This window comes from Musca autumnalis, unplaced genomic scaffold, assembly GCF_047663935.1.
Source record: "Musca autumnalis isolate F117 unplaced genomic scaffold, ASM4766393v1 scaffold_5, whole genome shotgun sequence".
NCBI classification, from domain to species: Eukaryota; Metazoa; Arthropoda; class Insecta; order Diptera; family Muscidae; genus Musca; species Musca autumnalis.
The window spans coordinates 45979590-46259068 of record NW_027412088.1 but is presented as its reverse complement, the minus strand read 5'-3'; the positions used below and the strand labels follow the sequence as shown (position 1 = coordinate 46259068).

General features: G+C 36.6%; 4 protein-coding genes across 16 annotated transcripts; 2 read left to right on the top strand and 2 right to left on the bottom strand.

Moving 5' to 3' along the window:
• Positions 1 to 38745: 38745 nt before the first annotated feature.
• tud (tudor domain containing protein) lies at positions 38746 to 105224 on the bottom strand. Of its 2 annotated transcripts, none has more exons than XM_073989166.1 (10): positions 103451 to 105224; positions 86070 to 86754; positions 79327 to 79578; positions 57868 to 58026; positions 57225 to 57752; positions 48868 to 48928; positions 45922 to 48795; positions 45592 to 45838; positions 42707 to 42906; positions 38746 to 42637 (listed from the first exon to the last, which is right to left on the bottom strand). In XM_073989166.1, the coding sequence occupies exons 2-10, from the start codon at positions 86346 to 86348 to the stop codon at positions 38754 to 38756; spliced, it is 8484 nt and encodes a 2827-aa protein (XP_073845267.1). In that variant the 5' UTR covers positions 86349 to 86754; positions 103451 to 105224; the 3' UTR covers positions 38746 to 38753. The 2 variants fall into 2 exon arrangements, with proteins under 2 accessions (XP_073845267.1, XP_073845268.1); XM_073989167.1 differs by lacking the exon at positions 103451 to 105224 and adding an exon at positions 86951 to 86970.
• Positions 70941 to 71669, top strand: LOC141405145 (uncharacterized). Its single transcript, XM_073989182.1, has 2 exons — positions 70941 to 71365; positions 71432 to 71669. Exons 1-2 carry the CDS (start codon positions 71150 to 71152, stop codon positions 71579 to 71581), a joined length of 366 nt encoding a protein of 121 aa, XP_073845283.1. The 5' UTR covers positions 70941 to 71149; the 3' UTR covers positions 71582 to 71669.
• Positions 105225 to 116339: 11115 nt separating the features above from the next.
• Ubc10 (ubiquitin conjugating enzyme 10) lies at positions 116340 to 117669 on the top strand. The gene has a single exon (XM_073990144.1). It carries the CDS (start codon positions 116479 to 116481, stop codon positions 116941 to 116943), a length of 465 nt encoding a protein of 154 aa, XP_073846245.1. The 5' UTR covers positions 116340 to 116478; the 3' UTR covers positions 116944 to 117669.
• Positions 117670 to 132097: 14428 nt separating this feature from the next.
• On the bottom strand, positions 132098 to 268511 carry LOC141405144 (uncharacterized). Of its 12 annotated transcripts, none has more exons than XM_073989176.1 (3): positions 268291 to 268511; positions 268156 to 268225; positions 132098 to 132984 (listed from the first exon to the last, which is right to left on the bottom strand). In XM_073989176.1, the coding sequence occupies exons 1-3, from the start codon at positions 268348 to 268350 to the stop codon at positions 132539 to 132541; spliced, it is 576 nt and encodes a 191-aa protein (XP_073845277.1). In that variant the 5' UTR covers positions 268351 to 268511; the 3' UTR covers positions 132098 to 132538. The 12 variants fall into 12 exon arrangements, with proteins under 12 accessions (XP_073845277.1, XP_073845274.1, XP_073845275.1 ...); XM_073989173.1 differs by lacking the exons at positions 268156 to 268225; positions 268291 to 268511 and adding exons at positions 251401 to 251512; positions 251592 to 251825; XM_073989174.1 differs by lacking the exons at positions 268156 to 268225; positions 268291 to 268511 and adding exons at positions 242138 to 242225; positions 242297 to 242411.
• Between the last annotated feature and the right edge of the window lie 10968 nt (positions 268512 to 279479).

Below are 279479 nucleotides of genomic sequence, written 5' to 3'. Positions count from 1 at the left end.
CGTTTGTTTTTCTTCGTTATGTTGTTGTGATAATTTAGGTAACCAATGCCGAGAATCAAAACAACCTGCAATCCATGTGCGGTGTGCAGTTTGAAAAGCACTGCAAATGATTGTACAGTTGAACATGGTTATTACGACTATTTGATGTGGGATTTTTAAAAATATTTTAAAATGATTTTAAGGGATCCCCATAATTTCTAGAAAAATACCCAAAAAAACTACTACCGATAACACTGGTCAACACGACTTTTGTTTCAACCGAAGTTGTTGTTGTTTCTTAATGAAATCGGCGAGCTATTTTCAAATCTGGTCACGGTTTTTCTCCATCAGCTCTTGTTCTTGAGATATAGCTCAAAATCGGTTTTTACGAGTTTTACCCAGAATTTCGTTATTTTCGGATACAAACAAATATTTTTGCGGGTTTTTTCGACGCTAATATATTAAGAAGATGTTGTACGCTCGATACAAAACGTTTTTTTGAAATAATTGTGGCGAATATATATCAAAAAATATAGAAAACATACGATGCATCTTGTAAAAATTGCATATTTTGAGTACTTTAAGCTGTAATTACGTCATCGGGGGAAGTCATAGAAGCTTCATATGGCATTCCGGATATGCTCAGGGTGTCTGCTATATAGTCCTGTATTCAAATATTTAATATAAAGTTCACAGCGCCCACGATTCGCCCATAACCTAAAAATCGTCATGAAGACTGCTAAAGGGAAATCATTTACCTGAGATATCATTACCAAATATGCCATTTACTTTTCAATGGCAGTCTTCCTGACGATTTTTAGGTTATGGGCGAATCGTGGGCGCTATGAACTTTATTTCAAACAACTTTTTTATCGAGCGTACAACATCTTCTTAATATATTCAACAAACACAAATTCTGGGTAAAACTCGTAAAAACCGATTTAGAGCTATATCTCAAGAACAAGAGCTGATGGAGAAAAACCGATACCAGATTTGAAATAGCTCGCCAATTCGATCACATGTATTTGGACGTGGTCGCCTGCTTCGTTAGGAGCGGAGCCTATATAAACTCCTGTCTTTCTTTGGGTCAGGCACCCGGTTGATATGCAACTCCACATTCCAGCCGAAACTCTACCCGCGATTTGGTTCTAAACCACAGCCAACGCTATGCTCCCACAATGAGGCCAACACCAACTGCCAGGCCAGATCCGAAGATTTGGGGGCACCTGGCAAAAGCCTCCGGTCAGGCTTCGTGGCCAATGACTACTACCAGTTGGACTCCAAACAGCCCCGGACTGGTGACATCCTCCAATTTAGCCAGCGGAAAAACATATAAGACAGGACCACAAACAATTAACATGCTGTCCTCAAGGACTGCACAATGGGCCCACATGAACCGCAGCAACGGACAACACAACACAAACAATGAACGAAACCACCCTCACGGATGGCTGGCACGACATCCAACACCAACACGCCCAACTGTAGAAGAATTAACTCCTCTAAGTCCATATTTACATTAGGTCATTTTCCTTGCGGCAATAGTCAATTAGTCGGTGAGAGGAGGGTGTTGAGAGCAAAGGGTTACCATATGCCTCACTTCTCTCTCCATCAAACTGACAATTGACGAAAGGAAAATTGCCTAATGTAAATATGGACTAAGTCTAGTCCTTCTCCTAACAAACACTCCACGTGCAAACCAACTTAAACAACTACTGAAATTCCACCGCGCCACTCCATACGTGATATCCATATTGATTAAATCTCTAATGTCATCATATGTAGCACCGGCATTCCGTCAGTATGTGCCGCCAGTCTTCAGTTATCCCACACTTACATAAATCTGTGCATTTAGAGAGCTATGCCCCGTCAGTAAGAATCTCAGACTCATGCTAAAACCGAAGTAAATTCGTACGCCACTCTCCTTTTGTCACTGTCCATCCACCTAGTCCGCCAACTAACAGCAGCACGCTCCCGAAGGATTGCACTGCGCCGCCTAACATTCACTTTCACCAGATCAGAATGGCCTGAGCCAATCATCCTCAGACAGTTGCAAGTCACGCTTCAGCTTGTACAGAAGAGTCCTACATCTCGCTTCCAGGTAAAAGGGCAGGGAGCCAAGTAGCACCTTCTTTGCGTTCGTAGACAAAGTGCGACACTCTGGCAGACATGCTAACATGACCACTCGTTGACACGACAACAACTTCCTACGCCCAACAGCAGATTCTGCTGCAGCACACCATACAGATGTGCAACAAAAAGCCCACCATATATGGGGCTCACGGAGCGCCTGCTCAAACCCCAGTCGGTCCGCAAGAACCTTCTGACCATACCAGCAACAGCAGTCAACTTGTCCTTCAAACGATCAAAGTGCGGCAGAAAGTACATTTTCTCGGTCATCGTTATTCCAAGGTACCTGACTTACTTGACATATTCCGTGGTCACCAAATCGAACGTGGGAACGCCTGCTCAAACCCCAGTCGGTCCGCAAGACCGTTCTGACCATACCAGCAACAGCAGTCAACTTGTCCTTCAAACGATCAAACTGCGGCAGGAAGTTCATTTTCGCGGCCATCGTTATTCCAAGGTACCTGACTTGCTTCACATATCGTATGCCGTGATCACCATATTGAACGTGGGGAGGTCGACTGTGCGCTAACCTCTCTTTCAGCAGCATTAGTTCAGTTTTCTCCTTAGACACCTCAACACCCACTCGGTCACTCCAGACCCCCACGATGCCCATGGCCTCCTCAGCACAAAGTTCCAGTTCGACACGAGTCTCACTTTCGATCATGATGAGGAGATCATCTGCATACGCATAGATCTTGAAAGTGGTCGCTAACTCCAGCAGCAGAGAATCCATCATGAGGTTCCAAAAAAATGGACCACAGATAGACCCCTGAGGGCAGCCTCGCTCCACATCTGTCCAGACCGTCTCATTGGCTTCCACGACACAAGCCCTACGTCCACTGAAATAACTCGACCAGAGAACAAACTCCCGACACCTGATCTCAGACAGCTTTGTGAGGACGATATCCCACGAAAGGAAGTCAAATACACCCTTAAAGTCAACAAATATGCCTAAGACATACATATTTGGCATATGAACCGCTCAGACTGTTCTGCACATGCATTCACGTGTCCACCGTACCTCTACCCTCGACAAAGCCGAACAGATGCGGTGAAGGACTCACCCCGTGGCACTCGCCAAGCCTTGCCACCATAAGGACTTTATAGTGGGTTTGCATGTAACCGGAAAATTCCACTGGGTTTCAAATATCAATTCCATTGCTTATACTTACTTACTTAGCTTACCCTTTACAGAACATTTGTTCCATAAGCCGAACTAAGAAAAATTGTCCAATTCTCTCTGTTTGTTGCTTCGCTTTCTGTAATACTGCGACTTTTCATCTCGTCATCCACTTGTTTGCTCCATAGAAGCCTTGGCCTGCCAACTCTGCGTGGCTCATAATCGCTCATTCCTATAATATGGCCTAGCCTACATAGTCGTTACATCTTGATAAGTTTATCTATACTGATGTCGTTGTACAGCTGATACAGCTCGTGGTTCATACGACGTCGATATTCACCGTCAACGCATATCGGTCCGTAGATCTTTCGAAGAATTTTTCTCTCAAACACGCCAAGCACTGCCTTATCTGCTTGCGCAAGTACCCCGGCTTCGGAACCATACATCAGCACCGGCAGTATCAGCGTTTTGTAAAGCTTTTTTTAACGAGATGTGGCTTTGTTTTTACTTAAGCCAAAGTAACATCTGTTGGCCAATACAATTCTTTTTATTTCACAACTGATGTTGTGTTTATGGCGGTGCAGAGGTAGACGAAATCTTTTACTATCTCAAAATTATAGGAACCAACTTCGACTGTTGGTCTGATCTCTATGGACGCATTGCGCGTCAACACCATCAACTTTGTCTTTTCGCCGTTTTCCGCCAGACCCACTTTTGCTGAATCTCCTTCGACCTTCTTAAAGGCATGTATCAGTTACTTCCTTTACTGATCATCCCATGATGTCAATGTCAACAGCATAAGTAACATGTGGCTGTTGCTGTAGATTGTATAATTTCATTTGACATTTGCATCTCGTATAAACTTTTCCAGCAGGATATTGAACAGGTCACACGAAAGGCTGAAACCTCTTTTGGGACAAAACTGTTCGGAGAGGTTCTTTCCAAGTTTAACTGAGGACCTAGTATCAGTTGAGGTAATCTTACAAAGCCGGATGAGCTTTGCGCGGATACCAAATTCAGACATTGCATGGAATACCTTTGATCGGAGGGGACTGTCGAATGCTGCTTTATAATCGACAAAAAGGTGATATGTGTCGATCTGCATAAATATCTGGTCATTGGTGGACTTGCCAGTTCTAAAGCCACATTGCTATGGTCCAATTATTTCGTTGACCATTGGCTTTAGTCGTTCGCACAATATCCCTGACACTATCTTATCTTGTGGACGGGACGCAGGATGCTCAGGTTCTTCCTGCCAGATGGAGCTAACTACCTGATGCATACACCTTATGAGTGTGTCGCCTCCGGTTTTAAACAGCTCGGCTGGTAAGCCATCGGCTCCTACTGCTTGATTATTCTTCAGCCGGTTGATTGCTGTTTTTACCTCATCTTGGGCGGGCAGTATACATTCTATAACATCTTCTGGGATTGGATCTGTGGTATCATCGTCTTCATTACTATTGGATACCAACAGATTGGAGAAATGTTCCTTCCATATCCTGAGCATATCCATATCTGTTACCAGATTACCTTGCTGGTCTCTACAGGAGGATGTGTCTGTACCAAAGCCATCTGTTTGATGTTTCACTCTTTGGTAGAATTTTCGGACTTCATTGTGGCTCCTGTACATCTCACACTCCCGCTTTTCCATTTCTCTCCTTTTCTTGCGGAAAAGACGTTTCTCTTCTCTCCTTTTCTCCCGATATCTCTCTCGTGCGCTACGTGTTGCTACTGTTTGTAAAGTAGCTCTATATGCCGCATTTTTCTCTTCGGTAGCAGCACGACACTCCTGGTCATACCATGAAGTCCTGTGTGGAGGTCTCTGATATCCAAGTATGGATTATGCGGCTGTTTGCATGGAGTGGGCAATATTTTGCCATTGTGTTGTTATGTTATTGGGTTAGTTGAGTGGAATATGCTGTGGCTATCTGTTGTGTTTGCAGCCTATCGATGTCCAACTTCCGCGTTGTGTCTGTTCGTGCTCTATTTGCAACGTTTAGACGGGTACGTACCTTTGCTGCAACAAGGTAGTGGTCCGAATCAATGTTTGCGCCTCGGAACGATCGTATATCCAACACGCTCGATGAATGTCTTCAATCTATCACAACATGATCAATTTGATTACTTGTTCTTTGATCTGGAGACAGCCTGGTGCCCTTATGAATATCGAGATGATTAAATCTGGTACTGCTAACTTCCATGTTTTTTGCAGCTGCAAAGTCTATCAGCCTTATACTATTGTTAGATGTTGGAGACTGTGGAGACTGAAATTCCCGACTGTTGGCCAAAGATATACGCCCCAGTTTTGGTATTAAAATCGCCTAGAATAATTTTAGTGTCATGGGCAGGGCAACGGTCATCTGTTTCTTCTAAGCGCTCGTAAAATATATCTTTGGTCTGTCTGATGTTGAAAAATTTAGCTTTTATTCGAATTGCAGCAAGTCTTTCATTCACTGCGGTGAAGCTGGATACTAGATGTTTTAGTCTCCGACTAACTACAAATCCACAACCAAACTCATGCTTTACGTCATGGCAGCTATAATACAGTGCGTCACCTTTAGGTGTTGTTGTGACGCCCAATTCATCGTATTTCCTGTATGGCAGTAATATCGGCCTTGCACTTTTCAAGTACGTCTGCCAATGCGAAGACTGCACCTTCTCTATAAAGAGTGCGAACATTCCAGGTGCAGTTTCGCAGATCATTTTCATTAAAACGTTTGCGGGGTTCGTCAACTTTAGAGGGGTTCGATTTTCTTTTCTTTCGTTTTTTCATAGTAGGCTGTTTTTTCTAGGGGAGGATTACTAACCCGACGCCCAAACCCAAGTTGTTTATGGTTGGAAGCGCGGCACATGTTAGCTCACTACCTTTAACGGGTGTTAAAGGCAGTTCCCCTGGTGACACCACGTGGAGGTCAGTGTCCACTTGAGATGACACAGGGACCAAGATAAATCCTGGACTTTGCCATGTTAAAGCCGTTCAGGACCGTTCCTTGGTATCTTTCATCCCCTACGTCGCATTGGTATGGCCCAATTATTTCGTCAGACATAGGCTTTTGTCGTTCGCACAATATCTCTGACACTTATAAGCAATAGGAAGAAGACTTACTGTAGTTAGAGCAGAGAGTCTTATCTCCTTTCTTGTGGACGGGACAGGATGCTCAAATTCCAATCGCCGGGTACGCGTTCTTCTTGCCAGATGGTGCTAACTAGCTGAGGCATACACCATATCAGCGAACGTCATCGGCTTTTGCTGCCATGTTATTGATGTCTTTACCTCATCTTGGCCGAGCGGTATACATTCAATAGCATCATCTTGGATTGGATCTGCGGTATGTATATTCGTCGTCTTCGATATGTTCTTTTCATATCCCGAACACACCATATGTATCAGTTACCAAATTGCCTTGCTGGTCTCTACAAGAGATTATACCTATACCAAAGCCATTAGGTTGATGTTTCCTCTCCAGTTGTTACAATCTTTCAAGTCGCCATTTTTGGGTAACTTTACAACGGTGCCTTTGTTCTTCTCAAGTAATTCATCTGCGGTTGTGAAGTCGGCCTGTAGAGCTTCCGCCGGTAAACCATATTTTCGTGCTGCTTTGTTAGTTTTTGCTCTTTACATGGTACAGTATTTCCCTATTATATGCACCCCGGATATAAGAATTCCTCGCTTAAAAAAGTTCAAATAATCTGAAATAATTAGTCAAAAAATCATCAAATATTTTTCAGATTTCGCCAAAAATTCCCCAAGTCGAAATTTTTTCCCCATTTCAAATAAAAATTCCTCAATTTGGGGACAGACACAACACGAAAGATAGACATCGCTAAGCTGCAAACACAACAGATATCCACAGCATAAAAAAAATGCGGCATATAGGGCTACTTTACAATCAGTAGCAACGCGTAGCGCTCGAGATAGGTATCGGGAGAAAAGGAGAGAGGCGAAACGTCTTTTCCGCAGGAAAAAAGAGAGATGGAAAAGAGGGAGTGTGAACAAATAGAGATGTACAGGAGACAGAACGAAGTCCGAAAATTCTACCAAAGAGTGAAGCATCAAACTGATGGCTTTGGTACAGGCATATCCTCCTGTAGAGACCAACAAGGTAATTTGGTAACTGATACAGATAGTGTGCTCAGGATATGGAAAGAACATTTTACCAAACTGTTGATATCCGATAGCAGTGAAGATGGCGAAGATACCACAGATCCAATCCCAGAAGATGGTATTGAATGTATACCGCCCAGCCAAGATGAGGTAATGACAGCAATAAACCGACTGAAGAATAATAAGGCGGCAGGAGCAAATAGCCTACCAGCCGAGCTGTTCAAAACCGGAGGCGATACGCAGAGAAGGTGTATGCATCAGCTAGTTAGCACCATCTGGCAGGAAGAACGCGAGCATCCTATGTCCAGTCCACAAGAAGGGTGATAAGACTGTGTGATCCAATTACAGGGCTCCCTATTGCATATAAGATAGTATCTGGCATATTGTGTGAGAGACTAAAGCCTATGGTCAATGAAATTATTGGACCCTATCAGTGCGGCTTTAGACCTGGCAAATCCACTATTGACCAGATATTTACCTTGAGACAAATCCTGGAAAAGACCCAAGAAATGCAGATCGACACCTTCCATCTTTTCGTCGATTATAAAGCAGCATTCGACAGCCTTATACGTTCAAAGGTGTTCCAAGCCATGTCTGATTTTGGTATTCCTGCAAAGCTCATTCGGCTTTGTAGAATGACATTAACTGAGACGAGATCCTCAGTTAGAATAGGAAAGAACCTCTCCGAAGAGTTTATTACCAAAAGAGGTTTGAGACAAGGAGACGGCCTGTCGTGTGATCTACTCAACATCCTGCTGGAAAAGGTCATACGAGACGCGAAGGTCAAAAGAAATGGAACGATATACACGAACAGCCATATGTTACTGGCTTATGCCGACGACATTGACATCATGGGTCGATCGGTAAAGGAAGTAACTGACACCTTGGCAAAAGTCGAAAGAGAATCTGCTAAAGTTGGTCTGACAGTAAACGGCGAAAAAACCAAGTTGATGGTATCGACTCGTAATCTGTCCACAAACCCCACACCATCTGTGAATGTTGGTACCTACAATTTCGAGGTAGTAAAGGACTTCGTCTACCTCGGCACCGCCATAAACACAACAAATAACATCAGTTGTGAAATACGAAGAAGAATAGTGTTGGCTAACAGATGCTACTTTAGGCTGAGTAAGCAGTTTAGGAATGAAGCCACCTCTCGTCAAACAAAAGTAACACTTTACAAAACACTGATACTACCCGTGCTAACGTATGGTTCCGAAGCATGGGTACTTGCTCAAGCAGATAAGGCAGTGCTTGGTGTGTTCAACAGAAAAATTCTTCGAAAGATCTACGGGCCAATCTGTGTTGACGGCGAATATCGGCGTCTTTAAACAGCGAGCTGTATCAACTATACAATGACATCAATGTAGTTGAACGAGTGAGTGATGATGTTATAAGAATGAGTGATGATGAACCCGCTAAAAAGGCATCTAAATACGGGCCGCATGGAGGTTCTCGCAGATCTGAAAGGCCAAAGCTTCGTTGGAGCGAACAAGTGAAACGAGATATCATAAAGCTACATATCCTAGATTGGGAAAATACAGCAGCAAACAGAGAGGATTGGAGATTTTTTCTTAGTTCGGCTTATGGAACAAATGTTCTGTAAAAGGCCAGCTAAGTAAGTAAGTAAGCAATTTGGGGAAAAATCCGCAATACTGACGAAGCTAATGATATTGTACATTTCTTTATGTTCAGTGGTTTCCCTGATATACTAATTTCTTCGAAATGTTCTCTCCATCTTTGTATTTGTTCATCATTGTTCGGTAGTAGTCTGCCATTATGATCTTTTGCTGCTGTGAGACTATCTATTTGTGAGACTATCGATTGTCCGGTAAAGCTTTCTCATGTTGTTCTGGCCAGCTGCTTCCTCAGCTGTTTTTGCCAGATCCATCTAACAACCTTCTTTTATTTTTTCTTGCTCTCTCACACGCTTCATTGCGGGTTCGCCATCAAAAATCGGTTACTTTTCTTTTCTTCGGATTTGTAATCGTTTATTTTGCAGAGTCAGTAGGGGATTGGAATAGTCTGGTTGTCCGATGGAATATCTAAAAAATAAATTATTATACTTACGAGTATTTCCTTTTTTTAAAAAAATCACTGTAACGATTCTGCAGTAGATGCAGTTTGAGCAGACATCCCTCTGCCTTCAATGCAAACAAATAATCAAAAGAGAAATTCTCTACGAAAAACAATATTTAAAAATATTGTTGTTGTTGTTGTTTTTTTTTTGACAATTTTTTTATTATTGATAAGAAAGTAAAATCAAAAGTTGATAACCAAGTGCTGTCAGTTCGTGATGTCAATAGCGTTCTACAACAGCAGGGAGATAAAATTGTCTGACGACGATGTCAAGTGAAAAATGTGTCATTGCTCTTATTTGAGAATAAACTTTGTCAATATTTCCCCTGAGAGGGGGTTTCTGGTTATGTCAAAGATAAAACGGCCCAAAGAACATTTTTTCATTCATTAACAAATTATTGTTAATCATATTTATTTGTTTTTGTTTTTCTTCTTTTTTCTGTCTTAGCATCCTCCAATTTCCAATGAATGCAATGCATCACAAATTGAGAGTCAAATGAAAATGTGTGTGAGAACTGAGTCAACCGTCGAAAAACACTTGTATCTGTGTAAGTACAATGTGGGGAATGGAAAAAAAAGAATTTTAAAAAATGCAACAACAAATTATTATCATTCCTCTAGTGACGATTCCATTGTTTTCATTCATCTTGAAAATTATTGAGAGTGACGAAGTGGTGTGGATGATAATCAAAGGTGTTTTCTTGAGCATCGTCGTCACATCGTTGTTGCTGCTATTGTTTTTGTTGCCATTATCGTTTCCACTGAGCGCACCTATCTTGTGTAAGAAGAAGAGTAAGACTCATTGCCTCACTTTATTTAGAACTGAATGTTAATCAATGTAACACGTTGCGTTTCCATTTAACATTGTGTACACTACAGCCTTCCATTTTGGGTTTTGAGTTTTCCGGTTCGTTGTATTTTGTTGTATGTCGAGGAGATACACTTTGTAATTGTCAGCTGCTGTTTGACAATTAAACGAAGTAGGTACCTATGAATGTGCCTAAATTTCTTCGTTTCAATGAAAAGTGTTCAAGGTCAATGATGCCTGTCGCAGTTAAGTGCATTGTTTTGAACAATGAAGTGTAAATGCTATTAACGTTTTAATGCACCCCGGCGGGAATGGATCGAATTACATTGTACACGGTTTGTTGAAAAAAAGGATTCTAGTTCGAATATTGTAATAAAATTGTTTATTTTTGAAAAGGAAGTTTCATCCAAAAACCAATCAGAATTTGGGGAAATGTTTCATAAAAAACACAAATCGACTGAGAGGTATAACATGTTTAATCATTTCGGATGCCTTAACACGGAACTATTCCTTCAATAACCCAGCAAAAAGTTTGCATCCGTGGATGCAGTTTAATCAGTATAAGTGTACAGTACAATCGCCGTTGGAGTACATCTTTTCCTATGAATTCATTTATGAATTTTACAAGAGAGCGCGCAGCTAGGATGCACTCCATTTTGCTTCCACAGCACACAGCTAGGATGCACTCCATTTTCGATCCAAATCACAGCTTAAGATGCAGTGCTTGGAATTGAATTTATATTCATTCTTCGGATTGCATTTTTAAACAGTCTAAAGATGCAATAAAAATGCAAGCCATTGCGAAATGTCCCAAAATAAATAAAATGCATTTATTATTTGTTTAAAACAAGAACTCAAAGAACTTTATTATATTTATTATATAAACACAAATTTAAAAAAAAAGAAAAGTTTCCATTAAATTCAATTACATTTGAGCTTACTTCCTCCGTTCTCAATTTAATCCATGTGCATCTGATTTTGCTTCATAATCCAAAAGGTTTTTTATGTTGCCTTCCCATCACTAGTTCAGCTTTCGACATGGACTCCAACTCCGCTCCATTAAAAATTTTCGTCTCATGAATTACCGCAAAAATGTTCGCAACTTAAGTTTTTATTTCTTTATTTTATAACAAATTCTCCGAAATGTGTACACTCTTGTTTGTCTTTTGAAGAAATGTGTAGCGATCAACCAACTGTTTTTTTTTCGGCATATCCCGAAATGTCTGCTCCGGATTCTTTTGGTCCGTGCCGGTTTGTCACATCCGCATCTTCACCCATATCCAATCTTCGGTGAGATGCAATAGATGTCAGGAGTGGGTGCATTTAAGGGGTTGCTCTGGACTTGCCCACGCGAGGGACTATGTTGCTGCATGCTGCGCGAACACAGTCCCCAGTGAGTCGTCGTCGTCAGATTACGAAACTCATTCGTCGGATTACGAAACTCCCCCGCAGTCCTCCCAACAGAAGCCGCACTCGCAGCATTTAACACCAACCGTTGTTGTTCCAATCCCAGAAAATGTATCCTTTTTGCAATTTAATTGCAATGGGCTCCGAGGTAAGATCGATGCAATAGTGGACTTTATGAATCGGAAGAAGATTAAGGTCGTGGCGGTGCAGGAAACCATGCTGAACGACCACAGCTCAGTACGTTGTGATGGTTACAACGTAATAAGGAAGGATCACACCAGATGTGGAGGTGGGGGATTAGCTTTCCTTTTGCACCAGTTTATTCAATACAGACCTATCTCGCTTGAGCCTGCCTCTAACGACCCGTACATGAAATGTATGGGGGTAGCAGTCATTTGTGGAACTGCCGAGATAGAGTTGCTGAACGTATACATCCCGCCGAGAAATAGCTGTATCTCGGATTATAAGCCTAACATTAGCCCGCTTTTGGAAGGTCATAATCGTCTGGTCCTGGGGGACTTTAATGCACATCATGAGATGTGGCATTCGGCCCTCGGAAAAAACCAGAGAGGTATAACGCTGGCTGAGCAGATTGATAGCTCTACGTTTTGCTTGGTCAATGAAGACGCCCTTACCAGAATTAGAGGAGCGTGTCACAGTTCGCCAGACATAACCATCGTGTCACCTGGTCTGACAAATGACGTCACCTGGCAACCCGTCATTTCCCTTGGATCAGACCATCCCCCCTAATTGTCTCCATCAGCAGACCACCCGATTTCATCACCTCTGAACGCCGCACATTCGTCAATCATGGGAAAGCTGATTGGCCGAGTTTCAGAGAGTTCACCAATCACCGCTTCAGAGAATTGCCCAATCCTTCTGATGTTCGGGTAGCGGAAAGGACGTTCCGAGACATCATCAATGCTGCAGCCGCTCGCCATATACCTGCTGGTCGAATACCCGAAGTACCAAAATTCCCAGCAGAAGCGACGGGATTAGCAAATGAGCGTGATGAGCTTCGCCGAACCAACCCCAATGACCCAAGAGTCAGGGAGCTGACACTGGAAGTTAACAGGCTGGTCAGCGAGCATAAGCGGAACATGTGGTTAAATCATCTGAAGAGTTGCAACATTGGACCCGGTATATGTGAATTGTGGGCAACGGTTAAGTCACTCTCGAACCCTTGAAGAAGGGAAGATAGGACCTCAGTCACGTTTGGCGACGTTACGTTGACTGACCCGAAGAGGTGCGCAAGTTATCTCAATCGACAGTTTGTCGTGCACCCCGAGAGTGACAGGGCGAAGAGAAGAGTATTACGTAGCATCAGATCAGTTCCTGCCGAGGAGGAACCACCACAGTTTACAATGGATGATGTTGCCAATGCCATCAGGAACGCTAAATCATCCAACGAGTTGGGCCCTGATGGAATCTCCATGGTAATGCTGAAGCAGCTAGATGAGCCGGGAGTGGAGTATCTCACTAAAGTTCTCAACTTGTCGCTATCCACCCTCATTGTTCCCGAAGTCTGGAAAATGGGAAGGGTGCACAGTGGATCCAATTGTAGGGAGAAAGTGGCCGAAAATATTTACAGTGTAAAAATCAAGCTGCAAAGAGTGTTTTAAGAAACCACGAGCGTAACATTCTACCCCCCCCCCCCCCACATTCCCCTTTGGAGCGGGTATACGGTAAGAGTCGTTTTATGTTGTTAATACAAAATGACATGAAGACAGGACCCGATTATCATATAATGCAAAAATAGACTTGGGGAAACAAAATAATCTCCAAAACAACCTAAGATCCAAGCAATTTAGCGGATTAAAAAATCAAAATTTTTTTCTGAAAATTGGTAAAATTTTTAATGTAGATCTTATAGCGTTCTTTCTGGAGGGCACGTACCGCCAACGTAAGACAAATTTGGAAGAAGATTTCATCATCTTGCCACTGATGCCAATTATGTTAATGTACGTGGTCAGATAACAGAGTTATACGCTAATATATCTTTAGTCAGCGGCCCACCATTTATAGTCTGGCACTAGATGGCAGCTGATTTTAATACTGAATAATCTTAAACCCATGAACTACTTTGGAAAATTATTCTCGAGGTGGGTCATGATGCCCACCAGGACTAAAACCTTAGGTCAAATTTAAGTATATGATCGAATTGCCATTACAAAATACACTAAGAAAATATGCAGTTAACTAGAATTCCACAACTCGCTAAAACACTATTTTTTAATGAAAATTAAGCTATTATCCCCTTCTTCAAAATCTACTATAATATTTGGCTATACGTATTAGTTTCGCGATATTTTGAATATATTTACTTGCACTTAAAATATTAGTCAAATGTTCCGACTTTGGAAGCTATTCTGAAGAAGATCGCGTTCGAATGAAACAAAAATTAATATATTTTTAAAAAGGTCCATGTCATAGCTTTCAGAGTTGCCAGATGTTGTACCAAATTTTTGACATTCATTTTTTAATTTTTGGCCAATGGGTGGTCCCACTACGGAAGCCCAGCAAGGATGCCAGCAAAAGTGAATCGTACAGGCCGATTTCGCTTTTGTCGCCCGTAGCAAAGACCCTTGAGACCTTAGTCCTCCCCAGTATCAGAAATATCTATCAAGTTGCCGATCATCAGCATGGATTCCGTAAGCAGCACAGCACGACAACTGCGCTGCACGCCATTACAACACATATTTGTCAAGGACTCAACCAGAGACGGCCGTACGATAGAACAGTGATGGTGGCGCTTGACTTATCAAAATCCTTTGATACAGTCAGGCACTTCACGCTGGAAACCTTAAATGTCAAATTACAGGGAGTTCGGTTAAAAATGTGGCTTAAATCCTCAAAATACCAAAAATCGGAAGGTACCGTTATATGGGCGCTATACCAAAGCATGGACCTATGTTGACAATTTTTTTGTGGAGAAATTCTGTGACCCCTGGAAATCTCAAATATCAAATTACAGGTAGTAAACGTAGCTAAAATCCTCAAAATACCGAAAATCGGAAGGTACCGTTAAATGGGGGCTATTCTAAAACATGGACCTACGTTAACATTTTTTTGGTGCACAAATTGTGTGACCACTGGAAACCTCAAATGTCAAATTACAGGTATAGGTCCACGCTTTTATAAAGCCCCCATAGAACGGTACCTCCCAATTTTCGGTATTTTCAAGTTTTTAGCTTCATTATCCCACCGATATGGCTGAAATTTGGTTTTTAGTCTTCGTTGGGGCTACAAAACGTTCCCCTAGAATTTTGTCTGTATAGGTCCACGCCTTTATGAACCCACCATAGAACGGTACCTCCCGATTTTCGGTATTTTCAAGTTTTTAGCTCCATTATCCCACCGAAATGGTTGAATTTTGGCTCTTAGTCTTCATAGGTGGTATACAACTTTCCGCCAGAATTTTGTCTGTATAGGTCCACGCCTTCATATAGCCCCCATAGAACGGTACCTCCCGATTTCCGGTAGTTTGAAGGTTGTGACCTCAATATACCCCGCAATTTCTAAAATTTGTTACTTAGCCTTCGTTGGTGGTATACAATTGTTCCCCTGAATTTTGTATGTATAGGTCCACGCCTTCATATAGCCCTCATAGAGCGATGCCTCCGAATTTTCGGTACTTTGAAAGTTAGACCCATAGTTTTAGTCTTCTTCATAAACGAAAGGAAACTAATTGCTCCACTTTACTTCCATACAACTCGTGGTGGAGGGTATAACAAGTTTGGCCCGGCCGAACTTAACGACTTTTCACTGGTTTTTATTCTTGTTATCCCCTTTAATATTACATGTGACTTTACTAAGTTTGTCCCACTTATTAGCTATAGCGTGCCAAGTCGTTCCACTAACACTTACATATCTGGACCTTGGTCATTAATAATTTTATTTCACATCTGTTCGACATCGGGGGTTTGTTTTGCTTTTGTGAAATAATTATCACATTTGAAAAGTAATTCACCGCAACATCGAAGTAGGTAGTTCTATGGAATGCCACAAAGAAAATGGTTACGACGGTATACTTGGTTATCTAATCGGAACTTACATACACTGATCTTTTGATTAAAAAATATATATTAGAGCTTATATGTATAAGAAAAGGTGTGCGTGTGCGTACATTGAACATTCCATAGCCGCTTCAAAAGAATAATAGAAAGTAAATCTTACCGTTATTATGCTGCTTCTTCCTCTACTTTGACGAAGTGATAAGAACGAAACTTATTTACAAAGTTATTTTTTACATGCGGCAATCAAAAACAACAACAATAATACGATATATGATAAGTACCAGTGATCTTGATAAGTGTCAAAAAATATTGATATCAGACGACAGCGACTTAAATGTCTTTTAATTTACAACGTTCAATGTTGTAAGAACTATTTGTTGTTGTCGTTGTTATTGTTATCCAAAAGTAATTAGCACCCTTAAAATGTATTTTTTGTTTGGAGCCTAATGAATTATTTCTACTAATGTACTAATGTATTGTATTATATACACATACATATACTTTAATGTTGACACTACAATTTAGGTTATCGTCAAAAACATAATCAATCCTTGGAACGCATGTATTACTTACTTATGTGGTCCGATACATAACGTTTATTCCATAACCCGAAAATGTATTTCCAATCACTCCGATCTTTTACTTTCTCTCTACGGAACATCATAATTCGTTACCACGGTATGCTTCTATAAAGTCTGACATGAGGAATATTGGGAAGATAGGCTCCGTAACCAAACCTGCATACCTCGGTAGCTTATATAATTTTTCCAAAAACCATCCCAGACGGAAATGTCGCCTCATGAAATGTCGCCTACATTACTGAGGGGTATTTTGCCACCGTTGAAAATTTGATGTTGTCTGACTGGGTAATCGAACCCACGACCTTCAGCTTATAGAGAGCTATTATTGTCTCACCACCAGTGGTGAAGATTCTACTTCACTTTACATAAGATATCATCCAAACGACCACGAGCATGACTTCCATGCAGGCAATATTGCGACGGTCGGTTCTATGCACCGGACTGACCCGAGGAAACATCATCTCGGCTATGGAACGTCAACCCAACAACTACATGTTCGTGTTCGTCTTTATTTTGAGAACGATATGTACCGGAATACCGGATCCGTTTTCTTGGGGTACTTGCCGGGATAGAGAATAACCACGGACCATCGTTTTGTTCCATTTTTCTCCGTGTCATTCACCATAAGTCAGCGTTGGTAATATGCAACGTATGCCGTGAATGGATACATTTCAGGAAATATTGAGGCCTGTCTTTCCTGAGGGAGTATAGCATCATCATTGGATTATGAAATTGCTGTTCCAGTTCCGTACTTTGTAACATTCCTGCATTTAATGGTATCATGTGTTATGGTATTCAACCCTAGGAAATGGCCAGAGAAGCATATCACTGACTGAGCAAATAGATTAGTCAGCGAGGAAAAGCGGAAAAAGATAGAGTTGGGTAATCTAGTTCCTAGTTCCTTGTACTAGTTCCAAAACGTATGAGTAACATCATGAAATATAACGTGTGATGTTAAGTATACGCAGTTTGTTCAAAGAAAAAATGTGGGCCATTGGAACTGCGAAGTGAACTAGATAGTTCCATATAGTTCCTTTGGCACAACTCTAGAAAAAGAGTCTAGCAGTAAATTATGGGAGCCCTCAACCAGAATTTTATGAAAGAGAAAGAGAGAAAGAGGACTTCTACAGAACATGTCTGACAAAAAATGTGCTCTTATAGACCCTTTCTGACAGAAAGAATGCTTCTATAGACCCTTCCTGAAAGAAAGAGGCTTCCATAGTGCCCTCCTGAAAAAAAGCGTGCTTCTATAAACCCTTTCTGAAAAAAAGGTTCTTCTATAGACCCTTCCTGAAGGAAAGGGTGCTTCTTTAGACCCTTCCTGAAAGAAAGGGTGCTTCTATAGAATTTTCCTGAAAGAAAGGGTGCTTCTATAGACCCTTCCTGAAAGAAAGGGTGCTTCTATGGACCCTTCTTGAAAGAAAGAGTGCTTCTATAGACCGTTCCTGAAATAAAGGGTGCTTCTATAGACCTGAAAGAAAGGGTGCTTCTATAGACACTTCCTGAAATAAAGGGTGCTTATATAGATTCATCTTAAAAGAAAGGGTGCTTCTATAGACCCTTCCTGAACGAAAGGGTGCTTCTATAGACCCTTCCTGAAAGAAAGGGTGCTTCTATAGACCCTTCCTGAAAGAAATGGTTGTTCTATAGACCCTTCCTGAATGAAAGGGTGCTTCTATAGACACTTCCTGAAATAAAGGGTGCTTATATAGATTCATCTTGAAAGAAAGCGTGCTTCTATAGACCCTTCCTGAAAGAAAGCGTGCTTCTATAGACACTTCCTGAAAAAAAGCGTGCTTCTATAGACCCTTCCTGAAAGAAAGCGTGCTTCTATAGACACTTCCTGAAAGAAAGCGTGCTTCTATAGACACTTCCTGAAAGAAAGCGTGCTTCTATAGACCCTTCCTGAAAGAAAGCTTGCTTCTATAGACACTTCCTGAAAGAAAGGGTGCTTCTATAGACCTTTCCTGAAAGAAAGGGTGCTTCTATAGACCTTTCCTGAAAGAAAGGGTGCTTCTATAGACCTTCCCTGAAAGAAAGGATGCTTCTATAGACCTTTCCTGAAAGAAAGGGTGCTTCTATAGACCTTTCCTGAAAGAAAGGGTGCTTCTATAGACCTTCCCTGAAAGAAAGGGTGCTTCTATAGACCTTTCCTGAAAGAAAGAGTGCTTCTATAGAAAATTCCTGAAAGAAAGGGTCCTCCTATAAACCCTTCCTGAAAGAAAGGGTCCTCCTATAAACCCTTCCTGAAAAAAGGGTGCCTCTACAGACCCTTCCTGAAAGAAAGGGTGTTTCTATAGACCCTTCCTGAAAGAATGGGTGCTTCTATAGACCCTTCCGGAAAGAAAGGGTCCTCTATACACCCTTCCTGAATGAAAGAGTGCTTCTATAGACCCTTCCTAACAGAAAGGGTGCTTCTATAGACCTTTCCTGAAAGAAAGGGTGCTTCTAAAGACCTTTCCTGAAAGAAAGCGTGCTTCTATAGACCTTTCCTGAAAGAAAGGGTGCTTCTATAGACCTTTCTTGAAAGAAAGGGTGCTTCTATAGACCTTTCCTGAAAGAAAGGGTGGTTCTGTAGACCTTTCTGAAAGAAAGGGTGCTTCTATAGACCTTTCCTGAAAGAAAGGGTGCTTCTATAGACCTTTCCTGAAAGAAAGGGTGCTTCTATAGACCTTTCCTGAAAGAAAGGGTGCTTCTATAGACCTTTCCTGAAAGAAAGGGTGCTTCTATAGACCTTTCCTGAAAGAAAGGGTGTTTCTATAGACCTTTCCTGAAAGAAAGGGTGCTTCTATAACCCTTTCCTGAAAGAAAGGGTGCTTCTATACACCTTTCCTGAAAGAAAGGGTGCTTCTATAGACCTTTCCTGAAAGAAAGGGTGCTTCTATAGACCTTTCCTGAAAGAAAGGGTGCTTCTATAGACCTTTCCTGAAAGAAAGCGCGCTTCTATAGACCTTTCCTGAAAGAAATGGTGCTTCTATAGACCTTTCCTGAAAGAAATGGTGCTTCTATAGACCTTTCCTGAAAGAAAGGGTGCTTCTATAGACCTTTCCTGAAAGAAAAGGTGCTTCTATAGACCTTTCCTGAAAGAAAGGGTGCTTCTATAGACCTTTCCTGAAAGAAAGGGTGCTTCTATAACCCTTTCCTGAAAGAAAGGGTGCTTCTATAGACCTTTCCTGAAAGAAAGGGTGCTTCTATAGACCTTTCCTGAAGGAATAGGTGCTTCTATAGACCTTTCCCGAAAGAAAGGGTGCTTCTGTAGAACCTTTCTGAAAGAAAGCGTGCTTCTATAGAACCTTTCTGAGAGAAAGGGTGCTTCTATAGAACCTTTCTGAGAGAAAGGGTGCTTCTATAGAACCTTTCTGAAAGAATGGGTGCTTCTATAGACCCTTCCTCAAATAAAGGGTGCTTCTATAGACCCTTCCTCAAAGAAAGGGCGCTTCTATAGACTCTTTCTGAAAGAAAGGGTGCTTCTATAGACCTTTCCGGAAAGAAAGGGTGCTTCTATAGACCTTTCCTGAAAGTAAGGGTGCTTCTATAGACCTTTCCTGAAAGAAAGGGTGCTTCTATAGACCTTTCCTAAAAGAAAGGGTGCTTCTATAGACCTTCCCTGAAAGAAAGGGTGCTTCTATAGACCTTTTCTGAAAGAAAGGGTGCTTCTATAGACCTTTCCTGAAAGAAAGGGTGCTTCGATAGACCTTTCCTGAAAGAAAGGGTGCTTCTATAGACCTTTCCTGAAAGAAAGGGCGCTTCTATAGACCTTTCCTGAAAGAAAGGGTGCTTCTATAGACCTTTCCTGAAAGAAAGGGTGCTTCTATAGACCTTTCCTGAAAGAAAGGGTGCTTCTATAGACCTTTCCTGAAAGAAAGGGTGCTTCTATAGAACCTTTCTGAGAGAAAGAGTGCTTCTATAGAACCTTTCTGAAAGAATGGGTGCTTCTATAGACCCTTCCTCAAAGAAAGGGTGCTTCTATAGACCCTTCCTCAAAGAAAGGGTGCTTCTATAGACCCTTCCTCAAAGAAAGGGTGCTTCTATAGACCCTTTCTGCAAGAAAGAGGCTTCTATAGTGCCCTCCTGAAAAAGCGTGCTTCTATAGACGCATCCTGAAAGAAAGGGTGATTCTATAGACCCTTCCTGAAAGAAAAGGCCCTTCCTGAAAGAAAAGGTGCTTCTGTAGACTCTTCCTCAAAGAAAGAGTGCTTCTATAGACCTTCCCTTAAAGAAAGGGTGCTTCTATAGAAAATTCCTGAAAGAAAGGGTCCTCCTATAAACCCTTCCTGAAAAAAGGGTGCTTCTATAGAAAATTACTGAAAGAAAGGGTCCTCCTATAAACCCTTCCTGAAAAAATGGTGCCTCTACAGACCCTTCCTGAAAGAAAGGGTGTTTCTATAGACCCTTCCTGAAAGAATGGGTGCTTCTATAGACCCTTCCGGAAAGAAAAGGTCCTCTATACACCCTTCCTGAATGAAAGAGTGCTTCTATAGACCCTTCCTAACAGAAAGGGTGCTTCTATAGACCTTTCCTGAAAGAAAGGGTGCTTCTATAACCCTTTCCTGAAGGAAAGGGTGCTTCTATAGACCTTTCCTGAAAGAAATGGTGCTTCTATAGAACTTTCCTGAAAGAAACGGTGCTTCTATAGACCTTTCCTGAAAGAAAGGGTGCTTCTATAGACCTTCCCTGAAAGAAAGGGTGCTTCTATAGACCTTTCCTGAAAGAAAGGGTGCTTCTGTAGAACCTTTCTGAAAGAAACCTTTCTCAAAAAAAGGGTGCTTCTATAGAACCTTTCTTAAATAATGGGTGCTTCCAAATACCCATTCTGAAAGAAAGGCTGCTTCCAAATACCCATTCTGAGAGAAAGGGTGCTTTCAAATACCCATTCTGAAAGAACGGGTGCTTCCAAAGACCCATTCTAAAAGAAAGGGTGCTTCTATACACTCCTCTTGAAAGAAAGGGTGATTCTATACAATCCTCTTCAAAGAAAGGGTGCTTCTATAGACCCTTCCTAAAAGAAAGGGTGCTTCTATACAATCCTCTTCAGAGAAAGGGTGCTTCAATACAATCCTCTTCAAAGAAAGAGTGCTTCTACAGACCCTTCCTAAAAGAAAGGTTGCTTCTATAGACCCTTCCTAAAAGAAAGAGTGCTTCTATAGACCCTTCCTAAAAGAAATGGTGCTTCTATAGCCCCTTCCTAAAAGAAAGGGTGCTTCTATAGACCATTCCTAACAGAAAGGGTGCTTCTATAGACCCTTCCTCAAAGAAAGGGTGCTACTATAGACCCTTCCTCAAAGAAAGGGTGCTACTATAGACCCTTCCTGAAAGAAAGGGTGCTTCTGTAGACATTTGATGAAAGAAAGGGTGCTCTGTAGACCCTTCCTGAAAGAAAGGGTGTTTCTATAGACCCTTCCTGAAAGAAAGAGTGCTTCTATAGACCCTTCCTGAAAGAAAGGGTGTTTCTTTAGACCCTTCCTGAAATAAAGGGTGCTTCTATAGATTCATCTTGAAAGAAAGGGTGCTTCTATAGACCCTTCCTGAAAGAAAGGGTGCTTCTATAGACCCTTCCTGAAAAAAGGGTGTTTCTATACACCCTTCCTGAAAGAAAGGGTGCTTCTATAGACCCTTCCTGAAAAAAGGGTGCTTCTATACACCCTTACTGAAAGAAAATGTACTTCTATACACCCTTATTGAAAGAAAGTGTGCTTCTATACACCCTTACTGAAAGAAAGTGTGCTTCTACAGTCAGTTCCTGAAAGAAAGATGCTTCTATAGACCTTTCCTCAAAAGAAAGGGTGCTTCTATAGGGCCTTCCTGATAGAAAGGGTGCTTATATAGACCCTTCCTGAAAGAAAGATGCTTCTATAGACCTTTCCTGAAAGAAAGATGCTTCTATAGACCTTTCCTGAAAGAAAGGCAGGTTCTATAGACCCTTCCTGAAAGATAGGGAGGTTCTATAGATCCTGTCTGCAAAAATTGTGCTTCTACAGAACCTTTCTGAAAGAAAGTGTGCTTGAAGTGTGCTGAAAGAAAGGTGCTTCTGTAGACACTTCCTGAAAGAAAGGTGTTTCTATAGATCTTTCCTGAAAGAAAGGGGTGCTTCTATAGATCCTTTCTGAAAGATAGGGTATTTTAATAGATCCTTTGTGAAAGAAAGGGTAATTTGGTAGATCCTTTTAGAAGGGGTCTATACAAGCACCTTTTTCTTTCGGAAAGGGACTATAGAATCACCATTTCTTTCAGAAAGACTCTTTAGAAGCACCCTTTCTTTCAGAAACCTATTAAAAACTCTAGCCAGCAGTGGCTGGAGCAAAGAGATCATCTTCACGTCCCATAAAGTAATTTTTCTCAAACTATGTCCAAATCTGTTGAGATTTAGAATAAATCCCTCCCATAAACCAAATACTTCTCTACTCTAATTTCTTTGCTACATGGCCAAATTCAAAATGTAGGGATTAAGAAAACATCGTTACAATTTCACCTAAGAGAAATATTCAGATGTTTTCAAAACCATTTAAAAGACAATTAAATTACTGAAAAAATCCCACACTCCCTTCTTTGGTTTTCGAAAACAAGCAGAAACCTGAAGGAAAAAAGGTCATCTACCTGTTGGTGGTTCATATCTGGCTCTCGCTTGCCACAACAAAAGCATCTTGCAGCAGTCAAAACTAATCATGTGTTGCATCTGTTGCACGTGTGCATCATAAACAACAACAAGAATAATACCCTTTCTAGTACCTGATACTGAGAATTCTTCTTTCCTATTTTGGATTTCCAGTCATTTCAAGAAGTTGATTTTAAAACAAATGCTGCAGCATCAGCATTACCTTTTGTCATACATCATGAATCATGTTCTTGTTGAGAGGAGGACAACAAAAAGCAAGGGAAATGACCTTTAGATAAGGTTCTTTTGTAGTTTTTTTTTTTTTTTTTTTTATGGGAGGTGTGTGTGTGTGCATTTGAAAATACAACAACAATTCGAAAAGAAAACATGTTTTTCTCCATTGACTTTTTGCCAGAGTAAAATTTTTATTCGATGTTTAAGATTTCAATACACACCTCCAAAAATTAGTCCTATAGCAGCATGCTACCCGTAACTTATCTTCCGAATCGTGTCTTTTTAATTTGCTTTCATTTTAATATGGAAGTGTTAATTCTAGATTTAAATCTAAGTACTCTTTAATCTAATTTGCAAATTTCTGGCACGCTCGTTTTGAGATTTTTATGCCATTTGTAATCAGCATATTTTTCTTTATTTGTTTATTATTATTATTTGACTTTGTTTTTGTTTTATTAATTTGTTTTTATTATTTTATTGACCAGCGAGAAAACATTGAAAATGCGTTTTAATGTCATTACTGATGATTTATACTTGTTGTTATTGTAATGAGAATCGATTTAGAGCATCTTTAAGCTATGTGTACACACTTTGATAAAAAATGTGCCCCATCGATGTAGACCCCATGTATATTTGGATGAATAATGTTTCAGACAATTTGGCTGGCTGATGCAGACGATAACTCTCGAACGGATCCACAGATTTGGTCTTAACTTTGCCACTCATCCAGGACCCTTTATGAAAGAAAGGTTGCTCCCAAAGACCCTTTGTGAAAGAAAGAGTGCTTCCAAATGCACCTTGTGAAGGCAAGTGTGCTTCTAAAGACCATTTGTGAAAGAAAGGGTGCATCTGTAGACTCTTTGTGAAAGAAAGGGTGCTTCCAAAGACCTTTTGTGAAGGAAAGGGTGCTTCCAAAGACCCTTTGTGAAGGCAAGGGTGCTTCTACAAAACTCTTTATGAAAGAAAGGGTGCTTCCAAAGACCCTTTGTGAAAAAAGGTGATTTCAAAGACCTTTTACGAAAGAAATTGTGCTCCCAAAGACCCTTTACGAAAGAAAGGGTTTGGAAGCACCTTCTTTGTGAAGGCAAGGGTGCTTCTATAGACCCTTTCTGAAAGAAAGCTTGCTTCTATGGATCCTTTCTGCTTCCGAAGACCCTTTGTGAAAGAATGGGTGCTTCCAAAGACCCTTTGAAAAACAAGGGTGCTTCCAAAGACCCTTTGTGAAGGCAAGAATGCTACCAAAAGCCCTTTGTGAAGGCAAGAATGCTCCCAAAAACCCTTTGTGAACGAAATGGTGCTTCTACAAACCCTTTGTGAAAGTAAGGGTTATTCTATATACCCTTTGTGAAATAAAGGGTGCTTCCAAAGGCCCTTTGTGAAAAAAGTGATTCCAAAGACCCTTTGTGAAAGAAAGGGTGCTTCCTAAGACTCTTTACGGTGCTCCCAAAGACCCTTTGTGAAAGAAAGAGTGCTTCCATAGGTCATTTACGAAGGCAAGGGTGCTTCCAAAGACCCTTTACGAAAGAAAGGGGCTCAAAAAGACCCTTTGTGAAAGAAATGGTTTGGAAGCACCCTCTTTGTGATGGCTAGGGTGCTTCTATAGACCCTTTGTGAAATAAAGGGTGCTTCTATAGACCCTTTGTGAAATAAAGGGTGCTTTTATAGACCCTTTGTGAAATAAAGGGTGCTTCTATAGTCCCTTTGTGAAATAAAGGGTGCTTCTATAGACCCTTTGTGAAATAGAGGGTGCTTCTATAGACCCTTTCTAGAAGAAAGGGTGCTTCTATAGACCCTTTCTAGAAGAAAGGGTGCTTCTATAGACCCTTTCTAGAAGAAAGGGTGCTTCTATAGACCCTTTCTAGAAGAAAGGGTGCTTCTATAGACCCTTTCTAGAAGAAAGGGTGCTTCTATAGACCCTTTCTAGAAGAAAGGGTGCTTCTATAGACCCTTTCTAGAAGAAAGGGTGCTTCTATAGACCCTTTCTAGAAGAAAGGGTGCTTCTATAGACCCTTTCTGGAAGAAAGGGTGCTTCTATAGACCCTTTCTGGAAGAAAGGGTGCTTCTATAGAGCCCGTGTGAAAGAAAGGGTGCATCTATAGAGCCCGTGTGAAAGAAAGGGCGCATCTATAGAGCCCGTGTGAAAGACTGGGTGCATCTATAGAGCCCGTGTGAAAGAAAGGGTGCATCTATACAGCCCGTGTGGAAGAAAGGGTGCATCTATAGAGCCTGTGTGAAAGAAAGGGTGCATCTATAGGAGCCCGTGTGAAAGAAAGGGTGCTTCCAAAGGTGCTTTGCCCTTTCCAAAGAATCTTTGTGAAAGAAAGGGTGCCTCCAAACACCCTTTTTGAAAGAAAGGGTGCCACCAAAGACCATTTTTGAAAGAAAGGGTGCCTCCAAAGACCCTTATTTAAAGAAAGGGTGTTTCTATAGACCTTTTTGTAAAAGAAAGACTGCTTCTATAGACCTTTTTTGAAAGAAAGACTGTTTCTATAGACCCTTTCTAGAAGAAAGGGGCATCTATAGACCCCTTGTGATAGAAAGGGTGCTTCCAAATGCCTTTTGTGAAAGAAAGGGTGATCCAAAAGACCCTTTGTGAAAAAAGGGTGCTTCCAAAGGCCCTTTGTGAAGGCAAACGTTCTTCCAAAGGCCCTTTGTGAAGGCAATGGTGTTTCCAAAGGACGTTTGTGATAGAAAGGATGCTCCCAAGACCCTTTGTTAAAAGAAAGGGTGCTTCTATAGACCCTTTCTAGAAGAAAGAGCCCTTCTATAAACCCTTTCTGAAATACACTATTTTGATACACAAAACGGGAAGGATTAAAAGGAATCTTGCGCAGAAGTTACAAATGGGAACATTGCCCATTTCCTCCTTTGTTTGTAAATTGATTAAATTATAAAATGTCCAAACTTACCAATGAAGCAGACTTGGCTTATTTCATAAAAAATAAACATTTTCGATTCTTTCTTTAGTTCTTGAGAATTTTTTATTTTCGTTTTTAATATTTTTTACATTTTTTTGTAGGATTTCTTGTTTTATAGGACATGTTTTTTTTTTTTTTTTTTTTTTGGCTTATCTTCATATATATTGCCTTTGCAGAGTGCAAATACATAAGTTGTTGTTCTTGTTTTTTTGTTTTTATACAAAATCTTATAGCACTGTGATATATATATGTATGTATATATTTTGTTTTATGTATTGATATTGTTATATTTTATTGTTTTTGTTTAAAAAAACAGAGTTTGTAATAGAAGACATTTGTTACACATTTATGATGAAATTTTACTAATTAGTATGTATGTATTGTTGTTGTAGTTGTAGTAGTTTGCGGTTAATATTTGCTATTTGGTATGCAGTAGTAGGTGTTTTTGGGGGGAAATTGGTTTATAGTTTGTTGTGGTTAGAGAAGAAGAAGAAAAATTAACAATTTGTTTCTAACTAATAATTAAAATAAATAATAATAATTCACAAAAAGAGTTTTGCAATAGAGAATGCTGATTATAAAAATTAAAAGAAAAATAACAAAAAATGTTTTAATTAAAAAAGCTAACAATTCAGTTTTATTTGTGTAAAAAAACTAATAAATTATTTTTTTTTTTTTTTGTATTATTATTATAAATTAGATAATATGTTTTTCTTGCGTTTTTAGAATTAAAACTAAACACAAATCCATCAACCTCTTGTTTAATGAAAATATTGCAAAGTGTTAATTAAATTAAATAGTTTGTTTAGTTTAAGTGTTTTATTTTCATTTTCTATGAGCAATATATATGCATGTTTTACCTTTTTTAAGCTTTTTTTGAATATTTATTTTTTATTTTATTTTGTAAAAAATGAGCACATTTATGTAATGCTTTTCCATTGGTTAATTTTATTTATTGTTAAAAATATATGTCGTTCGTTTTAATTGTCTTAAAAGTAATTTATTTTTTATGTAAAAAACTCAACAATAAAAATTTATTAAATTCCTGTTTTCCCAAAGAAAACTTATAAAACTATTTTTTTTAGTTTTCATTAAATTAATACTTTATGTGAAATTTCTTTAAGAAAATTCCAGTGCTTTTTTATTGTATTTTGCTTTTAGTTTCCAGTTTTTTGTTTTTCAATTCAATCTCAAATTTTCGTTTTTCTTTTGCTTCTTTTTGACTACTTAAAGAAAGCAGTAGTTTAACTACTTAAATATTTAGCTGCTTTATGTTTAATTTTTTCTTTTTTTTTGTAATTTAAAGGTACATCCACACAATATTTAGAAAAAAATATCTATGAAATATTGGTTTAATTTTGCGGTTTTTTTCATATAACCTCTATCTTTAATTAAGGCCTGAATTTTGTTTTTTACAAAAACATTTCTAAAAAGAAATCAGAAAAATATTAATTCAGTTTTGTTTTTTTTTTCAAATAATTTATCACACATTTTGAATGCAACACAAAAAACAAATGAGACAAAGAAGAAATGTAACCACCTTTGCCTTCAACAACGACGTTCAGTTCAATGTGTCTGCATTTCGTTTCGTTTACTGTTGCCTACTTTAAGGAGGCAGGGTTTTAATAACCATAATATGCCAAAATCAAATAAAATTCTCTTTTTTTGTTAGTGGAAGAAGAGAGATGTACAATACAATTTTTTCTCTTTTGCTCTTTGAATTTCAACAACTTGTTCCTTGGCACATGAAAGAGCATTTTATTTCTTTTTTAGATTCAAACAATATTCAAATATGTAGTCTTAATATTAATAATGAAAAAATAAAGTATGAAATAAAGAATTGTATAAGAAACTAATTTTTTGTTAAAAAAAATAATAATTTTTTGTTAAAAAAATAAACAAAACATTCCCATCAAATTGTTGATTTTTTTTTGTTAAGAGACATTTTTTTAATTATAAAAACTATTATTATTAAATCCATTTTGCATATTTATACGATATTTTTGTTATAATTTAAATTTTTTATTATTAACATTAATTTTATTTATTTAAGAATCCTGAACATTTTTAATAAAGACTTTAATCTTTTCCATTATCAAAGTCCAAGAGGAATACTTCTAAACCCTTGTCATCGGCTAATATTTTTTCAGTATGTCCTCTCTATTGTAGCGATCATCTTCTGCAGCAAACGCAATTCATGCCATGACTTTGAAAGTGAAAAAAGCAGGCTATCAAACGTCTACAACGTTAATGTCCCAATCTTGCTTACAGAAGTTATACAGGCATGTCACAGATTCCGATCGGAATGGCTTCAATTTGGTAATTTCATTTCGATCGTTTTTGTTTTAGCTTCTTCAGATTCCGATCGATTTTATAAAATCGGAATTATATATGAAATTATATGTAAATTTGTTAACAAAATTTAAAAAAAAAAAATAAATTCCGTTTGCACAATCAAAAGTGGTTTCATCCCGAAAAGTTCTTCGTTTTTCGTTTTCTGAAGAAGCTAAATACGGAATTAATTCAACTTTCGATCGGAATTCGTTTCTGTGACACGCCTGATAGAATTCCGAGGACTTGCCTTAATACCCACGGACTTAAAAAAAGAGTCAAAATTATTTTAATTTTGCTCGTAACAGCCTCCAAACGGACATCATATTGCTGCCTTGCTGACCTGCCTTACCATCAGCCTTAATCTCGTTTTTTTTTCAATTCCCCAATTTCACCAAATTTATAATATCAGTCAAAGGTATTTGTATTGCTTCTCTAAGACTCTACACCATTTTTACATGTAATTCGAATAATTTCAGCTGCAATTCGAAACATTTCATTTTTAATTTGAGAATTACAATTGAATTTCGAGTTGCACCTTTTTCAGATGTAATTCGAAACATTTTAGTTGTAATTCGTAACATTTCATTTGTAATTGGAGAATTCTATTTGTAGTTCGTAACATTCCATTAGTAATTCGAATTATTCCATTTGTAATTCGAATTATTCTATTTGAAATTCGAATCATTCCATTTGTATTTCGAATTATTCCATTTGAAATTCGAATTATTCCATTTGTAATTCGAATTATTCCATTTGTAAATCGCATTATTCCATTTGTAATTCGAATTATTTCATTTGTAATTGGAATTATTCCATTTGTAATTCGAATTATTTTATTTGAAATTACAAAGGAAATCATTCGAATTACAAATCGAATAATTCGAATTACAAATGGAATAATTCGAATTTCAAATGGAATAATTCGAATTACAAATGGAATAATTCGAATTACAAATGGAATAAGAAAGGGTGCTTCTATAGACCCTTTCTAGAAGAAAGGGTGCTTCTATAGACCCTTTCTAGAAGAAAGGGTGCTTCTATAGACCCTTTCTAGAAGAAAGGGTGCTTCTATACACCCTTTCTAGAAGAAAGGGTGCTTCTATAGACCCTTTCTAGAAGAAAGGGTGCTTCTATAGAGCCCGTGTGAAAGAAAGGGTGCTTCTATAGAGCCCGTGTGAAAGAAAGGGTGCATCTATAGAGCCCGTGTGAAAGAAAGGGTGCTTCTATAGAGCCCGTGTGAAAGAAAGGGTGCATCTATAGAGCCCGTGTGAAAGAAAGGGTGCATCTATAGAGCCCGTGTGAAAGAAAGGGTGCATCTATAGAGCCCGTGTGAAAGACTGGGTGCATCTATAGAGCCCGTGTGAAAGAAAGAGTGCATCTATAGAGCCCGTGTGGAAGAAAGGGTGCATCTATAGAGCCTGTGTGAAAGAAAGGGTGCATCTATAGAACCCGTGTGAAAGAAAGGGTGCTTCCAAAGGTGCTTTGCCCTTTCCAAAGAATCTTTGTGAAAGAAAGGGTGCCTCCAAACACCCTTTTTGAAAGAAAGGGTGCCACCAAAGACCATTTTTGAAAGAAAGGGTGCCTCCAAAGACCATTATTTAAAGAAAGGGTGTTTCTATAGACCTTTTCTAAAAGAAAGACTGCTTCTATAGACCTTTTTTGAATGAAAGACTGCTTCTATAGACCTTTTTTGAAAGAAAGACTGTTTCTATAGACCCTTTCTAGAAGAAAGGGGCATCTATAGACCCCTTGTGATAGAAAGGGTGCTTCCAAATGCCTTTTGTGAAAGAAAGGGTGATCCAAAAGACCCTTTGTGAAAAAAGGGTGCTTCCAAAGGCCCTTTGTGAAGGCAAACGTTCTTCCAAAGGCCCTTTGTGAAGGCAATGGTGTTTCCAAAGGACGTTTGTGATAGAAAGGATGCTCCCAAGACCCTTTGTTAAAAGAAAGGGTGCTTCTATAGACCCTTTCTAGAAGAAAGAGCCCTTCTATAAACCCTTTCTGAAATACACTATTTTGATACACAAAACGGGAAGGATTAAAAAGAAATCTTGCGCAGAAGGTACAAATGGGAACATTGCCCATTTCCCCCTTTGTTTGTAAATTAATTTAATTATAAAATGTCCAAACTTACCAATGAAGCAGACTTGGCTTATTTCATAAAAAAAATAAACATTTTCGATTCTTTCTTTAGTTCTTGAGATTTTTTATTTTCGTTTTTAATATTTTTTACATTTTTTTGTAGGATTTCTTGTTTTATAGGACATGTTTTTTTTTTTTTTGGCTTATCTTCATATATATTGCCTTTGCAGAGTGCAAATACATAAGTTGTTGTTCTTGGTTTTTTGTTTTTATACAAAATCTTATAGCACTGTGATATATATATGTATGTATATATTTAGTTTTATGTATTGATATTGTTATATTTTATTGTTTTTGTTAAAAAAAAAAACGGAGTTTGTAATAGAAGACATTTGTTACACATTTATGATGAAATTTTACTAATTAGTATGTATGTATTGTTGTTGTAGTTGTAGTAGTTTGCGGTTAATATTTGCTATTTGGTATGCAGTAGTAGGTGTTTTGGGGGGAAATTGGTTTATAGTTTGTTGTGGTTAGAGAAGAAGAAGAAAAATTAACAATTTGTTTCTAACTAATAATTAAAATAAATAATAATTCACAATAAGAGTTTTGCAATAGAGAATGCTGATTATAAAAATTAAAAGAAATAACAAAAAAATGTTTTAATTAAAAAAGCTAACAATTCAGTTTTATTTGTGTAAAAAAAAACTAATAAATTATTTTTTTGTTTATTATTATAAATTAGATAATAGGTTTTTCTTGCGTTTTTAGAACTAAAACTAAACACAAATCCATCAACCTCTTGTTTAATGAAAATATTGCAAAGTGTTAATTAAATTAAATAGTTTGTTTAGTTTAAGTGTTTTATATTCATTACCTATGAGCAATATATATGTAATGTTTTACCTTTTTTAAGCTTTTTTGAATATTTATGTTTATTTTATTTTGTAAAAAAATGAGCACATTTATATAATGCTTTTCCATTGGTTAATTTTATTGTTAAAAATATATGTCGTTCGTTTTAATTGCCTTAAAAGTAATTTATTTTTTATGTAAAAAACTCAACAATAAAAATTAATTAATTAAATTCCTGTTTTCCCAAAGAAAACTTATAAAAACTATTTTTTTAGTTTTCATTAAATTAATACTTTACTTGAAATTTCTTTAAGAAAATTCCAGTGCTTTTTTTATTGTATTTTGCTTTTAGTTTCCAGTTTTTGTTTTTCAATTCAATCTCAAATTTTCGTTTTTCTTTTGCTTCTTTTTGACTACTTAAAGAAAGCAGTAGTTTAACTACTTAAATATTTAGCTGCTTTATGTTTAATTTTTTTCTTTTTTTTTTTTTTGTAATTTAAAGGTACATCCACACAATATTTAGAAAAAAATATCTATGAAATATTGGTTTAATTTTGCGGTTTTTTTTAATATAACCTCTATCTTTAATTAAGGCCTGAATTTTGTTTTTTACAAAAACATTTCCAAAAAGAAATCAGAAAAAAATTAATTCAGTTTTGTTTTTCTCAAATAATTTATCACACATTTTGAATGCAACACAAAAAAAAATTAGACAAAGAAGAAATATAACCACCTTTGCCTTCTACAACGACGTTCATCAGTTCAATGTGTCTGCATTTCGTTTCGTTTACTGTTGCCTACTTTAAGGAGGCAGGGTTTTAATAACAATAATATGCCAAAATCAAATAAAGTTCTCTTTTTTTGTTAGTGGAAGAAGAGAGGTGTTCAATACATGTTTCTCTTTTGCTCTTCGAATTTCAACAACGTGTTCCTTGGCACATGAAAGAGCTTTTTTTTTTCTTTTTTAGATTCAAACAATATTCAAACATGTAGTCTTAATATTAATAATAAAAAATAAAATATGAAATAAAGAATTTTATAAGAAATTAATTTTTTGTTGAAAAAATAAACAAAAAATTTCCATCAAATTGTTAATTTTTCCGTTAAGAGAAAAGTTTTGTTAATTATAAAATTATTATTATTATTAAATCCATTTTGCACATTTATACAATATTTTTTGTTATAATTGAAATTTGTTTATTAATAATATTAATTTTATTTATTTAAGAATCAATCCTGAACATTTTTAATAAAGACTTTGATCTTTTCCATTATCAAAGTCCAAGAGGAATACTTCTAAACCCTTGTCATCGGCTAATATTTTTTCAGTATGTCCTCTATTGCAGCAATCATCTTCTGCGGCAAACCCAATTCATGCCATGACTTTGAAAGTGAAAAAAGCAGGCTATCAAACGTCTACAACGTTAATGTCCCAATCTTGCTTACAGAAGTTATACAGGCATGTCACAGATTCCGATCGGAATGGCTTCAATTTGGTAATTTCATTTCGATCGTTTTTGTTTTAGCTTCTTCAGATTCCGATCGATTTTATAAAATCGGAATTATATATGAAATTATATGTAAATTTGTTAACAAAATTTAAAAAAAAAAATAAATTCCGTTTGCACAATCAAAAGTGGTTTCATCCCGAAAAGTTCTTCGTTTTTCGTTTTCTGAAGAAGCTAAATACGGAATTAATTCAACTTTCGATCGGAATTCGTTTCTGTGACACGCCTGATAGAATTCCGAGGACTTGCCTTAATACCCACGGACTTAAAAAAAGAGTCAAAATTATTTTAATTTTGCTCGTAACAGCCTCCAAACGGACATCATATTGCTGCCTTGCTGACCTGCCTTACCATCAGCCTTAATCTCGTTTTTTTTTCAATTCCCCAATTTCACCAAATTTTTAATATCAGTCAAAGGTATTTCTATTGCTTCTCTAAGACTCTACACCATTTTTGCATGTAATTCGAATTATTTCAGTTGTAATTCAAATTATTTCATTTTTAATTTGAGAATTACAATTGAATTTCGAATTACACCTTTTTCAGATGTAATTCGAAACATTTTAGTTGTAATTCGTAGCATTTCATTTGTAATTGGAGAATTATATTTGTAATTCGTAACATTCCATTTGTAATTCGAATTATTCCATTTGTAATTCGAATTATTCTATTTGTAATTCGAATTATTCTATTTGAAATTCAAATCATTCCATTTCCATCCATCACAACTGAAATTCTTCGAATTACATGTGAAAATGGTATAGATTCAGTTTTATTTTAAATAAAAAAACAATGTTTTAGTCGTAATGCGAAAGAATTTTGTTTCAAATCGAAATTGTTCTGAATTTCGAATTATTTTATTTGTAATTTGAGATTTACATTTGAAATTCGAATAATTTCATTTGAAATTTGATTTTTTTTTCATTTGTAATTTGAATTATTTCTTTTCTAATTCGATTTTTTCCATTTGAAATTTGAATTTTTTTCATTTGAAATTCCAAATGAAATACTTCGATTTACAAATAGAAAAATACAAACTACAAATGGAAAAATTCGAATTACAAATTAAATAATTCGAATTACAAATGAAAAAAATCAAATTACAAGTGAAATAATTCGTATTTCAAATGGAGTTCTCAAATTACAAATGGAATAATTCGAAATTCAATTGGAATAATTCGAATTTCAAATGGAATAATTCGAATTACAAATGGAATATTTCGAATTACAAATGGAATAACTCGAATTACAAATGGAATAATTCGAATTACAAATGGAATAATTCGAATTACAACTGAAATGTTACGAATTACAAATAGAATTCTCGAATTACAATTAAAATAATTCGAATTACATCTGAAAAAGGTGTATTTCATTTGTAATTTGAGAATTTAATTTGAAATTCGAATTATTTCATTTGTAATTTGAGAATTCCATTTGAAATTCGAATAATTTCATTTGAAATTCGAATATTTTCATTTGAAATTTTGATTTTTTTTTTTCATTTGTAATTCGAATTTTTCCATTTGTAATTTGAATTTTTTTCATTTGAAATTCCAAATGAAATACTTCGATTTACAAATCGAAAAATTCAAACTACAATTGGAAAAATTCGAATTACAATTGAAATAATTCGAATTACAAATGAAAAAAATGAAATTACAAGTAAAATAATTCGTATTTCAAATGGAGTTCTCAAATTACAAATGGAATAATTCGAAATTCAATTGGAATAATTCGAATTACAAATGGAATATTTCGAATTACAAATGGAATAACTCGAATTACAAATGGAATAATTCGAATTACAAATGGAATAATTCGAATTACAACTGAAATGTTACGAATTACAAATAGAATTCTCGAATTACAATTAAAATAATTCGAATTACATCTGAAAAAGGTGTATTTCATTTGTAATTTGAGAATTTAATTTGAAAATCGAATTATTTCATTTGTAATTTGAGAATTCCATTTGAAATTCGAATAATTTCATTTGAAATTAGATTTTTTCATTTGTAATTTGAATTATTTCATTTGTAATTCGAATTTTTCCATTTGTAATTTGATTTTTTTTTTCATTTGAAATTCTAAATGAAATACTTCGATTAACAAATAGAAAAATTCAAACTACAAATGGAAAAATTCGAATTACAAATTAAATAATTCGAATTACAAATTAAATAATTCGAATTACAAATGAAAAAAATTCAAATTACAAGTGAAATAATTCAAATTTCAAATGGAGTTCTCAAATTACAAATGAAATAATTCGAAATTCAATTGCAATTCTCAAATTACAAGTGAAATGTTTCGAATTTCAAATGAAATAATCAAATTACAACTGAAATTTTTCGAATTACATGTGAAAATGGTGTAGATTCAGTTTTATTTTAAATAAAAAATACAAACAATATTTTGGTCGTAATGCGAAAGAATTTTGTTTCGAATCGAAATTGTTCTGAATTTCGAATTATTTCACTTGTAATTTGAGATTAACATTTGAAATTCGAATAATTTGACTTGAAAATTGAGTTTTCATTTGTAATTCGAATTTTTTCCATTTGTAATTTGAATTTTTTTATTTAAATACTTCGATTTACATATTTGTAATTTGAGAATTTCATTTGAAATTTGAATAATTTGATTTGAAAATTGATTTTTCATTTGTAATTCGAATTTTTTCTATTTATAATTCGAATTTTTTTATTTAAATACTTCGATTTACATATGGAAAAGTTCGAGTTACAATTGAAATAATTCTAATTACAAATGAAAAAATTCAAATTACAAGTGAAATAATTCAAATTTCAAAAGGAGTTCTCAAATTACAAATGAAATAATTCGAAATGCAATTGTAATTCTCAAATTGCAAGTGAAATGTTTAGAATTTGAAATGAAATAATCAAATTACAACTGAAATTCTTCGAATTACTTGTGAAAATGGTGTAGATTCATTTTTATTTTAAATAAAAAAAACAATATTTTAGTCGTAATGCGAAAGAATTTTGTTTCGAATCGAAATTGTTCTGAATTTCGAATTTTTTCATTTGTAATTTGAGATTTACATTTGAAATTCGAATAATTTGATTTGAAATTTGATTTTTTTTATTTATAATTTGAATTATTTTATTTGTAATTCGAATTCTTCCATTAGAAATTTGAATTTTTTCATCTGAAACTCCAAATGAAATACTTCGATTTACAAACTACAAATGGAAAAATTTCGAATTACAAATAAAATAATTCGAATTACAAATGAAAAAATTCAAATTACAAGTGAAATAATTCGAATTTCAATTGGAATTCTCAAATTACAAGTGAAATGTTTCGAATTTCAAATGAAATAATCAAATTACAACTGCAATTCTTCGAATTAGTCCCAATTTACATTAGGCGAGTTTACTTGCGGCAATTGTCAGTTTGTAGGTGAGAGAGGGGGCTGAGAGGCAAAGGGTTACCATATGCCTCACCTCTCTCTCTCCATCAAACTGACAATTGCCGCAAGTAAACTCGCCTAATGTAAATTGAGACTTACATGTGAAAATGAAAAAATTACAATAAAAAAGGTAAATTATGTTAACAAAAATGTTTTCAATATTGCTTTTAAGACTGTAATATATCAGTACAATTTTTTCTTACAAAAAATTAATTTCAATTGCATTTTATATTTTTTTAACTAAAAATCACAATAACATATTTTTTTAAACAATAAGAAATATTTTCAATTTTACAAAAAAAAAAACAAAAAAATTATAGAAGTAATATTTTTTTAGTTTTTAATTAAAATACAACATTTTCCATTAAAAAAAAAGAATATTTGTTTTTTTTTTAATTTTTCGAAAAATAATATTTACACATTTTTAGTTGAAGAACAAAATCCTCCACAAAAAAAATTTTCGAACTAAAAAAAATTTGTATTTTTTTATAACAATTTATATTAAAAAAAATTAATAAAACACTTTCAAATGAGAATTTTTTATTAAAAAAATTAAAAAAAGAAAAATAAACAATATTTGTAATTTTACGTTAATATTTTTAATTATTTCAAAAAGAATTTTTTTTTATATTTTATATTAAAAAATCAATTAAAAAAAATCAATTAAAAAAAATCATAAGAAAACATATATATTTAATAAACATTTTAATAAATCCAAAAAATCCCCAAATGCAATATAAAAAAACTCTAATTTTTTCCATTTTTCAATATCGCTTTTAAGGATTTAATTCAAATAAATATTTTCTTCCGTAACAAAAGGTATTTATTTTCGAATTTAAAAAGAAATTTATATTTCTTTATTATAATTTTTTTTATAAATAAAAAAATAAATATTCCTTAAAATGAAATTTTTGGTGTTTAGAAAAATTGAAAAAAAAAAAATAGCGAAACAACAATATTTATCGTACATTTTTCTGTTATTTTTCGTTATCAAATCATAATTTTGTATATATAAATTAAAAATTAAATTTAATTTTTACCATTTGTTTTCAAAATTGTTTTGGTTTTTTATTTATTTAATTCAAATAAATTTTTTACTAAAAGAAAAAAATAAAAAAGAAAAATAAACAATAATATTTGTAATTTTACGTTAATATTTGTAATTATTTCAAAAAGAAAATATTTTTATATTTTATAATAAAAAATCAATTTAAAGAAATCATATGAAAACATATACATATATTTAATAAACATTTTAATAAATCTAAAAAATCCCCAAATGCAATATAAGAAAATTCCAATTTTTTTAAATATCGCTTTTAAGGATTTAATTCAAATCAATATTTTCTTCCGTAACAAAAGGTTTATATTTTCGAATTTAAAAAGAAATTTATATTTCTCTATTATATTTTTTTAATAAATAAAAAAAATTAAAAATTCCTTAAAATGAAATGTTTGGTGTTTAGAAAAATTGAAAAAAAAATAAATAACGAAACAAAAATCTTTATCGTTAATTTCTTTGTTATTTTTCGTTAACAAATCATTATAATTTGTTTAAATAAATTATAAATTGAACTTTCGTTTTTACCATTTTTTTTATAAATTGATTTGGTTTTTTATTTGAATATTGTTTGAAAATAAAATAAAAACCAAATGCAATATATAAAAAAATTTTAGTTTTTTTCAATATCGCTTTTAAGGATTTAATTCAAAAAACAATTTCTTCCATAACAAAAGGTTTTTATTTTCGAATATAAAAAGAAATTTATTTATTATAATTTTTTTAATAAATAAAAAAATTAAAAATTCCTTAAAATGAAATTTGTGGTGTTTAGAAAAATTGAAAAAAAAATAACGAAACAAAAATCTTTATCGTTAATTTCTTTGTTATTTTTCGTTTATAATTTGTTTAAATAAATTAAAAATTGAATTTTCGTTTTTACCATTTTTTGTTATCAAAATTGATTTGGTTTTTTATTTGAATATTGTTTGAAACTAAAATAAAAATCTTCCTAAAAAATTATTTTTCAAATGCATTTCGAATTTCGATTTCTTTCCAGGTAGAAAAAATATTTTTCATTATTATACAACATTTTTGTTTTATTAATATTGTTTAAAACAATAAATAAAAATTTATTCATAAATTATTAGATTCATTCATTCATTGAGGCCATGTTACACACACATACTCGTACACATGTAGTAGTAAGAAATCATTTTCTTAATTTATATAAAGAATTAAATCCTTCGAGTTGCAGCAACAAATTGCCATGGAAGTAAGCACACATATAGGTTAAAAATACAGACTTCGGTTGAAAACACATCAACATCCACATCAGCCACTCACTATTCGAGAAAATTAAATTTCTCATTTTTTCAGTTTTTTCTTTTTAAAGGGAATTACAACTTCTATCCCTTGTATCATCATTTGATCATTAGTACCCCTTGTATCATAATTTCAGCAAAGCCTTGCTTTATAAGCTTTTTTTAAAGAAACAGGCTAATTTCTTTTGTTTTGGTTCTTTCTTGTAGTTTGCATTTTTCATTTAATTTTCTTGTAATTTTTGTTTTATTGTTCCTCACCACCATTACTTTGCTTTTCTCCCGCCGTTTCTTGTTCGATGGCATCAAAACCATTACTCAATGTACCCAGGCCACTGCTAGCATCGTTGCCATCACCTGCACCAGCACCATTCATCAATAAATTTTGCAATTCCTGGACAACATTCTTTTCCTGACAGAATAATCTCACAATATTAAGTTTATCACTGGATTTCAAAAACTCCAATTGGAATGTTTCAGAGAAACGTACATCGACAAATTGGGCAAATTGTTGTTGCACCTCTGCAGTTTGGGGACATGTAGAGTCCAAGGAACAATGTTTACTATAACGTTCCAATTTTAGCAAATTCTCCGGTAATTTACGCAATTTATCCGTTACGGAATTATTACCAAAATCAATGTAGTGTACCTCACATTTGTTATCTTCAAATATGGCAACAATTTCTGCTCTATAATAAGCACCATCTTCGGGAAATTCGGCAGCACATAAGGCTCCCACACTGATATCGGTAAACTCGGGGAAATTAGTTTCGGCATCAAGTAGAACATCGGTTACACTTTCCAAGGCCGAAACATCTTTGGTCAGTTGGACATAGAATGATTGGGGGGAGTTGACATGTATAATACTGCAGTCATGTAGTTCGGGTAAGGGCGAGAATGCCTCCTCAATGCCGGCAGCATCACTTTCAACAGCCTTTTGTAATTCCTCAGCCAGGTCTTTGTAATTTACTTGCAATTTGACAGTATGTAGGCGGGTTTCTTCATCCACAACATCTTCTTCAATGTCATAGTAATCACCAAAATGACTTTCAATGAGTGTGGCAAAGCGTTCTTCCAAGACTGAATCACCAACATTTGAGGGAATGCAATTCAATTGGCATTTCAAGGCCATTGATGGTATGGCTCTCAACTCTCCGGACATTTCACGTATTTCTGTAGTGGTTATGGTATTGCCAAAGTCCAAGAGGAATACTTCGTAACCCTTGTCATCGGCTAATATTTTTTCAATGCGTCCTCGATAGTAGCGATCATCTTCTGGGGCAAAAGCAATGCAAACCATATTCAATTCGGCCTGTTTTATAATGCCATATTCTGTCTTGACTTTGTGGTTACTCAAAGATTTGGTCAATTGCTCCATTTTACCAGAGTTTGATTTAAGTTGTATGTAAAAGTGTGATGGTGAAATGGCATGGGATATGAGACATGTCTTGGCTGCCTTTAGCAGTTCTTCTTCAGTCATAACAGCTTCTTGAGTCATTGTCTGGGTGTTGTGGTCAAGGCCCAATTGTTTGTTCAACAAATCACATAGATTTTCATTGCCATTTAAGGCCAAGACCTTTACCACAGCCGGAATATTGCCTTCAGCTTCACTCAGAATTCCCACACGTACCTGACCCTCCCATTGATTGACCAAATTATTGAAAATCTCTGTGGCAATTGAACCAAATTGCAAAAATTTGGCATAGTTTTCCAATTGGCAATGGATGGACAAACTCTTGATATCCAACAAATCTTGTGGCAATGTCTTCAATTCACTGGTCACTGCCTCGTTGCCAAAATCAATGAACAAAACACGATATTGTTTTTCGGGCATTATTTCCAAAATACGAGCCCTATACAAAGAGTTATCCTCTGGATAGACAGCAGCACAAAGTTGTAACTTTGCTGGTTTCTCCAATACCTCCATGTGGGTGGAATTTAACACATTGGTCATTTCCTCCAATTGGGCAGTGTCACGTGTAAACTGTACATAGAAATCACAAGGTGAATTGACATGTGACACAAATGCGTGGAGGCACTCAGTTTCACACACTGAAGTTTGCAGAGAAGAGCTGTTAAAACTGGTGTTCATCAAGTCTGCTCCGGTTTCTGGTAAGGGTTTCTTTTCACAAAGTTCCTGCAGATCATTGTTAATATTCTGGCCATCGATTAGCAGGTGTACAAGAGCATGATCCTTGGCTGGTTCACGCAATTCAACACTAAATATGGTCTCACCAGTGGCTACAATTTCCATGAACTTCTGTTCAGCCGCATCAGACCAGGCCTTGCAGTTCTCGGGTACCTCCAATGCACATTTCTTTGATAATGGTGGCAACTCAGCAATATCTTGGGAAATTTCCCTACACTCGGGGGTAATGCTGGTATTGCCATAGTCGATGAACAATACCTCATAACCATCGGGAACCTGCCTTACCAATTTTGCCCTATACCACATTTCATCATCGGGGAAGACGGCAGCCACAATTTTATTCTTTTCAAACTTCTCCAATTTCTTTAACTTCTCATTATCGGCCAAATAGATTTCAATCAATTCCAAGCCCTTGGAATCCTTCTCGTATTGTATATAGAAGTCCGATATGCCATTGACATGTGAGACATAACAATTCAAACCAGATTCAACCAATTCCAATGGTTTGGCATAGCCATTTTCAATAAGTTTCTCCGTAACATTTACACCCTCAATATACAAATTGACATAACTCTTTTTGAATTGCTCACCGTGGGTAATGAATTCATAGTCCAAAATTTTGTTGTAGGAATCATTGAAAATGCCATTGGCAGCATCTTGCCAATCCAATGTACCATTTGGTCGTATGGGTAAAGCACAAGGTATGCACAAAGGTTCTACATCAGGGAAGACCAACATTTCTTTGAGATCTGTGGTGTCGGTAACACAATCAGTGTTGCCAAAATCAATAAATTGCAGCACCATTAATTCGGCATCAAGAATCTTGGCACGATACCATTGTTTGTCCACTGAATACATGGAAATGCAGTAGGCACCATTGATGACGCGCATAAGAGGTGGCAAGGAACTGGCCACAATTTGTAGATTTTCTTGCAACTTTTGTAAATCCTTGACTTTGTCCATGGGATGTATAAAGAATTGGGCGGGATTGTCACAGTGGGCCAAGACAGCATGTTCCCAATCAGCAAATGGATTAACCACTGGTTCGGGAGTAACTGGTTTTTCAGGTTCTGGTGTAACTTCCTTGGCCGCAGCAGGGGCAGGAACGGAAACTGTAGTTGGTTTCTCAGTTTCATTTGATTTTTCGGGTACAGCTGGCTTTTTAACTTCTTCAGGTTTAGCTGTTTGCTGTTGAGTGGTGGCGGCGGTTGGAGCAACCGGTTCGACCTTTTTGTCTGCCACTTTTGTATCTTCCACTTTAATTTCATGTGGTTTCATCATATCCTTTTCCGCTGTGGTTTCCTTGGTCTTCTTTTTCTTTGGTGAAGCTACCTTTGCCTTCTTGTTTTTATCTCCCACAACTGCCACTACAGCTGCTGCCGCTGCTGCATTTGTTGTGGACTCCTCATCTTCATCCTCTATTGTCAAGTCAACACACTCAATGTACTCCAATTGATTTGGTTTCTCTTTTTCCAAGAGTTTCCGCATAAAGTCCAAATCACGTGACTTAATCAATTTCTGTTCCTTCAACATGTCAATCATGTTACGGCCATCGGCCATTACCAATTCAGCAATCAAATGATTATTTTTAACTTCTAAACATTTAACAGTGATTTCTTGATCCAAAGTCAAGCTGGTCAATTTGTTGATCACGACTATATCAGATTCATTGGTGGCGCCATTAGCAGTGGCTTGATTATTAGTAGATTTTTTACCCTTTTGTTTTTGTTGTGTTTCTGCCGATAGTGTTTTCAGTGGCAAATTTATTTCCACACCATAGGCATCCTTGTGCAAATAGAATTTCTCTTCCAATTGCTTAAGGTCTTTCTTTTCTACCATTTCTGTATTACCGTAATCAATGTAAAGAACTTCCACGGGACCTTCAGCAGATTTGTTGCTTATAATACGACCACGATACCAATTGCCATCGCTGCCTTTGGCTGCGCATACTTTTTCGGCTTCAAAAGATTGAAGTAAAGTACCTAAAAGGCGAAGAAGGGATATTCATTTAGTTGATTTAATTTTCATTGGGAGGAGGGCAAGTGATTTACCTTCATTTTCGTAATGATTATACATGTCATCCAGTAGTTGGGCCATTTCCATTTCGGTAGCAATAATTTGTCCATAGACGCGATATGGTGTCGATACATATCCAACACGTATCTTAAATGTGTCCAATAGAATCGGTGCAGTACAAATGTACCAGGGTATATCCTCTTTGAGTAATGGAAGCAGGGGACGTAAAAGGATTCTGTTAAACAATACAAGAATTAAAAACAAAAATATTAGCTAAAAAAAAGTAAAACGAACAGACAAGTAAAAGTGGTGTTAGGTTGGGTGGTATCTACAACCTGTTGAATCCTAAGGGCGTATTGTATTTCCCTTACATATAGAAGACCCCTGCCTTACATATAGGAGACCTCCGTAGGTGTCATCTATGGAATAGGAGACCTCCGTAGGGATCTTCTATACTAAATAAGGCTCATACCTAGGTCTTCTATACTATAAAAGACTCAAACGTAGGTCTTCTATTCTATAGAAGACTCTTACGGAGGTCTTCTATTCTATAGAAGACTTTTACGGAGGTCTTCTAATCTGTAGAAGACTTGTACGGAGGTATTCTATTCTATAGAAGACTCTTACGGAGGTCTTCTATTCTATAGAAGACTTTTACGGAGGTCTTCTATTCTTTAGCAGACTCTTACAGCAGTCTTATATTCTATAGAAGAATCTTACGGAGGTCATCTATTCTATAGAAGTCTTTTACGGAGGTCTTCTAATCTATATTCTCTAGAAGTCTCTTACGGAGGTCTTCTAATCTATATTCTATACAAGACTCCTACTTAGGTCTTCTATTCTATTGAAGACTCCTACGGATGTCTTCTATTCTATGGAAGACTCCTACGAAGGTCGTCTATTCTATAGAAGATTCCTACGGAGGTCGTCTATTCTATAGAAGACTCCTACGGAGGTCTTCTATTCTATAGAAGACTCCTACGGAGGTCGTCTATTCTATAGAAGACTCCTACGGAGGTCGTCTATTCTATAGAAGACTCCTACGGAGGTCGTCTATTCTATAGAAGACTCCTACGGAGGTCGTCTATTCTATAGAAGACTCCTAGGGCGGTCTTCTATTCTATAGAAGACTCCTACGGAGGTCGTCTATTCTTCTATTCTATAGAAGACTCCTACGGAGGTCTTCTATTCTTCTATTCTATAGAAGACTCCTACGGGGGTCTTCTATTCTATAGAAGACTCCTACGGGGGTCTTCTATTCTATAGAAGACTCCTACGGGGGTCTTCTATTCTATAGAAGACTCCTACGGGGGTCTTCTATTCTATAGAAGACTCCTACGGGGGTCTTCTATTCTATAGAAGACTCCTACGGAGGTCGTCTATTCTATAGAAGACTCCTACGGAGGTCGTCTATTCTATAGAAGACTCCTACGGAGGTCGTCTATTCTATAGAAGACTCCTACGGAGGTCGTCTATTCTATAGAAGACTCCTACGGAGGTCGTCTATTCTATAGAAGACTCCTACGGAGGTCGTCTATTCTATAGAAGACTCCTACGGAGGTCGTCTATTCTATAGAAGATTCCTACGGAGGTCGTCTATTCTATAGAAGACTCCTACGGAGGTCGTCTATTCTATAGAAGACTCCTACGGAGGTCGTCTATTCTATAGAAGACTCCTACGGAGGTCGTCTATTCTATAGAAGACCCCTACGGAGGTCTTCTATTCTAGGTCGTCTATTCTATAGAAGACTCCTACGGGGGTCTTCTATTCTATAGAAGACTCCTACGGAGGTCTTCTATTCTATAGAAGACTCCTACGGAGGTCTTCTATTCTATAGAAGACTCCTACGGAGGTCTTCTATTCTATAGAAGACTCCTACGGAGGTCTTCTATTCTATAGAAGACTCCTACGGAGGTCTTCTATTCTATAGAAGACTCCTACGGAGGTCTTCTATTCTATAGAAGACTCCTACGGAGGTCTTCTATTCTTTAGAAGACTCTTACAGCGGTCTTCTATTCTATAGAAGACCCCTACGGAGGTCTTCTATTCTATAGAAGTCTTTTACGGAGGTCTTCTAATCTATATTCTATAGAAGTCTCTTACGAAGGTCTTCTAATCTATATTCTATACAAGACTTCTAAGGAGGTCTAATATTCTATAGAAGACTACTATGTAGGTCTTCTATTCTATTGAAGACTCCTTCAGAGGTCTTCTATTCTATTGAAGACGCCTACGGATGTCTTCTATTCTATTGAAGACGCCTACGGATGTCTTCTATTCTATGGAAGATTCCTATACAAGTTTCTATAGAAGACTCCTAAGGAGGTCTTCTATTCTACAGAAGACTCCTAAGGTTCTATAGAAGACTCCTACGGAGGTCTTCTATTCTATAGAAGACTCCTACGGAGGTCTTCTATTCTATAGAAGACTCCTACGGAGGTCTTCTATTCTATAGAAGACTCCTACGGAGGTCTTCTATTCTATAGAAGACTCCTACGGAGGACGTCTATTCTATAGAAGACTCCTACGGAGGTCGTCTATTCTATAGAAGATTCCTACGGAGGTCGTCTATTCTATAGAAGACTCCTACGGAGGTCGTCTATTCTATAGAAGACTCCTACGGAGGTCGTCTATTCTATAGAAGACTCCTACAGAGGTCTTCTATTCTATAGAAGGCTCCTACGGAGGTCTTCTATTCTATAGAAGACCCCTACAGATGTCTTCCATTCTATAGAAGACCCCTACAGAGGTCTTCTATTCTATAGAAGACGTCGATTGAGGTCTTTTATTCTATATAAGAGCTTTCCGGAGCTCCTCCAGAATATCCCTAGAAAGGACTCATATTTCTATAGAAAACCCCTGCGGACATCCTATAGTAGACCACACGAGAGCAAATAATGAAATAGAAAGTATACTCACACTTTGTTATCGTTGACATCTTTAACATTCAAAACACAAGATTTTCCAGCATAGAATTGCTTGAATTTTTTGGCAACATCCTGATTGGATTTAACAAAACGTACATCATCATAGGAACACAATACCTCAATGTGTTTGATATTATCACAGCCGTAGAAAGGTAATTCAATTTTAAAGTTAAGCATATCTTTAATGGAAGATATTTTGGCACGTACTTGTTGGCCAGCCAATAAATCCAAGTGAAGTTCTACAAGAATACAAAAATGAAAAAAGAAACAAAATTTAAATTATTAAAAAAGACAAATCTCAACTTTATTTGTTGTACATTACCTGGACAAATGTATGTAATAAGCTTTTCATTTTTCAAAGTTTCCTTCAGGGAAACCTTGTTGACCATAACATTGACAAAGTACAAATCGTTTTGAGTACTCTTTTCAATATATTCACATTGCAGTGTAACACCCTGAGGCAAATACCTGTCCATACGATCAATAATGTATAGATGATCATAGTTCGAAACAATGCCATCAAAACCACACAGATAAGACATAATGGGGAAATCGGAGAATTTCTTTTCCACTGGCCAAATATCTTCTGAGGTGACCGTGTACATATTGCCAAAATCAACAAAGAGGACTTTATATTTGCGCAACATTTGATTACAGGCCAAAATGCGGGCACGATAGATAATATTGTCCTTGCGTTGACGGGCCATTACATAGGATCCGACACGCAACTGCAGTTGCTGTAACGGAAGTTTGCTATAGAATTGATGTATCTCTTTCATGAAACGTTCAAATTCTACGGAACGAGATTTCAATTGTGTATAGAATTGATGGGGTGATATCCACCATGAGATGATGACTTCTTCGCGACAAGGTGTTTCCAATGGCTTCACAGGGAATGCCTTATTTAATGGCACAAAGTTATAAACAGGAGTCTCCTTTTGTTTGGGTGCAGCAGCAGCGGCATTATTATCTTGAGATTTCTTAGATGTCTCACTGGAAGTATCTGTGGATTTCTTCGATGTTTCACTGTTAAATGATTTATTGTTCTGTTGCTGCTGCTGTTGTTGTTGTTGTTGGTGCTTCTGTTGCTGTTGTTGTGTGTGTTGTTTCAGTTGACTTTGTGAGAATCCTTGGGGGGCATTTTGTGGTCTCTGTTGTTTTTGTTGTTGTTGCTGCTGCTGTTGTTGTTGATTCTTTTGTTTATTTTGGAATCTTGGCGGAGTATTGGATGACATCATCTTGTTGTTACTGTAATTGCTGGTGGTGCTACGTTTGTCACTTGCCACCGAATTATTGGAGCTATGCTGTTGATACTGTTGTTGTTGCTGTTGTTTGTGATTCGGGTAATTTTTATAATATTGTTTACGTTGATTTTGCTGTTGTGATTGTTGTTGCTGTTGATTTTGTTTAAATTCACTGGAACTTGAACGGGAATCTCTGGTTTCAGCCATAGAACTATGTGAGCTATTCTTATCCCATTCCGAGGCAGAAACTGATCCCTGGAAGCTTTGATTATTGCGCAGTTGCTGCTGCTGCTGTTGAGCATGTTGTGTTTGCTGCTGTTGTTGCTTTTGCTTATTTTGCATACGCAACTCCTCACTATGGACCGTGGTTGAATTCAAAATTTGCCCCTTCTTACTGGAATGTACTGAGGTTACATCTGAAGCAATTGAGGGGGTCTTATGACCATTCTCAGCCTGTTGTGCTGCCAATGATTTGTGTACATTGAAATCATCCTTCTCCAGGGTTAGGTATTGTTCAAATGGCATCGATAATTTATACAACTTCTTCATAACATTCAAATCCTTGGTACAGAGGTTCACCAAATTAACACCATCTGGCTGTATACGAAATACTTTTACGGTAAATGATCTACGTTCACGATTTGATTCCTCGGCCAACATTTCAAATTGTGTTGTGGCCAAATCTTTGCTCAGCTCATTGTTCTCGAAACCCTTCAAGCAACACTGTACAGCTTGACGTGGCAATTTAAGATGCTTCTCAGCAATGGTACTCAGGAGATTCTTTGTTACCTTTTGTTCATAGCCAAAGTCAACGTGGCGTACGATAATTGCTGTGGAATCAGCTCTCATAACCTCAGCACGATACCATTCATTTTCATACTTCACAATACAAGGGGCACCCAGGGCCAAATGATTGGGTACATTTTGATTTTTGTTGTAATACAAAAACATATCATCCATAAGCTTTTCAAAAGACGGGATATTATCCACCTTCTGGACATAGAAATTTTTCGGTGAATCAATGTAACGAATCTCCACGACATCATTGTTACGCAAAGGCTCTGCCTTGGCATAAACCAAACGTGTCTTCTGTATCTGCCTTAGAACGTGTAAAATATTCTTTTCCTGCATATACAGTTCACAATACTGAACTAAAGGTGGACCTTCCAGAGGCATTACCTTTAGTTTACAATTCTTGTAAATGACCAAATCTTTGAAGGCCTTCTTCAAACTATCATCTATGGGTTCCAGCTCCTTGTGGCCCGACAAAGTGAAACGTATTGCAAATGCTTTGTATTTTAAGAACTCCTCTGGTATTTCATAGAGATCTCTAAAGTGTACCATTTCGGCATTACCATAATCAATGTAGGCAACTTTACAGGCCATTGGTTGAACGCCGGTAATTAAAGCACGATATAGCTGCCCATCTTCGGAGTAGCGTGCAATGCAAGCTGTGCCCAACATGGGTTTATCGCTAAACGGTTTCAATTCCACCTTTTCGATACGATTCATCATATCGGTTAGATCATCTTGATGTGTAACCAATTGGACGGAAAACAGGAAGGGACCATTCTCTACAAAACTAATACTAACATCGTAAATTTGACCCACTACCAAATTGTTGGATTTAAATGTGGCCGGAGTGGTACGTCGGGGTGGTGATAGGGCAGTTGTTGCCACTGCAGAAGGAGTCATGGTACTACTACCGTTATTCATGGCACTAAGGGTCTGTTGTTGCTGCTGAAGATGTGCTGCGGGTGGTGGTGGTCTTTGATAGCGTGCATTATAAACATTAAATTGTGGCACAGAGGTTGGCATAACACCAGGCAGACCATTGTATGCTCCTCCTGGTGTTGCGGCAGTGACTAATGTATGATGATGATGTGGCGGCGGTTGTTGTTGAGCATAATGTATTCCGGTATAGGGAATGCGATTATTTTGTAAATGAATGCCTAAAAAAGAGGTAGGCAAAGAGATCGTTTAAAAAAATGTATCTTGGAGTAAAGGATAAACAGAAACGTTACCTTGCATCATTGATCTTAGGTTACCAATTGACTGAGGCATACGAGGCTGCACAGGACCGGACTAGAAGAAGAATGAGGGAAAATTAATAATTATCAAAGAGATATAAACAAAAAGTTAAAAAAAAAAACGGAAGCACATAAAAAACGGATGCACTCAAACGGCTTTTCTTGGTCATATACTTGCAAATACCTTACAAGAGAAAATTCATCCAAACCATGTTGAAAATTCCAAGTGACAAACCTGCTCTTGCAAATTTTATTAATGTTGTGGGACAGAGCAAAGGAGAGTGACATCAAATTAATAATTTGTTTCTTTCCAGATACTAAACTGACCAAAATTCAGAGAGTTTACCAGCAATAGAACCAGATAACTGCCCCCAATCCTTATGATTTTCTTCGGGTAGTATAACGGATTTTTTGCGGAACGAACGAAGCTTATGTGATATGCTGTACTTTCGTTTTTCTGCTTAATCTGGTTCTGCGTGGGTCTATCTCCAGTTTTAGGAATGTGGATGCCTCGATGAGAAATTTACTAAAGATAGTTAAGTAGGTTTGTTGCAGCGTGTTGTGTAGATCACATGTTTTGCACGGTGTCATTGATCCTTGCGTTATAGCAATTCAGTCGGTTGCACCATACCGACCGCAGTTAGCCAAAAATACTCCAGTTTGTTGTGGCAACTCACGTTCCTCAGCTGTAATAGATGGGGAATGTTCTCTCATAGTTGTTTATGCCATCTGCGACAGCATCCGTGTGTGAATGCTTTTTAAACCTGCTATCAAGCCTATCAGGGCTTGTTGACCTAGGGGTTCTCTCTTGTAATGTTGGACCTCTCTTTCAAGACTCATCTCCTGACATACATGGGGTCCACAACCATATGGTGATTAGGATGGCTCTCATGGTAACTCTCGAACGAATACTGCAACGAGAGTACTCCAATGTGTTGCTGTACTAGAAGAATATTTGACTGCTCATGTAAATGATCAACTGAAGACATGAGAAGGCTCCCAGTTGCAGTTCTAAGGGCGGCATTCTGTTTTAATTAGTTTCTCGCTGGAATCTAGCTTAATGACCACACAGCCACCAGTATGTCTTTGGTAGAAGCTCTTCTGACATATCGGCTGTGGTGCGGCTTCTCTTTCATCGAACTTTTCTTCTTCCAAATTCAATTTTTTTACAACAACAATGGGAAATTAAAATTAATATTAACAAGTAAAAAAGTATCGGTCGGCTTTGCCTCAGCCTGTGTGGATTGAAATACTTTTTTTTTTTTCAAAAAAAAAATGTATGGGCGTATGAACCGACAGAAATATGGATTGGATTAAAGCTAAACAAGTAAAAAAGTATCAATCGGCTTTGCCGACAGAAATATACCATCAGCCTGTGTATATTGAAACAATTTTTTCCCACAAAATGTATTTATTTAGGGGGTTTTAAAAATGTTGAGCGTTTGAACCGACAAAAATGTTTATTAGGATTAAATATGAAAAGTTTTGCGGAGGAGATACTAAAAGGAATGGATCGACATTGACCGTTATGGAAGTGGATCTCCAGCCACAACATATGGTGCCATAGGGGGTTTTTACACTCTTCGGGCTGTTTGCTCATGAAGTATGGACTTGCCACTAAAAAAAACTTTTACCATCGTAATTGAAGCAGCGAATGCAAGTTGCTTCAACAAAAATCAAAGTGATTCGATAGCAGGTCTTAAAGTGAACTTATCCGAAATTTTGTATGAGAGGTACCGAATGGTGTGGACAAATATAGTCCATATTTGAACCTGATCTATATCTGGTAGATATATTAGGATGTGTAAAGTATAGAGCAATTCGGGCACTCCCTTGAAGAGTTTCCGTACGAAAAAATTTTCCGAACATTTTTGAACTTTTGTGGGGGAGGTACCTGAAGGAGTGGACCGATATGGCTTATCTTCAAACTTAAACTATGTTTGGACAAAATATTACTAAGGCCATATTTTGGACCGAATCGGCATATCCGCTCGAGAGTTATCTTGCGCTATAACCACCTCACACGGTGTCATAGGGTTTTTTTGCAACGTTCATGCTATTTTCTCAGGAAGTATGGACTTGCCCCTAATGAAACTTGTACCGTTGTATGGAGGGCAGTGAATACAAGTTGCTAAAACAAAAATCAAAGCGATTCGAGAGATGGCCCTAAACTGAACTTTTCCGAAATTTTGTGTGGGAGGTACCCGAAGGAGTGAACCTATTGAGACCATATTAGAACCTCACATTACTCTGGTAGAAGGTTTACGCTATACAAAGTATGGACCAAATCGGTCACTCCCTTCAAGAGTTATCGTGCGCACAAACTTTCCGAACATTTTCGAACTTTTGTGGGGGAGGTACCGGAAGGAGTGGACCGATGTAGCTCATCTTCGAACTTAAACTAAGCTTAGGCAAAATATTATGAAAGCCAACATTTGAACCGAATCGGTTCATCTGTTCGAGAGTTATCGTGCGCTCCAGCCAGCAGGACAGACAGACAGACGGACGGACATGGCTAGATCGACTCCAAATTGTCTGAAACACATTTCGTCCAAACATACTTGGGGTCTAAAACCATTATTTCGATGAGGCAAATTTTCATCGTATCAAAGTGTATATACCCTCCTTAGCCTAAAGGCTGAGGGTATAAAAATTTGCGGGGGATATCGATAGATAGGGCTTTTGTACCATACTAGCTCACAAAAAGCATAATATCGGGCCACTAGGGAAACCTTCAGTAATAATGTCCAAAGGATCCTCGAACAGACCCTCAACTACAAAAATGTGTTGAACATTTGTATGAGTGGTACCCCAAGTATTGGACCGATAGGTCCCAAATTTGAACATAAACTAAGCTTGGACAAAAAATTTCGAAATCGAAAATTTGGACCAAATCGGTTGATACGTTTGTGAGATATTGCGCTTATCATTTTAGCAAACATTTTCAAACATTTGTGGGAGAGGTACCGGAAGCAGTGGACATATAAGCACTACCATCGAATTTCATCTAATATTCGAAGAAATATTACGATATCCAAAGTGTAGACGAACGCAGTATTCGGTTCGAGCTCTACAGCCACTACATATGGTGCCATAGGGTTTTTTTTTTTTTAACTTTCGGGCTGTTTTCTCAAGAAGTATGGACTTGCCCATGAAAAAACGTTTACTGTCGTAATTGAAACATAGAATGCAAGATGCGTCAACAAAAATCAAAGTGATTCGAGAACAGGTCTTAAAGTGAATCTATCCAAAATTTTGTGTGGGAGGTAGCCGAAAGACTGAACAAAACAAATATAGTCCATATTCGACCCTGATCTATATCTGGTAAATATATTAGGATATGTAAAGTATGGACCAAATCGCTCACTCCCATCCAGAGTTATCGTGAGCACAATTTTTCCTAACATTTTTGAACTTTTTTGGGGGAGGTACCTGAAGGTGTGGACCGATATGGTTTATCTTCGAACTTAAACAATGTTTGGACAAAATATTACGAAGGCCAAATTTTGGACCGAATTGGCAGATCGGTTCGAGATTTATCTTGCGCTCCAACCACTACACACGGTGTCTTAGGGTTTTTTCACCTTTCAGGCTATTTTCTCAGAAAGTATAGACTTACCCCTGATGAAACTTGTACCGTCGTATGGGGGACAGTGAATACAAGTTGTTACAACAAAAATCAAAGCGATCCGAGAGCAGGTCCTAAACTGAACTTTTCCGAAATTTTGTGTGGGAGGTACACGAAGGAGTGGACCGATTGAGTCCATATTGGAACCTCATCTAAGTCTGCTAGAAATTTCACGATGTACAAAGATTGGCCAAATTGGTCGGTTGTTCCCTTCAAGAGTTATAGTGCGCACAAATTTTACGAACATTTTCGAACTATTGTGGGGGAGGTACCGGAAAGAGTGGACCGAAATAGCTCATCTTCGAACTTAAACTAAGTTTGGGCAAAATATTACGAAAGCCAAAATTTGAACCAAATCGGTTCATCCGTTCGAGAGTTATCGTGCGATCCAGCCAGCAGGACAGACGGACGGACATGGCTAGATCGACTCCAAATTGTCTGAAACACATTTCGTCCAAATATACTTGGGGTCTAAAACCATTATTTCGCTGAGGCACATTTTCATCGTATCAAAGTGTATATACACTCAAATTGAATATTTTTCCATTGCGTTGTACTTTTATAGTCGCGGACCAAAGTGGTGCCGCATTGGCGCCACAGACCGTTTTTCGAAGATAGCTGTGACATGCACGGATGACATGAACATGCTGTCAAATGTGACCCCTAGAATTTTGGTGTAATTCCTCTACCATCGACCATGACATTCAACTCAGTTGTCACTCTGCCGTCCATGTGGTGAACAGAGTGGCCTCGTAGATTTAGTGGCGGATATTTGCATATTCCTCTCGTGGAAAAAGGTGGAAAGATCCGTCAAATACGAGTTCAGCCTTTCACAAATAACATGAGGGAAGGTACCTGACGTCAAAACCGTACACTCATGCCCATCCGTTACGGTCTCAATGCGGGGATGGAATATAGGAGAATTAGATGTTAAAAGTTCCAGAGGTTAAACAGTTCCAAAGGTGGAATGCTTTGGGAACTCCTTGTTTCACTGTACGGGGCTTGGACTTCTTGTTTCTGAGTTCCAAGTACGACTGCCGTCCAAAAATACAATTCATTATCCAGCGTTTCAAACTTGATCGTTAGTCCGCCAAATATCCTATAACAGCGTGAAGTTCTTCACAGTATCAAAGGCTTTCGATGTGTCGAGCTCCATCCTCACTGTTTTATCTCACATCTTGCTCTGGTTGACTCGACTAATATGTATGGAGAGTGCGTGCAGTGCTGTGCTGTTTACGGAACCCATGCTGATGATAGCCAACTGAATAGCTATTTATGACGGTGGGGGAAAAGAAAAACCTCAGGAGTTTTTGCTACGGGCGAGTCTTTGCTATATACGATTAACTTTTGGTGACATCCTTCAGTACCGAGACCATCGCCATTTTTCCAGACTTCGGGTGCTAGCGACAGGTTGAGCACTTTAGAGAGTCGAGTATCTCTCACACATTCTCCGACACATTGTTTAACAGAATTACCGTGGAGATTCCACCAGGGCTCAACGCTTGTACAAACACAAACATAGGTACACTGAGGTGAGGGCTCAACGCTTTGGATGATTTAGCATACCTGATGACATCGGCAGGAAGATATCTGATGCGACGTTGTACTCTGTGTACTGTCTCTCCTGGGGTGCTCGAAAAACAACCCCTAAGAGACTGATAACCTCCAGGCTCATCAAGTACACTAAGGGCAGCATCTGCAGCTGTAATCTCCAAGCGAAAATGCTTTCAAAGGTGAAGTGGTCTCCAGGTGGAGTGTCTGTTGTTCCTGTTGTTGTTGTTGTAACAGTGTTTTTTATTATGTTTGTATGTTCGTTCCTCTGTTCAATCTGGCTCTGTTCCAGAAAAATGGCTGCTTCGATGGGATGTAGCCACAGATCCATTGGAGTTAGATGGGAAGGTTTGGCGGGGCAGTTGAAAAGGTGTTCTGTGTTGTGCGGGCCCATGCCGCATACTGGGCAGATGTCTTGCACGCCGCGCTCGATTTCAGCCCAATAAGAATTTAGGCGGCTGCAATATCCCGAGCGTAGTTGAGCCAAAACTACTCTGGTATGTCGTGGCAGCTGACGCTCCTCAGCTGCGATAGATGGGGGATGTACTCCGAGTACTTTATTCACACTATAATTGCTTAAGGTCTTGGCAACTTCGTCCGTGTGAATTCTATTCAAATCTGCTTCATATGCTTGTTGATCTAGGGGTTCTCTCCTGTATTGTTGGACGTCTCCCTCTAGAGCATGGATATCCTTCCTGATCTGCCTGAATGTGTCGGCCCTACCCACAAGATGCTGATTGAGATGGCTCACACGGTAACATCCAAGCAGGTACTGCAACGAAAGCATCTAATTGTGTTGCTTTACTGGAAGAATCTTTGCCTCCTCATGTAGATGGTCCACTGAAGATTTGAGGAGGCACCCTGTTGCTGTTCTCAGGGCGCCATTCTGGCAAGTTTGAATCTTTTTCCAATTCGTATCACATAATCTCGGGGACCAGACTGGAGCCGCATAGCTTACCACAGACCGACCTATCGCGTTATATGCGGTCAACAAGGTTTCTTTATCTGCACCCCAAGTGCTGCCGGCTAGGGACTTGAGGACCTTGTTCCTACTTTTCAGCTTGTCGCAGGTAGCTGTGGCGTGTGTGCACGACGTAAATGTACCCAACAAAATGTTTGCCTCCAAAGATGCAGTTAAATTATATGTACAAGTAGTCTGGAAGTGCATCCAATTATGCATTTTCACTCATGATTTTTACAAATGCGTGACTACTGAAAGATGCACTCCATAGCACTGCATTTTAACTAACCCTTTGGCACTGAATTTTAACTGACCCTTGGCACTGCATTTTAACTGCAAATGGATGTGATTCTTTGGATTGCATCCAAAAGCGGTTAAAATGTGAGGAATGGAGTTCCTTTTTCATGACTCCGTTTGAACTGCATCAAAACATGCCGTGATAGAAGTAGTATACATTGCACTGCTTCCAATTTATTTTGCTGGGTAGTGTCGAATGTGACCCCTAAAATTTTAGGGCAGTTTGTGCTACCTTCTGCTACCGTCGACAACGACATTCAACTCACGTCCAAACTGCGCTATCCATGTGGTGAACAGAATGGCTGTAGATTTTGTGGCGGAAATCCGCATATTCCTCGAATGGAAAAAGGTAGAGGTTAAACAGTTCGGAAGATATCACCCCACCTTGGGGAACTCCCTGCTTCACTCTACGGGGTTTGGACTTCTTATTCCTGAATTCCACGTACGACTGGCGTCCACACATATAGCTGACTATCCAACGTTTCAAGTTTGGCCGGAGGGTTGTCTGCTCAATGTCCTCAAACAGTGCGGATTGCCTGACTGTATCAAAGGCTTTTGATAAGTCAAGCGCCACCATTACTGTTCTATCGCACGGTCGTCTCTGGTTAAGTCCTTGACAGATATATGCGGTAATGGCGTGCAGCGCTGTTGTCGTGCTGTGCTGCTTACGGAATCCATTCTGATGATCGGCAACTTGATAGCTATTTCTGATACTGGAGAGGAGTAAGTAAGTAAGGCCTCAAGGGTCTTTGCTACGGGCGACAAAAGCGAAATCGGCCTGTACGATTCACTTTTGCTGGCATCCTTGCCCGGCTTCCGTTGTGGGACCACCCTGCTCATTTTCCAGACTTCGGGAACAACGAGGGTGGCTAGCGACAAGTTGAGAACTTTAGTGAAACACTTCACTCCCGGCTCATCCAGCTGCTTCAGCATTACCATGGAGATTCCATCAGGGTCCAACGCTTTGGATCATTTAGCGTTTCTGATGGCATTGGCAACATCATCCATTGTAAATTGTGGTGGTTCATCCTCGGCAGGAAAAGATCTGATGCGACGTAAACTCTTCTCTTCGCCCTGTCACTCGCGGGGTGCTCGACAAACTGTCGATTGACTCTGGGGTCATTGGGGTTGGCACGACGAAGCTCATCACGCTCATTTGCTAATCACGTCGCCTCTGCTGGAAAGTTTGGTCTTACTTCGGGTATTCGACCAGCAGGAATATGGCGAGCGGCTGCAGCAGTGATGATGTCTCGGAACGTCCTTTCCGCTACCCGAACATCAGAAGGATTGAATGTGCGGCGTTCAGAGGTGATGAAGTCGGGTGTACAGATGTTGTTCCTGTGACCGTGCATGCTGGAACTTAACCAAACCTTAGGTCGTCAATATGCTCCTGGACGGAAAGTTGAAACTAGGATTCCTTTTTTGGCAAGACAATTAACGGGTAAAATAAGTTGAGGGGTATTCTTTCCATTGTTGAAAATCTGATGTTGTCTATGCTGAGAATCGAGGCGGGCGTGCCATGCCATTGCACATCGGTAGTATCTGTAAATATTTTTCATACTTCCAGCAACAAAAATCTTAACCTAGTTTTGACAAATCCCATATCTTTTAATCATTTAACTTAAAAAAAAAACTACATTTGTCTGTCTAATATTTCCAACATAAACAAACGCCAAACTATGCAAGGTGCATCTGCCTTCATCGCTCATTAATTCCGGAAACCATAATTTATTACAACAAGATGCAACTGCAATTTGTAATGCAACTGTGTTTAGAAAGTACAAATTTGACATGGACCACAACAAACAAAGGGAAACCCGAAAACAAACAATTCAAATAAAACCAAAGAAATGTTGGCGGAAAAAATATCTCAAGGAAGTGGTAAACTGCTTTCTTTCTCTCAATACTACTCACCATTATAATATTTCGCATATTTCCATGTTGGACTGCAGCCATATGCATGTGTTGCTGTTGTTGTTGCAGATGTGGATGTTGTAGCTGTTGGAGGCGAGCTGAAAGAGAACTTCTACCAGCCAACATCTGTTGGGGATGGCCAACACCTGCTGCTGCAGGCATCATATTATTATTGGAATTTATAATTGATGATTGTTGTTGCTGTGGCGGATGATGTGGTGTTGGTGCTACTGATGTTGGCTTTTGTTGTTGTTGTTGCTGCTGTTGTTGATAATTTTTGTTGTAGTAATTGTTATTATTGTTGTTGTTAATATTCTTTTGATTATTCATATTTAATGTTGGCATATTATTATTATTGAGGGCGGCAGCTTGTTGCTGCTGTTTTTGTTGTTGTTGCTTAAGAATTTTCGAAAAGTTCTCAAACAACAAATCGTTGGCAATGGGTGCACCCATTGTCTTTTGATGAATAAGAAATTCAGCAATGTTGAATTCTTTCCATTTCATTGTTATGAATTTAAATTGATTAAACTGCAGAAAGAAGAGACAGAGAGCGAGGGAGGAAGAAGAGAAAACAAACATTAACTCCTGTTTTAGACCAATAATTGTCTCCAAATATGGATGGTTGTCTTTGAAAGCTACTTACTTCTTTTATAATGGAAACCTCTACCGTATGATGAGAAATCATTCGTGTCAATTCATCCAATTGTGATTTCTTCCAGTCTTCACAAATGCCCAAGACTATATATTGGGAGCACATAGCGGGGACATTTATAATTTCTTCTGGATTTTGTGGAAATAGTAACTGTAAGGAGAAAAAGGGGAAAAGGAAAATTATTTACACAAATCTATAAAATTGAATCAACGATTTCTTATTTCCTATGGGAAAAATGAATAACAACAAAAGTAAAAACAAGTAATTAAAAAGTACCAGTCGACTTGCCGACAGAGATATACCCTCCGCGTGTGTGAATTGAAACCTTCATCTATGGACAATATAGTATCGAATACAGGCTACGCAACCAAAATCCTTTTCCAAAATAATTATGTATTTAGGACGTTTTCAGATTTTGTGTCCCTTTTTAGACGTATGAACTTGCCGACAAAAAAATACATTTGGAAGTGGATCTTATTTTGGGATTCATATCTATCATATCAACTTATAATTTAGAGCTCTTGAATCATAATGTCAGGAAAAGCATGGACTTGCTTGCGAAAAACATAAAATCTCCGTAAATAGGACCACAAGGTGTAATAATTTCTTAAGAATCTTCTAACAGACCTTAAGCTTCACTTAACTATAATGTTGAACTTTTGGCAGGTAACACAAGTAGTGTACCGATATGGCCATTTTCGAACTTAAACTAAGTTTGTATAAAGTGTGGACAAAATCGGTATGTCCGGTCAAAAGATAACGCTCGCACCATTTTACCGAATATTTTTGAAATTATGTGAGCGAGGCACCGGAAGGAGTGGACCGATAAGCACCGAAATTTTATTATCGCAGAAATATTACGACATTCTAAGTGAGCGCTCGAACCACTACTCATGGTGTCTAGACTGACCCCAAAAAAAAAACTCCTATCTAAATTGTTCCCATTTGATTCAAAAACCTTATATATGAAATTTTATGGTTAACGTTATCCCGTCCGTGCCCACCTAACGATCTCTGTTTCCATAGTAATTTGTGTGGTACCAAAGGTGCATTTTCATGAAAATTCTCTAAAATCAATAATGACCCTATCGATTTTCAGGAATTCGCTATACAGGCCAAATTTTTTTCCAATCGATGAAAAAATTTTAACAGTTCATTGTTCATGGCCCTCCATCCATCAATCTGTGGTAATCACTCCAATAATAATTGTTCCACAAACATCCCCGAAAGGACAAGGCAAACATCTCTCATATCAATGAGTACACCCCGATTCATAACAGCTCAATGATATGGGACCTACAGTTTATCGCTGAGTCCGAACGGCGTGTTCTAAGACACCACTTGTAGAGAAGTTTTTACATGGCTGAAATACTCAGGAAATGTCGCCAACATTACTGAGGGGTATTTTGCCACCTTTGAAAATTTGATGTTGCGTAGCCGTGAAATCGAACCCACGATCTTCAGCGTGTAAGGCGGGTGTGCATACCATTGCACCACGGTGGCACCCAACTGGTCATAGGGGACTTTAATGCTCATCATGAATTGTGGCATTTGGGACTAGGTAATGACCAGAGGGTATAGCGTTGGTTGAGCATATTTAAAACTTTATGATTTGCCCGGCCAATTAGGACGCTCCTACCAGAAAACGCCATAGCTCGCCAGACATAACCATAATGTAACTTGTCATATCTCAAGATTCAGACGATATCTCCTTATAATCGTCTCCATCATACGACTGTCCGACTTCGTCACCACCACTGAACGTTGCACTTTCATAAATCATGCTCAACACTTCCTATGTTTGGGTAGCAGAAAGGTTGTTCAGAGAAAACATCACAGCTGCAGCCGCTCGTTATATACCTGCTGATCGAATGCCCAAAGTGAAGTCGAATTTCCCATCAGAAGCGGTTAGGACTAGCAAATGGCCAAGTGGTTAAATCATCTGAAGAGTTGCAACATTGGAGGCGGAATAAATGAATTTTGGGCAACGTCTAAGTCAGCTTCGAACCCTGGGAAAAGGGAAGATAGGACCTCATTCACGGTTGGCGACGTTACACTGACTGACAGGGCAAAGTGAAGACTACTAAGTCCCATTAAATCTCTTCCTGTCGAGGATGAACCATCACTATAAACAGTGGATGATGTTGCGAATGTCATTGGGAATGTTAAATCATCGAAAACGTTAGGCTCTGGCGGTATCTCCATGGTAATGCTGAAACAGCTGTATAAGCACGGAGTTGAGTATTTTATGAAAGTTCTCAACCTGCCACAAATATCGTTTCGAAGTCTTGAGTAGTTCGATTTGCAATTTATTATTAATCTGCCCTAGGGCTTAAAATTGCATTTTATGAAAGAAATAAATAGCCAGGTTGGCCCCGCTACTGAAACAAGGCAAGGACGCCAACAAATGTGAACCAAACAGACTGATTTATCGCCGTAGCAAAGACCCTTGAGTCTTTATCCTCCACAGCGTTAGAAATAGCTATCAAGTTGCCGATCATCAACCAGATAGAATAGTGATGGTGTCGCTTGACTTGTCAAAAGCATTTGACTCTGTCAAGCACTCAACAACACTGTTTGAGGACATCGAGGACATCAATTATATTTGTGGACTTCAATCTACGTGGAATTCAGGAACAAGAAGTCCAAGCCCCGTAGAGTAAAGCAGGGAGTTTCACCGATTTCGCTTTTGTCGCCCGTAGCAAAGACACTTGAGGCCTTGCTCCTCCCCAGTATCAAAAATAGCTATCAAGTTGCCGATCATCAACATGGATTCCGTAAGCAGCACAGCACGACAACAGCGCTGCACGCCATTACCACATATATCTGTAAAGGACCCAACCAGAGACGGCCGTGCGATAGAACAGTGATGGTGGCGCTTGACTTATCAAAAGCCTTTGATACAGTCGGGCACTCCACGCTGTTTGAGGACATCGAGCAGACAACCCTCCGGCCAAGCTTGAAACGTTGGATAGTCAACTATATGTGTGGACGCCAGTCGTACGTGGAATTCAGGAATAAGAAGTCCAAACCCCGTAGAGTGAAACAGGGAGTTCCCCAAGGTGGGGTGATATCTCCGGAACTGTTTAACCTCTCCCTTTCCTGTATTCCACCTCCTCCAGACGGCATTGAGATCGTGACGTATGCGGATGGGGTGCAGATAAAGAAACCTTGTTGGCCACGTATAACGCGATAGGTCGGTCTGTGGTAAGCTATGCGGCTCCAGTCTGGTCCCCGAGATTGTGTGATTCGAACTGGAAAAAGATTCAAACTTGCCAGAATGCCGCCCTGAGAACAGCGACAGGGTGCCTCCTCAAGTCTTCAGTGGACCATCTACATGAGGAGGCAAACATTCTTCCTGTAAAGCAACACAATGAGATGCTTTCGTTGCAGTACCTGCTTGGATGTTATCGTGTGAGCCATCCCAATCACCATCTTGTGGGTAGGCCCGGCCCATTCAGGGAGATCAGGAAGGATATCCATGCTCTAAAGGGAGAGGTCCAACGATACAGGAGAGAACCCCTAGATCAACAAGCATATCAAGCAAGATTGAATAGCATTCACACGGACGCAGTTGCCAAGGCCTTAAGCAATTATAGTGTGAATAAAGTACTCGGAGTACATCCTCCATCTATCGCAGCTGAGGAGCGTCAGCTGCCACGACAAACCAGAGTAGTTTTGGCTCAACTACGCTCGGGATTTTGCAGTCGCCTAAATTCGTATTGGGCGGAAATCGATCGCGCCGTGCAAGACATATGCCCAGTATGCGGCATGGGCCTGCACGACCCACAACACCTTTTTAACTGCCCCGCCAAACCTTCCCATCTAACTCCAGTGGATCTGTGGCTACATCCCATCGAAGCAGCCACTTTTCTGGAACTGGAGATAGACCCAGAGCCAAATTGAACAGAGGAACGAACAAATAAACATAACAAAAACACTGTTACAACAACAACAACAACCACATATAACGCTATAGGTCAGTCTGTGGTAGGCTTTGCAACGCGATGAAAAAAAATTCAAACATTCACGTCGCCACAGGTATCTGCGACAAACTGAGATGTAGGAACAAGGTCCATGTGGGTGCAGATAAAGAAACCTTGTTGTCCATGCGATAGTTCGGATTGTGATAAGCTATGCTGCGCGGAGTGAACAGCGAATATAAGTGCAACGGGACTGAAACATATTCAAACATATCAGAATGCCGCCCAGAGAATTACAACAGGATGTCTCCTCATGTCACCAATGGACGGACATTCTACCTGAGGAGATAAAGATTATTCTAGTTAAGCAACACCATATTGAGAAATTAAATAAAAGACAAAACAAGTAAAAAAGTGTCAGTCGGCTTTGTCGACAGATATATACCCACAGCCAATGTGAATTTACACTTTCATCTACGGACAGATCGAATGAATTTAAGGTCTCTTTCGAATTATGTGGCCCCTTTTTGGACATTTGAACTTGCCGACAAAATGTGGATTAGGAATTAACTGCACTCAGACACAAATGTTGAACTTTTGTGGGGGAGGTACCCATATGGAGGACCGATATGGGCCATTTTAGAAGTTAAACTAAATTTTGACAAAATATGAGGAAATTCAAAGTTTGGACTAAATTGTTACCCCGTTCAAGAGATATCGTCCCACCGATTTATTGAAATTTTTTAAATATTGGGGAGAAGTACCGGACATTGTGTGTCGGTATTGCCCCATGAAACTTAGTTTGGACAAAATATGACGAAGGCCAGACTTATCGTGCTCTCCAGCCACTACACATGGTGCCATAGGGGGTTTCTACACCTTTCGATCTGTTTGCTTAAGAAGTATGGACTTGCCCCTGAAAAACTTTTACTGTCGTAATTGAGGCAGCGAAGGAAAGATGCTTCAACAAAAATCAAAGGTCTTAAAGTGAACTTATCCGAAATTTTGTGCGGGAGGTACCCGAAGGAGTGGACAAATATAGTCCATATTCAAACCTGATCTATATCTGGTACACATATTAGGATGGGCAAAGTATGGACTAAATCGGTCACTCCCTTCAAGGGTTATGGTGCGAACAACTTTTTCGAACGTTTTTAAACTTTTGTGGGGGAGGTACCTGAAGGAGTGGACCGATATGGGTTATCTTCGAACTTGAACTATGTTTGGACAAAATAATACTAAGGCCAAATGTTGGACCGAATCGGCAGATCCGTTCTAGAGTTATCTTGCGCTCCAACTACCTCACACGGTGTCATAGGGTGTTAGGGTTCTACTGTAAACAATCAGAAACTAGGCATCATTGTTATTATACATACACACACACACACTTGCTACCCTCATGCTATACTCTTTCTCACTCAGTCAGTCTCTTTCAGTCATTCAGACAACACAGTCATTGTATTACACCACAAGTATTAACACGCACATCAACTATTGTAACGTATTTCAGTTTCCAGAATTAAACAGAATAAATCTTGCTTAAGTTTGTTAATTTATCAATAAGTCTTTTATTTATAACATAAAAGCACAACTAAATCTTTTACTCAAACGTAAGAGTACAACAACTGGCGACGAGGACGGTGAATAAGGAAATAAATTCTTTAATTTCAATTCATCTACGCAAAAATCAACTGCACATAAAATGTCAAGCGAGAACATTGTGAAATTACTAGCTGAACAGCAAGCGGCTATGAATCTTCAAACGCAGTTACTGCAACAATTAACAAATCTACTTCAAGCACAGAGTACTGGAAACACCAAAGATGCTACGAGTCCCAGCACTTCAAAAGCAGCATTGATGGAATCTCTTTCACATTCCATGGCAGACTTCGTGTATGAACCGGAAAGCGGATTAATTTTTCAAGCGTGGTACAATCGCTACCAACATGTCTTCGAAAAAGAAGCCCAATCTCTGGACGATCATGACAAAGTTGCGTTACTCTGGAGAAAGATGTCAAACAGTGTTCACGAAAGATTCAGGAACTACGTTCTTCCAAAGAATCCAACAGAAATGAGTCTCAAAGACACCCTGGAGAAACTTAACAAACTATTTGGTAAGGTAGAAACTCAAGTGTCTCAACGCTACAAGTGTTTGCAAATGAAAAAACTTGAAGGAGAAGACTATAAGGAATACGCCGGTAGAGTTAACTTACAGTGCGAACTCTTCAAGCTAAATGAAATGCAAGTGGATCAATTCAAGTGCCTAATCTATGTCTTAGGTTTACAATCAAGCAAAGACAACGACATTCGCTTACGTTTACTCAAATTGCTAGACGAAGCAAAGGACTCCACAACTCTAGACACTCTTGTAGATGAAACTCAACGACTCATGGATTTGAAAACAGACAATACATTGATCGAGCATCAATCGCAATCAATATGCGCAGTCAAGAAATTCGCCAAGAACAACAACAAGCATTCCCATAAAATTCCTAAAACGCCCTGCTGGTTATGCGGAGACATGCATTACTCAAAATACTGTCCATTTAAAAATCATAAATGTTCAAAGTGTCAGCAGACAGGTCACAAGGATAACTTTTGCAAAAGCGCAAAACGAGGCAAGTCCACTACAGACAAAACTGCAGTCAAGTCGGACAAAACAAAATACAACGCCAACGCTGTATTCTCTTCAAAGCAACTCCAATTTCAACAATTGCGAAAATATACCACCGTGGAAATAAACAAGAAACAAGTCAAATTACAAATCGACACAGCATCCGATATTTCAATCATATCACGATCAACATGGGAATACATAGGTAAGCCTCACGTACACAAAACAAATGATACTGCAACAGACGTGAATTCCAACAGCATCAGCCTAATCGGAAAGTGTCAATGCAACACAACGGTATCAGACAAAACGCTAACTCTACAATGTTACGTCACGGAAATCGATAACTTAAACATAATGGGTATCGACTGGATACAAAGTTTTAACCTTTGGGACAAACCAATTTCAGCTTGGTGTCGCCAAATATCAAACGATGAATACATATCAAACCTGAGAAGCAAGTTCAAACCTGTTTTCGACAACAGCAGTCTTGGCCTTTGTACAAAAACCAAAGTGCATATTAAACTTCTTCCAGACGCAAAAGAAACATTCATTGCAAAACGCCCAGTACCATATGCCGTGAGAACAGAAATAGAAACAGAGCTAGATAGACTTGAAAAAGCAAATATCATCACACCAGTCAATTCTTCAAAATTTGCAGCGCCAATAGTCGTAAGTAGAAGGAACGGAAAAATTAGAATTTGTGCAGACTATTCCACGGGTCTCAACAATTCAATTGAACCAAATCAGTATCCTCTGCCCACTCCTGAAGAAATTCTCTCAGATTGTCACGATTGTATGATATTTAGTCATTTGGATCTCTCTGACGCATATCTACAAGTAGAAGTCGACGATCAAAGCAAAGACTTGCTAACTATTAATACTCACAAAGGGTTATACAGATTTAATCGCCTCACTCCAGGTATAAAATCAGCACCAGGATCCTTCCAGCGAATCATGGATGAGCTATGCACAGGCATCCAAGGAGCACGAGCGTACATAGACGACATAGTCTTGGCAAGTAGATATCTTCACGATCACAAAACTAATCTTAATTTGTTATTACAGAAAATTCAAGATTACGGGTTCAAACTCAAATTCGAAAAATGTCAATTTTTCAAACCATCAATCAAGTATCTAGGTCAAATCATAGATAAAAATGGCATACGACCTGATCCAGATAAAATTCTTGCAATACAGAACCTGAAGGTCCCTGAAAACATTTCAGAAGTACGATCTTTACTAGGCTCCATAAACCACTATGGAAAGTATGTCTACAACATGAGAAACATCCGAAAACCACTAGATGATCTCTTAAAAAAAGATCACAAATTCATTTGGACCAAAGAATGTCAACAATCTCTCAACGAATTCAAACGCATTCTAACATCGGATTTACTACTAACTCATTACAATCCAGCATTGCCAATTCACATTGCAGCGGACGCATCATCACATGGCATCGGAGCGGTAATATACCATACTTACCCAGACAACAGTGTCAAAGCCATTCATCACGTCTCCAGATCACTTACTCCAACGGAGCGAAATTACAGTCAAATCGAAAAAGAAGGACTAGCACTAGTTTTCGCCGTACAACGTTTCCACAAAATGATTTTCGGAAGAAAATTCACCCTACATACCGACCATAAGCCATTGCTCACCATATTTGGTTCCAAAAAAGGTATTCCGGTCTACACCGCGAACAGGTTACAACGTTGGGCTCTCATCCTTCTCACCTACGATTTCGATATAAAGTATACCAATACAAAGGATTTTGGACATGCAGACGTTCTGTCAAGATTGATAAGCGCACATGAAAAACCATCAGACGAGTACATCATAGCTTCAATCAACCTAGAAAACGACATAAGATATGACATCACAGACGCCGTATCAACACTGCCAGTTAGCTTCAAAATGATACAGGATGCAACCAAAAAGGATTCAACCTTACAAACAGTTTCAAACTACGTATACAACGGCTGGCCAGAAAACAAAAACAGCATAGATTCTTCAATTCTTCCATATTTCAACAGGCAAGATTCAATATCAATAACAGATGATTGTCTTATGTTCAATACGCGCATAATAGTACCCGAATGCTACAGAAAACAAATTCTCAAACAACTGCATCGCGGACACATAGGAACAGAAAGAAGCAAATCTATCGCACGCAGCTACGTATATTGGCCAAACATAGACAAGGACATAGAGACTTACGTCAAGAAATGCAACAATTGCCAACTCGCAGCAAAAAGTCCCATCAAAACCAACCTTTGTCCTTGGCCCACAACAACACGCGTTCTCGAACGTGTTCACATAGATTACGCAGGTCCTGTAAAAAGCATTTACTACCTCGTAATAGTGGATTCATATTCCAAATATCCCGTCATATATGAAACTTCATCAACCACGACCGCAGCAACATTAAGGTTACTAACAACTTATTGTTCACAGTTTGGAAATCCTGAACAAATCGTATCCGACAATGGAACACAATTTTCCTCAGCGGATTTTGAAAATTGGTGTTCTCAACGAGGAATCAAACATACACGAACAGTTCGATATCACCCAAGTTCCAATGGTCAAGCAGAAAGATTCGTCGATACTCTCAAACGATCTTTAAAAAAATCAGAGGGAAAGGAGACGGCATCTAATGCACTACAAACATTCTTAGAAGTGTATCGTTCAACACCGAACAAAAACTCACCTAATGAACTCTCTCCAGCGGAATCATTCCTAGGTCGAAAAATGAGAACAGTTTTCGATTTAATAACAAAGCCTCCACCAGCGAGCAGAGAGAGAAACATTCAAATGGAGAAACAATACAACCGGAAACATGGTACAAAACAACGAAATTTCATCACTGGAGATCTTGTCTACGCTAAACACTTCAAAGGTAATAAAAGCTACTGGGTTCCAGGTGAAATTATCAACAAAGTGGGTAATGTTACCTACAACACTCTCATTCAAGTGGATAAGAGACAAATTCTTGTGAGATCTCACGCAGATCAACTCCGAGCAAGAGAAACCGATCAAAATGTACCTGCAGAGCAAAATGATAATCTTCCTCTTCAAATCCTACTAGAAGACTTCAACATTAGTCCACCAATGGAAGAAGACTTCACAACTCCACCATCATCACCGGTTATGCACCCACAACGCATCACTTCTCGAAGAAACCCTGTACAGCCAATATCCCGGACCCCCGAGAAGTCTCAAAAAGGGAGATGTTAGGGTTCTACTGTAAACAATCACCCAGTCAGCATTTTTTGAAAATTTTAATCAAATTCGAGTCTTTTTTGATCCGACTGCACGATTAAAAAGCTAGAATATGAGCTCATTTTCTGATCATAAATGACTCCTTTGTCGGTAGGAAAACATAACCTCAGGCGACTCTTCTAAACAAATCACAAATGAGTCTTTTTCGAGTCGTATTTCAATCATTTATTGGTGTTTTGTTGATTAATTTCGGACCCTTTTTCGAGTCTTTTTAGAGTCATGTTTATAATCATTTATGAGTCTTTAGGGAGTCATTTATGAGTCTTTTTGTTATACGAAATAAATTAAAAAAATTTTCTTTTTATTCTTCTTTGTTTCTTTCCTTTGCTTTATAGTCTTTTCTGCTTTGTTATGTCTTTTAATTATCCTTTATGTTGCTTGGTGGTTAGTATACTGCTTCTTCATTTCACTTGGCAAAACCTGTTGTGTTGTGTTTGTCTGTACCTTTAATATTATACGTTACATTTATATCAAAATTTTGTAGAAAGTGTATATGAGAATTTTATTTTTTTATTTACAACCAAATAAAAATAAAACAAAGCAATCAGTTTTTTATCACCTAACTGTTCAAAATATGATCAGAGTATACATAATTATAATCACTTTTCAAACACCTGTATGACCCTTTTTTGATTAAGCATTTTTCAATCTTCCAGATGATCAAAATGTGACAATAAATAACAAAAAATTGTCACATTTTAAACACCTCAATGATTTATTTGTGATTGCTACACATTTGTTGTTGTATTTTAAATTGAACTCTTTTTAATCATTACTGGGAGTCACTTTCGAGTCCCTTTCTGATCACACAAGCGACTTAATCAATTTTTGATCACCAAAAGGACTCTAAAAAGACTCCTCAATGTGATTTTTGAAAAAACAGTCTTCTAAATGCTATCTGGGCAGAAACTAGGCATCATTGTTATTATACATACACACACACACACTTGCTACCCTCATGCTATACTCTTTCTCACTCAGTCAGTCTCTTTCAGTCATTCAGACAACACAGTCATTGTATTACACCACAAGTATTAACACGCACATCAACTATTGTAACGTATTTCAGTTTCCAGAATTAAACAGAATAAATCTTGCTTAAGTTTGTTAATTTATCAATAAGTCTTTTATTTATAACATAAAAGCACAACTAAATCTTTTACTCAAACGTAAGAGTACAACATAGGGGTTTTTTGCAACTTGCATGCTATTTTCTCAGGAAGTATGGACTTGCCCCTAATGAAACTTGTAACGTCGTATAGAGGCAGTGAATACAAGTTGCTAGAACAAAAATCAGAGCGATTCGAGTGATGACCCTAAACTGAACTTTTCCGAAATTTTGTGTGGGAGGTACACAAAGGAGTATACCGATTGAATCCATATTGAAATCTTATCTATGTCTGGTACACATTTCACGATGGGCAAAGTATGGACCAAATCGAAGGGAGTACCCTTCAATAGTTATCGTGCGCACAAATTTTCCGAACATTTTCGAACTTTTGTGGGGGAGGTACAGGAAGGATTGGACCGATATAACCCATTTTCGAACTTAAACTAAGTTTGTTCAAAATATTACGAAAGCCAAATTTTGGACCGAATCGGTTGATCCGTTCGAGAGTTGTCGTGCGCTCCAGTCAGCCAGACAGACGGACGGACGGACATGGCTAGATCGACTCCAAATTGTCTGAAACACATTTCGTCCAAACATACTTGGTGTCTAAAACCACTATTTCGATGAGCCACATTTTCATCGTATCAAAGTGTATATACCCTCCTTAGCCTAAAGGCTGAGGGTATAAAAAAGAAAACAACACAATGACATGATCTCGTTGCAGTACTTGCTCGGGCTCTGGTGTTACCGTAAGAGTCGTCCCAATCACCGTATAGTGGATAGGAGTCCCCTACCCAGGCATGTCAGGAGGAATCTTCATGATCTGAAAAGAGAGGTGGAACGTTATAATAGAGAAACATCACGGATCGCTTTGAAGGATTTGCTAAAAGATGGACTACATCGAACAACTTTTCACAAGCTGAAGGAAGGAATTTAGCTGTCGACAAAGTCCTCTTATTATTCACTACTTCTTTAATTTCAAATATTAGCAGTGGTTTGGCTTAGACTACCTCCTCTTGAGACAACAAATTCTAAAAGCTTTATAGAAAAATTGTTTTTTTTTTTTTTTTTTTTTTGCCAGCAAATATGGCACATTTGTCCGTCTCATTATCACACATCTACATTAACATTGAAGTTGATAATGACGACACGACATTCCAAGCCATATTTGGATATAACCGGCTCAGTCGCAGAGTGGGTGTATGAAGTAATTGCTTAACCAATCACCATGTACTTATAATGGCAATCAACCATAAATGAGAAACGTAAAGAGATACCGCTTTTTACTGTCATACCCACCCCTCCACCACAACAAGGGAGACTTCATAGACAAAGAATGAGAGGTATATCATTTTTCGTTGGAAAATAAGTGAATAGTTCGATTAGGTGTTGGAGATTTTAAGAAAAAAATGAAGTATTGATTTGAATGATATTTTAAGAGAATTCATTTGAATATGTATCTGTTAATTATTTCCATAAAATTATATGCTTTTATTTGCCAAAAAAACGAAAACTATAAATAGCCCATTTTATTTTTTTTTGCAAACTTTTTTTTTACCCAGCTAAGGCGCTACTTGCACAAATTTACTGAGTGCGGTGATTAATTAAAGCTACTTTAGATGCAAGACAACGTTTTGTTCATTGACTCAGTTGAAATTTCTCTATCTCGTGCATTTTATTTCATTATTGAAATACATATTCAAATAATGAACATGCAAGGCGCACCGCACCACACACTAAAAGTAATTCAATGTTTGGAGGGGTTCGTTTGTGGGGAGAAAAAGAAAAGCAGTAACAAAAACAAATACACATTGATGCACAAATCATCAGTCACGATTCATCATTAATTTATTAGATATTGTTGGAAAGAAGTAACATAAAAAATATCAACAAAATATGGATGAGGAAAACATTATATACAAATTTTACTTTTTTTATGAAGACGCGATTAAACTTTTTTCAGATCTATAACAAAAATTGGACCCAATTTTAGAAAATACTACAACGAATTCTTAAAAAAATAATCTGATTATTTGAAAAATACTTTGCCAAAGCCAAGTAATATTTTTGTATGTGCTACATTTGAAATACTTTTCCTTTCATTTCATAATAAATTTAATTTTGATTCAACAATTCAATTCAACAAATTTGTCGAGAGTCAAAATTTCAATTCCAATTTGTGTTTAAATAACTTGAAATTGCAAAAATTTGATCGCGTTTTAAATCATATTGGAGAGCACCTCCTGCTGCAGAAAAATTGTATGTTCAAAATAACGTGAAATTGCAAAAATTTGGTCGTTTTTGAAATCGTTTTGGAGAACATCTCCTGGTGCTGAAGAAATGAGTTGCCGCGTTGTTTGTAGTGGTGAAGAAGGGGGCAGTGGTTCGGGTGGAAAATGCATGCGCCCAGGACCATTAACCAGAAATGGCTATCTGAACTATTTGCGAGAATACCGACAAAGGCATTGCGGTCTGACAGCGGTGGAAACAGTACGGCAAGGCGCAATGGCGTGGAATAAATTGAGCCAAGAAGAGAAGAACCGCTACAAACAAATGGTAAGCAGAAAAAGAAATAAAATTAACATACTAATTCAATAATGTTAACATATTTTTTTTTTGCAGGGCTCGAGTATAGCCAGCCGTAGGCGACGTAGTGCCTTTGCACCGCGAAGAATGAGACGAAGTGCATCATTACGCAGAAATGCAAGGTCTCGTTCGGGTCGCCGTTCATTATCTGCTCGAAGGAGATCAGTTCGACGTTCCAGAAGATGATGTGTTTGATTGTTGATCAAGGAACATTTTTATAACATTTGTGTGTAAAAAATTATTGTCAATAAAATTTTATTTTCATATACATGTACATACAGTTAGTCAACTATATTATTGCAAACGATGAATTTTTAAAAATTTTGAAGTTTAATTAGGAATTACTACAAGAAATTCTTTCAATAATGTTGGACTTTTTGTAAATATCTGTTGATTTACCTGTTAATGACAACATCAAGCCAATAAATACAGAAATCGGTTGGAAATAACAAAAACAACGGGCAAAAAGGATAGGTACCTGGTTTTTTGTGGTGTCAACTAAATAATTGCAAAATGAATTAATGTGCAATAAAATCGTGGAGTTTCCTCCGCGATTTTTTCCATTTAAGGATTTTTAAGACTTTTATGGTATGTGGACATGTAGATCCATAATTTTTGATCATAAATTAATTTTTGTGTGTGTAACATAGACGGTATATTCAGAAAAAGAGAAAGTCAGGTAAACGGTTTCGGAAAATATGCTACATTTGGTCTATTCCAATTATAATAATGGTAAATCCGAAAGAGAAATCCCTAAAAACACCTCTCGTAACCTGAGAAGTGTACACAACATCATCTACCGCACCGAGAAAGAAGCCAGGCTCAAACTGAGGGCGTTACATGGCAGGTCCAAAATAGTAACCACACGAATTGACTGTAGAATGATTAAAGAAATTAACGAAATAGCCCAAAGCAGCACCAGAGAATAGCTTTTTCTTATTAAAAATGATTTTGGAGTAAGTGTGTCACATGGAAAAGTCAGAAAAGTGCTACATAATAACAAACACTCATCACGAGTGACTAGGTAAAAACCATTGCCCTCCCATCACAATATATAGAAACTATTCAGACTTGTTATAGACAACTTTTCACGTCATCTTTAGTATTGGGATGGCGTTATATTTTCTGATGAGACTAAGATTATGTTGCACCATCACAATGGACCTCAAAAAGTATTGGGAAAACCCTTGAAAGCCATGGAAAACAAAAATTTAATACATAGCGTAAAGTTAGGAAAACCGTCAGTTATGGTATGGGGTTATATACCAAGCAGTGACGTTGGTAAAATCCTGATTTTGGAAGAAACAATGACATAGGAGGTTTATTTGGATGTTTTAAGAAACGATTTAACCAAAAGCGTCAAGAAATTTGGGCCTGTTGGTCCTGAAAATTGAAACAAATTGCAATATAAGTACTACAAAGACATCGACCCTAAGCATAAATCTAATTTATGTAGGACTTGGTTGTCATACAACTGTACCAAAGACATTTACATCCCGTTCAAGTGTCTAGATATTAACTCCATCGAAAATTCATAGGTACACCAGAAGGAAAAAGTCGGGAATAGGTCGCCCACTAACCCGGGGAACTAAATAAAATGCAATAAAGAAGAATGGCTAAAAAATACCATTGCAATATGACATTCCGAAATTTATTTATTAAATTCAGATTCGTTTACAAGCTGTTTTTGATCCAAATGTGGGCATACCAAATTTTAGAACCAACTTTTCGAAAAATACCGTGAAAGACTGAAAAGTTGTGAATTTTGCAATTCTTTAGTTGACAGTGCAAATAATGAGTTGTACTAATTTTTGTTAATTTTAAGAAAATATTTAGTGAAATTTAGCTATTTTTTATTTTATTATATTAATAAACATGTGTAAGAATTGTATTGTTAACAAAAATGTTAATAATTATATCTATTTATACCAATAAAATGATGTTTTATTTAAAATTTTGTAATAATTTTCGTTTTGCAATAATTAAGTTGACTAACTGTACATATGTATGTACATGTACATATGTACCAAAAATAATTTGTTTTAAACATTATCCGGTGTAATTAATACAGCGCAAAAAAATACACAGCATTTGTAATGAGACAAACAAACTGAACATAACGGGAACAAAATGTTTTCAATAAACAGAAATTTTTTACAACAGCAATAGGTCTGTCTGGTTACCCTAAAATTTGTAACAACTTGTACCAATTGTTGCTGGAAGTCGTCTGTTAACACAAAAAATCAGCAAGAGAGAGCGATTCGAGAGAGACATTTTGACAGTTCTATCACTGAGAGTGCAAATTCTTGCTGGACAAATTTCTTCTAGCAAGCACTAGCAATGCTTCTTCTTCCTGAAAACAGTCAATCATCTGTTTTTAGTTTTTTTTTTTTTTTTTATTTATGTTTGTGAACATTAAGAAGAATTTTATTGTGCAAATAACATAGTCAGTCTAATTGTATTGTTTTATGGAGAACAAATTTGTAAAGTGGAAAAATACTTTTTGTTTCATTTTCTTTTTTATTTTAAATAAAATACAACGTGCTTGCTTCCTTTATTGGCGGACAAATTGTTCTGTTTTGGCAAGCCAGCTGATTGCTTGCTGGGAAGTTGTATGTTTACTTTTTACAATTTTCTAGCAAAAGAGAATAAAAACCCCTTACTCTCTGAGAAAGTTCTTGCTGGACAATTCTTTCTGGGAAAGTAACCAGACAGACTTAAAGTTTACATGATCAATAATTAAAAAAAAACAATAAGGAAAAGATCAAATTCGGGCAGGGCCTACTATATGATGCCCTACACCACTGTGAATATGTAAAATATAAATCGGAGCTATATCCAGATCTTAACCGATTTCGATATAATTTGGCACATTTATTTCCAGACCGAATTCAGTCACACATTCCAAATATCATTGAAATCGGACTTATATAGCGTGTTTGGTGCAGCAAATACGCGAAATCGGCCGAAAATATATATGGGAGCTATATCCAAATCTGAACCGATTTCTAGACCGAATTCAGACACACATTCCAAATTTTATCGAAATCGGAAATATATAGCGTGTTTGGTACAAAAAATACGTGAAATCGGCCGAAAATATATATAGGAGCTATATACAAATCTGAACCGATTTCGATATAATTTGGGAGACTTATTTCTAGACCGAATTCAGTCAAACATTCCAAATGTCATCAAAATCGGACGTATATAGCGTGTTTGGTGCAGCAAATACGTGAAATCGGGCGAAAATATATATGGGACCTATATCCAAATCTGAACCGATTTTCACCAAAAGCAATAGCGTTCAGGCTTCCGCAAATCAGCGGCCTTGGAACATTTCCCGCCTATGTTTTCCCCAGCAGCTTTTGTGGCATTCACCGGCGGGGTTGTCACAGTAGCTGGGGGCTGATGTGGCAACTCCTCCCGTGAATTCCCAATTTGCTTCTACGACTTCGAGGACCGTGTCGGTGGGGCCAGTGTGGTCCGGGTGTCTTCCCCTACCGCAGACACATTAGGGGTCCGCAAAGGGTTCGAACAGGCCGGCACTACTGGATTTTGTACTGTGGCTGGTTCCGGGGAAGTCAAGCCAGTCGTTGGGCTGGCGCCTACCTCCAGATCCGGCCTCGGAATCCGGTCGATTGGAAGTGGAAGCTTCTCAAAATGAGGGTATTTCCTCTCAATACGCCTCAAGAAGCGGAGCTTCAACCTAATCTCCCGGAATTCCGCCGGGGAGACCTCACCTGGAGACTTGTCTACAAATCTAGAGCAGTAGTTAACTGCTCTTTTGTAGCCATGTTTATCCTTTCTCCCGGGCCTTACTACTCTTGATGGATGGGGAGGTGAGAGAATTTCCAGTCTCCTCATCCATAGCCTCATCCACCAAGGCGTCCTGCCTGGGAAGACTAGGTCTATCGGTCGCGACCTACGTAACATCCCCTGACGGAGTTACTCCCTTCCCATCCGGTTTTGTACTCCCAGAAGCAACCGAGGGGGACATCTCCTTGTCCTTCTGAGATTGGATGACAGTAGTATCCATCTCATCATCAGACAGGGGGATGTCCTCCCAGTTGCTTATGGGAGAACTTTCCCAACTCAGGTGAATGCACTTTCCCTCAGGAGATTGAGCAATTCCCTGCTCTGCGAGTTTATTGAGTCGCTAACTCTGTCCAGGGTCGGTGTGGAACAGTCGTCCCCGCCCAAATTTAGGTTAATTGCACTAGGTGCAGCAGTGTCCATAGTCATAGCAGGGGTCGTTATCAAAGGGGTTTGGGTTTTTGTTGTTTTTTTTTTTTTTTGTTTTTTAATATTGTCATCCATAGAAATTTTTTTTAGATGGGGGAACTGTGTACAACCATGGCATAGCCCTCCACTACCGTTATTGGAACTTGACAATTAAGCCTGCTACTCGTTGAGGTGCCTAGGTATCAACGAGGCTCCGTTATAATACAGTCGGTACCCTGACTGCAAACCTTAAACACCGATAGGCACGTGGTCGCTTAACACCGCGGTGTTAGGGGATATCGAATTATTTTGGTAGGAGATCAGTAACCAAATATATGTCACTCACCCCAAAAGTACACTGTAGGATTTCAGTGTATTGTGTAGGTCTTCGACAAGGAGTGGATAACCTTTGGTCAGTGACAACCCCCCAGTTCAACACTAAAGAAATTGAATGAGCAGATTGTGGCGTCAAGCCCCCGCATCGCGCCAAGATTGTTATCCCCGACGGGATGTGTCTTCAGATGGTCCTCTGAGGATAAAAAGATTATTTTAGTACAGCGACACAATGGACTACTCTCGTTGAAGTTCTTGCTCGAATCTTACCGTGAGAGCAATCTTAATTGCCACATATGGTGGAAATTAGATACAGTAGATAGACCTTGGCATCCTGAATACAACGACATATAATTTTTTTCGGGGGGAAGTACATACTTCCCGAGATATGGGTCTTGACATTTCGGAAATTTCGTACTTTAACACCTTTAGGCTGAAATTTTTACAGTAGATAGCCCTGGCATCCTGAACTCAACGTTATATAATTTTCCGGGGGGAAGTCCATACTTCCCGAGGTATGGATGTTGACATTTTACAATTCTGATGTGGCAATATGGACATCGTTTTAAAGCTTATGGAGAGTACTTTTTTGCACGCGACCTATTTTTACACCTGTTTATAGGAGAATGTATTAAATTCCTGGTCAACGCCGGCTACTTAGGAAACTTTAAAAGTAAGAAAGTTTTGATCGCGTAGCCCACTTTTGTCCCTGTCCACAGGAGAAATCTTAAATCCCCGGCCGAAGGCCGTCTACTTAATGACACTTTCAATTTAAAAGAAAGTGTTGATCGCGTAGCCCACTTTTGTCCCTGTCCACAGGAAAAAGTCTTAAATATCCTGTCAAAGGCCGGCTACTTAAGAACACTTTAAATTTAAAAGAAAGTTTTGTTCCTGTCCATAGGAGAAAGTCTTAAATCCCCGGCCGAAAGCCGGCTACTTAAAAACACTTCCAATTTAAAAGGGAGTTTTGATAGCGTAGCCCATTTTTTGTCCCTGTCCATAATGGTGATAAAAGGAAGTACGGATTTCCCCGCGGAAAGCTATATATCGTTGTGTTCAGTGTGCCAAGGGCTATCTACTGTAAAAAATTCAGCCCGATCCCAGGGGTGCCCATAAACAACATAAAGGTATTACAAGAACGAAATTTCCGAAATGTCAAGACCCATATCTCAGGAAGTATGGAACTTCCCCCAGAAAATTATATATCGTTGGAATCAGGGTCTCAATGGCTACCTATGGTAAATATTTCGGACCGATCCGAGAGGTGCCCCTAAACGACACTTGTTCCAGGTATCTTCATGATCTAGAAAGAGAAGCCAAAAGTTGCAAGTGAGAAACCCCTAGGATCAGCAAGCCTATGAAGCAGGTTAAATAGCATTCACTCAGATGCAGTCGCAGATGCCATAGCCTAGCCTGACCTAATAATTCTTTTCTATCAACCGGTAATTCTTGGTACCATTAAAAGGAAACTTTTGTAATTTTTAGTAATTATGTAATTTATAATATAAATATTATGAAGGATCTAAAAATGTGGACCTAATGTGAAATTAGAGATAACGTTTAACACCTGAAATCAGGTATATGCGATCCAATATTCAATATTTAGGATTCAATATTTAACATAGAATCCTCCATATTCTCCATGTGCTCTATCGACTAAAACCTATGATCGGAATCGGCCATATCAATGTTGTTTTAAACGTAGTAGACTCAAGTTTTCATTATGCGACAAAATATGGCAAAGAATGACCCAAGAATAGATCGCCACATCCCACCTATTTTTATTTTATACAATAAGTCCGACTCGATGAAAGCAAAGACAAGCCAAGACAAGTAAAATACTCAAAACTGGGGCTGGATTCTTGTTCTATGAAAATTTAAAATGAAAAATAAAAATTAAAAATATTTTCATTTGACAGTTTTTTCCTTTATAAAAGTTTTCATTTCACATTTTCATAGATTAATATGCTTACAACCGGTTCGTTCAACAAGTGTTGTAAAGTAATTTCGAAACAGAGGCAAATTATGATAAATATTATGAAACTGAAATGTATTCGAATATTAAGTTCAGCGGTTATTTATCTGCCTACAAGAAACCAATAGTAAAGCAACAATTTAATTTGTTATAGAATATATATTACATTAAATTATTCTACAAAACTGTTCAGATATTTTTCCGACATTTTGCAACAGACTTTGAAATGAATGAATGAAAATGTTTAAAACAAAAATAGTAACCACGACAGCTTTTGAAAGGTTTCACAAATGCATCATCAGACAGACAGACAATACATATTGCACGGAAACCCATTAAAATCTGCCAAAATGTGTTCACAATACAAAAGGCGGCAAAACGCATTATGGAGAAATTAAAAGTCCATAAAAAGTAATAGTTTTCACAAGGCAAAAGACAAAAAAAAACAATAGCAAAATATGCACGCTAGGCAAATGGGCCACACTGCAATCAATCAGAAACAATTAGCAGCCAACCAACCAGTTTGCCGGTAGGACTTGCCTTTAGGGGGTGGTGATTTGTGGATAGTTAAAGATATGATGGTAATTTGACGGGCGTCGGACTATGCTCGGCATCGAATGAATGTGTTGTTTGTTTTACTGAGAGAGACAGACAAATTTACTTTAGTTAAGTAAGGTAAGTAGTAATGTTCACTTTATGAATATTAATTAATGCTTGAGCGATGATGCATAACAAAAAATATGCCCACATTTCAAAATCATGAAATATAAAACCAAAACAAGTAAAAAAGTAGCATTCGGTTTTGCCGACTGTCTGTGTTGAATAAAAAAAATCCAATATAGATAATGTTTCCAACAAATATCTTTTACTCCCAACGACTATATCCTTTTAATAGTATCCTACGGCTGGTAGACACGATAATTATTAAGTCATATCTTTGAATAAAGTAATATTTTCTCAAACTGAAGGTTAAGTTCGAAGAATGTCAATACCTTAGTACACCTCCTCACATGCAGATTTTGTTTGTTTTGTGCCTTACAATGAAATTTAATGGATAATATATTTGACAACTTTCTCTGAAAATTATGTTTGATGGGTTAATTTTCCACAAACTCGGAAAAAGTACGTCTTTATTGGGTTTACAATTTTCGCAGATTTCTGCCGTTAAAGTCAGATTTTGAAAACACCTACATATGACCAGGGGTCTATTGCATTTTTATTACATTATTATTCTTCGTTCTTCCCTAATATTTTCGCCACCTATCAATACGGGCGGTCAAAAGAAGCAAACGATGTTAATCAAATAAAATGAAAAGAAAAAAAAAACATATCATCGATACACATAACTAAAAAATCAACTAAAATAAATAACCAAAGAAAACCTCGCACTTCCACTTACCTCATAACTGACCACCGTTGCAGTACAGCCATAATCGATAATATCTATTTCCACTTTTGGCGGTGTTTGCGCTGTTGGGGTGGCTGTATTGATGACTTTTGTAATGCGTGAACGTACAAATTCGAAATCTGCTGGTGCGGCGCCATTAATACGTTTATACAGACACATGGCACCCGGTAACAGTAGAGCCTGTTGACGTGCCACCGGCCATGATGGTTCAATTGTATAGCATTGTGGTAAGATTTTTTGTACCTGTAATTAAAAAAGAAAGGATTTCAGGTTAATTAGAGATATTTTCAAGTAAATATTTATTAAGTGGATATCGAGGAGTATATTTTTGGAGATAAGATAACACCATCAGAGGGGTGTGAACCCAGTTTTTCTTCGAATAATTTTTTATATTTATAACTAGCTGAACCCGGTGCGCTTCGCTACCCCGGAGCATATTTACTTGTAGGCAAAATTCCTTCATACATTCCAAATTTAAATCGGGCATATATAACGTGTTTGGTGCATCAAACACTTGAAATCGGACGAAAATATATATATGGGAGCTATACCCAAATCTGAACCGATTTCGATACATTTTGGCACATTTATTTATAGGCCAAATTCCGTCACACACTCCAAATTTGGACTGTATCCATAACCGTTCTATAGATATTTGCAAACAATGTTTACATTTTTTGGAGGTACCTCCGGATCAACGCGGAATTTCAAAACTTTTTATAACCTATGTTACTTTCAGGCTAGTGATATACTCTGAAAATTTGAGGAAGATCGGTTCAGTGGTTTTTGAGTCCATGAACTTCAAGGTGACATGAGCCACAATTTTTTCTAACTGTTAAGCTCAGCAAAACATAATATAGTAAATATATCTACAATTTGATTTGTAATATCAAAAACTTTAGAACTTTTTTGTAGTAGGTAGCCGAAGGAGTGGACCAATATGGACCATCATCGAACTTAAACCATAGTTTGGACCAAATATTACGAAATCCAAAATTTAGACCAATTCCTTTGACCCGTTCGAGAGTTGTCGTGTGCTCCAGCGAGCCAGATTTCGCTAAATCGACTCCAAATTGTGTGAAACGGATTTCGACCAAACACAGTTCGGGTCTATAACTAAAATGTTGGTCCTGTCAAAGATCATACCCGCTTGTCAGCCTAAAGGCCTCGAAACATAAGAAGAATGACATTCTTTCTGAAGTCATATCTGATAAAAGACTAAAGACCAAGTTCGACCTAATAAAAAGATTTCAGAATCACATTTGAATTAGATCGAACTTGGTCTTTAGTCATTTACAAGATATGACTTAAGCAAGAATGCCATGCTGTTTATGTGTCGAGGCCTTAAGGGCTGAGGATATAAAAATGTCTTCAATATATATAAAAGTTATGTTTAAGGTCCTAAGACCTATTAAGGGCCTGGTATCCCTAGATATCTATTGAGGCCCTCCTTTCTATTCGTAAACGACATATTAAATATCTTCCATCCACGGAAAACGCACTGAAGATCTTCTATACATATAAGTCGTATTGAAGATCTTCCATACATAGAAGTCGTATAGATTTTTATCCGTAGAAGTCCGTTGAAGACCTTCTATCCAGAGATTGAGCCCACAACCATAAAAAATACCGAAAACCGGCTAAAACCTTAAATATCGCGAGTTATGGGGGCTATATAAAGACGTGGACCGATATAGCCCATTTGCAATACTAACCAGTAAGGAAAGTATCAAAGTCGGGCGGGACCGACTATATAATACCCTACACCACTGTGAATATGTAAAATATATATGGGAGCTAAATCCAAATCAGAACAGATTTCGATATAATTTTTCACATTTATTTGTAGACCAAATTGCGTCACATAGTCCAAATTTCATCAAAATTGGACATATATAGCGTGTTTCGTGCATCAAATACCTCAAATCGGTCAAAAATATATATGGGAGCTAAATCCAAATCAGAACATATTTCGATATAATTTTTCACATTTATTAGTAGACCAAATTCCGTCACATAGTCCAAATTTCATTGAAATCGGACATATATAGCGCGTTTCGTGCATCAAATACTTCAAATCGGTCAAAAATATATATGGGAGCTATATCCAAATCAGAACCGATTTCGATATGATTTGGCACAGTTATTTATAGACTAACCACCGTCACACATTCCAAATTTCATTGAAATCGGACAAATATAGCGTGTTTCGTGCATCAAATACCTAAAATCGGCCGAGAATATATATGGGAGCTATATCCAAATCTGAACCGATTTCTACATAATTTAGCACACTTATTTCTAGGCCAAATCCCGGGGAACATTCCAAATTTTATTGAAATCGTACATATATAGCGCGTTTCGTGCATCAAATACCTAAAATCGGCTAAAAATATATATGGGAGCTATATCCAAATCTGAACCGATTTGTATATAAACTAAATTCCGTCGCATGTTCCAAATTTAATTGAAATCGGACATATATACCGTGTTTCGTGCACCAAATGCCTTAAATCGGGCGAAAATATATATGGGGCTATATCCAAATCTGAACCGATTTTTACCAAAATGAATAGCGTTCGTCCTTTGGCCAAAAAAAACTATCTTCCCCAATGCGAATCGGACAATAAATGCGACCAGTACTTTGTTTAAAAAAATACATGGACAGACGTACAGACAGACGGACATGCGTATATTGACTCAGAAAATGATTCTATGTATATCCCTAAAAGGAACTATGGGTCTATCTCGATTCCTTTTGCATGTTACAAACTAATGCACAAAGACATATGTAATACCCCTAACCACAAGGGTATAAACATCCTAGGAGAAATAGGAGTTTCTGTACCAAATTATAAAGCTCTACCTTAAAAATTGCATGCTGTATATTGACTCAAGCAGACATACGGACATTGTTATATCGACTAAGAATTTTATGCTGATATTCTATATACTCTAGGTGCTCAAAATATTTAGTGCATTAGTCTCTCTGAGCGAGCCATTCCTTTGCTAAACCACGGCAGATGAGAAAAAAGGAGAACATATGTTGTTGTTGTAGTCACGTTAACGTATATGGGTGATCTTGGCTGCTCTAGGTTCTCCGACGAATATTTCGATGTGTTACAAACGGAATGACAAATTTTATTATACCCTCCATATTATGGTAGAGGTTTAATAAGTCCTTTTTGGATAGTATACCTCCAATTGTCTTATATGTATAGGAAATTTTCAATGATATAGCATCTTCAATAGTCTTCTCAGAAAAGAAGATCTTCAGTGGGTAGAAAACTTTAGATAAAAGACCTTTAAAATTTGAAGGTTAAAGAGCATCTATGCAGAAGATAGAGGACCATTGAGGGCATTTTCTGGTCATTTTAAAAGTATTCTATCCAGCATAGAAAACCATTGAAGGTCTATTATCGGCAAAAGACTTATTTTGAATGTTTTCTATCCATAGCAGACCTATTGAAAATCTATAATCACACACTTCTTATACCCTCAGCATTTATGCTAACGAGGGTATATACACTTTCATACGGGCAAAATGAGCCTCTTCGAAATAATGGTTTTAGACCCCAAGTATGTTTGGACGAAATGTGTTTCAGACAATTTGGAGTCGATTGAGCAATGTCCGTCCGTCTGTCTGTCTGGCTGGCTGGAGCGCACGATAACTCTCGAACGGATAAACCGATTCGGTTCAAATGTTGGCTTTCGTAATATTTTATCCAAACTTAGTTTAAGTTCGAAGATGGGCTTTATCGGTCCACTCCTTCCGCTACCTCCCCCACAAAAGTTCGAAAATGTTCGGACAATTTGTGTAACCGATTTGCCAATCGTGAAATGTGTACCAGACTTAGATAAGGTTTCAATATGGACTCAGTCGGTCCACTCCTTCCGATACCTCCCACACAAAATTTCGGAAAAGTTCAGTTTAGGGTCATCTCTCGAATCGCCCTGATTTTTGTTTTAGCAACTTGTATTCACTGCCCTCCATACAACGGTACATATTTCATCAGGGGCAAGTCCATACTTCCTGAGAAAATAGCCTGAAAGTTGCAAAAACCCCTATGACACCGGGTGAGGTGGTTGGAGCGCAAGATAACTCTAGAACGGATCTGCCGATTCGGTCCAAAATTTGGCCTTAGTAATATTTTGTCTAAAGATAGTTTAAGTTTGAAGATAAGCCATATCGGTCCACTCCTTCAGGTACTTCCCCCACAAAAGTTCAAAAATATTCGGAAAAATTGTTCGTACGATAACTCTTGAAGGGAATGGCCGAATTGGTCTATAGTTTACACATCCTAATATATCTACCAGATATAGATCAGGTTCAAAAATATGGACTATATTTGCCCAATCCATCCGTAACCTCCCACACAAAATTTCGGATAAGTCCACCTGATATCGAATCACTTTGATTTTTGTTGAAGCAACTAGCATCCGCTGCCTAAATTACGATGGTAAAAGTTTTTTAGGGGCAAGTCCATACTTCTTGAGCAAACAGCCCGAAGAGTGTAAAAACCCCCTATGGCACCATATGTTGTGGCTGGAGATCCACTTCCATAACGGTCAATGTCGATCCATTCCTTTTAGTATCTCCTCGCAAAACTTTTGATCTTTACTTTTAATCAACATTTTTGTCGGTTCAAACGCCCAAGTTTTTTTAAGTGGCATGCCTTCGGCCGGGGATTTTAGACTTTCTCCTATGAACAGGAACCAATTTCGGCTAAGCGAACAAACTTTTTTTAAATCGTAAATTTTTCCCCAAGTAAACAAGGGAATTTTCGGAAATTCGGAGGCCTATATCTCGGTAAGTATACATTTCCCCAACAAAAGAAATACATCGTTGGAATCGCCATGAAAAGCACTATCTGTGGTACTTTTCTCATAATTTTCTGCGGTGGGTCGGTAAAGGAAAGATTTGCCCACAAATGACCTATTGGAGGGAGGTCTTCTATTTATAGAAATATTTTAAAAGTTGTTTATACAAAGAACACATATTGAAGGTATTTTACTCAAGAACGCCTATTGAAGATCTTCTAACCGTATAAAAGCACGTATATAAATATTGTAACCATAGAAGACATATTGAACATATCCTATCCAAATAAGGTTTACCGAAAATCTTCAAAGTAGAGATGTTTTACTGCTTGTCCTTTATCCACAAAGAAAATATTGAAGGTATTTTAGGCACAGATCACCTTTGCCTTGATAATAAAGACCCCTGTTTATAATTGAAAGTCTGAAACCATGGCAGTTGGCGGCTGTTTCATGAAACAATTGATAAAGATGAGACTTGTGTACAGCCGTTTTGGATGGGATATTGTTTAAATTTATTTTGTTATTGTAACAACAACAAAACAAACAACTGAAATTTTTGAAAAGCAATGAGTAAAGTTTTTAAATAAAAAGTTACAGAATAGTACCATCAGAAACTGCGCATGAAGGCGTGATGTCCCGTACGTAGTTTTTAACGAATATTTTACGATTTGACCGGTGTTTATCGTGCAAATAGTTGGATGTCTATAGCAGCATCAGGCAATAGCACAAGCAAAGTTTAAACTTTTAGCTTGTATTGTGTTAAACAACAACAAATGTGTCAACCTGTGTTTCTTTCTATCTTCCCATGACCTTGAGCATAGTCGGTGCCGATTGCTGGTCTAAAGCCGTCTAGAAGAGTCTATTAATAGGTAAAGGAAACTACGTATACATATTTACGGCTTATCTTTCCTTCAGCTACCGCTGCTGGAAAAATTTGAAAAAAATTTCCATAGATAGTGTTTTTGTACTGATTCCAACGATATATTATTTACTTCTTTGAATTGTATACTGTACGAAATTTTAAAAAAAAAATACAATTTAAAAGACATTTTTCCCATACCCGAGATTTGCCCCTGTCCATGGGAGAATGTCTTAAAATCCAGGCCGAAAGTCGGCTAATCTATTTTTCCCACTCTTTTTCTTACAGGTTTCCTTTGCAACATCTTCCTATATCTTCTTTGGATGATCACAATGGACCGGAAGGTCTCCGAGTTGCAGCACATCCCCAAACCTAACCTATGATGTCAGAAGTTTTGTATAAAGTAGACTTATGCCATTAGAAGGTTGTTGATCGAATTCGTCACATCTCTCATAATGAATGAAGGGTGATATAACTAAAACACCATTCCATAAACATTTTTTAACTAATAAACAAGATGCTAATTTATCTTCATAGATATATTCTGTTTTTTTTTTTTTTTTGGCACTTAAACATTCATCATCATCATCTTAATGTGTGGAATGATGTGTTTAAGCTCTAAATGATGTCATAATTGGTTCTAATTAAATATTGTAGTTCTAAATCATTAGGGAACAAAGGTATTCGTACTTAAAAAATTATCTATGTTACTAAACTAATACCATAGACTAATGGACATACAGACGACGGATTACTCAATTTTTCCGCGGTCAAGTCGCTCAAACCCGAAAACTCAAAAAAGTTCGAAGACAATTTTTACGGAAAATTACCATATTTTATTGAATATTTTTATCTGAGGATATAGTTCCCATCAAAAACTATCCCTATATAGTCTTTTGCCAGAATAAAATATTTATTAAGTTGTATTTTTTGGCATTTTATATTGAGTTTCTTAGTTACCACACTCAATTCGAACATAGTCGATGCTAATACTTCATTAATGACTCCAATAAATGGCAACATAATATGTATTAGAAAAAGGCTTAAAACTTACCTGCATACGCACTACATTCATGGCATCGGGGTTTAGTTGACCGCTGATCTTCAAATACGGTCCAAAAGAGTCGACGTGTGTAATAAAGAGACGTTGTTTGCGTTCATTGTTGCTGGCGGTGGTACTATTGCTGCTGCCAGATGAGGTCGATGATGCAGCAGCTGTTGTTGTAGCGGCACAGCCACCATTTGTAAGTGTTGGAGTTGTGTTTGTCGTACCAGCCGACGATGATGATGCGTTTGCAGCCGCATTTAAACCCTGGGAGGTGGAGGTGCTCATTGTTGGTTCGTCTTGTTGAAATTTGTCGTTGTTAAATGGTGAATTTTGTCGTTAATTTATTTTTGGAGTTCTCCAAAAGAGGCGTTGCTTTCCAATTAATCTGCAGCAATTGAAGATGATGATGTGACGAAAAAAACCAGAGTACTATGCGTTCGATATTAAGTCACGTTCTTCACTTGGCATATCTTGGTGTGCAATAGAAGGGAAATTAACGCCGCCTTGCTTTTGATGGAATTCAAATCTCTTTTGAACAAGTATGGTTGATGGTTGGTTGTCGTCGTTTCGTAGTCCGCCGGTTGCCGTTGCTTGGGTTATCGAGATTTCGATTTTTTGCTGATTTGACTTTTTTCTGGTCGTCCGCGTTCTCTGCAATATTTAGGTTATTTATGCTTCGTTCGCTGATTTTCTGCAAGACAAAAAACAATAACAAAAATCACACAACGAGTTCAATTGTTGTTGCAGTACAAAAAAATGTGAATGTTTATTGAAAAAAGAAACGTTTTCTTCATCGTTTGTTTGTAATAATTTTTTTATGCATGTCTTTTGAGCATTTGTTTGTTTAACACCAAAAAAATAATAAGGCATCATCACCAGCCACCAACCGTGCTTAAAACGCAAGAAAAACATAAAATTATTAAGACTCTTATTTGTGTTTTTGCTTTTTTCTATTTGGTCTCTAATAAACTTTACTACTTATGGTCAGCAGCAGCAGTTGTCGGGCACAATAAATTTACACGGTTCAAGTCTACCAATGATTTTCTGCTGTTGTTGCTTTTGTTTTTCAATTTCTTCAAGTCATGTCAAAATGTACCGTTTTAAAATGATTGCACGGCATTATCAACGAAAATGAGACAGATGCGTTTTGCCTACTCTGATTAGAAGACGAGTGTCAAAGGGATAAATGATGAGAACGGTTAATTTGGGGAGAACAGTATAAAAAGTGTTGCCAACTTTCCGATTTAACTGAAAAGCCCAAGGAATTTAAAAATGTCGCAACAACAAAAGAACAAAAGAAGATGATCGCTTTTTTATATTTTCGTCTCAAGAGTATGGTTGCCCAGTTCCTTTATTTTTTAAAATGGTAAAAGTGGCAAAAATGGTAATAATGGTGAACTTCTCTCATATAAATTTAAAATTTTTTTCAACTAGAACACTTTTCGGGCAAAAAAATGTAAAGAAAAGGCCAACTATTTCGAAGATAACAGGTGTGTTCTTTTACTCAATAATTTGTTTGTTTTTATTTATTTAAAACAAGTAAAAAAGTATCAGTCGGCTTTGCCGACAGAGATATACCCCCAGCCTGTGTGGATTGAAATTCTTTTTTCCCAAAAAAACTTATGTATTTAGCGGGTTTTAAGGCGTATGCACCGACAAAAGTATGGATAGGATTAAAGCTCAAAAATTTGCGGGGATAACTTTAGATAGGGCTGTTTTATCACACTAGCGTACGAAAAACATAATATCGCTGTAAACGGCGCCACTAGAAAAACCTTCGGTAAAAATGTCCGGATCCTTCGGAACAGACCCTTAACCAAACAAAAATTTTGAACATTTCTGTGGGTGGTAGTACCACAAGGATTGGACAGATGGGGCCCAAATTTGAACATAAACTAAGTTTCGACAATATTCAGATATCCAAAGTTTGGACCAAATCGGTTGCAACGTCTATGAGAAATCGCGCATTCCATTTTAGCGAATATTTTCCAACTTTTGTGGGGGAGGTACCGGAAGGAGTGGACCTATAAGACCCACCTTCGAATTTTATCTAATATTCGAAGAAATATTATAATATCCAAAGTTTGGACGAACGCAGTATTCGATTCCAGCTCTCCAGCCACTACATATGGTGCCATAGGGGGTTTTAACAACTTTCGGGGTGTTTTCTCAAGAAGTATGGACGTGCCCCTGAAAAAACTTTTACGGTCGTAATTGAGGCAGCGAATACAAGTTGCTTCAGCAAAAATCATAGTGATCTGAGAGCAGGTCTTAAAGTGAACTTATCCAAAATTTTGTGTGGGAGGTACCCGAAGGAGTGGACAAATATTGTCCATATTCGAACGTGACCTATATCTGGAAGATATATTAGGATGTGTAAAGTATGGACCAAATAGGTCACTTCCATCAAGAGTTATCGTGCGCGTAATTTTTCCGAACATTTTTGAGCTTTTGTGGGGGAGGTACCTGAAGGAGTGGACCGATATAGCTTATCTTCGAACCTAAATTAAGTTTGCACAAAATATTACAAAGGCCACATTTTGGACCGAATCGGCAGATCCGTTCGAGAGTTATCTTGCGCTCCAACCACTACTCACGGTGTCATAGGGGTTCTTGGTCCTTTGAGGCTATTTTCTCAGGAAGTATGGACTCGCCCCTGATGAAACATGTAGCGTCGTATGGAGGGCAGTGAGTACAAGTTGCTATAACAAAAATCAAATCGATTCCAAAACAGGTCCTAAAATAAACTTTTCCGAAATTTTGTGAGGGAGTTACCCGAAGGAGTGGACCTATTGAGACCATATTGGAACCTCATATTACTCTGGTAGAAAGTTTACGCTATATAAAGAATGGACCAAATCAGTCACTCCCTTCAAGAGTTATCGTGCGCACAAACTTTCCGAACATTTTCGAACTTTTGTGAAGGGAGGTACCAGAAGGAGTGGATCGATGTAGCTCATCTTCGAACTGAAACTAAGTTTGGGCAAAATATTACGAAAGCCAAAATTTTAACCGAATCGGTTCATCCGTTCGAGAGTTATCGTGCGCTCCAGCCAGCAGGATAGACAGACAGACGGACGGACATGGCTAGATCGACTCCAAATTGTCTGAAACACATTTCGTCCAAACATACTTGGGGTCTCAAACCATGATGAGGCACATTTTCATCGTATCAAAGTGTATATACCCTCCTTAGCCTAAAGGCTGAGGGTATAAAAAATATAATAAAAAGTTACAATAAAATGATATATGTATGTAAAAAATAGCACTAATAACCAGGGATGCCAACTTTCCGAGGTAAAAATCGCTACAGCCACATACGCACCATAGGTCTGTAGCGATTTTTACCTTAAAACAGTTGACATTCCTGCTTAAACAGTGGTTTTTGTACGTCAAAAATCAGCACAAGTAGCGGGAAACCACCAACTTGGCACCCCTGCTAATAACTAAAGGTGGGTAGACATTGTCAGTTTTGAATGACAGCTTTGCTCAAATAATCGGTTGCTTGCTAATGTGGCCGTTCATTCATTTGCAACCACAAAATATGTTGTGGTTGTTGGACGGTTGGACAGCTATCTATAATTGCGAAAAATCGACATTCAAAACTGACAAAATGTATTGCATTTAATAAATAACACACAATTCAATAGTTAGGATGATCACAATGGACCTCAAGGTCTCCGAGTGGAGTTGCTGCCAGCACGGCAGCTACGCATCCTAAACCTAACACCTAACCTAATAACCCGTTTGTACTTAACCGGATCCAGTGGGTAGTTTGGGTTTCAAATGTCAATTCCATAACGTAAACGTCAAATAAAACCTCATAAAGAAGCTTATCCCGGCCAAAAGCTTTAATGCAAACGACGTTTTAAGGATATTTTTTCGTTTAATCAATAGACCAGTATAAAAGACCTTACTCGCTTGCAAGAGGTTACTTAGTGCATGCTTTTTACGGTTAGTTGAACCATATTAAAGTGAAAGAATTTTGATGAACATCTATCCATCTATGGCTTCTGGTATTTATATATGTTTCTTGATATCCATATACATAATGATTTTATTACGTATGACCGAACATTATCAGCCTCCTTGCTTATCTATTTCGTTGATAGTAGAAAAAGGTATTTAGCACACACAGACACGCATTCGTACCTATAAGAAGTTATCAGCTAATTGCCACCAACAGCAGTATTATTTCCGGCATTTGCATACGAATATCATCAAGGTTGCTGAACTAATCAAAATACGATAAAGAAATGTTTGTTAATATGTACACACATATATTCGCCAGGTAACAATAGTCACTTCACTGAAGAAAACGTGTTTTTGAAAAATTAAGTCAGGAACAAAAAACTATTTCCCAATAAAGGAGACACTTTTGCTTATCAAAAACCAAGTTACAATTGACCCATTGACCGTCGTTGTTGCTGTAACAGTATGTATATAATCGTGTGTTTTTTCCACCAGATTCTCCCAACCCCAAATCGGTTGTAATTAATAATAGTAATTTGCAATTTGGTTACTGAACGAAAAAATAAATACATGTCAAAAATTATTAGCATAGGTCCACACGTGTTGCAATAACAAGGTGATCCTGTATGCCCAGCTGATGTCTTCTCTTGCTGTCAAAATACATCTGTGTGAATGCTATTTAATATTTAAGCAAGGCGAACTAGTTCGGTATCGGAAACTAGTCGATAGAGTTGGGGAATCTAGTTGCTTTTCCCAGAAGGAACTAGTTCCTTAATATATGTCCATAGTTCCAAATACCTCCGAGAGCAATATATTAAGGAATCTTTCTCGTTCATAATCCTTCGAACCGAACGAGAAAGATCGAAGTGAGTGTGGATACCAAGGTATTGGTATCGTAAAATTTGGTACATGTTATGTCAAAATTTTCTTTATTACAACAAAAATAATTGTTCTTATAAAGGGATTTGACATTTCATATTCGAACAGCTGTAGTGCGATTCTATAACTCATTTTTTAAGTTACCGACAATTGTCAGTATAATTAAAATCCCTATAATTTCAATAATTACCGATGTTTTTCGGTAAGTTAGCGACGAATAAAAAGCAGTCGTAAATTTCTACCGATAGCAAGAGTGTTGTCAATTTTTATTTGAACTTTTCATTCATAATTTTGCGTTTTAATTTTACCGATTTTTGTCGGTACTGGAAGGAATAATATGTACGACTGAACAATTCGAACTAAAGGAACTATATAAATGCAAGATCCGAATATAGTTCCTTGTTTGGCATAGTCGATTCGAAGAAAGAACTCATGGCACTCTATTCCTGTAAGAACTCCATTGGGAAAAGCTGGGTATTGAGACCACCGATCATACACTGGCTGTATGTAACCGTGGTCCTGCCCATTCTTACCTATGGTGGACTGGTCTGGTGGCAAGCTCTAGGGAACAAAGCGTTATTCTCCAAATTATCGAGTGTACAAAGAACCGCGTCACTGCTGATTAACGGATCGATTAAAATTACTCCTCAAGCTGCTTTAAACGTCATCCTGGATCTCCAACATCTGGACATCCTAATCCAGTTTCAGGCGGCGAGAACTGTCTTTAGACTCCGGAAGTCAGGGTGTTGGCGTGGTTCACACTTTGGACACTCGAATGTCCTAAAACTAGTTGATAGTCGACTTGAATTAGGTGACAATGGTTGCGTAAGCAATTATATGCCTACCTCATTCAAGTTTGACTCCTTAACTGTTATCTTCCCAAGCAGAGACGCATGGGCTGAGTGCATATCTCCTCTGGACGGTCTGGCAATTTACACAGACGGGTCCAAGATGGAAGAAGGTACTGGCGTCTACTGCGTGAATCCACTAATAAAAACCTCATATAAGCTTGACGATAATTGTAGTGTTTTTCAGGCGGCAGCTGAATTGGTGAAATGCTTTCAAGCCATTTTTACAGGACCGGTGACTATATATCGACACCTCCAAATAATAGTATGCTAAGTCTAAAAAGTGAGTTTTGCAGGAGAAGCTCTCAAAGTTTGGACATTATTTTTAAACGCTAGTACTAGGCTAAGTCAATATTTGTTTATAACTTCTGTTCGGATTGACCGATCATTACCAAAATTAGACAGAATTTATGTTAAAGGACGTTCGACAACTCCAAATAATAGTTTGCTAATTCTGAAAAGCGAGTTTTGCAGGACAAGCTCTAAAAGTTTGGAAATTTCTTTGACCTTCAGTACTATGCTAAGTAAATATTTGTTTATAACTTCTGTTCGGATTGTCCGATCATTACCAAAATTTGACAGAATTTAAGTTAAAGGACGTTAAATATAAAAATGTAAAGAACTTGAAAACATGCTAAGTCGACTTAGCATACTATTGTTTGGAGGCGTCGATATGTCGATAGTCAAGCGGCCCTCAAGGCTATCAAGTCACGGACCATAAATTCAAAAGCTATTCTTGATTGTAGGAGAGCTCTGCAGGATATACACGATATCGTAAAGCTATGTTGGGTTCCGAGTCATAGAAACATCATGGGAAACGAGGTAGCAGATGAACTGGCTCGAGGTGGCTCTAGGTCTATCGACTTATCAGTTGATGAAACCGTCCGGCCACCGATGTGCCACTACATTGGCAAACTCCGGGAGATCTTCAATGAGAAAGCACATCAAATATGGCTATTGGAACCAGGTTGTAGGCTATCCAAGGCAATCTGGCCTGTGGTTTCTCGTCGAAGAACGGCTTGCCTCCTCTCACTTGATAAGTTAGGGATGAAAATCACAGGTCACTGCAGAGTGAGGTCCCTAACTTCAAAATGGGACGACAGTGGCATTGACTACTGCTGACTATCAATCCCACGGCAGCGGGTTCTTACGTACCGGATTGACCCGAAACCATAGTGTTTCGGCCAGCGGCTGTCAACCCAGCATCAAACCTATGCTTCAACGTAGGTTTCGTGCTGCTACAACAACAACTGCTGACTATGTGAAGATGCGAAGGAGATAGAGACTGTCGAACATCTGCTTTGTAGGTGTCCCATGTTGCCAACAAGGAGATACCATACCACTAGGCAGATATGAGATAGACACTCTAACCTTCCTTTCTAACATAGATCCAATCGAGATAGAGATAGACACTCTGACCTTTCTGTCTAACATAGATCCCATCGTCCTACTCAACTTTGCCAGACATCTAGCATTGCTTGGCAAAGGTCATTAACAACCATTAATAATCTGACTCTTTTCACTTTTCCAGATAATTCCTTGGCGTCAATCTGAATTTAATGTGCATTTAAGTATTTCAATATGACAATACCGTAAAAGAGAACCCTTATACATGTAGGATAGAGAGCATATTCATGCTCTGAGACACAGGGAGAGCAACAAATTGCAGGGCAAACAAACACCAAAACAGTTGTCTACCAGCAATCAGCTGTTTCGTAAATGCAGAAACTGTCGTCTGTCAAGCAAAAAATAAATGCACATCTTAATGCAAATTAACGTTGCCGTATGTCTAGAGTATAAAGGAGACGTAGATGTTATGCAGTCCCGGAGCTATCACCCCACCATGGGCAACTCCCTGTTTCACTCTACGGGGATTGGACTTCTTGTTCCTGAATTCCACGTACGACTGGCGTCCAAGCTTATAATTGATTATACAACGTTTCAAATTGATCCTCTATTTTAGTTTGTTTCTTTTTTTTTTGCAAAATTTTACCGATATTTCCTTGGTATGTAATGCAAATAGTGATTTCATTTCTTTGGTGACTTATATTAAAATTTAGCGGAGAAGATATTTGTCGTTCACGCCATTCTTCTTAATGAAGTTTTGTATGACAATTTTGCAAAAACTCACATGAAGAACGATTTTAACCCTAAAATGTGTTTTTAATTTTGCACATTTCTGGAGTTTAGGTAAGATATAGAGTTTTGGTGTATTCTAGGACCTATAGTAAAAGTTGATGGCGAACAAATTTTTAGAATATTTTGATTTTGGAGTTACGATGGGACCGGATCCACGCAACGCACCCCCACCCCCCCCCCCCACCCCTTTTTTTTGAAAAATTTTCATAAAATTTTTTGCCATTCATCTTCAAAAATGTCATATTTGTTCTAGTGGTCGCAACTATTTTCGCGGGGAAAATTGATTTATAACAAGTAAAAAAGTATCAGTCGGCTTTGCCCACAGAGATATACCCTCAGCCTGTGTATATTGAAAATTTTGGGCGTTAGAACCGACAAAAATGTTGATTAGGATTAAAGATCAAAAGTTTTGCGGATGAGATACTAAAAAGAATGGATCTCCAGCCACTACATGTGGTACCATAGGGGTTTTTACACCCTTCGGGCTGTTTGCTCAAGAAGTATAGACTTGCCCCTGAAAAAACATTTACCATCATAATTGAGGCAGCGAATGCAAGTTGCTTCTACAAAAATCAAAATGGTACCATATCACGTCTTTAAGTGAAATTATCCCAAATTTTGTGTGGGAGGTACCGGATGGAGTCGACAAATATAGCCCACATTTGAAGTACGGACCAATTCGGCCACTACCTTCAAGAGTTACCGTACGAAAAATTTTTCCGAACATTTTTGAACTTTTGTGGGAGAGGTACCTCAAGGAGTGGACCGATATGGCTTATCTTCGAACTTAAACTAAGTTTGCATAAAATATTACGAAGGCCACATTTTGGGCCGAATCGGTATATCCGTTCGAGAGTTATCTTGCGCTCCAACCACTACACACGGTGTCATAGGGGTTTCTTTGCACCTTTCAGGCAATTTGCTCAGGAAGTATGGACTTGCCCCTAATGAAACATGTACCATCGTATAGGGGCACTGAATACAAGTTGCTACAAAAAAAATCAAAGCGATTCGAGAGCAGGTCCTAAACTGAACTTTTCCGAAAATTTGTGTGGGAGGTACCCGAAGGAGTGGACCGATTGAGTCCATATTGGAACCTAAGTCTGCTAGAAATTTCACCATGTGCAAAGTATGGAGCAAATCGGTGACCTTCTTCAAGAGTTATCGAGCGCACAAATTTTCCGAACATTTTGGAACTTTTGTGGGGGAGGTACCGGAAGGAGTGGACCGATATTTTGGACCGAATCGGTTGATCCGTTCGAGAGTTATCGGGCGCTCCAGCCAGCCAGTCAGACGGACATGCTAGATCGACTCCAAATTGTCTGAAACACATTTCGTCCAAACATACTTGGGGTTTAAAACCATTATTTCGATGAGGCACATTTTGCCCGTATGAAAGTGTATATACCCTCGTTAGCATAAATGCTGAGGATTTAAAAAGTGTCGACTACTGCTGGGACATGCAGACATTAGGTCCCGGTCCACACTAGAGTGATTTCATTGAAAAAATTTCAAGAAATTATGCGTCTCTAGATCGACCTCCATAGTAGAATGAAATCATAAAATTGCTGTAGTGGGGAATTCGATTTAAGAACACCTAATTTCATTAAATTTTTTAATGAAATTCACGCTAGTGTGGACCGGGACTAGGAGCACTTACCCTATTTAATTGTGAACAATATGTAAACGACGAAGATTAATAGCAGGTTAATATTTTTATAGCTTTTTGCCGGGTTATGCTTCTTTATGAGGATTTCATGACTTATATCACGCTTAAGTGGGATACACACGATCAGTTTTGACTGTCGATTTTTCCGAATTATCGATAGCTGTCCAACCGTCCAGCAACCACAAAATATTTTGTGGTTGCCTGATGACTGACAAAAGTGAACGGCCACACTGGCAAGCAACCGATTATTTGAACAAAACTGACAGTCAAAACTGATCGTGTGTACCCCGCTTAATGTGACCTCTATTTTTTGTCAGTCATCAGGCAACCACAAAATATTTTGTGGTTGCTGGACCGTTTGACATTTATCGATATTTCCGAAAAATCGACAGTCAAAACTGACCGTGTGTACCCCGCGTTACATATAACCGGATTTAATAAACCCACTGGGTTTCAAATTCCAATTCATATACAATGTTATGCTTGTTGAAAGCAATAATATAAACGGCTATTTATTATACGGAATTTGACATTTGCAACCCAGTAGGTTTATTAAATCCAGTTATATGTAAACGTACTATTATCACCACATTTGCTGGCTTATGATTGGCTGTTACGTTTAATAATTTTTTGCAATTTCTTTTTCCGTTCTTTTTGAATGAACATACCTAATGTCAAGCTAAAACACAGAATAAATAAAGAAGTTATTCTGAAGCAATTCTCCACCAAATTCCTCCAAGAATGCATTTCCCCATCTCTCAACACATTTATAATTGAACATTCATTTATCAATAATCCCAAAAAAAACTATTTTTAAAAACCTTCATATGGAGCACTTACCAAACACGCACACATTTACTTTCGCTATGACATCAACATTAAAACTTTGGCTGATTGGCTGGCTGGCCCATCGTCGTCATCGCGTCATGTTGTAATCTCTAAAACATGTTTACAAACATTCAAGAGCATTCACAAAAACAAAAAACAGCTGATCTAACAAGAAAAAAATTATGAATTTCAACAACTGATCTTGACAGGGAGAGGCAAACCCCCAAATGAGAAAAAACACACCCGAACGACCTACTCAATGCAAAGATTATACAACATTGACGACTCGGCATGTATGAGGCGGCGCGTGTGTGAGGTTTATGCATGAACCTCAATGCTCCACGCATAAATTTGTTTACCAAAAACAACTCGGGCACACACATATTCAATTACAACGTGCTGGTTGTCTTGGACAAATTGTGATGTGTTGGAAATAAAAACAAGAAGCAGAAAAAAGGAAACATGAGTTTCCCTATCACTAAAAATACCAGAAAATGCCGGCAACATATTTTCTGGTTGGTAATGAGGGGGTGAACTCACACACAAATCCTATATACAACAGAGGAGTTGCGGCGGCAATAAACAAAGTGTCAAGAATGATTTATAAGAAGGACTGCGTTATAAACAAGGAGTGCTATTAAAATTTAGTGTTTAACTAAAAATATAATCTGAGACATTCAAACACAAAATTAATTTTAATTTAAAATAAAACTTAGCACTTTTGGAGGTAATGAATGGTAATGGAACCCCAACGAGCTGTGTACTTTTTTGTGGATGATAGTTTTATTTAGGGTTTTTGTTTGCCCGATTTGGGGTTATTCTGAACGTAAATTTTCGGTGAGTTTTCTTACTTTCCCCATTAAGAGATGAATCCTCTTGTAAATTTCAGAAAATCGAAGAAAAATTATTAAAGTAGAATTAGTACAGAAATTTTCAAGTCGATGGGAACAATATTTTGCCTGAGATATAAGCTTTGGAAGGGGAAAATTTATTGTGTTTTGTATGCAACATAGAAACTAAAAACGTGTTTTTCTCCAAATGACATTTTGAAATCGGTGCCAACTCTAACTGGAAAACTAATGATCCGTTGGAACAAGTGTCGTTTAGGGAAATGTTAACCATAGGTAGCCCTTGGGACCCTGATTCCAACGATATATAATTTTCCGGGGGGAAGTCAATACTTCCCGAGATATGGGTCTTGACATTTCGGAAATTTCGTATTATCACACCATTAGGTTGTTTAGGGGCACCTCTCGGATCGGGCTTAGATTTTTACGGTAGATAGCCCTTGGCATCCTGAATACAACGATATATAATTTACCGGGGGGAAGTCCATAATTCCCGAGATATGGGTCTTGACTTTTTTACTTTTATCACCATTATTTTTAAAACCTATGCAATATGGGACTCGTTTTAAAGCTCAAGACTTTCTCCTATGGACAGGGTCAAAAGTGGGCTACGCAATCAAAACTCTCTTTTAAATTGAAAGTGTTCTTAAGTAGCCGGCCTTCGGTCGGTCATTTAAGTCTTTCTCCTATGGACAGGGTCAAAAGTGGGCTACGCGATCCAAACTCTCTTTTAAATTGAAAGTGTATTTAAGTAGCAGGCCTTCTGCCGGGGATTTAAGACTTTCTCCTATGGACAGGGTCAAAAGTGGGCTACGCGATCAAAACTCTCTTTTAAATTGAAAGTGTATTTAAGTAGCAGGCCTTCGGCCGGGGATTTAAGACTTTCTCCTATGGACAGGGTCAAAAGTGGGCTACGCGATCATAAAAGTACTCTCCATAAGTTTTAAAACGATGCCCATATTGCCCACGTTAGAATTGTAAAATGTCAAGACCCATATCTCGGGAAGTATGGACTTCCCCCCGGAAAATTATATATCGTTGTATTCAGGATGCCAAGGCCTGTCTACTTTGTCTATTTCAGTCCGATCCGAGAGGTGCCCCTAAACAACCTAAAGGTGTGATAGTACGAAATTTCCGAAATGTCAAGACCCATATCTCGGGAAGTATGAACTTCCCCCGGAAAATTATATATCGTTGTATTCAGGATGCCAAGGGCTGTCTACTGTAAAAATTTCAGCCCGATCTGAGAGGTGCCCCTAAACGAAATTTATGCCAAAAAAAATGTTTGTCCTTTTTTGACCAAAAAAGAAAACGTCAGTTTTTTATGCCAGAATTTGAAATTTGTTTTTGTTTTGGCCAAACGCTTTAGTAAAATCTAATATTTTTTAAAAATTTTTTCTAAATACAAAAAAAGGTTTCGTGGATGACCATTTGCAAAAAAAAAAAATATTTTTCAACAAAAAAATTTTGACACTAGATTAAGATGTGCTCTTTCATATGAAAAAATCTACCTAAAAAGTTCGGTAGTTTTCTTGGGGCTTTACAAGTGGGGGGCTTTGCTTGTAGGAAATTCGAACGGGGTTTCCCTTTGCCTTTTACCAAAAATTTTTAACCCACTAAGCAGCGAGTTTTTAAGCATTTTAAAATAAATAACTTTTTCTCTAAAACATATAGTTTTCCAGAAAAGTACCGAAAACTTCGTAGGGTAATATAGGTGTATTCTTTAGAGTTGGGTAATCTAGTTCCTAGTTCCTTGTACTAGTTCCAAAACGTATGAGTAACATCATGAAATATAACGTGTGATGTTAAGTATACGCAGTTTGTTCAAAGAAAAAATGTGGGCCATTGGAACTGTGAAGTGAACTAGATAGTTCCATATAGTTCCTTTGGCACAACTCTAGTATTCTTGTATGCCAATCCCTTGGTTTTTGATTGAGAAAATACTCTTACTACATTCAAAACAAAGCCCTGACTTTATACGAATGTAACATTTGTGATTAAATTTATATCGCATATTTAAATTTTGTCATTAGTCTTGCGGGACCTCAGAAACGAGGTGTACTTTAATGTTAATCGGGGGACTTGGAAGACTTTAATGCTCATCGGTCCTCGGAAACGACCGAGGACTGAGCAGATTGAAAGCTCTACGTTTTGCACGGTCAATGAGGACGCCTCTACCAGAATTAGCGGAGAGTGTCAAAGTTCGCCAGACTTGACCATCGTGTCACCTGGTCTGACAAATAACGTCACCTGGTAACCCGTCTTTTCTCTTGGATCAGACCATCTTCCAATAATTGTTTCCATCAGCAGACCGACCGATTTCATCACCTATGAACGCCGTACTTTCATCAACTATGGGAAAGGTGGTGGCCCGAATTTCAAAGAGTTTTATCACCGCTTCAGATATCTGTCCAACCATTCTGATGTTCGAGTAGCAGAAAGGACTTTCCGAGACATCATCACAACTGCAGCCGCTCGCCATATACCTGCTGGACGAATACCCAAAGTGACACTAAACTTCCTAGCAAAGGCGACGGAATTACCAAACTAGCGTGACGAGCTTCCTCATGCCAACCCCAGTGACCCCAGAGTCAGGGAGCTGACACTGGAAGTTAACGGATTGGTCGGTGAGCATAAGGGGGGAAATGTGGTTAAATCATCTGAAGAGTTGCAGCATTGTAGCCGGAATATGTGAATTGTGGGCAACGATTAAGTCACTCTCGAAAGAATGAAGATAAAACCTCAGTCTCGTTTGCCGACGTTACCCTGACTGATCCGAAGAGGAACGCAAGTTATTTCAATCGACGCTTTATTGAACACCCCGGGAGTGACAAGGTGACAAGTCGTATTAGATCTCTTCATGTCGAGGATGAAACACCATAATTTACAATGGGTGATATTGCGAATGTCATCAGGAATGCTAAATCTCCACAGCGTTGGGCCCTGATGGAATCTCCATGATAATGCTGAAACAGCTGGATGTGCCGAAAGTCGAGTATCTTACTAAAGTTCTCAACCTGTCGCTAAACACCCACATCGTTCACGAAGTCTGAAAAATTGTTGCCCGTAGCAAAGACCCTTGAAGCTTTGAGGCTTAAGGCCCCAGCATCAGAAATAGCTATCCAGTTGCCAATCATCAATTGTAATTTTTTGGATGTACAAAAAAATGTCGTGGTCGATGGTAGCAGAATTCTGACCACAAACTGCCCCAAAATTCTAGGGGTCACATTCGACACTACATTGACGACGTCCGCGCATGCCGCAGCTATATGTGACAAACTGGAAAGTAGAAACTTGCGGAGCAGATAAGGAAACCCTTTTGACTACATATAACGCGTTAGGTCGGTCGTTGGTAAGCTATGCGCCTCCAGTTTTGTCCCTTAGTTTATGTGATAAACAATGGAATAAGATTCAAACTTGTTAAAATGCCGTCCTGAGAACAGCAACAGGGTGCCTCCTCATGTCTTCAGTGGGCCATCTACATGAGGAGGCAAAGATTCTTCCAGTACAGCAACACAATGAGTTGCTTTCATATCAGTACTTGCTCGGGTGTTACCGTTAAAGCCATCCCAATCACCATCTGGTGGGTAGGCTGTATACAATCAGGCACATCAAGAAGGATATTCAAGTTATAGAGGAAAAGGTCCAAGGATAGAGCAGAGAACCACTAGATCAAGAAGCATATCAAGCCGGTTTAAATAACACACGGACGCAATTGCTAAAGCCATAAGCAAATATAAGCTTTGTTCCTTTAATTTTTTTAATGGTAAAAGTGGTAAAAGAGAAAAGTGTCAAAATTGCTCTCTCATGCACATTTTTACCAGAAAAGTAAAGGAACGGAAAAATGATAGATCTGGTAGCAACGTCAAAAAGAAACATAAAAACAATTTTCTTCTTTTACTTCACAGTTTTTAATTTTGTTTTGTCAGCGTTCGACTTTTTCTTCTGTTTTTCGTTCATTTTGTTCTTCATTGTGAAATAATCGTCAACAAAAGTCGAAAAATCAGTTCTACCATATTTTACCCGGAGAAATTTGTCTGGTAGCGTGTGGTAGAAGAGAAAGGCATATGTGCTCTCTCTCCTCTCTCACTCTCTTAAAAATTGCTGCCAGTTTTACCACTTTTTGGGGTTAAGGAACGCTTTGCAGGTTAAAAATGGTAACTAATGGTAAAAATGGTTACCTCAGGTAAATAAAGGAACACAGCTATAGTGTGAATAAAGTCCTCGTAGTACATCCCCCCTCTATCGCAGCTGAGAAGGAGCTGAGAAGTGCAAGCTTCCACGACAAACCAGAGTAGTATTGTCTCAACTACGCTCGGGATATTGCAGTCGCCTAAATTCTTATAGGGTAAAGATCGATAGCACCATGCAAAACGCCTGTCCAGCATGCGGCAGTCACTTTCCTGAAACTGAAGATAGACCCAGAGCCAGATTGAGCAGAAGAAGGAACTCACAAACATACAATAATAAACACGGTTACAACAACAACAAAACATCAAATTTTGTCCTCCCGAAATGGTGTCGAGATGCATTTCTGACTACGTCCCTGATTCCAAGCTCCATAGAGTGAAATAGGGAGTTCCCTAAAGTGGGGTGATATCACTGTTTAACCTATGCCTCTCCTGTATTCCGTCCCCTCCAGACGGCATTGAGATTGTAACGTATGCGGATGATTGTACGATCTTGGCGTCTGGTACCTTCCCTAATGTCATTTGTGAAAGGCTGAACTCCTACATGACTGAACTTACCACATTTTTTCACGCGAGGAATATGCCTAAATCCGCCAATAAATCCACGGCCACTCTGTTCACCACATGGACGGCAGAGGTGAGAAGAGCACCTGTCAGAATGCGGCCTGAGAACAGCAACAGGGTGCCACCTCATGTCTTCCATGAGGAGACAAAGACAGCAACACAATGACATGGTTTCGATTACTGTGAAGGCCATCATAATCACCATATTGTGGATAGGATACACCATAAGGTGCCACCGTGGGGCAATGGTATGCACGCCCGCCTTGCACGCAGAAGGTCGGGGGTTCGATTCCCCGGCCAGGCAACATCAAACATTTTTCAACGGTGGCAAAATATCCCTCAGTAATGTTGGCGACATTTCCTGAGTATTTCAGCCTTGAAAAACTTCTCCATAAGTGGTGTCTTAAGACACGCCGTTCGGACTCGGCGATAAACAGTAGGTCCCATATCATTGAGCTAAATATGAATCGGGGTGCACTCATTGATATGAATGAAGTCTCCCTTGTCCCGTATGGGATGTTGTGGAACAATGTGTATACACCATATAAAATTTACTTAGTTCATCTGGAAGATTTAAAGGAACTCCTTTCCTTTTACGGACCCAACGCAGAAAATTATGAAAAAATTACCACAGATAGTGCTTTTTATCTCGATTCCAACGATGTATTGCTTTTGTTGCGGAAATGTATACTTCCCGAGACATGGGCCTCCAAAGTTCCACAATGGTCTTAGTCCAAAATTTTGGCAAACCAAATGAAAACTATGAAAAAATTACCATAGATAGTGTTTTTACACCGAATCCAACGATGTATTGCTTTTGTTGCGGAAATGTATAGGTACTTCCCGAGATATGGGCTTCAAAAGATCCACAAAGGCCCTAACCTATTATTCTCTCTAAATAGCCGCCTTCGGCCGGGATTTAAGACTTTCTCCTATGGACTGGTGCAAATCTCGGGAATGGGAACAAAATTTTCTTTTAAATTTAATACCCTTCAACAAAATAATACCTGGTTGATATCAGTATAAACATTACTATTTGTGGTAATTTTTTAATAATTTTCTGCGGTGGTTTGCCAACGTTTTAGACTAGGGCCGTTGTGGAACTTTGGAGGCCTACATCTCGGCAAGTAACAAAAGTAATACATAATTGGAAACGGGATAAAGAGCACTATCTGTGGTAATTTTTTCATAATTTTCTGAAAGAAAAGAAAGCCCCGCAACCTTATATGCTGTTTATATTAGAGCTTTTTGCAGGGTTAACCTTCTTTGAGAGGATTTGTTTGAAATATAAGCAATGGAATTGACATTTAAAACCCAGTCGGTTTGTTAAATCCGGTTATATATAAACGGGGTATTATTATATTCTATAATTCCCCTTTGGTTTGTGAATAAACACCAACCATGGCAACTCTATACAAACAAAACTAAAAACATCTGTTTAATATCTTACCTAAGCTTAAATCAGCGAAGACGACGAAAATGATAAATAATAAATAAAACACGTAGAAAACAAAGACGAAAACTTATCAAATCAGAATGATGAGGAAGGAAGCAACGATAAATTGGGTTTGATGACGGCTGATTTGATTCCTCGTTGTCGTTGTTACAATTATAGTTTTATTCGTAAAGTTCAGTTTTGTGGTCGTCGTCTTGTGGTCGTTATTGTAGTAGTTGTTGTTGGTTGAGACACCTCTCGTAAACTGCAAAACGCCTCCACAGATTTACAGCAACACAAAGATAGACTTTGATGATGGGCGCGCAGTTTGTTGCAGTTTCTGTGGGGATTTGGAGGTGTTATTCCAGTTGGATTTTTTATTCGTAGGTTTTTGTTTCTGGTTATTTCCTTTTTTTAATAGACACTTGCACTTCTTTCTTTTGTTGTACACTTTTAATCTTTTCACCAAAAATATACACTTTTTTATTATTATATTTTGATTCAGATGTCAGTGCGGAGGTTATTCTCTTGTTCTCTTCACTTGAATATCTCTTTAATCTCTCGATTGATTTATTATTATTTGTAATTTTTGTTTTGTTTCTTTTTTTTTAATAATTTTAATGAATAATATTGTAGGAATTTGTTTTAGCAATTCTTTTTCGTGTTTTCCATTGGATTATTATAACACTTGACGTTTAGCATTCAGTCGTACACACTTATATTTGTTTTTTTTTTCTATATCATTCACTTCACACAAATTGTTGTGGTCAGTTTATGTGTTGCTATTTGGCTCTGTGTGTGTGGGTATGTAGTGTTTTGATGAATATTTTGGAACGGTCAAGTCAGCAGAGCTGTGTGTGTCTTTTTTCTCTTTGATTTTCTGCACTTTGCGTTATGACTTTTTTTGTTAAATGTATGTATTTTTTGTTTCTTTAGCTTTTTCTTATTCTTGTTTCTTTACTTTGGCTGAGCTAATTATTCATCATTCACTCAGAGTTTTTCTCTTTCATATACTATAAATTAAACCAAAAATGTCGTCGTGGATTAAATATGTAAAAAATTCCTTAAATATTATAAACTTTGTTTCGCGTTTCTCACTAAAGTTAATTCAATTAATTCAGTCTTTTGAGTTACAGTTATAAAGCAAATAAATAAATGTCAATCACCGTTCATTGCTATCTTTCTCTGGTTGCTTTGCTTGCTTAATTTGCTTTATTTTTTTTTATGCCAACAATGGGCGGAGGAAGCAAAAGTGAAAAGTGTAGTGTTTTTGTTTTTAATTATTTTATAGAGACCAACCCGTTCAACAATTAGAGCGCACTACATATGTGTGTGTCTGCTGTGTCTTGGCAGTTTTCTTTTTCTATATCGTGAGGCGTAGATGATAAATCTTCGCTCCCACTTTCACGTGGAGTTAAACACCGAAAATATTTTTTCTATTTTGTGTCTTCCCTTTGCTTTACTATTTCAAGTGTATTACTTGTTTGTGGGTCTCTGCTTTTTTAATCTTTTTGACTGCTTCACCCACTTTTCGTTTCTATTTGTATGGTATTTTCCAAATCACGTTTATTTGAGAGATAAATTAAACTGCAATGTCTTATTAGTTTTTTTTGGTTAGAAAAGTTCGAACTAAAAAAGAAATGAATAAAAAACTCCAAAAAGTTCCGTTTTATAAGGCGCAAACTGTTTTAACACACGTCTCCCCTTCTGAAAATTAGACGACTGAAGAAATTTGCGAGAAAAATGGGGCTATGAACGAGTTCGAAGTTAACACAAGTAAATTGTAGCGCCGTTACGGGCATCCTTCAAGTTTTCCGTATGGCAAAGTGTTGTTCACAGCTGTTCAAATGAAACCATTGGTCTGTTCCAGAACTGCAAGAATCGACTAATTTTTACTATTTTTCCCAATAACATAAAGCATAAAATGTTATCGTAGTAAAAAATAGTAGCTTCTTGCAGGTTCTGGAACAGAGCAAGTTTTAAGTGCAGTACACATTGTCAGTTTTAAATGACGATTTTTTGCAATTACTGACTGACAATGTGTACCCAGCTTTAGCAGAAAAGTAATGGAACGAAAAAATGGTAGATCACTAATGGGATTCTGTAACTCATTTTTGCTGTTACCGACAAAAGTCGGTAAAATTAAATCGCAAAATTATGACTAAAAACATAAAGAAAAGTTGGCATCACTGTTTGTGTCGGTAGAGGCTAGCGACTACTTTTTATTCATCGTTAACTTACCGAAAAATTTCGTTAATTATAGAAATTATAAGCATTTTAATTTTACCCACAATTATCGATAACAGCAAAAATGAGTAACAGAATCCCACTACAGTAGTAATAATTTCGATAATTAACGAAATTTTTCGGTAAGTTAACAGAATGGGAAGTTGATCGGCTGCTAGCAGCAAATACACTTCGAAAGAGATATGTATGTCGTTGACATGATAGCAGGCGGTTACACAAGTTATTCAGCTTTAACGGCTTAAAATATACTACATTCACGGGAAAATCGAGCGGATTTCCATTAAAGATAATATTGATCGGCCAGTTACTTAAGATATATCCTCAATATTTATTTTACGGTATATTGTGCGAACATCTTTCGGCGGCGCATTTCCGTTAAAAGCAATAATAATCGACCATTTTCTTAAAGCTGGGTACACATTGTCAGTTTTGAATGACAGCTTTGTTGTTGCTTGCTAGTGTGGCCGTTCATTTTTGTCATGCATCATGCAACCACAAAATATTTTGTGGTTGCTGGACGGTTTGAAATTTATCGATATTTCCGAAAAATCGACAGTCAAAACTGATCGTGTGTACCCCGCTTAAGATATATCTTCAATACTTATTTCATCAGAAATTATAGGAAATATTTTAGCTGATAACTTATTTGATCCAGCAAATCGGCTGGCAGTTTCATATAAAGCATTTACAAGCAAATCGATCGATTTTTCGTTCAAGAAAAATGCTACAAATGTTCTAATTGATATTTATCCTCACTATTCATTCTATGCTGAATTGGATGATAATGACGCCATCACTATTGAAATTGTAACACCACGCAAATCAATTTTTCCAGCGGATCGGCCGGCTTCTACATTTATAGTAACAAACTACAGTTGTGTTCCAGAACCTGCAAAATAGTACTATTTAGTACAATTTTTACAATTTTTTGCCAAAATGCGTTCCTGTACTACAAAAAGTTGCAAAACTTGATTTTCTCTTTAATCAAAAATGGCATCAAATGGCTTTCTCTTCTACTATTTTTTACTACACAAATTTTGTTGTATAAAAAAGGTTGGAAATTTGTCAAAGGGAATATTTGACAGATTTTTAAAGGAAAAATAAATAAACTTTATAGCAAATTAAATTGGATCAAGATACATATTTCGCTAATAACTGTTGAATCGTTTAATAAAAATTGATGGTATGGATTTACAGAATTTCAGCAAAGCTCATAATTATTTAATAATTTCAATCTTACAGTCCAACTGCGGCAATTGTGACCAAGGCTATTCATATGTATTTCCATGTAAGAAACCATCAGCAAACATATCCTCAAGTCCGCTACCTTCTTCAAGAGCATCGTACGTTGCTATAGGAACGGTCAAATCTGTACACGTTTCCGCCTCAATAATTTGATTTATATTGCTCTTGTCCTTCACTACAAGAATAAGCGCGGTGGAATAAATGTTGCTTATGCCAAGTCCAATGAGTCTACGCAAACGTCACATGTTACGTTTCCCACTAACATCAAAGAATGGAAAGGATAGGACTATCCCAGCGGATCCTATTTCAACTACATGATACATCCGAATGCAATGCTGCTCATAGTTCCTTGGATTCAATCAAATCCAACACATCTTATATTTTCCGATGTCCGGTGTTGACACGGTATAATGTAATGGATCCTGTTGGTGTTGCAGTAAATGAATGCAACTTTGAAATGCTAAATGAAATCAATTGAAAAAGGACATTCTTGTGGCCCAATAACATAATGAAAATTAGCTGTTGATGTTAATGATGATAGTGTTTAAACTGAATAGTGGAAAAGTCAACGTTTCAATAAATATCTAAAGGGTTGTTTACACCATCTATCAATGTCGTATGAGATGCCAAATTTTCTACCTGCGAATGTTGTACACATAGTGTAACCACTATGAAAATTTTCATCTATCAAAATGATTTGGCAACTCATATGTAAATTTTTCATTTAGGGAGCGCTCTATTTGATACGGCATTCTCGTATGTAAACATAAATTTATCAGCTGTTTTCTGACATTCTCAAACAAAAAATGAAAAACAAAATCTTTTAAAAAAGAAAATGGAAAGGTATGTATATTTAAATATTCAGTAAAGTAAATAAATGGCGTTTATAATGTTATTTTCAGATCGATTGGTCGAAAGAAGCAGTCTTTGAAATGATTGTTTGGTGGCAAAAACGTGAATGCCTCTATAACTCCAAACACCAATTCTACCAATTCAGTTTCCTTCAACCAAAATTAAAATTTGCGCAAAATTGCAACTCAACAATAAATGTAAATAATGACAAAAACAGCTGTTTTTATATTTTTAGGTTATGTCATACGAAAATAACACTTGCAGGTATGAACGCACAAATTGAAAGTTGTATGGATGACGTCAATTTTGACAAACATAGAGAATGTCGAATGGGTGAAAGAAATGGCAGCTCATATGACATTGATAGATGGTGTAAACAGCCCTTAAACGAATTATTAACATGATTTTTATTTTCATATTACATACACAAAACATATATGTGCATATTTATGCATTATAATCGCGTACATTGATTGGAATTTTTGTCTAGGTCTCCAAAATATATCTGGGCCAGCGCCAAATTGGCTGGATGGGGAATTGATGCTTTTATTAAATATGATTTCCTATGCTTGCTGTCATCCCAAGGGTGTTATAGATTTGTATTGATTGCAGCTACGTCTCTCGTTCTTTTATTTCTTAATGATCAGCAAAGACTTCCAACTATAACTTCAGAAATACTTTTAAAATCACAATTCGTAACAACGAATATTTATTTTATGTTTTATATGACGTCTGCCATTGTTTTATTATTGACATTTTTAATAACATTACTATAATTTCCGTTCCTGTACTTTTTAAAAAAATATGTGTTCTCAGAGCAAATTTGATAGTTTGCTCTTTTACTACTTTTGCCATTAAAAAAGTACTGAAACGAAGCTTATGATTCAAACGATCGAATATTACAATGTATTAGGTCGAAAAGGAATAACTACAAGGAACAAGTCTGTGGTATAACATCCACAAAACTGGTTAATTTGGTTCGAATTAGTGCATATGTACTGTGCAAAGATGAACAAAACATAACTAACGGGCCGTATATCGTATGGTCAATTTCTTTGTTCCTTAAGTATCTTTTCAGAAATATTGATCGATTTCATGTGGGATATGCTGTTTATTACAAGTACAACACATTTGCTCTGTTCCAGAACCTGCAAGAAGCTGCGATTTTTACTACGATAACATTTTTTCTTTATGTTATCGAAATAAATAGTAAAAATTAGTAGATTCTTGCGGTACTGGAACAGACCATATGTTGGCTGAGTTCATATCGAAAAACCCGGCTAACTTGGGAAAAGAATACTTATCAGAAATCCATAACCACTGCAGAAAAGTTATGGTGAAGAGTGGAGATAAGTCAAAAATGAGATCGCAGCGACAGAAGGGACAGCAACGGAAAAGCCTGGATGAAAGTTCCAAATACCCCGCCCTAACAAATCACCAATTTTGCACCCGTGCAAGCACGTCGAGGTTTAAGCCACCCCGATGCCAAACTAGGATATCGATATTGAATGTTATGTTGGCTGAGTTCATATCGAAGAACCCGGATAACTTGGGAAAAGAATACTTATCAGAAATCCATGACCACTGCAGAAAAGTTAAGCTGAGTACACATTGCCAGTTTTGAATGACAGCTTTGTTGGTGCTTGCTAGTGTGGCCGTTGATTTTTGTCATTCATCATGCAACCACCACATATTTTGTGGTTGCTGGACGGTTGGACAGTTATCGATAACTGCGAAATATCGACATTCAAAACTGACAATTGGTCTGTTCCAGTACTACACATTTCTACACATTTTTACTCCGATAACCGATTTTTCCTTTATGTTATCGAAAAAAATAGTAAAAATGTGTAGAAATGTGCAGTACTGGAACATACCAAATGTGTACTGCTCTTTATGGTGAAGAGTGGAGATAAGTCAAAAATGAGATCGCAGCGACAGAAGGGACAGCAACGGAAAAGCCTGGATGAAAGTTCCAAATACCCCGCCCTAACAAATCACTAATTTTGCACCCGTGCAAGGGGGGGAGCACGTCGAGGTTTGAGCCACCCCGATACCAAACTAGGATATTGAATGTTATCAAACTCGACAATTAAGCATAGTACACACGGTCCAACAAAACTGACAGTCATCGAGGTCTATTTCGTTAATATCAAAGTCTAGCTGAATAATTACTTTTCTAATCACTAAATTATACCTTAAAAGTTATATTTCAATCATTTTTAGCTAACAAAAAGTTGTTATTTTCCGGAAAATTGTCCTAAAAGTACGTTGACTGTCAGTTTTGAATGATAGTGTGTACTCCCCTTTACATGGCTGCCTTATCGATAATTTACCATCACTACTTATAAACTAAATTTGGAAGAAGAAAGATCATCTTGATCGCCAACTTAAAACCAACAATAATAAAGCATTTAAATAGTGACCGCCTGCGTCCATAATTTTAAACGTTTGTGTTTTAATTTTAATTTTAAACGTTTGTGCATATTTAATTACACCACGTAAGTATATGTGAAATACTTGTGGTGTCCTTTCTGTGTATTTGATGTTTTGTTTAGTTGTTGCATTTCTCGCCAACAACGAATTACTCGACCTTAAATTACGCCTGTAATTTAAAGTCAAAATTGCAGATTCCTCGTCATTTTTGGTGAATTCTGTACACTTTATGTTTTTAGTCATAATTTTGCGAATCCCAATACAGATGTGAGCTCTGTTATACCTTTCTATTTATACCATGCAGGTAAGAGGTAGTTTACACCATCTATCAATGTCATATGACACGAAAAAAAACCATTCCATATCTACCCACGGAGGCAATGTGGAGACGCAGTTTTTTTACATTTTCGCTGGTGTGGGCCCACAGAGTAAATGGCGTAAGGAAAATCTCCAATATTGCACATATTAGCGAATAGATAACGATGTTAAGTTTCATGTCATATGACATTTACATATAGTGTAAACTACCCCTAAGTAAAGGCACACAACGATAGCCGCATTTACATCTAATGCTAGGTTCACATTTACGAAATCCACTCGATTCCAACAGTGAGTTCCATTGCTTAAACGTCAAATGAAATCCATTGGATTTCAGATTATATTTCATTTGATGTATACGCAAATGAATTGACTGTTTAAATTCATTCGATTTCGTAAATGTAAACGTTCTATAGGCTGAAAATACATCCAACGTTTGAGTAAAGTTTTGGCAGCAATTTGTATTTTATTCTTCAACCAGAAATGACGCGAAACTGTACTCAAACGCATGATAGAACAATGGGTCTGCCTGGTTACTTTCCCAGCAAAAACTTTCTCAGAGAGTAAGGAGTTTTTATTCTCTTTTTCTAGAAAATTGTAAAAAGTAAACAGACACCTTCCCAGCAAAAACCAGCAAGCAATCTGCTGACTTGCCAAAACAGAAAAAATTGTCCGCCAATGAAGGAAGCAAAAATGTTGTATTTTATTTTAAATAAAAAAGAAAATGACCAAAAAAAGTATTTTTTCCACTTTGCAACTTTGTTCTCAAAACAAAAAAGGCAATAAAGGCCTGCGTACATAAGCTGCTCTGCCTGATTGCCTTGCTTTCCAGCTTAAGTTTTGACATAATAAAAATAAAAGAATAAAGAAGGCCGAGGAAATTTCGAACTGGGTTGCCCTTTTCTTTTTTATTCTTTTATCAGAAGTAAGCAAGGTAAGCAGGCAAGGCAGCTTATGTACGCAGGCCTTTAGGCTTGTTTTTAATTTTCACAAACATAAATCAACGAAAAATTAAAAACAGATGATTGATTGTTTTCAAGAAGAAGAAGAGTTGCTAGTGGTTGCTAGAAGATATTTGCCCAGCAAGAATTTGCAAACTGTCAAAATCGCTCTCTTTTGCTGTCTTTTTGTGTTAACAGACGACTTCCAGCAACAATTGGTACAAATTGTTACACATTTTAAAGGTGTTCTACACGGTATGTTTTTTACAAAACAACTGTCACTTTTTACAAATCTGAATTTTGTACACATGGTGTGAACCATACAGAAATTTCAATGCATCAAAGTGTTATGTGCATACATACAGTGTTGCGCATATCAAAAGCAACAAATCCAGGATTTTACATTAATTCAATTTTTGGATCCGTTACAATTTTTTAAAATGCTATATTTTGTGTATAGTTGTTCTTTATTATGTCCAGAGAGCTTTCAACAAGTTGTTTCTGTACTTTGTAGTTTGATGGGAAAACAACAACAACAACATTGACTGATCCTCGAAAATGGGGAGTACAAAACAAAAGCAACAATAGAATATTATTAAAAATTGTAGTGTCATCGGTGTTAATTAACTGCACTTTTGGATTAAATTTGTCTTTTGGAAAGCATTTGCATTTGTTATCCTAACAGGGTTGCCACTTTCTACCACTTTTGCCATGGTCTCGGGAAAATATCATAATATCCTCAAAATCAAATTTTTTCCTCATTTAAAAATTTAAATTTTGAAATATTCATTTGGAAAGTGTATTAATATAAACCGTTCTTTTGTTTGCCGTATAATAGAAAATTTAAACAACAGAATATTTGTAAACACAATACATCCAGCTGTAAAACCCCTTGAGGCCAACGGCACATTGTGGCTAAAAACGTTGGGGAAACTTTAAAAAATTGCGAATATGAACTTCCAAGAATAAGTTGGGGCTTTTTTTCCGATATATGGTCTAGAGTACTTCGCAGAAGAAGTTTTGAAAACAATTTGAAAAGTTATACATTGGCCAAGAAACCACTGTCATACCCCAAGAAAGACAATTTATGAAACTCTGGTAGAAAATTCAATGTATTGTATGGTTTAAACGACCCAATATGATTTTTTTAATAAATTATATTAAAAATAAGATTTAATAACAAAAAATATAAAAAACCTGACTTATTTAGCCATATGACGATATTTTACCCACTGTTGGTTGAAACAATGGGTTCTTGACAGTTGTGTCGTTTGAGTTGGGAGCTGTATAACTTTTCAAATTGATTTCAAAACTTCTTCTGCGAAGTACCCTAGGTCATATATCGAAAATAAGAGTCCCAACTAATTCTTGGAAGCTCATATTCGCATTATTTTTAAACTTTCCCCAACGTTTTTATACGCAAACAAAAGAACGGTTGATATTAATACACTTTCCGAATGAATATTTCAAAATTTAAATTTTTAAATGAGAAAAAATGTTGATTTAGAGGGTATTGTGATATTTTCCCGAGACCATGGCAAAAGTGGTAGAAAGTGGCAACCCTGTTAGGATAACAAATGCAAATGCTTTCTAAAATGACACTACCACGCCCCAAAAGACAAATTTAATTCAAAAGTGCAGTTAATTAACACCGATGACACTACAATTTTTAATAATATTCTATTGTTGCTTTTGTTTTGCACTCCCCATTTTCGAGCATCAGTCAATATTGTTGTTGTTGTTTTCCCATCAAACTTTAAAGAACAGAAACAACTTGTTGAAAGCTCTCTGGACATAATAAAGAACAACTATACACAAAATATAGCATTTTAAAAAATTGTAACGGATCCAAAAATTGAATTAATGTAAAATCCTGGATTTGTTGCTTTTGATATGCGCAACACTGTATGTATATTTTTCGAATAGAACGCGCTCTATTCTCGTCTGTACAACCAAAGGTAAACAGCTGTTTTGTTTGTACGCGATATAAATAAAGAAAACAACAGAAAACGAATGAAAAATAAAAATTTGCCGTGCAGAAGGAATTACATATGGGCGAAAAAAAGTGACAGTTGCTATGTATGAATATGTAAAAAACATACCGTGTAGAAACCCCTTAAGGGTAACCAAAAAGACTTAATATAAGATAACAGCAATACCCAGCTGACTGAACTGTTTTGTTGATCAGTGTGTATTATGATTTAGAATGTGACAGTTCTGGAGCTCAATTCTTGTTCCATGAAAATTTCAAATGAAAACATTTATAAAAAAAATGGAAAAAAGGAAAGTCACGTGAAAAAAATTATAAAGGAAATATTTTTCATTTCAAATTTTCATAGAATACGAATCCAGCCACAGGTCCTGGAACATAGAGCTGGCAAACTATCGATATTCCCAACATTAGATATTTTCGATATTTAATTTAAAAAAATTGATTGCTATCGATATTATCATTAATTTGGCATCACCATTAATTTGGAAATGAAAATGACGGAAATGTCTATGCTTTTCTTGACAAGTAGGTCACAGAAATATAGTGGAGAGAGGAACAATTGCTTTTATTTAATAAAAATACACAAAAATACAGTTTACATTTCTGAAAAATGTGTACGTGTGAAAACGGACTGATGGCCCCGGCACACACGGTCCGTTGATCGTTGCGGTGGCCCTTAAGGGGCCAAATACATACGGTCCGTTGTGTAACGCGATGCGAGTTGAAAACAACAACCACATGAAAAATGTGTAAGTGATACCAAGTTTGTTCTTGAAGTTTTCATGTGGTTGTTGTAACGCAACGCTCAACGGATCGTATGTACCGCGGCCCTTACTTTCTCACATCCACTAAACCGAAAAGACGCGAATTTTCTCTTTATCTCAATGAATTTTAGGTTAGGCATTTTTAATCCGATAAAATCGATAGACAAACCAACTATCTATCGATATGAAATTTTTAAAAAATAATCAATATTATCGACAGTGCCATCGATTTTTTGCCATCTCTACTGGAACAGACCAATTGTAAATATAAGCTGTGTTCCTTTACTTCCCTGAGGTTACCATTTGTTACCATTTTTAACCTGCAAAGCGTTCCTTAACCCCAAAAATTGGTAAAACTGGCAGCAATTTTTAAGAGAGTGATAGAGGAGAGTGAGCACATATGCCTTTCTCTTCTACCACAGGCTACCAGCAAAAATTCTAGTTTCGTTCCCGTACTTTTTAATGGTAAAACTCGTAAAAGAGAGAACTGCAAAAATTTTGTTCTCACACACAAGTTTTTTGAAATAGTTCGGGAACGGAAAAATGGAAAATACGTCAAAAAAAACTGGAACAAATGTCAAAGTCGGCGTATCAGCCAATCAGACGCCGGCAACCATGTTACTATTTTTTTACTCGCCCAAATTTGTCGTGTAAAAAGTTTTTAAAGAGAGCGTCATTCAGCGCCATTTTTGTTTAAAGAGAAGTGAACATTTTACAACTTTTTTGTGTACGGGAACGCTTTTTCGAGTAAAATGTGTAAAAGTCGTAAAAATTGTAAAAACTTTTTAGTTCTGGAACACAGCTTCTGTTGTTAAAAAATGGTAGAACTGATTTTTCGACTTTTGTTTGACGATTATTTCACAATGAAGAAAAAATGGACGAAAAACAGAAGAAAAAGTCGAACGTTGACAAAATTAAATTAAAAACTGTGAAAAAAAGACGAAAATTGATTTGTTATGTTTCTTTTTGACATTGCTACCAGATCTACCATTTTTCCGTTTCTTTACTTTTCCGGTAAAAATGTTCATGAGAGAGCAATTTTGAGAAATTTTGACACTTTTCTCTTTTACCACCTTTACCATTAAAAAAGTGAAAGAACAAAGCTATAGTATATACCACTTACGTGTCCCTATCCTATTTTCGATCTATAAATCCATCAGGCTAACTAAACATTTTTCGATCTACAGATGCCTCTGGTTATTCTCGAATCTTTAGCCTTTACCTAATTAACTGCGTGTTGCGTGTGCGTTCAGAAATACTAAAACAAAATACATGTATTTCAAATTGAAAACAAAAACAAATACATGTATTTTGTTGTTGTTTTTTTTTGAACGCACACGCAACACGCAGTTAATTAGGTAAAGGCTTTTTAAGCTGGGTCACATTAGCTCTGTTCCTTTACGTTCAAGAATCTTCAAGTTTTACTACTTTTTACTCGAAAAGCGTTCCTTTACTTCAGACACAATCAAATTCATATGGGGGCATTTTACAACTTTTACTACTTTTGCCGGTTTTAAAAATTTCAGAAGTAAAGGAACAGACCAATTGTAAGTTTTGAAAGACAGCTTTGTTGTTGCTTGCTAGTGTGGCCGTTCATTTTTGTCATGCATCATGCAACCACAAAATATTTTGTGGTTGCTGGACGGTTGGACAGTTATCGATAATTGCAAAAAAATCGTCATTCAAAACTGACAATGTGTACTGTACTTTAAGCCTTTACCTAATTAACTGCGTGTTGCGTGTGCGTTCAAAAATACAAAAACAAAATACATGTATTTGTTTTTGTTTTCAATTTGAAATACATGTATTTTGTTTTTGTATTTTTGAACGCACACGCAACACGCAGTTAATTAGGTAAAGGCTTTACATACATTTCCAGTAGCTCTAATCTGAAAATCACGCATCGACAGCAATTGATTTTTTAAATGAAATATCGAAAATATCTAATTTTGGCAATATCGATGGTTTTCCAGCTCTACAGTGCCATCGACTTTTTGCCATCTCTGGAACAGTCCAATTGTATCTCGAAATCGATTAATCGAAAGATTCGATTAGTTAAAAATTCCACTTACGTGTCCCTATCCCATTTTCGATCTATAGATCCATCAGGCTACCTAAACATTTTTCGATCTACAGATTCCTCTGGTTATTCTCGAATTTTTTACATACATTTCCAGTTGCTCTAATCTGAAAATCACACATCATTGCCAAAATTAGTTTCGTCCTACAATAAACAAAGTGTCTACAATGACAGCGCCACGTCGTTTACGCAAGGAATTAACAGATTTGCAGCAATGCCAGTTGAAATCCTTTCGTGAAATTTCCACTGACGATGACAACCTATTGCGATGGACCGGCTTGATTGTACCCGAAAATCCACCCTACAACAAGGGAGCTTTTCGCATTGAGATCAATTTTCCGGCCGAGTATCCTTTTAAACCACCAAAGATAAACTTCAAAACCAGAATCTATCATCCGAATATCGATGAAAAGGGCCAAGTGTGTTTGCCCATTATAAGCACGGAAAATTGGAAACCTGCCACACGAACAGATCAAGTGATACAGGCGCTGATAGCCTTGATAAATGATCCGGAACCGGAACATCCATTGCGTTCCGATTTGGCGGAGGAGTTTTTGAGGGATCGGAAGAAATTTATGAAGAATGCCGAGGACTTTACCCGCAAGAATAGTGAAAAAAGACCAGCAGATTAGTAAGCTAAGAAACAAAAGTAGCAGCAAAGTGACAAATGAATGAGAAGAAACAATAGAAAAAAAGAAAACAAAACGTAAAAAAGACTTCATAACAAACAATGCACCTAAGAAAATGTAACAGCAACAATAATAATATTTTGCAATGTGAGCAAGCTTTGTCGCCCCCGCTTGGATATATGGATGATGTTCTTTTTGTATTATCGAAACCTTTTGCTGTCTTACCAATTTTTGTTTGCAAATCAATAATAATAATAATTGCAACAAGGAAAATAGCAAACCACCCCACCACATTGTGAATTTGCAAAAACAACAAATGGAAGAAGTCTCACGAACAAAAAAGAAAAAAACAACAACTATATATAAAAGAAAATCATTATAATGACCACCAGCCCCTGTTCCTTCTACTCCTCCTTACGGAATAAAACGCTTTCCTTGCTATGCTATGTTACTCATCTATAAATCATTCATTTTACCTAACCCATTGTGTGTTTTTTGGTTCTCTTGCTCTTACCAGCAGTGTCATGAGTATTGCACCCCCTGCAAAAACATACCCACACCAACAATCAACCAACCATTATTTTATAAATGTATATTGTTTAACAAAATTCTATTTTCAAAAACAAAACTACAACAAACTGTATTAAAGAGAATACACTTTAAAAAGAAACAACAACAACAAAGTAATGAAACAAAAAATATAGAAAAGAACATTTTAATAAAAACCAACCGCAACAATTTTTTTAGTAATTTGTGAGGGGAGCTTTTTGTTTTATTAATCCCCTGTTTTTGTACAAAATTTGGAACTAATTGAATACTCTACCAGCTGACGGAAAAATCTGAAAAAATTTTTAATTGTAATTTTTTTTTTCTAAATAGCCGCCCTACGGCCGGGGATTTAAGACTTTCTCCCATGGAGAGCCAATTTAGGGCACGAAAACAAATTTTTGTTTTAATTAAAATTTTTTTCTTACATTAACAAGGGAATTTTTGGAACTTAAGAGGCCCATATCTCGGGAAGTATGGACTTCCCCCAACAAACTTTATATTTTTGTAATCAGGGCGTAAAGATCTACCTGTGGTGGTAAACATTTCTGATTTTTCCGCCAGCTGGTAGAATATTCAATTTATGCCCAAAATTTATTCTCACACGAATTGTCAAATTTTGTAGATCGATTTACACGCATTAGCGCAAATGTAAAAGCTGAAAACACATTAACGTTTGACTAAAGTTGTGTGTCATTTCTGGTAAAAGAATAAAGATAAATTTAATCTTGGCAGGACTTTGTATTTTATTCTTTTACCAGAAATGACACAAAACTTTCCTCAAATGTTGGATGTGTTTTCAGCTTAAGTGATGCCATGTTTGTTCTTGAAATTTTCATGTGGTTGTTGTAACGCGACGCTCGACGGACCGTATTGGCCCCGGGACTTATGGCCCCGGCACATACGGCGCGTTGAGCGTTGCGTTACAACAACCACATGAAAACTTCAAGAACAAACTTGGCCTCACTTACACATTTTTCATGTGGTTGTTGTTTTCAACGCGCAACGCGTCGCACAACGGACCGTATGTATTTGGCCCAATACGGTTCGTTGCGCGTCTCGCGTTAAAAACAACAACCACATGAAAAAAGTGTAAGTTACATGTGGTTGTTGCAACGGACTAGAGCTGGCAAAACATCGATGACACTATCGATTGTATCGATTAATTTCTAAAAATTCAATATCGATAGATAGTTTTGTCTATCGATATAATCGGATTAAAAACCCATAACCTAAAATATATTGAAATGAATAGAAATCGCACGGCTTTTCGCTTTTGTGGATGTGAGAAAGTGAGTCCGTAGTCACACTGACAAAATTATCGTAAAAGTTAATTATATTTTTGTGTCTTTATTTAATAAAATCAATTGTTTTCTTCTTCTTTAAAGTTCTGTGAAGTACTTGTGTAAAATATCAACAAAAGCAAGCATAGACATTTCCGACATTTTTATTTCCAAATTAATGGCGGCGACAAATTAACGATAATATCGATAGCTATCGATTTTTGAAATGAAATATCGAAAATATCTAATGTTGGGAATATCGATAGTTTGCCAGCTCTACAACGGACTGTATGTTAGAGCTGGCAAACCATCGATATTCCCAATATTAGATATTTTCGATATAATGTTTTAAAATATCGATTGCTATCGATATTATCGTTAAGCTGTCATCACCATTAATTTGGAAATGAAAATGGCGGAAATGTCAATGATTTTCTTGAAATTTTGCATAAGTAATTCATAGAAATGTGAGGCAGAATAAACAATTGCTTTTATTTTATAAAAAATATAAAAAAATACATTTTACTTTACCGAAAAATGTGTACGTGTGGCTACGGGCTTACTTTCTCACACACACATAACCGAAAAGTAGCGAAATTTATATTTATTCCAATGAATTTCAGGTTAGGGGTTGTTATTCCGATAATATCGATAGGTAAAACTATCTATCGATATTGCATTTTTAAATAACAATCGATATTATCGATAGTGCCATCGATTTTTTTCCAGCTCTACCGAATGTGCCGAGGCCCTCAGTAAACCGGGGTACACACGATCAGTTTTTTCAAACTGTCCAGCAATCACAAAATATTTTGTGGTTGCCTGATGACTGACAAAAACGAACGGCCACATTGGCAAGCAACCGATTATTTGAGCAAAACTGATCGTGTGTACTAGAGCGTGCAAAAAATCGATGGCACTATAGATAGTATCGATTATTATTTAAAAATTAAATATCGATAGATAGTTTTGCCTATCGATATTATCGGAATAAAAACCCCTAACCTGAAATCCATTGAAATAAATGGAAATGTCGCTGCTTTTCGGTTATTTGTGTGTAAGAAAGTAAGTCCGTGGTCATACATACACATTTTTCGTTAAAATAAAATGTATTTTTTACATTTTTTATAAAATAAAACCAGTTGTTTATTCTCCTTTACATTTCTGTGAACTACTTTTGCATAATTTCAAGAAAATCATTGACATTTCCGCCATTTTCATCTCCAAATTAATGGCGATGACAACTTAACGATAATATCGATAGCAATCGATATTTTAAAACATTATATCGAAAATATCTATCGATGGTTTGCCAGCTCTAGTGTGTACCCCACTTAAGACGATTCATTTGTCTCTTGTAGTGTAGATTTTCTTCGGTTGAAATATCCAAACTATGTCCCGGGCCATACTACAGTAATTTCACTGAAATTTTGAAATGAAATTATGCGTCTCTAGATCGACGTCCATAGTAGAGTAAAATCATGAAATTGCTGTAATGGGGAATTCGGCCTAAGAACACCTAATTTCATGAAAATTTTTAATGATAGCTCTGTTCCTTTACGTGCAAGAATCTTCAACTTTTACCACTTTTTACTCGAAAATCGTTCCTTTACTTCACACAATACAATTCATATGAGTGCAGTTTACAACTTATACTACTTTTGCCGGTTTTACCACTTTCAAAAGTAAAGGAACAGACCAGATATTTAGTCTAGTGTGGACCGGGACTATGCAACCATTCACAATATGAATATCTCAACTGCTCAAAGATCCTTCCGCTTACTTTTTGCTTGGATTTTTTCCGTGTATCTAAAACAGAGGGATAATAAAAACTTGGCTTCACCAATTGATGTTACTGGTTTGTGTATCGACTGGAACTAGTGTGATGGTTGACCAATCACAGAAAAGTAATAGCTCCATGATGAACATAATATGTAGCATAGTTTTAGGATTTCACAATATCTGACAAACTATTTTATAAACAACAATTATAAATTAATAATGGCCCCGGCACATACGGTACGTTGTGCGTCGCGTTACAACAACCACATGAAAACTTCAAGAACAAACTTGGCATCACTTACATTTTTTTCATGTGGTTGTTGTTTCTAACGCGTGACGCAACGCACAACGTACCGTATGTGCCGGGGCCATAAGAAATAGACTTGGTTTTCATAATTGTTTTTAAATTGTCCCGAAGAGACTAATAAAAAAGGATTTGTAAAAGACTTATAGGAGAGAGAGACTGATAAACGTGTTTTTGTTAAGGACTTTTAGGATAATAAGGCTAATATACGGGGATTTGATAAAGATTTCCAAGAGGACCCAAAGAGGCTAATGAACATGTATTTATAACAATTTTAGGACCACCAAATATGTGGATTTGCTATAGTTTTTTTAGTATGTAAAGGCCTGCGTACATAAGCTGCCTCGCCTGGTTGCCTTGCTTGCTTCTGATAAAAGAATAAAAAAGAAAAGGGCAACCCAGTTCGAAATTTGCTTGGCCTCCTTTATTCTTTTATTTTTATTATGTCAAAAATGAAGCAGGAAAGCAAGGCAACCAGGCAAAGCAGCTTATGTACGCAGGCCTTAAGAGCCTACTAAATTAGCTAATAACGTTGGATTCCTTTCAAATTTGTAGGAAGACGCAAGGTTGTTTTTAGACTTGGATGTTCTAAAGGCTAATGGCCCCGGCACATACGGTACGTTGTGCGTCGCGTTACAACAACCACATGAAAACTTCAAGAGCAAACTTGGCATCACTTTCATTTTTTCATGTGTTTGTTGTTTTTAACGCGTGACGCAACGCACAACGTACTGTATCTGCCGGGGCCATAAGGACCCTTTGAGGCTAATTAAAGTGGGATTTTTAAAGAATTTTACAGACGTTCTTAAGATCTCTTCCATGGGAGTAGGTGCCACCAGCACAGTTTACGATGGATGGTGTTGCTATTGCCATATCAGATGAAACCTTCATGATATTGCCGAAACAGATGCATGAGCAAGAATTCAATACCGCTACTGACGCTAGGCAGGATGCCAGCAAATATTAATCATACAACTCAATTTTAAACACGTAGTCAGTAGCTAAGATCATTGAGGCCTTAACTTTTCCAAGCAATTGAAATTGTAGAATAAATTGTAACTACCCAAAGCCTTTACTAACCTCAACAGAATTCACGAGATTCTTCCCTACCTTACCTCCAGATGGGACAGTTGTTACGTATGAAGATAATTGCACGAGTAATATGCAAATATATACATTTAAGTCTTGGTCGACAGTATAAAGGCCTCGACACATAAGAAGCATGGCATTCTTGCTGAAGTCATATCTGATAAAAGATTAAAGTCCAAGTTCGGCCTAATAAAAAGATTTCAGAATCACACTTGAATTATGTCGAACTTGGTTTTTAGTCGTTTATGGCTATATCACACCATATGCTTTTTCACATGTATGTTGTCACTTTGGGTATACTTATATATAGAGCAGCTGATGTCATACATCTGAAAAAGCATATGATGTGTGTTCGTTTACTCAAGATTTTTACAAATTGTTACTGGATGTTGTTCGTTTACTCTACAGTACAATGCAAAAGATCTTAGCCGATTACCAAAAGTTACTGAACTTGTACGAATTTGTACAAATTGTTGAGTAAACGAACACACCCATGGTGTGATATAGCCATTACCAGATATGACTTCAGCAAGAATGACATGATTCTTGTATCGAGGCCTTATGCCCGTAATTTCTAGCCCTAGGTAACCGGGTAGGTAGCTACCTATTAGTTATCTTTACCTACGCGTTTGGTCATTTCTACGTGCCATTTACCGAGGCGTGTAAATTGTTAAAAACATGTGGTAACATTGGTGATTTTCATTCAAGATTTCGTAAAAACATTGCCACATATAAGTGTTTTACAATTGTTAACACATTGGCAACGATCAACCAGGCAAAATCCTTGGTGTAAGTAACACGACCGTTTTCGACCCGGTAACGTTGCCTAAAGTTTTGTGTCGTTTTGGCCGTTTTTACACTGTTGGGCATGATGCCGAAAAATTCAAATTCATTTGAAATATATGCCGGCAAACACATCAACGCCGGACTTTGGTGTCGGCGTCGCCCTGTTGTTGTTGTTTTTTGTCAACGCCCAACGCAAAACTTTCCTCAAACGCTGTATGTGTTTTCAGCTTTATATTTACATTTTGATTCAAATTCGTTCTATTTTAGAGGATTTTAAAAATGTATTTATGTTTTTCTTGAAAAAAAATTTTAAAACGACCATATTATTCAATATTTATCTTTGACAATTAATTTTCAATAATAGGGTCCCAGTTGTTCGGGTGACTAGGAAATAACTAGTAATTTTGCTGGCTACTTGTAAACACCCCTATTTACCACCCAATCTACTCGCAATTACTCTGTTCCAGAATCTGCAAGAAGCTACTACTATTTACTAGGATACGATTTTTTCCTTTATGTTATCGAAAAAATAGTAAAAATTAGTAGATTCTTGCAGTACGGGAACAGACCAAATGTTATAGACTGGTGAATTTAACATGTGGATGTCATAGGAAGGGGTCTATTGTCTCCTCACTGCATTACCAGTAACCACAAAATTCGATAGTCATGTGAAGGCAATTGTCTCTTCATTGCATTACCAGTAACCAGTCAATTCGATAGTCTTCGGAAAGCCACTTGTCCCTTCATTGCATTACCAGTAACCAGTCACTTCGGTAGTCGGAAATTATAGCCAAAATTTCTAGTAAGTTGAAGTCAGATAAATGGGTAATTGCATATATGTATGTATTAGCCACACTTTATTTTATTCCATGTTGTGCAAAAATTTTACAAATGATTTTTTTTTTGCATCTAAAATTTTTGCACAACAAACGCATCAAAATATGAAAGAACATTTTTTATATTTTATTTAAAAAAAGAAATAATGTTGAAAAGAGATTACAAGAGAGAAACATTGTCGATTACACTACCCATCGGTAGTCTATAAAATAGTCAATATATTACACGCCGCATTACCTGTAACTAGTGAATTGACATGATAGGCAGGAAAATCCATTTCCAGGCTATAAGCTATTTTTTGTGCCATTTTTGGGTGTAAAGTAACTATGATCAATGAGCTACATAACTAGTTACATAAATATCCCAAAGTAAACAATTGCTATTTATTGAACAACTGGGCCCTTAACTTTAGGGCTTAAGGCCCCGGCACATACGGTGCGTTGAGCGTTGCGTTACAACAACCACATGAAAACTTCAAGAAGAAACTTGGCAGCACTTACACATTTTTCATGTGGTTGTTATTTTCAACGCGCAACGCGTCGCACAACGAACTGTATGTATTTGGTACATACGGTCCGTTGAGTGCTACATAAAAACCACCACATGAAAACTTCAAGAACAAACTTGGCATCACTTACACATTTTTCATGTGGTTGTTGTTTTTAACGCGTGACTAATTTTAAAAAAAATTGAAAATGGTTTATTTCATAACTAGAACGGCGATAAGTTCAGCCAGGCCGAGCTTCTTATACCCTCCACCATGAGTTGTATTGAAGTAAAATGAAACAATTGACTAAATACCAAAATGTTGATCTTTACCTACAAATTTCTGGCGTTAAGTTTTTAGATTCAAAGAAGACTAAATACGAAATTTCCGATTAATCGGTAAAACCTTCAAAATACCGGAAATCAAGAGGTACGCTTCTATGGGGGACATAGGAACCCACAGACCTATAATGATAATTCTCTTCTGGAATATTTTATAAACCCATGGAAGACTAAATAAAAAATTTCAGTCCTTTGTTTGGATATTCACGTCACAACCTTCAGAATTACGAAAATCGGGAGGTACCGTTCTATGGGGGCTATATATAAACGTGGACCTATACCGACGAATTTCAGTCAGAAAGGCTTTTACCCCAAACCATGGTATAATAAGGAAGGTAGAACAGGTTCGAAAAATCGATAGAAATTCAACCCTACACGTATCCCCGCTTCCTGTCAGAATTGTTATACTGGCATATGTAACAGGTTGCCTTTGTTTGTTTGATATTTTTTGTCATTTTATCCAATTCGTTAAAACAGCGCGAAAATGAATGAAACATAAATATTTGTTTTCACATATACATCGGAACACGGTCAAAACTTATTTTCAAATTAAGTTTGATAAATATGTTCTACAACGGCTCTGTAATTAACGATTTCATTGCAATTTAGTTTGAATCTATTTTGAAAACATTTTTAATATTTTTCAAAACAAACACATACACACACAAAATAAAAACTTCACATTGACAAAAGTCGGTCACACTCAGAAAAAAATTTGAAATCAGATGTGAGCTCTGTTATACCTTTCTATTTATACCATGCCCCAAACAAAGACAAAATACCAAATTTCAGCGATTTCGGTGGACTAAAACCGAAAATCGGGAGGTACCGTTGGAGGCTATACGAAAGCGTGGGCCTTTACCGACAAATTTCTGGAGAGGAAGTTTTATACCCCCATCGAAGACGACGTACCAAATTTCAGGCATTGGGAAAGTTTTATACCCTCAATGAAGACTAATACCCTAGGCAGACGGCAGAGTTAATTTGCATTAAAAATTCCTTAATATGAATTAACTTTTACCCTGACAGACGATAGTCCCAATTTATATTAGGCGAGTTTACTTACGGCAATTGTCAGTTTGTTGGTGAGAGAGGGTGTTGAGAGGCAAAGGGTTACCATATGCCTCACCTCTCTCTCCATCTAACTGACAATTGCCGCAAGTAAACTCGCCTAATGTAAGTCCATGGTACAATAATACAGGTAGCATTATCATGCCAGCTGATGGTAACATAATGTGTCAACTGCATTGAATTGATGTCAAATTTTGACACCTTATGTTACCAACAATTGCCGATGCGGCTACCTGTGTATTTGTACCATGTGTAAGTCCCAATTTACATTAGGCGAGTTTACTTGCGGCAATTGTCAGTTTGTGGGTGAGAGAGGGTGTTGAGAGGCAAAGGGTTACCATATACCTCACCTTTCTCTCCATCAAACTGACAATTGCCGCAAGTAAACTCGCCTAATGTAAATTGGGACTAAATTGGGACATAGTTTCTGCATTTATGAAACAGCTGTTTGGATTGTTTGTTTGTACCCAGCAGACCATTTCATAAAGTTTTACAAAAGTTCGCCAAAATATGCGAAACAAATATACTTTCTACCATTGACCTTTTCACCACGATAATGCAAAAATAGATTAAATTTATTCGCAATATTTTTGAGTCCTTTTAATATTAAAAAAATGTCGCAAAACTTAAAAGGAACATTTGAAGAAGATATTATTTTCGATAGAATTGGTATGGTGGGTAATGAAATGCTTGTGAAAATAAAAATTTTAAAAATATATTTAATAGAAGGCGCGAAAAACGATTAGCTGCTATTCTATTCGAGAAAGACCACTACTTATTTGAAAGAAACGCGAACATTTCTGATTTGTTTTCCTTTTTTATTTTCTTAAACATGGAAATTTGACAAAAGACAATTGATTTTCAATGCAAATTGTGTCTCAGAGCATGAATATGCTCTCTCCTACATGAATATGGGCTCTCTTTTACAGCATTGCCATATTGAAATACCTAAATTCAGTTTAAATTTTCTTTGATTTTGTGCATTACTGCTAAACCTAAATAACGACGGGACGTACACAAATATTTCACCAACCTACCAAAAAAACGCTCTCTGAGCGTCCGTATTACCCAAATACGATGAGTCCCAAATCACATTTAAAACACAAAATCCGCGACCGAAACTTACTTAAATGTTTTCATTCGTAAAACAAATAATTTTCCTTTGCAAAGAATTGTATTTCATGTTTTGTTGGGCTTTTGTTTTTAAAATACAAAACACACACACATACAAACAATAACGTTCTGTCAAAGTTAAACTTTATCAACTTACAAAAAGTATACGCTCGACGTATTTCGGTAGTTCTCATAAGAATGCATGTGTTCTACTTTTTTCACCACACACGCCCTGGGTATACGGTCGTATAGTCGATGGTCAGACTAGCAAGGTTTCTTGAAACCAATTTCGTTAAAGTTTCTTTTCAAGTTTCGTTAGTGTCCACACACGTTAACGTGAAATTTAAGATTTTTTCGTGTCCCTTTATTTTACTCTTCGCATTTGTTGTGTTTCTCATACCAAAAAACTAATGGGTACTTTACACGATATGTATTTTACATATGGATTGTCACTTTGCGTATACATTTTGTATATAAAAAGTGACAACCCATATGTAAAATACATATCGTGTAAAGTACCCATAAGCAAACATATATAAATAAACTAAACAACAACACAAAATAATTAACATACAGTGAAAATATGCAGGGTTTCTAATGCATAAATTCGGTTTTGTGGGAGCCCACAGAAGACGAAAATACCTTTGGTTTCTTTGGGTCACTTCGGTTTTTCATTTTATAACGGTAAATGTAGTGAAAATTTGGCTTTCTTGGATTTTCAACTTTAAACGGACATTACTTCTTTTTTCCACATTTGCACACACTGTTTTTCATTATAAAGGGAAATATGAAAAAAACCAAAAAGATGAAACTCAAAAAATGCCATAACGCATTCATTTTCAAACGATTTTGTTGGTTTTTCCCATTTTGGAAAGCCAACTAAATTTCATACTTGTTAAATGTAAATAATTGTACTGTTAGGTGTCATTTACGCAGCCTAGAGAACAAGGAAAAACATTTTACTGTTTTTTAATGCGTTTTTGTCACACTTAAACCACTATTACTTAGCCATTTGTTAATCGATTTTAAAAATCTATGGCTTGTTCGAAAGTCATTACTCTCCCCTTTATAATGAAAAACAGTGTGTGCAAATCGGTTGTGGAAAAAAGAAGTAATGTCCGTTTAAAGTTGAAAATCCAAGAAAGCCCATTTTCACTACATTTACCGTTATAAAATCAAAACCCGAAGTAAACCAAAGGTATTTTCGTCTTCTATGGACTCCCACAAAACCGAATTTGTGCATCAGAAATCCTGCAAAAAAATTTTGTACACTTTTGTATCACAGTGTAATTAAATTAATAGTAATAGCTAAATCTTGTCTATTTCATTAATAAAATGTTTTTGTTAAATCTTTTTATGCTTGTTTCGTTGTTAACGTTGGCTTGAGAAAATCACAATGAAAGAAAATGGAAGAAAAAATCTTGCAAGGAACAACAAGAAGAGGCAACACAACAAACACAGAAAACCATGTACATGGGTTTCACTACTTCATACCCCTCGCCTATAAACTTGACGTCGCCATGTTGAAATCGTGCTAGTCTGACCATCGACATATGGGCCTTAAGAATGTGGATAATGCACGAATTAATTTGAATTAAGACAGTTAATGCAAATTAACGTTGCCGTCTGTCTAGGGTATAAATACCAAATTTCAGCCGAGTTTTATACCGCCATCAAAGAAAATTGGGTTGTACCGTTCTATGGGGGCTATATCAAAACGTGGACTGATATAGCCCATTTGCAATACCAAACATCCTAGGGGTAATACAAACTTCTATACCAAATTACAAAGCTCTAAAGCTGAAAACACATCCAACGTTTGAGTAAAGTTTTGTGTCATATTTGGTAGATGAATAAAAGGCAAAGTGCTGCCTAGTTTCAATTTTTCTCTATTCTACCAGAATTGACACAAAACTTTACTTAAACGTTGGATGTGTTTTCAGCTTAACTTAAAAATTGCGAGCTGTATCTTGATTTCAACAGATTATACTGATTATACTTATACTTATACTTTATAGGGTCTCCGATGAATATTTCGATGTATTACGAAATGATAAATTTAACGGAATGATAAATTTAATAATACCCTTCATATTATAAAGATGATCATTTGACAGCAGACTATTGATCTTTAACAGCATTGCCATATTGAAACACCTAAATTCAGAATAAATTCACTTTGATTTTGTGCATTATCTTAAGTTTACATTAACGAAATCCACTCGATTTCAACTGTCAGTTCCATTGGTCCCGGTCCACACTAGAGTGATTTCATTCAAAAAAATCATGAAATTATGAGTATCTAGATTGAGTTCCATAGTTGCTATAGTGGGGAACTCGATTTAAGAACAACTAATTTCATGAACTTTTTTAATGAAATTCACTCTAGTTTGGACCGGGACTTGCTTATGGCTATATTACACCATATTGTTATACGTCAAATGACTTTTCAAAGAAAAGGGCAACCCAGTTCGAAGTTTGCTCGGCCCTCTTTATTCTTTTATTTTTATTATGTCAGAAATGAAGCAGGAAAGCAAGGAAATCAGGCAAGGCAGCTTATGTACGCAGGCCTTAAGGTCTTTTGCATTGTACTGTAGAGTAAACGAACAACTTTCAGTAACAATTCGTACAAATTTTGAGTAAACGAACACACATACTATGTCGAAAGAAAATGATTGCGAACGAAAAACACCTAAACTTTGCTTTTCATGGTCTGTCTAGGGCTGGGATGGCCACCAACAACAACTTTCCTATGCCCGCGGGCATACGAAACACACGTACACTATAAACACATTCGTTATGGGTACTTTACACGATATGTTATTTTACATATCTAATGGGTACTTCACACGATATGTTAGTTTACATATGTGCTGTCACTTTGCATATACATTTTGTATATAAAAAGTAACAACCCATATGTAAAAAACATATCGTGTAAAGTACCCATTAGGTTGATGCATTGTTTACGTTTCCACTCACACTCACCAATTGATAAAACGCGCTCTATTCTCGTCTGTACAAACAAAGGTAAACATCTCTTTTGTTTGTACGCGATATAAATAAAGAAAGCAACAGAAAACGAGTGAAAAATAAAATTATGCCATGCAGAAGGAATTACATATGGGCGAAAAATCGGGACAGTTGCTATGCATGAATATGTAAAAAGCAGACCGTGTGAAAACTGCATTACTTTTGAAAATGGTAAAACCGGCAAAAGTAGTAAAAGTTGTAAACTGCTCCCATGTATGGTGTCTGAAGTAAAGGAACGCATGGTATAAGTAAAAAGGTAGATTTAAATGGAAAAAATCTATAGAACCCTTGTTTTTCCTGAATTCCTAAAACATCAAAATAAGTAAACACAAAAGCAACAAGTGGGTTTGTTTACAATACCAATGTTGAGCATTTTATAAAAAAACACGAAAAATGAATGAAGGGCCAAGGTTTCTCCAGATAATCGAGTTGTGGATATGATAAAATTTTTGTTTCAGTGAAAAGCTGACAAATTTTCTTCCATACAAATGTTCTAAAAACTATTTTAAAAATCATTGAATTCGATTGCTTTTAAAATTGTTTGACATATTATTCAAACAGCACACACACATACAAAGATTGTGTATATTGTTTTGACGTTTTAGGAACAGTCGAAAGAAAAAATTTAAATTGACAGGAAGCTTTAGCTAACCTTTCTTATTAAACCATGAAGGAACGCTTTCGAGTAAAAAGTGGTAAAACTTGATGATTCTTGAACGTAAAGGAACAGAGCTATAATCTGCAAATATGTGTTTTTGGCCATCCCTTGTCTAGGGCAAGGCACATTGAATAAGGTAGCCGACTCACGCCAGCTGATTGAACATGAAATGTCAAAACAAATTGTTGTAATTGTGAAATGTAAACAAACATCTTGTTCTGATTGGTCGAAGCAAATTCGCTGCAATTTTAAGAGCCAAGGCGAATTGATTTTCTTTACAAATGTTGACATATTATATTACGGCAAAAGTGGCTTTGTTGTAGCAATTCGCCGATTCGGCTACCTTCTCTATGTGCCTTGGTCTAGGGTATATAGCTGTGTCTGGTTACCCTAAAATTTGTAACAATTTGTACCAATTGTTGCTGGAAGTCGTCTGTTAACACAAAAAACCAGCAAAAGAGAGCGATTCAAGAGAGACATTTTGACAGTTCTTTCACTGAGAGCTTGCAAATTCTTGCTGGACAAATTTCTTCTAGCAAGCACTTGCAAGCTCTTCTTCTTCCTGAAAACAATCAATCAGCCGTTTTTAGTTTTTTGTTGATTTATGTTTGTGAACATTAAAAACAATTTTATTGTGGAAATAACATAGTCTAATTGTATTGTTTTATGGAGAACAAATTTGTAAAGTGGAAAAATACTTTTTTGTTTTCTTTTCTTTTTTATTTTTAATAAAATACAACGTGTTTGCTTCCTTTGTTGGCGGACAAATTGTTCTGTTTTGGCAAGTCAGCTGATTGCTTGCTGGTTTTTGCTGGGAAGGTGTCTGTTTACTTTTTAAAAATTTCTAGCAAAAGAGAATAAGCACCCCTTACTCTCTGAGAAAGTTCTTGCTGGACAATTCTTGCTGGGAAAGTAACCAGACAGACTTTATATTATGGCACAATAATAAAGGTACAACGGCAAAAACAGCTGATTATCACATTAGTTGTCAAAATGTATTATTGTGAATAAAATTACATAAAAAAGGTAAATAAGCAATTCACAGTAATGCGTTATTTTGACGTTTGGTGTGGTAAATGGCCCGATTATTGTTATTCCGCCATGGTATATATTGGTTAGCCATTTATAACCAACATTTTAAACTATTATCATATGTTTTTGGAAAATACATTTGTTTCTCTCTTTAAAGGCGTTTGCATTAAAGCCCTCGGCACATACTGTCCGTTTTCCAAAACAGTTAAATTATGTTTAACTTTAATGCGCCAGCCATGTTGTTGTTTTTCAAAAAACTTGGCATCACTTACACATTTTTCATGTGGTTGTTGTAGCGCGACGCTCAACGCACCGTATGTGCCGAGCGCTTAAGGCCGCGGCACATACGGTCTGTTTTTTCATGTGATGGTTGTTTTCAACGCGCAACGCGTCACACAACGGACCGTATGTATTTGGCCGGGTTAACCTTCTTTATTAGGATTTATTTGACGTTTGCACTATGGGATTGACATTTGAACTCCAGTGGGTTTATTAAATCCGGTTAAGTACAAACTGGGTATTTGTTTCTATACGTCTTTGGTTTGTTTCTATTTAACGTTTGTTATTTATAATTGATCAGATGTTGTGTTGAGACTTGGAATTATGACAACTGTTATATAAATATAAAATATGTCATGCCAAATCTCTTTCACCCATGATTAAATAACATATTAGAATCGAACATTTTGGTGGGTATTTTAACGATTTTTGGGATGATTATAAAAGTGATATCTATCGTTAAAAATATGTTGTAATTGCCCATCTAGATACATATGTGAAATAATAAACAATCGATTTGTTTTATAAAATCTAACCTAGAATTTTTTTATTTAATAATTTGTTGTTGTATTTTTGTAACGAAATAATCCTTATGTATATATAATACAAACATGATATACATAAGATTTACGCAGACACACATTATATAGGTGTTTATAACATAACAATAACTAAATATTTACAACAGATTGAAATATGTACTTCTTTTTCTTCTTGTGCTATATGTATTTCATCATATGTACAAGTAGTGCTTTTGAGGAGGAAGGAAAGGATCCTCAGCAAAAACGTAATACGCTTAAAAAAAGATTTTAAAATACAAAATATCGTTTGTTTTCTTTTTTTTTTGTTTTTGTAAATTTCTAACTAAAAACTTCAACTGAACACCACACAATAAATATAATGCTAACCCGCCCTGCGGGCTACCACCATATCGCTCATGTCCATTTTAATTCTACATCATACAATCGATGAGGATTGTTGTGTTATGTCTACGGAACTTGAGACCATTGCAGCCGGCATGGGTGGTGGTTGTGAAGTTCTGGTTGAAGCTGTCGTTGTTGCCGATGATCCAGTACCGCCAGCAGTGGAGGTTGCATTTCCTGAACTCGATGCCGATGTCATTGGATCGACTTCACTATATGGTGGTACGGATAATATTGTTTCGGTAGTATTGACACTGGCATTAGAGGCTGTCATGCCAGCAACTGCACTGGTCGTTGTCGTTGGATTTATACTGGTCATACGCATGACTTCTTCGTACGAGGGTAAATCTTTATCGTCCTTTTCCAGCTGTGCCCGTATGCGTGCAGCTTCTACGCTATTTGGTTCAATGAAGAAAATGTCATTGTAACGACTTTCCCGACTGGTCTCATCGTGTATGGTGAAGACATTGGCTTGACGATCTGTGAGGAGAGAATTGAAAAGAAAAAAAGAGGCATTAGTGCGAGTTTCACATCGAGTTGCAGGTGAAAAATGTAAAGTAGATGATCCTAAAAAGATGATGAACGTTTTGGGAGGACTCGAAAAGATTGATAAAGGTGAATTTTTATAGGGACCCAGCAAAGTCCCTACAAGTAAGTCATCCCTACAAGCAGCGAGATTAATTCTTGCAAAAGCAGAAATGCGTGTACACATATCCAAAAAAAAAAAATTATAAAATAATAAAAATTCGAAATCGCTTATAACGTCGGTCAAGGGACCGACGGAATTCGTCGCTATAACCGATATGTCGTTATAAGCGATAGCGCTATAAAGGGCCCCAGAGATTTGGGACTTTTGGATATGGTCGTTATAACCGATATAACGTTATAAACGACGACGTTATAAGCGATTTCGACTGTATATGTAAACTCGTGAGAAAAATTCCTAATGTAGTGCTGTTGGAAAGACAAGAGATAAAACAGAGAGCGGAGAAGACGAACTCAGTTGCGATTGAATTTAATGATGAAATTTCATAATTTGTGTTAATGTAATAAAATTCTTATTAATCTTGTTTTACACAAACAATAAATTATTTTTATTTATTCTGTGATACTTTGCAATGGCTTGTTTTTTATTGCATCTTTGAACTGAATAAAGATACATTCCCAAGTGTGCCTTTACATTCAATCCAAAGCACTGCATTAAACCACGTGCTTTGGATTCAAATCGGCTTGTATCCTATTCTACCCTAAAGGCCCCGGCACATACGGTCCGTTGAGTGTCGCGTTACAAAAACCACTTGAAAACTTCAAGAACATACTTGGCATCACTTCCACTTTTTTCATGTGGTTTTTAACGCGTGACGCGACGCACAACGGATCGTGCGTTGAGTGTCGCGTTACAACAACCACAGGAAAAAACGGACAGTATGTGCTGTTCGCTTAAAGGCCTCAGCACATACGGGTTGAGTGACACTTTGTGACACGCTTTGTCGCAAAAAAGTTAAATTATGTTTAACTTTAATGCGACAGCTGATGAGACCGATTCCTCAACCTCATCACTAAAAGTGCAGACCAAGAAAAACTAAGGGAAAAACCCAAGAAAAGGAAACACGCGGGCTGATGTTGTCGGTTTGATGGTTTTAGAGAGACTCTTTATTTACTACAAAATATTTAAACCTAAATCTTACAATCTAACAATAACACACATACACATACATTTTGTTTACACGCACATTAGAAATGCACGCTGTGTCTATAAATACATCATACAGCACACACGTTGCGTTGGTAATAGACCCTTTCTTATCTTTACTATTTTGGGCACGACATTTGTTCCATTATTTAGGACAGGCAGTCGGTTATTTTTAAACATAGATTATTCGAACACATGCATTTAAAAGAAATCTACCTGACTCTATTTACACAGAAAAGAGTCTTCTATAAAATTCACCAACAGCCATATTGTTGTTCTTCAAAAAACTTGCATCACTTACACTTCATGTGGTTGTTGTAACGCGACACTCAACTCACCCGTGTTGCGAGTCAAAAATGTGTAAAGCGCTCGGCACATACGATGCGTTGTGCGTTGCGCTAAAACAACCACATGAAAAAGTGTAAGTGAAGCCAAGTTTTTTGAAAAACAACAATATGGCTGACGCATTAAAGTTAAACATAATTTAACTGTTTTGGGACAACGCGTGTCCCAACGTGTCACTAAACGGACCGTATGTGCCGAGGGCTTAAGTGATGCCAACATTTTTCTTGAAGTTTTCATGCCCCGAGCATTTTAACGCCTCGGCACATACAGTGCGTTGAGTGTCGCGTTGCAACAACATGAAAAAATGTAAAGCCCTCGGCACATACGGTCCGTTTAGTGACACGTTGGGACACGCGTTGTCCCAAAACAGTTAAATTATGTTTAACTTTAATGCTTCAGCCATATTGTTGTTTTTCAAAAAACTTGGCTTCACTTACACTTTTTTCATGTGGTTGTTGTAACGCAACGCACAACGCACCGTATGTGCCGAGCGCTTAAGTGATGCCAAGTTGTTTGAATTAAAGTTAAACATAATTTAACTTTTTTGGGACAACGCGTGTCACAAAGTGTCACTCAACGAGACACTAAAGCCCTCGGCACATACGGTCCGTTTAGTGACACGTTGGGACATGCGTTGTCCCAAAACAGTTAAGCGCTCGGCACATACGATGCGTTGAGCGTCGTGGTACAACAACCACATGAAAAAAGTGTAAGTGATGCCAAGTTTTTTGAAAAACAACAATGTGGCTGACGCATTAAAGTTAAACATAATTTAACTGTTTTGGGACAACGCGTGTCCCAACGTGTCACTAAACGGACCGTATAGTGACAAGGGCTTAAAATTATGTTTAACTTTAAAGCTGAAAACAGATACAACGTTTGATTAAAGTTTTGCGTTGGGCGTCGAGAAAAAAACAACAACAGGGCGACGACGATGCCAAAGTCCAGCGTTTATCTGTTTGCCGGCATATATTTCAAATGAATTTGAATTTTTCGGCATCATGCCCAACAGTGTAAAAACGGCCAAAACGACACAAAACTTTACCCAAACGTTGTATCTGTTTACAGCTTAATGCGCCAGCCATGTTGTTGTTTTTCAAAAAAACTTGGCATCACTTACACATTTTTCATGTGGTTGTTGTAGCGCGACGCTCAACGCACCGTATGTGCCGAGCGCTTAAAGCTGGAAACACATACAACGTTTGAGTAAAGCTAAAAACAGATACAACGTTTGATTAAAGTTTTGCGTTGGGCGTCGAGAAAAAAACAACAACAACAGGGCGACGACGATACCAAAGTCCAGCGTTTATCTGTTTGTCGGCATATATTTCATATGAATTTGAATTTTTCGGCATCATGCCCAACAGTGTAAAAACGGCCAAAACGACACAAAACTTTAATCAAACGTTGTATCTGTTTTCAGCTTAAAGTATTGTGTCGTTTTGGCCGTTTTTACACTGTTGGGCATCATGCCGAAAAATTCAAATTCATTTGAATTATATGCCAGCAAACACATTAACGCCGGACTTTGGTGTCGGCATCGCCCTGTTGTTGTTGTTTTTATGTCAACGACCAACGCAAAACTTTACTCAAACGTTGTATGTGTTTTTAGCTTAAAGCATACGGTCCGTTTAGTGACACGTTGGGACAAGTGACAAGTTATTCCCAGCAAAAAAGTTTGGAAGTAGTGCAATGCAGAGTTATGATTTCAATACATCTTTCGATGCAGTCCACACGTAGTTATGAAAAATGCACTCCGCTCGATACATTTTAGAAGCACTCGCTTATAGGTCCCTAGCCAAGCAAGCCAATTTTTTGATCCCTACAGTCGCAGTTTTTTTTCTGAACACAAGAAAGAGTCTCTAAAATTATAAGAATTTGTTTAAAAAAATAAAGAAATGCAAATTAAAGATACGCACATTGCTGTAATTCACGAGACGCAAGTTATTTTTGAAGTGGAGTTAGAGTTTTTTTGGAAATCTGAACTGGAGTTGGAGGAAAAACCATTTGGATGATGAAGCAATATCAGTTGCGGTGTCACAAAAAGCAGAGCAGAGGAAGTAAACTCAGTTATGATCAAATTTAATGGAGAGTTTTTATAATTTGTATTAGTGTAATAAAGTTAATATTCTTGTTTACACGAATTAGGACCTGGGTACATAAGCTGCTTTGCCTGGTTGCCTTGCTTTCCTGCTTCATTTTTGACATAATAAAAATAAAAGAATAAAGGAGGTCGAGCAAATTTCGAACTGGGTTGCCCTTTTCTTCTTTATTCTTTTATCAGAAGCAAGCAAGGCAACCAGGCGAGGAAGCTTATGTACGTAGGCCTTAAGCAATGTATTTTATTTATTTTGGGATATTTGCAATGGCTTGCATTTTATAGCATCTTTAGACTGCATTTAAATTCAATCCAAAACACTACATCAAAGGCTGTGATTTGGATCGAAAATGGACTGCATCCTAGCTGTGTGCTGTAAAAGCGAAATGGAGTGCATCCTATCTGCGCGCTCTCTTGTAAAATTCATAGGTGAATTCATAGGAAAATATGTACTCCAGCGGCAATTGTTCTAGTGATTTAACTGCATCCGCGGATGCAAACTTTTTGCTGGGTTGTTTTAGACTTAATACTGACCGTTGTTTTGAATTGTCCTTCAAATTTCACTTTAACTGTATTATACCCCGGTTACACTTAACCGGATTACCCAGTGGGTTTGGATTTAAAATGTCAATTCCATAGCGCAAACGTCAAATAAATCCTCTCGAAGTGGGTTAACCCGGCAAAAAACTCTAGTGTAACCATACTATTAGTTAAATTTTTATAATATAACAACAGGATTAACTAAATCCAGTTATGTGTAAACGTCATGTGAAGCGATTTTTAAACAGAAATTCTCACACAAAACAGTTTCGTTCACCAACAGGTTTTAGAAGAGATCGACGGCATATTCCATTTTCCATTAACTTAGATTAATTAGATTAATTATTAATTTTTAGATTAATTAAAAAACATTTACTTAATCTTTCTTGAGCCCGAGTTTCCAGTTTGGCAGCGCGGAATATTGCCAAATAGGCAAAATAACAAAAACATGGTAAAACTACGAGTATTAATATAGCACAGACCGAAAGTACATTTATAAAAGGCATTATTCCCGGCGGCGAATGCCTAACAATACTGACTGGTGTCAATAAACCAGACGTGGCAGCAGATATCAAATGACAAATAATTGCTTTATTATTATTTGGAAATTGAGCGCAAGTAGGCATTCTTCCGATAAGATTAATAATTTATGACTACGGAAAGAGAGAATGGACAGGGATATCTCTTTTGTTGTTCTCTGTTTAAAAAAAAGTTATTTACGTTTTTCCTATAAAATGGCAAGAGATGGCCAGGAAGGGGAAGAAGATTATTACTGTGTTTCCATACAAAAAAAAAAAAGAAAAAACAATTTTGGAAACGAAATATGGTAACAATTGTCCAACGAAGCTATTGTGCCAAAAAATGCAGTGCAGCGGCACTTGTAGTAGTGATTAAACTGCATCTTATGGATCTAAACTTTTTGCTGGATTAAAAGAATTCAATTATTTTGACATGTCATTTAAAACAATTTTACATTGGCAACTAAGTCCTTTGTCACACTAGTGGTCTGTTCCTTTACATTTGAAAATGGTAAAACCGGCAACAGTAGTAAAAGTTGTAAACTGTTCCCATATGAATTGCATGGTGTCAAAAGTAAAGGAACGCTTTTCGAGTAAAAAGTGGTAAAACTTGAAGATTCTTGGACGTAAAGGAACAGAGCTTAGATGGTTTCATTGAAACAAATTCATGAAATCCAGGGTTCCTAGGTCGATTTCCATACTAGAGTAAAATCATGGAGTTGCTGTAGTGAGGAACTCGATTTAAGAATCCCTAAAAGTTTCAATGAAACCACTCTATTGTGACCTTCGACTAAACACACGTTTTACGCAAATAAAACGAAAATAATGCAACTGACAACTTAAATGGGGTGCTTTAATACACATTATTCCCAACAAAGCGTTCCCTTACTCCAAAAAAGTTAAAAAAGTTTTAATTTCGGAAGCTTCGGATTGACAGGTGTGCCCAAGATTGCTCTGTTCCTTTACGTGCCTGAGGTTACCATTTCTTACCATTTTTAACCTGTAAAGTGTTCCCTTACTTTTAATAGCATACAATTTATATGAAAGCAGTTTACCACTTTTGCCATTTTCTGCCACTGTTACCATTTTTAAAAGTAAAGGAACAGACCAGATATATTTGCCAGGTCACGTAAGTAGCACAACAACTCTATTTTGGCCGAAAATTCTTCAAAATATCAAAATGTTTGTTTAAGTTTTCATTCAATTTATTCACAATAACAACAAATTTGATAGTCCCGGTCCACACTAAAGCTATTTCTATGAAATTATTTCATTAAATTAGGCGTTCTTAGATTGAGTTCCATACTAAAGTAATGTTATGAATTTGCTGTAGTGGGGAACCCGATCTAAGAACCCCTAATTTCATGAAACTATTTCATTGAAATCCCTCTAATGTGTACCGGGACATAGTTTGAAACCACGACGCCGGCGTTTTATGTCACCTTATGATTTCATCATGGGTATGCGGATGTTGACATTTCTTCGAGTTTTTGACGTTTCTACCATGTATTAGTTCCCTGTAGCCGAAAGCACAATCAACGTTTGAGTAAAGTTTTGCGTAATTTCTGGTAAAGACAAGACAAAGTGCAGCCAGGTTTGAATTGTTCTTTATTTTTTAAATGACACAAAATTGTACTCATACGTTGGATGTGTTCTCGGTATTACTTTTTACACAAATTTGGATGTGGTAGAAATTTTTGACAGTTGATTCTTTAGTTCACTAGCGTGATTTCATTGAACAAAAATCATGAAACGTACGGTCCGTTGAGCGTCGCGTTACAACAACCACATGAAAACTTCAAGAACAAACTTGGCATCACTTACACATTTTTCATGTGGTTGTTGTTTCTAACGCGTGACGCGTCACACAACGGACCGTATGTATTTGGCCCTTAAAACGGAGCTTTAACTAATTACCATTTCTTCTCCGCATATTGCTCCAACGGTGATTTAGATATGGCATAATAACAAACAAAAATAATGCCGTAATAAATATAAAAACTACAAATATTAAAACGATTCCACCGAATTCTTTGAACATTGTAAGTTTTTTTGCGTCTTTCGAAACGATTTTAAATGTTTAAACTGTGAAAATTTTTTAGTGAAACATTGCACATCTCCAAAGAAATTGCAATCAATATGAATACTTAGATTGTTTTATTATTTTTTGCGATAAGATAATCTAGAAGCTTAGTCATGAGGGGCAGCTGTTGTTTAATTTTTAAAAATAGTATAGTGGTGACTGTAAACAAAAATGTAATGATAATAGGCCTGTTCGATAACTTCGCAAGTAAAAAGTATTTGCATGTTCTTGCAAGTACTTGCAACTACTCGAAATTGGCTCGGCATTCTTTATTATTTTATTTTATGTTATGTCAGAACAGAAGCAGGAAAGCAAGGCAACCAGGCGAGGCAGCTTATGTACCCAGGCCTTTAGGGCCTGTCGAAAGAAAATTATTGCGAACGTTTTTGCTTTAGTTGTTTTTTCTTTCGTTTTCATTTTCGTTTGACATAGTGAAACAGGCCGTTAAGCTGTAAACAGAATAAACATTTCGTTTTGAATTTGGCGTTTACTGTTGCCGTTAAAAAAAAAAGACAACCGCATGAAGACAGTGAAGAACATCCTATTGGTTTCAGTTATTCTGCTTTTTGCTCGACGCGATGCTCAACAGACCTGTTCTGGTTGCCACTTTGACATTTTGGAAAACCCATATTTTAAAACGTGGTAATGTTATAGTTAAAATACGTGGAGAATATCTCAATGGATTTCACAACGGACCGTATGTATTTGGCCCCTAAAGAGGTTTCTACACGCCATGTTTTATACATGTTATGCATAGCAAGTGTCACTGTTTATTTTAATATGTAATTCCTTTTGCACCGCAAAATTGTCTTTTTCATTCGTTTTCTGTTGTTTTCGTTATTTATGTTGTGAACAAACAAAACAGCCGTGTTCCTTTTGTTGTACAGACGAAAACAGAGCGCGTTCTAATAAAAAATGCATTTGTATACCCATATCATTTTGATGGATTGAAATTTTTGTATGGTTCACACCTTACTTACTTACTTAGCTGGCCTTTTACAGAACTTTTGTTCCATAAGCCGAACTAAGAAAAAAATCTCCAATCCTCTCTGTTTGCTGCTGTATTTTCCCAATCTGGGATATGTAGCTTTGTGATATCTCGTTTCACTTGTTCGCTCCAACGAAGCTTTGGCCTTCCAGATCTGCGAGAACCTCCATGCGGCCCGTATTTATACGCCTTTTTAGCGGGTTCATCATCACTCATTCTTATAACATGGCCTAGCCATCGCAATCGTTGTATCTCGATTCGTTCAACTATATTGATGTCATTGTATAGTTGATACAGCTCGATGTTCATACGACGCCGATATTCGCCGTCAACACAGATTGGCCCGTAGATCTTTCGAAGAATTTTTCTCTCAAACACACAAAGCACTGCCTTATCTGCTTGAGCTGTGGTTCACACCATGTGTACAAAATTCAGATCTGTAGAAAGTGACAGTCGTTATGAATAAAACATACCGTGTAGAAACTCCTAATGGCCTCGGCACATACGGTCCGTTGTGACTCGCGTCAAAAACAACAACCACATGAAAAATGTGTAAGTGATGCCAAGTTTGTTCTTGAAGTTTTCACGTGGTTGTTGTAACTCAGCACTCAACGGACCGTATGTGCGTGCCGATGCCTTTACTTGTTCCATATATAAAAAATTCCATAGTGATATTTTTATTTGATTTTTTGCCTTATTGCTTATTACCTTGATTTTTCTTTAAGTTTTTAATAATTGATGCAATGGCAATAATTATTGCAAAAAGCATTATGATTAAAAGAACCACCATTGTCTTACACGTCTTGTCTACACTTTCCAAATTTATTAGAATGACTACTCAAGTTAATTTTTATAAGTTTTTATTTAATAGCCCATGGCTACAAATAATGCTTAATATAATTGTCATTTGTTTAACTAGATGATAAGATAAAGTTCAAAGGAAAATGATAAGGTTGGCATTATTCATCGATTAAGGCCGCTGCACATACGGCGCGTTGAGCGTTGCGTTACAACAACCACATGAAAACTTCAAGAACCAGCTTGGCATCACTTATACATTTTTCATGTGGTTGTTGTTGTTTCCAACGCGCAACGCGTCGCACAACGGACCGTATGTATTTGGCCCTTTAGTTTCAAATATGTAATGGCAACACTGTGTTTTGGCAATAATAGCTTCGTTCCAGAACTAAAAAGTTTTTACACATTTTGCACATTTTTACCCGAAATGCGTTCCCGTACACCAAAAAAGTTGCAAAATGTTCACTTCTCTTTGAACAAAAATGGCTCTCTCTTTAGAAACTTTTTACACGACAAATTTGAGCGAGCAAAAATGTGCAACATGTTTGCCGGCTTCCGATTGGCTGACACGCCGACTTTGACATTTGTTCCAGTTTTTTGACGTTTCTGCCATTTTTCCGTTCCCGTACATTTTGGAAAAATGTGTATGTGGAACTCATTTTCGACAGTTAGCACTTTTGACAGTTTTATCATTAAAAAAGTACTGGAACGAAGCTAATATAATGTAACCGCCGCAAACATGGCACAATAATACAGGTACAACCATGGTGGAATAAGAAGGTGTTACATGACATCATACTAAACGTCAAATTTGATCACAATAATGCATTACTGTGAATTGCTTGTTTACATTTTGTATGTGATTTTATTGACAATAAAGCATTTTGACAACTAATATGATGATCAGCTGTTTTTGGCGTTGTACCTTTATTATTGTGCCATGGGTATAACCACAGTTATGGGCCAAATACATACGGTCCGTTGTGCGACGCGTTGCGCGTTGAAAACAACAACCACATGAAAAATGTGTAAGTGATGCCAACGCTCAACGCGCAGTATGTGCCGGGGCCATTATACAGTTGGACAATAAGCCAAGCTGATTGTTATGTTTGCTGTCAAAAACATTATTGTGATTTAAAATACAAAGAAACTTAAATCACAATAATCCAACGTTTGAGTAATGTTTTGTGCCATTTCTGGTAGAAGAATAAAGAAAAATTTTAACTTGGCAGCACTTTGTCTTTTATTCATCTACAGAAATGACACAAAACGTTACTCAAACGTTGGATGTGTTTTCAGCTTAATGCGTTATTGTGAACAAATTTGACGTTTGGTATGGTAAATGGCACAATAGGTCTGTACGATAACCCAAAAGTTTGTACAAATTTCTACAAACTTTTACAAAATGCTGTTCGATGGCAAACTTGTGAAGTAAAAGAGTGCTAATGTAGAGACAATTGCGAGAGAAATTCAAAATTTTCCTTGTAAGAATTTGCAAGTTTGATCAGCTGATTTAAATTCGAATGTTTTGTGGTGGACTCTGCAAAAACATAAACAAACATTTTGTTATAAAAAAATTACAAGATAAAAAGAGAAGAGATAACTAAATAAATTTAGGAAAACGACTTGTTTTGTAAAATAACTTATTTTGTAGTTTGTGGTGATTGTTTTATTTCTAAGGTATCAAATCCCACCAAAAAGCGGCGCATGCATGAAGTAGGAGGAACACTTGCTTCCTTCCAGAACTAAAAAGTTTTTACACATTTAACACATTTTGAAAATTTTTCCCCGAAATGCGTTCCCGTACACCAAAAAGGTTGCAAAATGTTCACTTCTCTTTGAACAAAAATGTCGCTGAATGGCTCTCTCTTTAGAAACTTTTTACACGACAAATTTGAGCGAGCAAAAATGTGAACATATTTGCCGGCTTCCGATTGGCACACACGCCGACAGTGACATTTGTTCCAGTTTTTTTGACGTTTCTGCCATTTTTTTGTTCCCGTACATTTTGGAAAAATGTGTGCGTTGAACTCAATTTTGACGGTTTTCTCTCGTGCACATTTTACCATTAAAAAAGCACTGGAACGGAGCTTTAGCGGACGGCCAGCAGTCAATTTATGATATGGAAAGAGAATTATTTTTCTAGCAATGGATAATCAAATAATTTTCGTAAACAACCTTCAATTGTTAAATTAAATTTTATCCGCCAAACTTCTTGTTTGTCAAATCAGCTGACTTCATGCAAGTTTTTGCAAATTGTTGTTCGATAACATTCTGCAATTGTTTGGCTTCGAGAGAGTAAAATTAGTGGAGAGAAGTTACTGAGAACTTCCTGAGTACTTGCAAGTACTTTTTATTTGCGAAGTTATCGTACAGACCTACTTATTATTGATGTAACACCTTCTTATTCCGCCATGGCTGCAAATGTCTAATTACATTAGATATACATTTCAATAACAAATCACTGCATTTCACTTCGAAATGTTAACCGCTGCTCCTTTAGTTGCAAGAATATTTAAGGTTTCCTATTTTTACACGAAAAGCGTTCTTGTACGTCAAAAAGTAGCACTGTTTATATGAGACAAGCTTACCACTTTTAATATTTGAAAAAATAAAGATATATTTACATTAGAGCTTTTTGCCGGGCTTACCACCCTTATGAGGGTTTATTTCACGTTTACGCAACGAATTAGACCATTTACATCGACCGCATTTACTAAATCCAGTTATGTGTAAACTTACTACAAAGGAACAGAGCTTGACTTTGCGTTTGTCTTCCGCCTACACCTTATTAATTGACATAATGTTTAATCGTTGTTGCTTTCGTCAATGCATTATTACCTTTTTTATTAATTAATACAATAAAAATTAAAAATAATCCAATTAAAAAAATAAAAATTACAAAAATCCACATTGTTTTATATATGAATGTTCACACTTCTCTTAATGTATAAGAAAGACTACGAAAATTAATCCAAAATGAATTTTACACACAATGGTTAATATAGTTTTTTCTGTTAGGCCAGGCAATAAACGATAAGATTGGCATGCATTATCATCGATTAGATTGGCAACATTGTGTTAACAGGAGAGTGTTTACACCCTAATATTACGATGCACTTGTGAAATTACATTGGAACAATAGGACTGTTCAATAACTTCACAACGAAAAATTACTTGCAAGTTGCAACTACTTCTCATGTTTTCGTTTACTGAACAAGTTTGTTATCGAACAGCATTTTGTAAAAGTTTGTACAAATTTGTATAAACTTTTGGGTTATCGAACATACCTAATAGTTCAAATAAACTATATTGCGTTTACTTCTCACTTTCAACTGTCAAAAATTGACAATAATATGAGATATGTATATAATATATATTAACATTTGTCACAAAATGTTCTATAATTGGCACTCAATTAGAAATGACAGAGAATACCCACGCATTAACGGTAACATAACTTGCAATAGTAAAAATATAATTGCAATTAATATAACATAGCCCAATATGAAAAGTGTTAATGTATCCATATAAAAGTAAATATAATATATTCTTTTGTTTTCTTCCGTTAACGTTAAACTTTAATTTGCCACTATGGAATTCTTTGAAATTAAAATAATAACTGCATGAGAAATTTAAATTTTTATTATTGCAAATGCAGTGATAAAACACAGGGAGACATGTCAACTACATAAATATCATATGTTTTTGTTTGAGTTTGTCTGAGATAAGATTATACAACACTTGATGTTGTAAATAATGACGAAAAAGTAAATATTTCTCTGGGCAATGACGTAGTGGAAACAAAAAATTTACTAGATGTTTCTCGGTCATGATATCGGCCCAGTCGAAAGCGGTGATTATATTAATCATAATCTTCTGTTTCTTATTTTCATTGTCTATGATTGTCCTTAATTATGAAGGTCATTACTAAAAATCACAAAGTTGTGTCTTCAACATCAAATTTATGTTTATGTGTAAAATTGACAGATGATAGCGACATCTCACGACATTTTCACAATACGTGCATGTGTATGTTTAAATTGGATGTTTTTGTAGGTTCAACCTCCTTTATGTGGAATTATTTGACGTATACGCAACTGATCCTCTTATATGTAAACGTAATATGACATGCAAAAAAACAATACGTCTGTTTCCGTAATTAGAGGTAGTTTTCACTAGCTATCATCAATGTCATATAACACGAAATAAAAATATTCCATATCTACCCGCGCTGGTAATGTGGAGACGTAATGTCACTGCATATTTGCTGGTGTGGACGCAAAAAGTAAATGGCGTAAGAAAAATCCCCAATGTTGCACACATTAGCAACCGTTATGGCCCCGGCACATACGGCGCGTTGAGCGTTGTGTTACAACAACCACATGAAAACTTCAAGAACAAACTTGGCATCACTTACACATTTTTCATGTGGTTGTTGTTTTCAACGCGCAACGCGTCACAAAACGGACCGTATGTGCCGGGGCCATTACTCTGTTCCTTTACGTGCCTGAGGTTACCATTTCTTACCATTTTTAATCTGTAAAGTGTTCCCTTACTTTTAATAGCATACAATTTATATAATAGCAGTTTACCACTTTTACCATTTTCTGCCACTGTTACCATTTTTAAAAGTAAAGGAATAGACCACGTATAAAGCCCTAAACACATCCAACGCCCGCGTAAAGTTTTGTGTCATTTCTGGTAAAAGAATAAAGAAAAATTTAAACTTGGCAGCACTTCTATTATTCTTCTACCAGAAATGACACAAAATTTTACGCGGACGTTGATGTGTTTTCAGCTTCAGTCATGGCACAATAATACAGGTACTACACCAAAAACAGCTGATTATCGTTCTAGTTTTCAAAATGCATTATTGTGCAGAAAATAACATACAAAACGTAGACAAGCAATTCGCAGTAAAGGCCGCTGCACATGCGGCGCGTTGAGCGTTGCGTTACAACAACCACATGAAAACGTCAAGAACAAACTTGGCATCACTTACACATCTTTCATGTAGTTGCTGTTTTCAACACGCAACGCGTCGCACAACGGACCGTATGTGCCGCGGCCTTAAACGCGTTATTTGAACAAATTTAGATGTTTAGACTGATTTCGAGCAACTGATGTAACATCTTAAGCTGTAAACACATCCAACGTTTGAGTAAAGTTTTGTATCATTTCTGGTTGATGAATAAATGACAAAGTGCTGCCAAGTTTCAACTTTCCTTTATTCTTCTACCAGAAATGACACAAAACTTTACTCAAACGTTGGATGTATTTAGGTCTTTATAGTACGGTTACATTAGAGTTTTTTGCCGGGTTAACCAACTTCACGAGGATTTGACGTTTGCGCTATGGAACTGACATTCGCAACCCAAACCCACTGGGTTAATCCAGTTAAGTGTAACCGGGGTATTATTCTTTTTTTTTTTTGGCTATAGCGTTGCCGTCATTTTCGGCATATCGTTATTGTTGTATTTCTATAGTAGAACAGTTATAAGCTATTAAAATTGTAATATACATACATGTTTGTTTTACAGATTTCTGTAAACATACCTCTATTGCCGCTACACCGATTTCGTGAAGAAGGCACACAACAGAAACGCCATGCCAGCACTATTAACTGTTAACAACGATACATTTATATACATATGAATGTTATCATCCATTATCGAATAATTGTTAAAAAAATACCTACTATCATTATCACACATAATACTAATATCATTGTCACACACAAAATGATTAACATGCGGGCAGCTGCAGCATCATCTTTTGCCATTTTGAAAACAGTATATATTTATATCAAGCCAAAAAGAAAACTATCACACAATATTCGAAGCGATCGGCAACATGCTTAACAGCAAATTTCCAAAAGACTGATAGTTGTATTTGTTTGTTCGTTTTGTTTTCAAATGTAAAGCCGAAAATCTAACCTATACCATCAATCTGATAACACATTAATAATAATAATTTTGATAGTGTAAATCTTTTAACAACTACTTAATGCCATTTATATATGTAGTGGACAATAAGGTATGGGAATATATGCATATGATTATTTGAAGAACATTCGTAATTCATTTTGGTAACAAGTTAACGACGTCGATATTTGGCCTGTTCCCGCACTTTAAAAAGTGGTAAAAGTCGTAAAAGTTGTAAAAGTCGTAAACGATTTTCATATAAATTTTGTGTACGGGAACGCAAAATGTGTAAAAGTGGTAAAAATTGTGAAAACTTTTTAGTTCTGGAACAGAGCTATTATGTGCGTTCGTTTACTCAAAATTTGTACAAATTGTTACTGAATGCTGTTCGTCTACTCCATGATGCAATTAATATGGTGAACCAGAAACTAGAACAACAAGGCTATTTCGATTGAAAGTTCTGCAAGCTGTCAAAATTTTTGTTTACGTTTTCATACGATCAATTCACAATAACAATGAATTTGACAGATTAGCCCCCGGCACATACGGTCCGTTTTGTGACACGTTGCGCGTTGAAAACAACAACCACATGAAAAATGTGTAAGTGATGCCAAGTATGTTCTTGCAGTTTTCATGTGGTTGTTGTAACACAACGCTCAACGCGCCGTATGTGCCGAGGGCTATTGGGTGAAAATAGCTGGCCTTATGCTTGGTTTACATTTACGAAATCCACTAGATTTCAAATGTCAAATCCATAGGTTAAACGTCAAATGAAATCTAGATGAGATTTAATTTGACGTTTGAGCTATGGAATTGACAGTTGAAATCGAGTGGATTTCGTAAATGTAAACTTAGCATTATCGCTTCAACTTATGTTTTACACCATGGTACAACGCAAAAGGTCTTAAACTGCGTTTGCACTCATGGTAGAACAAATATAAGGTAAAGTTAATACTACAACAAATACAACTCGAACAACAACCACAAAGAAATTTGTTTTTGTTTGTAACGTTACTGCCAGTTGTACATATTTGTAAACAAAACAAGGAAATGTCTATAAATTATTGGAATTTAAAAAACTAATAATTTTTCACATTTGGTTGAGTATTTTGGAAAACATGAATGAAAATTAGTTACATTTTAAATTTTTATGTTTCCACATCATTCCACTAAATGCATAAATTCTCGCAGAAAGTAGAGTTCTTGCAGAAAAGTTTGGGGTCGCTGGAAATTCATAGAAAAAGGAGAAGCTGTTTCAATGTTTTGTTTTAGAAATCAAAGAAGCACATGTTTATTAGGGCTTTATTTTTTTAAATTTTAACAAAATACCTCACATATTAACAAACGTTGTATAGCCTCTACAAGCGGGGATTTACTGCGCGGCTTATCGTTCGAACTTGGAGGAGGTTACATATCATTGATATGAAGAAGTCTTTCTGGGAAATGGTTTTTTTCCGAATGATATATTTTTTTCTCAAAAAATATATGTCCCTCATGTATATCGAAATAGAAATAAATGTATAAAATGTCATATGAAATTTGACACTAACGTTACAACCCAGTTCAGTCAGCTGTGTATTGCTGCTACCTTTTCTTATTCTACCATGGTTTGCACTAGAGCATTTTGCCGGGTTGACCTTCTTTATGAGGATTTATTTGACGTTTACGCAATGGAATTGACATTTGAAACCCAAACCCACTGGGTTAATCCGGTTAAGTCCAAACGGGGTGTTAGTCACTTCCAAGATGTGTGTTCCTTTACTCAAAATTTGTACAAATTGTTACTGGATGTTGTTCGTTTACTCTACAGTACAATGCAAGAGACCTTGAGGGCTCGGCACATACGGTCCGTTGTGTGACGCGTTGCGCGTAAAAACAACAACCTTATGAAAAATTTGTAAGTGATGCCAAGTGTGTTCTTAAAGTTTTCATGGGGTTGTTGTAACGCGAAGCTCAACGCGCCGTATGTACAGAGGCCTTTAGTTGTTCACAAGAAGTTACTGGAGTTGTACAAGTTATTGAGTAAACGAACTCACCTAATATGTTACTGATCTTGTACACATTTAGGAGTAGAAAAACACACCTATTATCTGTTTACAACTTGGGAAATAAATTGTTGGTAATTTGGCGATCAAAATAAAGTTATCGCGTTTAGTCATTTCTGGAAGAAGAATAAAGAAAAATTTAAACTTGGCAGCATTTTGTCTTATATTCATCTACCAGAAATGACACATTTTTAATGTGATTGTTGTTTTTGAAGCGTGGAACGACACCCAACGGGCCGTATGTATTTGGCCCTTTACAGTTTTGTCACTTTTATTGTAAATGACTAATTGCTAGATTAAATTGACCCACTATTGAAAACATTTGCCACGAGTTTTATACGATAAGATATGGTGATCAACAGTAATTAATTTTTTAAGAAACCAAATGATGGACAATGTTATAAAACGATGTTCATCAAATATTGAGAAAAGTAACAGTTCATTCAGACTAGCAAATCCAGTGGATTTAAGTTGTCATTTTCATACAATATGTCTCAAATAAACCAAGATAATGCACTTAATCGCCGAGCTTTTTAGTCCAAATGTGTTTAAGAGATCTTTTAAAAAAATGGTCTTGTTAATATATAACAGTACATATACACTATGCTGGATTTAACAAATCCAGGGGATTTAAATTATAATTCTTATGTTTGGTTTACATTTACGAAATCCACTCGATTTCAACTGTCACTTCCATTGCTTAAACGTCAAATGAAATCCAATAGATTTCGGATGAGTTTTCATTTGACGTATACACAAAGGAATTGACAGTTGAAATCGAGTGGATTTCGTAAATGTAAACCAAACATAAGAACTGGCGTTACACTTTCTTACTCCACCATGCACTCAACGTAGCCATTTTGCCAAATTTGACCATGTTTGTCGAATAGAAAAGTTATAGGTTATTAAAAAATTAAAGTTTTCTTTCTAAACATACCTCTACTGCCGCTAGACCGATTTCTTGAAAAAGGCGCAATACATAAACGCCATATCAGCACGATTAACTGTTAACAACGATAAATTTTCATATATTATCCATTATCGGAAAGGGTTTGGATTTTGTTTGAAAAATACCTACTATAACTACCACGCATAATCCAATAGTCATGAAAATGATTACCATACGGGCCTCGGCAGCTCCATTCTTTGCCATTTAAAAAAATGTGTATATCACACCAAAAAGGGAAAATATGTATCACACAATATTCTAAGCGATCGATAACATTCTTAGTAGAAATTTCGCAAAAGACTGATTAAATTTATGGTTGCGTTGGGCAGTTATTTTTCGTTGTTTTTAAATATAAAGCTACGAAACTAACCTACAACATCTTTCTGATAACATATTTTTTTAATAATAATTTTGATAGTGTCAAGCTTCTAACTCCTACTTAATGCCATTTATATATTCTTATATATATTTGGGGTATGAATCATTAATTATTTGAATTTGAAGAACCATCGGAAATTTGTTTCTTTAACAAGTTAATTGCAGAATTAGCGACAATATAAGCAAATATAACTTCGGAAATAACGAAAATTGCCCGTAAACATGTTGACAGTTTGAAGAAATTTCAATCAAAATAGTCTTGTTGTTCTATTCCATTCCTGGTTTGGTGAAAAAAATTGCGTTCAATTAGGTATACTTAGATCGAGTTCTCCAATACTGCAATTTCATGATTTTACTTTAGTATGGAAGTCGATTGTAGAACGCCTAATTAAACTCAAGTCTGTGACCATCGACTAAATAGTCGTTATCCGGACTTTTTATAAAACCTTGTTTAGACTATTAGCTGGTTTATATTATAGATTTTTGCAGGTTAACCTTCTTTATGAGAATTTATTTGACATATAGACAATGCAATTGGGTGTACTTAGATCGAGTTCTCCAATACTGCAATTTCATGATTTTACTTTAGTATGGAAGTCGATTGTAGAACGCCTAATTAAACTCAAGTCTGTGACCATCGACTAAATAGTCGTTATCCGGACTTTTTATAAAACCTTGTTTAGACTATTAGCGTGTTTATATTATAGCTTTTTGCCAGGTTAACCTTCTTTATGAGAATTCATTTGACATATAGACAATAGAATTGACATTTAAAACCCAGTGGGTTTATTAAATCCAGTTAAATATAAACGTACTATATGTTTGATTTAGCAAATCCAGTGGATTAAAGTGGTAATTGTCATACAATAATTGTATAATCATCGTTTAATTTTTGTATAATCTAAACGAATTTACGGCAGACATATTCTAATAAAATTAGCCGTTTAAAGTTTGGTTTAGACTATACTCTTATACAATGATTAAGTGCATTATCTCGATTTATTTGACATATATTGTATGAAAATTACAACTATGATCTACTGGATTTGCTAAATAAAGCATGGTTTAAACGTACTGTAAAGTATCAATTCCTTTGAATATTTGTCAGCTTATAGTGCGGTTACACTACAGTTTTTTGCCGGGTTAACCCACTTTATGAGGATTTATTGCTTAATCTGGTCAAATCTGACCAGATTTGCCATACAAAAATTAAATCCTCTCACGACTGGGTTTATTTTAAATCCGGCATAAATCCACCAATTATACAGTGTTGCATTCGGTATTTGTGCAAAAAAATCCAACTCTACTCAAAAAGTACCAAAAGTTGCAACTGTTTTTGCAACAGAGTTTGTCGTGTTTTACACGTTTACGATTGGTCGCATGAGATTTTATGGAGTTAACAAATCTAAAGTTATTTGGAAATCATAAAATTATTTATTTTTTTACATTAGAAACTTTTTTAACAAAAAGTACGCTTGATACCTTGATACAAAAATGTATCCCTGTGTGTAAAATATACCAATATGAGCAAAGAGGGGACGATATCTCATGCGAGAAATTGTAAAAGTGTTAAACACGACTTTATTAGTTATTTTGTATGTATACGTAAACAAACATCAGCTGACAGTTTATATCCTCGAAAAGCTAAGTGTAACCAGCAAAGATTAACCCACTGGATCTATTAAACCCAGTGGGTTAACCTTCAATAGTGTAACCGGGGTATTAGGCCGCCATCAGACGATCTGCTTTTTCACATGTATGACGTCACTTTGGGTATACTAATATACAGAACAGCTGATGTCATACATGTGAAAAAGCAGATGGTCTGATGGCGGCCTTAACCGCACATTTGTTCCAAATACTTATTTTATGCCCCGTTTGCACTCCATCAATTCCATAGCGTTAACGTCAAATAAATCATAATAAAGAAGGTTAACTCGGCAAAAAGCTCTGGTGCAAACGCCGCTTTTCGGTGGAAATCGAAATTAAGTTCAAGATATTGTATAGTCCGGTTTGACTTAAAATGACAACCACTACCCCATTTAGACTGTGTTTGGTCTAGCAAATCCAGTGGATTTAAGTTGTCATTCTCATACAATATATGTCAAATAAATCGAGATAATGCACTTAATCTTCGTATAAAAGTACGTTTAGATTTACGAAATCCATTCGATTTCAATTGCATAGCGTATATGTCAAATAAAACACCTGTTAGACTATGAACTTATACTATGATTTAAACTTCCATTCCCATACAATATACGTCAAATAAATCCAGTGGATTTAGAACTATGATTTATTTGACGTATATACTATGGCATTCGAAATCGAGCGGATTTATAAGTCTAAACGTACTATATAATAGAGGGGATTTAAAATTTTATCGACGTATATGGTATGGAATTGACATTTAAGATCGAGTGGATTTATGAATCTAAACGTACTATATGTGTATAGTCTAATGGGTACTTTACACGATATGTTTTTTTACATATGGGTTGCCACTTTTTATATAAAGAATGTATATGCAAAGTGACAGCACATATGTAAAATAAGATATCTTGTAAAGTATCCATAACCAAAGTTCAAAACAAAAATTGAGTAACTGAAATACACACTCAATATGTCGAAGGTCACACTATATGGTTTCATTGAAACAATTTCATGAAAACCAGGGTTCCTAGGTCGATTTGCATACTAGAGTAAAATCACGAAGTTACTGTAGTGGGGAACTCGATTTAAGAATCCCTAAAAGTTTCAATGAAACTACTCTAGTGTGACCTTCGACTATAAAAATCGCCGAATTGAAACTTATAACCTGTTTATATTATAGCTCTTTGCAGGGTTAACCTTCTTGATGATGATTTATTTGACGTATACCCAATGAAAATTACATTTAAAACCCAGTCGGTTTGTTAAATCCTGTTATATATAAAAGTACTATTACGTCGAAGTTAGTTTTGCTTATCTAAAACTGAAACTAAGTTTATGTTCAACAAAAATTACATTGCTATTCGTACCTCTTGTATTGTTTCTGGGCTTATAACATTTTCTCCAGGCCAGTATAAGCAGCTAAATTAGAAATAAGGTTTTGAATATTAAATTGAATATTAAAATACCCATACAAAATTCACATTAACATACAATAATGATTATATATATTGACAACATAATTATAGATGCAATTATATATGCTCTAGGATCTTGAAACACATCCAATTCACCTTCGTAATGGTTTTTGTTTAATGCTGAAATATAACGTTCACTTTTGTCTGTCATAATTTATTTACAAATCAGATGAAAACAAACAAATTGTTTTCTATTATAACAAAATAATTATGGAAAAGCTAATAACGCGGATTAGAAGTTCTTTGTTTGACTGACAAAGAACGCCAACTGTTATATACTTTTCTGTTTATGTCGGTTAAAACAGCATGGCAAAAAATTGTATACCTTGATAAGATAACTAAATAATGAATAATATACATGTTTAGATTTACTCAGTAACCTTTGTCAGGGAGTAAAATATTCTTAATACTCTCACGACAATATCCCATAAAATGGTGTAAATGAACACATGTGAATTTTAAAATATGTGTTTGTAAAAATACATGCTCTGCCCAGCAAAAAGTTTGCATTTAAAAAATGCAGATCAAGCAAGTACCTCAGCATCTAGTCATGAATCTTAAACGTCTGTTAGACTATACACTTATAACATGCTTAAGTGCATTATCTCCATTTATTTGCCAGAAATTGTATGAAAATGACAAGTTAAATCGACCGGATTTACTAAATCCACCATAGTCTAAGCGTACTATTAGTCGATGCTTAGACGTTCAAAGTTAATGGGAAAGAACAATGAGTTTATGGGCGAGGGAGTAGAGAGGAATAAGAGGGGGTACACACACCCCTGTACTCGCAAATTCTGTTTTGTTTCTTTATTATTTGCAGATTTTTTTGCAATTTGTTTCATTTTATTTTCTCAGCCGGCAAATAAACAACAACGCATACATTTGAATTAAAAACTATTGTGATGAAAAATAAATTGAACAAAAAATTATCTGTAAAAATTAATAGTAAAACATAAACATAAGTATTTATTTAATTTTTAATGAACTTTAATTTAATTTCTATATGCAATATCGCCTGGTATTGTCTTTGAATGATTAAATGAGTGTGAAGAAGAATCAGAAAACTGACAAAAACATTTGCTCTGTTCCTTTACGTGCCTGAGGTTACCATTTCTTACCATTTTTAACCTGTAAAGTGTTCCCTTACTTTTAATAGCATACAATTTATATGATAGCAGTTTACCACTTTTACCATTTTCTGCCACTGTTACCATTTTTAAAAGTAAAGGAACAGACCAATTATTTGCGTGTCTAAACTGCAAGGAAATTTTAAAAGAAATTGAGAAGAAAATTTGCCGTTCCAGTTTGAACGTATAAACACGGACTAATGAAATCCGTTTTGCTTTCTTAGTCGGTATTTACATTAAGAAAATTTTCGTGCGGCAAATGTCAGTTTGATGGAAAATGAGGTGAGGCCTATGGGAACGCGTTGCCTCTCTGAACCCTCTCTCATCGACAAACTCACAATTGCTGAAAGGAAAACGTACTATTAGTCGATGCTTAGACGTTCAAAGTTAATGGGAAAGAAAAATGAGTTTATGGGCGAGGGTGTAGAGAGGAATAAGAGGGCTACACACACCCCTGTACTCGCAAATTCTGTTTTGTTTCTTTATTCTTTGCAGATTTTTTTTGCAATTTGTTTCATTTTATTTTCTCAGCCGGCATATAAACAACAACGCATACATTTGAATAAAAACATTTGTGATGAAAAATAAATTGAACAAAAAATTATCTGTAAAAATTAATAGTAAACATATACATAAGTATTTATTTAATTTTTAATGAACTTTAATTTAATTTCTATATGCAATATCGCCTGGTATTGTCTTTGAATGATCAAATGAGGAAATGAGTGTGAAGAAGAATCAGAAAACTGACAAAAACATTATTTGCGTGTCTAAACTGCAAGGAAATTTTAAAAGAAATTGAGACAAAATTTGCCATTCCAGTTTGAACGTATAAACACAGACTAATGAAATCCGTTTTGCTTTCTTAGTCTGTATTTACATTAAGTAATTTTTCTTGCGGCAATTGTCAATTTGATGGAGAAAGAGGTGAGGCATATGGGAACCCTTTGCCTCTCTGAACCCTCTCTCATCGACAAACTCACAATTGCTGCAAGGAAAATTGCTTAATGTAAACACCGACTTACCACCAGTCCACACTAGTGATTTCATTGAAAACATTTCATGAAATTAAGCGTTCTTAGTCCCGGTCGACACTAGAGTGATTTCAATGAAATAATTTCATGTAATTAGTCGTTCTTAGATCGAGTTCCCCACTTCAGCAATTTCATCAAATTACTGTTGTGTGGAACTCGATCTAAGAACGCATAATTTCATTTCAATCGCTTTAGTGTGGACCGGAAATTATATCAAATTCCATACTAAAGTAATTTTATAAAATAGTGAAATTATTTTATTGAAATTACTGTAGGGAGGACCGGCACGTCTTTTGCTTGAGTTGCGAGTCACATCACGCTTCAAAAACAGCAACCACATGAAAACTTCAAGTACAAACTTGGCATTACTCACATTTTTTGTACAAGTCCGGTAAAGGTCTCGGAACATACGGTCCGTTGTGAGTCGCGTCACACGTTATAAAACAAGAACAACATGAAAAATATGTAAGTGATGCCAAGTTTGTTATTGAAGTTTTAGGGGCCAAATACATACGGTCCGTTGAGTGTCGCGTTACAACAACCACATTAAAACTTCAAGAACAAACTTGGCATCATTTTTTATGTGGTTGTTGTTTTCAACGCGCAATGCGTCGCACAACGGACCGTATGTGCCGGGGGCTTTATTGTGTGGTCCGTTAAGCGCCGCGTTACAACAACCACATTAAAACTTCAAGAACACACTTGGCATCACTTACACCTTTTTCATGTAGTTGATGTTATTAACGCGTGACAAGACGCACAACGGACCGTATGTACCGGTGTCATAACGTTGTACTCAACGGAAGGGCTTTGCACATACAGTCCGTTGAGTGTCGTGTTACAACAACTACATGAAAACTTCAAAGGAATAGAAATGTAAACTTCAATAACAAACTTGGCATCACTTGCACATTTTTCATGTGGTTGGTGTTGCGCAACGCGTCACAACGGTCCGTGTGTATTTGGCACCTAAAGCGCTCGGCACATACGTTGCGTTGCTTTTCAACAACCACATGAAAAAAGTGTAAGTGAAGCCAAGTTTTTTGAAAAACAACAATATGGCTGACGCATTAAAGTTAACATATGGTCTGTTCCTTTACTTTTGAAAATGGTAAAACCGGCAAAAGTAGTACAAATTTTAAACTACTCTCATATGAATTGTATGGTGTCTAAAGTAAAGGAACGCTTTTCGAGTAAAAAGTGGTAAAACTTGAAGATTCTTGCACGTAAGAGAACAGAGCTATAATTTCACTGCTTTGGGACAACGCGTGTCCTCACTAAACGGACCGTATGTGACGATGGCTTTAAAGTTAAGGCCGCGGCACATACAGTCCGTTAAGCGTTGCGTTACAACAACCACACGAAAACTTCAAGAACAAACTTGGCATCACTCACACTTTTTTCATGTGGTTGTTGTTTTTAACGCATGACGCGACGCACAACGTACCGTATGTGCCGGGGCCGTTAAGCGCTCGGCACATACGATGCGTTGAGCGTCGCGGTACAACAAACACATGAAAAAAGTGTAAGTGATTCCAAGTTTTTTGAAAAACAACAATGTGGCTGACGCGTGTCCCAACGTGTCACTAAACGGACAGTATGTGCCGAGGGCTTAAGTGACACGTTGGGACACGCGTTGCAACTCAATTTTGGCCGAAAATTCTTCAAGATGTCAAAATATTTGTTTACGTTTTCATACAATTTATACACAATAACAAACAAATTTGACAGATTGAAACCACGACGCTGGCGTTTTACGCCACCTTATAATAACATATATATATATAAAGTTTCCTGTCAATTTAAATTTTTTCTTTCGACTGTTCCTAAAACATCAAAACAATATACACAATCTTTGTATGTGTGTGTGCTGTTTGAATAATATGCCAAACAATTTTAAAAGCAATCGAATTCAATGGTTTTAAAATAGCGCTCGGAACATACGGTGCGTTGAGCGTTGCGTTACAACAACCACATGAAAAAAGTGCAGGTGAAGCCAAGTTTTTTGAAAAACAACAATATGGCTGACGTATTAAAATTAAACATAATTTAACTGTTTTGGGACAACGCGTGTCCCAACGTGTCACTTTAAAGGCCTTTGCACATACGGCGCGTTGAGCGTCGCGTTACAACAACCACATGAAAACTTCAACAACAAACTTGGCATCACTTACACTTTTTTCATGTGGTTGTTGTTTTTAACGCGTGACGCGACGCACATCGGACCGTATGTGCCGGGGCCATAAGTGACACGTTGAGACACGTTGAGACACGTTGAGACACGCGTTGTCCCAAAACAGTTAAATTATGTTTAATTTTAATGCGTCAGCCACATTGTTGTTTTTCAAAAAACTTGGCATCACTTACACTTTTTTCAGCGAGCGCTTTATGGCCCCGGCACATACGGTCCGTTGCGAGTCGCGTCACGCGTTGAAAGCAACAACCACATGAAAAATGTGTAAGTGATGCCAAGTTTGTTCTTGAAGTTTTCATGTGGTTGTTGTACCGCAACGCTCAACGCATCGTATGTGCCGAGCGCTTTAGTCCTACCCATGGCACAGTATTACAGGTACAACGGCAAAAACAGCTGATTATCACATTAGTTGTCAAAATGCATTATTCTGAATAAAATTACATACAAAAGGTAAAAATGCAATTCACAGTAATGCGATATTTTGACGTTTGGTGTGGTCAATGAGCCGATTATTGTAATCGATGTAACACCTTCTTATTCCGCCATGGTCCTACCCATGGCACAATAATACAGGTACAGCGGCAAAAACAGCTGGTTATCACACTAGTTGTCAACACATACAAAATGTAAACAAGCAATTCACAATAATACAAATTTGAAGTTTGGTATGATTTGATGTAACACCTTCTAATTCCACTATGGTGCTACCGATAGCAACAGTGTTATCAACGTTTATTTATATTTTTCATTCATAATTTTGCGTTTTCATTTTACCGCTTTTTCTCGGTAACTCAAAAAATGTGTTACGCTGAAAACACATCAAACTTTTTTATTTATCTACCAAAAATGACACAAATCTTTACTCAAACGTTGGATGTGTTTTCAGCTTTACAGTATTCCACTACAGCTCAAGATCTATTTACCAGTTCAGGTAAGTAGCATAACAACTCAATTTTGGCCGAAAATTCTTCAAGATGTCAAAATATTTATTTACGTTTTCATAAAATTTATTCACAATAACAAACAAATTTGACAGATTGAAACCACGACGCTGGCGTTTTACGGCACCTTATTATAATATCATCATTGATGTATTCGCAATGGAGTTGACATTTGAAATCCAGAGGATTTGATAAATCTAAACGTACTATAAGGTATTTGCATAAACTAGTTAGAACCATTTGTCAAAGGTACGCTTAAGGCCGCGGCACATACGGTCCGTTGAACGTCGCGTTACAACAAACACATGGAAACTTCAAGAACAAACTTGACATCACTAACACATTTTCCATGTGGTTGCTGTCTTCAACGGGCAACGCGTCACACAACGGACCGTATGTATTTGGCCCTTTAAATCTATTATGGGAACATTAGTAACATTAGTAACTTTAGAGCTCCTTGACGGGTTAAACTTATTTATGATGATTTTTTGACGTATACGCAATGGAATTGACACTTGAAACTCAGACAGTTGAAATAGAGTGGATTTCTTAAATGTAAACTTAGCATAAGGTATGTATTTTTAGTAGATTTAAAACATGCCCTTAAAATATTTTTGTTCTATTACATTTGATTTGTATTCAGTTTCAAAATAAAAGTTTTTTCCCCATTTTCTTTCTGATTTTTGTTATTTGACAAATTTCATGTTATTTGATAAATTAAAAAATAAATATTTGTAAACATCAAAACATCCACTCTGTCTTAATATGGTTTTTTGATTGACAATTTGTTTCTTTTTTTGCACTTTATGTAAATAAACATTTATCCACACTTTTCACGCACACTTTACCTCTCATTTGACAGCGACGTGCATACGGATGATGTTGTTGCATTTGTTGGGGACTCCAGTATTCCATGTAAATCCACATGGAAAAACGTAAACAAAAACAAACAATCGCACATGACAAAAATATCATGAAAAATGCCGAAATATACAGTAGAACGTCCTGCATGGTGGCAATAACACTTTAAATAATCGTTTAAGAATTTTTTAAATAATCTAAAAAATTATTTTTCGTCGTTAAATGAACTTCTTTGGCTTTGATGCGTTGTGAGAAAATACGAAATTATATTTGGTTTCATTATCACACGTCTAATTTTTTCGAACGTTTGAAATGTTTTAGATGTTACTCGAATGTTTTGCTTTGCTGTGTTATCTTATTTTTTTGTTTTGTTTTAATGAATTGCTCTCTACAGAAAGTATAATTGTTGCAAGTTAACTTGACATTTATAGGGGACAAGGAGGTGAATGACAGGTAGTGTTTACACAAGGCAGTGCGCAAAACTTGCCAATTACCCTACATCAAGTAATACTGGTGATAATGATGTGAGTAAATGAGGCTTTAATAACCAAGGGGAGAAAGAGATAGAGACTAAATCCCTCGGCATATACGGTCCGTTGCGAGTCGCGTCACGCGTTGAAAACAACCACATGAAAAATGTGTAAGTGATGTCAAGTTTGTTCTTGAAGTTTTCATGTGGTTGTTGTAACGTGACGCTTAACTTGATGTTGTATTGCATATTCGTTAAATAAATCCCAGCAAAAAGTTTGCATGTAAACATGCTACAATTGTATGAAAAAAAAAAACTAATTTCCACGAAGAAACAAGAAAATTTATATGACCTTTGTTCCAGAACTAAAAAGTTTTTAAAATTTTTACGACTTTTACACATTTTACCCGAAAACCCGTTCCCGTACACAAAAAAGTTGTAAAATGTTCTCTTCTCTTTGAACAAAAATGGCGCTGAATGACGCTCTCTTTAAAAACTTTTCACTCGACAAATTTGAGCGTGTAAAAAATAGTAACATGGTTGCCGGTGTCTGATTGGCTGGTACGCCGACTTTCACATTTATTCCAGCTTTTTTGACGTTTTTTTTTCCATTTTTGCGTTCTCGAACTTTTTGAAAAAACTTTTGTATGACAACAATTTTTCTCTCTTTCCCTCTTTTACGACTTTTACTATTAAAAAGTACGGGAACAAAGCTATATTTTGTTCCGGATTTAAAATAAATCTAAGACTATGTTTACATTTACGAAATCCACTTGATTTCATCTGTCAATTCCTTTGTGTATACGTCAAATGAAAACTCATCTGAAATCGATTGGATTTCATTTGACGTTTGAGCAATGGAATTGACACTTGAAATCGAGTGGATTTCGTAAATGTAAACATAGTATAATGGTCAAATTTGACTCGATTAAGAAAATAGATCCTCATGAGGAAGGTTGACTTGGTCAAAATTTTAAAGTAAAAATTTAAGAAATTTAGACAATTATTGTGTTTCCCCTACTTTTTTAATAGTAAAGCTAAACTGTCTAAAATTGCATTCCCAAATATCGCACATAAAAAGTACTGTAAGGAAAAATGGCAGAAATGAGAAAAAAGTTTCGCAAGTTTTTGGAGTTCGGGAAAATTTTATAAATAGTACCAAAAATTTTAAAAATATGTACATAGTAAAATCTTTTAGATTCTAGAAGAGAACTAATATTTCACTGATCTATACAAAATATAATGTTCCAAAGGTTTGTTAGTTTGATCGGAAAATAGAATTCAAGAGATTCTGTATGCAAATCGTGGATGCTCACAATTGCACCTCTGTACCATGTTACCCTGCCCCAACTAATAAAATTAAAAAAGAGTATCTATGTAGGGTACTACATTATTCCTTGTCCCTGTACACAGTTTTCTTATTATTTACTCATGTTTTTATTGTTGTTGATATTTGTTATTGTATTTCAACTTGAACATTTCTTCAAGTTTTTGTTTTTTTTCTTCTTCAGATAAGTGCGATAAGATTGTCGCAATACACCCGTCTATTGTACAAACATCAACATTGATCTCACTCTGTCGTTCTGTGTTGTATAGGCCACTTAGTAGTATATTACCAGTAAATTGTTTAACATCTGTTTACTGAATACAACAGTCTAATGCGAAGTTTCAAATATTAGGTCTGTACCATAACTTTTCCAGCAATAATTACTCAACAAGTTCCAGCAACTTCTCTCAGTGAATTTTACTCTCCTATAGTTATCGAACAGCATTTCGTAAGAACTTACAAGAAAGTCAGCTGTTTTCGAAAATGTATAAAAATTGTTTTTGTTTCTTTTGATATTTTATGGCTTTACCTAATTAATTGCGTGTGCGTTCGAAAAAACAAAAACAAAATACATGTATTTCAAATTGAAAACAAAAACAAATACATGTAGTTTGTTTTTGTTTTTTTGAACGCACACGCAACACGCACTTAATTGGGTAAAGCCTTAACGGAACAAAAACATAAGCTTTGTTCCAGAACTAAAAAGTTTTTACAATTTTTACGACTTTTACACATTTTACCCGAAAAACCGTTCCTGTACACAAAAAAGTTGTAAAATGTTCACTTCTCTTTAAACAAAAATGGCGCTGAATGACGCTCCCTTTAAAAACTTCTTACTCAACAAATTTGAGCGTGTAAAAAATAGTAACATGGTTGCCGACGTCTGATTAGCTGGTACGTCGACTTTCACATTTGTTCCAGCTTTTTGACGTTTTCTCCATTTGTGCGTTCCTGAACTTTTTGAAAAAACTTTTGTGTAAAAACAAATTTTCTCTCTTTTTCTCTTTACAGTTTCACTATTAAAAAGCTATAAATTTTAAAAGCAATAATTCTATCCACAACGCTTTAGAATTTAAATATGTGAAATTTACTTGATCAAAAATGTTAACATTCCCAATTGTTTACATTGAACAGCTGATTAAAAGTCAGCTAAACAAACTTACAAATTTTTACGGGACAAATTTTCACAGCAAAAATTTGCAATTTCGCAGTCACAGAACTGTCAAAAATTCAACAGCATACAGTAAAAATTTGTTCGCATTTGTTCAAATTTTTTGGGTTATTGTACAGACCTATTGTCGTGCAACTAAAATAATTGAAATACATATAGAAATAAGGTAATACATACGTTTGGGAAAGTCAATGTGTCGTATCAGTTATTTGATTGCGCAAAAATAAATTGCTCATACGCCTATTGATTCTCTATAAATATACAAACAAACTACATACGGACTTCTGTGAGAGAATGGTTTTCTATGAGAATAATTATTGATCTTTTATGAGAAGACCTATTGATCTTCTATGAGAAGACCTATTGGTCTTCTGTGAGAAGACCATTGGTGTTCTATGAGAAGAAGATCTTCCATGAGAAGACCTATTGTTCTTCTGTGAGAAGACCTATTGATCTTCTATCAGAAGATTTATTGATCTTCTATCAGAAGATCTATTGATCTTATAAGAGAAGACCTATTGATCTTCTATGAGAAGGCCTAATGATCTTCTATGACAATACCTATTTATCTTCTATTAGAAGATCTCTTGATCTTCTACGAGAAGACCTTTTAATCTTCTATGAGAATTACTATTGGTTTTCTATGAGAAGACCCATTGATCTTCTATGAGAAGACCTTTTGATCTTCAATGAGAAGAAATTCTTCTATGAGAAGACCTATTGATCATCTATGAGAAGACCTATTGATCTTCTATAAGAAGACCTATTGGTCTTCTATGAGAAGGTATATTGATCTTCTATAAGAAGGTCTATTGATCTTCTGTGAGAAGACCCATTGATCTTCTATGAGAAGACCTATTGACCTTCTTTGAGAAGACCTATTGATCTTCTATGAGAAGACCTATTGATCTGCTATGAAAAGACCTATTGATCATCTATGAGCAGACCTATTGATCTTCTATGAGAAGAACTATTGATATTCTATGAGAAGAACTATTGATTTTCTATGAGAAGGCTTATTATCTTCTGTGAGAAGACCTATTGATCTTCTATGAGAAGACCTATTGATCTTCTATGTGAAGACCTATTGATCTTCTATGTGAAGACCTATTGATCTATGAGAAGACCTATTGATCTTCTATGTGAAGACCTATTGATCTTCTATGTGAAGACCTATTGATCTTCTATGAGAAGACCTATTGATTTTCTATGAGAAGACCTATTGATCTTCTATGAGAAGACCTACTGATCATCTATGAGAAGACCTATTGATCTTCTATAAGAAGACCTATTGATCTTCTAAGAGAAGAACTATTGATTTTCTATGAGAAGACCTATTGATCTTCTATGAGAAGACCTACTGATCATCTATGAGAAGACCTATTGATCTTCTATAAGAAGACCTATTGATCTTCTAAGAGAAGACCTATTGATTTTCTATGAGAAGGCTTATTGATCTTCTGTGAGAAGACCTATTGATTTTCTATGAGAAGGCTTATTGATCTTCTGTGAGAAGACCTATTGATTTTCTATGAGAAGACCTATTGATCTTCTTTGAGAAGACCTATTGATTTTCTATGAGAGAGTCTATTGATCTTCTATGAGAAGGTCTATTGATCTTCTATGAGAAGACCTACTGATTTTCTATGAGAAGGTCAATTGATCTTCTGTGAGGAGACCCATTGATCTTCTATGAGATGAACTATTGATCTTCTATGAGAAGAACTATTGATGTTCTATGAGAAGGCTTATTGATCTTCTATGAGAAGACCTATTGATCTTCTATGAGAAGACCTATTGATCTTCTATGTGAAGACCTATTGATCTTCTATGAGAAGACCTATTGATCTTCTATGAGAAGACCATGAGAAGATCTATTGATCTTCTATGAGAAGAATTATTGATCTTCTATGAGAAGAATTATTGATCTTCTATGAGAAGACCCACTGATCTTCTATGAAAAGACCTATTGATCATCTATGAGATGAACTATTGATCTTCTATGAGAAGAACAATTGATGTTCTATGAGAAGGCTTATTGATCTTCTATGAGAAGACCTATTGATCTTCTATGAGAAGACCTATTGATCTTCTATGAGAAGACCTATTGATCTTCTATGTGAAGACCTATTGATCTATGAGAAGACCTATTGATCTTCTATGAGAAGACCTATTGATCTTCTATGAGAAGACCTATTGATCTTCTATCAGAAGATTTATTGATCTTCTATCAGAAGATCTATTGATCTTATAAGAGAAGACCTATTGATCTTCTATGAGAAGGCCTAATGATCTTCTATGACAATACCTATTTATCTTCTATTAGAAGATCTCTTGATCTTCTACGAGAAGACCTTTTAATCTTCTATGAGAATTACTATTGGTTTTCTATGAGAAGACCCATTGATCTTCTATGAGAAGACCTTTTGATCTTCAATGAGAAGAAATTCTTCTATGAGAAGACCTATTGATCATCTATGAGAAGACCTATTGATCTTCTATAAGAAGACCTATTGGTCTTCTATGAGAAGGTATATTGATCTTCTATAAGAAGGTCTATTGATCTTCTGTGAGAAGACCCATTGATCTTCTATGAGAAGACCTATTGACCTTCTTTGAGAAGACCTATTGATCTTCTATGAGAAGACCTATTGATCTGCTATGAAAAGACCTATTGATCATCTATGAGCAGACCTATTGATCTTCTATGAGAAGAACTATTGATATTCTATGAGAAGAACTATTGATTTTCTATGAGAAGGCTTATTATCTTCTGTGAGAAGACCTATTGATCTTCTATGAGAAGACCTATTGATCTTCTATGTGAAGACCTATTGATCTTCTATGTGAAGACCTATTGATCTATGAGAAGACCTATTGATCTTCTATGTGAAGACCTATTGATCTTCTATGTGAAGACCTATTGATCTTCTATGAGAAGACCTATTGATTTTCTATGAGAAGACCTATTGATCTTCTATGAGAAGACCTACTGATCATCTATGAGAAGACCTATTGATCTTCTATAAGAAGACCTATTGATCTTCTAAGAGAAGAACTATTGATTTTCTATGAGAAGACCTATTGATCTTCTATGAGAAGACCTACTGATCATCTATGAGAAGACCTATTGATCTTCTATAAGAAGACCTATTGATCTTCTAAGAGAAGACCTATTGATTTTCTATGAGAAGGCTTATTGATCTTCTGTGAGAAGACCTATTGATTTTCTATGAGAAGGCTTATTGATCTTCTGTGAGAAGACCTATTGATTTTCTATGAGAAGACCTATTGATCTTCTTTGAGAAGACCTATTGATTTTCTATGAGAGAGTCTATTGATCTTCTATGAGAAGGTCTATTGATCTTCTATGAGAAGACCTACTGATTTTCTATGAGAAGGTCAATTGATCTTCTGTGAGGAGACCCATTGATCTTCTATGAGATGAACTATTGATCTTCTATGAGAAGAACTATTGATGTTCTATGAGAAGGCTTATTGATCTTCTATGAGAAGACCTATTGATCTTCTATGAGAAGACCTATTGATCTTCTATGTGAAGACCTATTGATCTTCTATGAGAAGACCTATTGATCTTCTATGAGAAGACCATGAGAAGATCTATTGATCTTCTATGAGAAGAATTATTGATCTTCTATGAGAAGAATTATTGATCTTCTATGAGAAGACCCACTGATCTTCTATGAAAAGACCTATTGATCATCTATGAGATGAACTATTGATCTTCTATGAGAAGAACAATTGATGTTCTATGAGAAGGCTAATTGATCTTCTATGAGAAGACCTATTGATCTTCTATGAGAAGACCTATTGATCTTCTATGAGAAGACCTATTGATCTTCTATGTGAAGACCTATTGATCTATGAGAAGACCTATTGATCTTCTATGAGAAGACCTATTGATCTTCTATGAGAAGACCTATTGATCTTCTATGAGAAGACCTATTGATCTTCTATGAGAAGACCATGAGAAGATATACTGATCTTCTATGAGAAGACCTATTGATCTTCTATGAGAAGATCATGAGAAGATCTATTGACCTTCTATGAGAAGAATTATTGATCTTCTATGAGAAGACCCATTGATCTTCTATGAAAAGACCTATTGATCATCTATGAGATGAACTATTGATCTTCTATGAGAAGAACAATTGATGTTCTATGAGAAGGCTTATTGATCTTCTATGAGAAGACCTATTGATCTTCTATGAGAAGACCTATTGATCTTCTATGAGAAGACCTATTGATCTTCTATGTGAAGACCTATTGATCTACGAGAAGACCTATTGATCTTCTATGTGAAGACCTATTGATCTTCTATAAGAAGACCTATTGATCTTCTATGAGAAGGTATATTGATCTTCTATAAGAAGGTCTATTGATCTTCTGTGAGAAGACCCATTGATCTTCTATGAGAAGACCTATTGATCATCTATGAGCAGACCTATTGATCTTCTATGAGAAGAACTATTGATATTCTATGAGAAGAACTATTGATTTTCTATGAGAAGGCTTTTTGATCTTCTGTGAGAAGACCTATTGATCTTCTATGAGAAGACCTATTGATCTATGAGAAGACCTATTGATCTTCTATGTGAAGACCTATTGATCTATGAGAAGACCTATTGATCTTCTATGTGAAGACCTATTGATCTTCTATGTGAAGACCTATTGATCTTCTATGAGAAGACCTATTGATCTTCTATGAGAAGACCTATTGATCTTCTATGAGAAGACCTATTGATCATCTATGAGAAGACCTATTGATCTTCTATAAGAAGACCTATTGATCTTCTATGAGAAGAACTATTGATATTCTATGAGAAGACCTATTGATTTTCTATGAGAAGGCTTATTGATCTTCTGTGAGAAGAAATATTGACCTTCTATGAGAAGAACTATTGATGTTCTATGAGAAGACCTATTGATCTTCTTTGAGAACACCTATTGATTTTCTATGAGAGAGTCTATTGATCTTCTATGAGAAGGTCTATTGATCTTCTATGAGAAGACCTACTGATTTTCTATGAGAAGGTCAATTGATCTTCTGTGAGGAGACCCATTGATCTTCTATGAGATGAACTATTGATCTTCTATGAGAAGAACTATTGATGTTCTATGAGAAGGCTTATTGATCTTCTATGAGAAGACCTATTGATCTTCTATGAGAAGACCTATTGATCTTCTATGTGAAGACCTATTGATCTTCTATAAGAAGACATATTGATCTTCTATGAGAAGACCTATTGATCTTCTATGACCTATTGATTTTCTATGAGAGAGTCTATTGATCTTCTATGAGAAGGTCTATTGATCTTCTATGAGAAGACCTACTGATTTTCTATGAGAAGGTCAATTGATCTTCTGTGAGGAGACCCATTGATCTTCTATGAGATGAACTATTGATCTTCTATGAGAAGAACTATTGATGTTCTATGAGAAGGCTTATTGATCTTCTATGAGAAGACCTATTGATCTTCTATGAGAAGACCTATTGATCTTCTATGAGAAGACCATGAGAAGATCTATTGATCTTCTATGAGAAGAATTATTGATCTTCTATGAGAAGAATTATTGATCTTCTATGAGAAGACCCATTGATCTTCTATGAAAAGACCTATTGATCCTCTATGAGATGAACTATTGATCTTCTATGAGAAGAACAATTGATGTTCTATGAGAAGGCTTATTAATCTTCTATGAGAAGACCTATTGATCTTCTATGAGAAGACCTATTGATCTTCTATGAGAAGACCTATTGATCTTCTATGTGAAGACCTATTGATCTATGAGAAGACCTATTGATCTTCTATGTGAAGACCTATTGATCTTCTATGAGAAGACCTATTGATCTTCTATGAGAAGACATATTGATCTTCTATGAGAAGACCTATTGATCTTCTATGAGAAGACCTATTGATCTTCTATGTGAAGACCTATTGATCTATGAGAAGACCTATTGATCTTCTATGAGAAGACCATGAGAAGATATACTGATCTTCTATGAGAAGACCTATTGATCTTCTATGAGAAGACCATGAGAAGATCAATTGACCTTCTATGAGAAGAATTATTGATCTTCTATGAGAAGACCCATTGATCTTCTATGAAAAGACCTATTGATCATCTATGAGATGAACTATTGATCTTCTATGAGAAGAACAATTGATGTTCTATGAGAAGGCTTATTAATCTTCTATGAGAAGACCTATTGATCTTCTATGAGAAGACCTATTGATCTTCTATGAGAAGACCTATTGATCTTCTATGTGAAGACCTATTGATCTATGAGAAGACCTATTGATCTTCTATGTGAAGACCTATTGATCTTCTATGAGAAGACCTATTGATCTTCTATGAGAAGACATATTGATCTTCTATGAGAAGACCTATTGATCTTCTATGAGAAGACCTATTGATCTTCTATGTGAAGACCTATTGATCTATGAGAAGACCTATTGATCTTCTATGAGAAGACCTATTGATCTTCTATGTGAAGACCTATTGATCTTCTATGAGAAGACCTATTGATCTTTTATGAGAAGACCTATTGACCTTCTATGAGAAGACCTATTGATCTTCTATGAGAAGACCTATTGATCTGCTATGAGAAGAACTATTGATCCTATGTGAGAAGATTTCCTGATTCTCTATAGAAAAACTATTGATCTTCTATGAGAAGGCCTATTGGCCTTCTTTGAGAAGAATTATAGATTTTCTAAGAGAAGACTTACTGATCGTCGATGAGAAGAAATACAGATCTTCTATGAGAAGACTTACTGATCCTCTATGAGAAGACATATTGATCTTCTATAAGAAGACCTATTGATCTTCTATGAGAAGACCTATTGATCTTCTATGTGAAGACCTATTGATCTTCTATGGGAAGACCTATTGATCTTTTATGAGAAGACCTATTGACCTTCTATGAGAAGACCTATTGATCTTCTATGAGAAGACCTGTTGATCTGCTATGAGAAGAACTATTGATCCTATGTGAGAAGATTTCCTGATTCTCTATAGAAAAACTATTGATCTTCTATGAAAAGACCTATTGATCATCTATGAGATGAACTATTGATCTTCTATGAGAAGAACAATTGATGTTCTATGAGAAGGCTTATTGATCTTCTATGAGAAGACCTATTGATCTTCTATGAGAAGACCTATTGATCTTCTATGAGAAGACCTATTGATCTTCTATGTGAAGACCTATTGATCTATGAGAAGACCTATTGATCTTCTATGTGAAGACCTATTGATCTTCTATGAGAAGACCTATTGATCTTCTATGAGAAGACCTATTGATCTTCTATGAGAAGACCTATTGATCTTCTATGAGAAGACCTATTGATCTTCTATGTGAAGACCTATTGATCTATGAGAAGACCTATTGATCTTCTATGAGAAGACCTATTGATCTTCTATGTGAAGACCTATTGATCTTCTATGAGAAGGCCTATTGATCTTTTATGAGAAGACCCATTGATCTTCTATGAGAAAAACTATTGATGTTCTTTGAGAAGATCTATTGATCATCGATGAGAAGTATTGATCTTCTATGAGAAGACCTATTGATCTTCTATGAGAAGGCCTAATGCCCTTCTTTGAGAAGACTTACTGATCTCCTGTGAGAAGAACTATTGATGTTCTATGGGAATGCTTATTGATCTTCTGTGAGAAGAAATATTGCTCTTCTTTGAGAAGAACTATTGATCTTCTATGAGAAGACCTATTGATCTTTTATGAGAAGAACTATTGATCTTCTATGAGAAGACCTATTGATATTTTATGAGAAGTATTGATCTTCTATGAGAAGACCTATTGATCATCTATGAGAAGACCTATTGAACTTCTTTGAGAAGAACTATTGATCATGATCTTCTTCTTCTAGAAGAACTATTGATCTTCTATGAGAAGAATTATTGATCCTCTGTGAGAAGACTTCCTGATCCTCTATGAGAAAAACTATTGATCTTCTATGAGAAGGCCTATTGGCCTTCTTTGAGAAGAATTATAGATTTTCCAAGAGAAGACTTACTGATCGTCGATGAGAAGAAATACAGATCTTCTATGAGAAGACTTACTGATCCTCTATGAGAAGACATATTGATCTTCTATAAGAAGACCTATTGATCTTCTATGAGAAGACCTATTGATCTTCTATGAAAAGACTTAATGATCTTCTATGAGAAGACCATTCTGTGAGAAAAAATATTGATCTTCTTTGATAAGACCTATTGATCTTCTTATTGATCTTCTGTGAGAAGAAATGTTGATCTTCTTTGAGAAGACCTATTGATTTTCTATGAGAAGGTCTATTGATGTTCTGTGAGAAGACCCATTGATCTTCTATAACAAGACCTATTGATCTTCTATGAGAAGAACTATTGATGTTCTATGAGAAGGCTTATTGATTTTCTGTGAGAAGAAATATTGATCTTCTTTGAGAAGACCTATTGTTCTTCTATGAGAGGACCTATTGATCTTCTATGAGAAGACATTTCTGTGAGAAGAAATATTGATCTTCTTTGAGAAGACCTATTGATTTTCTATGAGAAGGTCTATTGATCTTCTATGAGAAGACCTATTGATCTTCTTTGAGAAGACCTATTGATCTTCTATAAGAAGACCTATTGATCTTCTATGAGAGGACCTATTGATCTTCTATGCGAAGACCTATTGATCATCTTTGAGAAGACCTATTGATCTTCTATGAGAAGAACTATTGATGTTCTATGAGAAGGCTTATTGATCTTCTATGAGAAGGCCTATTGATCTTTTATGAGAAGACCCATTGATCTTCTATGAGAAAAACTATTGATGTTCTTTGAGAAGACCTGTTGATTACGATGAGAAGTATTGATCTTCTATGAGAAGACCTATTGATCTTCTATGAGAAGGCCTATTGGCCTTCTTTGAGTAGACTTACTGATCTTCTATGAGAAGAACTATTGATGTTCTATGGGAATGCTTATTGATCTTCTGTGAGAAGAAATATTGCTCTTCTTTGAGAAGACCTATTGATCATCTATGAGAAGACCTATTGAGCTTCTATGAGAAGAACTATTGATCATGATCTTCTTCTTCTAGAAGAACTATTGATCTTCTATGAGAAGAATTATTGAGCCTCTGTGAGAAGACTTCCTGATCCTCTATGAGAAAAACTATTGATCTTCTATGAAAAGGCCTATTGGCCTTCTTTGAGAAGAATTATGGATTTTCTAAGAGAAGACTTACTGATCGTCGATGAGAAGAAATATAGATCTTCTATGAGAAGACTTACTGATCCTCTATGAGAAGACATATTGATCGTCTATAAGAAGACCTATTGATCTTCTATGAGAAGACCTATTGATCTTCTATGAAAAGACTTAATGATCTTCTATGAGAAGAACTATTGATGTTCTATGAGAAGGCTTATTGATTTTCTGTGTGAAGAAATATTGATTTTCTTTGAGAAGACCTATTGTTCTTCTATGAGAAGACCTATTGATCTTCTATGAGAAGACATTTCTGTGAGAAGAAATATTGATCTTCTTTGAGAAGACCTATTGATCTTCTTTGAGAAGACTTATTGATCTTCTATGAGAAGACCTATTGATATACTATGAGAAAAACTATTGATCTGCTATGAGCTGGCTTATTGATCTTCTATGAGAAGAACTATTGATCTTCTTTGAGAAGTATTGATTTTCTATTAGAAGACCTATTGATGTTCTATGAGAAGACCTCTTGATATTATCTTGCTAGCTGAAATTTGCTATGAAGTCTTCTTTGAGGCTACAAAACTTTCGCCCAGAAATTTGTCCGTATAGGGTCCACGTTTTGATATAGTCCCCTTAGAACGGTTCCCCCTAAAATTAGTTTTTTTAGGGTTTTAGCCACATAATCTTACCAAAATGGCTGAAATTTGGTATGTAGTCTTCTTTGAGGCTTTGGGACTTTCTCCCAGAAATTTGTCGATATAGACTCCACATATTGTTATAGCCCCCCATAGAACGGTACCGCCCGATTTTCGGTATTTTCAATGTTTCACCCACATTATCCTACAGAAATGGGTAAAATTCGCTATAAAGTTTTCGTTGGGGATATAAAACATTACTGCAGAGAATTGCTGGAATATGTACACATTTTTATATAGCCCCTATAGAACGATACCTCCCGATTCTCGACATCTTCAAAGGTTTCAGCAACATTATCCTATCGAAATAAGTGAAATTTGTATTTAGTATTCCATATGGGTATAGAACATGCCCGGGTATAGATGCACGTTTTAATATAGCCGCCATAGTATAGGTATAACGGATACTCAGATTGGAAGGTACTACGATACCGCTTGATGTAAAGTATATTATTGTGTGACGCGTTGCGCGTTGAAAACAACAACCACATGAAAAATATGTAAGTGATGTCAAGTTTGTTCTTGAAGTTTTCATGTGGTTGTTGTAACGCGACACTCAACGGACCGTATGTATTTGGCCTCTCAATGGCCCCGGCACATACGGTCCGCTGTACGTCGCGTCACGCGTTGAAAACAACAACCACATGAAACAAGTGTAAGTGATGCCAAGTTTGTTGTTGAAGTTTTCATGTGGTTGTTGTAACGCGACGCCAACGCGCCGTATGTGCAGAGGCCTTTAGTTCAATGTAGTGACTGTAAAAAAAGCTCCACGAAGAAAATGGTCGATATAGGTTCGTATTTTGGTATAATCCCAAAAATAATAATAATAATAATCACGATGCTCTTGAACCAACTTTAAATCAAAGGAGCTTACACCTGGGAAGTTTTTGCGGATGAAACTACAATGTTCAAACAAAAAATCGCCGGAGCGCTTTTTATATAAATCGCGGTAAAAATTCACAGTTTTATGTTTTTTCTTAGGATTTCACGATTTTGTTTGGAAACCACAAGTCCTATAGAAATGGGATCAGAGAAAATATTGTAGCTGTGAAAATTCTCTATAAGATTGACCTTTATGATATTTCCGTAGCTTTTACCATTTTTTGAGATATAGAAGTTCATATTGGGATAATTCACTGACTGTATAGTCTCCTCTCCTCCTTAAACGTATATATCTAAAAAATGGTACAACCTAGAGAAAAATTACACGAGCCAATATTGTGGAGAATTTTCACAGCTATAAGATTTTCTCACGTCCCATATCGATAAGTCTTGCGGTACTCAAGCAAAAAACCCTAAAAATGTAAACTGAGCTTCTTTATCTCAAAAATGGTACAACGTGGGAACAAATTATAAAGGCCAATTCTCTAGAGAGTTTTCACAGCTACAACATTTTCTTTAGCTCCATTTCGATAGGACTTGTCGTACTCAAGCAAAATCTCGAAACCCTAAAATAAAACTAAAAATGTGAACGTTGACCGCGTTTTATTGAAAAATCCCTACAGCGATTTTTTCTTGTTTTTGGATTTTTCTTCTCTAGCAAACATTGCTGTTTCAGGATCCGCAAAAACTTCCCATGTGTAAGCGGTTTTTTTTTTTAAGTTAGTAAAGGCGCACCGTATAGACATTGTTTTATAAGGGGCGATACAGTCAGTACATTGTCCCAATTTGAACTTCTATAGAAAAATGGTAAAACCTACGGAAATATCATAAAGGCAAATTTTATAGAGAATTTTCAAAGGTACAATATTTCGTCTGATCCCATTTCGATAGGACTTGCGGTTTCAAAACAAAATAGTAAAAACTTAAAAAAACCCTAAAAATGTGAACTTTGACCGCGACTTATTTAAAAAGCGCTCCGGCGATTGTTTTGTGTTTTGATTTTTCTCATCTATGAACATTTTATTTTCAGAATCTTCCCAGGTTTAGGCTCCTTTCATTTAAAGTTGGTTCAAGAGCACCGTGAGGTACCGCCAGATTTTACTTATTTTGAAGGTTGTACACTAGAGTGACAAAAAAAAAAATGTTGGAACTCTTACGTTTTTATACCCTCAGCATTTATGCTAACGAGGGTATATGAGGAAAAGTCAAAATTTTTTAGTTTCCATGAAGCCAAGGTTTGCAATATTATAATATGCGAACTATTGTAGTTTACCAGTAACTATGACTATTGTTGGATTATTTTAGATGTTTTTGTACAAAGCTCAAAAATTTAGCAAAAAAATTTAATTTACGTGGTAGTTACGACCGCGTAAAGGAAAAAACATAGGTAAAAACACGTTGAAGCTAAACAGGTTTTTTAAATTGCTATTCGATTTCTGATTAAACCATTCAAATGACGGACATCTGTCCAAAGTAAAAGTAGGAGAATACAAAATGAAGATTACACTTCTAATGTATCACTTTCCAAAATTTACACTGCATCCACCTTTTATGGATGCTGACATTTTGAAGCCGGATTTCAGGTGCTTTTTGTATTTTTTATGTAACTGGGACGCGCATTCGGATATTTCGAAAAACCAATTATAGGATTAAAGAACTCGCGATTTCGCATAATCTGATATGTATATTGAGTATGTAGCCCACACAGCAGCAGAGTAATCTACTGCCAAAGGCCAAAATTTAGTGTGATATTTTTTCTAAAAAACCTATTTTTTGGGTACAGTATTTACAATATCGTTTTGAGTGTGCTGGTACCCCGCGATATTTTAGTTTTTCGACGATCCGGATCATATGAATCACAGATCATAAAAATCCATCTACTAGAACGGCGGAAATGGCTAATGCAAAAATTGAAAAATTTGCGAAAAATGTTTTTCAAAATATCGCTGACTAATTCGCGTTTTATGTGGATCGTTTCCATTTCAATGAAGAAAGTGAATCATCACTCGCGTTTGTGAGAAAACAGCGGTTTGAAAAATTTAGTGGCGTGGGAACTGTATCCGATTTATCCAAAAAATACTGTGTGATGCTACATCCACGGTTCTTGATGGATTTTATTGAAATATGTTTAGATCGATGTATTTTTTCACGGTTGATAGTGAAATCGGATGCGCATAAAAAGTGTATGCACTTTGTGCAAATTATAAGCATTATACAGTTTTTTGCACACTAAACTGCAGACGATGCTACATCTTAGCGGCCAAAGTAAATCCTGGCAAATATGAACAAATTAAAAGAGAAGAATTCGCTGTATTGGTAAACCGCATGCGCATCAAGTGATTTTGAGGATTTCGCGATTTACACGCATTTCAAAATGGACATTACCCGATACAATTTTATTTCAAGAGTATTCCCCATTTAAAGGAACCCAACATTTATTTGAAAGATATCCATATCTTCTGCTAGATGTTAGCGTGTTTTCGAGAAGTGATTAGAATAAAAAATGTGATTTATTGCGTGAAATTTAACTAAAATAGAAGAAAAACTCCGACCTATTTTTCTTACATTTTGTTCAACTAACTCACAAAATAAATTTTAATAAATATTTTCTCTTACAAAAATGTTATAAATTTCCTCAATATATTTTTTTGTTTTCGCTATAATATGAAAACCACTAAACGGATTTGTATAGTTTTGGTTTCATTTGAATCTTCGCGATGCACAGTGCGTAATATGAGCACTTTAGTGGAACTTTACTCAAATTCTGAAGTACGTACAAATCATGATATTCTTATGAAAATCCATAGTTAAGTATCCCACCATAAATACCCCATACTTAATTTTGCAATTTTCCCCGCGAAACAACCAGAAATGAACGTAAAAGTTGAGCTTTTTATTCATTATTTTTTTATTTATAAATAGCACATCGATTTACTTAAGTTAATAAAGCGATAGTAACAAATGGTAATCCAGTAGGCTATGACTTTTCGTTCTTGTTGTATTTTGGAGGAAATTGTGATTTTTTGGTGTTTACAGAATTGCAAAATATTATTTAGATTTTGTGTTATTCGTCCGCCAAAAAATTGCTTTTTAATAGGTTCTTGAGAAAAAAATATATATATTCTTTGGAAGATTTCTTTATACCCAGCGTGGACCAGCGTACTAAAATTTATATCATTTGAAAGGTAGGAACTTCCTCTATTGGAAAATTAGAAAATTAGCTGCGATTATTTGCGATTCTTAGTAATATGCCATGATTTTCAGTATGACCCCGAAAACATCATATAACAGTATTTTTCAAAAGTGAAGAGAAAAACCGACATTGGAAGCTGTTGTTGGTTTTGTTGTAGAAAAAGTGGGTTAGCCAGTTCTAACAAATGATGCTCTTAGTAGTTTGAAAACTACTCTTGCTGTTGTAATTGATACTATAAAGAAAAAATGGAAGAAATGTGATCGAAATTTGACTTTTATTAGCAATAAAAAATGCTAAATGGCTTGGATGTAACGTTAAATTCTCGAAGGCGGTAAATGATGGATTTCTTAGTAGTACAAATGCATGCAAACCTATAAAAGAATTTAAAAATTGTCATCCAAAAGTTCAAACCAGAAAAGTAAACACATTGTGCAAACAACTAGGTACGAGGAGTTAGCTAAAACAACTTCTACAAGCCTATACCAATCAGGAAAACAAAACTCTGAAGCTTTTGTAAGGGAGCTAGCATTTGCTTCTCCAGAAAGGGGCAGCTCAATAAAAAAGACTCAGAAATCTTCATCAAAATGTTCACCAAAATTAACACCAGACGAGGCTCTGGCGCTACTCATCGATGCCAACTTATCATCAAACCAATATAACACTGTTAGAGATCAAGCTGAAAGTCACGGTTGCACTTTGTATCCATCGTATTATTTAGTAAGGGAGGCAAAGCGGTTATGCTATCCTATGGACATTACTGTATCAGAAGTTTCAGCTGATGTATCGGTTCAGTCGCTTGTAGTTACAGTATTAGACTCTGTTCAGGGCTGCAAAATATCTAAAAAAATTAAATGAATCCTATTTATCCCTTTGATTATCACCCCTCCATGCTTGGATAAGATTCTTTGAATGCGTATTACATATGTATATCATATAAACAGGATATAAAGATATGGCCAGCACGCGGAACAGAAAATAAAAAGAAAGTTGCAGAAAGAAAAAAATATAATGAACAAAAGTTTAAAGAGGATCTTGGCTTGCTTGTAGATATTCCAAGACAGCATACCGGAAACACAAACAATGGCAATACAGCGAGAAAATTTTTTAGAAATGCCGAAAAATCTTCCGACATTACTGGAGTGAATTTGAAATTGATCCAGCATTTTCATGTAATATTAGAATGCATACATAGTGGTCGTAAAATTAATTCTGAAAAGTTTGAAAAATATGCTAAAGAAACACTAGATTATACTAGTTGGCAATAATAATCTAACACCTAAAATATACCTTAAATTGGGGGACCTATTATTTGGGGGCAATAGCAAGTCGGGGATATATGTGGATAATATTTGTTTGGATGTTTTCTGCTACTGAGAACATTAAATGTCAAGTTGTGATTATAAATGGAAAATGTTAAACATTCAAAATATTTCGATGGGGGGATATACGAAATCGCGATGCTATCGTGATAATATTTTGTAGAGAAGTTTTCTATCCACTAAAACCACGATATATAAATTTGCAGCAAAATCGATTGAAAAATGCATTTTATACGTAAAAAGTAGCGACACCGTTATATGGGGGCTACTGGAAACCGCGGGTCTATCTGGCCCATATTGAGCCCCATGCTGCCCACATACATAAGAAACATGTTTGTAAAATTTTGGTAACCTACGTCCTTTACATTAAAAGTTATTAGTAAAGTTCCACTAAAGTGATCATATTTCGCACTGTGCGATGTATAGATTACGTACATATTTTTTATTTATTTTTCAGAGGCATAAGCAGGTTGAATTTTATTAAAACAAGTTGCAAACTACCAATTGTTTGGAATTCTTTCCTAATTTCCGCGAAAATGCACAACTTTTTCACTAAAGTTATGGGACCTCAGTAAACATATAGTATGTAGGGAGCCCCTAATTAAGAGAGTTTCTCAATATAATGATTAGAGTCTTTTAAAGATTTTTTTCTTTTTATCAGAATTGAAACCGCCATAACTTTTGCGCGCAACAACCAAAATTAGTATCACGAACAGATTTAAGAATGACATTTTTTTCCCAATCTATGTACCAAAAATCTTTCATGTAGCTTATAAAAAAAATTTTTAATTTTTTTTTATGGAAAACTAAAAAATTTTGTCCTTTCTTCATATAAACTTTCATACGGGCAAAATGTGCCTCATCGAAATAATGGTTTTAGACCCCAAGTATGTTTGCACGAAATGTGTTTCAGACAATTTGGCCATGTCCGTCCGTCTGTCTGTCTGGCTGGTGCGCACGATAACTCTCGAACGGAGCAACCACTTTGGTCCAAAATTTGGCTTTCGTAATATTTTGCCCAAACTTAGTTTAAGTTCGAAGATGGGTTATATCCGTCCACTCCTTCCGATACCTCCCCCACAAAAGTTCGAAAATGTTCGGAAAATTTGTGCGCACGATAACTCTTGAAGGAAGTAACCGATTTGGCCCACACTTTGTACATCGTGAAAGTTCTACCAGACTTAGATGAAGTTCCAATATGGACTTAATCGGTCCACTCCTTCGGGTACCACCCACACAAAATTTCGGAAAAGTTCAGTTTAGGACCTGCTCTCGCTTTGATTTTTGTTGCAGCAACTTGTATTCACTTCCTCCCATACGACGTTACAAGTTTCATCATTCTGAGAAAATGGCCGGAAAGGTGCAAAAAGCCCCAAACGACACCTTGTATAGTGATTGGAGCGCAATATAAATCTCGAACGGATCTGCCAATTCGGTCCAAAATTTGCCTTCGTACTATTTTGTCCAAACATAGTTTAAGTTCGAAGATAAACCATATCGGTCCACTCCTTCAGGTACCTCCCTCACAAAAGTTCAAAAATGTTCGGAAAAATTATGCGCACGATAACTCTTGAAGGGAGTGGCCGATGTAATCCATACTCTGCACATCCTAATATATCTACCAGATATATATCAGGTTCGAATATGGACTATATTTGTCTACTTCTTCTGGTACCTCCCACACAAAATATCGGATAAGTTCACTTTAATACCTGCTTTCGAATCATTTTGATTTTTCTTTAAGCAATTTGCATTCGCTACCTCCATTACGACGGTAAAAGTTTTCGTCGGGGGCAAGTCCATACTTCTTGGAAAAACATCCCGAAAGGTGTAAAAAACCCCTATGTCACCATATGTGGCTCTCGAACTGTTCTACCGATTTGGTGTAACATTTGGTCTTCGTCATATTTTATCCAAACTTAGTTTCATGGGGCAATATCGGTCCCCAATTTCCGGTACTTCTTACCAATATTTAAAAAATGTCATTAAAATGTTAGGACGATATCAGTTGAATGGTGCAACCAATTTGGTCCAAACATTGGATCCCCTAATATTTTGTCAAAATTTAGTTTAACTTCCAAAATGGCCCATATCGGTCCTCCCTAAGGGTACCTCCCCCACAAAAGTTCAACATTTGTGTTAATTTCTAATTCACATTTTTGTCGGCAAGTTCAAATGTTCAAAAAGGGCCACAAAATTCTGAAGAGACCCTAAATGCATTCGATCTGTCCGTAGATGAAAGTTTCAATTCACATTGGCTGAGGGTATATCTCTTTCGGCAAAGCCGACTGACACTTTGTTACTTGTTTAGTCACAACAATGTACTGGTATTTTTTTCATCGATTGGAAATTGCGGCCTTTAGAGAATTTTCGTGCAAATGCACATTTGGCCCCATATAAATTATTATGGAAACAAAGATCGCTAGGTTGGCACGGGTTAACGTTAATCGATCGCCATAATATTTCATATAGGTATAAGCTTTTTGGATCAAATGGAAAAAATTTAGAGGGTATGAGTTCCAAATTTTTGTTGTTTTTTTTTGGATCGCTCTATGGTACACGTATCGTCCAAATGGAATGACTGTAACATGGTATTTCGGATTTTGAAAACATCGAAGTCTAATTGGTATTAAATCTTGGGAACAAATCTAGTTTAGTAAAAACTCTCCGATTTTTTTGAAATTTTTTCCAGAGGTAGGTATTTTTACGCTGATTACGGGAATATAACATTTTCTTGGGGGACGGACCCGGTTACTCGGTTATTCGACCCGAAAGTCCGGGTACCCGGTACCCGATAGACCCGGTTCTACTGAACCGATTCTTCTTAGAACCATCGTACCCACCACTTTCATCACTTTTTTTAAGTAAATTTTTTTCTAAGTAGCCGGCCTTCGGCCGGGGATTAAGGACTTTCTCCTATGGACAGGTTCAAATCTAGGGAATGGGAACAACATTTTCTTTTAAATTATAAATTTTCTCTAAGTAGCCGGCCTTCGGCCGGGGATTTAAGGCTTTCTCCTATGGACAGGTTCAAATCTAGGGAATGGGAACAACATTTTCTTTTAAAGTATAAATTTTCTCTAAGTAGCCGGCCTTCGGCCGGGGATTTAAGACTTTCTCCTATGGACAGGTTCAAATCTAGGGAATGGGAACAACATTTTCTTCTAAATTTTAAATTTTTCTCTCATTCTAAGGTCAATATCTCTGGACCCAGTGAAGGTATTATAACAAATGGCACCATTTTGGAAAGGTTGAAGTATGAGCTATAAAATTACGTGAATTAATTGAGCACCCATAATGGGCCCTTTTTCGACTTTTTGAGGGTTTTATGGAAAAACCCGGGTCCAAAAAGAGGTATTTTGGTTATAACTTCTGAACCCCTGGAGATAACCCCATCATATGACCACTTGTTGGTCAGCTTTCCAACGATACCCATTTTGTAAGAATCGGTTCAGTAGAACCGGGTCTATCGGGTACCGGGTACCCGGACTTTCGGGTCGAATAACCGGGTAACCCGGTCCGTCCCCCAAGAAAATTTTACATTCCCGTAATCAGCGTAAAAATATCTACCTATGGAAAAAATTTCGAAAAAATCGGAGAGTTTTTACTAAACTAGATTTAAGCCAAATCTTGTTTAAAAGAAAGTGTTATTCTTCAGTTTGTGTGGCGGAAGAGCTTAGTACAGTCGAAATCGCTTATAACGTCGGTCAAGGGACCGACGGAATTTGTCGCTATAACCGATATGTCGTTATAAGCGATAGGGCTATAAAGGGCCCCAGAGATTTGGGACTTTTGGATATCGTCGTTATAACCGATATGACGTTATAAACGACGACGTTATAAGCGATTTCGACTGTACTTTCATAAACGAAGATGAACAAATTGTTCCATTTTAGTTCAATACACTTTATAGTGGAGGGACGAACTGTCGAACTTAATGACATAGACTATTTGGTGTACATGTGATTGAATCTCTTTCTTACTTCTCCTCTATTGACCCTACAGTCCTGGTAAATTACTGCAAGAGTCTGTACTGGCTCTTGGGCGGGTCAGTACAGAGTCAGAACAGTGTAGGAGTATTTTCTTAATCAATCTCTCTTCTTAAAGCAATCTGATTTCTCCTCTGTAGTTACTAATTCTTCTCACTTGTCTTATCACTATAAACGTCCCTCCTTTCCCACTTTTCCAAGATAATCCACCATCTCCTCCTACATAGCACACTTCAACTAATTGTACGTTTAGATGTACGAAATCCAGTGGATTTTTAATGTCATTCCATTGCGTATATATCGAACAAAACCTCGTCGTATATTCATTTATGTTATTTGACGTATCAGCATGGACTTCAAAACAATTGAAATTGTATGGGCTTTGTGAGTTTGCATTTTTAAATGTTGCACAGTGGTATCAAATTCCGTATTCGTTTCTTCTATATACATACATTTCATGATTCCAATTCAAATATCACTGTTTCTATGCACTCGTTTAGACTTTAACAAATATTGCGATTGTCTCTGGGAAAATTAACAAAAATCCTTCCACAAAACGAAGCAATTATTTTATGGCTATAATACAAAAATCACACATAGCACATCAGACAATGCGTAAACATAATCAAAACTTTTACACTCGGATGATGCTACTTAAACAAATTAATTAATAAAACAATATCATAAATCATACCTCTGCGACTTAGCTCACGATTAAGGCTCCATGTCTTATACAAACGTATGCCCAACTAAATATTACCGCCAGAGAGAGAAAGAGAGAGAGAGAGGGAAACTTAATTAATTTCCTTAAATGCAAATTAATAACATTTGAACAATTCATCATACAAGTATTAACTGATAGAAGCCGAAGACAACGGCCATAGCCACCAAATAAACGATGATATTTGCAACGGCTGACATTTCGGTTCACTCTCCGAGGTGATTAACTTCTTTCACATTTGGAATTTAAGAAGAAATAAATTTTATTTTCCGATTATTGTTGACGTTGTTGTGTGAAAAAGGGCAAAAAATTATAACACCAAAAGTAAACACTTCTTCTATTGGCACACACGATTCAAATACGAACTATTCGTTAATATAATGGAATTGTGCTAAAGCTTCAAACGGCTGAAAGTTACCATCCATCACCACCAACACAATCAAATCTGAATTGTGTTTCGGGGTTCTGTAATCAATGAAAGTCTTGTTGGAATTATGTATTAATGAAAGAAAGCGTACATTCGACATGTTTTCGTTTCGATAAGATAAAGGGCATTTTGCATGACGTTGTATGTTTTATTTTCTTGTTGTTGTTGTTTATTATTTCATTTTATATTACAAACAAAACGCCTAAAATAATAATCATCAGCTACTCGGTTGGTTGTTGTTGCTCCTTTTTCCTATCAAACATTGACGTGACATTGATGTATTCCTGTTGTTATTTTTGGGTTAGAGTGGGTGTGTAAACAGCAAGGGTTTGGAAATATGATTCGAGCAGAACGCTGTGTGAACATTATAATCTAACTGAATTTTATATTATCAATACATTTAATTTCTAGCAAAACAGTCTACTGGAAATTTTCAGATAGAAACCATTTCAAATTTGAACAAGTAAGAACGGCGTTAAGTTCGACTGGGCCGAACATTTTATACCTTCCACCATGAGTTGTACTGAAGTAAATTTGCACAACAAGTTTCCTTTTGTTTATGAAAGTATTAAGTTCTTCCGGGATTAAACCTCAAAATTTTGCGTGGATATCAGTAGATATGGCTCTTTTATCACACTAGCCTACGAAAAACATAATATCGCTGTAAACAGGGCCACTAGGAAAACCTTCGGTAAAAATGTCCAAAGGATCCTCGAACAGACCCTTAACGACACAAAAATGTTGAACATTTGTGTGGGTGGCACCACAAGGATTGGACAGATAGGGCCCAAATTTGAACATAAACTAATATTTAAAGATCCAAAGTTTGGACCAAATCGGTTGCTACGTCTATGAGAAATTGCGCGTACCATTTTAGCGAATACTTCGAACTTTTTTGGAGGAGGTACCGGAAGGAGTGGACCTATAAGCACTACCTTTGAATTTCATCTTAAATTCGAAGAAATATTACAATATCCTAAGTGTGGACGAACGCAGTGTGAGATTTCCAGCCACATATGGTGCCATAGGGGTTTTATACAACTTTCGGGCTGTTTTCTCAAGAAGTATGGACTTGCCCCTGAAAAACTTTTACTGTCGTAATTGAGGCAGCGAATGCAAGTTTCTTCAACAGAAATCAAAGTAATTCGAGAGCAGGTCTTAAAGTGAATTTATCCAAAATTTTGTATGGGAGGTACCCGAAGGACTGGAAAAATAAAGTCTGTATTCGAACCTGATCTATATTTGGTAGATATATTGGGATGTGTAAAGTATGGACCAAATGTGTCACTCCCTTCCAGAGTTACCGTACGAACAATTTTTTTCGAACATTTTTGAACTTTTGTGGGGGAGGTACCTGGAGTGGACCGATATGGCTTATCTTCGAACATAAACTAAGTTTGCATAAAATATTACGATGGCCACATTTTGGACCGAATCGGCAGATCTATTCGAGAGTTATCTTGCGCTCCAACCACTACCCACGGTGTCATAGGGGTTTTTTGTACCTTTCACGCAATTTTCTCAGGAAGTGTGGACTTGCCCTTGATGATACTTATACCGTCGTATGGGAGGCAGTGAACACAAGTTGCTACAACAAATAAATCAAAGCGATTCGAGAGCAGGTCCTAAACTGAACTTTTCCGAAATTTTGTGTGGGAGGTACCCGAAGGAGTGGACCGATTGAGATTATATTGGAACCTCATATAAGTCTGGTAGAAATTTTACCATTTGCAAAGTATGGACCAAATCGGTTACTTCCTTCAAGAGTTAAAATCAAATTTTCCAAACATTTCCGAATTTTTGTGGGGGAGGTACCGGAAGGAGTGGACCAATATAACCAATATAAATGCTGAGGATACAATTAGGGGATAGAAAATCCAATAAAAAAAAAAAATCGGGTCGCTCTAGTGTTCAACCTTCAAACTACATACACTCTGGAGGTAACTAACTTTATATTGGAAATATACCAAAAGTTAAACCAATATTGATCATACCAAGTAAAAGTCGCTACAGTGATATCCAGCGGTATCGTTGTACCTTCCAATCTAAAAGCTCCCCCCCCTTACCTGTTCTATGTCAAAACGTGGATTTGTATCGATCATTCTCTGCGTGAATGTTTTGTACCCCCAACGAAGACAAAATACCTAATTTCAGCCGTTTCGGTGGGATATTAAGGCCACAACCTTTAACATTCTGAAAGCCCCCCCCCACACCTATTCTGTGTCAAAACGTGGATCAGTATCGATAATTCTCTACGTGAAAGTTTTCTACTCCCAACGAAAACTAAATACCCAATTTCAGCCGTTTCGGTGGGATATTAAGAACCGTTCTGTGGGGACTATATGAAGGAGAGGGCATACATATAACATCCGACGGAAAGTTTTATAAGCCCAACGAATACTAAATACCAAATTTCAGACATTTCGAGGCCTCAACTTTCAAAATATCCAAAATCGGGAGGTACCCATCTATGGGCGCTATATGAAAATGTGGACCTATATTCATAACTTTCATTTTCATTTCATTTTGGTTTGATAATGACGCTGAAACCTTCAAAATACCGAAAATCGAGAGGTGCTGTTATATGGGGGCTATATGAAGATGTGGGTCTATTTTGACAAATTTTAGGCGGAAAGTTGTATATCCCAACGTTTCGGTGGGATATTAAGGCCTATACTGGCAAATTTCTGAGGAAAAGTGTGGAAGCCCCAATGAAGACTGAATACCGAATTTCAGCTACTTCGGCAAGATAGTATGGTTAAAACCTTCAAAAAACCGAAAATCGGTAGGTGCTGTTCGTGGACCTATACTGAAAAATTTCTGGTGGGAAGTTTTTTAACCTCAAAGAAGAATAAATACCTAATTTCACCCATTTCCATGAGTTAATGTTTAGAACCTTCTAAATATCCAAAATCAGGAGGTTCCGTTCTATGGGTGCTATATCAAAACGTATTTACAAATTTCTATGGAAAAGTTTTATAGTTCCAAAGAAGACTAAATGCCAAATTTCAGCTGTTTCGATGAGAGCATGTGAGTCAAACTTTCAAAATAGCGGAAATCGCGAGGTACCGATCTATGCGAGCTATATTAACATGGGCACCTATGCTGGGAAATTTAGGGGCGATAGTTTTTCAGCCTTAAAGAAGAATAAATACCAAAGACTTCAGCTATTTCGGTAAGATAATTTGGCTAAAACTTTCAAAATAACAAAAATCGGAAGGTATCGTTCTATGGAGGTTATATGATGACCGGAAAATTTCTAGTGGAACGTTTTTTTTTGTTGACTTTAACATGGCAAAGCCCAGGATTTATCTTGGTCCCTCTTTTATCTCAAGTGGACACTGACCTCACCGTGGTGTCACTTGGGGAACTGCTTTTAACACCCGTTAAAGGTAATGAGCTAACATGTGCCGCGCGTTCACCCATAAGAACGTTAAAAACTTGGGTTTGGGCGACGGGTTAGTAACTCTCCCCTACTATGAACATGGTAGAACAAATACAAGGTAAAGTTAATACTACAACAAATACAACTCGAACAACAACCACAAAGGAATTTGTTTTTGTTTGTAAACCTTAGTGTCAACGTAAATGTAAACAAAACAAGGAAATGTCTATAAATTATTGGAATTTAAAAAACTAATATTTTTTCACATTTGATTGAATATTTTGGAAAACATGAATGAAAACTCGTTAGATTTTCAATTTGAATGTTTCCATATCATTCCACTAAATGCATAATTTCTCGCAGAAAGTAGAATACTTGCAAAAATGTTTCGGGTCGCTGGTAGTTCATTGAAAAAAGAGAAGATGTTTCAATCATTTGCTTTTGAAAACAAAAAAGCACATGTTTATTAGGGCTTTATTCTTTTCAAGTTTAACAAAATACCACACATATTAACAAATATTGTACCGCCTCTATAAGCGATGTTTTAGTGTGCGGCATGTCGTTCGGACCTGGAGGAGGTTACATGTCAATGATATGAAGCCGTCTTTATGGGAAATAGTTTTTTTTTCTGATGAATAAATTTGTTCTTCAAAAATATATATCCCTAATATACATCGAACATAGAAATAAATACATAAAATGTCGAATGGAATTTGACACTAACACTACAACCCAGTTCAGTCAGCTGGGTATTGCTGCTACCTTTTCTTGTTCTACCATGTACTATGAAAAAAAACGAAAGAAAAGAAAAACAAACCCCTCTAAAGTTGACGAACCCCGCAAACGTTTTCTGGAATGTTCGCACTCTTTATAAAGAAGGTGCAGTTTACGCATTGGCAGATGTACTTAAAAAGTACAAGGCCGACATTACTGCCATACAGGAACGGGAAAGGGAAAGGCGTCACAACAACACCTAAAACACATCCAACGTTTGAGTAAAGTTTTGTGTTGGGCGTTGAGGGAAAAAACAACAACAGGGCGACGCCGACACCAGAGTCCAGCGTTGATATGTTTGCCGGCATATACATATTTCAAACGAATTTGAATGTTTCGGCATCATGCCCAACAGTTTAAAAACGGCCAAAACGACACAAAACTTTACCCAAACGTTGGATGTGTTTTTAGCTTAAAGGTGAGGCACTGTATTATAGCTGCCATGACACAAGCATGAGTTTGGTTGCGGATTTGTAGTTGGGCAGCTTCACCCCAGTGAATGAGAGGCTTGCTGCAATTCGATTAAATGCTAAATTCTTCAACATCAGCTTTATTTGCGCTTATGCTTCCACTGAAGACAAGGACGAACAGATCAAAGATATATTTTAAGAGCGCTTAGAAGAAACTTGTGACCGTTGCCCTGCCCGGGACATTAAAATTATACTAAGCGATTTTAATGCCAAAATTGGAAAAGAGAATATCTTTGGCCCAACAGTCGGGAAATTCAGTCTCCACAGTAAAACATCGGACATCGAACATGATAGTTAGCAGTACCAGATTTGAGCATCTCGATATTCATAAGGGCACCTGGCTGTCGCCAGATCAAAGAACAAGAAATCAAATTGATCACGTTGTGATAGATGGAAGACATGCATCAAGCGTGTACGATCGTTCCGAGGTGCAAACATAGACTCGGACCACTACCTTGTTGCAGCAAAGGTAAGTACCAGATTAAACATAGCAAACAAGGTGCGAACAGACACAACACGGAAGTTGGACATCGGTAAGCTGCAATCACAACAGATAGCCACAGCATATTCCACTCAACTGGCCCAATTGCTTAATCAAAGCACTCCTCGTCCCGATAACATATCAGGACAATGGCAAAGCATTGCCCACTCCATGCAAACAGCCGCGAGATAAGTACTTGGATACCTCCACCAAAGAATCCATGGTATGACCAAGATTGTCGTGCTGCTACCGAAGAGAAAAATGCGGCATATAGGGCTACTTTACAATCAGTGGCAACGCGTAGCGCACCAGAGAGGTATCGGGAGAAAAGGAGAGAGGAGAAACGTCTTTTCCGCAGGAAAAAGAGAGCTATGGAAAAGCGGGAGTGTGAACAAATCGAGATGTACAGGAGACAGAATTAAGTCCGAAAATTCCAAAGAGTGAAACATCAAACTGATAGCTTTGGAACTGGCACATCCTCCTGTAGAGACCAGCAAGGTAATTTGGTAACTGTTACAGATAGTGTGCTCAGAATATGGAAAGAATATTTCTCCAAACTGTTGGTATTCAATAGTAGCGAAGTCGACGAAGATACCAAGTATACCACCCGGCCAAGATGAGGTAAAGACAGCAATAAACCGGCTGAAGAATAATAAGGCAGCCTACCAGCCGAGATGTTCAAAACCGGAGGCGACACGCTGATAAGGTGCATTCACCAGCTAGTTATCACCATCTGGCGGGAAGAACGAGTACCCGACGATTGGAACCTGAGTATCCTGTGCCCCGTCCACAATAAGGGAGATAAGACTGTATGCTCTAACAATAGGGGCATACGTCTACTCCCTATTGCCTACAAGATCGTGTCAGGGATATTATGCGAACGACTAAAGCCTATGGTCAACGAGATAATTGGAGCATACCAATGCGGCTTTAGACCTGCCATGTCCACCATTGACCAGATATTTACCCTGCGGCAAATCCTGGAGAAGACCCAAGAGATGCAGATCGACACCTACCACCTTTTTGTCGATGATAAAGCATTAGAGTTGTACAATCTACTTCATTTGAAAGATCTAGTTCAATAGCTTAGCTCTTTTAACTGATCTAGTTCAGTAATCTAGTTCATAGTTCACTATCCAGTTCAATCATTCCGATCAGAATCGTTCACGAGCTCTTAATAGTTCTCTTGATGAAAACTCATACATACATACATCAAATAGGAACGAACATTAGAATAGTATAATTAAACTACAAAAATACTACATTTAGATATTTTTATTCGATTCATAAAGAAAGATTAAGTTTAGAAAAAAACATCCTTCGAAAAAAATGTAATAACAATTTCATGGCAAAAAAATCTTACGTTGTGTGTTTGTAGAAATTATCACTGTATGTATGTTTCTTTTTATTTTTTCCTTTTTTCTATCCAAAACAAGGCACATTGAATAGGTAATGGATTCGATATATTGGGATACGCTGTGTTTAAAATGCTCTTAAAATTTATTTTTATTACAATCGTTCATGAACTAGACAACTTTATAAAGCAGCCTTCGACAGCTCGCTGCGTTCAAAGGTATTCCAAGCCATGTCTGAATTTTTTATCCCCGCAAAGCTCTTCCAGCTTTGTAAAATGACTTTAAGTGACACGAGGTCCTCAGTTAAAATAGGAAAGAACCTCTCCGAAGAGTTTTGTACCAAAAGAGGTTTCAGGCAAGGAGACAGCCTTTCGTGTGATCTTTTCAATATCCTGCTACAAAAGGTTATACGAGAAGCAAACGTCAAAAGAAGTGGCACAATCTACACCAATAGTCACATGTTACTTGCTTATGCTGATGATATAGACATCATGGGCCGATCAGTAAAAGAAGTAACTGATACCTTTATGAAGGTCGAAGGAGAATCTGCTAAAGTGGGTCTGGCGGAAAACGGTGAGAAGACCAAGTTGATGGTGTCGACGCGCGTCCATTGAGCTCGGACCGACTGTGGAAGTTGGTTCCTATAATATTGAGGTAGTAAAAGACTTCATCTACCTCGGCACCTCCGTAAACACAACAAACGACATCAGTTGTGAAATAAAAAGAAGAATTGTATTGGCCAACAGATGCTACTTTGGTTTAAGTAGGCAGTTTAAAAACAATACCACATCTCGTCAAAAAAAATAACGATATACAAAACACTGATACTACCCGTGCTGATGTATGGCTCCGAAGCCTGGGTACTTGCGCAAGCAGACATGGCAGTGCTTGGTGTGTTTGAGAGAAAAATTCTTCGATAGATCTACGGACCAATCTGCGTTGACGGTGAATATCGACGTCGCATGAACCACGAGCTGTATCTGCTATAAACGACATCAATATACATAGTTAAACGTAACGAGATGCAGCGATTGCGTTGGCTAGGACATATCATAAGAATGAGCGATGATGAACCCGCTAAAAAGGCGTATAAATACGGACCGCTTGGCGGTGCACGCAGAATTGGCAGGCCAAGGAGTAGATGGGGCAAACAATTGGATGATGAGATGAAAGGGCGCGGTATTCCAGAGTGCGAAGCAACAAAAAGAGAGAAATGGAGATCTTTTCTTAGTTCGGCCTATGGAACAAATGTTCTGTAATGGGCCAGCTAAGTAAGTAAAACTTTAAAAATAACGAAAATCGGAAGGTATCGTTCTATGGAGGCTATATGAAGACATGGATCTTAAGCGAAAATTTTCTAGTGGAAAGTTTTTTTTTACCCCCAACAAAGGCTACATGACAAATTTTAGCCATGTCGCGTAGAGTTGTGTAGTTCCGGAACTAACTAGTTCCAAGGAACTATTCCGGACACGGAACTATTGGAACTATATCCAGCTCTTGCGTTTATATAGTTCCTTTAGTTCATATAGTTCCATTCGTTTTTCTCGTTCCTTCAATTTAACGCCTACGTCGATCTTTCTTTGTTGCTGTTTGTTCGCTGAAATTTATTTATTTTTATGTAATGAAAACATTTCAGCCTAGGAACTATTTGGAACTAAAACAAAAAACAAAAAGAAAACGACGAAAGAGAAAGATTCGTGGAACTATTTGGAACGAAAAGATCGATGAAAGAGAAAGATTCGTTGAACTATTTAGACAAAAACGTAGACCTAATAATTGGAAATAATTTTATACACCCCCTGAAGACCGTAAATACCAAAATACAGCAAAATTAACAATGAAATGTGGTCCACATACCCAATGTACCTTATATGCGGTGGTACAGTTACGAGGACGATATGCTTTAACGGTGAGCTATATTCGCCATACTCAGAGTAATCACACCTATACATTTAAGTAACATCTGTGCCAAGTTATCGCCGATTACCTCTATAAGTTTAGGAGTTATTAATTTTTCCCGCTAGATTTGGATATCGCCCTCAGTGCGTTGGTACGAGTTAATGTTAATCGATTGCCATAACATTTCATATACATATAAGCTTTTTGGATCAAATGGAAAAAATTAGTTGGTAGGAGTTCCATTTTTTTTTGGTCGCTTTATTTGCACGTATCGTCCAAATGGAATGACTGCAACATGGTATTTCGGATGCTGAAAACATCGAAGTCTAATACCCTAGACAGACGGCGGCGTTTATTTGCATTCAATATGGCAATACCGTAAAAGAGAGCCCATATTCATATGAGGGAGAGAGCATATTCATGAGACACAATTTGCATAGCAAACAACAAAACAGTTGTTTACCAGCAATCAGCTGTTTCGTAAATGCAGAAACTATCTGTCACTGTAAAATTAAATGCAGTTCTTAATGCAAATTAATGCTTCCGTCTGTCTAGGGTATTAGATTTACGAAATCCACTGGATTTTTAATGTCATTCCATTGCGTATATGTCGAATAAATCCTCGTCATAGATTTATTTATTTTATTTGACGTATCTGCATGGATTTCAAAACAATTGACATTTTATGGGTTTAGTAGCTTGAAATTTTAGTGTTGCACAGTGTTATCAGCTCGTCTCTTCGTTTTTTATCACACCTACATACATACATTTCTTATGGCCCCGGCACATACGGTCCGTTGAGCACCGCGTTACAAGAACCACATGAAAAATTGAACAACAGACTTGGCATCACTTACATATTTTTCATGTGGTTGTTGATTTAAACGCGTGACGCGACTCGCATCGGACCGTATGTGCCGGAGCCATTAATTCCAATTAAAATGTCACTGTTTCTATGCACTCGTCTAGACTTTAACAATTATTGTGATTGTCTCTGAGAAAATTAACAAAATAATCGTTCCACAAACCGAAGCAATTATTTTATGGCTATAATGCAAAATCACACATAGCACAGCAGACAATGTGTCAACATAATCAGAACTTTGCACTCGAATGATGCTACTTAAACAAATTAAGTAATATAACAATATCATAAATCATACCTCTGCGACTTAGCTCACGATTTAGGCTCCATGTCTTATACAAACGTCTGCCCCACTATATATTACCGCGAGTGAGAAGGAGAGAGAAAGGGGAACCTTATTAATTTCCTTTAATGCAAATTAATAACATTTGAACAATTCATCATACACGTATTAGATGAGTGGAGCCCAAGACAACGGCCAGAGCCGCTAAATAAAAAAAGATATTTGTAGCAGCTGACATTTTGGTACACGTATTCTCCGAGGCAATTAACTTCTGTCACATTTAGAATTTAAAAAGAAATCAATGTTTCTTTTTCAATATTATTGACGTTATTGTGTGAAAAAGGGAAACAACTTTAAGACCAAAAGAAAACACTTATTCTATTGGCACACACGATTGAAATACTAACTATTCGTTAATATAATAGAATTGTGTTAAAGCTTTAATCGGCTGAAAGTTACCATTCATCACCACCAACACAATTAAATCTAAATTGTGTTTCGGGGTTCTGTAATCAATGAAAGTCTTGTTGGAATTATGTATAATTGCAAGTGTTTGAGGAACATTCGACATTATTTCGTTACGATAAGATAATAGGTATTTGCATGACGTTGTATGTTTCATTTTCTTGTTGTTTTTTATTATTTTATATTACAAACAAAACGCCTAAAATAATAATCTTCAGCTACTCGTTTGGTTGTTGTTGTTCCTTCTTCTATCAAACATTGACGTGACATTGTTGCATTCCTGTTGTTATTTTTGGATTAGAGTGGGTGTGTAAACAGTAAGAGGTTGGAAATATGATTTCAGCAAAACGTTGTGTGAATCATTGTGATATATGCTAGGTGAATTTTATATTACCAATACATTCAATTTGTAGCCAAAAGTCTCCTGGAAATTTTCAGATAGAACCAATTTCAAATTTGAACAAGTAAGAATGGCGTTAGGTTTGGCTGGGCCGAACATTTTATACCTTCCACCACGAGTTGTACTGAAGTAAATTAGTCCATATTTACATTAGGCAATTTTCCTTGCGGCAATTGTCAGTTTGTTGGAGAGAGAGGTGAGGTATATGGTAACCCTTTGCCTCTCATCAACCTATCTTACCGACAAACTGACAATTGCCGCAATGAAAATTGCCTAATCTAAATATGGACACAACAAGTTTCCTTTTGTTTATGAAAGTACTAAGTTCTTTCGCGCGTCTACGCTTATTCCTGGGAGAATTTGTTTTTTAGCCACAGCAATGAACTTGTAAAGTTTCTTCATCGATTGCAACATAATTGCCGATTTTATAGAATTTTTGTTTGGCGCCATTCAAATTACTATGGAAACAAAGATCACTAAGTTGGCACGGATCAACGTTAACCGATCACTATAAAATTTCATATATAAGGTTTTTGGGTCAAATGGAAAAAAATAAAAAAAAAACAAAGTTTTTGTGGGTCGCTCTTTATATTGGAAATATACCAAAAGTTCAACCAAAATTGATCATACCAAGTAAAAGTAGCTACAGTGACATCGAGCGGTATCGTTGTACCTTCCAATCTGAGAACCCCCCATACCTCTTCTATGCAAAAACGTGGCTCTGTGTCGATCATTATCTGCGTGAATGTTTTATACCGCCATCGAAGACTAAAAACCGAATTTTTGCCATTTCGGTAAGATATTGTTGGTAAAACCGTTAAAATACAGAAAATCGAAAGGTGCAGTTCTATGGGAACAATATCAAACGTGGACCTATACTGACAAATTTCTGGGGAAAGTGTGGAAGTCCCAATGAAGACTAAATGTCGAATTTCTGGTACTTCGGTAAGATAATGTGACTAAAACATTCCAAATATCAAAATCGGGAGGTGCCGTTCGTGGATCTTTACTGACAAATTTCTGGTGGGCAATTTTGTAAACCCAAGGAAGAATAAATATATAGTTTCAGCCATTTCGGTGAGTAATATTTTTAAAACCTTTAGGAGGTTCCGTTCTAGGGGTGCTATATCAAAACATGGATCTGTACTTACAAATTTCTGTGGAAGAGTTTTATAGTCCCAAAGAAGACTAAATACCCAATCTCAGCCGTTTCGATGAGATCATAAGAGTTAAACCTTCAAAATAGCGAAAAGCGGAAGGTATCGTTTCATGAGGGGCTATATTAACATGTGCACCTATGTTGAAAAATTTCTGGAATCGGGTGGTACCCATCTAAGGGGGCTATATGAAATATAATCATAACTATCTTCTGGAATATTTTATACCGCCATCGAGGACTAAATACTAAATTTCATCCATTTTGGCTTGATAATGACGATGAAACCTTCAAAATACTGAAAATCGGAAGATACTGTTCTATGGGGGCCACCTGAAGATGTGGGCCTGTTTTGGCAAATTTTAGGCAGAAAATTTCATAACCCCAAATATCAATAAGTACGAAAATTCAGACATTTCTGTAGGATATTGAGGCAACAACGTTCAAAATATCGAAAATCCGAAGGTATCCTTCTATGGGTGCTATATGAAGACGTAGGACTATACCGACGTAGGACTATACCCAACGAAGACTAAATGTAAAATTTTACCCATTTCGGTGGAATATTAAGGCCATAACTTTCATAATACCGAAAATCGGAAGGTACCCATCTATGGGGCTATATGAAATTGTAGACCTATACTCATAACTCTCTTCTGGAATATTTTATGCCCTCACCTTCAAAATACTGAAAATCAGAAGGTACCGTTCTATGGGGGCTATATGAAGATGTGGCCCATTTTGGAAAATTTCAGGTCGAAAGTTGTAAACCTCCAACGAAGACTAAATACCCAACTACAGCCGTTTCGAAGGTATATTAAGGCCAAAACCTTCAAAATAACGAAAATTGGCATGTACCGTTCTATGGGGGCTATATGAAGACGAAGTCTAAATACCCAATTTCAGATTACATTGAGCTTGTCTATAATAGGCTCCCTTCAGCTCGTCTATAATAGGCTCCCTTCAGCTCGTCTATAATAGACTCCCTTCAGCTCGTCTATAATAGACTCCCTTCAGCTCGTCTATGATAGACTCCCTTCAGCTCGTCTATAATAGACTCCCTTCAGCTCGTCTATAATAGACTCCCTTCAGCTCGTCTATAATAGACTCCCTTCAGCTCGTCTATAATAGACTCCCTTCAGCTCGTCTATAATAGACTCCCTTCAGCTCGTCTATAATAGACTCCCTTCAGCTCGTCTATAATAGACTCCCTTCAGCTCGTCTATAATAGACTCCCTTCAGCTCGTCTATAATAGACTCCCTTCAGCTCGTCTATAATAGACTCCCTTCAGCTCGTCTATAATAGACTCCCTTAAGCTCGTCTATAATAGACTCCCTTAAGCTCGTCTATAATAGACTCCCTTAAGCTCGTCTATAATAGACTCCCTTCAACTCGTCTATAATAGACTCCCTTCAGCTCGTCTATAATAGACTCCCTTCAGCTCGTCTATAATAGACTCCCTTCAGCTCGTCTATAATAGACTCCCTTCAGCTCGTCTATAATAGACTCCCTTCAGCTCGTCTATAATACATTCCCTTCAGCTCGTTTATAAAGACTTGCTTCACCTCGTCTATAAAGATTCGCTTCACCTCGTCTATAAAGACTCACTTCACGTCGTATATAAAGACTCGCTTCACATTATCGATAAAGACTCTCTTCACTTCGCTTCACCTCGTCTATAAAGACTCGATTCACCTCGTCTATAAAGACTCGCTTCAGCTCGTCTATAAAGACTCGCTACACCTCGTCTATAAAGACTCGCTACACCTCGTCTATTAAGACTCGCTTCACTTCGTCTATAAAGACTCGCTTCACTTCGTCTATAAAGACTCGCTTCACTTCGTCTATAAAGACTCGCTTCACCTCGTCTATAAAGACTCGCTTCACCTCGTCTATAAAGACTCGCTTCACCTCGTCTATAAAGACTCGCTTCACCTCGTCTATAAAGACTCGCTTCACTTCGTCTATAAAGACTCGCGTCACCTCGCCTATAAAGACTCGCTTCACCTTGTCTATAAAAACACGCTTCACTTCGTCTACAAAAGACACGCTTCATTCGTCTATAAAGTCTCGCTGCACCTCGTCTATAAAGACTCGCTTCACCTTGTCTATAAAAACACGCTTCACTTCGTCTACAAAAGACACGCTTCATCTCGTTTATAAAGCAGCGATGCTCGCCCTCTTACACAAAAGTGGAAACAAACCACACGTATTCTCTCTTTATTTTTGATTTGTCATTGTTTAGCAATGGAAAGAGTGTCTTACCAATACTAATACACCAACTTTTGTGAGCATCAATGTTATAAAGTCTCGCTGCACCTCGTCTGTAAACACTCACTTCACCTCTTTTATAAAGGCTCCCTTCAGCGCGTCTATAAAGACTTCTTCATATGATCCATAAAGACTCTCTTCACCTCGTTTATAAAGGTTTGTTTCACCTCGTATATGAAGACTCCCTCAGCTCTCCTTTTATAGATTCCCTTCACTTCGTCTATAAAGACTCGCTTCAACTCGTCTATAAAGACTCGCTTCACATCGTCTATAAAGACTCGCTTCAGCTCGTTTATAAAGGTTTCACCTTGTATATAAAGACTCGTTTCACCTCGTCTATAAATTCTCGCCTCACCTCTTCTGTAAAGACTCCCTTCAGCTTGTCTATACAGGCCCTCTTCTGTTCTTCTATAACTGGCTCCTTTCGTCTCGTCTATATAGTCTATGAAGACTCCCACCTAATTTTGTCTCTCTTTCTCTTCTCTTCGTAGTTAACATAATTACCTCTTTGCTGCTGTTGTTGATTCCTTTGTCTGGCAGCACGACTACGCCGTGATTCATAACCCAAGCCACAATATTCCAATATTAACCATAAAATAAACTAAAAAAATATAAATTTTCATATCAACATAATGCATATTGAATAAGGGATTAAAACTCAATTTAATTACCCGTATTAATAAAAACACCACCGGCATACCGAGGAATATGACGAAAAAGAATACTATATATAATGCGAGTAGATTCATTTTGAATTGAAGTTACAATTTTTTATTTTGTTTTTCACAGATTTTTGTATTTTTTATGATTTCGTTTTTTAATTTTTCTTTTTTTCGAATTCCCGAAATTCGGTCTGAGAAAAGAACCGTTTATGTTTACAAGTCAAACGACATAATTTTTATATTTTGTCTATGTTTAAACTTTTGTCGATGTTTTGAAAGCGTCATTCCAATGGATTTAGCAACAAACGAATTTTTTATCACTGAGGCTCTTTTCAGTGGCTACCTTCAAAGATAAGATTATAAAGGAATGAAACGAGTGAAATGTGTGTTAGTGTCATTCGGGGCGAAATGAATGTGCCCTACTCGAGGTAGAGGAGGTAAATCACGGAAACTTCATTTATTTTAATCATTTCCTTTAAACTATTATGTGCTGCAATGGAAAGGACTTAGGATGGTTGTTTTAAGTTCATATGGAATGTTAAGCCGCATAAACTACCATCGCATTGTATTTCTTAAAATATAAAAAATTTTACCAAAAAAAAACGGGCATGTTGATTATGATATGTGTACCTATGTAGGGTATTTAATAAATAAAATACTATTTACTATAAGATCACTCCCAACTGCTATCGAACACTTACATTTCGATTTTAGTTCATAATGTAACTGAAACGTTTAGTAAGATTAATTCTAAAATGTATTACATACCACTGTCTTCAGAAGCTTCTGAATTACCACCGTTACCCGTACATTGCCATGCTCTCAACAAGGCCGCCACGGAATGTGGTCTATAAGGCGGGTTGCGACATAATTTCTCCAAGGTATTACTGCGAACATAACAGCAGAAACAGATGATGGGCATAAGCATGAAGAGGAATAGAAATCCTGCCACATAATAAACCAAATCATTCATTTTCTGTGTATGTCTTCGTCAGGGATATTTGAAAGATGTTCTTCTTTCGTTCCTTCCTTTCTTCCTTTTTATTTGTGCCTGTGTTCTTGTTTGTTTATTTAAGATTATTTAGCTACCCCTTTCAAATTGTTGCCAATATCGTACTAATAGTAATTTTCGATTTGTTTGCTCATTGGATTTTTCTCTCATATGTTTTTATTATTTGCTGTTTTAGTTGTTGCTGTTATTTTATTGTTTTCATTTTTAATGCTATATTGTCGGTGTCCAGTGAAAAAAGAGAAAAGAGCAAAACTTTCTTAACAAAATCGAATACATTGGCAAAAGATAAGAGTAACTGCGTGGGGTAGTGTGGCGGTAGTATGGTTTTGCCGGACTTTGTTGTATTGCCATGTTTTGTTTATCTTCGTAGAGAAAGACACGGCCAACAACAGATAGACAAAGAGAAACGTAGAGAGAAATCATTTAAAAACTTGTTATGTCGTTATTACTGCCAGTGTTAGATAAGATTATACGAGTATACTCGTACTAACTGCTAATACTCAAACTAATTTCAAGAGACCTATGCATGTTCATTCACATTCTCTGGAGAGATATGACGATACCATAATGTGGGTCGAGGTAGTACACTATTATTGTATACAACGCCATCTATCACAGTTATATCCAAAACACTCATTTTCAAAAACAAGAGAGAGAGGGAGGGAGGGAGGGAGAGGGAGAAATAATTCATATTACATCTTTGAATCAACTCTTTAGCACTTCTACTTGAGGTTGTTCATAAAGACATCCACTTCAGACCTTCTGTAGACTTCTTTCAGCTCGAAACTTCCACTAGACTAGCTTAATCTATATATATAAAAGAGCAGTGAGGTGAGGTATTCACTGACTGACTGACTGACTGATTCATCAGCGCCCAGACGAAACAGCTGAAGCTAGAAAGTTGAAATTTTGGGTGTAGGTTGCTGTTGGTGTGTAGGGGTGAGATAAGGCTGTGTTTTTGGAAATTCGACCTAGAAGTGTACGAAAAGTACTAAAAGGTACTAAATATGGTACCCTTTGTATTAGGCAAACGGTAATAGCTAGAATTCTGAAATTTGGAATGAGGGTCACTGATGGAGAGTTAGAAAGATGTACCAAAGGGTTATTGGAAATTCGAATTATAAGTGTACGAAAAGTACTAATATTTACAAAATTTAGTACCAATTGTATATTTTGAACGGATATAGCTAGAACCATGGAATTTGGTATGGAAATCAAGGTTGGGAAGTGGTGTTGATGTAATTAAATGGTTTTGGAAAATCGTACTAATGTGTACGAAAAGTACTAAATGGTACAAAATTAAGTACAACTTGGATTTGGGTGAATGGTACTAAATTTAGTACAATTAGAAATTGGGTGAACGGATTGAGTTGGAATCCCGAAATTTGGAATGAGGGTCACTGATGAAAAGTAACTATGAAAGGTTTTTGGAAATTCGAACTATAAGTGCACGAAAAGTGCTAAATGGTACCAAATTTAGTACAATTTGGATTTGGGTGAACGGATAGAGCTGGAATCCTGAAATTTTGAATGAGGGCCACTGATGAAGAGTAACAATGAAAGGGTTTTGGAAATTCGAACTATAAGGGTACGAAAAGTACGAAATGGTACTAAATTTAGTACAATTTGAATTTGGGTGAACGGATTGGGTTGGAATCCTGAAATATGGAAAGAGGGTCACTAATGGAAAGTAACAAAGAAAAGTTTTTGGAAATTCGAACTATATGTGTACGAACAAGTAAAAAAGTATCAGTCGGCTTTGCCGACAGAGATATACCCTCAGCCTGTGTATATTGAACAATTTTTTCCCAAAATACGTATGTATTTAGGAGGTTTTAACAATTTTAGGCGTTTGAAGCGACAAAAATGTTTAGGATTAAATATCAAAAGTTTTGCGGAGGAGATACTAAAAGGAATGGATCGACATTGACCGTTATGGAAGTGGATCTCCAGCCACAACATATGGTGCCATAGGGGGTTTTTTACACTATTCGGGCTGTTTGCTCAAGAAGTATGGACTTGCCCCTAAAAAACTTTAACCATCGTAATTGAGGTAGCGAATGAAAGTTGCTTCAACAAAAATCAAAGTGATTCGATATCAGGCCTTAAAGTGAACTTATCCGAAATTTTGTGTGGGAGGTACCGGATGGAGTGGACAAATATAGTCCATATTTTAACCTGATCTATATCTGGTAGATATATTAGGATGTGTAAAGTATAGACCAATTCGGCCACTCCCTTCAAGAGTTACTGTACGAACAATTTTTCCGAACATTTTTGAACTTTTGTGGGGGAGGTACCCGAAGGAGTGGACCGATATGGCTTATCTTCAAACTTAAACGATGTTTGGACAAAATATTACTAAGGCCATATTTTGGACCGAATCGGCAGATCCGTACCAGAGTTATTTTGCGCTCCAACCACTTCACACGGTGTCATAGGGGTTTTTTGCAACTTTCATGCTATTTTCTCAGGAAGTATGGACTTGCCCCTGATGAAACTTGTACTGTCGTATGGAGGGCAGTGAATACAAGCTGCTAAAACAAAAATCAAAGCGATTCGAGAGATGGCCCTAAACTGAACTTTTCCGAAATTTTGTGTGGGAGGTACCCGAAGGAGTGGACCTATTGATACCATATTGAAGCTTCATATTACTCTGATAGAAAGTTTACGCTATACAAAGTATGATCCAAATCGGTCACTCCCTTCAAAAGTTATCGTGCGCACAAACTTTCCGAACATTTTCGAACTGTTGTGGGGGAGGTACCGGAAGGAGTGGACCGATGTAACTCATCTTCGAACTTAAACTAAGTTTGGACAAAATATTACGAAAGCCAAAGCGAATTTGAACCGAATCGTTTCATCCGTTCGAGAGTTATCGTGCGCTCCAGCCAGCAGGGCAGACAGACAGACAGACGGACGGACATGGCTAGATCGACTCCAAATTGTCTGAAACACATTTGGTCCAAACATACTTGGGGTCTAAAACCATTATTTTGATGAGGCACATTTTCATCGTATCAAAGTGTATATACCCTCCTTAGCCTAAAGGCTGAGGGTATAAAAATAATAAATGGTATTAAATTTAGTACAAATTGGATTTGGATGAACAGATGGAGCTGGTATCCCGAAATTTGGAATGAGGGTTACTGATGAAAAGTAACAATGAAAGGTTTTTGGAAATTCGAACTATAAGTGCACGAAAAGTAATAAATGGTACTAATTTTAGTACAATTTGGATTTGGGTGAACGGATAGAGCTGGAATCCTAAATTTTGAATGAGGGCCACTGATGAAGAGTAACAATGAAAGGGTTTTGGAAATTCGAACTATAAGGGTACGAAAAGTACGAAATGGTACTAAATTTAGTACAATTTTACTTTGGGTGAACGGATTGAGTTGGAATCCTGAAATTTGGAATGACGTTTACTAATGGAAAGTAACAAAAAAAAGTTTTTGGAAATTCGAACTATAAGTGCACGAAAAATAATAAATGATACTAAATTTAGTACAATTTGGATTTGGGTGAACAGATACAGATGGAATCCCGAAATTTGGAATGAGGATTACTGATGAAAAGTAACAATGAAAGGTTTTTGGAAATTCGAACTATAAGGGTACGAAATGGTACTAAATTTAGTACAGTTAGAAATTGGGTGAACGGATTGAGTTGGAATCCTGAAATTTGGAATGAGGGTCACAAATGGAAAGTAACAAAGAAAAGTTTTTGGAAATTCTAACTATAAGTACACGAAACGTACTAAATGTAGTACACTTTGGATTTGGGTGAACGGATAGAACTGGAATCCTGAAATTTGGAATTAAGATTACTGTTGGAATCTAGAATTGAGATATCGAGGTAGCTTTGGAAAATCGTACTAATGTGCACGAAGCAGTGCTAAATGGTATTAAATTCGATACAATTTGTATTTGCGTGAACAGGTTACTGTTGGAGTGTAGGATTGAGGTAGTTTTGGAAATGCGTACTTATGGAAAAGCGCTAAATTGAACTACATTGCTGATATATGAAAGTAGTTATTGGAAAGTCGTGTACGAAAAGTGCTAAGTGGTACAAAATTTGGTACATTTTGGTATTTGCTATATGGTACAGAATTTTGTTCAATTTGTGATTTTGTAAAGGGGTGGAACTGGAATTTTGAAATTCGGTATTAGATTAGAAATTGGTGTGTAGAGAGGAGGTAGAAAGGAGGTTTTGAAAATGCTTACTTATTTATACAAAAAGTACTAAATAGTATTATAATTGGTTTCAGAGGAACAGATAAAGCTGGAAAAGTGAATTGCGGTTGGTATTTATGTTGAATATTAGACGTAATTTTTGAAACGTTTACCTACATATGTGTACGAAAAGTTTGGTAACATGTTGGTACCAAAACCATTTTGGTATTGTGTAAACGGTGAAAGTGAAAAATACATACTATAGGGGAACGAAAAGTACTAAACGGTACTAAATATGGGTTGGGTGTAGGAACAAAGCTTGGATTATATAATTTGGACAAAAAACTACGAAATGGAAAAATATTTGTTAAGAAGATCATTCTGATATTTGAGATAAAGTTCGAAGTTTGAAAAATTGTACTGAATATTGTTCTAATGTACTGGAAGTATGTAGTTAAACATGAAGTATTTTTTCTTTTTTTGTTTTTTTATGTTAATTTGAAAACGTGGTTCAATGCGACAATTTTGATAACTAGAAGGTTACTATCCCCTGATAATAAAAAGGCTTAAATTGAAATGCATCAAAAAATGTACCGTTATATACGGTTAACATACCCGTGCACATTAAGTAAAATTTTTTGTAAAATAGTTTTTTTCTAACCTTTCATGCCATAAATTCCGAATTTCGGTCGGAAAATGTGCATAAAATCTTCAAAATAATCTAAGTCTTCAAAATATCTCTTCTAATAAAAGTGGATTGAAGTAGACATTTTTTATATGAAACTTTTGTATCCCCTGAGTATACAAGGTCCAAATTTAAAGAAAATTTGGCAATATAGATTTGTTCTATTTTTAAAATACACTAAGTCGAGGGGTACTGTTATATGGTTATATACGAATTTTTGTGGCCATTTTGAATCCCGAAAATTAGGTTCGTAGAATTTTCGGCATTCGTGGAATTTTCGCGTTCTTGGCGAAACACCTGAAGCTAGAACCTTGAATTGTTGTGAAAGGGTGAGATAAAGTTTAGTGTTTGGAAACTCGAACTGGGAGGGAATGCTGTGTTAGTGAAGGGGTAAAACCAGAAGTCAAGTCTGAAATTAGCATTATGAGTAGCTGTTGGTGTATGTCTGTGATATCAGGTCGTAGTTTTGGTAATTCGAAATAAAAAATATAGTAGGGGTGCGATACGGCAGATATTTTTTTTGGAAATTCTAACTACAGTATTAAAAGGAATTAAATCAATTAAATGTTGATATTAAAAATAGGTTTTAGTACAACAGAATCGCCAGTGCTCACCTCTTCCATATTAAATATTGATCATATATATTTCATTCCCTTTTCGCATACGAAGTAGCGGGCATTTGCTAGTTGATTATAAAAGACTTCTTCTGCTCTCAGTCTATAAAGACTCCCTTCAGCTCGTCTATAAATACTTCCTTCAGCTCGTCTATGAATAGTCCCTTCAGACTCACGTCACCTCGTCTATGAGGACTTCCTTCAGCTCGTCTATAAGGACTCCCTTCAGCTCGTCTATAAGGACTCACTTCAGCTTGTCTATAAGGACTCCCTTTAGCTCGTCTATTAAGACTCCCTTCACCTCGTCTATAAATACTCCCTTAAGTTCGTCAGATGACTCCCTTCAGCTCGTCAGATGACTATAAAGACTCCCTTCTGTTCGTCTATAAAGACTCCCTTCAGGTCGTCAGATGACTATAAAGACTCTCTTCAGGTCGTCTAATGACTCCTTTCAGCTATAAATACTTCCTTCAGCTCGTCTATAAAGACTCCCTTCAGCTCGTCTATAAAGTCCCACTTCTGCTCGTTAATGAAGACTCCCTTCAGCTCGTCTATAAAGACCCCCTTCAGCTCGTCTATAAAGACTCCCTTCTGCTCGTTTATAAAGACTCCCTTCAGCTCGTTTATAAAGACTCCCTTCAGCTCGTCTATAATGACTCCCTTCAGCTCGTTTATAAAGACTCCCTTCAGCTCGTCTATAAAGACTCCCTTCAGCTCGTCTATAAAGACTCCCTTCAGCTCGTCTAATGACTCCCTTCAGCTCATCTACAAAGACTCCCTTTAGCTCGTCTATAAAGACTCCCTTCAGCTCGTCTATAAAGACTCCCTTTAGCTCGTCTATAAAGACTCCCTTCAGCTCGTCTATAAAGACTCCCTTCAGCTCGTCTATAAAGACTCCCTCCAACTCGTCTATAAAGACTCCCTTCAGCACGTCTATAAAGACTCCCTTCAGCTCGTCTATAAAGACTCCCTTCAGCACGTCTATAAAGACTCCCTACAGCTCGTCTATAAAGACTCTCTTCAGCACGTCTATAAAGACTCCCTTCAGCTCGTCTATAAAGACTACCTTCAGCTCGTCTATAAAGACTCCCTTCAGGTCGTCTAATGTCTACCTTCAGCTCGTCTAAAGACTCCCTTCAGCTCGTCTATAAAGACTCTCTTCAGGTCGTCTAATGACTCTCTTCAGGTCGTCTATAAATACCTCCTTCAGCTGGTTTATAAAGACTCCTTACAACTCGTCTATAAAGACTCCCTTCAACTCGTCTATGAAGACTCCCTTCAGCTCTTCTATAAAGAATCCCATCAGCTCGTCTATAAATATTCCCTTCAGCTCGTCTAAAGACTCTCTTCAGCTCGTCTATAAAGACTCCCTTCAGCTCGTCTCTAAAGACTCCCTTCAGATCGTCTATAAAGACTCCCTTCAGCTCGTTATAAAGACTCCCTTCAGCTCTTCTATAAAGACTCCCTTCAACTCGTCTGATGACTCCGTTCAGCTCGTTTAAAGACTCCCTTCAGCTCGTTTATAAAGACTCCATTCAGCTCGTTTATAAAGACTCCCTTCAGCTCGTTTATAAAGCTCTTCTTATGACTCCCTTCAACTCGTCTATAAAGACTTCCTTCAGCTCGTCTATAAAGACTCCCCTCAGCTCGTCTATAAAGAGCCCCTTCAGCTCGTCTATAAATACTCCCTTCAGCTCGTCTATAAAGACTCCCTTAAGTTCGTCGGATGACTCCCTTCAGCTCATCTATAAAGACTCCCTGCTGCTCGCCTATAAAGACTACCTTCCGCTCTTCTATAACGACCCCCTTCAGCTCGTCTATAAAGACTCCCTTCAGCTTGTCTATAAAGACTCCCTTCAGCTTGTCTATAAAGACTCCCTTCAGCTTGTCTATAAAGACTCCCTACAGCTCGTCTATAAAGACTCCCTTCAGCTCGTCTCTAAAGACTCCCTTCAGATCGTCTATAAAGACTCCCTTCAGATCGTTATAAAAACTCCCTTCAGCTCGTCTGATGACTCCCTTCAGCTCGTTTAAAGACTCCCTTCAGCTCGTTTATAAAGACTCCCTTCAGCTCGTTTATAAAGCTCTTCTTATGACTCCCTTCAACTCGTCTATAAAGACTTCCTTCAGTTCGTCTATAAAGACTCCCCTCAGCTCGTCTATAAAGAGCCCCTTCAGCTCGTCTATAAATACTCCCTTCAGCTCGTCTATAAAGACTCCCTTAAGTTCGTCGGATGACTCCCTTCAGCTCATCTATAAAGACTCCCTGCTGCTCGCCTATAAAGACTACCTTACGCTCTTCTATAAGGACCCCCTTCAGCTCGTCTATAAAGACTCCCTTCAGCTTGTCTATAAAGACTCCCTTCAGCTTGTCTATAAAGACTCCCTTCAGCTTGTCTATAAAGACTCCCTACAGCTCGTCTATAAAGACTCCCTTCAGCTCGTCTCTAAAGACTCCCTTCAGATCGTCTATAAAGACTCCCTTCAGATCGTCTATAAAGACTCCCTTCAGATAGTTATAAAGACTCCCTTCAGCTCTTCTATAAAGACTCCCTTCAGCTCGTCTGATGACTCCCTTCAGCTCGTTTAAAGACTCCCTTCAGCTCGTTTATAAAGCTCTTCTTATGACTCCCTTCAACTCGTCTATAAAGACTTCCTTCAGCTCGTCTATAAAGACTCCCCTCAGCTCGTCTATAAAGAGCCCTTTCAGCTCGTCTATAAATACTCCCTTCAGCTCGTCTATAAAGACTCCCTTAAGTTCGTCGGATGACTCCCTTCAGCTCATCTATAAAGACTCCCTGCTGCTCGCCTATAAAGACTACCTTCCGCTCTTCTATAACGACCCCCTTCAGCTCGTCTATAAAGACTCCCTTCAGCTTGTCTATAAAAACTCCCTTCAGCTTGTCTATAAAGACTCCCTTCAGCTCGTCTATAAGGACTACCTGCCGCTCTTCTATAAAGACTCCCTTCAGCTCGTCTATAAAGACTTCGTTCAGCACGTCTATAAAGACTCCCTTCAGCACATCTATAAAGACTCCCTTCAGCTCGTCTATAAGGACTACCTTCCGCTCTTCTATAAAGACTCCCTTCAGCTCGTCTATAAAGACTTCCTTCAGCTCGTCTATAAAGACTACCTTCCACTCTTCTATAAAGACTCCTTTCAGCTCGTCTATTAAGACTCCCTTCAGCTCGTCTATAAAGACTATCTTCAGCACGTCTATTAAGATTCCCTTCTATAAAGACTCTCTTCAAAAGACTCCCTTCAGCTCGTCTATAAAGACTTCCTTCAGCACGTCTATAAAGACTCCCTTCAGCTCGTCTATAAGGACTACCTTCCGCTCTTCTATAAAGACTCCCTTCAGCTCGTCTATAAAGACTTCCTTCAGGTCGTCTATAAAGACTACCTTCCACTCTTCTATAAAGACTCCTTTCAGCTCGTCTATAAAGACTACCTTCCACTCTTCTATAAAGACTCCTTTCAGCTCGTCTATTAAGACTCCTTCAGCTCGTCTATAAAGACTCCCTTCAGCTCGCCTATAAAGACTCTCTTCAGCTCGTCTACAAAGACTTCCTTCAGCTCGTCTATAAAGACTCCCTTCAGCTCGTCTATAAAGACTCCCTTCAGCTCGTCTATAAAGACTCCCTTCAGCTCGTCTATAAAGACTCCCTTCAACTCGTTTATAAAGACTTCCTTCAGCTCGTCTATAAAGACTCTCTTCAGCTCGTCTATTAAGACTCCCTTCTATAAAGACTCTCTTCAAAAGACTCCCTTCAGCTCGTCTATAAAGACTCCCTTCAGCTCGTCTATAAAGACTTCCTTCAGCTCGTCTATAAAGACTTCCTTCTGCTCGTCTATAAAGACTCCCTTCAGCTCGTCTATAAAGACTCCCTTCAGCTGGTCTACTCCCTTCAGCTCGTCTATAAAGACTTCCTTCAGCTCGTCTATAAAGACTCTCTTCAGCACGTCTATAAAGACTCCCTTCAGCACATCTATAAAGACTCCCTTCAGCTCGTCTATAAGGACTACCTTCCGCTCTTCTATAAAGACTACCTTCAGGTCGTCTAATGACTCCCTTTAGTTCGTCATATGACTCCCTCCAGGTCGTCTAATGACTCCCTTCAGCTCGTCTATAAAGACTCCCTTCAGCTCGTCTATAAAGACTTCCTTCAGTTCGTCTATAAAGACTCCCTTCAGCTCGTCTATAAAGACCCCCTTCAGCTCGTCTATAAAGACTACCTTCAGCTCGTTTATAAAGACTCCCTTCAGCTCGTCTATAAAGACTCCCTTCAGCTCGTCTATTAAGACTCCCTTCAGCCCGTATATACAGATTCCCTTCAGCTCGTCTAATGACTGCCTTCAGCTCGTCTACTGACCCCCTTCAGCTCGTCCATAAATATTCCCCTCAGCTTGTCTCATTACTCCCTTCAGCTAGTCAATAAAGACTCACTTCAGTTCGTCTATAAAGACTCCCTTCAAATCGTCTATAAAGGCTCCCTTCCCTGGTTTATAAAGACTCTCTTTCCTGGTTTATAAAGACTCCCTACAACTCGTCTATAAAGACTCTCTTCAGCTCGTCTATAATGACTCCCTTCAGCTTGCCTTGGTAGACTCGCCGAAATGATTCTACTTTAGACGCGCCGAACGAATATTCGAACAGACTTTAAACTGCACTTAAAGAGATACAGTGAACATTTGTGAGGGAGGTACCCTAAGAAGTGGACCGATATGACCCATTTTCCAACTGTAACTAATTTTGGAATAAATATTATGAGATATGAAGCTTGGATAAAATCGTTTTCTGCAAACAAATCAAAGCGATTCGAGAGCAGGACTTAAACTTCATTTTTTTCCAAATTTTGTGGGGGCGGTACCCCAAGGAGTGGACCGATAAGTACATATGCGAACTGGTATAAATTTTGCGATATTTAAACTGAAGTTCAAGAGCTCCTCTCGCATCGTTTTGATTCTTTTTTCAGTAGGTTGTTCTAGCCTCATTTACAACGGTAGATTTTTTCGGAGTAAGTCAATAAAGTTCCAAAACCCAGCCGGCACGTACTAAAATTTTCAAAAATTTTTCCTTCTAAAAGAAGGATTCTTTAAAGTGGTCGAACACTTGCCGACAAAGTACGAGTAGACGTTTGCCTCGTCCGCAGTCTCTGTACCTAGTTAGCCACGATTCGATCCTGCGATGAACAAGATCCCTGCGCTTAGCACGCTCCAGAATACCAGCAAGTTCCTAGCTATTAGCAAGTTCCCTGCTCTTAGCACGTTTCAAGCTCATAGTAAGCTAAACGCTCTTAGCCAGCTGCCACTAACACTGCGTGTTGCCAGGGGCCATTTGACATTTTTTTTTTGGAAGTTTGACAGTTTTTAGCCTAAACGGACCGTGGGCGTCTTCCAAGGCGAGCCAAATTCAACGAAAGTTGTTCATTGAAGAAGCACTTCGAAGCAAACGGTCGCCTGTTTCTTTTGCTAAAGTGACCATGTAGCAACTATACGGTTTGAGGAACGTAGGACGGTGCACTCTCCTGCGAAATTCGAAAAACGAAAAAGCGCAAACGAATCATTGTGCACCATGACAATGCGAGTTCTCATACATCGAATCAAACCAGCGCCTTTTTGACCGGACAAAACGTGGAATTGTTGGGTCATCCGCCGTACAACCCAGACTTGGCACCCAATGATTTAATTTTATTCCTGCACATCAAGAAGAAAGGGCTTGGTCAACGATTTTCGTAGCTAGAAGATTCTGTTCGAGGTGTCTCAATCGGTGTGGAAAAAGTGTTTCGACAATAGATTTGAGCGCTTGCAAAAGCGTATAAATCAGGCGGGAGAATATGTTAGAAACCAATAAAAACTATTTTATTTAAAAAATGACGAACGTTATTTATTTGTGAGAGTTTTATTTAATTGAATTAATTGAGCTATCATGACCTAAGGAGTTTGTATTGAAAAAGTGATATCTAGCGAAGTCCATACACATCCAATACAAACTCCTTAGGTCATGATAGCTTAATTAATTCAATTAAATAAAACTCTCACAAATAAATGACCTTCGTCATAATAAGACAACAATTAAATAAAAACTATTTTTGATGATATATATTCGCGATTTTATTACTAAGTCAGAAACTTTTCTAGTAGCCCCGGTACATTTATGTCAACAATCAGTAGTAAAAATTGTACTTGATTATGAATTACATACATATTTTGATAACAGTACTCAGTCAGGGTCACTAACATACCATTTATGTTATCCTCTGTACGACGGTGCGGATTATTTTGTTGGGCTCTTATTCGTTGTCGTCTTACAATCGCAAAATACTTGAAAAAGAAAATATTTAAAGAATAATTGCAACACGGTGTACACTTTAGAATCACGATAATTCACAATTGAATCATATTTATTAAAATATGTAGATTTTATAAAATATGATCTTTTTTTGTAATTTCGAAATTAAAGTTATCACGATTCCATAAAATTTCATAAGTCTACCTTTATAATTATAAGCACAATAGGTATTATTAAAAATATAAAATAGAATATCACAAACGGTAATGAATCATCGAGCATTTTTTAAATATTTTAAAATTAATTTAATTTTTAAGATTTCTAATTTTTTAACATTTATAATTCGACGACTTGTGGTTGTGGTGTAGAATGATATCCAGTCAAAATATTTCTTTTGTCACTGACCATTTCAGAAGTACGAAATGCAATGGAAAGTCAACAAGTTGCAGATAAGATTAAAGGATTTCATAAAATTTGTATTGAATTCAAATGTTTTTCTTGGAACATATATAAAATAACAATTCCAAGAACTCAGTTATTATTATTGTTGGGGGAATTTTTCCTTATAAAATATCCAAGTTCGGTTAAAATATCACAATGGAACAGTGGGCCCTAAAACGGTATCCATGATGTAGTGCATGGTTGTGCAAAATAATGTAAAAGCTGAATGCTAAAACACAGTCTGCGACTGGGTTGGTCGCCGGGCTAAATAATGCCAAATTATAAGAGTCAACTACGCCAGAATTTGTTTAGGGCACTTGTGATAAGGAATTTAACACTGAGTAATTAACCAGACTTTAAGAAGTTCGAAAGAGAATCTCCTAAAGTGGGTGTGGCAGTAAACGATGAGAACAAGGCAAATTCATATAAGGTATATCAGGAAAAATGTCTAAAATTGTGTTTTCCATTTCAAAAAAATCAAAAAAAATTTTTTGATACTACATCAATGATTTTTGGTACATAGATTAAGAAAAAAAACAGCATTCCAAATCTGTTTTCGTTACTAACTTTGATCGTTGCGCACAAACGATATGACCGTTTTAATTATGATAATAAGAAAAAATTCTAAAAAAATCGCGGATTAATATAGTTAGCTGTTATATCCTATTATCGTTAACTGAATTCGTACCCTTTGCGATGATGCAAAAAATAATCGCAAAGTCTCAATGGATTCGCGAAAAATCAAATTTGTTAAAAAATTTCATGTATTTACAAACATATTTTCGAAAAAATAGCGCCCATAGTTACGAAAAATATATAAAAAAAATTATAACAGCATCCAGACATTTTGAGGAATAAAATGAAACCTAAGTTGTAAAAGTTGGAGCATGTTATTTGCAAAAATACGAAGAAAATATTACGAAAAAATTAAAATCATATTATTCTAATTTTATTTTTTTATGGTTTTTAGGAAAAGTTGGAGAAAAAATGTTTGAGTTCTTCGGCATTTTCGTCAAAATTTCACGCAATAATGATGATATTCCGTTGTAACAAATTTTTTGCTTATAGTTTTCCTATTGGATGATATTATTACAACCTTATATTAAATCACAAGGAATTCCAATTGTGTCATAACGTTAAAATAATGTTATATTGAATATTACAACATTTAAAACGCATATAAACCGCGTATTTATGAAAATGACATGATGCGCATCCGATTTTCCAACACAGCGAATCACTCCCTTTTATTTGATGTACAGTTTGTCAAATTCTATTTGGCGGCCACGATGTAGCATCTGCTGCATTTAAGGGTGCAAAATACAGTAAAATGGTCATAATTTCCGCGAAGTTCATTTACATTTTATGCGCATCCGATTTCAATAATCACCATTAAAAAATACATCCTTCTATACCGTTTCAATGCGATCCATCAAGAACCGTGGATGTAGCATCGCACTTAATTTTTAGAAAAAATCTATTATATCTCTGGATTAGCGATAGTTTTGAAATGTCTGTTTTCGCGCAGTTTAACCACGCGTATCGATCTATTTATTTAAGTAGAACTGACACATCCAAAACGCGTTTTAATATGCGATATTTTCAAAATAATTTTTTGCAAATTTTCGAAATTTGATGGGTATCATATCCGCCGATCTAGTGGGTGGATTTTTACGCGTCGTGGCTTGTTAGATTCAGAACGTAAAAAAACTAAATTTACGCGGGTTTCCACGGAAATCCAATGACGTTTGTAAATTTTAAACCAAAAAAATAGGTTTTTGAGAAAAATTTACGCACAAAAATTTCGTGTTTAGGCGCAGATTACTGTGATCCTGTGAGGGCTACACCCTCATGTTATACATTAAAAAATGCGAAATCGCGAGTACTACAATCCAATAATAAGCTTTTAGGGAAATCCTGCTGCGCGTCCCGATTAGAGCAAAAATTCAAAAAACCCCATTTTTCAGGTTTCAAAATGTCAGCATCCGTTTGAGGTAGATACAGTGGATATATTAAAAAATCATACATTAGAAAATTCAACTCTGAAGTGTGCTCTTTAACTTTTCCTTTGAGCATTAAGCTCTACATTGTGTTGTAAAACCACTAATTGGAAAATAACATAATGAAACTGAGAATTAATTAAATATCACTATAAATGGCCTTCGCCTTAATAAGGCAAAAAAAAAAAAAAAAAAAAAAACTCGTTTATTTCAACGATTTTTTCCGATTTTTTTACATTAGTACGACCACAGCTTCCGCTCAAATTATTATTTTAAGAAACCCCTCGGTGAATCGGGCTAAAACAGTTTATTTTGCCGAAATGCGGTCAAAAGTTATGGTATAGTAAAACTGATCGCGAGTTACAATACCCCATACCTCAGTTTCAACATAAGTTAATTTTCTACAAAAAGCTTGATATGCATGAATTACAACAACTAACAAATTTACAAAAACAACATTGTTGTTATTGAAAATTAATAGTCAAAGAAAATATTGAATAATAGGGTCGTTCCAAAAATTTGTTTAGGAAAAACATAAATACATTTTAAAAATCCTCTAAAATTTGAATCAAAATGTAAATGTAAAGCATTCAGAACTCTTGTAGGTATTTTTTATTACACGTTTAGGATGAAAAGCAGTATTTTATGGTAGCAAATTTTGAAGTTTCAAATTTTATGAGTAGACCCTATTACATTTTGAAAACAAAATTTACAAAAAAAGTAAGAATACAGCTAATTGTCACTCCTACCTTGTATAAATATGCCTTGGATGAGAAGACCAAGTTGATGGTGTCGACGCGCAATGCGTCCATAGAGCTAGGACAGCTCAACAATGGAAGTTTGTTGCTATAATTTTGAGTAAAACACAACAAACAACATCAGTTGTGAAATAAAGAGAAGAATTGTATTGGCCAACAGATGCTTCTTTCGATTAAGTAAACAATTTAAAAACAAAGCCACATCTCGTACTAATGTATGGTTCTGAAGCCTGGGTACTTGCGAAAGCAAGTAAGGCAGTGATTTGTGAGTTTGAGAGAAAAATTCTTCGAAAGATCTACGTACCAATCTGCGTTGACGGTTGTCGTATGAACCACGAACTGTATTTGCTTTACAACGACACACGCAGAAAAATATATGTTAGAAATATGTTTGGATCCAAACAAATATTTGTTTGGGATTGGTTGCAAACAAATATATGTTTGGATCCAAACATAATTCGTTTGTGTCCAAACAAATATATCTTTGCAACATTTTGTAACATATCTCAATTTTATTTGTTTGGGTACCAACATATTTTTTATGACAGAACATATTTTTTATGGGTGGAGAGAGGATTTTTGTCAAAGTGAGTAACATCTATTGCGATGCGTAAGAAAAATGCGATGCGTACGGAAATTAAAATGCGTCTCTAATTCGTTTTCGTATGTCCTTGTGCAACTATTTTTGTTCCTTTTTCCTTTCTGGCATCGCCGCAATCTGTAATAAAAAAACGTATGTCAAAATCGTGCGTTAACGCAAATATCTTGCGCTAACAAATTACCAAACGCAAACGCATCGCAATACAGAGTAACCCCCCAGGGCTCTCGCGGATGCGGAATGCTGTTTTATAATAAAGAGCTGTGTGTATGGTGTAATAGGAGACGCAGAAGCATTGGTCAAACACGTGTGTTTCGTGCTTTGTTGTTGTTAACCACCGTAGCAAGCGAAGAGGAAAAGAAAAAAATAATTATGTTGTTTTTTTTTCAGTTTTGTCTAAGTACAATCGTTGAGTAAAGACGGTAATGTGAGTGAATAGATCAGTGTTTTGTGTTTTCTTAAATAAATTATGATTTTTAGTAAATTAAATGCCCAATACATTTTATAATTGAATCAAAAAGGTGAATGGAAATATTTTATTGGACAAGGAAGAAATCGCATTTAATATTGGTAATTACATCAATACATTTTTCATATACAATTTTATAAATTATTTCATTCCGTTTTTCTTTTATTAAAGTCAGTTATGTATTTCTTTGGAATTCTTTATGTACCTACATATGTATGTGTCTGTTGTTGTTTTTTTCCAGGCGTTTCAACCCAGCTAACACTTTTTCCCGAATTCTTTGCGAATTCGGTACAAAAGTTATATGGACGTGTCCACCGAATTCGGAAAGAATTTTCTAAGAAAATTCTAACAATATATTAAAGTTTCGCAACGAATTCGGTCCGAATTAGGAAAAAAAGTTCTGGAAAATTCGGTGGAAATTTTAGATTTTTTGAAGAAAATCGGTCCGAATTCGGAATGAAATGATGGAAAAATTGGAAAGTTTAGATTTTCTGAAAAAAATCGGAAGAAATTCTTGGGCGCTGACGTCTTTGATATTGACACACAACACAGAAGAAATCCCCCACTCAGAAACTATTTTCTTTTAATGCGCTATTTATATATGATTCTAATTTTAAACGTCCTAATGATTTCCCCTGTTGCTATAATTTTGTGATTAATAGTAGAAGAATGTGCACGGGTATGTTGAAGCTATCAACACTAGCTTGAATTAATCTATGTTGCATTTATATTAAAACAATTCAAAAATTGTATATGCGAATTTTATAAAAAATCGCCTTGTTTTTCGACAATAATCGAACAAAAAATCCCGTAGAAAATCGATTAGAAATCGGAACGAATTCGGAACGAGATTCTTATGGTTCTTAAGAACATGTGCAGAGATTCTTAAAAAAAAGTTTTAGAACATCGCTACAATTTCCAGAATAATATTAGAGAAATCGTCAAATATCTAAAAAATATACAGAAAATCTCGAAAAAAAATCGGAAATCAGAGCCCTCGGAAAAGATTGTTAGCTGGGAATAAACCACCACAATTTATAAATTTGTGTATATGTTAGAGATAGCCAGTGTGCTCTTACAATGTGTTTTACATTGAAAGTTACGCTCCCTTGCTCTCAGTAAGGGCCCACTGGTACATATGTTTGTTTTTTGTGGTTTTTGGTTTTGTATTTGTTTGCACCCAAGCATATAATTTGTTTGCACGCAAACATTTATTTTTCTGCAGGACCCAAACATATGTTATGTTTGGGACTGATTTCAAACAAATATATGTTTGCTAAAAAATATGCTTGGGGCATATGTTAGCGAGGCCTTTTTTTGCTCCGTGCATCAGTATCAACGATGATGAACCCGCCAAAAAGGCGTATAAGTACGGGTCACAGGAGGCGGAGCTTATGCAAAAAGCCTAATCAAAGCTGTCCCGTTGGGCCACCGCAAATGGCCTTGGTGTAAATCCAACGAAAACAGAACTGGTATTGTTCACCAGAAAGCATAAGCTCGGTGACTTCGTACCAGCAACATTGGATGGAGTGCAACTACATCTATCTCCTGAGGCCAAATAAATACCTAGGTACAATCCTGGATTCTCAATTGAGATGGAAAAGGAACGTCGAGGAACGGACGAAGAGAGATATGATTGGACTTTATTCATGTAAGAATTCGATTGGGAAAAGCTGGGGATTGAACCCAGCTATTATACACTGGCTGTATAATACTGTTGTGAGACCCATCTTATCCTACGGATGTCTTGTCTGGTGGCATGCGCTTCGACATAAATCGAACTTTGGCAGCCTAGACAAGGTGCAAAGAGCAGCCTCGATCCTGATAACTGGAGCTTTTAGAAGTACACCACAAGCAGCTCTAAATGCGATGTTGAACCTCTTGCCCATGAGACTCAACATCAAATGTCAAGCAGCACGTAGTGCCCTAAGGCTACATGAACTGAATCGTTGGCGTGACAGCACCTACGGACATGCATGCATTCTTCGGGAGCTAGGACCAAACCTTAGCTTAAATCTGCAGGGGAAATTCAGCGACTACTTATCACCAACCCAAAGATTTGAAGGTTTTGAGGTCGTTATCCCTAGTAGAGATGACTGGATCCGTAGTAACCCTCCTCTGGACGGTCTGGCTTTCTATACAGACGGTTCCAAGATGGAAGAAGGTACCGGAGCTGGCGTATACAGCGAAAAGCTTTGCCTCGAATACTCATATAGGTTGAACAGCGACTGTAGTGTTTTCCAAGCAGAAATCTTCGCGATCAAAATGGCCGCAGAGTTGATAAAAAGTCTGGATGCTGAAATCTTTGAACCGGTGATATCTTCGTTGATAGTCAGCCGGCTCTTAAAGCCATCAAATCCCCCAATATCAAGTCTGAGGCCGTTCTTGAGTGTAGAACTGCTTTGGCGAACCTCACTAACGCTGTCCGACTCTGCTGGGTACCGGGACACTGTGACGTTGTTGGAAACGAGAGGTCAGATGAACTTGCAAGACATGGATCCCAATCAACAAGTCTAGCAATCACAGATTCAATCAGACCACCCATATGTCACCTTTTTCGGAGAGTGGAGACGTTCTTTGAAGAACGAGCCAAGGAACTATGGCATAATGAACCAAGGTGCAACGTGTCAAGAGCCATTTGGCCGACTCTACCAACAAACAGAACAACTTCACTCTTAAATTTGAACAAGTCAGAAATCAGGGTATTGACGGGAGTCATTACCGGCATTGCAACATCCGCGCTTTCATCGGCAAATGGCAGGATGATGGCGTGTACTATTGCAGGCTCTGTGAAGACGAGGAGGAAACGGAGACTATTGAACATATTTTATGTCGCTGCCCGAGGTTAACTCGAAAGCGATATAGATGAACAGGAGTATGCTTTCCTCCAAGCTTAACCTTATACTCAAACATGGAACCAACAATCATAAACAACATCATCAAAAATTTGAATTGGCTGGGACGGCGCGACCCATAAACATAACCATTTCTCTGACAGTTTTCTACCATCACCAAATAAACCATCCTCCTTTCTTTTTTACATCTTCATCTTCAATAATCCATTTATTATTACTTTCCCAACCCCACCCTCTTTTCTTTACTTTTCTCTTTTTTTTGTCTTTTCAGGTAATTCTGAGTCTCCCTTTTCTGATTATGGATGATCACAATGGACCGACAGGTCTCCGAGTGGCGTAGTCAATATATATTGATTACACATCCCCAAACTTAACCTAACCTTAACGGGCCACAGGGCAGTACACGCAGAGCTGGCAGGCCAAGGCTTCGATAGAGCGAACAAGTGGAAGACGAGATCGAAAAACGCGGTATTCCAAAAAGCAAAGCAACAAACAGAGAGGAACGGAATCTTTTCTAAGTTCGGCTTATAGGACAAATGTTCTTTAATAGGCCAACTAAGTAAGATATTAGGGGATAAGGATAGACACAGCTGCCATGATTGGCATTACTTTTCTCCTTTATAGGCACAGACAGATTATATATAGCTTCCGACTTATTTTTTTCCATTTTTCATATTTTATCTCATGAAAGTATTTGAACTCTGCGACAATCATGAATAGTTTCAATTTCATTAAATAATATAATATCTATATAACGTTTACGCCCAATGTGACGTATCATTTGAAACGTCTACCTTAGTTCATCATTATACATATTTCTTGTTGTATCCCGTTAAAGGTAATCAGCGTTAATTTAATTTAACTGTTATCTTTTTTTTAATACAGTCCAGTGCAAATAAGCTGTCTACTTTACATAACTGAAACATCGATTTTTTTCAGTTATACGATATTTTCGAAATCTAAATTGTTGACTCCAAATTAGACTTCCGTTATCCGATGTTGTATTTAAGAACGTACTGAAAGTTCCATACACATGCTCTCCGCTATCAACTTATCAATATGAGATGTCTGACAAAACACAAAAGAAATCAACAGTAATAAATTTTTAGAGAAATCGTACAATTCTTCGTGCGGCAATATTTTCCTAGAAACTCATAATAAATGTCCGCGAGAATGACTAAAAATTGTGCCGAAAAAAATGATTTTTATCTTTTATATGCTTTTGTCAATGTTTTATGAGTTCTATATTGGCAATGATTTCTTAATTTATGATTTGTGTGTTCTGAAACGGAAATCCAGATATTTTCTTTTAGAACAAAATTGACCAAACGAAAAGCTTTAAATACTTTTTAATTGTTACTTGATATGATGATAAAGCTGAAACGGAATTTATCTTCATTATGGTTTCTAGTAAAATCTGTTTTCAATAAAAGTGAAAATTTAACAAAAATTGTTTTATTGTTTTCAAGCAATTTGTTTTGTCGGCCAATTAATTTGAGATCATTGTTTTAAAAGAAACAGTTATGATATCGACGCACGCGATCACATATTTGATTTATTTCACTATGTGTGCTATGGTTTTGGATAATAGTACAGGTTTTTTTGGGAATGGTGTTTTGTGATATGATAATAATTTAAGTATGTTGGAAGCTGTAAGCGATTGTTTGTTTTATAATATTTAATACTAAAATACATTATTTTTTATTAAGTGTATTTAATAAAAAAATTCCGAAAGTTTTTATTAATAAACAACTAAAAATAATGGATTTTTGTATTCAAATATGAATTTCATAAGGCATACTAGGTTTAACGATTCAAAGTACAAATCTTGGTTTAGACTATACCTTTATACGATGATTTAGTGCACTATCTCGATTTATTTGACAAGTATTGTATGAAAAATATAATTTAAATCCACGGATTTGCTAAATCAAGCTTAGCCTTAACGTACTGTAAGCCAAGCATTAATGCAGAGAAGAAATCCGTCGCACAATGGTTCAGAATCGTTGTTTCCTGGTCCAAACTCTATAACTTTGGAACGAATAAAGATATTTTCATCATTTCATCATCAATCAGTCTTTCCGTGAATTAAAACCAATCAAATTTTTAAATGTTCCAATCTATTAAAAAGGTCAACAATAAAATAAACAATTAAGAACGGGGTTAAGTTCGGCCGGGCGAACTTTTTATACCCTCGAGTATGAGTTGTATGGAAGTAAAATGGAACAATTAGTTTCCTTTCTTTTGTGAAAGTACTAAATCCTATGCTATATTAAAACGTGCCTACTTACCCACAATTCTTTGTGGGCATGTTTTATACCCATGTCGAATACTATATGTCAAATTTCAACAATTTCGATAGGAAAATAAATCGGGTGGTATGTTCTGTGGGGGCTACATCAAAACGTGGATCTTTATCGACCATTTTCAGCAGGAACATTTTGTACTCCCATCAAAGTCTTAATACCAACCTTCAAAACCCCCGAAAATCGGGAGATACATTTTATGGGAAGACCATATAGGTAAACGTTCCTATTGTCGACCGGTTCCAGTAGTCGGCCACATTTTTATATTCACGTCGATAGATAAGAATACAGTTATTTTTATACTTAAAAGAGATCACTTTTACATAAAATATATTCCCCTCTCGTTCCACACAAATTAATAAAACTAATGATCTGAATGTGATAAATGTAAATTTATCTTACTTTAAAGTATGCCGACAACAGTAACAACAAATTAAGTGGCCGACTATTCCCAGCAAAATAAATTGGAAGTGGACTAGTTCTTTCACGGCATGTTTTGATGCAGTTCAAACTGAGTAGTGAAAGAGGCACTCCATTCCTTACATTTTAAACGCATTCGGATGCGATCCAATGAATGACATCCCTTCCTCATATTTTAACAGCATCTGGATGCATTTCAATCGGAGTTGTGAAAAAGGGCACTTCAATTCCTTAAATTTTAACAGCATTTGGATGCGATCCAACGATTGACATCCATTTTTCACATTTAAATTGCATCCGGATGCAGTTCAAGGGAGTCGTGAAAAAGGCAATCCGTTCGATACATTTTACAAGCAGTTACTTAGTGATCCCTAGCAAGCAAGCCAATTTGTAGATACCTACCACTACAGCATTTTTTCAAAGATAGAAAAAATGTGCATCAGCTTCTAAAATTTTTATATAAAAGAAAAATATTCAACCAAAAGTTGGAAACATTTTTACGGTAACTCACGAGAAGAAAATTTCCTAATGAAGTGCTGTTGGAGTACTTGTCGAAATCTCAACTGGTGATGGAGAGATGGAGAGCGGACGAAACAAACTCAGTTGCGATTGAATTTAATGAAGAAATTTCATAATCTGTGTTAATGTAATAAAGTTCTTATTATTCTTGAACTTGCATAAAAACACATTCCGAAGAGTGACTCTAAATTCAATCCAAAGCACTGCATCAAAACACGTGCTTTTGATGCAAACTGGACTGCATCCTATTTTACCCTTAAGGGTTAGTTAAAATGCGATTCCCAAGGGATAGTTAAAATGCAGTGCCGAAGGGTTAGTTAAAATGCAGTGCTAATGGAGTGCATCTTTAAGTAGTCACGATCTTGTAAAAATCATGAGTGAAAATGCATAATTTGATGTACTTCCAGATCATTTGTACATATGATTTAACTGCATCTTTGGAGGCACATATTTTGCTGGGTTGGTGCACTTACCCAATTTTACTAATTTCTATAGGATATTGCGGCTAAAACCTTGAAAATACCGCAATTCGGGAGGGCTATATCAAAACGGAGACCTTTACCGATAATTCTTTGCAGGAGTGTTGTATATCCCCAACGAAGACAATATACCGAATTTTACATATTCCTGTAGTATAAAGCGGCTAAACCCTTCAAAAAACCTTTTGTGGGGAGTATATCAAAACGTGGATCTATACGGAAAATTTTCCGGATGGAAGCAAATTTCACCCATTTCGGTTAGAAAACATGGTTACAACCTTCAAAATACCGAAAATCGCGGGTACCGTTTTAAGTGCCCGCCATACCAGTTGCTGATATTATTCGAATGTTCGCCACAAATGTTCGGACACGATATCATTTTCGAACATTCGGCAAATTTGGCAAACGTTTTTTCTTGTGGTTTTCTTTTGTTCGCCAAAAGTTCGAAAACGATATCATTTTCGAACATTTAGCAAATGTCTTTCTTCACAAGAAAAATTGTTTCGAGAAATATTTGTAATTTTGTAAAAAATTCGCATTTGCATTTTTCAAATAATTTTGATATAAATGCTACGTATAATATAAAAAAATATGTGTTGATATACACAACATATGGCTATGTTACAAAATACAAGACAACAATGGTTATCAACAGTTACACATCAAATTGCAAACATAACAAAGAAATAAAGACGAAAATGGCACATAACAGAAACATCAAAGAAACTCCACCAAAAATGTTTTTCGCCACTATCGTAAAAACTATCGTCAATCATTCGCTAAACTGAGCGACGAGTGAATCATTTTCAATTCATTCTCGTGTGTCGTTTTTGAACAAAACTATCGAGAAACATTCGAAAACGATATCGTTTTCGATATCAATGGTATGGTCGGTGGGCTATATCAAAACATGGACCTATACTGATAAACTTCCGGGGGAAAGTTTGTTTAGTCCCAAAGAAGATTAAAAACCAAATTTCACCCATTTCGGTGAAACCCATTTCCCATTTCCAAAATACCGAAAATCGGAAGGGGGCTATATCGAAACGTGGACGTGGGGTAAAGTTTTTTGGTCCCAAAGAGGACTAAGTACGCTTCTAAGGGGGTTATATAAAGACGTGGACCTATACTGATAATTCTTTTGACACCCTCAGCATTTATGCTAACGAGGGTATATACACTTTCATACGGGCAAAATGTGCCTCATCGAAATAATGGTTTTAGACCCCAAGTATGTTTGGACGAAATGTTTCAGACAATTTGCAGCCGATTTAGCAATGTCCGTCCGTCTGTCTGGCTGGCTGGCTGGGGAGCACGATAACTCTCGAACGGATCAACCGATTCGGTCCAAAATTTGGTTTTCGTAATATTTTGTCCAAACTTAGTTTAAGTTCGAAGATGGGTTATATCGGTCCACTCCTTCCGGTACCTTCCCCACAAAAGTTGGAAAATGTTTGGAAAATTTGTGCGCACGATAACTCTTGAAGGGAATAACCGATTTGATCCATACTTTACACATGGTGAAACTTCTACCAGGCTTAGATGAGGTTTCAATATGGACTAAATCGGGTACCTCCCACACAAATTTTCGGATAAATTCAGTTTAGGAACTGCTTCTAAATCGCTTCGATTTTTGTTGAAGCAACTTGTATTCACTGCCCCCCATACGACGGTACAAGTTTCATCAGGGGCAAGTCCATACTTCCTGATAAAATAGACTGAAAGATGCTAAAAGCCCCTATGACATCGTGTGTAGTGGTTAGAGCGCAAGATAACTCTCGAACGGATCTGCCGATTCGGTCCAAAATTTGGCCTTCGTAATATTTTGTGCAAACATAGTTTAATTTCGAAGATAAGCCATATCGGTCCACTCCTTCAGGTACCTCCCCCACCAAAAGTTCGAAAATGTTCGGAATATTTGTGCGCACGATAACTCTTGAAGGAAGCACCCGATTCGATTTGCACATCGTGAAATTCATACCATACTTAGATGAGGTTCCAATATGGACTCAATCGGTCCACTCTTTCTAGCACCTCTCACACACAATTTCGGATAAGTTCACTTTCTCTCGAATCTCTTTGATTTTTGTTGAAGCGATTTGCATTCGCTACCACCATGACGACGGTAAAAGTTTTTTCAGGGGCAAGTCCATATTTCTTGGGAAATATGTGGCGGTCGGAGAGCGCGATAACTCTCGAAATGTTTAACCGATTTGGTCCAACATTTGGTCTTCTTCATATTATATCCAAACATAGTTTCATGGGGCAACACCGGTCCACAACTTCAAGTACTTCTCCCCAATATTTAAAAATGTCACTAAAATGCTAGGATGATATCACTTGAATGGGGCAAACAATTTGGTCCAAACTTTGGGTCTCCTAATATTTGGTCAAAATTGAGTTTAACTTCTAAAATGGTCCATATCGGTCCTCCCTAAGGATACCTCCCCCACAACATTTGTGTCTTAGTGCAGTTATTTCCTAATCCAAATTGTTGTCGGCAAGTTCAAATGTCCAAAAGAGCCACAAAATTCTGAAGAGACCTTAAAAACATTCGATCTGTCCGTAGGTGAAAGTTTTACATCACACTGGCTGAGGGTATATATCTGTCGGCAAACTGACACTTTTTTACTTGTTTGGAATATTTTATACCCCCATGGAAAACTAAATACCAAATTACAGCTGTTTCGGTAGGATATTGAGGCCACAGCCTTCAAAATACCGAAAATCGGTAATTACCGTTCTATGGGGGCTATATGAAGGCGTAGACCTATACCGACAAATTTCAGGTGGAGTGTTTCTGCCATTTCGGTGGGATATTGAGGCAACAACCACCAAAATACCGAAAATCGGGAGGTACCGTTCTATGGGGACTACACTGCACCCCGGTTAACTACCTTTCATAAAATTCCGAAAAATTGGGGTAGTTATGCGGGAAAGGCAGTTACGAAAATGTCGCATACCTATCTACCTCATGTGGGTAGTTACAAAAATCTCATCATCTCATCAAAAAATGACAACAATTAGAAAACAATAATTCAAAACATAAAACAATAAGTCTAAGAGTATAATGTAAGTTATATTATTTAATCAATAAGAAATTTATTCATCTGTGATCATAACACCATAACATAATACTGGGCATCTTCATCACAATTCACGTAGTCATCGAAATCGATTGTCTCAGAAATATACCATTGCGGGTAATAAACCGAGAAAAGTATTAATAAATGTTCTTTTTGGGAACATATTTGACAGGTAAATATCCGAATTGGGTACTTATAGAAAAGCAATTAACCGGGACAGTTTGAATTCATTTATATGAAAAACTTTTGGGGATTTAGATTATGAGGCAATTAAACGAGAAAGGCAGTTAAGCAGAGAGGTAAATAACCGGGGTGAAGTGTATATGCAGACATGGACAGGTAACAACAAATTTCAAGTGGAAAGTTTTGTACCACCGACGAAGACTAAATAGCAAATTTCAGCCATTTCGGTGGGATATTGAGACTACAACCGCCAACCTGTGAACCCGCCAACCCAACAAATTTGGAGTGGAACATTTAATACCGCCAACGAAGACTTAGTACCAAATTACAGCTATTTCGGTGGGACATTGAGGCTACAACCTTTAAAATACCGAAAATCGGGGGCAATCGTTCTATGGGGACTATAGGAAGGCGTGGACCTGTACCAACAAATTTCAGGCGAAAAGTTTTATACCCTCAACGAAGACTAAATTCCAAATTTCAGGCATTTCGATGGGATATTCAGACCACAACTTTCAAAATACCGATAAACGGAGGTACCGTTCTATGGGGCTGTATGAAGGCGTGGGCATATACCGGCAAATTTGATGTAGAAAGTTTAATACTCCCAACAAAGACTAAATACCAAATTTCAGCCATTTCAGTGGGATATTGAGGTCTAAACGGGAATTGATATGGTCGATTGTCAATACCAAACATCCTAGGATTAATAGAAACTTCTATTAGTTCTATTTTGAAAATTGCAAGCTGTGTCTAGATTTAAACAGACAGACGGACACATTGATGTTTTTATATCGACTTAGAATTTTATATAGGGTCTCCGACGAATATTTTGATGTGCTACAAATAGAATGAAAACTTTAATTAATGTGGAGGGCATATATTATGGTGGAGGGCATAAGAAACGCGTACATTAGGGAGACCAAAACAATTTTTTTGGTTCTCCTACACCCTAATTTTTCCATTTGATCCAAAAACTTTATATATGGAATTTTATGGCGATCGGTTAACGTTATCCCATGCCACCCGAGCGATCTTTGTTTACATAGTAATTTGTATGGCTCCAAAGGTGTATTTTCACGAAAATTCTATAAAAAAACCGCAATTATTACCCAATCGATGAAAAACTTTACCAAAACTTTACTTTACGAATCCTACAAAAAATTCAGAAAATCGATTTGGATTTTGATTTAGCTATATAGTGCTCAATATAGGCAATTAGGCATATCGGAGCTATCAAATCTGATTCGATACACAAAAGATAATGATAAAATCATTCAAATACCGAAAGGAGAAAATAAAATTGTTGGCAAAAACATTTGTTGGATTTGACAAGAAACAATTGTTGAATTTGACAACAACAATTGTTAGAGACACAATAGTTGAAGTTGAAGTTGGAATTTATTGAGTCTTTTTACGAGTCATTAAAGCAAAATACAAACATTATTGAACACACTTAAAACTATAGTGTATTGTTTTAATAACGGTAGAGGAGATTCAACTCGTGTTTTTAGTGATACGATAGACAATTTTTTAAATTGAAAAATAAAGGGTAACACGCTTGCTCATAGCGTTAACATCGCAGGGAGAGAAAACTCCGATGTTTGGACTTAAAACTAGTACTTACAAACTAAGACTTAAAACTAAAACCTAAAACTAAGTACAAAAAAAAAAAAAGTTCTAGTGGAAATCAACCCCTATGAGAACTACTTAAAGATCTTGTATAAAAATTTGGAATTCCTGAAAGGAAATTTGCAACTAAATCACTTTCACTGAAGCCTAACGGTGAAATGTAGTAAGTGTTTGACCAGTTAAAATTGGATTGGTTCGCTAAAATATTTTCAATTAAAGGATTAGGGGAGGTAGCTAATCGGGATAAAAAAACAGATATTCGAATTAACGCATAAGTGGGCAGGGGCGTAATGTTTGCTAAATCGTATATGTACCAATTTGGGAATCGTTTATTTAAAGACTGGAAATTTTTATTTACACATAAACGCAAAATTTTTCTCTCAAAAACAGAAAATTCGAGCATTACAGACGGAGATATGCTAAACCAAATCGGAAATGCGTATAAAAGGAGAGGGCGAATGCTGACCTTGTAAATTAATAGTTTTGTTTCTTTTGGAAGGTACTTATTGTTGAATAAGGGAGAAAAAGCAGCCTTCATTCCATTTGCCTTGCTAAGAGCAAGACGGGCGTGCTTATTAAATTTCAGTAGTTTTGTAAAATGTACTCCTAAATACTTAAAATTGTCAACAAAGGGAATTTCTTCGTTAGAGACACAATACTACATACGGAATCTAACTGTTGCTTTGTTCCCGTAATTTTTTTTTTCTAGCTTCGGAACCAACAAAGTTGTAATCATGAAATCAGCTACTTGCTGTCATTTGATTGACCATTTTATTAGCTTTCCAATGATATACATATACGATTAATCGGCTACTTAAACCCGGTTCCAAAATCGGTTTTGATATCAGAATATCCGGTTCAAAAATTTAGATACCCGGATCTATCCTTCAATAAAATTTGTTATTAACGTGTTCGTCATTACAAGAGCTATTTATGGTAAGTATTTCAGATGCACCACAGACCAATACCGAATATACATAAAAACAAAACACAGTTTTCTCAACAAAATACTGGCAAATGTCAAAAAGGACCATGAAAACGGAGAAATATCGATTGGTCATCAATGAGAACCGTACCTAAAATCTTCTGAACAACATTTTTGTAGAATATTTGGATGCTGTAAAATCTCGTCTTGTGGTACTTTTACTACGGTTTAAAAAATAAAGGACGAAAAGGACGTGGAAGTAATTGAGTTAGAGGGATGAAATATTCTACAAAAAGATTCACCATTCGATTTGACTGAAGACATGTAATCTCAAAATGAAGCTACAGTAACGCTTAACAGAGATATAAAGCTATTTTCTCGCAAATTAAGGGGCCAAAATTAAACCATTAATCACGCGATATCTCGGAAACTTGACCTATGGTGAAAATTTCCTTTTGGGTTCTTAGTACACCCACCAAGGGCTTTCATCTCCAAAAGGGATTTTCCACCCACTGAATTTGAGTCCCATTTTGTAGCACAGTGTCATTTATCGATATTTTCCGAAAAAATGTGCACCTTCTCGAGGCCATAACTGCCTGAAGAAGCGTTTCAATGCTTTTGCGATGTACTAGAGAGTTCTTTATTATTGTCTTGGCTACAATTGTTGTCTTTGTGTTGGATCGAAAATATCAGTGGTTTGGTTGTTATATGCCAAAATATCCGAAATTCCTTGAAAAAAAACTTCAAGTCAAAATCCGGGGGCTCGATTTTCACGGTAGACATATGGTCTAGTTGACTTTTGTGCTCAGTACAATCCCAAGAATCAGAAACTCCAGGCGCCCGATAACACTTTTTTCCTTCCATACAAATCGCCCCGGCCTAATATCGGTCTAGCAACTGTTTGGAATGAAAAGAACGATGAAAGAGAAAGATTCGTTGAACTATATCGATCTCGGAACTATATGGAATTATGGAACTACTTTAAGCAACTAGTTCCTTTTGGGAAAAGGAACTAGAAAGATCGATCCGCTCCGAGAACTAGATTGCCCAACTCTACTACATACTGTGGACTTTAGGGATTGTTTAAACCATGTATCGGCAACAAGTGGTACAGAAGATATGGTGCCGATAACTGGTTTTTACGTACATTTCGTTCCCGAAATGAAAGAGTTACGTTGAGGGTTACGTCTGTTGGCATTTCAGGGGAGTAGGGTGATGAATTTTTGACAATGAAATTTTGCCCATTAATAACTTAATAACGTTTATTTCGGCGTACAGAAATAAGGCCCCAGGAAATAACACCTCAAATTGAAAATGAAAATAGGCCCCAAACAGGTATATGAAAAACAACAACAAAATTTTTGGGGTCTAATTTCGTCTTTTTGGGACCTTTTTTCATTCAACTGTTGGGGCCAAATTGTCTTCACAACAAGTAAATCGAAAATTTCAAAATCAAATTGGGGTCTAAATAATATTGGGGCCTAAATGAATTTTTCATTAGGGCCTTTTTGCACATGTTTGGGGCCTAAATATATTTTAGTGTTTAACAAAAACAAGAAATTGGGGTGCATTTTCTAAAGTTTTTATTAAGATATGATCAAAAAATGGGGTGCAATTTCGAAAACTTTATTAAGAAAAAAAGCGCAAAAAATTAAAGGACTCAAAATAACAATAATTTTTAGTAATAATAAGCAAAAGTAAACACTTATTTCATAGAATTCAAAAAATTATATGATAAGTAATAATAATTGGTAATAATTATTACTAATGTTGCAGATTTTGACAGTTGTGTAAAGGAAAAGGTGCTGAAAAAATGTTTCAGCAACATTAAGAAAGTAAAAAAGATAAACCTATTAACAATGTTTAATTTATATACCTCATCTTCCATTGGGAGCATATTTGTGCATATAGCGTTTTCTTTAAACACCATGCTATTTAAAAATGCTAAGGCATTTATTTTTCCTTTTTTACGGAGGAAGGAAGGAAAATATATTTAAAAAATCGCGCGAATTTTTAAATATATTTTTCTTCAGCTACTCTCCTAATTCTGTTTGACTTGACTTGGAGAGAAAAAAGATACTAAAAAAAATCGCGCGATTTTTTAAATATGTATATTTTTTCTCTCCATTTCTTTCTAATTCTGTTTGACTTGATTCGGAGATTTGGAGAGAAAAAATATATTTAAAAAATCGCGCGATTTTTTAGATATATTTTTTCTCTCCAAATCAAGTCAAAAAGAATTAGAAAGAAATGGAGAGTAGTTGAAGAAAAATATATTTAAAAAATCAAACAGATTTAGAAAAAAAGGGAGAGTAGCTGATGAAAAATATATTTAAAAAATCGCGCGATTTTTTTAAATATATTTTTCTTCAGCTACTCTCCCTTTTTTCTAAATCTGTTTGAATGGATTTGGAATGAAAAAATATATTAAAAAAATCGCGATTTTTAGTATATTTTTTCTCTCCAAATCAAGTCAAGCAGAATTAGGAGAGTAGCTGAAGAAAAATATATTTAAAAAATCGCGCGATTTTTTAAATATATTTTTTCTCTCCAAATCAATTCAAACAGAATTAAAAAAATTGAGAGTAGATGAAGAAAAATATATTTAAAAATTCGCGCGATTTTTTTAAATATATTTTTCTTCAGCTACTCTCCACTTTTTCTAATTCTGTTTGATTATTTAAATTATTTTTTTAAAACATTTTCTTTAGCTACTTTCCATTTCTTTCTAATTCTGTTTGACTTGATTTGGAGTTAGGAGTAGTTAAAATCTGTCTCGGGTTTGTTTGGTTTTGGTCAGACCGAAATTGGTCCACACCTTTTCGAGCATGAATGCTTCAACTATTTGATGGGGAGTTTTTGGAGCCGGCACAAATTTTTTGCTAACGATGTGATGCAAACTTCTTTGTATTTTGTTAAAATATATACTTTGTGATTCTTGCTGAAAACTATAAAAATATATACATACATATATGTATATAGAAATTGGTACAGAAATACTCACTTATCACAATATTTCTGAAAAACATTACGAACGGTACTTGATACCGACGATCCACTTCCCAAAGATTTTGCGATTACTACGCAATCGTCTTTAATTTTATTTAAAATTTTAATTTTTATCACATTCCTAGACGCCTGCTAGTACACTTGAAAATAAGAGCTTGTTTCTAGGTGGCTTTAACATGCTACAATCGTAAAAAAGTACAGTCATCAATTAGTTACATATTACAATATATTGAATGAATATCTTTAAAAATATTTTTTGAAATTACACCCCAAATTTAGGGCTTCATTTACACCCCAAATTTAAGTGAATAAATATTTTGGGGCGTGAATGCATACTTTGGGGCCTAATTGCCTTTTCGTTGTTTGGGCTGATAATGCATTTTGCAAATGCACCCCAATTTCAAAAATGCATTTTGGCCCCAATGAAATTTTGGGGCATAATTGCAATATTTTTTTGGGGCCAAATTTCATAGTTTGGGGCCTTTTTGTATTGGGGCAATTTTTCAAATTGTAAAAACACCCCAAAAATTGGGGTCCATTTTCATTCCCGTTTGGGGCGTTATTTCTTGGGGCTTTATTTCTGTACGCCTTTATTTCATTTAAATATTTTAAAGGTCAAGTGTTTTTTTGGTAATTTTGAAATCATTTTGTGCGTGATGTTTTTTTTTATCGAATAACCTTATATGTAAGTTTTCCTAATCTTATATATCGAATCATCAAAACATGATACAGGGAAACGAGTTTGTATAAAAGGCATATCTCTAATGTCTATCAACAAATTTTCGTATTTTTCTTATCAAAAAACTCGTTTGTCGACGGTAGCGTTGAACTCGTAGTCGACAACAAACACACTCTCTTTCACCATTATTTAGTAATAAGTAAAATAAGTGCTTTCGTTGGAAAATGTTAAAGATATAACCAAGCATTTCTCAGTTTCCATCAGTTCTTTAAATTCAGACCAAACGTCAAAAATTTTTTACATTTTGTTTCTTAGTTTTTACCATGGTGGAATAAGAAGGTGTTACATCAAATCATGTCAAACGTCAAATTTGCTCACAATAATGCATTACTGTGGATTGCTTGTTTACTTTTTGTATGTATTTTATTCACAATAACGCATTTTGGCGTTACACCTTATTATTCCACCATGGTTTTTACCATTTGTATGTGGTTTCATTCACAATAGTGCATTTTGACAGCTGGTATGATGATCAGCTGTTTTTATACCCTCAGCATTTATGCTAACGAGGGTATATACACTTTCATACGGGCAAAATGTGCCTCATCAAAATAATGGTTTTAGACCCCAAGTATGTTTGGATGAAATGTGTTTTAGACAATTTGGAGTCGATTGAACAATGTCCGTCCGTCTGTCTGGCTGGCTGGAGCGCACGATAACTCTCGAATGGATAAACCGATTCGGTTCAAATTTTGGCTTTCGTAATATTTTGCCCAAACTTAGTTTAAGTTCGAAGATGGGCTATATCGGTCCACTCCTTCCGGTACCTCCCACAGAAAAGTTCGAAAATGTTCGGAAAATTTGTGCGCACGATAACTCTTGCAGGGAATAACCGATGTGGTCCATACTTTGCCCATCGTAAAATGTGTACCAAAAATAGATAATGTTTCAATATAGACTCAATCGGCCCACTCCTTCGGGTACCTCCCACACAAAATTTCGGAAAAGTTCAGTTTAGGGTCATCCCTCGAATCGCTCTGATTTTTGCTTTTGCAACTTGTATTCACTGCCCTCTATACGACGGTACAAGTTTCATTAGGGGCAAGTCCATACTTCCTGAGAAAATATCCTGAAAGTTGCAAAAAACCCCTACGATACCGTGTGAGGTGGTTGGAGCGCCAGATAACTCTAGAACGGATCTGCCGATTCGGTCCAAAATTTGGCCTTAGTAATATTTTGTCCAAACATAGTTTAAGTTTGAAGATAAGCCAGATCGGTCCACTCCTTCAGGTACCTCACCCACAAAAGTTCAAAATTGTTCGGAAAAATTGCGCGGACGATAACTCGTGATGGGAGTGACCGATTTGGTCCATACTTTGCACATCCTAAAATATCTACCAGATATAGATCCGGGTCGAATATGGACTATATTTGTCCACTCCTTCGGGTACCTCCCACACAAAATTTTGGATAAATTCACTTTAAGACCTGCTCTCGAATCACTTTGATTTTTGTTGAAGCAACTTGCATTCGCTGCCTCAATTACGATGGTAAACGTTTTTTTACGCGTAAGTCCATACTTCTTGAGCAAACATGTAGATCAATGTAGATCCATTCCTTTTAGTATCTCCTCCGCAAAACGTTTGATCAAATTCCCAAAATTTTTAAAAACCCCTAAATACATACGTTTGTTGGGGAAAAAAATTGTTTCAATATATACAGCTGAGGATATATCTCTGTCAGCAAAGCCGACTGATACTTGTTTTGACTTAACACCTTCTTATTGCGCCATGTGGTCAGCCTACTGGCAATGCAGAAGATCACTTGTTTACATTACTTTGTAACAAGTTATTCGGTTCATATTATCCCCAATGTTTGACGACAAGTTGTGGTAAATATTTTAATAAATCCAAATTTTATAAAAACATTTTATCTAGCTGTTATGATTAAAGGTATAAATTTGTCCCAAAAATTTTTTCTGTTACGATTTTTGACACATTTCTTATTTGATTTGCTTCCATTAGGCACTTCACTCACCTGGTGTTGTTCCCGGTATTGGTGGAGGAGGATCTATGCGAATTCGTCGTACCACTCGACGCCTCACAGGTCCTCCTGGTGGCGTTTCGTTGGCAGTACGAGAGTTGCACATGACAGTACAACAAATCTAACCAAACAAAATGATTGAAAAAAAAAAACAAAGAAACACACAACAAAAAGATTAAATTCTAATTTCAAAATTTTCATTCTTTTTTCGGAATTCTTTTGTTTGAAAAACAAAAATATGCACACAACTTACTCGAAGTATGGCAAAGGCAGCAATTACTATTAACAGCCATATTAGGTAAGTACCAAAATCATTCATTTTTGTATTTAAATATTTTAATTTTACCTAACTAATTCTTAAGATTTATAATGAATTAATTAAATTTTCTTTTTTTTTTTGCTTTCTTCGTATGTTAGGAAGGGTTCACTGGTAGCTAAATTCAACGGTATCAACAAATGTTGATGACTGTGTTTGGCAAAATGTTTTCTATTTTCATTGACCGCGGCAAAATTTATTAAACAAAAAAAAATGAATTTCTCAAATGGCAATAAACAATTTGAGGCGATGAGGAAGGGCGGGAACTAAACAAGAACACAGAGACCACGCACCAAAGTCATAGATAAACTTTATCGAAAGTAAATGAAAAGAAGTGGGCGATACAAACGAATTCTTGGGACCCTATATGCGATTAGAAAACATTTTGAATAGGAAATTGAAATAAAACATTGGTGGCTCTGATTTATTAAGCCAATTATTTGGATAATTTTTTTATTAAATTTCTTTATATCCTTAGTATTGTCCATGCAATTCCACATATGCAGCAAAGTTTTGTAGATTAAATAATAATGAAAAAAATCTTTACTGTTAAATTAGTTGCGTGATATCTGTTGTAGGTATCGCCGTACATAAAAAATAATAATAAAAATAAATAATAAATAAGTAAACAAGTTAATATGTCTATATATTTATTATTTAAAATTTTGTTACAAATCCACCAATTAACTAAATATACTTTTAATTCAAATGGTTTTTATTAACATTTAGCCAAAAGCAATGCATAAATTTTGTTATCAGTAAAAATTTATTCCATAGATTATTGTTGTTGACAAATATCGAACGTAACTTAAAGATATAGGTATTTTTTACTCTGTGTGTGATTTATAAACAAAATTTTATTTTATTGAGTTTTTTTTTCGATTTGATTTTGTTTGCGGTTTTTTATTTGCAAAAGCAAATAAACTGTCAAAAGAAAGATGGAAATGTTGCTACTTCCAAAGCAAAAGGACAAAAGATGTGCACACGATATACGAATTATGTGCAAACGTAATGAAGGGAATGCACCATTTTTAACGTTTAAAGACAATAGGAAGACTTTTTGGAAATTAAAAAAAATTAATTTCACTATGCAACATATTAATTATTTTGGGTGGATTATTAGTATATTTTATATTATTATTTTATATTTTATATGTATTTTATATTTTATACATATTTTATATTTTATTTTTTTCTATTTTAAATTTTGTATTTTTTATTTTAAATTTTATATTTTTTTCATATTTTATATTTCATATTCTATATTTTGTAGGGTGACGTAGGGGATGAAAGATACCAAGGAACGGTCCTGACCGGCTTTAACATGGTAAAGTCCAGGATTTATCTTGGTCCCTCTCTCATCTCAATTGGACACTGACCTCCCCGTGGTGTCACCTGGGGAGCTGCCGTTAACACCCGTTAAAGGTAGTGAGCTAACAAGTGCGCGCGTTCACCCATAAGAACGTTAAAAACTTGGGTTTGGGCGCCGGGCTAGTAACCCCCCCCCCCACCTAGAAAAAAGCAGCCTACTATGAAAAAACGAAAGAAAAGAAAAACAAACCCCTCTAAAGTTGACGACCCCCGCAAACGTTTTAAGGACGATGATCTGCGAATCTGCACCTGGAATGTTCGCACTCTTTATAGAGAAGGTGCAGTTTACGCGCTGGCAGATGTACTTGAAAAGTACAAGGCCGACATTACTGCCATACAGGAAATACGATGGACTGGGAAAGATGTCACAACAACACGTAAAGGTGACGCACTGTATTATAGCTGCCATGATACAAAGCATGAGTTTGGTTGCGGTTTTGTAGTTGGTCAGAGGTTAAAACTTGCTACAATTCGATTAAAAGCAAAATTCTTCAACATCAGCTTTATCTGCGCTCATGCTCCAACCGAAGACAAAGACGAACAGACCAAAGATATATTCTACGAGCGCTTAGAAGAAACATATGACCGTAGTCCTGCCCATGACATTAAAATTGTTCTAGGCGATTTTAATGCCAAAATTGGAAAGGGGAATATCTTTGGACAAACAGTCGGGAAATTCAGTCTACATAGTGAAACATCAGACAATGGAATGAGGCTGATAGACTTCGCAGCGGCAAAAACATGGTAGTTAGCAGTACCAGATTTAAGCATCTCGATATTCATAAGGGCACTTGGCTGTCTCCAGACCAAAGAACAATAAATCAAATTTATCACGTTGTGATAGATGGAAGGCATTCATCGAGCGTGTTGGATGTACGATCGTTCCGAGGAGCAAACATAGATTCGGACCATTACCTCGTAGCAGCAAAGGTACGTACCCGTCTAAACGTTGCAAATAAAGCACGGACAGACACAACACGAAAGTTGGACATCGATAAGCTGCAAACACAACAGATAGCCACAGCATATTCCACTCAACTGACCCAATTGCTTAATGAAACCGCTTCTCGTCCCGATAACATATCAGCACAATGGCAAAATATTGCCCACTCCATGCAAACAGCCGCAAAATCCGTACTTGGATACCAGAGACCTCCACCAAAGAATCCATGGTATGACCAGGAGTGCCGTACTGCTACCAAAGAAAAAAATGCGGCATATAGAGCTACTTTACAATCAGTAGCAACGCGTAGCGCACGAGAGGGGTATCGGGAGAAAAGGAGAGAGGAGAAACGTCTTTTCCGCAGGAAAAAGAGAGAGATGGAAAAGAGGGAGTGTGAACAAATAGAGATGTACAGGAGACAGAACGAAGTCCGAAAATTCTACCAAAGAGTGAAGCATCAAACTGAAGGCTTTGGTACAGGCATATCCTCCTGTAGAGACCAACAGGGTAATTTGGTAACTGATACAGATAGTGTGCTCAGGATATGGAAAGAACATTTTTCCAAACTGTTGGTATCCGATAGCAGTGAAGATGGCGAAGATACCACAGATCCAATCTCAGAAGATGGTATGGAATGTATACCGCCCAGCCAGGATGAGGTAAGGACAGCAATAAACAGGCTGAAGAATAATAAGGCGGCAGGAGCATATGGCCTACCAGCCGAGCTGTACAAAACCGGAGGCGACACGCTGATAAGGTGTATGCATCAGCTAGTTAGCACCATCTGGCAGGAAGAACGCGTACCCGACGATTGGAACGTGAGCATCCTATGTCCAGTCCACAAGAAGGGTGATAAGACTGTGTGCTCCAATTCCAGGGGCATAAGTCTGCTCCCGATTGCATATAAGATAGTATCTGGCATATTGTGTGAGAGACTAAAGCCTATGGTCAATGAAATTATTGGACCCTATCAGTGCGGCTTTAGACCTGGCAAATCCACCATTGACCAGATATTTACCTTGAGACAAATCCTGGAAAAGACCCAAGAAATTCAGATCGACACCTTCCATCTTTTCTTCGATTATAAAGCAGCATTCGACAGCCCTATACGTTCAAAAGTGTTCCATGCCATGTCTGATTTTGGTATTCCTGCAAAGCTCATTCGGCTTTGTAGAATGACGTTAACTGAGACGAGACCCTCAGTTAAAATAGGAAAGAACCTCTCCGAAGAGTTTATTACCAAAAGAGGTTTCAGAGAAGGAGACGGCCTGTCGTGTGATCTATTCAACATCCTGCTGGAAAAGGTCATACGAGACGCGAAGGTCAAAAGAAATGGAACGATATACACGAACAGCCATATGTTACTGGCTTATGCCGACGACATTGACATCATGGGTCGATCGGTAAAGGAAGTATCTGACACCTTTGCAAAAGTCGAAAGAGAATCTGCTAAAAAAACCAAGTTGATGGTATCGACGCGTAATATATCCACTAACACCGCACCATCTGTGAATGTTGGTACCTACAATTTTGAGGTAGTACAGGACTTCGTCTACCTCGGCACCGCCATAAACACAACAAATAACATCAGTTGTGAAATACGAAGAAGAATAGTGTTGGCTAACAGATGCTACTTTGGGCTTAGTAAGCAGTTTAGGAATAAAGCCACCTCTCGTCAAACAAAAGTAACACTTTACAAAACACTGATACTACCCGTGCTAATGTATGGTTCCGAAGCATGGGTACCTGCTCAAGCAGATAAGGCAGTGCTTGGTGTGTTCGAGAGAAAAATTCTTCGAAAGATCTACGGGCCAATCTGTGTTGACGGCGAATATCGGCGTCGTATGAACAACGAGCTGTATCAACTATACAATGACATCAATGTAGTTGAACGAATTGAGATACAAGGATTGCGATGGCTAGGCCATGTAATAAGAATGAGTGATGATAAACACGCTAAAAAGGCGTATAAATACGGGCCGCATGGAGGTTCTCGTATATCTGGAAGGCCAAAGCTTCGTTAGATCGAACAAGTCAAACGAGATATGAGAAAGATACATATCGCAGATTGGGAAAATACGGCAAGAAACAGAGAGGATAGGAGATTTTTCCATAAGCCGAACTAAGAGGCTTATGGAACAAATGTTCTGTAAAAGGCTAGCTAAGTAAGTAAGTATATTTTGTTATATTTTATATTTTTTGTATTTTATATTGAATATTTTAAATTTCATATTTAATATTCTTTATAATAAAATTTATATTTAAAATTTTTTATCTTATATTTTACATGTTATATATTATATATTTTTTTATTATTATATTTTGTATATTATATTTTATATTTAATATTTTATAACATATATTTTACATGTTATATATTATATATTTTATTTTACATTCTTCATTTTATATTTTAAATTTTATATTTTTTATATTATATTTTATATTGTATATTTTAAATTTTATAGTTTATATTTTTTATATTTTATATTTCATATTTTATCATTATATTATATATATTATATTTGATATTTTATATTTAGTATTTTATACCTTATATTTAAAATTTTTAATTTTATATTTTTTATATTATTATTTATATTGTAAATTTTATATTTAATATTTTTTATATTATATTTTTTATTGTATATTTTAAATTTTATATTTTTTATTATATTTTATATCTGATATTTTACATGTTATATATTATATTTTTTAGTTGTTGGCGTTTTTTATTGTTGGACTGCAGAATTTTACATCTTTGTGTTTATTTTAGCTTTAGTCCATATTTTGTTGTATTCAAGTATTTGAATAACAACAAAATGTTTTACAGTGGATATGAAATTGATTAGTTGCGGGCGGAGGGTAGGGAATACTATAGTTTCAGTTGTCACCAAACAACTTCATCAGTTCCCTTTTCCGCCGACTCTGTATCGATAAACAGGTCAATAAGCCCATCCAGCAAATTAAACAAAATGAGAAATTTGCTATATGGCCCTAAAGCTGATTACCCTACAATTTGAGTCGAACTAAAGAATTTCATATCCACCACTGTTTTTATGTCGTCTTTGCTTTGCAAAGAATACGAACATAGGATTGTTGCTTCAATAAGCGGGGGTAAAACAACGAGAAAGTTGTTGTTTTTGCATTACGCATTGATCAACAAGGCCGTGCTGATGCCTATTATTGTTGTTGGCGTTTTTTATTGTTGGACTGCAGAATTTTACATCTTTGTGTTTATTTTAGCTTTAGTCCATATTTTGTTGTATTCAAGTATTTGAATAACAACAAAATGTTTTACAGTGGATATGAAATTGATTAGTTGCGGGCGGAGGGGCTTATTGACCTGTTTATCGATACAGAGTCGGCGGAAAAGGGAACTGATGAAGTTGTTTGGTGACAACTGAAACTATAGTATTCCCTACCCTCCGCCCGCAACTAATTAATTTCATATCCACTGTAAAACATTTTGTTGTTATTCAAATACTTGAATACAGCAAAATATGGACTAAAGCTAAAATAAACACAAAGATGTTATATTTTTTATATTTTTTTATTTTATATTCTTTATTTTATATATTATATTTTTTATATTATATTCATAATTATACCCTCAGCATTTATGCTAACGAGGGTATATACACTTTCATACGGGCAAAATGTGCCTCATCCAAATAATGGTTTTAGACCACAAGTATGTTTGGACGAAATGTGTTTCAGACAATTTGGAGTCGATTGAGAAATGTCCGTCCGTCTGTCTGGCTGGAGCGCACGACAACTCTCAAACGGATAAACTTATTCGGTTTAAATGTTGGCTTTCGTAATATTTTACCCAAACTTAGTTTCAGTTCGAAGATGGGCTATATCGGTCCACTCCTTCCGGTACCTCCCCCACAAAAGTTCGAAAATGTTCGGAAAATTTGTGCGAACGATAACTCTTGAAGGGAGTAACCGCTTTGGTCCATACTTTGCCCATCGTGAAACGTGCACCAGACTTAAATAAGGTTTGATTATGAACCCAATCGGTCCACTCCTTCGGGTCCCTCCCACACAAAATTTCGAAAAAGTTCAGTTTAGGGCCATCTCTCGAATCGCTTTGATTTTTGTTTTAGCAACTTGTATTCACTACCCTCCATACGACGGTACAAGTTTCATTAGGGGCAAGTCCATACTTCCTGAGAAAATAGCATGAAACTTGCAAAAAACCCCTATGACAGCGTGTGAGGTAGTTGGAGCGCAAGATAACTCTAGAACGGATCTGCCGATTCGGTCCAACATTTAGCCTTAGTAATATTTTGTCCAAACATAGTTTAAGTTCAAAGATAAGCTATATCGGTCCACTCCTTCAGGTACGGTAACTCGTACGGTAACTCTTGAAGGAAGTGACCGAATTGGTCTATACTTTACACATCCTAATATACAAGGTATAGATCAGGTTCAAATATGGGCTATATTTGTCCACTCCATCCGGTACCTCCCACACAAAATTTCGGATAAGTTCACTTTAAGACCTGATATCGAATCACTTTGATTTTTGTTGAAGCAACTTGCATTCGCTGCCTCAATTATGATGGTAAAATTTTTTTAGGGGCAAGTCCATACTTCTTGAGCAAACAGCCCGAAGAGTGTAAAAACCCCTATGGCGCCATATGTTGTGGCTGGAGAGCCACTTCCATAACGGTCTATGTCAATCCATTCCTTTACTAATCAACATTTTTGTCGGTTCAAACGCCCTAAATACATACGTATTTTGGGAAAAAATTGTTTCAATATACATAGGCTGAGGATATATCTCTGTCGGAAAAGCCGACTGATACTTTTTTACTTGTTGTATATTTTAAATTTTATAGTTTATATTTTTTATATTTTATATTTCAAATTTTATACTGTACTTCTAATGCTAATGTTTAGCTAATGCTAATGTTTTTAGATGCTGGCTTTTAAACCTTGGGTGCAAGTAATCTGGCATGCCATCTTTTTAGCATCTTCATCGATGAATTTTATATGAGCGTGAACCCCAACAGATGTTATTCATTTTTGGATCCTAAGCATGTCATTTACACCAATGCTTTGACATGTCATTTTCACCAATGTTTTGGCATGTCATTTTCACCAACCCTTTGCAATGGCATTATCATTACGACGAGAGTTTTGACAACGTTGGTTGTGATTTCGAGTCTCCGACAACATCAAGTCTATTGTAAATAATTATTCTTACATTTTAGAAAAAAGTGTATAAATAAAAACAAAAAATTCATCTCTATTGGATCGATGGAATGGGTTCAATGCTGATGAAAAGATCGGATCTTTGACGACTTCCTTTGCATTGGTTCTAATGCTAATGAAAAGATGCCATGAAATCACGTCATCGCATGGAACCCCTTCCTTCAAATTTTACTGGGATATTATATATTATATTTTATACTTTAGTTTTTAGCCAAAAACCTGATATATTTTTTATAGGACTCCTTCCCATTTGTAGCACAGTGTAAAATATATTAAATTTTTCTCAACTAGAGACGTCAGTTGAATCGCTAAAAACAATCAATTATTTAAAGATAATATTTATTTAGAATACAATGATTATCATTGTTATTATGGACAATTTTGATTTAAAAATATTTTGATACTAAATATAGGCCACTTAGTGGGGGACATGTTTCAATCTTTCCCCACTTCCCCTGACATCAACCTACATACTTTTGATGATTAATATGTCGTCAACACAAAACTTTTGTTTTGGATAATGTTATATTGATTAAAAATGCCGAGCGCGGACTATACACTTATAATTACCTCTTTTCACACAAATTGCATTCGTTACACTCTGCACCACTATAGACATAAAATCGCAATTTCTAACCACGTTAGTCTTAGGTTCCCAACTAGTATTCATTTTGAAAATACTCAACACTTCTTTAATAATTTATCATGTTACTTGATATATTGTTATTTGTTGCTTTTTTAAAGAATTCAACTTCAAAATTTTCTATTTATCGGCATTGTTCGACGGAGTATATACGCAAACAAAAGTTTAAGGGATTTTATGAATAGTATTATATGACGATGGTGGGATAACAGTCATATAGAGACAGGTATCAGATGTAGCAAGATTATCTCCTATAACAGCAGTAATACACTGCCTTAATTTGATCACCGACTTAGTTCTACATTTTTAACCTATTCCATGGTGCGGTAGTCATTCATAGTGGTGACAACACTATAATTCTTCCGTTTGATTACAAATTTTTCAAATAAGAAAATAATTTTATCCATACTAACCTCTTCCCCTAAGCCATGGATAATGGGCAAAGGCTAAACTATCACATATTGCCGAGCATTGGTGTCTGTGGAGAAATTTCACCAACCACTAAAACACAAACCAACACCAAAAGATAAATTCGGAAGTAAATTTAGATAAGTTCCAAGAGTTCAACTCACTTTTATCAGAAATACAAAAGAAATGAATAGAAACAAATCGAAACAATAGATATAAAATGCGTCCATTAAAGTTAATTTTGAAAAATATTTTTTTGGAATGTTGTTGACATTACGACGAAAGGACAATTGGAAAAGAAATAAAACGATTATAGAAAGTCGATAAAATAATAATATGTCAATAAATGATATACACCGAAAGAAATTTGGTATAACAAGAAAAAAAGTATAACCCCCTGTTTTTGTAAAACATTTTTGGTCTGTTCCAGAACTGCAAGAATCTACAAATTTTTACTATTCTTTCCGATAACAAAAAGAGAAAAATGCTATCGTAGTAAAAAATAGTAGCTTCTTGCAGGTTCTGGAACAAAGCATTTATTGTTCTCACACGAATTGTCAAATTTTGTAGATCGATTTACTCGCCTTAGCGCAAATGTGGAACGCTGATTTTTGAATGAGGAATTCTTAACTATATATAGAACGTGTCTACGAAGAATTAGGTCTGTATGTCATCTAGGGGCTGAGCTATGGATGCCCAAATTATTACGAATATAGACGAACGAACAAAAAATAGTTACAAAAACAGGGGGTAAGTCGCCTTTGCTGACAGATACACTCCGGTTCATCTGAATAGAACTAACCAATTATGCCTACAAATATTGTTATATCTAACGATAGGAGAGATAATAGTATATTTCAAGACCCTAATACAAATTTTTTGCCCAATATTTGTTGGCATTGGACACACACAGCCGTTAGTTATAATTATAAGTAGTTTTTGTAAAAGTTTTCACACACACATCTGACAATGAATTTGTGCAAACTCCTATGGTGGTTCTATCCTGGTGAACCATTAAAACATGCCAATATTTTGACATTTTTTCATAAAGCGAGTAAAAAGTACTATATACTCAACATTTCCACAAAAATATAATTTTCAATTCCGCTCCTATCGTTAGATATAACGGTATTTGTAGGCAAATTTGGTTGGTTCTATTCAGATGAGCCGAAGTGTATATACATTGGACATTTGAACTTGCCGACAAAAAAGTTTAGGACTAAAGTTCAAAAGTGTTGCGGAGGAGGTACTTGAAGGAACGGACCGACATAATCCATTATAGAAGATGACCTTATTTTTCGAGTCATATCTTTTCGATAGATATCGTGCCCACTAGTCATTTCAGTGGGTCATCGTATAACTTTTGGACCAGTATGCCAGGAAGTATTGACTTGTCCATGGAAAACATATGCTGTGTTCCAGAACCTGCAATAAGCAACTACTTTTTACTACGATAACATTTTTTCTTTTATGTTATCGAAAAAATAGTGCAAATTAGTAGATTCTTGCAGTACTGGAACAGATCAATAATATCGCCGTAAACAGGACCACAATGAACAGCATCGGTATACATTTCCAAAGGATAATTTAACGTAGACACAAATGTTGAACTTTTGTAGGGGAGGTACTCTAAAGGCCTCGACACATAAGAAGCATGTCATTCTTGCTTAAGTCATATCTGTAGTGGGATTCTCTAACGCATTTTTTGGTTACCGACAAAAATCGGTAAAATTAAAACGAAAAATAATGAATGAAAAGTTGAAGTAAAAGTTGACAACACTGTTGCTATCGGTAGAACTTTGCGACTACTTTTTATTGGTCGTTAACTTACGGAATAATATCGTTAATTACCGAAATTATAAGGATTTTAATTTTACCGATTTTTGTCGGTAACCAAAAAATGCGTTAGAGAATCCCACTACTGGTAAATGACTAATGACCAAGTTCGACCTAATTCAAATGTGATTCTGAAATCTTTTCATTAGGTTGAACTTGGTCTTTGGTCTTTAGTCTTTTATCAGATATGACTTAAGCAAGAATGCCATGCTTCTTATGTGTCGAGGCCTTAAGGATCCGGTAAAAATTTCACGATGTACAAAGTGTGGACCAAATTGGTTATTCCCTTCAAGAGTTATCGGTGGCACAAATTTTCCGAACATTTTCGAACTTTTGTGGGAGAGGTACCGGAAGGAGTGGACCGATATAACCCATCTTCGAACTTAAACTAAATTTGGACAAAATATTATGAAATCCAAGTTTTGGACCGAATCGGTCCAGAGTTATCGTGCTCTCCAGCCAGACACGGACATGGCTAAATCAACACTAAATTGCAAAGGAATTTGTTTTTGTTTGTAACGTTACTGCCAGTTGTATTTGTAAACAAAACAAGGAAATGTCATAAATTATTGGAATTTAAAAAACTAATAATTTTTCACATTTGGTTGAATATTTTGGAAAACATGAATGAAAATTCGTTACATTTTCAATTTTTATGTTTCCACATCATTCCACTAAATGCATAAATTCTCGCAGAAAGTAGAATTCTTGCAGAAAAGTTTGGGGCCGCTGGAAATTCATAGAAAAAGGAGAAGCTGTTTCAATGTTTTGTTTTAGAAATCAAAGAAGCACATGTTTATTAGGGCTTTATTTTTTTAAATTTTAACAAAATACCTCACATATTAACAAACGTTGTATCGCCTCTACAAGCGGTGATTTACTGCGCGGCTTATCGTTCGAACTTGGAGGAGCTTACGTATCATTGATATGAAGAAGTCTTTCTGGGAAATGGGTTTTTCCGAATGATATATTTTTTTCTCAAAAAATATATGTCCCTAATGTACATCGAAATATAAATAAATGTATAAAGCCTTTACCTAATTAACTGGGTGTTGCGTGTGCGTTCAAAAAAACAAAATACATGTATTTGTTTTTGTTTTCAATTTGAAATACATGTATTTTGTTTTTGTATTTTTGAACGCACACGCAACACGCAGTTAATTAGGTAAAGGCTTAAAATGTCTTATGAAATTTGACACTAACACTACAACCCAGTTCAGCCAGCTGGGTATTGCTGCTACCTTTTCTTGTTCTACCATGACTAAATTGTCTGAAAAGATTTCGTCCAAACATACTTGGGGTCTAAAACTATTATTTCGATGAGGCCCATTTTGCCCGTACTTACTAAAGCAAATGGGGCATACCTTGGTATGTTTGAAAGAAAAATTCATCGAAAGATTTATGGACCAATATGCGTGGACGGTGAATACCTTGAGGCATTTAGCTACATTTTGGACCGAACTTCAAAACATATGCACTAAAAATTGCCAACATAAGTCATTGTTTTGGTATAGCTCCCATAAAACGTACCTCCCGTTTATCAGTATTTTGAGGATTTAAGCTAAATTCCAACTTCTTTATAATAAACTTCCCTATAACGAATTTTTCTCTATAACGAATAAAAATAGCCTCTCTATAGCGAACTTCCAATTAACGAATACTCTCTATAACGACGTTTTTTTTATTGCACATGTGGAAATTCTCACACAAAATTCATTATGTTTACGCAAAACAATGTGAAACAAAACAAATTTATCAATCCTCTTTATACCCTCAGCATTTACCCTAACGAGGGTATATACACTTTCATACGACCAAAAATGTGCCTCATCAAAATAATGGTTTAAGACCCCAACTATATTTGAACGAAATTCATTTCAGACAATTTGGAGTAGATTTAACCATGTCCGTTTGTCTGGCTGGCTGGCTGGAGCGCACGATAAGTCTCGAAGGAACTAACCGATTTGTCCATACTTTGCACATCGTAATATTTCTACCAGACATAGATCATTTTCAAATATATCGGTATCGAACAGATAAACCAATTCGATTTGGCAATCGTAATATTTTGCCTAAAGTTAAATTAAGCTCTAAGATGGGCCTTATCGTCCCCTATTACATTGGTACAACATTTTTGAGTGACAAGTCCACACTTCTTGAGAAAATAACCCGAAAGCTGTGAACAACCTCAACCGCAAGCATGTGTAGTGGTTACAGCAGTCACCGTACCGCACTACAACTCTCGAACCGAATACTGCGTCGGCCCACATATCGTATTTCTTCGAATACCACATGAAATTCGAAGGTGGTGCTTAAAGGCCCACTCCTTCCCGCAACTCCCCCACAAAAGTTCGAAAATATTCGCTAAAATTGTATGCGCGTTATCTCATAAACGGAGCGATCAACCGATTTGGTCCAAACTTTGGATCTCGAAATATTTTGTCCAAACTTAGTTTATGTTCAAATGTGGACCCTATCGGCCCACTTTATGTTCAACATTTTTGTTATGGTGTATTTATAGGCCTTTGAATTTTTGTTTTAATATAAGATGGCCTGTTCCCGTACTTTATAAAGTGGTAAAAGTCGTAAAAGTTGTAAAAGTCGTAAACGATTTTCATATAAATTTTGTGTACGGGAACGCAAAATGTGTAAAAGTGGTAAAAATTGTAAAAACTTTTTAGTTCTGGAACAGAGCTAGAATTTTATGAAAACCCAAGGAGTATTTTTTTTTTTAATTTTTAAACAAATCAAACAAATCACGGTGCTCTTGAAGCAACTTTAATTGAAAGGAGTAAGACTAAAAAAAATGTTGTAGCTATGTAAATTCTCTTAAAGATTGATCCCTTATGACAATCTCCTAGGTTTAACCCTTATTGCGATATAGAAGTTCAAATTGGAACTATGCACAATGGTCTCAAATCCAAATTTTCTGGCCAAAACTATTTCAACGTCCATTTTGTATTGAAATTAATTATTATTTATATTAAATGTGTACAAACAGTTATTCTTACGTTTTATCGACCAAAATGACCAAAAGCAGCCAAAATTTGTTGAACGGTGGTCCCGTTGTGTGGGGTCTAAGCCAAAACATTGACCTATGTTAATAATATTTGGTACGAAGGATTGATATCTTCCAAGAGGTCGAAATACCAAATTTCAGCCGAATCGGTCATACAGTGCGCTAAAATCTACAAAATATCTAAGATCGGACGGTACTTTAATGTGGGGGCTATGCCAAAAAATTTACCTATTTTCCAAAAAGTTACACATACCTGTTTTCTACACTCTGAAACCCTTAAATGTGAATTTTAAGAAAAATCGGTTGATAGATGTGGGTATTATCGTTCTATTTCAATTGGGTACTACGTACAGTCACAATAGGTATTTACAAAAAATTTTCCCATCATAAAATAAAAAAATCCACTTTATTTTAACTGTGGCAAATTTGAGCAAGAATTTATTTCTCAATTTATTAGTTCAGACCCCCAGCTATCTTCCAAAATCAATTTGGAGGTGGACAAACTTGGACATTTTTTTAAAAGTTTAAATATATTTTAAAAATATTTGTAAAAAATAATTTTCAATATACATATAAACAGGGATTTTACTACTCCAATTTTACAAAATTTTTAGTTCTTTTTTTAATATTATGAAAGTACTCACCACCAGCTTCCCGATTCATTATAACTTTGGACTCACTTCTCTATATTTATGCAGCGACACAGCACAAAAAAAAGAATCTATTTTACAACAATTTTTTTTTGTTTTTTTACAATTAAGTGCCAACTTTGACACTGCTCCAACTAACAGCATCTATCGGTAATTACAAAAACTAATTATTTTTAGATGACTTGATGTGTTTTTTATTATTCTGTGCAAAAAAAAAAAATAAAATTTCGAAACTTCAAAAATAGGGTTTTGGCCAAAAATTTCCTGATTGAAACCTATGTGCTATGTATTGATTGTATCGCTACTTTATAAAACAATATAGGTGTAAGCACCTTCCATTTAAAGTAGCTTCAAGAGCACCGTGACATTTTAAAATTTTCGAAAATATATTGTTGATTTTTATACCCTACACCACTATGTGGGGAGGGTATTATAAGTTGGTTTTGCCCAAAAAATTTGTAACGCATCGAAATAATGGTCGTAGACCCATACTTATATATACCAAAATGAGTGTCTCGATGAGCTGAGTCGATCTGACTATGTGTGCCCGTCCGTCCGTCAGTCTGTCCATCTAAATCTTGTAATCAAACTACAGGTCGCAATTTTGACCGGATCGTCACCAAATTTTGAGGATTATTGGGGGTCTTACAGAGGAAGAAGCCTTTTGATTTTGGTGATGGTCGGATAATATTCAGGGGTCGGAATGGCAAACAACTTATTTGGAGAAAAAGTCAACGTTTTATTTCAAAGCGAATATCTCCGCTTCTATAAGGGGTATATCAAACCTGCTAATGAAAGTACAAAATATCAAATTTGCAACGATGTAACGTAGGTTGTCGTAGGTGGTCAAACAACGAAGATATCGTAATAGCCGCTAATAGAACACAACTTTTCATTTTTTGCAATTTTAATAATAATGACGAATATCACAGCTTTGGTTGGGGACTTTCCAAAAGCAAAGTTTGATTATGAAAGTAGAAAATCCCATCTTCACAATGATGTGCAGCAGGTTGGCGTAGGTGGCCAAATAACGGAGATATCGCAATAGTCGGTTATACATCCCATTTTTTTAATTTTTTTGTCGCAATTTTGATTGCATCGTCACGAAATTTTGGGTGTTAATGGGGGTCCCACAGAGGATAAAACATATTGATTTTGGTAATTGTCGGATATTATTATGGGGTACGAATTTGAGAAAAACATTTTTGGAGAAAAGGCCAACGTTTTATTTCAAAGCGAATATCTCTCTTCTGTAAGAGGTATATCGAAAGCAAAACCTGGCAAGGAAAGTAGAAAATATCACCTTTACAACGATGTGAAGTAGTTTGTCATAGACGGTCAAACAACAGAGATATCGCAATAGTCGGTAATGTATCCCTTTTTCCATTTTTTGTGCAATCACACTACAGGTCGGAATTTTGTTAGCTCGATCCAATTAATTAATTAAGAATTTTGATCGGATCCTCACGAAATGTTGGGGGTTGATGGGGGCTCACAGAGAAAGAAGCCTATTGATGGTTGGTGTACATCAAACTTTTCCATTTTTATACCCTACACCACTATGTGGTAAGGGGTATTATGTGTTAGTGCATTTGTATCTAACATACAAAAGGAAGCGAGATAGACCCATAGTTCCTTCTAGGGATATACATAGAATCACTTTCTGAGTCGATTTATGCATGTCCGTCCGTCCGTCCGTCCGTTCGCAACATACAGGTCGCATTTGTTGACCGATTTCGCTGAAAATTGGGGAATACCATTTTTTAGCCTTCGGAAGATCAAGTTCGAAGATGGGCTATATCGGTCCAAGTTTTGGTATAGCCCCCATATAACGATACCTCCCGATTTAAGGTATTTTAAGGATCTTAGCCGCATTTGTTGCCCAAACCAGCTGAAATTTTACATTTGAGGTTCCCAATGGCCGCGAAATTGCTCCACTAAAAATTGTCAAGATAGGTCCACGGTTCGGTATAGTCCCCATATAACGATACCTACCGATTTAAGGTATTTTATGGATCTTAGCCACATTTTTTGCCCAAACTAGCTGAAATTTTACATTTAAGGTTCTCAATGGCCGCGAAATTGCTCCACTAAAAATTGTCAAGATATGTCCACGGTTCGGTATAGTCCCCATATAACGATACCTCCCGATTTAAGGTATTTTAGGGATCTTAGCCACATTTTTTGCTTGAACTAGCTGAAATTTTACATATGTGGTTCCCAGTGGCCACGAAATTTCGCTACTTAAATTGAGCCAAATTATATCGAAATCGGTTCAGATTTGGATATAGCTCCCATATATATGTTCGCCCGATTTCACGTATTTGCTGCACCAAACACGCTATATACGTCCGATTTTGATGAAATTTGGAATGTTTGACTGAATTCGGTCTAGAAATAAGTGTGCCAAATTATATCGAAATCGGTTCCGATTTGGATATAGCTCCCATATATATTTTCGGCCGATTTCACGTATTTTCTGTACCAAACACGCTATATATTTCCGATTTCGATGAAATTTGGAATGTGTGACCGAATTCAGTCTAGAAATAAATGTGCCAAATTATATCGAAATCGGTTCAGATTTGGATATAGCACCCATATATATTTTCGGCCGATTTCGTGTATTTTCAGCTCCAAACACGATATATAAGTCCGATTTCAATGATATTTGGAATGTGTGACTGAATTCGGTCTGGAAATAAATGTGCCAAATTATATCATAATCGGTTAAGATCTGGATATAGCTCCGATTTATATTTTACATATTCACAGTGGTGTAGGGTATTATATAGTCGGCCCCGCCCGACTTTGATCCTTTCCTTACTGGTTTTATTTGAGGTTTACTGACGATGCACTTAAATACGTTTCAACAAAATTGGCCTGTATTAATGAAGACGTTCAGAGTAAAGGCGCTAAGCTATCCCAATTTTAATATTTTGAATTTAACCAGTAAAAAGCTTATGCGCATGGGTAGTGGTGTAGGGTATCACATAGTCGGCCCCTACCCGACTATAGCCTTTGCTCACTTGTTTTTTTATTTATTTTTAAAGCAATATTTTGTTATTTTTAATTTTTATGGTTTGTTTATTGGTGTCTGACCTTTTTGATCGGGAAAAAACGTTTTTCAACCACTGTGCTATGGACGAAACAAGTGGAAGATGATATCAAATTACTTTTTATTCTTTGTTCGGGTTATAGGACAAATATTTTATATCACCAACAATGTATTTACCAAACTGTTACATGAAGAAGTTGCGAGAGGGAACAACAACAAATATTTCTGGTTATTCTTAGCAAAAAATAGTCAGATCTAAAAAGTCCTTGTTACTGTCGTGATTATGTTCTTGATTTATGAATGTGCAATTTCAGTGCTCATTTATAACTTTATTTTACACTTTTGACCACTGTGCACTGCGACATTGTAAAATTATTTCAATGATAAAAGTCTTACACCCCTACAAATTATGTTGTTTTTATTGTAAATTACAGCTCACATATGAGATCATTTTTGTTAACCTAGAAAACAAACATCTGTCAAGTATAATAACCTATTGAATACACAACTTTGGACTTATCATGCGTATTATAAAATTAAATGTGATATTTGTTTTATAATTTGCTGGGCCTACCAGCCATCAGCCGATGCTAGAAACATCTTGAAGTATGACAACTTTTTTGTTGTTCTTCTCCAAACATGGCAATTGTAAATATATGTACATCTACTGTAACAAAAATAATAGTATATAGCATCATAACAAACCTGATCGGGTAAAACAATGACGATTAAAATACAACGAATCACGGGTAATATTGAATTGCTGATCCTCGGGTAGATTTACACCGCCATCAAATTTAAAGCCTTTGTAAATTATCTGTGAAAAAATATATTAATTGCATTGGAATTCTTTCTCTTGGCAAATGTTTGCAAATTCTTCTTCTTCTTCTACTTACGATAAATAAAAGCACCATTAAAAATGTTAAATAGATTATATCGCTTATAAACATTTCAGTTGTCATTGCTTTGGAAAATTATGTCAAATAGTATTTTAGGAATTGTTAGTACTTTTCTCCGTTGTAAATGTTCACTTTATGTTCTTTAATTAATCACCAGCTAGATAAAAATGCCAGATATTTAAGATGAGCCAAGAAGATATTTCTTCTCTATGAAACAGCAAAAATTGTAGTAATTCGCTATCTACATACATATTCGTATAGATATGTTTGTAGATGTGTTATTGTTTGTGTTGGTATGTATCTTATATTGGAATCTTGATAAGTCAGTGTATGGATGTTATCTTATCGAAGTTTGCAACTTGGAGAAATCCGATGAATGTTTCGTTGCTCTGCCTATACTCGAGAATTATGTTAACAGCGACGTTGACGTTATTGTTGGAGATGGAACAAGCCCCCAATGCATCGGAGATGGGAATCAAATTGTTCAAAAAAGTAATAGTAATAAACCAAAGTAATTCAAATTTAATTTTATATTTGACTGCTGTCGACATCTACTTGGTACTGATTGAAAGCTTTGCTGGTCTTCTGGATTAGTATTTTACATGTCTCTAATATACCAACAAGTTTGTAACGCATCGAAATAATGGTCGTAGACCCATACTTATACATATATACCAAAATGAATGTATCGACGAGCTGAGTCGATCTGGCTATGTGTCCGTCCGTCCGTCTGTCCATACAAACCTTGTAATCATGCTACAGCTCGCAATTTTAACCCGCTCGTCACCAAATTTTGGGTGTTGATAAAGGTCCCTGAGGGGAAGAAGCCTATTGATTCTGGTGATGGTCGGATAATATTCAGCGGTCGGAATGGGAAAATAACGTATTTGGAGGAAAAGTCAACATTTTATTTCAAAGCGAATATCTCCGCTTCTTTATGGGATATATCAAAAGCAAAACCTGCTAATGCTACAGGGACGTACGCAGTATTTCATTTCGGTGGGCCCAACTTGACCAAAAATCATGAAAATTAAAAATGTTGTGTATCGTTACATAAAGCTTTTTTAAATGTTTTTTAGTTGATTTTATGTATATGCAATATTGCCACAAAGTACATACATTCAATAGAGAGAGATCACAATATTTAATAAACAAGATTGAAATTTGGAATATTTGTCCTTCGATTTATAGAATTGAAAATGAACCGCATCAGACAACGTTCGGTATAGTCCCCACTTTAAACACTTTTACCAAATTCTCCAACAGAATTGAAGCAATAACTAAAAAATATTTCAAATGAATATTACCCATATAGATTTACGTTTTGGTGTATCCCAGATTTTTCACCCACATTAGCTCTAATTTGGCATTTTGAGTTCTAAATCCCGCAGAGAATAGCTTGCGAAAGATTTTCTATAATTCGAGGCAATTAGCATACTTTTTAAGAATATCGTAAGTAATATGGATTTTGGAAATCCTTTTGGTGGGAGAACCTCCAAGCAAAATGTGGTGAAAATAGATCCACGTTCGAATACAGGGATTTCATTCAAGAATATGTCGAATATAGATATATAGTGCTTCGAGGATATAAAGAGTTCGGTCCGAAAATAACGCATTTTCTTCTTTAGGTAAGTAACCAGTAACCATTAAAAAGCTTTGTATTATTGTAAGAAAATAATTTTCTATAATGATATAAAAACACCAAAACTTTACTATTTTAGCAGAAGCGAGAGTCCGTAAAAGCAAACTAAAAATTCATAAAATTACATTAAAAAAGAAAACATTTTTATCAGGAGCCGTCGATGCAATCTAAGACTCATATACCCCGAATCCAACTCGCAGTACTTTTTGAGAGTCCTGAAAAATAGGTGAAGTCGAAAAACTCCATCTGATACCTCAATGGTTGTTGTTCCCGCTTATTTCTATCTTAATTGTACGACTAGATGTTTATGGACTCGATGGCATTAAAAACTTTCCAAAGACCAATCACTTCTGCGGCACAGCAGAGGCAAACTTATGAAAATTCATAACTTTTGTTTTCTGGAAAACAGTTAAAATAGTGACAGCCGTGTTTGCCGACAGAGATATACCCTCAGCCTGTGTGATTGTAATTGTACGACTAGATGTTTATGGACTCGATGGCATTAAAAACTTTCCAAAGACCAATCACTTCTGCGGCACAGCAGAGGCAAACTTATGAAAATTCATAACTTTTGTTTTCTGGAAAACAGTTAAAATAGTGACAGCCGTGTTTGCCGACAGAGATATACCCTCAGCCTGTGTGAGCTGAGACTTTTATATCAAATCGAATACAGGCTACAGCCAAATTTTTTTCTATAAATTGTATAGCCAGGAAGTTTCAGATAATATTGATAATATTTGGGGTATACAATTTCACGATTGTTGGCGTTGCGGGTAAATGCGTATGTTGTGCTCAAAAATTTGACTTAATGAAAGCGCAAATGTTTTGCACTTTTGTACAGAAGATACCTGAAAGAATCTACTGGTATAGTCCATTTTGGAAGTGGTCTTAATTTTGAAAGTCATTCCTTTTATGGTCAATTTAGTTGGTCGCCGTAAGATTTAGAGTTTTTGGACCAATCCTGACATAACCATGGACTTACCCACGAAAAATATAATATCGCTCTAAACAAGACCGCAAGGAGTACCATTGTTCAAAATGTGCAATGACTCCTCGAATAGGCCTTAAACTACACTTATGTTAAACTTTTGTGAGGGATGTATCCGAAGATGTTGTCCCACATATACTCCCTCTTTGTACTTGATATATGTATGTTAGGAAGTAATTTTAGGATGTTCAAAGTTTCGGTCAAATCGGATAATAGAAATTTTGTGTTGGAGGTACCTGAAGGAGTGAATCGATATAATCCATATTCGAACCTAATCTATGTCTCGAAAAAATCGCTTTGGACTTTCGAGAGTTATTGTGCTCAAGATTTTAGGAAAACATTTTGAAGTGGAACCAAAAATTTGGACCAAATCTGTTGATCTGTTCGAGAGTTATAATACGCTCGAGCCAGACAGACGGATGAACTGGAGTAAATCGACTCCAAATTGTTTGACGCGGTTTTCATCAAAACATTATTTCGTTGAGGTACATTTTTATCGTTAGCCTAACGGCTGAGGGTACAATATCACGACGCTCTTGAACCACCTTTAAATGAAAGGAACTTACGACTGGGAATTTCTGCGGATTCAGCAATGTTTATAGATGAGAAAAATCCAAAAATAAGAAATAATCGCTGGAGGGATTTTAAATAAATCACGGTCAAAGTTTTAAGGTTTACTTTAGGTTTTCGCGATTTTGCTTGGAAACCGCAAGTCTTATCGAAATGAGGCTAAAGAAAATGTTGTAGCTGTGAAAATCTGTTTGATTTGTTCCTTGGCTGTACCATTTTTGTGATATAGAAGTTCAGGTCACATTTTTATGTTTTTATACCCTCAGCCTTTAGGCTAAAGAGGGTATTTACACTTTGATACGACCAAAAATGTGCCTCATCGAAATAATGGTTTTAGACCCCAAGTATGTTTGTACGATATCCATTTCAGACAATTTTGAGTCGATCTAGCAATGTCCGTCCGTCTGTCTGTCTGGCTGGCTGGTGCGCACGACAACTCTCGAGCGGATCAATCGATTCGGTTCAAATTTTGGGTATCAAAATATTTTGTCCAGATTTGATTTAAGTTCGAAGATGGGACATATCGGTCCACTCCTTCAGGTACCTCCCCCACAAAAGTTCAAAATTGTTCGGAAAATTTGTCCGCACCATAACTCTTGAAGGGAGTAACCGATTTGGTCCATACTTTGTATATCGTAAACATTCTACAAGAGGAAGATGAGGTTCTAATATGGCCTCATTCGGCCCACTCCTTCGAGTACCTCCCACACAAAATTTCGGAAAAGTTCAGTTTAGGGCCATCTCTCGAATCACTATGATTTTTGTTTTAGCAACTTGTATTCACTGCCCTCCATACGACGGTACAAGTTTCATTAGGGGCAAATCCATACATCCTGAGAAAATAGCCTGAAAGTTGTAAAAAACCCCTATGACACCGTGTGAGGTGGTTGGAGCGCAAAATAACTCTAGAAAGGATCTGCCGATTCGGTCCAAAATTTGGCCTTAGTAATATTTTGTCCAAAAATAGTCTAAGTTTGAAGATAAGCCATATAGGTCCACTCTTTCATGTACCTCCCCCACAAAAGTTCAAAAATGTTCGAACAATTTTTTCATACGGTAACTCTTAAAGGGAGTGGCCGAATTGGTACCAGGGACGTACGCAGGGGGGGGGGGGGCACTGGGGGCCCGTGCCCCCCCGAAATGGTTTGGTCGACTAAAATTTTTTGAGCTACTTATCAAATTATTACCATTTATGCTATAAAATATATTTTGTTTTTAAAATTTCAAATGATAACTGATATTGTTCTGAAGATTCTGTACTGAAAATGTACTTTGTCATCAAGTTTTCTAAGAAATATTTAAATTTTTTTGTTTGAATACTCTTTTTAGAGAAAGTTCCATTGAAACTGGAACTGCCATGCCAGTGTTTTGGAGTTCTGTAATAAATATAAAGGTCTTGAGGTTTTTAACTTATTTTGTATTCAAAATATTTACAAATTCAGTATTGTGCGGATTAGAAGTACATAAAATGAAATGTCTATTGGACAATATATACGACATATCAAGGGTTTTCCGTGGAGTATATCTCGAAAAGCAGTTAGAAAATTGTTTTACTGCCTTAATAAAAATGTTGTATTCCTATTTTATATAAACTTGTTGCTAAACAGTGGGATAAAATAATGGAGAAAAATGTATTGTTGTGCATAATAAAGTGATAATATCTGCTATAAATAGCGTGCCCATCTGAATTTTTTGTCCTATCAGTAGCTGAAAACTACAGTAAACGAAATTAATGCTCAAACTTTCGTTATATGGTATTGTATTAAAATCTGCTGTTATTTTATATTGTATATTACGGTGCTCTTGAACCAACTTTAAATGAAAGAAGAAAATCAAAAAACAAAAAATTGCATTTTTAGGGTTTTTTTGGTTTTGACGGTTTTGCTGGGAAACCACATGCCCTATCAAAATGGAACTAAAGAAAATGTTATAGCAGTGAAAATTCTCTACAATATTGTTCTTATATGATATTTTCGTAGGTTTTACCATTTCTCAGATATAGAAGTTCAAATTTAAACACTTCACTGACTGTATCGTCTCCTTATAAAACAATGTCAGGACTACAATTTCCCAACTTAAGCTTATATGTATATCTCAAAAATGGCACAACCGAGTAAAAAAGTTACGAATCCCCATCTTGTAAAGAATTTTCACAGCTATACGATTTTCTGTAGTCCCATTTCGACAAGACTTACTGTTTTGAAGCAAATCGTGAAAACCTAACAAAAAACCCTAAAAATGTGACCTGAACTTCTACATCTCAAAAATGGTGAAACCTAGGAACAAATCAAACAAATTTTCAAAGTTACAACATTTTCTTTAGCCCCATTTCGATAGGAGTTGTGGTTTCCCAGCAAAATCGCGAAAACCTAAAATAAACCTAAAAATGTGAACTTATTTAAAATTCCCTCCATCGATTTTTTCTTGTTTTGGGATTTTTCTCATCTATGAACATTGCTGTTTCAGAATCCACAAAAACTTCCCAGTTGTAAGCTCCATTCATTTAACGTTGGTTCAAGAGCACCGTGATATTGAACCCGCAACCATTAGGCTAACGATAAAAATGAACCTCATCGAAATTATGTTCTTAGACTAATCATATGTTTGGACGAAACACGCGTCAAACAATTTGGAGCCGATTTATCCCAGTTTGTCCGTCTGTCTGGCTCGTGCCCATTATAACTCTCGAACAGATTAACAGATTTGGTCCAAATTTTGGATCTCGCAATATTTTGTCCAACTTCCTTTGGACATCAGACTTCAAAATGTTTCCCTAAAATCTTGAGCAAAGTCCAATCCGATTTTTTCGAGACCTAGAGTAGGTTCGAATGTGGATTATATCGATTTACTCCTTCAGATACCTCCAACACAAAATTTCAATTATCCGATTTGACCGAAACTTCCTAAAATAACGTACATATTAAATTCTGAAACTTCTTCGCTATACAATTCATAGAAAAAATTAGCTATCTTGCCCATATTCGATCTGTCTATATATAAAAGTCTCAACTCACACAGGCTGTAGGCAAACCCGATTGTTACTTTTTACTTGTTTTACAGAAATGAAAAGTTATGAATTTTCATAAGTTTGTCTCCGCTGTACCGACAGATGTGATTGGTCGTTGGAAAGTTTTTAAGGTCATCGAGTCCATAAACATCTAGTCGTACAATTAAGATAGAAATGGAAAAATGGATGGAGTTTTTCGTCTTAAGCTATTTTTTCAGGATTTAGCCGTTGCCGATCTTTTTTGAGAGATATTTTTTCCATGTGTTTGCGTATTCTCAAACAGTACTGCGAGTGGGATTCGGAGTCTATGAGTCGTAGATTGCATAGCCCGGCTCCTGATATTTTTTTCTTTTATTAATGTAATTTTCTGAATTATTAGTTGGCTTTCACGGACTCTATCACTTCTGGTAAAATAGTAAAGTTTTGGTGTTTTTATGCACTTAAAGAATATTATTTTCTTACAGTAATACAAAACTTTTTTAATGGCACTGAAGTTAGTGTGTGATAAAGAAGAAACGGCGTTATGTTCAGATCGAACTGTTTATATCCTCCAAAAAATGTATATATCTATTCGACATATTCGCGAATGCAATCCCTGCGTTCGAACGTGGATCTATTTTCACCACTTTTTGCATGGAAATTCTCCCAACAAAATGATTTCCAAAATCCATATTACTGACGATATTTTTAAAAACTATGCCAATAGCCTCGAATATAGAAAATGCTTCGAACGCTATTCGCTGCGGGATTTAGAACCCAAAATGTCAAATAAGAGCTAATGTGGTTGAAAATTCTGGGATACACCAAAACGTACATCTATATGGGTAATATTAATTTGAAAGATTTTTTAGTTATTGCTTCAGTTCTGTTGGAGAATTTGGTTAAATCTTTTGTGAGGAAACTATGCCGAACGTGGTCTGATATGGTTCATCCAAGGACTAATATATTATAATCAGTTCCAAATTTCAATCTTGTATCTAAAATATTGTGATCTCTCTCTTTTGAATGTATATACTTTGTGGAAATATTGAATATACATAAAATCAATTAAAACCCCTTTAAAATAGCTTTACGTAACGAAACACAACATTTTTAATTTTCATGATTTTTGGTCAAGTTGGGCCCCCCCCGAAATGAAATCCTGCGTACGTCCCTGATTGGTACATACTATACACATCCTAATATATCTACTAGATATAGATCAGGTTAAAATATGGACTATATTTGTCCAATCCATCCGGTACCTCCCACACAAAATTTCGGATAAGTTCACTTTAAGACCTGCTATCGAATCACTTTGATTTTTGTTGAAGCAACTTGCATTCGATGCCTCAATTACGATGGTAAACGTTTTTTCAGGGGCAAGTCCATACTTCTTGAGTAAACATCCCGAAGTGTGCAAAAACACCATATGGCACCATATGTAGTGGCTGAAGATCCACTTCCATAATGGTCAATGTAGATCCATTCCTTTTAGTATCTCCTCCGCAAGACTTTTGATCCCTTATGCTAATGAACATTTTTGTCGGTTCAAATTCCCAAAATTTATAAAAACCCCTAAATACATACATACGTTTTTTGGCAAAAAATTGTTTCAATATATACAGGCTGAGGGTATAGCTCTGTCGGCAAAGCCGACTGATACTTTTTTACTTGTTTGTTAGGTTTTCGCGATTTGCATGAAAACGGTAAGTCTTATCGAAATGGGACTAGAGAAAATCTTATAGCTGCGAAAATTCTCTACAAGATTGGCTTTCGTAATTTTTCCTAGGTTGTACCATTTTTGAGATATATAAATTTAAGATAGGAAATTGCAGTCATGACAATGTTTTATAAGGAGACGATACAGTCAGTAAATTGAAACCTACGAAAATATCATAAAGGTCAACCTTGTAATGATACAAATGCTACAACATTTTCTTTATTTCCATTTTGATATGGCTTGCGGTTTCCCAGCAGAATCATCAAAACCTGAAAAACACCAAAAATTTGAACTTTGACCGCGATTTATTTAAAAAGCGCTGCGGCGACTTTTTTGTTTTTTGATTTTTCTCATCCTGGCCCTCCCCTGCGTACGTCCCTGTGAATGTAGAAAATAGCACCTTCGCAACGATGTAACGTAGGTGGTCGTATGTGGTCAAACAACGAAAATATCGCAATAGCCACTAATAGAACCCAACTTTTCATTTTTGCGATTTTAATAATAATGACGAATATGACAGCTTTGGTTGAGGACCTTCCAAAAACAAAGTCTGACTATGAAAGTAGAATATCACATCTTTAAAATCATGCAAACGTTTTATTTCAAAGCGAATATCTCTCTTCTGGAAGAGGTATATCGAAAGCAAAACCTGGCATGGGAAGTAGAAAATATCACCTTTGCAATGATGTGAAGTAGGTGGTCAAACAACAGAAATATCGCAATAGCCGGTAATGCATCTCTTTTTTAATTTTTGGAGCAATCACACTTCAGTTCGGAATTTTGATCGGATCCTCACGAAATGTTGGGGGTTGATGGGGGTCTCACAGAGAAAGAAGCATATTCTCCATTTTTTTTGAGTTGTACTGACGATGCACTTATATGCGTTTCAACAAAATTGGCTTGTATTACACTATGCAACACTGAAAATGCAAACAACTTCTAGTATGCATTTTTGAAAGTACATATTTAGACTACACAAACCCTAGTAGGGTTTTGTCCTGTCAGATCCAGTTCGGATTTTATGGCCTCATCTAAACCGGGCTAAATCTACACTTTTTTGCATTTATCAGACCTTTGTCGCAGAAACGAATAGGAATTTGGCCTTGCTGTCTTTAGCAATATTGTAGCCCTAAACTAGTAGAACTTATCTTTTGAAAAACAAACATAAGAAAAACTCCATCTGGGCATCAAAATCAATAAAATATAGAAAATTTTATATAATTGCTGAAATTCTGGTCATTATCGGCTAAACTATTGGTAGTTGAACCAAGTAACATTTTGCAACAATCTTCTAAATAAAGTTCTCAATAATTCTTTATCAAAATTTACCTGATTTTTATGTTTATCTAAATTTACCTGATTTTTGCTAATTTTATTTTATTAATTTTAAGTTAAGACAATAATGTAAAAATATAAAAAATAAAAAAATTATTTTCATTAATTTACTCTTCGCAATCGCAGTTTTAATGAAAGAAACTGAGGTGGATACTTTTGACTGTGACCCCCTGTATGAAGATGGTCCACAGAAAGATGAGGAGGCATCTTGTTGCTGTTCTCAGAACGGCATTGTGGCAGATTTGATTATTTTCCATCGCGTTGCACTTATGTATATTAGCAGACCATACTGGCGCCTCATAGCTTACCACAGACCGACCTATCGCTTTATATGTGAAAAAGGCTTTTTTTATCAGCTTGTCGCAGATAGCTGTGGCATTCGCGAACGACATGAATATGCTGTCGAATATGACTCCTAAAATGTTGGGGTAGTTTGTGGTCGGAATTCCGCTACCATTAACTATGACATTCAACTCTGTTCTCTGTTGTGGTCGTAGATTTATTGGCGGATATTTGCATATTCCTCGCTTGGAAAAGGTAAGGTACGATCAGTCAAATAGGAGTTCAGCCTTTCATAAATGACATCAGGAACGGTATCTGACGCCGAGATAAGTAACGATTTCAATGCCGTCTGGAGTGGGAGGACTACAGGAGAGGAAGAGGTTAAACAGTTCCAGAGATGTCACCTCACCTTTGGAAACTTTCTGTTTCACACTAAGGGGTTTGGTCTTCTTCTTCCTGAATTCGGCGTACGACTGCGTACACACACACATAACGTACGTTTTAAACTTTGCCAGAGGGTTGTCTGCTCAATGTCCTCAAACAGTGTAGATTGATAATATATGTGGAGATGGCGCTGTTGTCGTGCTGTGCTGCTTACAGGATCCATGCTGATGAGCGGCAACTGAAAAGCTATTTCTGATGCTGGATTTAATCCTCAAGGATCTTTGTTACGGGCGACAAAAGCAAAATTGATGTGTACGATTCACCGTTGTTAGCATCCTTGCCTGACTTCAGAACCGGGACCACTCTGCCCCTTTTCCAGACTTCGGGAACGATGTGTTTATCTAGCGACAGCTTGAAAACTGTAGTGCGATACACGACTCCCGGTGCATCCAACTGTTTCAGCATTACCATGGAGATTTCATAAGGGCCAACGTTTCGGATGATTTAGCGTTCCTGATGACATTCGGAACATCATCTAATGTAAATTGTGGTCGTTTATCATCAACAGGAAGAGATTTAATGCGACGTAGTACTCTTCTCTTCACCCTGTCACTCGGGTCAGTCAGCGTAACGTCGCTAAATGTGACTGAGTTCCTATCTTTCTTCTTTCTAGGGTTCGAGAGTGACTTAACCGTTGCCCACCATTTATTATTCTGGCTCCAATATTGCAACTATTCAGATGATTTAACCACTTGTTCCGCATATGCTTAGCGACCAACCTGTTAACTTTCAGCTCCCTGACTCTGCTTTCACCTAGGTTGGCGCTCGATAACTCTTGAAGGAAGTAACGCATTTGGTCGATACCTTGCAAATCGCTAAATTCCTACCAGACTTATATGAGGTTCCCATACGGACTCAATCGGTCCACACAAAATTTCGGAAAAGTCCATTTTAGGACCTGCTCTCGAATCGCTTTGATATTTGTTGTAGCAACTTGTATTCACTGTCCCCCATACGACGGTACAAGTTTCATCAGTGACAAGTCCATACTTCCTGAGAAAATAGCCTTAAAGATACAAAAAAAAAAAAAAAACACTATGACACCGTGTTTAGTGGTTGGAGCGCAAGATAACTCTCGAACGGATCTACCGATTCGGTCCAAAAATGTGGCCTTCGTAATATTTCGTGCAAACTTAGTGTAAGTTCGAAGATAAACCATATCGGTCCACCCCTTCAAGTTCAAAAAAATTCGGAAAAAATTGTGCGCACGATAACTCTGGATGGGAGTGACCGATTTGGTCCATACTTTACACATCCTAATATATTTACCAGATATAGATCAGGTTCGAATATGGACTATGTTCAATCCTTCGGGTACCTCCAACACACAATTTTGGATAAATTCACTTTAAGACCTGCTACCCAATCATTTTGATTTTTGTTGAAGCATCTTGCATTCTCTGTCTCAATTACGGCAGTTAAAGTTTTTTTAGGGCAAGTCCATACTTCTTGAGAAAACAGCCCGAAAGGAGTAAAAACCCCCTATGACACCATATGTATATATGATAAGCGCAATATCTCACAAACGCAGCAACCGATTTGGTCAAAATTTTCGATTTCGAAATATATATTGTCCAAGCTTAGTTTATGTTCGAATGTGGGCCCTAAAGGTCCAATACTTGGTGTACCAGCCATACAAATGTTCAACATATTTGTGTAGTTAATGGTCTGTTCGAGGATCATTTCGAATTTTTTACCGAAGGTTTTCCTCGTGGCACGATATTATGCTTTTCGTAGGCTAGTATGGTACAAAAGCCCTATCTATCGATATCCCCAAATGTTTGAGCTTTAATTCATATTTCTGTCGGTTCATACGCCCATACATTTTTTTTTTTTAGAAAAAAACACAGGCTGAGGGTATATCTCTGTCGGCAAAACCGACTGATACTTTTTTACTTGTTTTTAGACATTTTGTGCATATTTTATTCTCAAATAAGTAAGAATGTATCAGTCAGCTGTGTTGACGGAGATATACCCGCAACCACTGACCAAAAAAAAAACAAAACCAAACCATGATGCGAGAGGAGCTCTTAAACTTAACTTTTTCCGAATTTTGTGTGGGAAGTACCCAAAGGATTGGACCGATATATTTCATACTCCAACCTGATGCATGACTGGATGAAATAATACGATGTGCAAAGTCTGCACCAAACAGAAACTCCATGCGAGAATTATTTTGCGGATTTGCCATTTTGGTTGGTGCCGTCAGGGTTTCTTGGAGATTGTAAGCCATTATCTCAGGAAGTATGGACTTGCGCAAGAAAAAAAATTTACTGTCTTAAAGGGAGCCGCAAGGACAATCTACTGAAAAAATTCAAAACGATCCGAGAGGAGCTCTTAAACTTCACTTTATCTGAATTTTGTGTGGGAGGTACCGAAGGTGTGGACCGATATAGTCCTCGAATGTGGACACGATCTATATGTGGAAGAAATAATACGATGTGCAAAGATTGAACCAGAAAATGAACTTTTGTTGGGGAGGTATCCGAAGGAGTGGACCGATATGGCGCCCAACTTCGAATGTAAACTGTTTGAACAAAATATGATGATACTTAAAATTTGGTTCGAATCGGTTGATCCGTTTGAGAGTTATCGTGCGCATCAAACAGACGGACAGGCATGGCTAAATCGACTACAAATTGTTGTAACGCGATAAATGTCACGTACATTACAACAACACTAATGGTGTTCCCGTAGCATCGTGGCGGCAGTAAGACAGGCGCACATGCATACAACCACTGTCCATACGATCGTAGCAGCAGTGCATTCAACAACGCATCCATCTACTTCAGTCGTGCAGTAGAGTCATTTGCTCACTGTAAGGGAAGCGGATAATTCGCATTCACTTCATACAAACTAAGCCTTTAGTATTTCGGTTTTTGCTCTTGGGGTCAGCTTGCTACTGCTGGGATTTGTTATGCACCAATGTATTCTTGGTTGGCTTGTTGCGTTTGCAAATTTTGGACGGGACTACCCATTGTGGCTGCCCCTTAACAAATTGCACTCAATGAATTTTGTTTACTGTCCCACACAGAGACTTCGGTTTCCTGATCCACACAGACACTTCGGTTTTCTGTCTCACACGGAGATTTCGACTTTCCGTCCCCCACAGACACTTCGGCTTTCTGTCCCCCGCAGAGACTTCGGCTTTCTGTCCCACACGGAGACTTCGACTTTCCGTCCCCCACGGAAGCTTCGGCTTCCCCTCTCATACTGAAACTGCGGTATACTGTCCCTCACAGGACCTGGGTTCCCTGTTTCTAGTAATACTTAGTAGTATGTACGAGATCATAGCTGTAGTGCTAGCTAGTATTACAAACACCGTATCCACTCGTCGATAGCCGAGTTCCGGAAATCAACAATCAACACATGTTGATCACCACCGAATCGTATCCTTCGCCGTTTCGTGGTTCCCGATCACCACCGAATAAACACATAATACTACATAGTACTACAACAGCATTAGACGCCATATCCACACATATCAGTAGAGGACTGAACCAGAAAAGGCCGTGCGACCGAACAGTCATGGTGGCTCTTGACCTATCGAAGGCCTTCGATACCGTCAACCATGCCAATCTGTTCGAGGATATAGAGAAAACTAATCTCCAGTCATGTTTGAAACGTTGGGTAATCAACTATATGTGTGGACGCCAGTCGTTTGTAGAATTCAGAAACAAGAAGTCCAAAACCCATAGAGTGAAACAGGGAGTTCCCCAATGAGGGGTGATATCTCCGGAACTGTTTAACCTCTACCTTTCTGAAATTCCACACCCTCCAGACGGCATAGAGATCGTGATGTATGCGGATGATTGTACGATCTTGGCGTCGGGTCCTATCGTCGATGACACATGTGATAGGTTAAATGTCCACATAGCTGACCCAGTGCAGTTCTTCCAACTGAGGACTATGAAAATATCCGCCGCCAAATCCACAGCCACGCTGTTCACCACATGGACGGCTGAGATGAGGCTCCCACTGAACATATTGGTCGATGGTGCACTGATTCCGACCACTAACTACCCTAAAATACTGGGTGTAACGTTCGATAGCATGTTCAAGTCGTCCGCGCATGCCACAGCTATTTGCAATAAGATCAGAAGTAGCAACAAGGTTCTCATCTTCATGAGGAGGCGAAGGTTTTCCGGTGCGTCAGCACATAAGATGTTGTCGATGCAGTACTTGCTTGGGTGTTACCGCAGTGAGCATTCCTGTCACGTAATTCGTATTGGGCCAGAATTGACGCCACGATACCCAACATATGCCCAGCATGTGGATTGGGACCACACGATACTCTGCATTTATTCAACTGCCCAGCTGACTCCACTCACCTATCTCCTCATTCTTTATGGACGCAACCAGTCCAGGTTGCAGAATTCTTGAGTCTGGATACAGAGGAACTTGATAACTGAAATAAAACATGAACGAACATATATGCGTTGCTACAACAACAACATCACCACCGAATAGCAGCCTCAACCAAAGTTGTCGTTCCCGATCATCGTAGAGCCCATTCTACACTAACTATCGTTATCAACCAACTTCGTCATTTCCAATCTTCGTTCCGAATAACATCGGCCGAGTTGCCGAACATCAGCGAATTGTCGTCACACGACGCATAGAAGCGCTACAGTTCCCGATAACCTATAAATCATCAGCAATCATTTGAGTTGGTCGGCATCTTTCCTATCATCATTCTCACCTCTGAAGAAGGGTCAAAGTAATAATTTCGCATTTCAGTGAAGTAGAACTTACACGGTGCGACTTAATTAAATTTAAATGAAAGGTCCTTATACCTGGGAAGTTGTTGCGGTTTCTGAAACTACAATGTTCATAGATGAGAAAAATCAGAAAAACAAAAAATCGCCGTCAAAGTACACATTTTTAGGGCTTTTTTAGGTTTTCACGATTTTCCTTATAAACCGTAAGCCCTATCGAAATGGGATTAGAGAAAGTGTTGTAGCAGTGGAAATTCTCTACAAGATTGTTCTTTATGATGTTTTCGTAGGTATTACCATTTTTGAGATATAGAAGTTCAAATTTTGACAATTTACTGATTGTATCGTCTTGTTATAAAACTAGGTCATGACTGCAGTTTCCCAACTTAAACTTATATGTCTCAAAAACGGTACAACCTAGGAAACACTGCGAAAATCAATCTTATAGAGAATTTCAGCAGCTATAAGATTTTCTCTAGTCCCATTTCGATAAGACTTACCGTTTTCAAACAAATCGTGAAAACCTATCAAAAAACCTAAAAATGTGACCTGAACTGTTATATCTCAAAAATGGTAAGCCCTAGAAACAAATCATAACCGTCAATCCTCTGGAGAATTCTCACAGCTACAAAATTTTTTTTCTGCCCATTTCGATAGGACTTGCGGTTTCGAAGCAAAATCGCAAAAACCTAAAATAAATCTAAAAATGTGAAGTCTGACCGCGATTTATTTAAAAATCCCTCCAGCGATTTTTTCTTGTTTTTGAATTTTTCTCATCTATAAACATTGCTGTTTCAGAATCTGCGAAAACTTCCCAGGTGTAAGCGGTTTTCATTCAAAGTTAGTTAAGGTGCACCCTGCATGACATTGTTTTATGGGGGGCCATACAGTCAGTACATTGTCCCAATTTAAACTTCTATATCTCAAAAATGGTAAAACCTACGAAAATACCATTTGGGTCAATCTTGTAGAGAATTGTCATTGCTACAACATTTTCTTTAATTCCATTTCGATAGGTCTAGCGGTTTCCAAGCAAAATCGTGAAAACCTAAAAAAGCACTAAAAATGTGAACTTTTGCCGCGATTTATTTGAAAATCCCTCCGGCGATTTCTTGTTATTTTTTTTTTTTTTATTTTCCGCATCTATGAATATTGTAGTTTCAGAAACCGCAAAAACTTCCCAGGTGTAAGCACCTTTCATTTAAATTTAGTTAAGGCGCACCGTGCTTACTTGTATTTGTATCAATATACATCCGATTTAAACCCAAAAAAGGGAAAACACTGGTCTTTTATTTCGTAAGGTTTAGTGGGTCCTTGGACCTGGACACGACTGGAGCTACCCCAGCAGTCGAGGAAACCACGTTACATTGTCTGAAACGAATTTCGTCCAAACATACTTGGAGTCTAAAACCGTTGTTTCGATGAGGCACATTTTTGGTCGTATCAAAGTTAAAAGAAATTGATAGACCTCAGTTAGCATGTTCCACTTGTCTTAGGAATAAGTCTTGCGAACAGTTTAGTGCTTTCATAAATCAAGGAAACGATTTTTTCCATTTTACATATTTCAATACAACTCGTGGTGGAGACCAGGCCCGGCCGATTTTAACACAGTTCTTACTTGTTACTAATCGTTTTAAATTATTGACTAAACGAACACACCTATTGTTTATGCCCATCAAACAATAACAATAAACATATTGCCATAGTATTGCTGGCCCATTTGCTGGTCTTATCAGTCATGATTTAAAAAAGTGTGCGGTGGCCAAAAATAAATACAGTAGCGCAGCACTCACTGTCTGTTTTATTTGGTAGACTTCAAAATTTCTGCAACCAAACTTTTTCGGAATGCTAAGCTATTTTAAATTCGACTTACCACTGACAGAAGTTTCACGTTGTGCTTCTTCGTTAAGGGCTGGAGCTAAACATAATATTCGGATAAAAATCTGTGAAAACAAAAACACAATTAATGACAGTTTATGATACTCTACTAGAAAAAAGGTGGTTTTACCCTCAGGAGCATTGAAATGGCCAAGATCAAAAATATGTAATAGACTAAACTGAGAACCATTGTAGTAAACTTGGGGAAAGTAGTTAGAAGTGTTTATTTTATATGATTTTATTATTTATGTATTATAGTTTTTATTTATTTTCTTTCTTTTCCGGTAGTTTTTTTTGTATGTTTTCGTATTTCAAAACAAATGCTTCGAATTCGAAATAAAAATTGTAACTGGAATTGAGTGGTTGCTTGATTTGTTTGGGTTCTGGTGGCGATGATGTTTGTGTTCAAGTGCGTATAATCTTATCAAGAAGTAGTTTGTTGTTGTTATTGTTGCCGGTTTTTTTTCTGTCTAAAGTCCCCTTTTATCCCCGAGGATACTCTTCGCATTCACACATTGGCCCGATAGCCGCCGATTAATGAATAGCTAGAAAAAGAGGAATAAACAAAAAAACAGCCAATACTTACCGTTAACCAGATAACTAATTCAGTTAATATTGGAAGTGGTTAAAATATGATAAGCAACCCTCTTCAGCTGTTTCATCTATTAACTGACTGACAGTCATTCGAATACTTTGTTGTCAATACGAATGGATGGATGAACAAGTTATAGGCAATTATTTCCTCAAAACCGAACGGAAAAAATTATTGACGTTGTGCGTATTAAAATTGTCAACTATTATGTAGTGAGAGTTATTATTATTAGTTCCGGATACATATGTACATTTTATGCGGGTTATTCATATGTCACCAAATTTTTTTTATTTGAATTGATATAAAACATGTATGTATGGAAATTTTAATAACAAGATGTGGCTTGATGATTGACATAATAAAATCAAACTATTATAATTTTCGATATCAGATTCCTTGGAATCCTTGCATTTGAGTATCAGTTCAAAATATTCTACAAAATTATTTGTCATAAAATTTTACTATAGGTCCCCGAATACATCAAAACTCTAAATCGCACCTAAACGCCAGGAATCTGCCAAAAGTAACATCACGTTTTAGGGTTAATGTTGTACGTTGTCGGAGTTTATTAAGTTTTTTCCCACAAATAATTTTGTAGAATATTTTGAACTGATACGATCACATTTTAAAGGAGTTTTTAAACGTTTTTGAAAAAAAGGGACCAAAATGACCCCTTTAGTGACTTACATGAGTGTTAATTTTTTTCATAAAAAGATACCCCGCGTTTTTGTCAGTATTATTGCCAAGGACACTTTATACCTAAAATGCAAGGATTCCAAGGAATTTGATGTCGAATATTTCAAAACCTGTAGAAATGGGCTGAACTTGCCACGCCTATATAGGTTACTTACAACTCAGTGGGCGCCCGCAGTACACAGATGGGCGACCCTGCTCTAATGCCACGATAAGCATTTTGCTAATGCCAAATTATCTGACAAACCTATTACAACGACGCTACTTTTTGTGAAGATTTCTTCCATGTAAATCTTCAAAATAAGTGATGACTGATTGAACATTTGTGGATTGGGCACCTGAAGTAATGCTCCGACATTGTTTGTCTTGGAACCTAATCTATTTATACTTTCAGCCTTTAGACTAGAGAGGGTATATACAGTTTGATACGACCAAAAATGTGCCTCATCGAAATAACGGTTTTAGACCTCAAGTATGTTTGGACCAAATTATTTTCAGAGAATTGGAGTCGGTTTAGCCATGTCGGTCCGTCTGTCTATCTGCCTGGTGCGCACGATAACTCTCGATCGGATCAACCGATTCGAACCAAGTTTTGGATATCGTAATATTTGGTCCAAACTTAGTTTAAGTTCGAAGATGGGCCATATCGGTCCCCTCCTTCGGATACCTCCCCACAAAAGTTTAAAATTTTTCTGTAAAATGGTCCAAACTTTACACATCGTATCATTCCTTCCAGATATATGTTGGGTTCGAATATGGACTATATCGGTCCACTGCTTCGGGTACCTTCCACACAAAATTCGGATAAAGTGCAGTTTAAGGAGCTCTTAAACTCATTTATACGGGCAAAATGTGCCTAATCGAAATAATGGCTGTAGACCCCAAGTATGTGTGGACGAAATGTGTTTCAGATAATTTGGAGTCGATTTAGCAATGTCCGTCTGTCTGTCTGGCTAGCTGGTGCGCACGATAACTCTCGAACGTATGAACCGATTTGGTCAAAAATTTGGCTTTCGCAATATTTTGTCCAAACTTAGTTTAAGTTCGAAGATGGGTTATATCGGTCCACTCCTTCCGGTACCTCCCTCACAAAAGTTCGAAAATGTTCGGAAAATTTGTGCGTACAATAACTCTTGAAGGGAGTAACCGATTTGGTCCAAATTTTGCACACCGTGGAATTTTTACCAAACTTAGATGAGGTTCCAATATGGAATCAATCGGTTTACGCCTTCGGGTACCTCCCACACAAAATTTCGGAAAAGTTTAGTTTAGGACCTGCTCTCGAATCGTTTTCATTTTTGTTGTAGGATTTTGTAATCACGGCCCCCCATACGGCGGTACAAGTTTCATCAGGGGCAAAACCTTACTTCCTGAGAAAATAGCCTGAAAGGTTCAAAAAACCCCTATGACACCGTGTGTAGTGGTTGGAGCGCAAGTTAACTCTCGAACGGATCTGCCGATTCGATCCAAAATTTGGTCTTCATAATATTTTGTCCAAACTTAGTTTAAGTTTGAAGATAAGCCATATCAGTTCACTCCTTCAGGTACCTCCCCCACAAAAGTTAAAAAATGTTCGGAAAAATTGTGCTCACGATAACTCTTGAAGGGACGGACCGATTTGGTCCATACTTTAAGCATCCTAATATATCTACCTGATATAGATCAGATTTGAATATGGACTATATTTGCCCATTCCTTCGGGTACCTCGCACACAAAATTTCGGATAAGTACACTTTAAGACCTGCTCTTAACTAACTTTGATTTGTGTTGAAGCAACTTGCAATCGCTGTCTCAATTACAACGGTAAAAGTTTTTCAGTGGCAAGTCCATACTTCTTGGGAAAACAGTCCGAAAGTTGTAAAAAAACCCCCATGACACCATATGTAGTACTTGGAGAGCACAACAACTCTCGAACTATCGAGTTGGTCCAAAATTTGGCCTACTTCATATTTTGTCCAAACTTAGTTCAACTTCTAAAATGGCTTATATCGGTCCTCTCCTTAGGGTAACTCCCCCACAAAAGGTCAACATTTGTGTCTAATTGCAGTTTAGGGTCTGTTCGAAGATCCATTGGAAATTTATACAGGTAATGTACAGCCATATTATGTTTTCCGTGGACAAGTCCATGCTTCCTGGCATACTGGTCCAACAGGTGTACGACAACCCACTGAGATCACTAGGCGCGATATCTATCGAAAAGATATGACTCTCAAAATAAGATCCATTTCCGTAATGCACTATGTCGCTCCATTCCCTCCTCCGCAAAACTTTTGAGCTTTAATCCTAATCCACATTTTTGTCGGCAAGTTCAAATGTCGAAAAATTGCCACAAAATTCTAAAATAACCCTAAATACATTCGATCTGTCCGTAGATGAAAGTGCCAATTCACATAGGCTGAGGGTATATCTCTGTCGGCAAAGCCGTAAGTTGCTCTTGCGGCTCGCTTTAGGACGGTAAAATGTGTTTCTTGCGCAAGTCTATACTTTTGAAATATTGGCCTAAAAGCTCCAAGAAAGCACCAAACAAAATGGCAAATCCGCAGACTTTGAACATCGTATTATTTCATGCAGTCATGTATCAGGTTGGAATAAGGACTATATCGGAAAAATTAAGTTTAAGAGCTCCTCTCACAAACTCGTGATACGAAGTCAATATATTTTATATACGGCATATTGATTGTGTTTAGTTTGGCTTTGTAGTTTTTTTTGTGCTTAAGTCTGGAGTTATCCCCCATTGGCTTAACTTCACCTTTCTACACAGAGAGTAATGCTTACAAAACGCACTGACAGATCAGTGACTGAGGGTATATCTCCGTCAGTACATCTCACAGATACTTTCTTACTTGTTTCCGAAGTCATTTGTTTCGATAGTAATCGTGCAAACTAAACATTTTTGTTGGCAACATGGACAGACAACATGGAGAACTCATCCAGCCAAAGATGAACCGCCACAGTTCTCCAGTAGTGAAGTTGAGAAAGTCATTTGGAAAGTAAAAGCGTCCAATTCAATTGGCACAGACCGGATATACATGGTTATGTCGAAGCAACCAAGGCGCTCAATTTTTGGTAAACCACCCGTATAGTTCTGGAAGCTTGGAAAATGGGTGGGGTTGTCCCGCTACCAAAACCTGAGAAAGATGTTAGAAAGGTATAATCTTACAGTCTGATCTCTCTTCTCTCGCCACACTTCTTGAGGGTGTTTGTCAGAAGGTAAAATCACTTCTAACATAACCAGTCTGGGTAGAGTGGTACTATCACCTACCTCTGGAAATATTGAGTTTCCAGCGGACAAAAAATCGACTACGGGGATGTTCTCCTTAAACAAATCACAACTATCGAAATCGAAAAAGGAAATGAAAGTTGCGGTGCAGGGTAGAGCTGGCAAACCATCGATGGCAATATCGATATTATCGATACAAAATTTTTTACGCCAATATCGATGAATAGTTTTTTATATCGATACTATCGAACATTTTGACATATCAAATTGGTCAAATTTTTACGGAGGAAGGATTTACGCAAATCACGAACTTTATCATTACGAGTGGCCATCAAGTGGTCCAAGGCAATAGCGGCACCATCGAATTCAGTATCACGTCCAGTTGCACCGGTGGTGGGTGAGAAGACCTTCCACACATAGGTTTCGAAAATATTGGTGGCGATGAAGAGAGAAATGCCGGAACCCAAGCCGTAACCGTTTTGCAACAATTCAAAGTAACACAATCAAACCGGCTGCAAATAATTGAATGATGATCAACAAGCAAACACCAAAACCTATTCCAATTAATCACCATACATTGCATTAATGACATAAACAATTGCAGTCATGACATAAACACCTGAAATTTGTAGGTGTAGGATTACGCATTCATATTGCCCTAATAGAACTTTGCCTATCGATTTTCGGTATTTGAAGGTTGTGGACTCAATATTCCAACGAAATAGTTGAGCTGAAATTTGGTATTTAGTCCTTATTTGGGGTATAAAATCAAATGTAAACAAAACACGTTTGTCGCCTATTTTTAATTCTAAATTAATAGGGCAAAAAATTCCCGATAGTATCGATTTTATCGATAGTTTGAAACGGAAATATCGAAAAAATCGAATGGGGCTGATATCGATAGTTTGCCAGCTCTAGTGCAGGGCCTAAATAACCAGGTGCGGGTGGGGGACAATTCATCTGCCTGCTAATAACTTCTCGTCGTCATCAACAACAAACGTCTCCCGTAGCTGTTGGTGCCTTGGCATCTGTGGTCGAAGCTACTGCTACAAACACCCAATCTAAGAAAAAAGGTAGGAGGAGACAGTTAAGCTTAAGGAGAGTTTTAACTTGAACAAACCATCAGAGACTGGGAGCGACGCTGACTCCGAAACCGACAGCAACCGCAAAACAAACACCACCATTGTGGAAAACTCCAATAAAGAGGACGTCCACAAAATGGTAAAATAAGTAAGCGAAAGTAAGGACGACAGATGTTTAAAAAAGAACCAGGATCAAATGAACAGAGAACAGCGACATGCTCCAAAAGAGATCAATTACACTCAATTCAGTTCCTCGAAAGCTGCGAAGACGATAAGATCTCCTGAGAAACAAAACATCGCCAAACCAAGTTAGAAAAAAAAGAACTTCCCACCTTCAAATGCCCTGAGCAAACCAATTCAAAACCCACTTGAAGAAGACTGCCCAAAGAATTCTTTGACGAAGGGCGCAAAAGTGAACTCGGACATGAAGAGGGTTAGCGTGATCGCAGAATCTTCTAGAAGTACCAAGAATTCAGAAAAAAACCAGGACCTTTTAAAAGAGGAAAATCGCCGCGGAGAGCGGAGTCGCTGTCTTCTTACGCCAATGTAGCCAGAAAGAACTACAGAGACGAGCCGTACTATGCGGTGATCGACACCAATAGAGGGTCCGGCGACTACCCAAAGAGTCTGAAGAGGCCAATTCTAAGATGTGGACAGCTAAAGCAAACAGTAGCGAACTAAAGGGGGACCTCTTTTTATATCACTTGGATCCGCATGCGAACCTCTGCCGGGGTTCGAGGAGGTAATCAGCAGTTTATCTACCCATTTGGAAGGCGGCAAATTAAAGCTGTTGAGGAAGTATGAAATACCTTACCTGACCAAAGCAGGGGTATAAATCAAGGCGTATGGCTGCAAATTCGAGACGGAGCGCAAGGTCGAGGTAATTGGTAAACAAAATGAGACCATGGAAGTGGAGAGGTTGGCAATTTTCCAGAGGGAGTAGAAAGAGAATGACATACTCCTTGTATGGGACTTGGCGACCTCTTACTACTCAGTCTATCAAAGACAAAGGGCAAGGCATATTACATATGTAACACAGTCCCCTTTAAAATTTGAAGGAAAAGGAGCAGGAGGAGAGGAGGTTGATGTCCACAAGCCAGCCAAGCGGATAAACCATGTGCACAATAACTCTCGAAGGGTCTCAATTTTTAAGATAATTCATTTTGTACAGAAGTTTCTGTTACACTTAGGATATTTGGTATTGAAAATGGGCTATATCGGACCACGCTTTGATGTAGCCCCCGATACGATACCTTCCGATTTTCTGTAGTTTTTTGCCCCAATATCCCTCGGAAATGGTAAACATTTGGTATTTAGTCTTCATTGGGGGTATAAAACTTTCCACCTGAAATTGTTGGGTATAGGTCCTTGTCTTTATATATCCCCCATAGAAGGGGACCTGCCGATTTTCAGTATTTTGAAGTTTGTTGCCTCAATATACCACCGAAATGCCTGAAATTTGGTATTTAGTCTTTGTGTAAAACTATCAACCTGAAATTTTATTGGTATAGGTCCCCGTCTTTATATAGCCCTCATAGAAGGGTACCTCCCGATTTTCGGTATTTTCAAGTTTTTTGCCCCTATATCCCACTGAAATGCTAGAAATTTGGTATTAAGTCTTCATTGGTGGTATAAAACTTTCCACATGAAATTTTTTGGTATAGGTCCTCGTCTTTGTATAGCCCCCATAGAACGGTACCTCCCGATTATCGGTACTTTCAAGTTTTTAGCCCCAATATCCCAGCAAAATGGCTGAAATTTGGTATTTAGTGTTCGTTGGGGGAATTAAACTTTCCACAGGTCCACATCTTAGTATAGATCCCTTAGAACGGAACCTTACGATTATCGGTATTTTCAAGGTTTTTGCCCCAATATTCCACCGAAATGGCAAAAATTTGGTATTTAATCTTCATTGGGGGTATAAAACTTTCCACCTGAAATTTTTTGGAATAGGTCCTCGTCTTTATATAGCCCCCATAGAAGGGTACCTCCCGATTTTCCGTATTTTGAAGGGTGTGGCTGCAATATCTCACCGAAATAGTTGAAATTTTGAATTTAGTTTTCGTTAGTGGCATACAGCAGCTTTCCACCTAAAACTTTTTGGTATAGGTCCATATCTTCATATAGCCCCCATAGAACGGTAGCTCCCGATTTTCGGTATTTTGAAGTTTGTGGAGTCAATATCGCCACTGAAATTACTGACATTTGGTATTTAGTATTCAATGGGTGTGTAAACCTTTCCACCTGAATCTTGTAGGTATAGGCCCAGATCATCATACAGCCCCCATAGAACGGTACCTCCCGATTTTCGGTATTTTCAAAGTTTTTGCCCCAATATCCCACCGAAATGGCAGAAATTTGGTATTTAGTCTTAATTGGGGGTATAAAACTATCAACCTGAAATTTTCGGCATAAGTCAACCCACGCCTTCATATAGCCACACATAGATCGGTACCGGTATTTAGACTTCATTGGGGGTATAAAATTTCCACCTGAAATTTTTGGTATAGGTCCTCGTCTTTATGTAGCCCTCATAGAACGGTACCTCGCGATTTTCGGTATTTTGAAGGTTGTGGCCTCAATACACCACCGATGTGGCTGACACTTGGTATTTGGGCTTCGTTAGCGGTATAGAACTATCAACCTGAAATTTTCGGTTTAGGTCCAGATCTTCATATAGCCTTCATAGAACGGTACCTTCCTATTTTAGGTATTTTCAAGGTTTTAGGCTCAATATCCCACCGTAATGGCTGAGTCATTTACGCAAGGATTCAACAATAAATGTCAAGGAAAATGAAATATATTGATCTATAATAATTTCTTCTCCATTTGAACTTTGCTGCAAAATGTTGCTAACCAAACCCCAAGATTATTGACATCCGTTATTTAATTTGTTTCAATATTCGTTAACAGGAGTAATTCGTTGCGGTCTTTGTTTTAATTCATTGAATACAAATCCCACAAAAAAAAATGCTTTCATGACTCTGCAGTTGTTGATACATAAGTTTGAATCATTCAACGTGCTGGTCTTGCCAAGGTTATGATTTGCGTGAAATATTTACGGTTTAACGTTGGGGCAAGGTACCAAGCAACATAAGTACAAACAAATAGATATTTGGCTATGCGTACCATATTTAATTGAATCCAACAACTACTGCAACAACAACAAAAACAAATAATCCACATGCTGCTCCAAGCATCAGCATACCATTGCGGCAGTGAAGTGCGGCGGAGAACTTGAGATACAATGCAAGACTTGTGCCATTGTTTCTTTTTGTTTTCTTTGCATTTGAAATCGCCAGGGGTTTGGGATGAAAGATAAAAAAAAAAAACAAAACTAAAATGGGACAGACATTAGTTCGGACGTTGGTATTACGCTTTAATGTCTTTAACTGGTGTAATTCATTTACACATAGAGTCCGAAGTACTTGTTGTTGTTGTTGCTGCTTATTTTTTCCCTTGGGTAAGTACTTTAAATTTACTGGATTTGTTCACGGCTTGAAACATGGGAGGGAGGGTTTTTTCAACATTGCTACCCGCATGATAGCCACTTGTTTTAAGCGTTTTAGCCACACTCGATCGCAATGACCTTTCTATGACTTGGGGCATTTCCGAAAATAATGCGACTTTCGTTGTTTCTTCGTCTATGGTGGTAATTTGTTGTTATTACCCATTGTTGCCAAAGTTTATGAGCAAAAATGTTTGCCCTGTTTTTTTTTTCACGGAACCCCTCCTGCAGAAGTGCTTCCACATTTTGTTATTTTTTGGGCAAGGGAGATTTTTTGGTCTTAACATCTTGTCTATGACTTGGTCTATTTTATTGCCAAGTAATTTGAACATGTTTTATTTTATTGTTTTCTTGTTAATCTGGTTGTTATTGTTGTTGTTACTACTGTTTGCTGTTTGTCGTTGGGCAGAGTATGACGTAGCGTAACTTACAACAACGTTTGCAGATGTTTGTCCCCATAATTAGAGGAAATTAATTTGAACATTTTAGCGGTTTTATTAGATGTTATAAATTTTTTGACTGAAGGTCATCTCAAATTCAATGCGGAGAGGTGCTTTTTCGTTGTTCTTTTGGTGACGATGGGAAAACAAATTGAATTAAACAAATCTAAATGTAAATTGTGTACAAATGTACATATGTAATTAACAATTACTTAAGATTTGGGTGGTGGGAATAGACAAACATTACAACATGGTTTCGATGTTAAATCTGGAATGGGTTCTTTTCTTAAATTGTAATCACAGGTTAAAGCTCGTTCAAATACAATTTTAATAGGACTTTATCAGAAATCGCATAAAAATAAATATTCTCTTTAGAATCACAATGATTTAATCATCTTACGCTATAAAAAATTAAATTTCAATTAAATGGTCAAAACGATATAAAACTTGTATTTAGGTATGGGTTGGCCTGCAATAACTACAGTACTCTTGGGAACCCTACACAGGCATTTTTTATAAAATTTGGCTGTATACATACGTAAAGTAACAACAAGAATTAGACTTTAGGCTTACCCGACAGATAAAAACCATCAACCTTTGGTTGTCCAAAATTCCTGGTTTTAAAAATAAATAGCAACTTCGATGTCAAAGGAATTTTGGGAAGTTTTCAGAGTAAACGTTTAGGTGTTTCCACCGACGGATCTAATCAATACAGTTTACACATATTTTATCAATTCGGGGCCCACATCTCAGAAGGTATTGTCTACCTCTAGCAAGAAAATATAATGTTGTAGTCATAATTAAAATGACTAGAAGCTACTAAAATGTCCACATGCCATAGTCCATCTTGAAAATTAATCTAATTTTGAGAGTGTTTATACCCTCCACCATTATACAGAGGGTATAATTAACTTTGCCATTCCGTTTGTAACGATTCAAATTATTCGTGGGATACCCTATAAAGTATATATGTACATATATTCTTGATCAGCATAAAATTCTAAGTCCATATAACCATGTCCGTCCATCGGTTGAAATCAAGATACAGCCCGCAATATTTAAGTTTTAGTTTTGATATAGTCCCGATAGAATGGAACCTTCCTATTTTCGATAATTTTAACGTTTTACCCACATTACATAACGATCATTTAGTCAAAGAGTACCATAAATCAAAAATGCGTTTTTTTAGTTAGCAATTTCTATTTTTTCTACCGGTGCCGCACAAAAATGGTCAAAATCAAGCACTTCAGAATACAAATTTATTGATGAGAATATAAAGTAAACATTTCAATTTGATGGAATTTTAACTATGGTATTGATTTGTCAAGTAGTTTTGATCATGTGAAGGTTCAAATCCGATAATTGTTGGAAATGTGTATTTTTGTCCTTATTTTACTTAAATTAATATCTTGTATTTTGCTCTAAAATTTTAATATTGAAAGTAATTTATGGTTCTAAAATAAATTTTTAAGATTGCTTTGGATATAATAAACTTAGATTTAATTTTGTTTGGGAGTAAATAGTGATCATATGGTGTTTACAGCTACCCAAGTCTGTGGTACTTAGTAAATCGATTTTATGAACGAAATTTTAAAATTAGTGGAGTGAGGAAAATTGTATAAAACTGTATATCGATATTATTTGCTGTTTGAGTTGTGAAAAGTGAGTACTTCAAACGTATAAAGAGAGACTTTTAAATAATTTTTTTTTAAATGGTGAACAGCGAAGGTCATAATTCGATTTTTTACAAAAAATGGACCGTTTTTGACCACTAATTGGTCAA

Excerpts from the sequence above, each read along its gene's own strand:
- LOC141405144 (XM_073989169.1), bottom strand. The coding sequence starts at position 137,806 with ATGCCTACTTGCGCTCAATTTCCAAATAATAATAAAGCAATTATTTGT. Across the intron at positions 132,985-137,556 it reads TCGGGCTCAAGAAAGATTAA|ATCGTCAAGCCAATGTCTTC; the intron begins GTAAATGTTTTT and ends CTCTCCTCACAG.
- tud (XM_073989166.1), bottom strand. The coding sequence starts at position 86,348 with ATGAGCACCTCCACCTCCCAGGGTTTAAATGCGGCTGCAAACGCATCA. Across the intron at positions 42,907-45,591 it reads GATGTCAACGATAACAAAGT|AATCCTTTTACGTCCCCTGC; the intron begins GTGAGTATACTT and ends ATTGTTTAACAG. Across the intron at positions 42,638-42,706 it reads TAATCATTACGAAAATGAAG|GTACTTTACTTCAATCTTTT; the intron begins GTAAATCACTTG and ends TTCGCCTTTTAG.
- LOC141405145 (XM_073989182.1), top strand. The coding sequence starts at position 71,150 with ATGAGTTGCCGCGTTGTTTGTAGTGGTGAAGAAGGGGGCAGTGGTTCG. Across the intron at positions 71,366-71,431 it reads AGAACCGCTACAAACAAATG|GGCTCGAGTATAGCCAGCCG; the intron begins GTAAGCAGAAAA and ends TTTTTTTTGCAG.
- Ubc10 (XM_073990144.1), top strand. The coding sequence starts at position 116,479 with ATGACAGCGCCACGTCGTTTACGCAAGGAATTAACAGATTTGCAGCAA.